Source organism: Neolamprologus multifasciatus, chromosome 2 (genome assembly GCF_963576455.1).
Source record: "Neolamprologus multifasciatus chromosome 2, fNeoMul1.2, whole genome shotgun sequence".
Lineage (NCBI taxonomy): Eukaryota > Metazoa > Chordata > Actinopteri > Cichliformes > Cichlidae > Neolamprologus > Neolamprologus multifasciatus.
Window position 1 is genome coordinate 25,261,845 of NC_140440.1, and position 243,793 is coordinate 25,505,637.

The 243,793-nt window shown below is 41.4% G+C and overlaps 13 protein-coding genes across 27 annotated transcripts; 5 read left to right on the top strand and 8 right to left on the bottom strand.

Moving 5' to 3' along the window:
• The first annotated feature begins 36,193 nt into the window (after window positions 1-36,193).
• On the top strand, window positions 36,194-42,096 carry fgf16 (fibroblast growth factor 16). The gene is made up of 3 exons (XM_085170934.1): window positions 36,194-37,383; window positions 38,755-38,858; window positions 40,651-42,096. The coding sequence occupies exons 1-3, from the start codon at window positions 37,110-37,112 to the stop codon at window positions 40,894-40,896; spliced, it is 624 nt and encodes a 207-aa protein (XP_085027060.1). The 5' UTR covers window positions 36,194-37,109; the 3' UTR covers window positions 40,897-42,096.
• A 2,292-nt stretch (window positions 42,097-44,388) lies between these two features.
• Window positions 44,389-78,529, bottom strand: atrx (ATRX chromatin remodeler). 4 transcript variants are annotated; one of them, XM_085170803.1, is made up of 34 exons: window positions 78,341-78,529; window positions 76,288-76,349; window positions 76,147-76,196; window positions 75,906-76,021; window positions 75,739-75,819; window positions 75,049-75,158; window positions 74,872-74,939; window positions 72,848-74,775; window positions 72,182-72,254; window positions 71,677-71,819; window positions 71,410-71,574; window positions 71,182-71,296; window positions 70,991-71,090; window positions 70,533-70,709; window positions 68,709-68,850; window positions 68,474-68,583; window positions 68,091-68,237; window positions 67,831-68,008; window positions 67,331-67,468; window positions 67,059-67,234; window positions 66,848-66,965; window positions 62,748-62,878; window positions 62,390-62,484; window positions 62,132-62,271; window positions 60,256-60,406; window positions 60,071-60,171; window positions 59,192-59,300; window positions 58,869-59,046; window positions 57,182-57,373; window positions 49,727-49,876; window positions 47,945-48,061; window positions 46,720-46,812; window positions 46,513-46,641; window positions 44,389-46,008 (listed from the first exon to the last, which is right to left on the bottom strand). In XM_085170803.1, exons 1-34 carry the CDS (start codon window positions 78,354-78,356, stop codon window positions 45,784-45,786), a joined length of 6,024 nt encoding a protein of 2,007 aa, XP_085026929.1. In that variant the 5' UTR covers window positions 78,357-78,529; the 3' UTR covers window positions 44,389-45,783. The 4 variants fall into 4 exon arrangements, with proteins under 4 accessions (XP_085026929.1, XP_085026922.1, XP_085026940.1 ...); XM_085170796.1 differs by having other exon boundaries at window positions 46,717-46,812; XM_085170814.1 differs by having other exon boundaries at window positions 46,717-46,812; window positions 78,337-78,529.
• A 193-nt stretch (window positions 78,530-78,722) lies between these two features.
• Window positions 78,723-83,202, top strand: LOC146524453 (uncharacterized). 2 transcript variants are annotated; one of them, XM_085170946.1, is made up of 4 exons: window positions 78,723-80,456; window positions 80,537-80,578; window positions 80,729-80,833; window positions 81,017-83,202. In XM_085170946.1, exons 1-4 carry the CDS (start codon window positions 80,316-80,318, stop codon window positions 81,140-81,142), a joined length of 414 nt encoding a protein of 137 aa, XP_085027072.1. In that variant the 5' UTR covers window positions 78,723-80,315; the 3' UTR covers window positions 81,143-83,202. The 2 variants fall into 2 exon arrangements, with proteins under 2 accessions (XP_085027072.1, XP_085027080.1); XM_085170954.1 differs by having other exon boundaries at window positions 80,540-80,578.
• Window positions 82,450-99,996, bottom strand: kif3a (kinesin family member 3A). 2 transcript variants are annotated; one of them, XM_085170907.1, is made up of 18 exons: window positions 99,812-99,996; window positions 99,061-99,334; window positions 98,770-98,914; window positions 97,427-97,511; window positions 97,031-97,136; window positions 96,602-96,741; window positions 96,280-96,477; window positions 95,826-96,000; window positions 95,629-95,727; window positions 94,999-95,067; window positions 92,872-93,028; window positions 92,595-92,775; window positions 91,701-91,811; window positions 91,356-91,481; window positions 85,498-85,551; window positions 85,323-85,391; window positions 85,079-85,209; window positions 82,450-84,050 (listed from the first exon to the last, which is right to left on the bottom strand). In XM_085170907.1, the coding sequence occupies exons 1-18, from the start codon at window positions 99,815-99,817 to the stop codon at window positions 84,002-84,004; spliced, it is 2,175 nt and encodes a 724-aa protein (XP_085027033.1). In that variant the 5' UTR covers window positions 99,818-99,996; the 3' UTR covers window positions 82,450-84,001. The 2 variants fall into 2 exon arrangements, with proteins under 2 accessions (XP_085027033.1, XP_085027024.1); XM_085170898.1 differs by lacking the exon at window positions 94,999-95,067 and having other exon boundaries at window positions 99,812-99,995.
• A 668-nt stretch (window positions 99,997-100,664) lies between these two features.
• Window positions 100,665-125,924, bottom strand: sh3rf2 (SH3 domain containing ring finger 2). Of its 6 annotated transcripts, none has more exons than XM_085170854.1 (11): window positions 124,852-125,924; window positions 123,001-123,427; window positions 120,679-120,960; window positions 118,620-118,715; window positions 117,212-117,595; window positions 107,416-107,537; window positions 107,104-107,274; window positions 106,618-106,892; window positions 106,270-106,529; window positions 105,851-106,152; window positions 100,665-105,767 (listed from the first exon to the last, which is right to left on the bottom strand). In XM_085170854.1, the coding sequence occupies exons 2-11, from the start codon at window positions 123,424-123,426 to the stop codon at window positions 105,587-105,589; spliced, it is 2,499 nt and encodes an 832-aa protein (XP_085026980.1). In that variant the 5' UTR covers window position 123,427; window positions 124,852-125,924; the 3' UTR covers window positions 100,665-105,586. The 6 variants fall into 6 exon arrangements, with proteins under 6 accessions (XP_085026980.1, XP_085026959.1, XP_085026967.1 ...); XM_085170833.1 differs by lacking the exon at window positions 124,852-125,924 and adding an exon at window positions 123,768-124,115; XM_085170841.1 differs by lacking the exon at window positions 124,852-125,924 and adding an exon at window positions 123,568-123,691.
• A 17,780-nt stretch (window positions 125,925-143,704) lies between these two features.
• Window positions 143,705-157,613, bottom strand: kctd16a (potassium channel tetramerization domain containing 16a). 2 transcript variants are annotated; one of them, XM_085170920.1, is made up of 2 exons: window positions 156,055-157,613; window positions 143,705-146,595 (listed from the first exon to the last, which is right to left on the bottom strand). In XM_085170920.1, the coding sequence occupies exons 1-2, from the start codon at window positions 156,875-156,877 to the stop codon at window positions 146,144-146,146; spliced, it is 1,275 nt and encodes a 424-aa protein (XP_085027046.1). In that variant the 5' UTR covers window positions 156,878-157,613; the 3' UTR covers window positions 143,705-146,143. The 2 variants fall into 2 exon arrangements, 1 of the variants encoding a protein (XP_085027046.1); XR_014875790.1 differs by having other exon boundaries at window positions 146,515-146,595; window positions 152,479-157,613.
• A 3,118-nt stretch (window positions 157,614-160,731) lies between these two features.
• nr3c1 (nuclear receptor subfamily 3, group C, member 1 (glucocorticoid receptor)) lies at window positions 160,732-187,952 on the top strand. Its single transcript, XM_085170886.1, has 9 exons — window positions 160,732-161,054; window positions 161,425-162,632; window positions 177,131-177,279; window positions 177,505-177,621; window positions 177,703-177,981; window positions 179,403-179,547; window positions 182,567-182,697; window positions 183,173-183,330; window positions 185,284-187,952. The coding sequence occupies exons 2-9, from the start codon at window positions 161,425-161,427 to the stop codon at window positions 185,434-185,436; spliced, it is 2,340 nt and encodes a 779-aa protein (XP_085027012.1). The 5' UTR covers window positions 160,732-161,054; the 3' UTR covers window positions 185,437-187,952.
• Window positions 187,953-189,229: 1,277 nt separating this feature from the next.
• ndfip1 (Nedd4 family interacting protein 1) lies at window positions 189,230-206,238 on the bottom strand. Its single transcript, XM_085182063.1, has 9 exons — window positions 206,039-206,238; window positions 205,069-205,162; window positions 202,951-203,090; window positions 202,447-202,534; window positions 202,119-202,243; window positions 200,721-200,787; window positions 200,510-200,618; window positions 194,717-197,072; window positions 189,230-194,679 (listed from the first exon to the last, which is right to left on the bottom strand). The coding sequence occupies exons 1-7, from the start codon at window positions 206,072-206,074 to the stop codon at window positions 200,512-200,514; spliced, it is 657 nt and encodes a 218-aa protein (XP_085038189.1). The 5' UTR covers window positions 206,075-206,238; the 3' UTR covers window positions 189,230-194,679; window positions 194,717-197,072; window positions 200,510-200,511.
• Window positions 192,557-194,479, top strand: fgf1a (fibroblast growth factor 1a). 2 transcript variants are annotated; one of them, XM_085182083.1, is made up of 4 exons: window positions 192,557-192,725; window positions 193,464-193,567; window positions 194,274-194,365; window positions 194,450-194,479. In XM_085182083.1, the coding sequence occupies exons 1-4, from the start codon at window positions 192,557-192,559 to the stop codon at window positions 194,463-194,465; spliced, it is 381 nt and encodes a 126-aa protein (XP_085038209.1). In that variant the 3' UTR covers window positions 194,466-194,479. The 2 variants fall into 2 exon arrangements, with proteins under 2 accessions (XP_085038209.1, XP_085038200.1); XM_085182074.1 differs by having other exon boundaries at window positions 194,274-194,479.
• A 590-nt stretch (window positions 206,239-206,828) lies between the features above and the next one.
• On the bottom strand, window positions 206,829-209,079 carry gnpda1 (glucosamine-6-phosphate deaminase 1). Of its 2 annotated transcripts, none has more exons than XM_085182054.1 (7): window positions 208,682-209,079; window positions 208,368-208,495; window positions 208,143-208,244; window positions 207,857-208,039; window positions 207,551-207,735; window positions 207,239-207,413; window positions 206,829-207,101 (listed from the first exon to the last, which is right to left on the bottom strand). In XM_085182054.1, the coding sequence occupies exons 2-7, from the start codon at window positions 208,489-208,491 to the stop codon at window positions 207,040-207,042; spliced, it is 831 nt and encodes a 276-aa protein (XP_085038180.1). In that variant the 5' UTR covers window positions 208,492-208,495; window positions 208,682-209,079; the 3' UTR covers window positions 206,829-207,039. The 2 variants fall into 2 exon arrangements, with proteins under 2 accessions (XP_085038180.1, XP_085038172.1); XM_085182046.1 differs by having other exon boundaries at window positions 208,754-209,077.
• A 7,109-nt stretch (window positions 209,080-216,188) lies between these two features.
• Window positions 216,189-226,336, bottom strand: LOC146524461 (spindle and centriole-associated protein 1-like). Its single transcript, XM_085132561.1, has 4 exons — window positions 225,871-226,336; window positions 224,913-225,805; window positions 216,998-217,085; window positions 216,189-216,932 (listed from the first exon to the last, which is right to left on the bottom strand). Exons 2-4 carry the CDS (start codon window positions 225,027-225,029, stop codon window positions 216,595-216,597), a joined length of 543 nt encoding a protein of 180 aa, XP_084988687.1. The 5' UTR covers window positions 225,030-225,805; window positions 225,871-226,336; the 3' UTR covers window positions 216,189-216,594.
• Window positions 226,337-229,879: 3,543 nt separating this feature from the next.
• LOC146524462 (uncharacterized) lies at window positions 229,880-232,804 on the top strand. Its single transcript, XM_085175254.1, has one exon. It carries the CDS (start codon window positions 230,019-230,021, stop codon window positions 232,542-232,544), a length of 2,526 nt encoding a protein of 841 aa, XP_085031380.1. The 5' UTR covers window positions 229,880-230,018; the 3' UTR covers window positions 232,545-232,804.
• An 81-nt stretch (window positions 232,805-232,885) lies between these two features.
• Window positions 232,886-242,276, bottom strand: LOC146524463 (spindle and centriole-associated protein 1-like). 2 transcript variants are annotated; one of them, XM_085175156.1, is made up of 4 exons: window positions 242,076-242,276; window positions 234,165-234,252; window positions 233,207-234,099; window positions 232,886-233,132 (listed from the first exon to the last, which is right to left on the bottom strand). In XM_085175156.1, the coding sequence occupies exons 1-3, from the start codon at window positions 242,190-242,192 to the stop codon at window positions 233,762-233,764; spliced, it is 543 nt and encodes a 180-aa protein (XP_085031282.1). In that variant the 5' UTR covers window positions 242,193-242,276; the 3' UTR covers window positions 232,886-233,132; window positions 233,207-233,761. The 2 variants fall into 2 exon arrangements, 1 of the variants encoding a protein (XP_085031282.1); XR_014876499.1 differs by lacking the exons at window positions 232,886-233,132; window positions 233,207-234,099; window positions 234,165-234,252 and adding an exon at window positions 241,585-242,001.
• Between the last annotated feature and the right edge of the window lie 1,517 nt (window positions 242,277-243,793).

Below are 243,793 nucleotides of genomic sequence, written 5' to 3' on the forward strand. Positions count from 1 at the left end.
CTCGGTGCGCATATGTATCGAACAATACAAAATTTTTAATTTATTTTATCAACTTTCCTTCTGACGATGCTGTCTGTGTTGAGCGCTCAGTGGATCTGCGCTCGACAGTGCAGCCTAGGCGGAGTAGTCGAACGCAGATTCACTGAGCGCAGGGCAAGCTAGCAAGACAGAAGTTAAGCTCTCCTTGCAACATGGCAAATTGAAACTCCCCTACCCTCATTCAGATCTGGCGTTTGGAACTATTTTGGTTTTCATGTGACGTATGACCCTGAAGGTAAGTGCGTCATGGACGACTAAAGTAAAACAGTATGTTGGATGTGCCACGCAATGCTCAATTACATGGGTGGGAACTAGTGTGTTAGCGCAGTTAGCTCGTTAACGTGTTGGCCGTCCAGCCCCACGCACGGGGCGATCCGTGGTAGCTCGTTAACGGAGATTTGCCGTGTTGTGCCGTGAACGTCATTTCAACGAGATTAGCGCTGACAGCACTAGTGGGAACACAACAAATATGACTGCACATTTACTCCGACATCATCCTAGTGAAAAGACAAGTGGAAGCAGACAAAAACAACAAGCACGCATGCTACAAACTTTAGCCGAGTCATTTAGACAGCCGTTAGCACATGATTCTCCTTATGGGGACCTGATATGTTTAATATGCTGCTGAGAGTATAGCCCAGAAGAAGCGTATAGTATAGCTTTTATTTTGGAAAGAGCCATTTCTCTGTAATAAACTCTCTTTTCCAAAGATGAGTGATTCCTCCATCAGATAGATTTATTTTTTTTATTACTTTGTTGTTTCAGCAACATTAAATTTAAAAACTGTACTTTTGAGTTAAAATATATATTTATAATTTTAATAAATGACAAATTAAAAAGGCATGAACATGAACAAAAAATCAAACCGTGACACAAAAGTATCGAACCGAACCGTGAATTTTGTGTATCGTTGCACCCCTAATATATATATATATATATATATATAATGTGGAGACAGAGAGAGAAATATGAACAAAGAGAAAAAGAATCAGCCGTGAAAGTGTCAGTGTGGAGTTTGTGACGCATTGTCGGTTCAGGGTTTGCCTTCTCATGCAAATGGGTCTCAGGGGCTCTTTATTTTTTAAGCTTGACTGCAATTTGGATAAGCGAGGCAGTGGTCCCAGGGAAAGAGACGCCAACCCTGACAAGCTGCTGGAGGAGCCGTCCACAGGGTCACAGAGGCAACCCCATCTCCTACGACACTAGAAGACAAGCATGCACCTTGTGCACGTGCACACACTCGCTCGGCACACATGGTGCACACACACTACATGTCCTCGTGAGCAGGGGAGCTCATCAGTGTGTTATTGTTTACTGTGTATTATTTCCACTACACTTATTTCTGTCTTATTCACTCCTCCACCATAACAAAAACCCCATCTTAAGCCATGGAAAGCAGCTGCAAGACAACTTCAAACGAATGATTTTCCAACTATTATCCCATTCAAGTGTATTCACACAGACACAAAAATTGTTTCCCTCATACTGGACAATGCATGGACTAATTTGTCAGGCTGGTACTTCATGTACTGTAATGAGGGCAGCGACTGTTTTGATCAGGAGATTCCATTATAACTGCAAAGGTTAAGCCTCCAAAAGTCTGGCTGCAGACTGGTTGATGGGATTAGAGAATACATAATTATTTGCCAGTCACATGTGTCATAAAAAGACATGCCAAACCCTTTGTAATGAGGATTATGTGTCTTTTCCATGGATTCATTTCTCCACTCCGTGACATTATTGTGTGAGCTGTGGGGGCCTGTATCTCTCCCATCCTAACTGTCTTTCTCTGAATGCACACGCGGGCCAACTACCTTGACTTTCCACTGTGCACTCTGAGGTTTTTTACTGGTCAATGCAGATAAAGAGAACCACTGGCCAAAACCTGTAAAACTAGCACAAGCATGTTTCATAGCACTACAAGGTGTGAACTAAGAGAGTCTTTGAGTTTGGCAGTAGAGAAACCTTGAAGCGAATCCTTGGACCTTGACTAATAATTGTCTGTTATTTAGCTTTTACTCAGGAAAAGTCACGATGGTTTATGACGAAGGACACTGGAGGAATTTTCTGTTAAATACACGTGTGAAGCTGTTTATTGCTCAGTATATTAATTGACTGTAAGTGCTCCCACAGGCGCCACAAAGTCAAATTAAATAGCCACAGTATAAATTCTCCATCAGAAGGTGAATACAAAAATAAAAAGAAACCTCAAATAATCAAACAGACAGAGAAATGGGAGGAGATGGTAAGAGAAGCAGATATGGATATGAATATGAATGGATTATTTAATGTTAAATGGTGTAAAGATGAAGAAATGAAAGTTCAGTCCACTCAAAAATAACTCACTGTTGACACACTAACATCATTTTAAATGTAAGGATTGGTTTTTAATACTTGGATGAAAACCCTGCTCTGCCCGGCCGTTGCTTCAGCCGTCTTCAGTTGCTGCTTGTTTGTGGACTTTCTGCCTTCAGTTTGGTTTCAGTAACTGAAAAGCTTGCTCTTGTGAGTTTAGATCAGGTGACTGACTTGTCTTTGAAGAATATCCCATTTCTTTGCCTTGAGAAACTCTTGGTTGCTCTTGCAGATTGCTTTGGGTCTTAATCAATTTGCACCATGAAGCGTTGACCAATCACATCATCAATAAACACTATTGGCCCATTTCCACTGGTAGCCATACAATAACACTGCCTCTACTATGTCTGCAGATAGTGTGATATGCTTTTATCATAAGTTGTTTCTCTGATTATCCATAGTTTTCACTTCCCATCCTCCATCTTGGTTTCATCTGTCCAACGCATGTTTTCTTGGGGTTTTTTTAGAACTACGCAGGCGCTTTTATATGTTTTCTGGCAAAGTTTGGCTTCTTGGCTTTCTTGTTACCGAGTGTAACCAGTGCTTTGCACCCTGTCTTGTTTCCACTCGAGAAGAAGTCCATGTTCTTGACTTGGTTAGATAAGTTGTTTTTCTTAACCATGAAAAAAGTTCCATCATCATCCGCTTTAGTTCCCATCTGTTGTCTTTCAGGCCTTTTGGTGTTGGCCAGCGTATTCCATCTTTTCAAGAATGAACCAGATTGCCGATTTGGCTCTTCCTAGCGTTTTTCCTGTCTCTCTGGTGGGTTTATTTTGATTTTTCAGCCTAACGATGACCTCGCTTACATCAACATCTCTTTTGCCTCATATCGAAAGTTCCAGTGAAGAGCAATGAAATTCAAGTTCAATCAACTCCAGATCTTTTTGTAACAAGGGAACAGGCCTGAACTAGCTTGCCGGTCAATTGTCAAATTATCTTTAAGCCTCTGAAAATGAGGAACTGCGTATAAAAATTCAACAAGCAGTGAATGAAAGCTTAAAGTCTTCACTCCAATTACATGTTTATTGATTGATTTAAAACCCAGTGTGGTAGTATAGAGAGGCAAAATACAAAATAAATGTATGAATATGGACTGAACTGCACTTGTCTGCTTTGACCTTTTGAGAATTTTCACAATTGTATCCTGTCCCCCCTCCCTGTTTCTGTTTTTTTCTCCCACTTCTCTGCCCATTATAGCCTACTCCTTTTTTCTCCTCACAGTCTGTTGTGTTGTTTTTCTGTTTCTCACTCCTGATTTCTATGGTGACACTGCACTTCCCAGGAATAATGGAGGCTGGGGGATTGGAAGGCGTGAAGGCGGATGGATGGCTTTCTCATAAAAAAGGTAAAGAAACTCCAGGAGCTAGATGGATGGGATCAGCAGATGTGTGACATGAGCTCAGGCCTCTAATTGGAGACTTTTCCTCCACTCTGAGGCACAGGAAACCAGGAAACATTTTCACAGGAGAAAGACAGACACCTACCTTCATGACATCTTGTCTAAACTAAGAGGCCAATCTGTAACACTACTTTATCCCTGTCATAACCAAACACGAGCAATACACACACCGAATGCGCATGTACACATCCCCATGTGCTCAGCAGGTAATGACATCATCAGATGCCACTTGCAGGTTTCATCACAGTGGAGGCTGCATGCTGACAGGATCCCATCCAGCACTGTTCCAAATGTTATACGAACCGCAGACACACACACTCACACTGCAAAAACCTCAAGTCAAAACACATCAAATAACTCTCTCACACACACAGAGGCAGCAGGCAGGACAGGAGGCTGAACAGAAAAAAAACTGGGCATGTTTAAAATCCGATTTGACTTTTCGGTGTGAGGAATTCAAGCTATTGGAGAATTTGTATGGATGTTTCACTGCAGTGTGCAGTAAATCTTACACAGTGCGAAAAAAAGGAGTTGAATTTGTGGTTATGTCAAAGGAAATGCCAACTTCTGTGGTGTAACACTACTGGCCTTTAGCAAGTGAGAGGCAGAGACAGTGTAGCTGCTGTGTGTGTGTTACTTAGAGAAGGTTTGTGTGCTTTAGAGCCTAAAACATCCAGTGGCTGCTGCGCTCCATATTTGCCTGACCGCGGTAACCACAGGCGAGCCACAGCTAAGCCTCCAAAGCCAATTAAAATGTTATGAAGTGCAGTTTGCTTTATTTATTTATTTATTCCTCCTGGCGGTGGAAACAGCCAGACAGTTATTGTAGCTACACAAAACTGGCTGTGAACGTCAGATCTCCACCTCCTCCCACCGCCTGTGGGAAACCTGCAAGTGGAGGTCCCTCTGAGGCCTGGCTGGACACACCAAACCTCCAGAATTTTTGAACAGGCCGTCAGACAGAGTTACAGCAAAGAGGGGAAGGCGTGTGGAACTGGTTGCCGTGAAGCAGAGATCAGACAGAGGCCACAGGAAAGGCCTTCTCGCCGCTCTGAGACTTGCCTGCTCTCTGCATACCGAACATATTGCGCAGTGACGCATGTGGCATTGACCACGTAACCCTGCGCCATCAGAACTAAAGCCTGTAAGCACCTGTATATGTGTGTGTGTGTGTGTGTTTGAACATTAAAGGAAGAGATCGCCTCACTTACAAAAACATCCTGCAGGTCCAGCTGAACCCATAGAAGGGTCCCCAGCAGCTCACAGCTCCACACTGCGCTGGCAAACCCACACACCCCCCAACCCTCGTCTCCAACTCGCCCAAGGGAACCACAACCACACTTTTCCCAGGCTGTGCTCACTTTGTGTGTCACAGGTGTTTGAGTGTAGAAACAGCGGCGAGGCCTCAGAAATAGTCCCGCCGCACACGCCGTCGCAGGCGTGAGAGAACATGCTTGATATTGCCTTGGCAACATCTTTATTTCTTTGCTGTTTTACCTTCGCCCCGACAAAATGCTTCTCACCTAAGTCCATGTACAACACCAACACCCTGCAGATGACAAGGCATCACCTGAAGTAATACCCAAGTCCTGATGTAATCCACCTGGCCTCGCTCTGCAGCACAAGTATGCCTCTTCTGCTTGTGTGTGTGTGTGTGTAGGTGTGGAAATGAAGTGCTCTTATTTCTCTCTCTGAGTTTGACAGTGTGTCTGTGTGTGATAGGCACCACAATCAGAGGGATTACACCTGATTGTGTCCACTATCTTGCTCACTGTGAATCTCCTTGTTCCCTGTCTCTCTCCCTCTGTCATTCACACACACACACACACACACAGAATCCCTCAGGGCTCCTCCACCTCCTGATTGAGGAATGTTTTTCTCGCTCAGCCATCAACATAGGGGGGAAATTGTTTGTGCATGCGCCCATGTGCACAGGCTCAAGAGAGACAGCTCGTAGAATGCCTAAGTATTAGCAGCAAGACAGTGTCTCATGTCTTTGCAGGTCGAGGAGACAAAGTAAACAGCAAGCAAGCACGGTGGGAACATGACATGCTGTGCCTCGATCAGGCGGAAAGTTCCACTGCGCACGCATTGTTTTCCGTCCGTAATTGTGCTATCAGAATAGATCACATTTGACTCATTATTGTTCCGTTTGATATGTAAGATGCATAGCATGAGAAAATCAGCTGCAAACCAAATTACAGAATGGAAAAACCTTCTTTTTTCTTCTTCTTCTTCTATAATGGCTGAGAAGACATCTTTCATCTTTTAAATCACATGTCAAATTGTTTTTTCTGGTAACCACTTGAGGCTGTCATTCGCTCGGAAGGACAATTTGTCAAAACAAAATACAAACGCCCAGTGGATGAGGTTATGAGAAGGATGCTCTGAAAAGAATGAAGGAATTCAGATTGCATGTTCTGAAAGAGAAAGAGATCCAGCTCTGTCTGTCGCTTGGATGAAGAATGATGATGTTAATGGTGCTCTTGTGGGATGATGAATGTGTAAAGACTTGTGTTTCTCCAGCGCCTGAGAGGTGTGCGTCCTCGCTTTCCGAAACCTTTGATATCACGACTTCCCTGCAGCGTGTCCGACCCTGGCAGGAACACCAACACTTATCCTCCCTTCTGGAAGGAGTGGGAATATTTGTATTTGTCAAAATGGTAGGAAAAAAACTTTGCAAGCCAGAGAAAGACTTTTCCCACAGATCTGAGGTGCAACCTGGAAGCAACAGCCCTGCAGCAGCTAAAACTGGACACAATGGTGCATGTGTAATTGTGTGTCAATAAAGATATAACAGATGAAAACCAGTTAGCGTCTGTGGAAAAGTCAAAACAAATTCTGACGACTGTAAAAGTGTCTGAAAAAGAAGGGAGTTCCTCGGGCTTTGGGAGAAATTCTAAGATTCCCATGTCCTCCAAAAACAGCTAAGTGTATGATCCAGGAAATACCACAAAGACATAAAGTTGTGTGAGGAGTTGAGAGGCTTCATGTGTAATTAGCTCTGCCTGTCCACGCTCCACTTTTGAGTTCAAGTTCTTGGATGTATGCACCAATTCTCAAACAAGAGGTAAATATTTCAGTGTGACCGTAGAGCCAAACCTTACATCTGACTTATTTCACATAAATAAAGATACTCAAGCAAATGAGATCGATCAGCTCTCTGTTTTTCACATTTATCAAAGCTGGTTGAACGCAAGTTGGATTCATATCTAGAAACGTCTTTGATTCGCTTTTAGTAAAAGAAAACATTTTTTTCCCTTTGCTTTAAAAACAAACAGTGGCATTCTTTCCAATCGAGTCTACCGTATGTGCAGGCGCATATTTCTTTCCCCTTTCTCCCCCCTCCCCCCCACCAATTCCAATCAATTCCTGATGGAATTACAGCATTATTCCATGGAAACTGCCTAACATGAGCAGGTGTTTCAGACTCTCGAGCTGATTGCCAGGCAGAGCAGGCCGGGGTGCAGCTGACTGTTAGCGCTAATGTGAAGTGACAGGGCCTCTGAAGCTGGGAATGGATTCATTGTGCTTTCCAGAGCCGCTCTTAGAGTTATCAGGTTAACCACAGGTTAAATCGGAGAAAACACTTAGATCCAACGTTGGTGTTTTTTTCTGCCTGACAAGCCAAACTGCAGTTGATTAAACATCAGTGTATTTCATTGCTAAATGCACTTTAAACACTTGATGCTGTGCTAAATCATAAAGAGATGAAAGTAAAGAAGTCTTGGTCAGGACTGCCAGAATAAAGCAAAAGGGTTTATTAATGATATATTCATCTTAGGAGTGTATTCAAGTGAATCATTTTTCAAGATAATACTTTTCGTTCCATACAAATTAATGATGGATGCTGTTTCTACTTCAATTATAATGCAGCATCTATGACACACATTTGTCTGTTTTATGAGGATTAAAAAATACCCATAAATCACACGCTGAACAAAAGCAGTTTTTCTTTCCGCATGTCTTTCCATCCCCTTTTTAATTTTTTTTGCATCTGGCTTTCTTCTGTACGGCAACGCCAAAGACACGAGAGTATCAACTTTGATTTGACATCCGCAGCAGGTGATTTGAAAGCACAGACACACTCCATAAATCCAATGAAGAACATGTTCACAGGCAAACAAAATGTCATCAATTCGACCAACTACCAGGTTTTCGATCGAAAACAGAAACCAGCAAGAATCTTGCTCACATCTGTTTCTTGTGACGCCAGTCCGACAAAAGACATGAAATCACTCGCTAGAGAGGCGGAGTGGGTTGGAGGGAGAAAGAGAAAGTCAAGGTGGTTCTAATAAGAGAGCTATAGATAACCCTTCATTTATCTGACTAGGCCTCAAAGAATGTTAAATTCACACCACTGGTGAAAAGAGTCTTCTTTAATGAAACCTGATACTTCTATCAGTCCTGGGCATCATCATCAGCTGTAGGCTGTTTTTAGCCAGCCATGCAGACAGCATTAAGGGTAAACACATGCTAAGCCTGAACCTGCACTCCCTGCACTGAACCCCTGAAAGGGAATAACTGAACAACTGCCATGGCAGCCTGGACGAGGAACAGAGACAGGACCACATCTGTTAGGCTCATGACTGCACCAACTGCAGCTTGTGCCCCTGTGCAGAGAGAACAAAGTTTAAAAGCGAAAAGTCACATCCACCTTCAGACTTCTTCCACTTCGCCCCCTCATCGAAGCCCATCCAGCTCAAATAAACCCGCAGTTCATCCCCCAAAACATGATATCCCCAATAAAGACCATGCTGTTTTGAAATCCGACTGTCGGGACAATAGTATACTGCAAAGATGACAGCACCTCTCAGTTTAAACTTCTTGTCAGCATTTAATATCGCAAGGCAGAGGGCGTATGAGTGAAACCTTATGGGCCAGGTGCATCCGCAGGACAGTGTCACACTCTGATTGAGGCACAGGCAGAGGAGGCAGACAAAAAAATGGGCTTTTGTGAGGACAATGAAAAAGCCATGTGTCTGTGGGTAGCTGCAGATCCCAAGGGTCAGAGATGTAAAATTTCATAATGTGGAGATCACTCTGCAAAACCTAAACAAGGCAGATTTTAACCTTAGTGCTCTCCTCTGGAAAATGCTTCATGTCTGGACCTCTGGAATGTGTTTATGGAGGGCTGTCCACCTGACAAAACCATCGCCAGATATATGAACTACTGTCACAACTCACTTCAAAGGTTATGCTTATATCTTCCGAAGAAGCTACCGCTGTGTGTGTTCTGTCTCCATCATCCTAACATTAAACTCAACAGAAGGAAATGTACTTATCGCCACAAATAGAAACCACCAGGCCATTGTCTCTGTTTCCCACAGCCTGGTAAAGTCATCCACTGTTTATTAGTATTTTGGGGTAACTAGTAAAGTTACTTAGCATCACTGCTAACAATAAGGGGCACATCATTGACCAACATTATGTTTGGGTTACAGGCTATGTGTGGGTAAAAAAAAAAAATGTGATCAGGACTACACTGCTAGATATTTATTGGCAGACTAGGTCTGTCCTGATCCTTAGTGAATTTTGGAAAATTTTACACTCCAGATTATCATTATTATTATTATTATATATCTTGTAAACCCTTTATAAACCGGAACAAGTAGTAATACTAACTGCAAGGATTACCTACAGTGCAATATACAATCCCTTTATAAGGTACAGCTGTTCAGCTGTTCGTTAACACAAACATCTAGTCAGTCAATCACAAGTGGCACTCACTCAAGTCAGAGGAGAATGGATAGACTATTAGAAATGATAGGAAGACAATGGTAACCATTCATTGCAACCAAGGTATGCAGAAGAGCATCTTTGAACGCAAAAACAAATTGAATCTCAAAGCAAATGGGCTACAGCAGCAGAAGACAACACTGGGTGCCACTTCTATCCGCAGGAATGAAGGAAAAGGAGGCTACGATTTACACCAGCTCACCAAAACTGGACAATAGATGTTGCCAGGTCTAATAAGTCTCAATTTCTGCTGCAAGATTCAGATGGTAGAGTCTCACTTTGGTATAAACAACAGGAAAGCATCGATCCATCCCGCCAAAAGTATCAGACCATGTAATAGCTAGGAATGGGTATCGTTTAGGTTTTATCCGATACCAGTACCAAACCGGTACTTTGAAACGGTGCCGGTGCTTAAACGGTGCTGGAACCGGTGCTTAAAGAATGAAGAACACAAACTTTGTCAAAAAACCTCTCATGTTCAGCTGTTTTTTTTGTAAAAAGATAACAATGTTAGCCTTTTCTGCAGATATAGGGGATTTATGGTATCACTCTTGGCTGGAAGCAGTGCTTAATCAATGGTGGGGGAAAAACACCAACTTTGTCCAAAAACCTGTCATGTTTAACTGTTTCCCACTTTTTCTTTGGTCATTTTAGCTTTTTTGGCCAGGGTGAAGGGAGTATCTGCCATTAAACAAGAAGACAGCCGCATGTAACTACTACGGTGTTTGCTAGTTCACCTTACATGCGTTAATTTAATAACGTGGTTAGCCTACTCAGCGTAAATTACACACGAACAACATTAAGCTACTCACGCAGAGAAGAACGGCTGCTGCTGCCATCATCATCCTCATCATTTCTGCTACACTGGCAGGGCTAGGGGCCAGGACTCTCCTCTTCGGGTTTTTGGGGGATGTTGCTAACTCCGGGACTGATAACAGGCAACCCACCCGCAGTAAATGTGCACGGTGTGAGGTCTCGCAGCAAGCTATCAAATATGGTGCATTTAAAAAAACGCTATGCGTCGCCAGGTGTTTCATCAGATTCGAGGTGTTACCTCCTTTGCACAGTATCACCTTAAAGCACTTGTTGCAGGCTGCTGAGTTTGCATCTTTTGCTGTGAAGTACAGCCAGACTTTTGACCACTTTGCCTTGGGCATTTTTAATCTGTAGCTCTAAAAGAACGTACGTACCTGGGCCCGCCTACTATCCTCGGAAACGTAAAATGATTGGCTGGAATCTAAAGTGTATCACAGCTCAGGGGGAAAAAAGCACCGAAATAAAGCACCGAAATGTGCGCTGCTTTTCGGTCTGGTTACTACCATTTATGTCATGGCACCGGATACCGGTACCCATCCCTAGTAATAGCACCTATTTAAGTAACTGGATAGTGTACATGGAGAAGCTGTCTCTTTGTTTTAATGTTACATTGTTTTCACTGCTAAATTTTAGTGTATTGCACCAATGGGTATTGGTAGTGTATTGCTTCCCATTCAAGTCCATAATATGAGCTACAATGGCAAATATGTTTTAGTCAGCAAAGAAAGATCAAAAACATTAAATTTAGACACACTCTTTTTTCCTATATCTGTGAAAAACTGTCAGTCCACTGTTTACCTCAGCTGTCAATTACGGAGCCCCGCAGGGGACATGGGAGAAAAAAAATTAAGATGGACTTTTGCGAGATCTCGCAAAAGTTTTGCAAGATTTCGCAAAACTAACTCGGGATCTCCCAAAACTTTTGCGAGATCTCGCAAAACAACCTCGGGATCTCGCAAAACAAACTCGGGATCTCGCAAAACTTTTGCAAGATCTCGCAAACGTTTTAGCCGCATTCTTCGGACGCTGGCTCGAAGCTGACCGGGAGGTCGAGGCACGATGTGCCGGGAAAGCGGTGTTCCTCCCGGCTGTAGTAGGTCTCGACCTCCCGTTAGCCTCGAGCTAAATGCGGCAAAAGTTTTAGAATGCGGCTAAAACCGCAGTGAAGTGGATGTAGTTTTGTTGGACCAGAATGTAACCAAACTGTTTGTCACAGGGAAAGTTTGATTTTTCGTACACTCAAACCTAAGAATACTGTTAGCTTATAACTAGCTATTAGTTTTTAGCTAGCTTGCTGTCAGCTGTCCGGAGATGTTGCATGTCTAATCTGCTGACAATAAATAAGTGTAAAAATGAACAAAGGAACAAATGAGCATGTTAATACATGTTTTCATGTGTTAGAGACCTGAGTTCAAAACTCAAAGATGGCACCTGCTCACTTCAATAAAAGTTGTGCTAAAATGGTTTGTCTTCTAGGTTTCCTTGCATTGACTGAATAAGAAAATCAGAATAAGATCCATAAAGCCCACGATGTTATGTAGTTGCTGTCTATGGTGAAAAAACTCATTATAAGATAGTTTTGTTAACTCAATTAGCTAACTAGCTACTGAACTAAAAAAAAATCCTACCATGTCTAAGTGATACAATTCAAATTCAAATTCAATTCAAATTTTTTATTTGTCACATACACAGTCATATACAGTACGATATGCAGTGAAATGCTTGGACAACTGCTCGTGACCTAAAGAAAAAAAGAGAAGGCTATGAATAAGATAGGAAATAAATATGAAAATAAAAAAGGGTAAATTTAACCAGGAAGGAATAAAATAAAATAAAATAAAATATAAAAATTAAGTTAAGAATGAGATAACTGTACAACACAAATTAGAATGAAGGGTAAATTTAACTGGGAAAGAATAAGATAAAATATATAAATTAAAGTTGAAAATAAAATAACTGTACAACAAAATACACAGTATAGAAATATATAAGAATGTATGAAGAAGTATAAATATAAATATATATATACACACAATAACAGCAGCTGTACAAATATTAACTGGAAATGAGGAATATAATGTCCAGTGTTGTGCAATCCACATTATATAGTGTCTTGTGCAGTGCAAATATGCTTAAAGTGGTTTAAGTGATGAAGTGCAAAACAATGTCCAGAATGTCCAGTGTGTGTGTAAGAACTATATGTGTGGGTCAGTACTGTGTGGTGGTGTGATTGAGAGACCATATCGCCTGCGGGAAGAAGCTCCTCCTCAGTCTCTCTGTGTTGGTCTTCAGGGAGCGGAATCGCTTTCCTGACCTCAACAGAGAGAACAGTCCGTTGTTGGGATGGCTGAGGTCCTTCACGATCTTCCTGGCCTTGGTCCAGCACCGCCTGCTGTAGATTGAGTGCAGGTCAGGGAGCTCTGAGCAGATGGTGCGCTCAGCTGAACGCACAACCCTCTGTAGAGCTCGTCTGTCCTGCATGGTGCTGTTCCCGAACCAGGTTAAGATGTTTCCCGTCAGGATGCTCTCTATGGTGCAGGAGTAAAAGTTCCTGAGCACCTTGGAGGGCAGTCGGAAGTCTCTCAAGCGTCTGAGGTGGTAGAGACGCTGACAGGCCTTTTTCACCACGGTGTTGATGTGACAGGACCATGACAGGTCCTGCGTGATGTGAACTCCGAGGTATTTGAAGCTGTCCACTCTCTCCACTGGGCACTCGTTGATGATGGGGGTCTGGTAGTTCCTCTCCTGCTTAGTGCTGAAGTCCACTATCAACTCCTTTATCTTACTGACGTTTAGAAGGAGGTTGTCCCTCTGGCACCAGTTCTCCAGATTCCTAATCTCCTTCAGGTAGGGCGTCTCGTTGTTGTCAGAGATCAGGCCCACCACGACGGTAATTAACTCTGTACCCTCACACACCCATGCACACATTCACTTTGCTCTTTTTTTCAGTTGCTTGAGCTCTCTGATGAAACGGCATTTTGTGAGTAACACATCACTCTGAGGCACAAAGGTCTATTTCTGTCTCTCTCTTTATATACAAAGCTGCCTGCTGCCTCTATGAAATGCAGCTGTTGCCTTTACTAGAGCTGAGGGACCATGATAATTAATAACCTCACTTGTGCCTCACACGCAAAAGCCAATACGAGCAAGTTTAAAGTCAAAATACACACAATGCCATGACAAATTGTTCCATTTTTCACCCATGAAGTTGCTGTTTTGGTTTGCAATAGCCAGCAGTGTCTCGTATTCACTATGGAGAGCTTGGCATGGAGTTGATGCTGTGTACTCTGTGTTGATTTGTTTAAGGTTTTTGGAAACGCAAAAGAAAGTTCATGATATCAGAGGATTTTAGAGGGATGCTGTCAGACTTTCAGAACAAGTGAAGGATGGAGAGAGACCAAACCACTTGTGGATTCGACTGCTCTTTTCAAGTTTTGGAAAAACAATATGAACACATACACACAAGCAAACACAAAACAGATATCATACACGTGTACCTAATCTCTATGGCTCAAAATAGAATGAGATTGTTTGAAAAAGCTGTCTGCTGTCTTATCCCACTGACAGATTTGAACCTGTGCACCCTGAACCACAAAGGGCAGACAGAGTCCGGGTTTGATTCAAGTGCTGCATTGTAAAACAAAAGAAGATATGAACAAGACTTAACTACAGAGACAGGGCCAAGAGGGCAGTTCTATTTAAAACTGATATTCTGTACTTTACCATCCAAAATATTTGACTACTAGAATCGCAGACTGATCACATCCAAGTTAAATAGATGGACATTTAGGGAAAATATGCTAGGTTTAAAGAGAACCCTAATACAACCTCATGTCTGCGTTTTTAATATGTTGTTGGACCCAGCAGTCAGATAAAGTCAGCTTTTAGCCTTTATTATAACAAGGATTGTGGAAGACACCCAGTAAACAGTTGTATTCAAGCAGCCCTCCGCTATAGTCTTATGACATACAGGTCACTTGCTAAATCTGGTAAACTATATTGACACCCAAAGTAGTAGTAGTTGTTAGCTTAAAAAACAAAGCAGAACTTGAATAAACTATGAATAAATACCACAAGATATCATGGCCTTTTTTAATCTATTATTACAGCTACTTTTGGCAACCAGGGATCTGACTGCTAGAGTCTCTAGCCTACAACCCCTCCTCCAGGTGTGGGGCTACAGTGGGGCAAGACTGTGTTTTGGTGTAGGACCAGCCAGATCCCTATGGGTTAAGCCCTGGATGCTAGGTGCTGACCCTCAGGTTTTCTGCCAGTCTTGGTTCTTCAGTAACACTGATCCTTTTCTTCATATGGGGTATTATTATTCTTAGTCTGGCCCGTCATGCAGGGTTAGTATTCCTGTCAGCGGCAAATTGGCTTTGACAACATACCTCTTGGTGTCATACAGGCACACAAGTGGAGAGAAGTTGGTGCCCCAAGTGGAGTTTAGGTACCTCAGTGTCTTGCTCATGAGTGAGGGGGAGTGTGATGGACCGAGCAGTGAAGGAAAATTAGACACAGGTTAACGTCCAAAAAAATGATTTTTTATTTAACCCAAAAGAACATAATTAGTTAAATCATGACAAAAGAATCAAAATCTTGGGCCCATAAAAGAGGTCAAAATAACAAAACTCTACTCAAAGTACTGATAACTCAAACAAACTGACCTAACTTAACAAGACAAAGGGGAAACTTAAATAGTGGCTGATCAGCCCACAAAAACAGGAGAAGGGGTAAAATACACAAAACCTAACTAAACCAAACATAATGAACTCCAATTCCCCCCCATGGTCCCGAATTATGGCATGAACCAATTTGTATTGTTCCTTTAAAACTCGCTCCGCCCCTTTTCCACCTCTTGGCTCCTCAATCAAGGGACTGGAGCAGCTGCAACTAAGGTAACTCGGAAAACAAAAGATTAATCATACATAACAGTGTAAACTAAAATGTGCGCACTTATTTTAGAATACAGTGTCATGTGGATATGTGAATTAACTTTAAACAAAAAAAACAGTTATTTATTATCCTGTAAACTAATGCCTATATTTAAAGAAAGACAAATGTGAATGTTATGTTACTTATAAGCCTCTACAAACATGGTGGGTATTACCACTGTGGGGCTGTAGTTGCAGCCATCACACACTCCCCCTCTTCAGATCTCTCCCTGGGACAGCGAGAGAGACAGTCTGCAGTGCAGTTATCTTTGCCGGGGATGTGGTTGATGGTAAACCGGAATGGCTGGATTGCAAGGTACCATCGCGTGATCCTTCCATTTGTGTCCTTCATTCTCTCTATCCATTGAAGAGCCTTGTGGTCTGTTTCCAATATGAACTCCCGTCCCAGAAGATAATACCTAAAGGAGTCCAGAGCCCATTTGATGGCAAGTCCCTCCTTCTCGATGGTTGAGTATCGCACTTCCCTCGGAAACAGCTTGCGGCTAATGAAGGCCACTGGATGACGCTCTCCAGGCGGTCCCTGTAACAGAACAGCTCCCAATCCTCTCTCTGAGGCATCAGTCTGAAGAATGAAATTTCTCTCAAAATCAGGGCTGTGCAAGACTGGGCTCTTACTCAGAGATTGTCGTAGGTCCTGAAAAGCCATCTTAGCCTCCTCTGTCCAGGTGATCTTATTGGGACTTCGGGCACCAGTCAGATCCGTCAGAAGAGCGGCCCTGGCGGAGAAATGAGGGATAAACCGATGATAGAATCCCGCCATACCCAAAAACGATCTCAGCTGTTTTCTGGTCTCTGGCAAGGGACAGGATTCTATGGCGGGGACCTTATTAACTTGAGGTTTTATTATTCCATTTCCAATCACAAACCCAAGGTACTCAGTTTCAGCCTTGGCAATGGCACACTTAGCTGGATTAACAGTCAACCCTGCAGACTGAAGACGCCCCAATACCTTCTCCAGGTGTTGCAGGTGTTCTTCCCAGGTTGAACTGAAAATCACTATGTCATCAAGGTAGGCTGCAGCAAAATCAGACATGTCAGACAGTACCTGGTCCATCAGTCTCTGGAATGTTGCCGGGGCACCATGCAGTCCAAAGGGCATGACTTTAAACTGGAACAAGCCCCACGGCGTCCGGAAAGCAGTCAGCTCTTTTGAGCGCTCAGTCAGTGGTACCTGCCAATAACCCTTGCAGAGGTCTATTGTTGTCAGGTATCTGGCCTTCCCAAGGCGCTCAACCATGTCATCAATGCGGGGAGTTGGATATGAATCAAATTGTGATATTGCATTCAGGTACCTGAAGTCTATGCAGAAACGGATACTGCCATCCTTCTTTGGCACCAGGACCACTGGATGGCACCACTCACTCTTCGAGGCTTCAATGATTCCTAGTGACAACATCAGGTTGATCTCCTCTTTCAACGGGATCAGTAGACGCTCAGGTATCCTGTAACTCATTCTCCTCACAGAAGCTCCATCTTTCAACACAATGTCATGTTCCACAATGTCCGTTCTACCAGGATTTTCACTGAACACATCTAATTTACACAGGTTTCTCACCTGAGCCTGTCTTTCCTCAGGAAGATGGCTGAGATCCAGGTCCTGAGGAGTGGGTTTTGGCAGATACTGATCATCCACTTCCTCCTCCTCCGAAACCTCCCAGATCAGAAAGACATCTGCTTTTGGTCTCTCCACCCATTCCTTAAGCAGGTTGATGTGTAGTACTCTGCTGGAGCGGGGCTGATCTTGAATAACGACCTTATAGGTTGTTTGTCCAAGTTTCTTTTGGATCTCATATGGCCCTTGCCACTTTGCTAACAGCTTACTGTCATCACTTGGAAGAAGCACCAGCACCTTCTGACCAGGACTGAAGGATCTTTGCCGAGCTGACTGGTCGTACCAGGCCTTCTGGTGCTGCTGCGCTTCTGCTTTGTGGGCTTGGGCCAGCTCCGTCATCTTCTCCAACCGTCCCCACATCTGGACAACATAAGAGACAACATTGACAGCCTGTGATCTTTCTTGGTCACCCTCCCAAGTCTCCCTTAGAAGAGACAAGGGGCCTCGTACCTCATGGCCATACAATAGTTCGAAAGGTGAAAAACCTGTAGAGGCCTGGGGTACTTCTCTATATGCAAAGAGGAGGTAGGGCAGCCACTGATCCCAGTCTGTACCAGTTTCATTGACAAATTTGCGTAACATTTGTTTCAGAGTCTGATTGAAACGCTCTGTTAGGCCATCTGTCTGAGGGTGGTATGGCGTTGTCCTCAGGCTCTTAATCCCAAGGAGCTGGTACACCTGCTTCAACAAAGTGGACATAAAGTTAGTGCCACGGTCAGTAAGAATCTCACGAGGAAAACCAACCCTTGAGAAGAACTGTATGAGACAGAGGGCGACTGCTTTGGCTTTTATTGATCTCAAAGGAAAGACCTCTGGATACTTTGTAGCATAATCTGTCACAACAAGCATGTAACGGTTGCCTGCCTTGCTTCTTTCTAGAGGACCAACAATGTCCATTCCTAGCCGTTCAAATGGAGTGCTGATAATTGGTAGAGACTGGAGAGGAGCTCTGGAGGGGATTTTAAGAGAAGACTTCTGGCACTGAGGGCAGCTTTTACAGAACAGTGTCACATCCGAGCGCACTCCAGGCCAATGAAAATATTTTCTAATGCGGGCCATGGTTTTGTGCTTTCCCAAGTGGCCAGCCCATGGAATGGAGTGTCCCAAGGAGAGCACCACCTTCTGGACTACTCTAGGCACCACCAACTGTGATGCTGAACCCTGCTGACGATACAGAATGCCATCTTTCAGCAGAAACTCCCCCTTGCTGTTCAAATCTTGCTTAATTCCTTGGTTCCTCTCTGCAGCTTTCTGGAACAGAGGTGTTAGAGATGGATCATCATGTTGCATGTCAATAATATTAACAGGGATTTTAAAACCCAAAGGTAACTCAGGCTCTGTGCTAGGAGCTGCTCGAACAGCAGTATGTAGAAACTTCTCTTGCCTTCTCTGTCCACGTGACTTACGAGACTTCCCGGGTGCAGTCTCTATGTCCGCATCATAGAAGGGCAAGGCACAGAGTGGGTGTAAGGGCTCCTCTTTCTTCTTAGCTTGAGCTCTTGTTACTGCAACATTGCATGTATGACTAGGATTCAGCAAGTCAAACAACACAGGCAGATCTCGACCCAGCACTACTGGAAATGGCAGATTCTCTGCAACACCAATATTTAGAATATACGTTTGTCCCTGTACCTTGATGTACAGATCTGCTGTCGGATATGACTTCTCATCTCCATGAATGCAGCGAACAGGGATTGTCTCCACATTATTAACTTTATTTGCAGGAACAAAGTCTCGGTGCACAAGAGTCTGAGTACTTCCTGAGTCAACCAGGGCCTTTAACCCTAGAACACTATCGCCGGGTGATTTTCACCCGAGCAAATGTATTTACATAATTTTCAATATGTTGCGTTTGTCTGAGTGTGGTGGGTCCCTGGGTAGCTTCAGCATTGTCTTTGACGTCTTTGAAGGCGTGGGTGTTTCCCTACCCCAAATCCCACTTTTTCCTACAGGCATGTGTTCGGGTGAATTTCACCCGGCAATAGTGATAGAGGGTAAAGTAGGTTTTGGGTGGATTTCACCCGGTGATAGTGTTAGTGTATAAAATCAGGTGATCTTGCTGCATTTCAAGGGTGAGAACATTCAGGCTCACCATATTTACTGTCCCTCTTCAACTACAGCTGTCACCCTGTTGCAGGTTTAGTGTCTTTGGCATCCCAGCTAGTGAGTAACACATAGGTAAGGTTTGCTTAACTTGGCAATTGTTAGCTGATTAGATTTCTTTTTCTTTTCTTTTTTTTACTCTAAAAGCTATGTTATGTAGCTAGCTGTGGCATGACCTTAGTGGGAACAAAAAAAGCAAACAAAAGGGTGATCCCACAAGTGATGAAAGTTAAAGAAAATCACGCGCCAGGCTCCAGTGCATTTCTCTTTACCAAAGAACTAACCTTGGTGTCCTCCCTCCCTGACAAAGCTTCAAAAAAGAAGGTTGTACTGCTCCTGTCATCCATGCATACACAACTAAGCATAGGACCCACTCGTAAGCCTGAAGTGATTGAATTTTACAACAAAACAAAGGGAGGTGTCGATACTTTTGACCAGATGTGCGCTCACTATGGTTGTGGAAGAAAAACCAAGAGATGGCCCCTTTGTGTGTTCTATGGCATGATCAATGCTGGTGTGATAAACACATGGATCATTCACAATGAGAATGCAATGAAGAGAGGTGAAAACCAAATGCAGAGGAGGCCTTATATGCAGGCTTTGGCATTGGCACTCATCAAACAATGGGCAGAGCAGAGGCTCCCCTCTTCAAATCTGTCACGTCAACTCAGAGTCCTGATCTGTAGCGTGCTCGACATCCCTACCCCTGGCACTCTTGAAGGTGAGGCAGGACCAGTGGCAGCAGAAAGCAGTGGTCCCTTAGTGAGGTGTGCTGACTGCCCCACAGACTTGGACAGGAAGACGCGATACAGGTACCATGTCTGCCGTCGACCAGTGTGTCCACGCCATTACTACCCTGTGTGTACTGACTGCATATAAGGAATAGGTAAGTAAGAGTGGTCCTGGAATTTGCATGTTATCCTTATTTAGTGCAGTAGTTATGAATAAATATCAACAAGTGGTGATTTCCAAGGGAATTCACATGGTAAAAAAAATATTTTAGTCAACTGGTCATTTTTACCCACTCAAAAAATGTCATTTTTTGTTTCTCTCTCCTGCAGCTGTTCGCGTGTCAAGGAGACTGTGCCTTCACCAGGGAAGACTCAAATATCCCAGGAATGGGTGGACCAAAGAACAAGTTTCCAGCATCATTATATTTTTGTTTAGGATTTGTTTTGTTCTCCAACTGCTAATTTTCCAGAAATTTTGGAGCATTTTTTAGGGTCCCCCCATGAAACTTTTTTTCCATTTTGTTAGATATGGCACAGCTGAAAATAAAAGAAAACCACTCTAATTTGTCATGTGTTGTCATATATTTCATATATTTTGATGACAAGTACTTTTTGTTGGGTATATTATATTGGGTAAAAATCACCCGGCGTTAGTGATGGTGTTACTATTTATAGCGATAGTGTTCTAGGGTTAATGGTTTCCCATCAACCTCAACTAAGGTCATTTTAAAACCATTCTCAAACTCCACCTTAGGCTCCACACTTTGTCGGGGCACAAAACACATCTGAGTTATTTTTGTAGAATTCTTCGGGCACATAGGTTTTGTATGGCCCTCCATCCCACACAAATAACAAATCACAGTCTTAGGTGGGGGTCTTGACGGCATATTGACAGGCTGGCTCTTTGGATGTTTACTCACCCCTGCTTTCTGGTAGTGAGGGACAGATTTTGGAATATCTCTCATTTTCCATGCTGTGTGGCTCCATGGCTGTCCTTTTCTCCGTGCTGCCACAAACACATCAGCCAGCTCTGCAGCCGCCACTGCAGAGTTTGGATTGCGTTCTTTAATCCATATCTGTAACTCAGGAGACAGCATTCTCAAGTATTGCTCTAAAATTAATATTTCACCAACCTCATGCATCGTTTTTCCTTTTGGCTTTACCCAGTTCTCATATAACTCTTTCAATCTTGCATATAGTTCTTTTGGATTCTCATCAGGTTTTACCTCCAGCGAACGGAATCTCAGTCTATATGTCTCAGGATTAATGTCATATTTTTGAAGAATAGCTGCTTTAACTTTGTCATAGTCTAGAGAGTCATCCATATCCATATGAACATACGCACCTCTTGCTTTGCCAGTGAGTAAAGGAATCAGATGAAAAACCCAGTCCATTTTTTGCCACCGGCAAACTACAGCCATGCGTTCAAATGTTGTTAAAAAAATGTTCAATATCATCCTCCTCTGTCAATTTTTCCAGCCTGGGTTCATAAAAGCGAGACTGACCTGATTGAGGATGTATTTGCTCATTACTGGAGCCAGCACAGGGAGGATCCTCCTCCTCAAAGGACTCTACCTCTGGTTGTTCAGGTTCCTCCATTTGAGGCTCAGAGACCTCCATTTGAGGCTCAGGGACCGGGGAGGTACGAGCTTGCACTTCTACCTGCAACAGCTGAAACTGATGTTGTAGTGCTCTAAAGTGCTGTTCCTGGCGGGTGAACTCCTCCCTTCTTCTTTCTTCCTGGGCCTCCTGCTGACCCATATGAGAACGAAGGATGGAAATCAGTTCTGACATTGTCGGCTCCTTACCTTGGCTCTCAGTACTATCCACCCCTCCAGAGGCTCCATTTTCCTCTTCTCCTTCTACTTGCTCTACCACTCCAACTGGCTGGTTTTGACAATCTCCTTTTGCTCCTCTGCCACTCCTTCCCATTCTGTGCATGGCTTGATAAGTGAAGAGGGGGAAAAAAAGAGAAAAAAAATCCTGTGCCTTCAACTGCTGATCCCACTTCTGACACCACTTGTGATGGACCGAGCAGTGAAGGAAAATTAGACACAGGTTAACGTCCAAAAAAATGATTTTTTATTTAACCCAAAAGAACATAATTAGTTAAATCATGACAAAAGAATAAAAGAGGTCAAAATAACAAAACTCTACTCAAAGTACTGATAACTCAAACAAACTGACCTAACTTAACAAGACAAAGGGGAAACTTAAATAGTGGCTGATCAGCCCACAAAAACAGGAGAAGGGGTAAAATACACAAAACCTAACTAAACCAAACATAATGAACTCCAATTCCCCCCCATGGTCCCGAATTATGGCATGAACCAATTTGTATTGTTCCTTTAAAACTCGCTCCGCCCCTTTTCCACCTCTTGGCTCCTCAATCAAGGGACTGGAGCAGCTGCAACTAAGGTAACTCGGAAAACAAAAGATTAATCATACATAACAGTGTAAACTAAAATGTGCGCACTTATTTTAGAATACAGTGTCATGTGGATATGTGAATTAACTTTAAACAAAAAAACAGTTATTTATTATCCTGTAAACTAATGCCTATATTTAAAGAAAGACAAATGTGAATGTTATGTTACTTATAAGCCTCTACAAACATGGTGGGTATTACCACTGTGGGGCTGTAGTTGCAGCCATCACAGGGAGAATGGAGTGGAAGATTGTGTAGGCTCACCTTTGGACAAAAGCTGTGCAAAATAACAAGAAGAATTAAATTGTAGACACAAGTGTGAAAATGACCTTCCTCTGTAGGATGGCTGGGTCTCTCTTAGTGACAGGGTTGTTCATTTGAGTCTCTATATTAGAAAGGGTTCAGTTGAGGTGACTTGGGCATGGTAGTAGGACAACTCACAAGTAACTCCTCGGATAGGTGTTTTGGAATTATCCAAGAGTACATGACAGGCTGAACCATGTGACACTGGAGAGATTACATGTTTAAGGTGGCTTGGGAATGCCCCTGTGTGCTCCTCAGAAAACTGGAGGAGACGGCTCTGGGAGGGAAGTCTGGGCATCTCTGCTTAGACTGTTGCTCCTGCGACCCAGAGCTGGCAGAAAATGGTGGATGGATGGATGGATGGATGGATGGATGGATGGATGGATGGATGGATGGATGGATTGATGGATTGATGGATTGATGGATTGATTGATTGATTGATTGATTGATTTTACTGCGGAGTGTGGTAGGTGCGTGCAGATTCAAATGCAGAACACACTAGATGGAAGTGAACATAAAGTTGAGCCTACTTGCAAACCAGAAACAAACCCCACAAGGAATCACTGGGGAAACACCAGAGAGAGCACAGCTATGCTGGCATGACTCAACAAAGGACAAACAAAGGGGAAACTGAGACAGGAGGAGAACAAAGCTGAAGCTAGTCATGAACGACAAGACAAAACAAGGGAAGTAAAGTGAAAAACCCCACGAGATGCACATGACCAAGGTTACCAAAGTAAAGCAGGAAATAACAAAACCAAGGAACATCCCTGATGGAGACTTGACGCAACAACAAAACACAGGAACTCCAACCAAAACCATGAACAGAACCAAAACCTGAAAATATAAATATAAAGAAGCAAAACAGGAAACGCTGTTCTAAGAAAAATACAAAACTCTGGCTCCAAGATCAAAGGACCATGACAATATTACAATAACATTTGCAAAATAATGTATTCATTCATTTTCATTTAATTGATTTTAATGGTATAAATGGAAGGGGGGGGGACGCAGTGTGTGATATAGTGTAGTGTAAACAAATTCACCTAACGTGTGGCAGACACCTCCGTTCACGACCAGGAAGGAACACAATGTTTCAGTGCTGAATTCCTGCCTCATTTCTCTGAAAACAATAAAAATGAAAGCATATTGTGAATTTTCTCAATAACCTTTTATTGTTCATTGCATTTATTTTTGTAAGATCTCCTGAAAAGCTCACTTTGTTTTCATTCTTTCCTCTCTCTTGCCAGCCTAATCTGTAATGTATTATGTCTTTTATTGTTTTCTTGCCTGTGTAAATAAATGTACTAAATTACACTTTCAGTTAGAAACCAAAAAACAAATTAGCTTTTTAGATTCCTATGGCATTTACTAAACTTTGTGAACAAATCCAGCCCGAACCAAACTGGAAGTTCACCACAAAGACGCCGTTCAAAGTGAAATGGAAAATCAGAATAAACCAAAGAGTCATTGTTCTACCACCGTGTGTCTAATAACTACTTTTATCTTTGGCCTATTTTTCTTTCTCTTTCTAATCCCCTACACGTCGACCCAAACAAGGAAATGAAAACTTCTATTTGATTCCATAAATCCATTTGGCACGTAAACAAAGCCTCCTCTCAGTGTGTGATCCCAAAGAGAGGCAGTGCCTCATCAAATTACCACCCCTATTCATATCTGCCTCTGCCCTACTGGAAAGATTTAGGTAGAGACCAATCCCATCTTTCTTCAGCAATCTTAATTGTCCGCTGTTTAACGACTAGATTAAATCGCATCAGATAAACAGCCGGCGGGAGTGAAATGAGCCTCTCATTGTAAACTAAACAAGAAAAACTCCAAGGCCATTTCACTTAAACTATTTAATGCTTCATATTTAAAACCTCATCTCTTAGTTATCAGTTATCAGTGTTGCTGCCTCACTCTCGTTGCTGTTTTCTTTGAAGCTTCATGTCAGCCACAAGGGGGCAAAAATATGAGTAAAAGTTTAATTGTACCTTCTGTAATTACAACTTCCTGATTTACTGAGATAAATATTTCCAGTGGAAGAAAGTCTTGATGCATTCTCAATCATCCAGGAAACGTTTCGTCACTCATCCAAGTGACTTCTTCAGTCTCAGCTGACTGCAGGTTTCCCCAATCTTATAAACAGTAAATTTGCATAATGACTGAAACCAGCCCACTGAAGGAACAATGGACTGGGAGGTCAGTTCCTTAATCATAATTATGCAAATTCTCATCACCATTGATCAACCACTGACCAAAACCCATTGATCAAAAACCACTGATCAATGGCCATGAGTCCCATTCACAGAGAGTTGGGGAATGGCTGCAATCACAGCATTGTAAGATGGCAAAAGATGTACCCTTAGGCCCCATCCTTGATTCAGAGATGGTCTTTCCCTTTTCACGTAAATGGCCTCCTTGACTCCATTGATTTGGGGAAACCTGCAGTCAGCTGAGACTGAAGAAGTCACTTGGATGAGTGACGAAATGTTTCTCCCACAAAATGCTACGTCCAGATGAACAGAATCAACTTTTGGAGAGTGGAAGAAAGTGTTTCTACAAAATACCTAAACGTCACAGTGGTATTTATAGTGTGCAAGTGTTTAATTTGAACCAAATCAGTTCATTAAATTACATGAAATAATGTAATTGCTGGCCCTGACTTACTGTTCCTCAGAATAGAAACACAATCAATCACTGTTGCCCAAACAAAACTGATGAAATTACCAAAACAGCCTTTCTCATAAATGCTGGCAGCAGAGAAGCACACCCTAGAGTTTCTCGAGCAAACCTCGCCTCCGCTTGTTTGGAGACTCAGACATTTCGGTTTGTCACAGCAAATATGGGTCAAATCGATCCGTTTGGCGGGATCCAAAACGTTTGCAGGTTGTTATTCTTAGTACGATCTCTGTGGACTGCAGGGACGGAGAAGCTTGGAAGTTTTGAAAGACCTTTTCAGTTGTAGCTGCACAAAAGTCCAACAAGTACATCCTGTTGTCCTCCAGGGTGACGTTTCCGCTTTATTTATTACCTTACTAGAGGCCACCTACAGCTTAGCACTGCTTTACTGTCGCACTCATTTTGCTTCTGATTGATGGGGCGTGGGAAATCATATCTGTTTCACATACTTTCGCAAGTTTACAACGTCTGAACTTTTGTGATTTTGAGTAATCAGTGCTTTGGCATCTAGACAATTCAGCCGGCCAAGTGCAAAACAGCTCTTTTTTTTGCTTTTTTAAAAAAAATCACATAAAATTTACAAACTAAATGCAACATGGCATTTGTGTTTGTTTGACTGCAAACACCTAGATTGATTAAGCCTTTGTATGAGAGTGGAACAACAGGTGTCTTTGTGTGTAAAAGGCTGCAGTGAGCAGAGCGCGGTCAGCGCTTAGGGTTTCATGCTTTGAAAGTGATATGGGTGAGCTGCTTTTCTCAGGCCTAACCCCAGATCTGCCGCTGATGGACAGACCACCCAACTCTCGGCGCTTATAGGCGCACAGTGGGGCCACTCACAGCAGAGGCAGTCCCCCTGTCATTCTCCTTTGCGAAGGAAATGGATCAGCCGACTGTTTGTCAAGTACACTGTCAGGGTCTCCTTCAGAATCAAACAGCCAGCATTACACTAATGGATACCACTAGAATGCATTCAGTGCTTTGCAAACCCCCAACATTAGTCTTCCAAAATGGTTCAAAATGTGACAGCAGAAGCAGCAACGGGAAAAAAGATAACTCCTGCTCTTTGTTGAAGTACAGAAAACTAACTTCAAGGGAAAGCAGGACAATGTGACCAAGCAGAATAAAAGATAAATTGCATTTTTATGGTGATCGGTCCCCCTCGCCTCTGCAGCTCAGTCCAAGGTTTCTCTGTTTCACTGTTTTGTGGGACTTTATAGGAGCTTTCCGCCATGTATTCTGATCAGAATAAAGATTCCCCCAGGACGTCACCGTGCCAGAGCGGAGGATGCCAGAGCCATTGGTCAGAGGCGGAGGAACAAGGCTTAGCCTCCCCGGGCTGCTCAACTGACAGCGTGTTGTGGCCAAGAGCGGACTCAGGCTGAGACAAAAGATTCACACCCATCCTCTCCTCTCCAGAAACATCTTTTCCCTAAAGTCTTTCTGATAAGTCACAGGGCGAGGAAAGCCACCAAATACATGTGTTTTCTGTCTGTGTCCTCCATGATGCTGAATTATAAAAACTGAAGAAAAAATAAATGTAAGGTTTCAAGCAGGGATCTGGTTCTTCTTCCCAGGAGGAAAGGCCTGAGAACAGCCAAATGTTGCATTAAATCTTGAGCCAAAACAAGCTGCTCTACCTCTTGTCCTGGCACATCAGACCTACTATCTTCTTGGACAAAACCCCTACCATGTATCTCCCCCGTAAATCTTTTTTTTTTTTTGATCTCTCTCTCATAAAATGTTGATAAATACATACACTAAGCAGGATACAAGTTGTATTTGGCTGGTAAAGGGGGCAACCCTGTAAGTCCAAATCCTAAACATATGTTCCCCCCCTTCAGTGGATGAGATCTGAGATACTGATAATTATTTTCATGGCTTTTGCCTCTTATGAGGGAACCCCTCCCCAATTAAATCAGGGCCCCATGTGTCTCTCCGATGAATAAAATGTGAACTGGACTGAACACTTGAGCCAAAAAAAAAGAAAGAAAGAAAGAAAGAAAATGACAATAGTTGGCCTCAGTCTAACATGGATTAAATCAGCGTAAGTGCATAATCCATATGCATATAAAAGCGTGAAATGTTACAACTATTTCTAGAGCTTCGGCTCAACTTCGAATTGGTGAATCTCCTAAAGTAATCCAGCCTCCAGCCCTGAAATAAATCAATCTATTGCCACATAAATCATAACAGTGTATTAAACAATGGGGCTGAGAAAAAAAAAATTAAGCCCGTGATTAATTTTTCTCTGGACATTTTTTGTCAAAACGCTTACTTCATCCTATTCTTTATTCATTACTCAAACACATCTGGCTGACAGGTGCCCCGTCTGTTAAGCGTTGAGTAATTTCATTCCAGCAAAGACGAGCAAATGGAGAGCAGCGGAGGATAAGGTACTCTATCTTCTATCTGTGATGACATCAGGGCTCAGAGAGCTTGTTAGAGATGGGGAGGTACAGCGGCGTTGCTCGCTTTCTACAGACAAGAAATAGAGCCCCGCTGCTGTCAGTGCCCTTTCAAAAGCACTGATTACTCCATTTCCAAGGGCCTAATCTCTGTAAACAATCTCTGTTTTCATTATCTTTTAAACTGATTAGCCCGATGAACATAACTTTCCAGCGCTGGGCTCAGACAGAAAAAAGCTTTGCCATATTGATGCCAGCTGTAGCTGCATGACCTTACAAGAGAAATAAAGCTGTGATACAAACACAGATAGAGGAGTGGGCTGCGGAGGAACATATGTGGCTAAAACATTGCTTGAAAAGTATGACAGACATTGGATTAAAAAGAAAGACTTCCTGAGGGAAAATCCTTTAACCTGCTTGTGGTTTTGCACAATTTGCAGCTGGAGATTATGGCCGAAACCTGGGAATAAACAAAGTCTCAACCATTTTCTCTCAGACTGGATTGACAGTTGAAGCACATAAAGATTTGTTTTTTGTGTGCTCGGTGTTATATATTATCTTCAGCCGTAGGGTTTGGACAAATGCTCAAATTAAATTTTTGATTGATTTCTCTCTTAGCTTCCTCTTTCCCCGTCTTTGTATCCCAGCGTCCTTCGTGCCGTTGGAAATTAGATGTTGCTTTCTACCCCGTCCCTACTCTCTCTCCCCTCTTTCTGGTCAAAGTGAGGTAACGTTTGCCAGCACATGTCTCCATCTGTTAACAAACACTTCCAATATGTTGAGAACAACATCTTGGCCCTCAGTCTCCTCCATCAGGATGTGATGAACATGGTGCACCTGTCTCAGCCTCCAGCCTTGTTTCTGGCAGCGGAGAGACTGTCTCAACCTAACAACTATTCACCCCCGCAACATCAAAGACGGAGAACCTGAAGGCTTCAGATGAAAACAGTGAGTTTGCGAGTTCTCTTTTCCATTTTAACCTCCCAATACAAATCATCAACAATGAACCCGCTGCCCCCATTAGTTCCTCTGGCGTTTTCTCATTTGCCAAAAATCACTTGAAGTCAATTAAAACGTCTCTTGGGGAGAAACTGTTTAATGTCGATGAGCACGCAAAAGACATGCCTTGTGATAATCTTATTTGGTCCACAAATGGTGCGTTCTGAGGCGCAGGCTCGCACAATCAGCCTGAACTGTAAATCACTCAGACACTAAATTACCCCTACAAATATAGCAGATCTAAGTGTTCGCTTAAGTCAACAACCAACCCAACAACAGACAGGAGAATAACAATGAAAACTACGTCAGAAACTGAAGCGGCCTTGATTACAGAAACTGAGAAAGAACTCGACCAATCACGGCAGGGGAGTCGGAGAGTTGGCTCCGCTTTTGCATCGTGACACGGAGGAGGAATGTTTAAGAATGAAAGCGAGAAAAGAGAGACGACCTGCATCACCCTGCTCTGAACTCCCCACTTTAATTAACTAATGTATCTCCATTTGTCATAGCGTGACATTGCATGATTCTGAGGCAATCTGAGATGTTGGCTGAAGCTCTGAGAGGGAGGGAAGCATCAGCACCCTCTACTGACAAGCCGGCCAGCTTCAGGGCCCCGGTGGACTTTGATTTCATTTCCTTTCATTTACATGAAGGCTGCTTGTCTAATTATCATCTTATGATAATGCTGCCACCGAGCTGATGTTAATGAGCACCAGATCACTCCCAGAGCGAGAAACTTCTTTGCGCTGCTTTGCATCGTTTAAGTCACTGTGACTGTTACTAAACCTTAAGGAATAAGAAAATGACATAAATGCAGTTAAATGACAGAGCCACACAAAGAAAGCACACTTAGGAGTCAGTTCTGGTTGAATGAATGGAATCTGTCCACGCTTGTTTCACTGTGTCTCGCAATGTTTGGCTGTAGAACAACTAATAAGAGGGGGGAAAGAAGGGGGAAGAAAGGAGGGAGGGCTATGCATCTGAATTACAGGGATGTGTCTCTAAACTTTTGTCACCACGGATTTCTTTTTTTTTTCAACTCTTGTGAGCTACAAGGCATAAAAGAAAGTTTGGCCATTTCTCCACCCCTGTCAAAATTTTGCTAACTGAATGTTGCATGAGAACTGTTTTACTAATATGTTAATATTTGTGCAACCGTCCTCAACTGCTAATGCATTTCGGGGTCGCTGTAGCTCAGGAAGTAGAGCAGGTCACCTACTAATCAGAGGATTGGTGGCTGCATGCCTCTCTACGCATTTTTTGGTGTGAATGCACTTAAGCATAGATAGATGAATAAGTGGCATATACTTATTCCCTGGTGTATAAATCAAGCACCTTGGCATGCAGACTGCTCCTACAAACATTTGTGAAAGAATGGGTCGTTCTCAGGAACTCCAGTGAATTCCAGTGTGGTAAGTGGAAGCGAGTGGGAACAACATCAACTCAGCCATGAAGTGGTAGGCCACGTAAAATCAGTGAGTGAGGTCAGCAGATGCTGAGGTGCATAGTGCACAGAGATCACCAACTTTCTGCAGAGTCAACAGCTACAGGCTTCCAAAATTCATGTGGCCTGCAGATTAGCTCAAGAACGGTGCATAGAGAACTTAATGAATGGGTTTCCATGGCTGAGCAGCTTAGTCCAAGTCTCATATCACTGAACACAATGCAAAAGGTTGGATGCAGTGGTGTAAAGCAAACTGCTCCACACCTAGAGCAGTGGAGACGTGTTCTCTGGAGTGACGAATCAGACTTCATCGGGCAATCTGATTCACGAGGCTCTTTAGTTCCAGTGAAAGGAACTCTAAATGCTTCAGCATGCCAAGGCATTTTAGGCAACTTCATGGTCCCAACTTTGTGAAAACAGTTTGGGAATGGTCCCTTCCAGTTCCAACCTGATAGAACACCTGTGGGACAAATTAGAGCAAAGACTGAGAGCCAGGCCTTCTCATCCAACACCAGTGTCTGACCTCACGAATGTGCTTCTGGAAGAATGGTCAAAGATTCAAATAAACACATTGCTAAACCTCGTGGAAAGACTTCCCAGACGAGTTGAAGCTGCTATAGCTGCAAAAGGCGGGTTAACATCGTATTAAACCCTATGGATTAAGAATGGGCCGTCACTTAAGTTCAATACTTAGGCAATATAGTGTCATTTGGCTTAGTTTTATTTATATAGTCCCAAACCTCAGTAACAGTTGGCTCAAGGCACTATATATTGTCATTTAAAGACTTGAATAATACAGAGAAAACACCAAGCATCAGATGGCTCCAAGCACTTGGCAAAGGTGGGAAGGAAAAACTCCCTTTCAACAGGAAGAAGCCTATGGCAGAACCAGGACTCAGGGAGGGGCAGGCCCATCTGACGTGACAGGTTGAGGGTGCTTTGAGTGCTAAGGCAAAGTAGAGAAAGAACTCAATAAGAATCAGTCCATTTACTTTGTGTAAATAATACTTCACTATTAGTGAAGAGTGAAGTTATCGAGGCCCCACTCTCTGCAGTCATTTGGGCACGGTCCCTTAAAAAGCTCCAACTTTACAGATGAGTTAAATTAAGCTGAATAACTCACTTTACAAATGGCTTTCCTCTAGCTATGCAAGAAGTGGAAGGCATTTTATATCGCCTCACAAGATTAGTGAGAAAGCAAACAAAAACTCCGATTCCAGGAATGATTCTCATTATAAATCCGTCTCTCCCACATCTGCTTGGACTTGAGGACTATAAGTCAACATAGCAGGTAAAGTTTTTCGGGGAGGTGGATATATTTGGCTTTTCTGTGAAAGCGACCAACTAAATATAAAGTGTGTGGGTAAAGGTTTGCGTCACCCCCGAGATATTCTGAGATATGGGACGCCTGGCCTTTTTCATCTCTGCGTGAGCGAACCTGCGTCAGTATGTCACTGTCTCCTCAGCTAAACAAATTTGTACGTTTGATTGATCAAAGTTTATACGAGGGCAGGTATTTGATTTCAAAATGCGAGGGGAGGGGAGGAAAGGGGGGCAGGGAAAGCGAGGGGATGTAAATGTATAGACGCGGGCAGAATGAGAGGGCAAAAGGAAAGGGAGGGTTTGAGAGCAGGAGAGAAAAAGGAGAGAGACTGAGCAGCTGGATTGCCATGTAAATAGCTGTGCAGATAGGTAGGGTTGGGCTCTGTGCCAGAGGCTCTACAAAGGGCTCCTAACATCTGTTTGAGACTAGATTCCTGCTCTGTGTTGTAGTAAGAATAATAGTCTCACTCTGAGGGCTTGTTCCCTCATCAGACAGGATCATGAGCACGCATATACAATCTCTAACATCAGACCACAGCCCTGTAGAGCTGAGAAACAGCTTAAACGCTGTTATTGGTATTCATACACCGCACCTCAGTACGGGTGGACAGGTGGAGCATCACTTGGGTGACGGGGACTTGCTCAAAGCAACAGCACAATTAAATTAGGAAGAATCAGGTCGAGTATAATGCTGTAAATGTCCACTCGTAATAAGGAAGACTGAGCCAAAGAGCATCGAGGAAGGAAAATACTTATAACTCCGCTCCTTGTATCATGGATAAGAAGGAAGTTTATTCCACGAAACACAACTTTTATTGTTCCAGTTTATAGTTAAGTCGGGCCTCTGATGAAAACAGAAAAACCACAAGTTTGGAGTATGGATAATTAACTGCTAAACCAAAATGTTAGAGACAAACTTGAAGTATTCCTACCAAGGTTTTCCCTTCGGTTTAAAAAAAAAAGGGACATCTCTGTTGGTGTCATAACAAGGATCTTTTTTTCCCCTCTCCCAAGAACATATGTAAGCAATTTGTATAACAAATGTTGGTTTTAGACCGTTTCCCTTGCATACAAGTGGCTTCTCAAAACCTACAGGGCTCCATTCGTTAGTGCTTGAAAGCAAAGCAAACAAATTAATTAACACTATCTTTACATGGGGTGGCCAAGGAAAGCAGGCGCTGAAATGTTACACCATTACCTAAATTTGCATCTGTCTGTGCCCCCCCCCCCTCCCCATGCCTGCCCTAGTCCCCCCCACACACACGCGCGCCTGCCCTAGTCCTCGTCCTCCCCCCCCCCCCCCCCCCCCCCCAATGTGTACTCTCCCAACCCTGCCCCAGCGCACACAGCGCCCTTGAACAAGGCTGAAGGACCACCTGTGTGAAAGAGGAGACCCTCTCTGTTATGTCTCTGCTAGGGAATGAAATAACATGGAATCCAGCTCTGCAAATAACTCACAGTGAAGATCATTTTCCACATGCTGGTTGACAAAAGGTAAAATAAGAACAGATGATATCCCCTCTCTCTCTGGATGTTTGTAGCTCTGCTCTGCGGCTTATGCTTCGCAGCCTTTCTTTACACTTACAGTTGTCCAGCTCTGCGTGCAGGCAGACGGGAGGTCCTGACCCCTTTAGCGGCCTCGTTAGCTGAGCAGTATGCGATATGAGGCCTCAGTCTTATACTGAGTCAGCCTTTTTTTTTTTAAATGCCCTCACTGGGGTAAAGTTGGGAGGGTTTTGAGGAATCTGATTCTAGATCTGTGTGCCATCATAAGAAGCTGGAGGTCTTCTTCTAAACTGAGCATCCGTCAGAGGAAAGAGGCTCCACTGTGACTCTGGCCAAGACGTAGTCCAGCACGCAACCTCCTGTGAACCCTGTGTTATTTTGAAACTCAGGTTTTTGTAGCGATCAAGCAAACAAGACATAACATGGTAGGAACTGAGGCGATGGTGGGGGAAATGGAGCCAGCAGATCTGTTTCTTCTTGTTTCCAGTCTTCATGTTAAGCCAGGGCTGACTCTAGCTGTTTTGATGCCCTAGGCAAGATCAGAAAGCAGTGGCCCCCAACAGCTGTAATGAGCTCATATCAGAACCTGAAGATGTCCGCTGCATAACAAACGATCGGACTGTAAGATTGGCATTCTGCGTGTGGATCATACAGCTGCAGGTAACCAAAGAAGCTCCAGGTATTTAATAAGCTCAGAAGAAAGACTCCTACAAACAGCAGAAAGCAACAAGTGCTACTGTCGCGATTAAAATTATATTCACAATCTAGTGATTCTTACCTCCATATTTTTCTGTCTTCCTCCCCTTTCTCTCTCCTTTTTTTGCGCCACTTTCAGCGCCTTGTGTTTCTGATCATTTTAAAACCTTTCATGAGTCATTTCGCAGATGTGATTCAAAGGCGGGATTAGAAGCAGACATGGAGGACAGCGCACGTGCTATCAGGAACCAGGTTCGCGTATCACATCACGATAGCAGGCAGTGTTTATTCATGTTGTTCACATGAGACTGACGGTTCAAAAAGCGCACTAGATTTATTATTGTAAATAAAAATCTACTTTTGTTGATGATGTTGTTACTGATCTCTTGGCCTTTCAGATCCTAGGCAACCAGATCGGCTCTGTTCTAAGCTAAGCAGCTGCTTGATTCTGTTTACTGTGAGACCTGCTTTAGTGTTCCCACCTAAATCTGGGCATGAAAGTGTATCTTGTGTATCATAAGAAAAACTTTAAACTTCAATAATGACTCTGACAAGCATCTCCGGAGAGATTCATAATCAAATTAAGCACACCTCAGTCTGTGCATTTCTTTTCCTCGCAGGCCTTTGTTCACCTCTTGGAGGAGGACACATAAGAAGTTGCTCTAATCCAAATAAACAGGTGAGGTGGTTATTAGCCCCCCTGTTCCCAGTGCAAGTGTAACTTCATTTTCAATTCTGACTCTCTCTCTCTCTCTCTGTGACTCATGGGAGAGCAACTTCAAAGCTGTAGCTTAATGCACTTGAGGTCATTATCTTCATTTCTATATCCTCTGCAGGTTCTCAGCATATGGGAACATTTTGACTCTGGATTTTTTTTCATCTGCAGCCATAAATCTGCCATGTCAACTATAAAATATGGCAGACCAGCAACAGATGTAGCTCTAATAGCTACCAAAAAAGAGAAAAAAAAAAGTAGAAGAAATCAAAATTTACCACCTCTACATTTTTATTCTAACATAGATTGATTTCAGTTTTGCACAGAGGTGATGGACACCGAGCGAAAATCAGAGGAGGCCCGTGGGGAGGGAGGAAAAGTGTGTTTCCTTTTAATGTTCTGTTATTCTTGCTCAGTCACTTTCTTTCTCCTCTTCCCCCTTTTCTTTAATCCTTCCCCTTCCACCCTTTTAGCTGAGACCAATTCTCCTTTCATCCTCCTCGGCAGCGAGGGCCCTGGTGTCTGTTCACACAAAGCCTGCCCATCAGTGACTCCTCATCAACCCCTTTTTGCCCAATTCATCAAGCAGAGGCCCATGGGCATTTATCACCCCTACCACCTTTCATATCCTGCACCAGCTGAAAGCCACTGTCCCTCCTCTGACTTCAATGCAGCCGTGACACACCCCTAAGATTTATGGAGGCATAATTAGTAGCAGTGAAAAAGACTTGCATGCTTTGGAAGGTCAATCATACTGTATCCCACTCCGAGAAACTCTCAAAGCCACTAACATCTGTTTCAAAATAGATTGCACCAGTGCCACAAAAGCTGATAAATTAGCCCCAAAAAACAAGAAGCCAAGAGATCCATCTAAAGCCTGACAGTGACATCAAAACAATCATACACACTTTGGGTGATTTTAACACGCTGTTCGTCACTGTTCATTGGAAGTGAGACACTGTCATAAATCCCCTTTCTCTACAGGGAAGCTGCTGCTGCTGCCTGTGATGAGCAGCTCTGAGGTGAGAACTCCCCCTCAGGATGGGGGTTTCTGAAAGCAGCTTGAGGGAGGTCTAAAACAACACACCTTAATAGTTAAACGATGTTATTCATGTAATCACTCCCCTCTCCTTCCCTCTAAACCCATCCTGCTGTCACTGATATCTCAAGAACAGTGAACTAATTAAAACGCTCCCGGAGTTTAGTTTTGATCTTCGAACAGGAATACAGTCTTCACCAAACAGCTTTGTCCCCCCCTTGCACAGCTACATGTTAGGACCTGTAGTGCCATTGTGCCCAGGAGAGATGCAAAAATCCCCATTCAGAGCCATAAATTACACCTATTATTCATTAGTCTTGCTGTAACTTTCTCTGTGTTCTTTTTCACGGGCACGATGGCAAACATCAAATATTGTGCTCCTCTTGATTTATTTGACAGCTGTAGTTAGTTGCTTTTCAGATTGTTATTTTACATCTAAAACATGCGACTGTCTTTAAGACTAATTTAACCGAAGCTGAAGAATGCACAGTCTTGGCCAGGCACAGCCTAGAGGAACTTAGAGCAATAATTTAATACATTTTCTACTACTTCTACTACTCTGACATCTAACAGCTTCTGACTATTGCTACTTTTAGTTAATTAAGTAAGAATCAGAAATATTTCCTCCCCGAGAATGGCTATCTGTCGTGTTTGGTCCTTACTCTCTTGATGTATTTAGAAGTTTTCTGTGCTGCTAAAGTGACTGTTTAAGACTCTGCACCAGTCACATTTAATGCTACATGTCATCAGCATTTGGATTTTCCTTCTTTCTTTCTTTTTTTTACACCCCCCTCCACCCCACCCCTTCCTTGCCAGTAGTAGAAGTGGTTAAGCTCCTGGTTTCGCTGGAGCACGCTGCAAACGTTGTGCAGAGGGGCAAGGAAGCACCTGCTTCCAAGAGGAGGTGGAGAAAATGCTCTCGTGAAAAGCTCCAACTGCAGTGGTTGGCACTGAAACTTGTGCGGGAGGTTGGATTACTCCGAAAGTATGCACAGGTTATTTTGATAATCTTGTGTGTGTGTGTGTGTGTGTGTGTGTGTGTGTGTGTGTGTGTGTGTGTGTGTCTAGGGTGGGATGGGATGGGGGGTGAATGTTTCTTTGCGGTTTTCCTTTGTGGCTTCCAGGAGTCTGTGGTGTGACTCAAAACCCAGTCAGTGTACATTATGGATTGCCTTTGTGGTGAAGTAGTTCTCACAACTTATGGTGCATTTTCGGCTTTACGCCAGCTGTCATTTGTCTTTTGGCCATGGTGATCTTTGATTCCGCACCACAAACTTTTACCAGACTATCTTTGCCCTGAAACAAGCGGTGCGGTTTTATCCGAAAGCCACGGAGCGCAAAACGGGGGAACTACGCGAAGAAGATACTTCTTGACCGGGATTTATTTGATCGGAGGATCAGATACGGCTCTCTGAAAGGGCAGAGACACGCACGCACGGACAGCGGCACCATCACAAGTAGAGAGAAAGAAGAAAAAAAAAGTTGGACTGAAAGTGCACATTAAGTAAAGCAAACTGATGCGCGTAAGAAGGGATGCCAGCCAGGCGTGGCTTGTGTCTGAATATCCAATGTGAGAATGCGTAGGGAGCATGTATATAATAGAGTCTTTCTATTTGATAAACACAGATATCAAACTCATGATTGCAGCAAAGCACCATCAATAAACTGAGAGGACGGCGCTGATTTGGAGGAGCAACGGCGCGCTGCGTGGTACGCTTTTTGGCGTGCATGGACCGGACTTCTGTGAACTTTTCTCTCCTTCCTGAATTTATCGACTACATCCCAAAATACCTTCGTTTAATTTGACAGCTGTGCACACAATGGCAGAGGTCGTGAGTGTTCTGGGGACGCTCGGCTTGGATTTACAAAGCACTCTCTCTTCGGTGGGGACTATGCCCGTAACAGAGTCCCCCATAGGGCTGAATGAGCGACTGGGGCAGATTGAAGGCAGAGTGCAGCGCGGGTCGCCCACAGATTTCGGCCACCTCAAAGGGATCTTGAGGCGGCGGCAGCTCTACTGCAGGACCGGCTTTCAGCTAGAGATATTCCCCAATGGCACAGTGCACGGGACAAGACAGGACCACAGCAGGTTTGGTCAGTATTTCTTTATTCTTTGATCTATTATTTGGAGACAGAATTTTATTTTAATCTTTACCGAACTATTTTTAATACCCCATTTATCTCCAAAACTGTAAATGAGAAAGGGGTAAACTTTCCCCCATACATATATACCCGGTTAAGAAGGGGTTTTATCAAGAAGTTTCTTCTGAGCGTCTCCGGTGAATACTCGTTCGTGCGTCACTGTCACCTGGCGCGAGGGCACACACCTTTTTCTGGCAATCCCCGCTGCGCGTGGGCCACAGGTGTCTCTAATCAGGCGCAAACAAGCAGCGAGCGCGCGCGTCCTACAGCGACAGCAACAACAGGCTCGCAGGCTGTCGCGCGCGCAGGTCAGAGGGTTTTCTCTCGTTAACAGACGTTATTTCACAGCAGGAAGCACAGGTATGTATATGATATCATTAAAAAAATAACAGTACTTGATTTAATTCTAGTCTCGTGGCCTGTTTTTATTATGTTTGTATTAACTTTACAAATAGAAGGTTGAAAAACTGTGTGCGGCTCGCGCGACACGCGAATCAAACGAGGTCAGAGGGCAGACTCGCACATGTCCCGCGCAGACTCGTCACAGGTGCAGGCCGGGCGAAAACGGGTAAGGGGAAAAAGGCGGAATATCTCTAAATTAAAGCGTGACCACTGCGGAATTCAGAGAAGGTTTAATGTTCAAACATGAGCCAAAACGAGCCGGTTTTAGAGACATGGGTGGTCCGCGTGTGTAAAGTGCAAAGGTCTTTGGGAGACCTGCGTGGTTTTGATTAGAGGGGTATGGGACACACCCCTCTTCAAAAAATAAAATAAAATAAAATAAATAAATGAGAAGGATCTTCTCTGTCATCCTCTGGCATGGGATGATGAGATGGGGACCAGGTGGCTGTAAGCTGGCCTCTCTGCCAGTCAGCACAGGCAGCTGGATCCTCTCTGACTAACCTCCGCATCAACAGTGGCTTTTAATTTTACCAGTTGTTTCCCAGCCTTTGATGTAGATGTTCGCTTTATTGTAACTTCCTCCGAGTCAGCGGTTCACTAAACAAGTAACCCACGTCTCAGCTTCATAAAAGCGACTTCACAGCCTGCGGGGGAAGTCCCAAAGGCAGGATGAGCGCATTTATAAGCTATTAAAAATCTCATAGGTAGAAGGAGAGGCAGCCCTTCGATTGCTTAATGGCCTTAAAACGGCAAATTTTCAAATGAAGTCTGGAATAGCTGCAGGATTTTGCATAAAATGACAGCAAGGACTGGTCTGCAGTCAGATTAAAAGAGGCCACCTGCTTGCGTTCTTTAGGGGTGATCACACTGAGTTTGTGGGCTTGTCTCACCAGTGTTTCCATGTTATGTGTTTGACCTCAGGTATCCTGGAGTTCATAAGTATAGCAGTAAGTCTGGTGAGCATCAGAGGGGTGGACGCTGGACTCTACCTCGGCATGAATGAGAAAGGAGAGCTCTATGGGTCGGTGAGTCAAAAACCCCTCCTTTCACTTCACCACCCCTCACCGTCAACTTCTCTTAAAGAATATACTATCGTCTAGTCATTCCCAAGGAATTAAACTTTCCTTCATTCATGTGTCTTTCTTTTTTTCTACAACACATGTCAGTACAGAGCTATCAAAACGTTTAACAAGGTTCCCATAGGCAGCAGATGGGCAAAAGCACAGTCAGACAAAACAAGTATGTTTCCTATTACTTATACTTGTTTTCTGTGTGAGGGGAGTCGAGGATAATCAGTTTTCAGAGCAAAAACCGACCACTTCATTTCGTTTTGAGATATGCGGAAATATTTACATATTTTCCCAAAGTGGAGACGGGAAGGGCTGACGTTACTCTGGATGTGAGCTGTGTGTGAATTTGGTGGAGATTGCACCTCCCTGCTCTTGAGTTTGACCTGCAGTGCTGTAAAAAACATAGAAGAGAGATCTGGTAGTTTTTCCAACAGCCTCTCTTTCCGACCGACACATGGTGCATACCTGCAGTCACAGGGAGAGGAAAGGGAAGAGATGAAGACAATGAAGGGGAAGTATGTGAGGCTTTACCTGTATCAGGTGTCCCAGGGCATTACCTGAGGGGCCTCTCAGGGCTTAGACTACCCCGCACCTCCCCCGAGCATTTCGAACAGAGGCTACTTTTAAGCACGGCCATTATGTAGAAAGTGCAGATATTGTTACTGCATACTATCAGAGTCTGGCTCCCATCCTGGAGCTTTGACCCGGGGTGGTGGTGGGAGGCGGTGATTTGGGGGTAATTGCACACCTGACTGAGTCACCTGACTGACAGAGGGAGCCATGTAGACATGTCTGAGTCTGAAGGGCCAGGGAGGGGAGGATAGCGGGTAAAAGGGTGCTTCCGTCCAACAACCACCAGACCATGACGAGCGTTTGATCCGATGAGGTTTGCGTGTGTGTGTCTGAGAGAGGATGTGCACACCTGTGTGTGTATTAGGATGGAGCTGGCCCAGTCATGTGCCCTCTGGGCTGTGTTTACAGACAACAGCTTCACCACACAGCCGCAGCCAAGCAGAGCCTGACAGCCAATCAACAAAATTGCTTCTGGAATAAAACACGGCAGTCTCGCACAGAGGCTCTGAGTGTGTTAAAGGCAGAGAATGAGAAATATTTCATGTTCTGTAGATGTCTTTTCTACCAAAAAACATGAAAAAGGAAAAAGAGCAAGCAAACATTAAGAAGTGGTCCTCCGCTGAAACCCTTTTACTTGACAGGGTTCGACCCTCTTTACAGACCAGCAGAGGCTGACTGGTCTTGGCAGGAAAGCAGCTCAAACACTGATGTCTCTTATTGTTCCCACCCATCACCCAGCCAGCATGCTCTCACCTGCTGAACCCACAGCCATCGCTCATGCTGTTCTGTCAGTGAAGGCTGAGGCTTTGAAAGCTGCTCTGTATATGTGTGTGTGCATGTTTGGTTCAGAGTTGGGGGTGGAAGACGTCCGCTTGGCGTTGTCGTTGCATCACAGGGAGGGGAATAGTTCTCCATGCACAACGAAAGGTTAACAGGTCTGCGGAGCGTAAAGTGAAAATCCGCTTCCACTTCCCTCCTTTTGTCATAATGAGCACCTGCCTAAATGAGTTTCCACTGGTTCATTTCCACTTCTAAGTGCACAGTGTACAATAGTTAATGACAGACGTAAGCTGGTGCATCAAGAGGAGAGGAATCTGCATGCGAAGCTCAGTCTTGACTGCGTTTTCTGCAAATGTTTTCTGCATTTTCAAACCTGTTGTTTCCTCTCCTGCAGAAGAAGCTGACAAAAGAATGTGTGTTCAGGGAGCAGTTTGAGGAGAACTGGTACAACACCTACGCTTCAACTCGGTACAGGCACACGGACACGGGGCGCTTCTACTATGTGGCTTTAAACAAAGATGGTTCGCCCAGGGAGGGCGGCAGGACTAAAAAACACCAGAAGCTCACCCACTTCTTACCCAGACCAGTGGAGATTGAAAAGATCCCTCAGGAATTCAGGGATTTATTCCAGTACAGGTGACCAGTGCTTGCACTGGGAGAGCTGGTTGTTTCTGAAGGAACAGAGATAAAAGACAAAAATGAGGGGGCAGGGGAGGGATATTGTGGATATTTTGGACCTGGTACAGAACTGTTTACCTTCACCCCCCCCCCCCCCCCCCCCCACCCCACCCAAGGTTACCATGTTTGCATCATCTGTGGCGGACTTCAGAGAGGAGCTAAAACTCTCTTATAAAACCACTGCTATCATGGACAAAGGAGGCCCTCATGACTGCCCAGCTGTGGCTGAATCAGGAAAATCAAATCAGGTGCCATGTTTTCTCTATAAATGCATAACAGAGGTTCATGTGTAGATACTGAAGAGGCAAAATGGGAGTGGTCGCTCTTGATGGTTTTGGCCGGGACAAGGAACAGTCAACGAGAAGTGACTTTTAGGAGCTAAGGACATAAATCCCTGCATGATGTCACAGTGTGCACACTGTTATGGCAACATTAAATGTAAAGGAGAGGGAAGGAAAGCACATTCCACATATACAGCAGAGACGTGCAAACTTTGTGCTACATGTTTGTTAAGCGGTAGTTTGGGATATGTGAGGAGATTGTCTTTGAGTTAGCTACGAGCAAGTTTTGTTTCAAATAAAAGACAAAGGATGGGAATAATGTCTCCGACTCTGGGATCAATCGAACTGCACTTACTGCACATCCCAAGTCTCAGCGTCACGCTCGGTTGGTCCGAGTTTAAACATCAGATTAAATTCAAACAAACACAAAAAAGCTACGGGAATTTAATATGCAAAAAACAAAAGCAGTTAAGCTCGGGCTAAAAGCACTTCTCCAACTGGGGTTGTGAAGACTAAAGAAATGGGTGTTCTTTTTAAGGATGATGACTTGTAATGTTCAGAGCATCGGGGAACATTATTAAAAATGCAAGCAGCTGAGGTGTACATATGGGTGTTCCTATTTATGAGATGTACAATATATTTATTTTCTACATATAAAGTATAAATGTAAATCTATATATTTATTTATTGCAAAGACTTTATTTTGTAATGAACTTGAAGTTATCTGGACTGCAGATTCTACTGAATTGACACCAAAAAAAGCAAACAAAAAATGAAGAACTGCAATGAAACGTGACAATAAAATTGTTCTGCTATCGAGACGTCATTGTGAGAGACCATTTTTGCTTGCATTAAAGTCTGTAACAATTAAAACCAGATATGTGAATCCTGCATGTCTTTCCTGTTATTTCAACCTATTGTGGCAAAATATTTCACTTTTAGATGCTTCTATCACTTTAACATATTTTCACTGACATTAATGCCAAGAGAGAAGGAATACAAGGTAAAAAATAAATAAATTTAAAAAAAAATGTCAGATTCTTTCCCATACCAATTTGCCCTCGTAAATCCCTTACCAAGTGAAGGGTTACATTATCAAGTAATGTGCACAGGCTCTCTCTGTCTCCATGAGGTCTTAGCCAGCCTACATCCACCATACAAAATCAGATTCCTTATGCAACCGGATCCCTAATTGGCTTTACACATCAGCGTGGATTAAGAGCAGTGATTGGTCGTTCACTGCAGGGGCCTCACGGTCTGGCCCTACAGCGGGTCTTTTCAACGGACAGAAACAGCTGCATGCAGTGCGCAGAGAACCAGCGGGGATGTGCTGCAGACCTGGAGTGGTGGTTCTGGAGTTAAGTGAGGATGGGATCAACATTTCAACATCTGCAATAGTTGTAATGTTTCTCCACTGGCAGATATCTGTAAGCTGGGAGAGCAAGCTCCCCTGGGGGGGAGGGAATGGAAAAGTCAAAGACATGCAGGGGGAAAACCCTGGCAGGCTGAGAAATGAAAACAATACCAGCAGAGGGGAAAAATAGATGAAAGATTGAAGGGAGAAGAGAGTGGGACAAAAGGCACTTTGCTGTGGGTGTGAAATACAGGGACGCTGCATCAGGATGAATCAGCATCCCAGCTGTTAAAGGAATAGCCGTAAATTTTGGGAAATGATTTGCTCTCTTGCCAAGAATAAGTTAAGAAAACGAATACCGCTCTCATATCTGTCATAAATAGGAAGCTGAAGCCAGGAGGCAGTTCATTTAGTTTAGCATAAAGCCTGAAAATTTGCCTCGTAGTAAGTTGACGTCATACACCATATTCAACCTTATAGCCTCACCATCACCTTTATAGTGTTTTTGCTATGATAACCTAAAGTAAGTAGGTGCTGACTGGAGCTTCAGATTTACACTACTGTGCAAAAGTCTCGAGCCACACCTCAGTTCAAGGAGCCAGACCACTTTGTATTTTTCTCTGGTCTTGAGTAATAGTTCTCCAGGTTTTTTGAAGGTCTTTTAAAGTTCTTCTTTGGCGTATTATTGGCTTTTTTTTTTTTTTTTTCATTTGAAGCCGTTCTTAAGATTGCCAAATTACACAAGAATTTGACTGGAAACCAGTGGCAGCTGATTTTTATGGAAGGACAATTCAAATTTGAAATGTTCAGTTCAAATTGCTGTCAATATGTATGAAAGAACAACAGCGAGTGTCTCCACAGTGGAGGCTTTGTCATGGTTTGGGGCTGCATTTGACAATGCAGCAAAAGCACACCCAGATTACAAAACACAGTGAAACACTATTGTGGTGGGGCGTGGTCTGCGGTGGCGTGCAGGGAGGGCGGACGCACCTGCACGGCATCCGCAATCACGCCCGCCAGGTTAAAACACGGGGACTCAGGTGTGTGTGGTGATGGGATGTGTGGTGAGATATTAAATAAAATGGCTGAGAACGCTAATCCCTGGACCCGCCGTGCCTTATTCTTGCCACAACTATCAGTCATGGATTGGCCTCCCCAGAGCCCGGACCTCAACATTATTGAAGCAGTTTGGTCTCACTTTGCAGAGAAGGGAACAAAAGACAGCCAGCAGTAAAAGAAGAGCTTTGAATGTCCTTCAAGCAGCCTGGAGAACTATTCCTGAAGGTGACTTAAAGAATGTACAAGAAAACTGCCTGAGAGTGCTCAGGCTGTGTTAATGAATAAAGGTGTTTATAACAAACACACCTTGTTAAATAAACCTTGTTAGAACTGTACAAACTGCTTTGCCTCATTTTTCTTTTATCTCTTTTACCCATTTCCAAACCAAATATAAAGAAATGGCAGGTGGCTTGGGACTTTTTGCACAGTACTCCAACACAGACAAATCTTAAGTGGTAACAATTCTGTAACACTTGGCAAGAAAGCAAATATGCACGGTTCACAAAAATGTAATCAAAACCATTTCCTGCCTATTAGTTGTGCATTTGTTTCATGTGTATTATTCCCCATCAGTCTCCACCCAAACTCTCCTGTCTAATAAGGCATAACATGCAACGATCATCAAGGTGGAGCTAATCAGAGAGAACAAATGTGCAACCAGCATTCCTCTTTGTAAACTCAGCGAGGTGAATCAGTGGCAAGTACTTCAATCCCTTTAATAAAAAATAAAAATAAAAAAAGACTCCAACACATGCACCGGTTATACTTTTGGTCACTTTATTAAATGTTATATTAAATACTTATCAAGATAATAGCAGATCAGATTCATGGCAAATCATGTTGGTGTATTCGCTAACGTAAGAACATTCTTAGACAAGGGCAAAAAACGTTTTCTACATTTATGAAATACACCTTGTGCAAACACAGGAGTCAATCGGAGACGGCAAGTCGTCTCTCCGTGAGAAACGTTCATATTCCTCATGTTCAACAGCTACACCAGTTTAAGCATTTAGAAGCATGAATGTGCCAAAGTAGAATACAAGTAGTCTGGGGGCCTGCCTGGTGAGACTACAGTGTCCAGGAGAGCATTTCTCACAAAGCAGAGGACACAAATCAGCCAGGTATAATAAGATTTCCAGCCTTTACTCTGTCAATCCCATCTGGAAACGCATATTTCAAACGCTGAAAGACACTGAAAGGTAAAAGTTCTGGGCCCTCTGTGACACCTGGCTGAACCGCCTCCGCTTTGCGAGACCCGGCCTCTCACCCAGGCTCGGGGATCAACACAAGTGGAGCGTAATGAACGAGACGCACGGTGCTATGCTAGACGACACGTGACAATGAGGATGACGTTACAAAAGGGTCATAGGAACTGGCAGGCAGTTTCTGAACAACACAAGCATTCCGTTACAATGTTCAGCGACAACTAATGTAAACACTTAAAAGCATAATAGAAAAGATTCTCAACAAACCTCAAATCTTTACAGAGCTTTTTTTGTTTTGTTTTTTTAGCAAATCAATAAGGCCATATTTTTTTTTTCCCCCAGTACCCCCCCTCCCCCCTTTTATCAGTTTCTCCCATCTTCCAAAAAGAAAGAAAGAAATAAAAAGCAGGACTTGCAGCACCAACAGCTGTCTGCTTTGCTAGATAAAGGTGGAGGAATCTACTGGAGTTCATCGTCGCTTAGCGCTTTGCATCAGAGTCCTGTCACCAACAATACTGGTCCCACTCAGGTGTAGTTAGGCATTTAAAACAGTATAAAAAAAACTGAGCTGGAAATAATAAGGAAACCCTTTTTTAAAAAAGGGCAAATCAATACAATGCCTCAAAGCATTGGGGGTAAAACTTTAAATACATAAAAAATGAAGATATAGAACTTGAATAACATTAAGGCGGTATATACATTTTTTTCCCCCTCTCCTAACAGACATTTCACACAGTCATTTATACATTACATCCTCTCAGTGAGTTACAGAATAAAGCACTGAGAGTCTCTCTCACTTGAGGCTCCAGTGGACAGCAGTCCAGTCTCAGTCTCTCACCGACCCTCTGGCTCGTTGCATCTGTGTGTTTTGAGCTTTTTTTTTCTTTTCTTTTCTTTTTTTTTTGGGGGGGGGGGGGGGGGGGGGGGAGGGGAGGGGAGAGAGAGAGGACCTACAGGCCCTTGGAGGGGCCAGGATTTTTGCCCATACCCTGATGGCCGCCCAGGCCGTGGAGCTGCTGGTAAAGAGTGAGCAGGTCCATCTGACTGAGCCCGCCGGCTCCCATCATGCCATTCTGCAGGGCCAGCTGGTTTAGGTAGCTGGCCTGATTGGCCATGGCCAGCTGCTGCTCCTGCACCTTCCTGTTGGTAATCAGCTTCTGCACGTACATCATCAACTGAAACACAGACATTGAAAATTAACACAATTCAAAGGTAAAAAGTACACTTTGCCCTGTCACGGTTTAACACAATGACAACAATTATAGGAAGAAGTGAGGGTGGCGGTCCCTTATCCTTGTTAAAACCCAGCTCAACAGCTGACATCAGAGGTCACATATAGTGGTGTCTCTGAGCTGTAGTCAAGGCTGAATCAGAGCTTTTAAGAGGTCAAACCACCTCATGCTTTCACAGACAGACAGTAAACAGAGATACTACTCCCACGCTACCCTTTTTTCTTGGCTGGTGCAGGTAAACCGGTATAGCCCTCTCAGCACAAAATGTTGTGATGCACAGTGATATTATTGCCAGTTTTTGGCCTTTTGACTGTTTGGTCATAATGGATTCATTTACAAATTACCCTGTTTAACCACCATCGATAAACTAATGAAATTAAACTACTGTGATGATTTGTTGGCGTCATTCAGTTGTCTGTTCTGTCTCGTATACAGAGTGGCTCTTACCGACTGCTGCCTGTTGAGGACATCCCTGTAGATCGCTTCCCTGCGTTTAAGCTCTAGCTCCACGGTGGCCTGTCGCCCCAGAGCGACAGCCTGGACCTGGTTCTCCGTAAGCGCTGGGTTCTCTTTCCACTGTGGTGAGAGGCAACAGTCATTAAAACATACAGTGATCACTACAGATCTGTAAAGTGATTTCAAAGACCTCACCACTCTGCTGATTATATCTTCCAACGACTCCCGTGATAAAGACTTCAAAGCATTTGTAGCCTCGATGACTTTCTGTCTGCCCTGGTTTATGAGTTCCTGAGCAAAAACAAAACAAGGCAGAGAGAAAACACATGAGACGAAGGCAGGTGATCTTTGCTTGTATTCACTGTGTCGAGTACTTGGTGCCAAACAATAGAGCAATATATTCAGCTGCTTCTTCAGTGAGCCTCTCTCATCCATCACAACTCCCCCAGAATGTTAGTTAGTGTTAATCCTTCCCTTTCAGCCATGATAGCACCAGTTCTCCACCCGCTCAGGAGCACACCTTCAGGATCTTCAACCTCAGGATAACAGAGTGAATGTAGACGCAGCTTAATAAAAATAATATCACCACTATGACTGATCAGCCTGCCTTTGGGGAAACGAGACAGGAAACCTCTGAGCTAGTTGGCTAATAGCAGAAGAACTTCAAAATAAAAGCAGGGACTCTCCCAAACAGATGGCAAAGTGAACAAAACATTTAAAAAATGCCAGTATCGTATTGTATTGCAGTATTGTATCCTATGTATGGTAATCTTCAAAATACGTAACGTCAAAAGGTGAATCATCTCCATCTGTGCAGCTCCACAGAAATTCTTCTAGCTTATTATTTGTATTTACAGCCCGCACATTTACTGTAATGTTGAGTCTCACTACTTCCAGCAACAACCAACAAAAAAAGATATAAGCTGTAACTGATTAGCTGTGCCCAGGACCGCACAGCAGACAGATAAAGTTTACGACCGTCTAATACAACAGTGAAAACCAAAAGTAGTCTAAATATTAGATTTTCATTAATCGGATGACCTGATGCACGATACTGTGTGTGCCGGATATGAAAGCATGTGTCAGCAAAATCACTTTTGACCTCCAAAACCTGCTTTGCAGAGTCTACTGCTTCCCGCTTACATAATGTCTCATGTGTGATTATTTAATTTATAAAGACAGCGTATAGTAGTTTAAATTTTATTTCCATAAAAAAAACTAAAAGTTCTGTTCACTCCATCAGTTGTTGTGCATTAATAGCTGCAGACGTTGAGCAGCGTGGGGCAGAGTTGGGCTGATCTGCTACCAGGACTGCTGTCACAATTAGCTGTGGGGTTTGAGAAATGTGAGTCGCCATGCTGCGGGGGGAAGGAGCGGGACGGGTGTGAGGCAGCAGTGGTGACATGTGGAGCTCATTACTTACCTCCAGCTGCTGGTTGGTCATGGAGGGCAAAGCTCCAATGTTGTAGGTGAAGTAGCTGGGGTTGTTCATGTCCGCGTGAGCGTATGCCGTCTGGTAGTTTGTCCTCATGGACATACCCTGAGAGATGAAAGACAAGAGGAAGAGACAGAGGAGGGAGTGAGGAAGCAGAGGCTAATTACGCAGGTGTTAAGAGCCACTGAGGCCATGATGGGAAAAACTAAACAATCGGCGAGGCTGATGAGAGACGACGGCCCACTTTGTCTGTCATATTCAGTCGCACATTAATGTGATGAGGTCTTCACTTCACGTTGAGTCTTCATGAAGTTTTCATATCTACACAAATAACTCCAAAAGCAACAAGCTGTCCAACATCAGCCTGCTCCCGCGGTATTAAATATGTGTGTGAAAGTAGTGACCTGAAGTAAACAGTCTTGTCCCAGCAAAGGCCAGCAGGATGCCGATGTTTGTATGTAATTGAGTCTCTGCTGCAGATGGTTTTCCCGTGCCCTGTAATCTGGCCATCCGGTATGCAAAGGCGGGGTGTGTGTCTGTGTGTTTGTGTGTGTGTTGGGGGCCAGCAGGGATATTTGGACCTGGTCAGAGACAGGTGTGCAAACCTAAACAGTACAAAACTTTCAACACACATTAATCTACGCACACACACCTCTTTAACTTTAGCAGCATCCTCCGATGCTCTGCGCCTTTCATACGTTTTCACACAGACGGAAACCAAATCTAGCCTTTGCTTCCAAAATTCAGTATCTGAAATCTAAATTTATGGCATGAGCCTCGGTAAGCTTTGTACCAAGCTGAAGTCATCCCAGTGAGAACCAGGGCTCTTGGGTTCAATTTAGTTTTGGGCTCCCAATCGCATTCTCAGTTTTTCCCATTTCCCTGAGTTGCAAATGTGATATTCATACATGCAGCCCTCTCTAGCCGCCGCCAGGCCAAACCTTAAGTTGTGAAGACATTAGCAGAGCTTGGGTTACGTTCCAGTTGTTTCTCCTGCAAAGCAGGGCGTACAACACGATACCGAACAACCTCTTGATGATGACGGTGACCATTTCTGCTCTTTTGCTCAGAGACAGATTGAAGTGATGGGAACAGACTTGAAATCCTTAAATTTGACCTCACTCAGTCCCCCCCCCCTCCCCCCCTCTTTACTGCGACTGGGAACCCTCTGTTCTCTTGAAAAGCAGAAGAGGCTCCAAGGGAAAATCAGCTTAAGGCATAGAGGGCAAAGAAGGGTAGAGTGTGTTGGAAAAATAATCATTAGTGTGAATTAGAATCTAGGATTACTCGAGGGGCGTAGAGGAGACCTGCTCTTGTTCTCTTACAATTTACACATCTCAAAATAAACCCCACTAATTGCCCCACAACAAAGTGAAGGAAGAGGGGGGACAGTTATGTGTGTGAAGAGGACAGGAGTCCCTAAACCTCTGTGGTCTTACAGTAAGTAGCGCTGACACTGCTTAGACAGCCTTGGTGATTTGTACAGCAGCTCACTAGCCTGATGGTGGGCCAAAATGACCATCAGCGGAGCAAGGGGGAGCCCCTGTCATCTGCTTACTCTGGGTGATGAGAGGATTATACAGATCCAACACTAACTCGCACATCTTGACAAACAAAAGCGGGGCCCTGGTTCACCTCACACATTAATGTCAATGTTCTGGAGAGTGACAGACCCGAGGCCTAAGTGCTGTACACGTGGCCCTTTGATTTTGGATCTGGTGGATTTGCTGGTGTGCGTCTATATGCATGCGTTTTCTGCTCGCCGCCTACCTTTTTCTCTGCTTCATATTCAGCCCAAGCAGCCTTGCGGTCCTCCTCGCTCAAGGCTTCCTCCTCCTTGTGGTCCAGCAGGGAGTCGTGCTCATGGTAACACACAATCTGGTCCTTATTGTTCTGCAGCATCTCAGCCAGGAAGGGATCCTACATCAAGGAAAGATGAGAAAAAATATGGTCACGGTGGGTTTGAAATCATCATCATTAGAGGGGAAGGAAAGATTACTGTGGAGAAGCCACAGACCTCTTGAGCACTAAAGGTTCCTCTATATTCAGACCGCAAAGTACAAATCCTTTTTTAATTACACAGGATTTCATGTGATGTGCAAAGAATGCAGCAAGAATACGCATGAACAGAGGTGCATATTTGCTGGATTAAAACAATGTGTTTCTCAATAAAAATGTTCTGTGAGCTCCAAGCAGCTCTTTCTTTTTTAAAATATATTTTGCTTAATTGGCAGTTTTTCCACATTCACTTGAAATTAACTTGTTACATTCAAAAGTGACTGGAGCTAAAGCTCTTTTTCCATAAGCTCCATCTTTCTGTCTTTATCCACTGACCTGTGATGTCCCTGAACGATCAATCTTCAGGACTTTTCTTTAAACTCAGCAACATTATCATCCACCTTACTCCTTACAGTTATTCCGAGGACCTGGTCTGCAATTAAATATGGCCAGCAGCTCACAAGACTTTTTTTTTTTTTAAATTTGGAAACAAGAACACTCTTTTCTCCTAACCCCGTGGTTAAACTGGAAAACAAAACGCATGTGGACTCATCAAAGTGGCTACACCAGATCCATCATCCATACAACGTGTACATGGTCTTTTTACACAGAAGCCATGAAGCATTTATACAGGAAATGACTAGCATGTGCACTTATGTTGCCAGTAGCGCTACCAGCTACCAGTTCCTTTGAGTAAATGAGCGCACACACCAAAATTGACATTTCAAACTGCTGCTACGCAATGCAATTTAGTGTTTTTTCTGTTTGTCACGCATTTGACTTTGAATATTTGTCATCTATGATTTAACGGCAACAGCTATATGGAGTTCAATTAGGGTCAGAAGTTTTATGCATGTGAAAAAGTGATTTGAAACTAAAATTCCAAGTTTTAAAGAACAGCAGCTCAAACAAAAGAGTAACCCTCAGATTTTTGACACTGCCCCCTAGTGACAGTAAACAGCTACAGCCTGTAGACAACAGTGCAAAGCTGTGAGTTGGCTCTGCAAACCATGCTAAGCCCAACTTTCACAGGACTGGCTACAGGCGACAACCCCAAGTGAAGCCTGGCCATCTTGTTTTGACTGTGACCCACTCAAAGTGGATTCATTCTGTTGCACACACACTACCAAAGCAATGTGCATTTCATGAGAGAATTAAGAGTTAAAGGACTACAAACAAAACAACGTATGGTTAAATGTCACGTTGAGCAGTCAATAATATAATTTTTTTAAACCAACATTTTAGCCCCTTAAAAACAGAAAAGGTTCCAGATGCAATGCTAATTTGTCTCTACAGCACCTTGAATCTGCCTTTTTTTGCAGAAACCTCTTAAGTTACTAAAATTCAAAAAACACCAACACTACATTTAAGGCATCAAATCTTCTCTTAAAGCAGATTAGCACACGCTCAAATGTCAAACAACTCCAACAGTGACCTGAACGCACAATTCGAGAAAACGTGGAAAATTCTGTTCTGATACCAAAATAAAAAGATAAATACATTTATTTTTTCAGCACATGTGTTTTGAGGTTTCCATGGCTACACTGTTATTGAAAACAATACCTGTGAAAAATTAAGAGTTGAGCCAGGCTTCGCTCACACAAACATGGTTTAAATTACTCTCTGTGCAGCATGTTTGCTTTTCTTTGTCTCAACTTAGCTTTACATTAAACTGGAACCTTGCAATCTGGAGACGTCATACAGAAGTTGCATCATTTCAGCTCCACGCGAGCCAATTCACAGAGGGGCTCAGCCCTCCTCCCTTGCTCTTCGTGCTCTCAAGCTGAACAGTGACAATGGGTGAGACGACACAAACAAAATTAATCATCAATATAGTTAGCAGTAAGGAAAAGGAGGGTAAAAGAAACCCAAAAGCCCCCGGGAAAAAAAAACGATAAAATTAATAGTGGATTTCAAAATAAAAAGAACAAGAGTAGTAATATGCAAGAGCCTCTCTGACTTCAGAGAGTAAAAAACAGGTGGCTGAAACAGGTAGAAGCAGACTGGGACACGGTGTTTCTCAACCCTGCACACCACAGCCTCCAACACTTGGATCCTGAAGCCAATTGTGCTCCTCATTGACATGTGTTTATGTTTTCCAGCCATCACACTCAATCAGGACAAAACCAGGCCACCCCTGAACAACCAGACATTTCAGAGCAGCAGCACAGGCAGCGATTCAACTGCTGCTTTACTCTCTAATTAGGACATAAAAGCACAGAAGAGCCCGTTGGTCTGACTTGGATAAAAGACACCCATCATGGTTCGTTCTGCCAAAATAAGTCAGCACGAGGTCAATTAAAGGTCACAATCAAGGCCACCACAAACACTTGGGATGCAGCATGCACGGCTCAAACAGCAGCATTTTACCGATTTAAACATCAAACTGAGTCTAGTGGTAAAGCTTTTATCTCGCTGCTGCTTTGTCTGAAGGGCAGATAGCAAAAGGTACACAACGACTGCTGACAGCTTTGCATCAGTCCTTAAAATAATTAAAACCAACACACACCCTGTTTTCTCTGCTTAAAAAGAAATATTACTGCTTTGCTGAACAGAAACATAATTTTGAAATTCTATTTGAATTTTTACATTTATAATTACCCCGAAGGTTTAGGTGGCAAGAAGAAAAAACAAAGCTACCAGCTTGTAGCGTGTAGAGAATGTGAGGTGTTTTTATCCAAATGAATGAAAGAGTTTTTCTGACTGCTGGTCGAGTAACGGGTCAGTGGAGCTGCAGGTCAAATGACAGTATAGGCGCTCCCACTGGAACACGGTGCATTCTGGGATAGCCAAGTAATCCCTACCAGCAGTGGCTCTGGGGTGGTCCGGTCCATCTCCCATCCTAGTGCTATGTGTGCGTGTATCCTGAGGCGGCACTAATGACTGTAGGTAACCTGACCTATGCTATTGTCATCTGTATGGAGCTGCATGTGGAAGACTATCAATTTACTGCAGGGGGGTTGAGGCAAAAGACTGCGGGTGGGCAGATGCTCAGAGTGGGCGGTAAATCAGCCAATTCAACTCTATTTGAATGTTTTCTCCCTTGTGAGAAAAGCACAGGGGAGACATTTGGTGTGCGTTTGCTCAGACGCAGCACTGGAGGTGGCAGGTAATGTCTGCAGGCGACCTCTAGACGTTCCTCAGTTAGGACACAAACTGCTCAATCGTAAGAAGATCCTGATAATCAGATGTTTCAAATCCAAGTACAGGAAGAGCCTCTGTAAATGCAAACTGAACCAGTACTTTCATAAGAACCTGCATGGTCTACTTACCAAACAAGGCTTTCACTAAATTTACCAATGCATGAGAACCTTTCCCAAGGCATGCATCCTTTAAACAAAATACTTGCACATGTATAAAAACGGCTCTCCTGCCAACAGTTCACAAATTATGTAAAGGAGCTTTCAAACGCGGCTGCCTCACACATCACAAAGATGAAAACTTGGGAGTCCATATAAGTGGGCCTCATGTAGACTTTACTACTTGGCACAGAAGCCTACGTATGCTTTACCAACAGATTTTAGGTGGCGCTTAACTGTAAAGAGGTATGATGCCATTAAAGAGCCGCCTACATAACAGGCAGCAGTTCTTTGGCCACATTATCAACTTTCTGAACATTTTCAAGCATGTTAACTCCATTACCAACATCCTAAACGATCAGTTAATATGTTGACAATGAGGTTTCTATTATACCTGTCATTGCCACAATAGTAAGCCTCCACCAGGCCATAAAATATGAAGGATGAAAAGGGAAAAAGTTTAACACTTAGACAAGAAAAGAAAGCAGCAGAGCAAAAGAAATCCTCAGTTGTTCAGTTACAACAACTATTCCCAAATTGTGCACGAGTCTTTAATGCACAGGTGCATCGGCCATAGCAACTAAGGGGGCTAAAGCAGGATCGCAACAGCAGGAATGTGAACGTATGGGATATTTCTAATACCTAAACATTCAGTCCAGTCAAAACTCTCTCTCCCCACCAGCTGCACATAAGTGACACACAACTCTACCAAGCTGCACTAAACAGCTTCTTCGCACAAATGTGCTCAACTGCTGCTCTTGTACCTGACATCAGGAGGCCGCCCCTGCCCTTAAAACCATGTTGTCTTTACACCCTCTGGGGCCCAAACACAAGTCAGAGGGTTTATCTAGCTGTCAGTCAATTAACAAAGAAACAAAAATCATGCATGTCATAAAGGGCTAAAAAAAGACAATAAACATACCACATTCCAATAAAAACAAGCCTCAGCTAGCAGCAGTGAAGGGTTCGCTACAGGAGACAGCCAGCTGGAGTGGAGGGTTGAGAAGGGGGAGATGAGAATATAAAAATAGGAATCAGTCTCTGAACAAGCCTGAGGTGAGAAACGGGTGGGAGACGAGAAGAGGCAGACTGCTGCTCTTTTCAGATTCATTCATTGGCTCCAAAGTCTGGCTACAGTCAGAATAAAGATGCCAATGCACTTCGATCAAACAGCTCTCAGGTCAGTCAAACAGTTTCAGTCTCAAAATCTGGAGTAGAGAGAAAGACTTTATGCTGTTTCACACGGTGATTTGTAAGCTGTGGAGTGATGAGAAAACGAGTGCAACTCTATGAATGACTGATCAGTCTCAAATGACTCACTTTATCAATACAAGCCTTTAATGACAGATGAATATTCTGCCCATTGACTGGCAATGCCACAAGCAAAGTCAAAATGATTTCCTGTACAAACACCTACTGCATATCAATCATACCGAGAAGGATTGAACATAGAAAAGACAAATAAGTCGGAGTCTCTAAAGGTGGTCCCAAACAATCAGAGTATAGTAACAGAGGTCTGATGATGACTTCTGATTCCCCCCACCACCACCTGCAACCACTTAATTTCTTGCTGTAACTATAATTAGTGCTCTCTCCACATCCAGTACAAGCTCAGGCATGTTTTCTAAAAGCAGGCAAAAAGCACTCTGGGAAGTAAAAGAAACCGTTTATCCAAGGAGAGATCAGCCTAACTGAGGGCAGGTAATTTACAACAACAGCATCACAAAGGACCTCTGTAAACTACCGATCATTCATGTAATGCTTGAAGACTATCTGGGGGAGATTTTTTTCCCCCTTCCAAGGTCAAAAGTTACTTCCTACCTCTAATGAGACAAGCATGGTGTGCTTTATAGCTCCAGTCTGCTCCTGTCTATACTGTAGTTTAGGCACAGCCTGCCCACGGCCTTTCAGCGTTCCTAGCAGAGCCTAATGACCACTGTAGCCATGACCTGCTGAGAGCACACCAGCCGGGCCGAGAGCGTACAATGCAGAGCACATCTGCACGAGATGCTGGAGACTTTTATAAAAATTGTTCAAAGACTACCAACATAACTTTAAGTACAAGTGGTAGCATGTTAGATGGAAGTGTGTGATGAACAGGAAGTAGGCAAGAGTGTCTAAGAAAGAGATGGGTGGAGAGTAAAAAATCTCATGTCTGGGCTGAGAGGGCCTTCTTTGTCATTAGCGGGAAGCACGCCTGCTTCCTTTGTCTCCAATTAGTTTTTCTGAAGACTAGAGAGCCATCTTTAAGAGTGGGGTTTAAATAATGACCTTTCATCATGCAGGGGGAGGCCAGGGGGCGAAAAAAGAAAAACAACTTTACTGAGTTCACTTTGAACATTTGGAGGCAGAGAGGCGAGTCATAGCAGCAGATGGTCACAAAGATGGCAAAGAAAAGAAATGGCGTGGATGGAGGAGAGAGTGGGAACATGAGTAAAAGTGCAACTATAAGTACAGTATGAGGGTTGAGGTAAGGTCAAGTTAAATAAATATCCATAACAACGCTTTGCAGAAAAAGAGCTAAATATCAGCTTCTCTGTGACCCAAGTCTTTTCTGCGTGGAAAAAAAACCCTGCGCTTCACAGTGTGAAGAAATGGGGGAAAGAAAGTACAAGCTCTCTCGTTCTTGGCTGAAAATGATGGAGGGTGTCTGACTCATCTTCACATCATTCCAGATGGCAAATTCCTTCCGTAATACTGCAGTCCTGCTGCCACATCATAGTTAACCCCTTGGCCAAAAACAGGTTGGCTTTATAAGAGCTTGTCAGCTTCTCCGTCTTTAATACTGTGTCATATAAATGTCACTGGGCTCGTTAAAGATCATACACATCTAACAGGCCGCAGCTCAGTGAACACATCTTTCCTCTTCAGATCTCCAACTGTGCTCTGCTGCGCTCTAAGTAGGCTACTCTGGGTTTAGAGGAATATATGTGGTGGGAGAAATTATAGCAGCTGCTCACTGAGCGGATTCTCACACTGCTCCTACCTGATAATACTCATCAAGAGAGTGGCAAATGCAAATTATTCTGTTAATGTCAATAAAAAAAAACAACAAAAACATTTTCCAATGAAGGTGAACTGTAAGGACTTTTCTCCAATGAAAGAGCATGCAAGCTGTATATACAGTGGTTTGTTTTTTTTTTTTAAGCCTGTCTGTTTACAAGTTTCTGCAGAGTAACCTGGGTCAAACCAAAACAAAGAGGTAAAACCACTTAAGAAACAGATCTGAATAAACCCAGAGAGTTCAAAAAAGGGAATGAGTGGGAAAGGAGGGGAGTAATTCAAAGATCAACAGAGAAGTAAAAAGCAGCAAGGAATGAATGAAAAAAAAGAGGAGTGCAGGTTTATGGCAGGGCAGCAGGAGTGTTGCAATGGGAAGACTATTTAGTAAATAGCAGTAAACAGACAGATCTGTGCAGCTGTGCTGGGCTGGATGGCCCATGTAAGGGCTGTGTTCTTATTAAACCCCAGGGGGCCAAAATAGTGACACTGCACCTGCATTAGAAGAAGAGAAGAGGCGAGGGCAGGATTATGAAAGGAAACGAGAAGAAATACTGAGATCTCAGAAAGAGGCTAAGCAGGATACAAGCTGGCATTGGATTTAAATAACAGTTTATCACTGAAGTGCAAAACTTCAAAAGGAAGAACAAGCTACTCGCTGAAAGTATGGAAAAAAAACAAGCTTGGCATTTATAATAGCATCCTGTGCCATGTTTGCTGAAGGAGAAAAAAAAAGAAGCTATTTTACTACTGTTAATAGGTTTCAGCCTGTTTTCAACATTTCCTTCAAAGAAAAGCATGAATTCTCAGTCAATGATTCATCAAAGCCAAATTACATGTCTGATTTATAGTCAATTTATAACTTAGGGTTAGCGTTACTGAAAGCCCACCTTCTCGATCTAAATACATACAATATATGCATCTTCACCTTAGGAAGCATGGGTGTGGCTTTCTTGCTCTTCTTTTCAGAGGGATCATCCAGCAAGTCTGGCTCAAAGGTGTAGAGTTCGGCCAGCTCGTTCATCGTAAAGTGCCTCTCAATCTGCTGCTGGTCCACAACCCGGAATGACAGAGACTGTTTGGTTACCTGCCGCTCATAAATCTTCTCCTCCATTGTGCCCTAAAAAAGGAGAATGAAAAGAGATGAACAAAAAACAGAGGTTTAAAAAACATCAAGTGACCCAGGAGTCAATCAGAATTACACAGGCACATCACATCCACCCTATACTGGATGAACACAGAGGCATCAATATCAAGTGCAGCACAATGCAGCAAGAATTCCAAGTACAGTTTAGTGAGTTCATTACCAATCTGCATTTCCTAATGAGGTAAAATGATGATTTAGGTCATCAATAGTTTGCCCAGCATGAATCCAATTCTATTGTCTGCCATACTCAAAGAGGTGTATTAGCCTAACAGCTCAACACAAATTGATGCAGTTATTTGGAACTAGAACCCGAACGATTTTCGCCTGATAGCAAATATTAACTGACCAGATTTATTTGCTTTTCTATTGTATTTTTAATAGTCAATAAATTAAAATTGCCAACTCTTCATTTAAAGAGATGGGAAAAATGCCCTTCAGCAATGTTTTGTGTTAATGTTGCATAGTTTGTCCACCAGAGGGCACTCTGCAACAGTAAATAAGTAAGTATACAAAAGAAATGTAACAGAAATCTGTCTGTTTAGAATGTTTGAAAGGAAAAACCTTAAAAATTGACCAATATACTGGAAATTCAGCCAACATCGCTTATACATTTGCCATCACAGGAAACTAACTAGCATGCTAGATTTCTTCGGTCAGCGCGTAGCATTTGGCTGATTGAAAGGTAAGCACTTCAAGCTATTTTACACTCACAACACACTAGCTAGACTTTAGAAAAAGTGTCTCATATTTCAGCTAAATTCAAAATGGTCAGAGTGAAACCAAAAGTCAAAAAGTTAAACAGAGTTGCCCGAACACCACCTACAGTTCAATGCCTCAAGTCAGCAAACCCACAACTTCCCAGCCCACCGATGCTGCATTAGTCACCTAATTAGCCACGTATTTATCGAAATCTATATATAAAGTCAATATTGGTCCCAAAAATTCAACAGCAGCTCATCTCTAGCTGAATTTCACAAGTCTTAATTGTTGACACCTTAACCTTCTAGGACCTGGTGTCCACATATGTGGACATCACATTTTGGGTTGTCCGTACCTAAAAACACTAATTTTTCTCTACAAGGGCCTGTTCTATCAAAATTTAAAACGAATGTCCTCATATGTGGCTCTCATCTTTCTTAGAAACAAAAATCAGGTTAAAAAACAAAACAAAACAAAAAAAACTGGCAATTCTTTGTTTTTACATTCATGAGGTCCCAATATGCCCAAATATCAAGGGGAAATTAAAAATGCATGCCATGGAAGAGCTCGGGTCTTAGGAGGTTAAACCATTCTTATACTTTATTGTGGCTTTTCAACGTTTGCTGGCTTTGCTGATAAATGTTGTAAGCCACAATTTATACAGAGCATCTTGCATGAAACTGTTTATACTCATGAAAGTCTTATACCTACTTGCTCGTTATTGGAGGCTAGTTTACCTGCAAATGTATTGACTTTTATTAAATTTCACCTGGGCAAGCAACCTGTAGACGTAGACAGTCTTAAGCTGCCCAAAGCGGTAAACCCTGAAGATACTCTGGATGTCATAAGATGGATTCCACGAGGCGTCGAAGATGATGACCCGATTTGCTGCCACCAGGTTGATGCCAAGTGAACCAGCTCTTGTAGATATGAGAAACAACCGGCCTCTGTGTATGAAAATGGAACAACAGGAGACACATCACAATTATATCCTGTGTCACATGCAAAAATGTTGCTTTAAGATTCTCATGCTCTTTTTTTGCAAAGTCGCTGTCATCATTTTGCATTTTGTAAACACAGCAAAGACGTCACCTTGTGTTACTGGTGTCATTAAACTCCTCGGCCCACTTCTTCCTGGTGGTGGCATTGGTAGAGCCGTCCAGACGATAGTAGTCAATGTTCCTGAACCACTTGCCTTCACCTTCACAAACATGAGAGGAACGAAATCTGATTTGCCATCTGCCATCTACGTTCAACAGAAACTTCAAAAGCACATGTATCTGCGTCAGTGCTGCCTTTTGCTTGTCAAAGGGACTTAGTTTTGGTATTAACAGGCAGCAGATAGATGGCTGTGTTGGTTAGAGGCCAGCCATGTTTAGCCTTCAAGATGGCCAACCCAACCCCTCCCACCAGCCTTCATAACCAACATTTCAGCATGTTTCCAATTACGGCACTGTGATCTTTTCATTACAAATTACAAACCCTTGAGCAAACATTTTTTGTCGAATAAAAAGTCAAGGTCTAATCATTTTCAAAATGAAAGCAAAAACAGCTGCTGAAGTTTAATTAGGAACATGACCTTACACCAGCGGCAATGTGTGTGTGTGTGTCGGTGTGTGTTTAAGAGTAATAAGCACACCAGCCTGTGTAAGAATACATGCTGCATGTGGGTTGACTTATGAGTCGAAAACCTGCATTTCTATGGAAATGCTTCATCCTTATCCAAGGCTCATGTTAAAAAATTTTAACACAGTTTCTCTCATACATACATACATACACTCACTCACACACACGTCACTTTAAAAAGCGCAGTGTAAAACCACAAAAATGAATCTTGGGACAAAATGAAGCTTGCCAATCTCAACTCGCTTATAATACTAAACAGTGCTTGGCTAAGTCTAGCAAGTCAGGAACAGGCCATAGGTTCATTTTTGCATAGTGTAATGCTATGTAAAAATGCCCAAAACATACCTTTGTATGGAGAAATTTTCTCTTCATCTTTAGCTCTGCAAGCCAACTCTAAGAAATCCTCAATCAGATCCAGAGAGATGAGAGACTGACTGAACACCAACCTAAAGACAAACACAGAGACACGCCTTGCAATGACACTGCAAACTGACAAAGGCTACGCTTGCACACAGTACAAACACACTTACACTTTGTCGTCTACTTCCTCAGCCATGCGCAGGATCTCAAAAAGCAGCATTATCTTCCCTGAGTGCTCCAGGATCTCAGCGTCAGCCTCCGTGACAAACTCCTTGTGCCAGTCAGCAGTGGGACTTCCTGGTGCGGAGCCAGAGGGCCGAGCTGTTTATAATACAGAGTTACAGATTAGCCTACATGCATCTGACAACAACAAGCCTGTAACAGACACTGAGCTTCCAAAGCTGAGGCGCACTATTACATGGTTGTCTATTGTGTTACAGTGGTAAAGTGTGTGAAAATGATTCTTTTTATTTTGTTTTAATATGTCTGTAAACTCAACCAAGCACTTAATACCTGGATACTATTAGTGATTCCAAACTCAAGCTTCTACTGCCACTGCTAGATCTGCATATGCAAAATTGCTTTTTTTGCATAACACAATGATGCCAATATCATGCTGATCATTTTGATTTGATACATTTTGAAGTGATTAGTGGACCTGGGTAGTAGATGATCATCCTAACATTTCTGGCACTGTCATAATTTTGTCCCAGACCATCTTCCATTACATGACAGTTACAGCTACCTTTAAACAGCTCTCTCAGTATTATGCAGTACAACTGCTGGTGCATGATATAGTGTACCTTTGGAGTCACGGCCAGTCCCACACATGTGTACAAAATCAAGCACTTAACCATGCAGTCTGCCTTTACCAACATTTATGAAAGAACAAGTCCTTCTGAAGAACGTGGTACTGTAATAGGATGCCACCAACGCAACAAGACATCTTGTGATCCCCCCCCATTTTCCACGATTAGCTGTAAGTGGTGTTACTGCAAAGTGGAAGTGTTTAGGAACCACAGCAAGTCATCCACAAAGCAGCAGACCACAAAATGCTACAGAGCCGGGTCATCGAGCGCTGAGCCACACAGAAGTCGCCAAGACTCGCACTTAAAACCTGTAGAGTTCCAAAACTCCTCTGGCATTAACCTCAGCACAGAAACTGCCTCATTTCACAGGTTTCTATGACTGAGCATCTACAGTAGGTGTGATGTATAGATGGCTCTGTACTTTGATCCATATACTGTATCTCCATGAATCTTTGACTTTAAAGGACACAGAAGATTTTAGACTCTCACTCAAACCCACAAATAGCTGCTCATCCCTACCAACCAGTAAAGTTCCAGTTTACATCCAGGTATTTTCAGATGTGACCCTTTAGGTATAAAAGGTCATCACTTTTTCCATGTCATTCTATTAGGCCTTTAATTAAAACTTTTGCTTAATTAGCGTATTGATTTTTTTTCTTAATAGGCATAAAAATTCTCACATTATAGCTAAAAATGTGTTTAAAGACTTTGAATCAAATCATCCTGGATTAAAGACAGAAGTCAAAACATCTATGGAGACATCGGGTTCATGAGAATGGGATGGAAATGCGTGCATTTCATATTTGTTTATACCGAGAGGCGCACTCATCAACAGCTTCTGCCTGTAGCAGCAGCTGGATGTGAAGCCTCCTAATTTCTAAATAAAACAGAAGGATATCACAATATAATCATCACTCCTCAGTATGTGGGAATGAATAAGGACAAATGGATCAGCTCGGAGCCTGTTATACTTCAGCATAAAATAAAAAGGCTTGAATATAGGCTTTTTTTTTTTTTTTTACCTGGGCTCACAGACAAGCAGGTAGTGTGCGTGGTTCCCTGAGGTCAGATCTGATAAAACAGATTCCCCTCTCACTAACTAATTACTTAGAGAGTAGGAAGGACTGAATCAGAGCCTGAAATGTTATATAGATTTCCAACCATGCAGTACAGTTCATGACCCTCTTAAACCCAGCCAATCAATCGTAGTCCCCTCTGTGTGTTATTGCACACTCACGTTCCTCTACAGACTCCGCTCTGTTTCGGCCCTCGCCGTTCCTGCCACGAGAGCTGGTGTTCCACTCTTTGATGACCTCAACATCATCACTGTCCGAATCGTCAGATCCCTTCTTTTTCCCTTTTCCCTGCTTCTTTTTCCTATTAGCCAGGAGGCACAGCGAGACTGGGTTAGCAAGAGTAAGATGCCGAGTAGAAAAGCAGTTTAATTATGTCATATCTGTATAAAGAAATAAATAACAAACAAACATGACTTTACTTTTTGATCTTCTCATCTTCAGAGGTCAAACTCATTGAGGATTCTTCTGTTTCTGAAGCAATGAAGTCATCCATGCTGTCCTCGTCAAAGAAACCCTGCAGGAAAGTACACTTGTGTGAGACTCAACTGTGCAGCAATGCAGGTCAGCTGTACGCAGGGCTCGATCTTGGGCAGCAAAAACGATGCATAAGGGGAAAAGTTTTGCTTCAGTAGCAGTATGTGGTGTTCTTGCTCGAAGCGTGACCTGTCAGCAATGTGTTTCTATTGTTTTGCTACAGTGTGCGCAATTTGTGGGAATGTATTTCTAGTTTTTCAGTCAGTGTTTGCTGTGGTTTAGTCTAGTCTTCCGCAGCCCTACCCTGTTTTCTTTACTGATGTAGTCCAGCTGAAGGCACCAGGGATGGGTCCAGATTCTGCTGAGCATCTGGAAATCCTGGAAGAGTTTGGTCCCCGCACGGCCCCGGCTCCCCTCCACAGCATTCCCCACACCTGCACGCAAGGGAAAGAATATGAGGGAGAAGATGGATGTGTGTTTGCATTACGTACCTGACAGCATGCTCTTAAACCTTTTATACATACAGACGATAAGAACAGGAGCAACTGAGTTTAACTCTCTGTAATCTTTCAAAAAGAGGAAACCTGACAAACTGACAGACAGCTAAACTTAACTAAGAAATTTCTGAGAACACCAATCATAATTTAGTTTTAATTTTAAGGATCACAAACCACTCTTTCAAACTACATATGATCCATTAAGAGCTTTAAATTTACATGTTTTCACAGCCCATCATCAAACAATGTAAAACAATAAATAAACTCTTGTTTTTAATAATTAAAAAATTATCCTTGTTGGTCTTCAGACAACAATTCTGACGGCTAAAGAACCAAATGGGACAGGCGAAAAAAAAATAAAATAAAATAAAATAATTAAAAAAAATATATTTTGGTCATGAGAGATTGTTAGAAACACAATTCACACCTTTGTCAGTATTAAGCCTTTAAGCTGTAACCACACAGGGCTGAATGGAAGGAGAAGTAAGAGTGGCAGTCCATGGTGGTTCAAAATCTCCCATCTGCACTGACACTGTACCGCCTCTTCCTTGGATCTTATCCCTTCTTCTGAAACCTCAACATTATCATTTGCTTCTTTTTTCACATCTTCCTCTACCTTTTCCACCACTACTCCCTCTCTCCCTTGTATCCACTTCATCATCTTCCTTCCACACCCCGTGCCTCAACTCCACTGTCTAAAACGTGCATAAGTTGTTTAGTCGGAATAATTAAACAGTTTATTACTGTCAGCAGATTAAATATGCATTTCTCCCCAGTAACTGAACTGCTCACAACTAGCCAGCCATAACAACAAATGAGCCTTGACTAACCAGGTTTGGACTCCTCCACAGTAAACAGATATGGAAGCTTCACACAGCTGAGGTCAACAGTAATTTGACAATTAATACAGATTAATGCTGGCCAGAGTGTCAGAGGGGGATATAGCAAAATATTTAATTGGTACTCGGAGGTTGTTGTTGTTGTTTTTTTTTTATAGTGAACAAGCTCTAAGCAATCCCAACTCATCTTAAAAAGGATTCAACTCTTAATTTTAAACCTACACACAACACTGAAAAAACAACAAAGCAAAAGGTCTGTGAAGGTTCTCAGTCATCCAGGTCATCATAGTCTAAGAAGCTTGGAAAGAAAAGTGTCTGGACTTCTTTAGGTTGCTTGAAGACGTTTCACCTCTCATCCGAGAAGCTTCTTCAGTTCTAGGAACTGAACTGATGAACTGAAGAACCTAGAACTGAAGAAGCTTCTCGGATGAGAGGTGAAACGTCTTCAAGAAACCTAAAGAAGTCCAGACGCTTTTCTTTCCAAGCTCCTTAGACAACAAACCAAAAACAGCATTTGGAGTGAGACTCACATTTGAGCTCTAATTTTATCAATTATCCTCAAGATGCTTTTAAAAGTTGATTAGAGGTCAGCGCTCCACCCATCAGGCCTTTATAGTAAGAGTAGCGAGGGGGAAGTCGCTCCTGTCTAAAACACACATGACAGCCTGCTGGGAGTTTGCCAAAAGGAACCTTAATGAGTTTCATACAGTTAGAAGAAATATCGTCTTGTCTGACGAAACAAAGATTGAATTATTTGGTCACAATATCCAACAGCATGTATCGTGGAAACCACAATTCAGGAATGCCTCATTGACACTGTTGTTACAGGTCAATACAGCGGTGGCTGACTGTGACAGTTTTTCTGTTACATAATGTGGGAGATTAGCTGGACAGACGCATACAAAAAATGGATTAAAAAAAAAAAGTCTAACTTTACTCTGAGATCCTGAGAGCTCTAAAGTGTCCACGTCAACAAGATAATGACCTAAAAGGTGCTGCCAGATAGATACAAAAGTGGCTTGGGTTAAGCTCTAAAAATGTTTTATGTTATGAAAAAGATTATCATCAAGACTATTGTGCTGCATTAGTTATTAATCTTTGACTTCTCTTCCACAGGCTGTATTTTATCCTGTCTTCCTCCCCTCAACCCCAACTGGTTATAGCAGACTGCTGCCCCACCCTAAGCTTGATTCTGTCAGAGGTTTTTCCTTCCCACTATTGTCAAGTGCTTGCGCATAGGGGGGTCGTCTGATTGTTGGGGTGTTTTCTCAATTATTTTAAGGTGCTTATCTTACAATATCAAGCTCCTCGAGTTGACTATTGCCGACATTTGGTACTATATGAATTAAATTTAACTCAATTATTTGCTCTCGTCGTCTTATAGCATCATGTTCCCCCTCTAATTCCTAAAAGGGCAAACTCCCTCACCATTTAGATCAACCTGAGCCAAGATGATAAAAATCGCCTCTGACAGCTAGAGAGTACAGACATCAACAAAATACTCAACAAAGCATGTCCGGAGAGACCTGAAAATGGCTGTTCACATTATCGGCACATCAAACCTGGTTGACTTTTTTACATTTTTCTGCCAAGAAGGATGGGAGATCACTTTTAATAAGATTTGAGGATGGCTCAGCTGCCAAGACTTCCTTCAACAACAAAGTACAAATGCAAAGGTTGGAATACTTGCAAATTAGCCATTTCATTATTTTTCTTACATTTACACAATACCCAAAGACCTGTTTTTGTTTGAATACGGTTGAGTATTGTGTGCAGACAGACAAGAAAATAAAATGAATTTGCTCCATTTTAAATTAGTCTGAAAATGTGGAAAACGTGCAACGGCCTGAAAACTTTGCTTGAAGTTGACTGTGCAGCGCATTTACAAAGTAATTATACAGACAAAACTAAAACCAAGCAATAAGTGCAAATCATTCTTCTCAAGGAATGAACACTGAAACCACAAAAACACAATAAAGCCGATGATTAATAGCTAATTCTTAGCCTTATAATCTGCTCCATCAGCTGCTTCCTAGAGCAAAAAGCAGTCGCTAAAACACTAACGTACCTATTCGGGACGCTGACCTGCACTGACCCCAAGACATCAGAAGTTAGTTCAAGTTTTACATAAGCAGTGGAATTAAAGGAGAGAATATTTATGGCTATTCCCACCACAACCCGTGGTGGTCTTTAGTCTGAAGACACCACTTTAAAACACTAAATCCTCTGTCACAACATCAGCGCTGTGCACTGTGGACAACCCAGCCTAATGAGCCACAACACATACCAACAATCCGTCCAAACACTCCTGTTCTTAAATACCAGCCCTCCTGATCTTTGTTTTTGCTTTTGGTGTAAAACCTCTGGCCCCTTCTCCCTAGAAATTTCTTTCCCTTCCCTTTATTGCCACACAATCCCTCCCCTCTTACCCCACACCCTCTGTTCCCTCACTCCCAGAGCTCTTCATTAGGGAGACGTGGGAAACTGGGCTTAAACCCTGCCTGCGGCACTGTGCCAGCTGCCACTCTTACACACACACACACACACACTCTCTCAGAGGAAAAGTTCACTAAATGACTTAACAATGTGCCACCAGAAAGACCCTCCATTTATCTAAAAACCTTGTCTGAGCAAATCCAGTAAGGAGAGCACTTTCAAGAGAAACAGAACTCCCGCAGTAGGATTTAACCTAGTCCTAGCCTATACATGTTTTCCAGTCAAATTCCCTAATTTTGTTTTAGTCTAAGCGTGGTCTAAATCTTTGTATGAGCAATCAGATCAGACTTGTCACTGGGAAAGCACTGCTAGCAGCCACAAGAGTCCTTGCTGTTCATAACCCCCAAAGATCCAAATAGTTTAAAGCAGTGGTTGTCAAACTGCACCATGGGCCCACACTGGTGAGGCAGAGAGCCACTGCAGCAGGGCGTGTATAACCATGGGAAAAATATGGGGAGTTAAATTAACACAATTTTAGTACCAAAGAGTTTTCGTCTAGTTGGGACTAAAACGTAGGGTTGTTGAACATCAACAAAGCAAAAAACAAACTGCACTAAAGCTTGGTTCTCACCTGTGAAGTGCTCCAGGTAGTATCTGTAAAGTTTAGCCTGGATTGGAGTCATTCTGACTGACAACACATACTCATGCTTGGGAGGTAGGAACTTGGTGAGTGCAGTGTAATCTTTTCTCTGTAGGAAAAGCAAATGCATTATTTAAGCAGGAAGTCAAAGGAGGCCTGAGAGAATCATTTCAAACATAAAAATGTTTTTTTAAATATATACCTGGACGCATCCAGCAAGCATCTCATAAAGAATGTGAGCTCTTTTCTTCATGACCCGGACATCTTGTAGGGTGGAGTCGGCACACTGACCGTTCTGGATGGGGTTAATAAAGCGGTTCCTAAACTCCTTAACTGAACCAAGCAGGTTTTCCTTAATGAAGTTCACCATGCAGTGGTCTGGTAAGGAGACAAAAGTCAGAAAAGTTATTTTTAAAAAGTAAACAAAAATCATCCATATAAATGATTCACATGGATGATAGCAGGAAGTCTCACATTCAATAAGGTTATTTTGCAGCGGCGTTCCAGTCAGCACAATCCTCCTCCTCGTCCTGATCGAGTTCATTGCTTTGGACACAGCAGAGGCCTCATTCTTCAAGATGTGGCCTTCATCACAGATCGCCAAGTCTGGCCCTAGTAAAAATGAACACAAGGATAATTTTAATGCAGCCAATTTCAGATCAGGTCACACCGCTGGAATGGCACGCACATCGCAAAAAAAAAAGGGGTTTACCAGTAACAGGCTCAGATGTAAACAAAAGAAAATGAAAACAGTTTGGCTAATTTGGTACATGTGGCCACATTAGAACAGCTAACGTGCAAAAAACAACCCCAGGACTGAGTCTACATTCAGCCAGAGATGTACTCACTTAAAGTGAATGTTTGTTTTAGTTTATATGAGTTTAAAAAAGGGATCATTTGGACCACAAGATTGATTTTTAGGAGCACAGAAAGATAACCTAAGTCCATAACATGTAACGTAAAAATCACTCTACCTGGATCTACCAGAGTCTTCTGAAAAGTCTCTTTGAGCTTCTTGCTCTTGATGTTCCTGCCCTGCGTCAGGTTTCGGTACATTTCGTAGCCCATGATCATAACGCCGCCCATCTCCTGCCATCGCTGAAGGGCGTACGCTCGCTCCTGTGGCCTCTTCACTGTGGCCAGCTCAGTTACCTGTTGAGCACAAAATATATGCTAAGCAAGCAACGCACTGGAAACAGAAAAGGCTTGAAAGGTCACAAGGGCAACCCATTACCTCTAAACTCTCTTCATCCTTCATTCCTTCTTGCCACTTTTCAAATTCATTGAGCCAGTTCAGGACAGTGTTCAGGGGGCAAACCACCAGTGCTGTGGTGAAATCGAGCTTCTCACAAAGCAGCAACGTGTGAAGAAATGTCACCACCTACAGGACAAAACGAGTCAAATGTTGCACCAACAGCACAGAGCTTTGGAACATTTTTATCAGACTGCCTTTTAATATAAGCACTGATTTTGACAATTGCTTCTCTGTGCTGTTCTAAGGTTCCACAGGAGGTCATTTCTGTAAGTTTGGGGCAGCTAAAAACATTGCATTACACAACTGGTGTAGTTTGCACAAGAGTGAAAGTGAACACAGACAATATAAGGCAAGTAACTCACTTGCAGAGTCTTTCCCAGGCCCATACAGTGGGCAAGGATGCAGCCAGAGCCAGAAGACTTCTCAATTTTTTTCATCGATTCACAGCAGCAGTCCCACATAAACTGCACTCCTGACAGGGACACAAAACACACACAATAGGAAACATCAGTGCCAAGCACCTCAGGCTTGCTTTGCTTTTTTTTTTTTTCCTCCAGCTCCTACCGGTTCAAAATTCTTTGTGCATTGTGTCCTTACCATCAACCTGGTGAGGTTTGAGCTTTGTCACCAGGTTCCTGTGCACCTGTACCAGAGGCTCTTTGGTTTCTTCGTCCTCGTCCAGCACCAGCTTGGTAGTGATGGGGCAGACAACCTGGGAAGACTCCTCCACCACAATCACCTGCAAAATGAAGAAGAGCCAAAAAGATTATTTTAATTCTAAAATCTGGAAGTAATGTCTTAAGTAAAAGAAATATATCACCAATTCTTCCAGTATGTTAAATTTCTCACTTTGTATCTCCAACAAAATACCTCGCTCTCTTTATGTCTGTGTATGTGAAGGAAGCCCGTTTAGGCTAATGCATGGTCAATTTCACAAATTAAGAGAAAAATCCATCATGCACTTTTGGCAATTCTGACTAAACCATGGCGCATTTTATTCATTTTAATAAAAAAATAAAGTACTTACGGAAACACCCTGCTGCTCGTTACACTTTCATTTTCTAAAAATGTCCTTTAAATGTATTTAACAGCAGAGCTACCCCTGAATTATAAGCACATGGCTGACTTTTTACATGGGTCGTTAATATTGGCAACCATTGTAGCCACCACAACTGGCACTTTGTATGCTGGATGCATACAGGCTGTTATGAAACCATGCTAACGCTAGTGCTAACACAACCACCAATAATACAACAGGGAGATAATAGAGAACAAGAAACAAAAATGGAGACAGCTGTGAAGCATGCTGTGGTTCTGTGTGGCCCTCATCTCCCCAACATCTGCTTCTCTCCAGTAAATGTTTGATTTGGACCAGCAGCTCCACCAACCCACTTACTGTTGGCAGTACTGCTCCCAGAGGCAGCCATCAGCGGACTGCTATGGGCTTCTTTTAGATGAAGGTTTAAAAGAAAAAAGAAAAAAAAAATTGTGCCACTGCAGGCAAAAGAGGATGAGCAGAGTGGTTCAAAGGCCACAGCTGCCAGAGAGTCCTGGTGCAAACACCAGGAACATTTTACATCATATGCAGGAGTTACAGGACAACAGGAAACAGTCAGACTTTATTTAGCAGGACAATTTCTGCAAGTTTCATCTGACTCACGACCCCCCCACCAAAAAAGAAGAGATTTAATGGTTCTCAAATGTCATGCACCACAAAACAAGTCTACCCCACACACTATAGATCCCAATAACAAAAATGTTATCACAATTAAATTTGTGACTAAATGGTCCACATGGCAGTTTAGCAAATCGCTTTATTGTAATTCTTATTTTCTCTACCAAAAAAAACATATCCATTCGACTTGATTTCACTCTGGATTTTTCTTTATTCGTAGCCATTTACCACCCACACTGCAGCAGCATTCCCACCACTGAGAACCAACTCAAAATCAGCGTGATGAGTTCTAACCTACTAGCATTTGTGCCAAGTTTTAATTTGTAGTAAGAGGGAGATTGGTCAGGAAATGTGTTATTGGCCTATTAAACATAAATTTGCATTGGCATACACACCAACCGTCAAAGTGCAGGATCCCTGTTAGTTTCATACCAGTGTATTTCACAAGCTAGTTGACAGCCCATCTTTTCACACTAACCTTTCTGAATCTTTGATTCATATATTTGTTTTATGGTAATTACTATAACTTCCAAAGCAGACTCTCCAACTGCTTGATCTGAAAAACTTAAGACACATGATTTGATTTAGTATAAAGTGCAAATAATGAAACGTACTGCTCATCATTAGATCCTCTAACAACTAATATTGAGTGGAAACTCTTCATTTTCTTTCCACTTCCTACAACAGCTCAGGGCTTTGAATATCGAGTCCATATTCCTGATAACAGCCGCACATTTCATCTTTACCTCTCGAAGTTTCTCCCTGAGTGCCTCTCTCTCAGCTATGCGCTTTCTCCTCTCCTCCTCTTCTTTCAAAGCATCCCTCGTCTCCGTCCGCAGTTTGTCATCCTTCAGGATTTTGCGGATCTTCTTTCGGCCTTTGCGTCCTTCTCCATCTTGGTCCTCCCCGCCCTCCTCTCCACTCTGTGGAAATGAACATCAAGTTCAGCCCTCTGATGTTCAGCCCTTAGGCATGGGGGGGAGCACTTCCTAAGATCAGTAGCTGAGCAGCCCCATGATTGGTTTGTGGCCACAATAATCCCCACAACACACTCCAGGGTAAGTTTAAATAACATTTTAAGTGTCGTGCATGACTTGACTTGGTAAATTTCACGTGGCTCCATTTCCTCTACCTAGTAATCCTACTATGAAAAAAGAAGCTTTGGGATAGTTTAGGAGCACCAAGTGCACTGCATTTAAAACACCTTCTCATTGCTTGAAGAAGAATCCTGAACTTTGATCCTGCGTCGCTTCTTCTTCTGAGCATAACTTCTCTGTTTTTCATCATCCTTCTTCTTCGCAGCTCTGCAGGAATAAAAAGAACAATACTAGATTTGTCGGGCTCCACCAGCAGTGAAATAAGTCACCACCACTGGTTGGAGTTCTTTCTTCTCACCTGGTCTTTCGACGCTTGTCTTCATTGTCTGAGTCGCTAACCACCTCACTCACGGCAGACTCTCCACTGGACTCTGACTTTTCAAAGTCTGAGTCTGCAGAGTCATCGCTGTCCACTGAAATGCAAATAAAAAAACAAAACGTAAACCTGTCATCTAACAGCTTTTTCAAATATTTTAACCTCAAATAGGACGTGGCACAGAGACTGAATTATAATTTCAGAACAAACCTTTCCGTCCTGACTTCTTCTTGCCCTTCTTCTTCTCTTTCCCAGCAGCCTTCTCCTCTCCTGATTCACCCTCACTCAGTGAGAGTTTATGACGAAGCAGTTTATGGCGTCTGCCACTCTTCTTCACCTCGACATCAGAGCCAGAGTCTTCTGTATCCTCATCATCTTCATGGGATGAAAAAAATGTTTTGAAAATGTTCATGAAGATGAGTATTATTAAAAATAAATAAATAAGTAAAATCCTAGGATTATTTAACAAATTTCTACCTTGCTGCTCGTCTTCTTCATTTTCTTTTTTAACTTTCTTGGAGGACTTCTCCTCCTTTTCTGCCTCTTCATTGTCAGAGGAGCTCTCTGCTCCCGAGGAGTAGTTCGATTTTATTTGGGCAAGAAGCATTTTCTTTGCAATCCTGCAGGTAAAGAGAAATAAAATCATAAAAACCTGATTTTACAAAAACATTCTAGCCCCCCCAAAAATGAACAAACAAATAAAACATTTGTGTGGAACCTTGTAAAGTTAGTGCAATATAATATAAATCAGAGCATTCGAACACCAGTTTCTCCTTTGAGATTGTTTCAATGTAACAACTGAATACTACTAGTACTACAACACCATTATAAACACTGCAAAAAATACTGATATACCAGTGTAGCCTTACAGACAGTGTCAATTATTTGAAATGAAAGAAGAACAATTTCCTAGCTGTTTTTGTTTGCAATTTACAAAAATGACAAATGCATGATTGGAAGAATCAATTTCTTTTACAAGTACCTGTTCTCAGGATCGTCGTCATCATCGTCGTCACAAAACCCAGTAATTCCCTCTTTAGTGTCCACTTCATCTCCTGTACAAAACACCACACATTATAGCAAACCTCTCCGACATTTAAACAGATGAAAGACATTATCAATATAAAAAATTGCTAAATTAGAATGATTCCTTCACAATTTTCTTTTATATTGCCATGAACTTGTAGATGACTTTAATAAGAATAAAGAGAGTAATCAAAATTATCCCATGTATATGGAAGTATAATACAGAGTTTGAACAGAAGTCAGGGCTAAATGTCGCAATTATTTAGGTTACTACAGCTGGACAGTTCCAGTAAGAAATAAATTGCTGATATGAATCATTCTGGCTGGAGATATATATAGGTTTATATCTCCAGTTTATATCTCCTATATATAGGAGATATAAACTGGAGATATCTTTAAGAGGAACTGCCTTGGATCAAAACTGTTGGCTTTGATGGTAATAACTCAAAAAGATGCTGTTGTTTCCGCTGTGGTTAAAGATTAAATGTTAAAGAAGTAGTAGTAGTAACTGAAGGCCATGCAGGTCATTACAAGAAAAGTTTAAAACATCTCTGTCCTCCTGAAGCACATTCATCAGCACATTTCATTTATTTAATTCATGTTGTAAAACTTCCAGGTGTACCTGAGGATTGAAAAAAGGCTGCACTGCCTGCCAAAACGTTATCCTCCACAATAGGTTTGATCTTTTGCTCGTCGCTGTCCTCCCCAGAGGCACCTTCAGCCTCCTCTTCCTCCTCATCACTAGAGGTCAACTGTAGCTTTGAGGATGTTCTAGAGCCCTTTCCTTTGCACTTCTTTTCATAGGACCTCTTCGGCTTCGTCTCAGGTGAGTTTTTGCTTTCTTCTTTTGTGTCATCCTGCTTCTTTACACGGGTAGATCTCCTCCTCGCTACACGCGCTTTACTGTCCTTCTCCTCAGAGTCCGAGTCTGAGGAGTCTGAGCCGTTCCGTTTCTTCTTCTTGGAAGTCTTCTTACCTTTACTTGCTAGGTCTGAATCGGAGCTTACAGACTTCCTTTTGCGTTTGGACAATTTCTCTGCGTCTTCTGTGGATGGCTTTAGTTTGAGTGAATGCTTTTTAGATTTGGCGCTTCCCTCATCAGTGCTGTCGCCTGCTGCGGCTTTTTCCATCAGTACATCAGGAACTTCATCCGAATCAGAGTCAGCTGTCTTTTTATCAGAAGCCTTGGCCTGTTTCTCGTCTTCCTTTTTAGTGCTTCTGGATTTCTTGGAAGACTTGACCTTGTCTTTGTGATCTTCCTCTGACTCTGAATCCGAGTCAGAGGACACATTCTTGTCCTTATTCTCAGTCTGCTTTCTCAAAGGAGTAGTCTTCACTCTGCTAGAGCGACGGCTGGGCGGTGGGCTCTTGGTTCCATCTACTTCATCAGAAGCTGCATTTTCTTCCTCCTCGCATTCTTGTTCAGACTTTTTTGACATCTCGCCGCCCTTTTCTTTGTTTTTGGACCTGGATGACCTTGACCCACACGTTGTAACAACTGGGACAGGAGTCAGTTTCACTATAAGGTTCTTTACCTTGGGCTGGGGCTGAGTGTCTTCTGGGTTTCCATTAGACTGTGACTCGGCATCGGTGACCGAGGATGTGTCAGCCTGTGACAGCATTGTAGAATCTGCAAGACTCTCCACCATCTGAAAAAGCTCTTCAGGAACCGAAGGCGGCACAGACATAATATCATGATCTAAGGACATTTCACCAGCAGACACCAGCCCATCTTCACAAACTTCTTTTTTAATTGTCTTTTGGGTTGCGTCAGTTTCTGTTTGGTGATCTTTCATTTCACTCTGTTCTGACACCTGATCTTTTTCCACATCCTGCTCCTGAAGCGTCTCCTCATCCACCTCTTTAGGTGGATCGCTCTCCAACACCGGATCTGCAGTGTTGTCCATGGTATCATTTTCTGCAACTGCCTCAACATTAGTGCTTTTTCTAACAACGTGCTGGCCTTCATTGCCATTCTGCAACTCCATGTTTCTAAACTCAGGCTCCAAAGCCTCCTCTAAAGCACTGTGAGCTTTTCTCAAATCAGAAAGCACAGCCTTAAAGGCTTTCAAATGCCGATACCTGATAGGTCTATCTCCCTGGTCCTCGGCTTCCTGTTGAATGAACTGGATGAAAGTATTGTTCAACCCAGTTGTAGTTTCAACAAGCTTTTTTGCTTTCTTTACAAGTTCTTTTGGTATGTGCAGTTTTCTGTAGGAGAATGTCATGGTCCCCGAGTCTTCTGTGTGTTCTTTTCCATTGACGACTGCTTTGTGCTCTTTGGCTGCTTTGTTCTTATGCTTCTTGCTCTCACGTTCCTCCGTCTTCTCCGTTTTCTTTTGCTTAAGCTGTTGTTTCTCCATGATGCGACTGCATTTGGAGACCAGATCCTGGAGGGGCTCTGATCTGCAGACATAACAGTGCCACTTTGAGTTCTCATCAGTAATGCCTGAAAGCTCCTTCCTGCCCAGGTTGCGCAGAATGCACTTCTTGCAAAAGGCATTGTTGCAGTAGTCACAGCAGATGAGTTTGCCGCCTTCAGCACACCACCTGCAGAAAAAATATTTAACATGGTTTGAGGGCAAATAGCAAATGAGGTCCTCAAAAACTCCCCTAAACATTACTTTTTTTATTAGTGTAGTGTACCTGCACTGCTCATCCATCCCATCAGAGTCTCTGCTGATGTCATCACTTGTATAGTATTTGTAGCATGACTGGAGGAAGAGGAAAGAATGTAAATATTTAAAAAAAAAATAGTGAAAATGGTAGAACTTGTAATAATATGATAAAAAATATGTGAAATGTCCATCTCAGAGTCTCTACCTTGCAAATAAGTACTTTGAGCACAGGATGAACAAACACAGAGTTACGCTGGAACTGGTTCACTTGTTTTCCACAGGCAGTGCAGTTTACCTTCTTCTGCAGGGCATCATCTACAGCAAGAAGGAAGAAAAAAAACATCACTTTCCCAATCCACTTCATTTACTTTAAAATCTTATCCAGGTTCACTTTCAACGGTCAACATGACAAATCTGTCCCCCCCCCCCCCCCCCCCCCCCCCCACACGCACTTTACAAAAAGTCAGCATTCTTTTAGCGGCTGTCTAAGCATATATTAATGTTTTCCTCTGTCTGAGAGAATGACACAATTCCAATGCCCTCACCCTTACTTTAAAAGTTTAGTTGCCTCTAACCAGTTAAATTACTGTCTCCAGTTATTTAAATGCAAGCTAGGCAGATCACTCTCATGGTAGTTTGAGGTCACGTGCCTGCACTCTGTGGACTGCTGCTGGCAACAGGAGAATCAGGTCTACTGTTGCCAGCTGCACTTTTGGAGTACGAGTCAATCCACTAGACGAGGAACTCACTGAAGAAGCAGCAAGTCCTATTACCTTATTTATTGTCACAATGTACGTTTACTTTTACACCTCTTTTTGTACCACACATGCCAAAAATCAGATTTAATTCTGTGAGAAACACTGTAAACACACATTTTAATCAGAAATATAATTACCTGTTTTTTTCTGTTTGAAATCCACTCTGAGCTTCATAGCACCTTTGTTTTCATTCCCAGCTGGCCTCATCACTAAAGTGCCTGAAGAACAAAACAGCTCCGTTTGCAACCCAGATATCCATGACATCTTGAATAAAAATTCAGAAATACCTTCGTACAGTTCATACCTTTAGAAACACTCCCCGTGTTATTGTCTGAAGGATTGTCAGAAGTGGCACCTTCACTTTCGGCCGAGGACTCGGATCCATTCTGGTCCGTGTGCTTAGCTACAGAGGTGGGCTTCCTGCAATAAGTCAGGGAATCAACTTTAACATTTCAATCTGCATCATCTCTGCGAGCTATTTTGACCGCATACAAGTGCATAAGCAACAACAAAAGGCTGACACATTTAAGAAATCTGCTCCGCACCTCTTGTTGCGAGAAGAGGAGGGCTTCATAGTTTCTGCTGAGCTACCAGGCTGGCAACGATATAAAATATATTTTAATTGCTTGAGAATGAACAAGTTTCAAACATTTAAAAAGTCTAAAACAAACGAGTGGTGAACTTACCTCTTCTTCCTTTTCCGCCATTTGGTCTAGGTGTGATTCTGAAGCAGCCAGACTCATTTTACCTGAAAAAACGTTTACAAAAAAAGTTTGCATTCTGGTTCCATATTACATCTGACAGAACAGTCAGAAACTAGAGGGAAAAAACACATTTAAAAAAGTACAGCTACATGCATTTACTGTATGAATCTATGTTCACATTCTGCATTTAAACTGAGCTTTTGTCTTTAATTTCAATCTAAACATTTCAGATCTTCTATTGTACCATGGTGCCCTGCTCTGTATAAAGCCCAAGACCAGCAGCATATCACTACTATAAATATAGAATAACAAGAATATCAACAGCAGCAGACACAAGTATGATACAAAAGACAAACACATTAAATCTTTCTTTAAGGTAAGGTGTCCAGCCCATTGGATGGCTTCGGAAAATGTAAAGGAGGGCAAGAATTTTGGACTTTGATTCTGACGTTCCTGCTTTAGGTGACAAAAAAGAAATAACTAAATGTTTTTGCCTCCGTCCCAATTTTATAGCTATTGAGAGTTATATCTTGAATAAAGTGGAGTTAATTGCATTGTGGTGCTCAAAGTGCCAAAACACCAAAATATGGTCTGTTTACTTCTTCTTCTTCTTTTTTTTTTTAAGGATAGTCCCGCTCCTTGTTTTATAGTAGTTACTAACCCCCCACCCCCACTGTGCATCTACTATGATGAGAGGCTCCAGCTCTTGACACTGTGACAGGATGTAATCTTTCATGTCCTCCAGGTGAAATGTAACGGTTGCTAGGTCTATGCTTCCTGTGGTTGGCGGATGTAGACAAGTACAAGAGAAAAAAATAGTTCCCACATAAAGCCACTTGCAACAGAGCTTTTCTTTTAATAACTATGGCGTTATTCTTCATGAGTGTATTGAGTGAGGCTTTAAGAAAGGGGAAAGTGGCATTTAGCTTTATGATATTCAGAAAAGGGACGATGTCTCCCAAAGTGCGCAACTCAGACCAAAACAATCTGTATTTGCTTGATAGGCCAACTGTTTCTCTAACGGTGATTTTATTTATATATTATTTACAGTACACCACAGCATGAAAACAAAGCTATGCCAACATTTATGTGCACGGTCTTCCGTAAACAAACTCCGACAAAACTGAACTAAATGCAGCTAAATGAGCTCCTGATGAAAACAAAAGCCAAACCGCAGGTTTTGCGAGTCCGCACAATCATGTCATTAAATATACCGCTGTGACCAGCATGTTTTATAGGCACATCTTTGGAGCATGCCGCTCTGCAGACAGAGCCGCTGCTGTTTATTTTGCCTCTTTTGCGTCATCATAACGTGCTGATTAGATGCTACGAGATGTGGTGAACAATTACCCGGGCTTGCTAGCAGCAGCCGGCCGTACGATTCTTACTCAGTTCTTCCGCGGGAGAAAGAAAAGAGCCCACCTATCTGTATTTGCAGCTTCTTTATCCTCAGCGAAGTCTTTCCGGGTTTTGGCAAGTCACAAAGTGTCGACTATCAGGGATGCCAAGTTCAGCTCTGCTAATATTAGCCCGTTTACTATTGGTACAGAACTACTTCTTTTCACTGCCCCCGTGTTGCCCTGGCAACCTTGCAGTCTCGGCCGTTCACACAAGCTCCAGTGCATGGGCATGCACCGCTGCATGCACAGGCCTTTTTCTCCCTGTGACGATGCCATGACACCAACCCGCGCGCTACCCGCAGACTGGCACTGCCTCGTATAGCATCCCGGCTAGCAACATTTAGCTGGCTCCAATTAACACAACAAAAACTACCACTCAATAAAAAAAAATCAATCACATTTAGGATTTTGATCACTTTGACAAACATCCCTGTATGCGCATGGGTGCGTCTGAATAAGCGTGTGCGCGAAATTGAGCATTACCGGCCGCGCAGCTAACGGCTGCAACCAAGCTAGCCTAGCTTGCTAACTAGCAAATAGGCTCCTATGGCCCGGCTCGCCGCTAGCGAAGGCAAGCACGGCAATCAATGCAAAACTGACTTGTCTAAACAAACAAGACAAGTGTTCGTACCTACTTCTCGCCGTCGTCATTTCTTGATTGACAAACACTGGTTTTGTCTTTGGCCCAGGCAGCCCAGCTCAGTCGAGCATACAGATTTTCACTAGTGTTAAAGCAAGAAGAAGCAAGAGAAAACCGAAACAACTCCGGTCAGTGGAGACAAAGCAGGGGGACCATCTTGCCGGATGGCTGTGGACGCAGTAAAATGGCGCATCTAGCCTCAATCCTGTGCGGATTCCTATTGGCTGACCGGCTCGTGAGCTTTGGCGCTCTGAATGGTCCAGGCTCTCCGGAGCTGATTGATCCTCCGAGCGAAAGCAAACATTTCCTCCATAAAAAACAAGAGCGGCATCTGCTTTTGGCTGGGTTGTCATTCCTGTTGAAGCCTACTTACTGATAAAGGTGTACAGCACACAATTTCTATACATCTTTCTCGAGGACGACAGTAGTTCAAGTAAATATACATGTAGTATCTAAATACACAACATGTAGGATCTAAATATATATACCATTGTAAACCTCAAAAGTTTACAATGGAAAGGTAATATAAGGCATGTAGCTACAAAAAAGGTGGAAACCACTGTTTAATCTTCAGCAGTAGAACTGACAAGTTATATATTATAAAGACATATGACACAACGTTAGAATGTGACAATGTACTAAGTTGAGCTTTACAAGCATCTAATGGTTTAAGTAAATAAACATGACTGTGTTTCACATTTGGTGCAGTCTGTCCTGTTTGACTGTTTAACCATTTATAACCAAGATTCATGCAGACCTTATGGACTCATTTTGTAATCTTGGCTGTAAAATCACTGAATAATTCTCATCTTTCAGGAACTACTTGAATGGTTGAGGAGCAAAGTATTGTGAAGTGCACGTGGTTGTTTTGTTTCTGTGTTCAGACAGCAGCAGCTTGTGAATGCCTACTGCAATACACTGAATATCCTTAAAGCTGAGTTACTTAACAATACCTAAAGGTGGGGCCCTTTCTCAAAGGATGTCAGCCTCTCCGGTGCAAGGGCACAGCAATAACAAGTAGAAGTGTACAAATGTAAGCGTATTTAAACTGCGAAAAGGTGTGTGCTCGAGCTTCAGCATATATAAAAAAAACATCACACAATAAACCAAAAATGTTGCAGCTATCTCTCAGCTGCACTAGGTGTGATTGGTGGAAGCTGTGACTAATTCTACTAATTCGAGTATTTTTGTCTTACTGTTAATGAAAGCTAAATGCTGTATTAGTTGTAACTAAGTTTTAACTAAGTTAAGTTTTCACTAATTAGTTTTAAATAAATAATAATTTAGTTAAAACTAATACAGTAATACACTACTGTAGTGTCTAATAATGACATACTTGGAGAGAGGGGAGCAGGGTGTGTGTGTGTGTGCGTGGGTGAATAAGGGTGTGTGTGGGGGATTACTATACAGAGTAAAACTGACATTAGGGCTATTAGGAATTTTCTCTATCAGTCACATTTTCCTCTTCCTAATGTGTGTGGGATTGGCTAAAGTTGAAATCTTGACTCAAAATATTTCCCATGTGCCTACACATCACACACCACAGTCTGATATGTCACACATGAAAGGCTACACACTAATACTAATCAAAATACTAATAAATGTTAGTAATGCCACTTGCCACCACACGCAAACTCTGCTTGTACATTTAAAGTGCGATAAGTCAAAGTCCCAGTTGTGAAAGTAAAGGGCGCACCAAAGATGCGGTCTCTGTGGTAAAAATATACCTTAAGGTGTGAATATGAGGGGGTTAGGTTCTTGATTAAACTTTTCAGGAAAGGTAACTTCTTAGTAATCGATGGAGTTCAACTACTGGAACATGTAATAATCGTCTCGCCTTATTTGGTGCTTTCCCCCTGTGACGTGGTCATGGGTGAGTTGTATAAGTACCAACAGTAGTAAGACTATCTAGGGAATTTACCTTATTCTACTCAAGCTGACACTTCTAGCTCCGGAGCTCTTTGAAAGACATGAAGAACTTTGGTATTGAGTGTCTTACACTGTTGATGATAGCTGTGATGGTCTATGCAGCACCAATCAACCCGTGTGAAGACAAAAGGCTGAAGCTGAAGCAAATTGAAGAACATGCCAAAGAGGCATTAAAAGATCATGTAAGTAAACTTTATGTTTCTCTGTTAGTACGCCATATATTCTTTGTTGATATACTGACATTTTTATCTAATTATCCTAGCAGCTGCCTGACTTCAATGTGCCTAAGATAGAAAAATGTGTGGTAAGTTGAAAATGTTTCATATTTTACTCTTCACGGTGTTCTTTGACCTCTATAACAGACAGCGATTACCACGCGTTTGTTATGTTATGTCATTCAGTTTCATCTCCAGCATGTTGGGCACCGTTGCTTATCACTGTTTTCTCTTTGCAGGAAAAATTCTTCTGCTTAGCCGAAAAGGCGCTGAACCAATCTCTGAAAAATAATTCAAATCAGAATCTAACAAAACTTGAGCATTCCCTGCGTGTGTACAGCAAGGTAAAGATGCATATTTCTTTCAATGCATTTGTATGGCAGTAATTCAAGAAACTGACTGTGTTTTAGTAATTAACACAACAAATCGCTGATGTGGTGATAAAAGATTTGTGTGTGTGTGTTTAGTTCTGTCTTCAACTAAATTTAATGTTCGAAACATAACTGGTAAACCTGATTTTGTTGCAGGATGAAATCTGTCACCTGCACACGCAAAACGAATATAAAATAAATCAGTTTCTGAGGAAAATTCTGCATTGCGTTGAGATCGCCTTGGACAACAAGAGCATCAAATGTCCACAACATATTAAATGAAGAGTTATCCCCAAGTTTATTGCAACTGTAAATATATTTATGGACTTATTTAATGACATATTTATTACTTTTTTCACGTTTTCTATTTATATACAAATAAATTAAAACAAAAAGGAGCACTTGTCATTACTTTCATTTTTACACCTATTGACGTGTGTGTTTGTGTATTTATTACTCATTACTGCCATCAGTGTGTAACATTTATGGGATAATTATGAACTTCAGCCAGGCATGTTCATGACTTAGACGTGTGATCACTGGATTTATAGCCAATCTTTATCTCTTTATTTAAAATTAATGTGTGCATCAGTCCCATGCTTACCAATATAAATGATTAAATTATTAAATGTTTTTTAAAACATGTCATTCATAAATAAAGAAACAGGGCCTGCCTGAGTAGAGCGTAGGCTTCTATGTCTGCTTGAGAAAGCGGTCTTTTGATGGTGACCACTTCCCACGCAGGAAAGCAGAAACAGCCCATTTGTAGCACCTCATCCCTCTTTGAGCCACCTCTCTACAGGGCAACCCCCAGTTCATTTACTGACACAAATACCAGACTTTCACAGTTTGAAAGTCAATAAATAGATGACAATGACTCGGCTATGTGACCCGTTTCACATCATCATGAGCCGCCAGTTGTAACTTTTGATTTGATGCAGTGAATGATGCCTGGCTCTGTGGTTTCCAGCAGGATGTCACACAGATAGCAAGCCCTGCTGCATGGCTGCAATGTAGATCGAGGTTAAACTGGGACGAGCCGGAACCTTCGACTAGTGAGTGAATGTTGAAATCTGCTGTTACATACAAAATGCTCTCTGGCGAGTTCATTTCCTCTGTGCTGAAGCCTAGCGTTGCTCCCAGCTGACGGCGTGGAGATAACTCCTCCATCAAATTCAAAAGCAGTGTGCACATCCTTTTATCCCTTTCATCCCTGTTTTGCCCGATGATGTGCAGATTTTTAAGTCAGACAGTGGATCTGTACATGATGTGTCCCTGAAGTTATTTCATATTAAGAAATGACCTGAAAACAAATTGAATCACTGTCATTTTGTGCTATTTAAATATGGTATTTGAATGGTATTAAAATACGTGGAAATTTAGTGCAGTTTACACTAATGGACTATACTGGACTAGTGTAGAGCAGGATGTGGTGTTTAAGATCACTTTTTGATTAGATCTGTGGTTCTCAAACTGTGGGGCGGACCCCACTGCAAGTGCACTGACAACCATCTATAAATATGATGTAAAAATAATGTGAATAAATATGATTTATTTCTACAAGGAAACATAAGAGTTTGCTGATTCGGTTGCACTGATGACTTTCAGCTTTAAGTCTAAAACAAATTCTCTTATTTTTAATAAGATAGCCAATTATTGTTAGGTGTTGGAGCAAACCTTTTCGGCTTCTGAAATGGGGCGTGTAGTTTTACTCATAAGATTGTACCTTTGATACTGCCTGTAAGCTGGTAAGGAGCTGTGACAGCACATGTAATGCTTGCTCATATCTACCTGAATTCACACGATTAAATCCGCAAAGAGCAGTAAACCTCAAGGCTGACAACAGAACAGATCAGCTGATCACAGCCTGCACCAAGAATACAAAAAATTCTCACAAATGAAGTTATCGATGGACCATTGTGCTGGGAATGCTGATGCAGATGATCCGACGTGTTTAACATGTTCGAGCATCTTTCACGTGTGGTGCCATCATGAAAAGAGGGATCAAGATCACTTCCACCTGTGTTTTGGTTTGTCCCACAGGGAGATCAAAAGAGCAGGGGGCGGTGGGGATCCTTGGTAAATCACACCCTGAAAGTATTTGTGGGTAAAACTGTTCAGTAAAAAGTTGTTTTATGCAAAAGATCAAGAAAAAAACAAATATGACATCAATTAGGTTAGTTTAGAAATTCATTCTGAAAGCCAGCTGAGCTGTTTCTGGTGTGGTGGTGTAATCATGATAATCTCTTCTAGTTTCTAACATTTTAATTCTGAAACACAAAGAGCATCCAGAATGTGAGATAAAACACGTGGAATAATTTAATAAATAACCCCCCCCCCCCCCCCCCAAAAAAAACCCCCAAAACAAAACAGTGGTTTAGGGATTGTAAACAGTTGACAGTATGATAATACAATATGATACCAAATAAAAGCCATTTTGCCTCCACTATAAAACACCATGAAATGAAATCATCTTCACAAAAAAATCCTACTAGTGCATTATACTAAGGCATACCATATGCATGTAGTGTCTTGTTATAATAATATAACACAGTGTCCTGACATCTGACAATATAAAGATGACTTTCCTATTTTAGCTATTAGCAGTAAGAGTTGACTGACATGCATGCTCCTATGCTCCTTACCTACAGGAACGAGTATAAAGCAAACTTTTCATGTATATAATTATTTAAATACTTTAACCTTTTACCCAAATGATTTCTGTGAAATTGCACACGCAATCAGAAATTAATCATAACATTAATATCCGCACGGGCCACTTAACACAAACCAGTTGGTCACATCGCAGGAAATCAGTTTAGAAGCTCACAGCTCTGTTTCTGTCAGCTTCTGTCAGGATTTAAGACATTTTCAAAAGAGAAATGTATGTTTTTATGGTTATGGTGCAGCTGAAATATGTCTCAAAGCCACATAAAAATACCACAATACATATAACAGGTCCTCCAGGCCAAGAAGTCTAAAGTCCTATCACAGGTGCAACTCTTTTACATGTAAAACCGTATGAGTTATTTAAAGTATGCAGATAATTTTTTAGATAGTGTTTGGTCATAAACTGGACCAACAGCTTCTTTCAGGTAACATGAGAGTTGCAGTGCACTGGGGCTCTCCTCTGTGCTGTCATCACTGCAGAAGGGATTCGATCACAGCGTCTGGCTTTGCAGATCTTTTCCTGTGCGGAGATGGGTGTGTGATAAACGTTATCAAGCATTTCAAGGAGCTTTTCAGCCTGCTCAGTTCTCAGAAAAGCAGCATATCATGATATTGACTAACACCATCATGCTTACAGCTCATATCAAACTGCTATAAATACACTAATTATGAAGAGTTGCTAAATGTTTGAGTTCCCAAACGATATTCAGGAACTCAACGCTATATTTAAATTGATCACCCTGTTCTTCACTTGGACTGCATGCACTTCATATTCATGCAGTTGAACTCAAGAACAAATAAAAAGATAAAACATAAGTAGAAATGTCACTGATCTAACTTTTTTTTTTTTTTTTTTTAAAAACCTACAAGTACACATGGAGATAACCAGCTCATGGTTTAACAAATTATTCTGAACCCTGCATCTAAAGAACCCATTTACACTTCATCTGCTTTTGCATCTAAGCTTAAACTCAAAGAAAAAAAAACAATCAGATTGACCTGATTAGTACTTTAACTCTGCCTCAGTGTAACTACGTGAGGAAGATCTTCCTCTGTGATAACTACAGCTGGGGTAACAGAAAAATTAAGTAGAAGTCAACCATCTCTCTCCATGATAAGCAAGCGCAAGAATGCGATTGCAACAGTCAGCCAGGAGCAATAATCTGATCCAAATTCACCACTAAGGGAATAAAAGGCCAACATTAGAAAGAGGTGCAAGTTTGAATTTTGGTGCTGTTGGTTAATGGTAGCTATTAACTGGCCTGTTAAAAAAAAATTATTGTGGAAGTTTTTTTTTCTTCCTTTTTTAACATTTTGGTCATTCATCTTGCAGACAGGATGCAGTCCAACCCATGCAAACCAAACTGGGTTAAATCACATTCAAGTACCAAAAAGCAAAGATTCATATTTGTTAACTAAGAGGAAACAAGTGTATTACATTCTGCTATGACAAATGTTGATGGGGGAGGAAGATGTGTGTGAACTTCACAGGGGACAGGTAGTCAATATTAAAACACAAGGTACTGATTTGTGTAGAAAGCTCTCTACCTTCGGCCAGTCTTGGGACGGCCACTCTTGCTACTTTTAGAGGTCCTGGGCCTCTCTAGTTTCATCAGCGACTGCCGCATACTCTCCTCTGTGTAGGCTAGATACACATGAGACAGATCCACCTCAAATGGCTACAGTGACAAGGAGAAAAGAAAAGAGGTCAGAATTACAATGTAAAGAGAGGAAGAGAAAAAAAAAATCCACAACATCAATGATTACATAAAAACAACTTTCCGCAACTCACATCTTTTTCTTTTTTGTCTGGAGCAGGGGTCTGTTTTCTCATGTTGTTGCCAGTGTAAGCCACACATTTCTAAAAGAGACACACAAATCACCAGAAAGAAGGAGTGAAACTCTTTAAAAGGATGCTGATTAGACTGTGCACCAGTGTGTGAATTAGCTGTGCAAAGTGAGCTCACCAGCTGCCACTCTCCAATGTCCTCATTCCAGTGCACATAGTTCTCTATCATCTCCTACAAGCAAAACATGAGAGATTATCAGAAACACTATCTGGAAGTTGAAGATGAGATATGTTGCATGGTGAGAAAACAGCAAAAGTAACATTTCTTTCTGTTTGTCAAAGAAAAACTGGTCAGCTGACAGTTTTGTAGGCTACTTGGAAGGCCATGCAACCTTCCTGTTTGCCTGCTTCTCAATGAAAATATGTTTAATGCTAGTAGATGTTGCTTCCCATGTAAAAATGTCATCGTACAGGAAGCGCATTACTAATGTTTGAGTAAAGAAAGAATCAGCTTTTCCAGTTTGTACATCTGAGTTTAAATGCATGTATGTCTACTAGATTTTGAATTGCACCACTTTTGAAATCTGGTATCTCTTTTCACATCTACTATGCACAAATACACGACTTGGACAAAATACTTGGTCACCTACACACAACACCTACTAGAGCTGCTCGCCCATGGAAACCCATGCCTAGCTAGAGGCACATTAGTTTCTGTGATGTTATTACTGGCAGAGGAGGCTAGGAGCTCTGCAGTTACTGGGTCATCAGAGCGTGTCGTGCCCTTTCAGCACTTGACGATCCTGGTCTATGACGTTAATTGGTCTGCCGCATTTTCATAAACCCCTCCAATTCAAGCTCAAAGTCTGCGCTTCAATCACATATTGACTGATTGAAAATTCACTGTTGTGGTGTACAGAGGCAAAGCTACAGAAATTATGTGTTTGTCAAAAAATTACAAACGCAGCTTTTTGTCTTCCTGCTGATGTGCGCACACATACTGTGAAGAGCACTATCGCACAGTCTATGTCTTTGTAGGTACTTTGGTAAAAACAAATTTGGCTTGTATATCTGTCACAACATCTCATTCCGCACTACAACAGCATAGCTTTCTAACAACATCGTACTACGCGAACATCATGTTTTAAATTAGTAGATAAACCTTAACAGCTCTTCTCCTATGGATGTGTGTTGGCCAAAGTAAAGCTGATTAAATCTGACCCTGTGTTACTCTGTTTGCGATCTACTCTACAACATCTTGCTTGGATGCTCTTCTTTTAATTTCCTAGAATATATGAAACAAAATTAAAATGTATGTTTGTAGATGTGAAAAATAATTATTTGGTCACAACAGTCACTCTGTTGCTGGTTGGCAAAATTCACAAAGGTCCAGCAGTAACAAATCCTCTCTCTTATTAACAAAGGCACAGATCTTTAGGAAAATGCTATTCATTACTGTCAGTGGCATGTCATTACAACTGACATCTTCCTACAAATACCATTTTCCCATTAATAATCGTTAATACCATATCAGGATTAAAGATTTACAGAAGTTCACTAATAATCAAAACTTTCAATTTCTGGAAAAAAAAAACTGAGGGGTTTGTTGCTACTTTGAGACTTTTGGTTTTTTTTAATTATTGTTAAAAACATTGGAAAAAATTATGGAAAGAACAACAATAACAATGGGGTTTTATTTAGAAAATTTAGTATATCGGATCATCTTGATAAGGATAAGTATATCCTTCAGTTTTTATATGGCTTTTATTTTGAAAATCTCACTCAATCTGATCATCTTGATAACTTCAAATAAATAATTGGCAGCTATAATTATCAAAACTGACATTTTCAAGCATGCTGGTTATTTCCTGTAAGTAAAAGGAGGGGTCATTCAGCCTACAAGACAAAAATTCATGCCTAAAGATTGAAAACTGTGGGCAGGTTAGAGACAATTGTTTTGATTCTAACATCTGACAGTTAATTAGTCCAATTCAGACCTACCATTACTTTGAGTAAGGGCAGATTTTCAAAACAAATTATTATTTAAAAATTATTAAATAATTCAGAAAGAGTAAAACACATGCACAAGGTGTCTGAACTGTGTCTCTATGACAAAAGATGTAGAGCAGGGGTAGGCAACCTTTCTGATGACGACGTCTAAAATTTCCTCAGAAGTCAGTGTGCCATATGAGTGCATTAGCAATAAATTTAATAATGCTCTATATTAACAGTTACACACTATATAGAACAACTTTATAGAATTATATTTGTTCGCAGATGTTTGCAGCCATCAGCGAATAGTTATCAGTAGGGGTGCAACGATACTTGTATCGATATTGAACCGTTCGATACAGTGCTTTCGGTTCGGTATGCACATGTATCGAACAATACAACATTTTTAATTTATTTTATCAACTTTCCTTCTGACGGTGCTGTCTGTGTTGAGCGCTCAGTGGATCTGCGCTCGACAGTGCACCCTAGGCGGAGTAGTCGAACGCAGATTCACTAAGCGCAGGGCAAGTTAGCGAGACAGAAGTTAAGCTCTCCTTGCAACATGGCAAATTGAACCTCCCCCACCCTCATTCAGATCTGGCGTTTGGAACTATTTTGGTTTTCATGTGAAGTATGACCCTGAAGGTAAGCGCGTCATGGACTAAAGTAAAACAGTATGTTGGATGTCCCACGCAATGCTCAATTACATGGGTGGGAACTAGTGTGTTAGCGCAGTTAGCTCGTTAACGTGTTGGCCGTCCAGCCCCACGCATGGGGCGATCCGTGGTAGCTCGTTAACGGAGATTTGCCGTGTTGTGGGTTAACCTCATTTCAGATTAACGCTGACAGCACTAGTGGGAACACAATGAATATGACTGCACATTTACGCCGACATCATCTTAGTGCAAAGACAAGTGGAAGCAGACAAAAACAACAAGCACGCATGCTACAAACTTTACTCGAGTCATTTAGACAGCCGTTAGCACATGATTCTCCTTATGGGGACCTGATATGTTTAATATGCTGCTGAGAATATAGCCCAGAAGAAGCGTATAGTATAGCTTTTATTTTGGAAAGAGCCATTTCTCTGTAATAAACTCTCTTTTCCAAAGATGAGTGATTCCTCAATCAGATACAGGGCTCGCAAAATCGCTAGCCCAACGTCCCGGGGCTAGCGCTTTTTCCAGTCGGGCTACCAAAATCTATCTCTGCCCTGCCCGTCGGCCTATCGTAGGAAGGAAAAATATATGTCAATGCTTTTGCATTCTTTCGGAAATGTAGCTGGGTAATTATGTCAATGGCATCGGTGAGCCACTGTCAATATGTGACAAATTGAAATTGCGTTTGAATTTGCGCTTGTTTTTTGCTTTCACTTTGCAATCGCGCGAACTGTGTATAGAGAGCGACAGCACTGATTGGTGAGTGATGATAATTTGCGCACCAATTCCTCTGACATCATCTTATCAATCGTTAGCTTACTATGCAAACATGACAAGTGAAATCTCCCACAGCAAGCTTAAACATGTGAGAGGTTGATCGCGCAGAGAATCGCTGAGTGTTATGTGAGTGCGTGTGTAAAAGCAGCAGGATATATATTTTAGTTCTGCTGAGCCAAATAAGACAGGTCAGGGTGAAGAAGTGACAGCCAAAGAAAAGCTTACCACAAAACGGAAAAGTTATGACAAATCAGACTATAAGGCAAAAAGAAAGTGCAGCTTTATGGTTTCATGGACAAAAGAATTTCTGTGGCTGCAATATGACGAGCTATATAACCAGGGCTGCACATAAGTGGTCCGCAGGTGCGCATTCGCTGTCAAAATAAAAAATGCGTACAAGATAAGAAGTTGCAACGCGTGTTTGCACACATAAGATTTTCTGGAGGAGGACAGACATTTGTTTAGAACTCTTAAATATGTCGAAGAAGCAAGCTCCTTTAAGCAATTACTTTGGTTTCCCTCCACCTCCAAAGAAATGTCAGAAGGAGTCCGAACCACAAAAGAAGCGCGTATTCTCGGAAAAGTGGTTGCAGGAGGTGAGCTGGCTTCAAACAAATGATGAACACACAGAGATGTGGTGCAGAATGTGCCGTGAAAATTTAATAAATGACAAATTAAAAAGGCATGAACATTTTTTTTGTATCGAAAAAATATCGAACCGTGACACCAAAGTATCGAACCAAACCAAACCGTGAATTTTGTGTATCGTTGCACCCCTAGTTATCAGCTATTTTGAAACAAAAAAAAAAAAAAAAGACACTTTTTATCCATAACAAGAATGCCATAACAGCAAATGAACTGTACAACAGAAAATACAGATGCTATTTCCTCACAACAATGATAAAAAAATAAATAAACTGAGCCAATATGGCATGTTTGTTAATACACATGTTAATGTGATCTCTGGTCTCCCACTCAGAGACACAGGTTTCCGAGTGTCCAGCATTCAGACGGCTACCTGAGGACACTCTTCATGTGAGAGAAAATCTGCTCACACAGACATGCAGAGCCAAATACTGTCAATAAGGCCTCTGCAATGTTCTGAAGACAGTTAAACTTGTCAGGTAGTGATGTCCAGCAGGTGAAAATGCAAGCTCCCTGAACACGCACAGTTGTGGATTCCAGCTGCTTCGATGTTGCATTAACTGGCATTAACTCAGTGAGTTAATGCGAGACAAATCTAGCTGCTCATTAAAGATTTCTGGTTTGATCAGAAAATAAAACATTGGTCCATACACCTGAAAGTCCCAAAAATGCATTGTGAATTCTGTCTCGAGTCTACGGATGTATCCGTGTATTTCAAAAACCGACATCATGACCAGCAGCTTTTACAGCTCTGGCTCCAGCAAACATCAGCTGATACTAGAAATTAATATTAAATTAATTCTAACAACAGCTCCTCAAGCTTGAACATGCTGCTGCTGTTTAGCGCGACATTCGGCGGTTTCCTCTTTCTGGCGCAAAGTGGGCGATAAACAAACAAGAGAGAAAAGCTGATCAGCTGATCATCGATCAGTTTCATGATTGAAGTAGCAACAGGAGAGGGAGGGGGAGAGAATGAGAGAAGAAGATGCAGCTGTGCAGCGTAACGACAGAATAACTCCAGCGCTGTTTCTTTTTCATTGTAGCTGAAGTACGGGACAAACTGTGTTCCTTTTCAGCTCAATACGAAACGCGTAATATTTTCTCTGAACACAGGACGATTCCGTCTTTTTACGGGACGGTTGGCAACTCTACTAACTAACCTTATGAATAAAATAAAGTTCACAATCAGTAACATCATAGCACCCACCTAGCTGTATAGAAACTCCATCATGCTAGCTAGTACGCAGTACGAGTTATTGTAACTTACTGTAAAAAGTCAGCACAACGAAAATAAACTCCACCTAAGCTTGGTTTATATCTGACCCAGATAGACTGCAGGTCATAACTTCTTACCTAAAGTTCAGTTCACCTGACACTCGGACCGGCCCCCGCCTGTGGTCTCTCCTGTTGCCTCCCCTTTCTCTCATCCACCTGCTGGCCTCCACCACTTGCTAATATTACTGAATCTGTGGAAGCTACGCCATAGCCACCACCAAACAACTGAGTTATTTTTACACACTGGCCAGCATCTGGCCAATCCACCACCTTTCATTGTTTATACGGTTACAAAAAAAAACCAAAACATCGGCCCACCGAACAAATGCCCGGTATGCCTGATGGCCAGTCCAGCTATGGTCGTGCCATCAGTTAACCCTGGCACGCGTGCCTAGGGTTGCCGACCCCTGATGTAGAGGAAGCAGAAGTAAAACAACAATAAATAAAGCCAACAACAATATAAAAACAATTCCACTCAATTCATGTCAGATTTAGATGATGTACGCTTAATGTGTGTATGTTTAAATAACAGGTAAATACAAGTATCAGATTAGCCTTGTAACTAAAGATGTCTAATATTACAGTACTTCTACTGCGATTGCGTTATCTGGACTTCTCTTAAAAGCCCACACATGCGCGCGCACGCACGCACGCACGCACACACACACACACACACACACACACACACCTGGTATTCCTGGGGAATAAAGTTGTCTATGATGAGCATCTGGAGCCGGAGTTCTCGGCTCAGCTGGCGAATATTCTCGAGGAGGCCCTCAATTTCTCTGTGATGCTCTTGCTGCAGATCTGCCATCTAACCGATGAAAAACAACAATGGTAGCAGATCAGTTTCTGCTAAACTGATAATACATCTAGCCACAAAGAACTATTTGATTAAATCTGAATATACATGCCGCATACACAATTAATAATAGCAATACTTTAGTGTCTCATAATGGTCGCCCTTCTGTCCTGACAGGGAACAAGTCAAAGAATAATGATCATTTATGGTGCAACCCTTTGTTAAACTTACTTCAGATTTGGCAGCCATCAGCATGGTCCATACTTTCTTCAGCTTCTTGGTCTTTCCTTGAGCCTCTTCCTGCAGGCTAGTATACTTCTCTTCTATATCCAAACGTTCTTGCTGTTTTAAGAGGGACGAGGTTTGTGATTATGCACAATCAAGGTACTTTTGCAAGCTTTTGTTTGGGTTTACAAATATATATATATATTTTGTGTGTATGGTAAAGGACATTATACCATCGAGCTGCAAGCAGGAACAGCCACAAATAAACAGCAAAAAATCAAAATATCACTTTAAAAAAAAAAAAAAAAAAAAGCTTTCAAACATCTTTAAATCAGACATTAAACTAAAAGGACATGAGTTTTGCTAACTTTTATCTGAACATCGATCATAATCAACTTGCACATGAAAGTGTGTAGTATTAACTTCTAACCATATTTCCAACCACAGTGATGCAATAATTTCTCTAAAAAACAAGCAATGTAACTGTCAGCATATCCTGTCATCTCAGTGAAGCACAACAGGATAATGGTTAGCTATGAGTGGCAAAAGAGTCGCAATTTTTTGAAGCAAAATGTTGCCCAAAAATAAACAAAAAAACAAAAACAAATTGTAAAACTATTAATTTAGCTGGGGTTTTTTAAACCACTGGTCAGCAAACAAACAAGCATACATAAGAAATTCTCTCCAGGGTAACTGACAGATATGGGTTACAGGTTTAATTTTCAAATGTATGTGTTGCTTTATTGTGGTTACAATGTGGTAGAACAGGTAAAGAAAAATTTCCCAAGTGGTAATGCTGATTCATTATTGTGACATTACCGTCAACAGCGTGACTATCAGCTGCCAAACTTAGGAAAGGATGAGATAATGCATGAATTCAGTGACGTTATTTATCCGTACCTCTTTTTCCTCCAGTTCCCTCCGCAGCTGCTCTGCTCTCTTGCGACGCTCTTCGAGTTCATTGTTGGACTCCTCCAAAAGCTTCTCCTGCTCCTCAGCTTTGGCCAAGAGGTCCACCCCACCCACAATCACCTTCTTTTCTAAAGCCGACAATTTCTCTAGCAGGAGGTGATGCTCCTGCCTGACATTTTAAAAGGCCCACCAATTACCAAAATGAGCAAATACCACAAATGATTTTTAATCAGAAATAGAATTTGTTTTCTCTTTATTGACTTACTGGGCTTTAAGAAGGTCCTTCTCCCTCTTCTCAAGCTCTGCTCTTGCCTTGTTCCTCTCCTCCTCCTCCATGTCTAGCTTGGCCTCCAAAGCCTTTCTTTCCTCTTCAATCTTTGCCTGCATCTCCACCATCTTGTCTGGGGAAACCTTCTTCCTTCCTGAACAGACACACATAGGACAGCAAAGAGCCTTAGTGGTTGTTTAACATGCATGTGTCACTGTATAGGTATTGAATCATGTAAAGGCAGATTCATTCCTCTTTAACAATCAGCATTAGTATTATTTAATCTGTGCAGTTTCTGAGCAAACCTGTGGGTCTTCTGAATGAGTCCTTACAAGGGAATGCTAGTAGGATCCATGTGCATATGTTTCTAGCTTGCTAGTGCACAGTATTAAATAATCACTGTTAGTATATGCAAAACCTATGAATAAGGGAAACTATAAGAAATGCAAGGATATGGTGCTTATGAAAAGAGTAAGTATTAAGGGTGGCAGTCAGACAATGGACAAACAGAAAAATGCTAGCAGTGCTTATACAATCAGCAGTTATCCAATCAGTTAGTGAAAAGCTACTAAAGCATGTGTTGGCCATCTTGATCATTTTAAGTGAGCAAAAAACATTGTTTCTAAAGGACAGTTTGACCATGTAGACTCTTACACCAACCTCTTTCTTCTTGAATTAAGAGGTGTATAGCAAGTCAGACAGGCATCATTTGCACCAAAAGGAGGAGAAAGAGAAAGAGCAACACATTACAGGGTGATTCTGAAAGTCTTACATCTCTATAAATTGAAACAAAAAAAAAATAAAAAATACAGGACACTGGAGGAGTGGGTGGAAGACAAAATGCTGATGAGATGAGAGGCATTTTTTAGTGATGCCAGTCATAAGACACACAGGAAAGGAAAAAAAACCCATAATGAAACATAATGTGGGTGAATTAGGTCTTAAAGAAATCACAATTTGAGCAGGTATAAAGTGAGGATATTGAACTGTCATGCACAAAAACTGATCATTCGGGTCATCTGTAAAGAAGAATAATAGAAAATATTCTTCAGATAACATCCACCTTTCACAAAGAGTTGACCAGCTGGGCAGATACCCCAAATTAATGGACGGAGTGGATTCAGGAATCTGCAGCACGAGCACCTTCATTCAACGGACAAACTTGCAATCAGTTTTATGGAAACCCTAACAAGGCCTGGGAGATGACAATGAAGGTGTGTGGAGCAGTTGGGAAGCGGGATTATGCTGTGAGCCTACAGGAGTGGCAGTGTGTCAAGGATAGTACAAAGCCCCTTTTCACACATGTCCTGTAATTCACAAAGACCATGTAGAATTACCAAACTAGGATGAACACGCAAAAGAGTGCATGCTTCCTTGTAATCCAGCAATGCAATCCTGATGCTAATTGTAAATATAATAACAAAGGAAAAAATAAAGGGGTTTAAGGCTTTCTCCATTACATCAACTAATCAAGGCTTTTAACACACAAAGAGGACATTAAAAATATATATATGAATTTTCACTAAAAATTGTGAAAATTGAGAAAATCTTCAGAACCCAGACAACTGCAATAACCACAGTGAAAAATAGTAGCAGGTAACTAGGTAAGCTGACCACTAAAGAGGAAATGCAGCAAATTACTTGAGTCATTGACGGGACATCGAGGCCTTAGGAAATCCCCTAAAGAAAACCACCTACATCCACGGCATGAAGAAAAAAAAATTCTGTCTTTATTAGACATGACAGGTTGGTATTCAGCTTTCATTCATGCTCTTTTACAGAGCATAACAAGAAAAACTAAACAGCATACAAGCCATTGTTTAATCTTTATTTTAATCTCCATTCGAAGAGTTGCAACAAGCTAATAAGGAAATACGGAGGGCAAAAAACTTTAAAAAACTAGAAATATAGACTATATAATTACAGATCATATTTACTTTACATTGTTTGGGGAAACTAAAATGGGAACAAGACTTGTCAAAGAACTGTGTCTAGTATTCATGAAAGCAAACAGCCAATAAAGCGCAAAAGTGCACGGCACAGCAAATGTATCTGTCTCATGTGTGAAAAGGGCTTAAATTTGTAGGCAGGTGGGTTGGTGAGCAGAGTGCTGCTCTAACTCACTATTCTGAGGTTTGTCCTCAGTGGACAGTGGCACTGCGGAGGCGCAGTCACAATTTGAACTGATGTTGTCTGTAAAGGAAAAGAGGAAGTACTATACCCAACAAAGCCCACAATGAGAAATAAAGAGTGAGAGATAAGGTCTAGCAGCGTTTGTTTTGCAGTTTGCAGGTATATCAACTGCAGCTCTGTAATGTGCACATACCCATATAAACAAACATAGCAGACGAGCTTACTCACAGCATATGGACAGTTTGGCTGCTATTAATTTAGAATAGCTTCATACTATATCAAGTAGAAATGTCCCAGCTGAAAAAATGCACACACATCAATTTGAGAGAAAAAAAAAATAGAACAAAGCATCAAGAAAACATCCAGCACTGCAACACATACCGAATTCATGAGTATTTAACACCTACTTTTTAAAAAGAGAAGGTGAGAATACCAGGGAAACTAAGAGGTCTTATGTTTAAGGAAGACTGTGAACATTCAAGCAACATCAAAGCAACCTCAGTGCTGACTCATAATAGAATGATGACAGCGATAAGGCCTAAAACATCTCTTAGGCAGATCATCACTGTAAGCAGATTTAAAGGTTGAACGATCTGTGTGCTTATTCACAACTGTTTTTACCTCTTCTTCTCCTTCGACCATCTCCTGCCACCCCTCCTTCATCGTCACCTTCATCCATCTCCTCTGATGCACTGCCATCAGAGCCAGAGATCTCTTCACCTAGATGCGTCACAAAGTGGCATTTCACAAAGACGTGGCGTTAAAAATTATATGCAAATCAAAAAGTGCAATGATTTCTTCAAGCTCTGGCTTTTTACCTTCTTCCAGCTTTTTCTTGAGCTCCTCGATCTCTTTCTGAAACTGACGCAGCAGGGCATCTTTAGGATCCTCGTTGATCCTGGCTTTGTTTTTGATGTTTTTAGCCCTATTGGCATAGCGAAGGGTACTGATGGTCTCATCATAGTTGTAGTCTGCAGGTCCTATATTTGCACACTGGAGGGAATTAAAGCATTGCATTTAAAGAAGTGAGGCAAAAACTTTCAATTCAACACTTAAAATACTGTAAAAATCCCCCTCAATTTAAGGGTTAGTTGGCTTTTTAGTTAGGTCAGGAGTTAGTTGTTTCGTGGTGTTACAGCAAAACAGATCACCCAAAGTATTTTTCAAAAACACTTCTATGGTTTCAGCAAGAATTAAAGGTTTCTTTAATTAGAATAAATCCTTCCATCCTTGCAAAGACAACAGCACGTTGCTTCCCAAATTTAGCAGTACCATCATCGTTTTGGAGTTTCCACCGAGTGAATCCTGGAGTAGTCGGGTCAGTTTTGAGTTCCTGTAGGGAACGTGAGTGCTCTTGCCATCCACCAGGGCTGAGATGACATTACCCAGCGTGGAGAGAGACAGATTTATCTTTGTTGCTTCCTTTAAACGCTGACCTGTGGCTCCAGTCTTGCCCTGTCTTTCTGAGCCCTGTAAATAGCGAAAGTCTATATTTAATTAATGGCAATGAGGTGTATCATGGACTGTAAGAATATAGTACATACACCCAATATCAATATCATCTCCTTTAGTTTAGTAGTACAAGAGTACATACCGCAAGGTCAACCAGATGAAGTTTTCCCATGCGCACATGCTGGTTGCCGTCTACGCCCTTCTCGCTGCACTCGATGGTGATGGTAAAGATAGCATGAGAGCGTGAGCTATGTTCATTCATGTTTGTGGCTCCAACAGACCCTAAAAATACCACAATAGGGTTTGACCAGACAATATAATTACGGTGATAGATTCAGTAACATTAAAACAGAACCTGAAATTAAAACTTTGAAAATGTTATTTTTGCATATTTCCCATTTACTCTTTAGTAGTCACCATTTTCCATTTACTACAAGTAGGGTGAGAGCCTTTTACTCTGACGTGTGGTTTTTAATCACAAGAGATAAATATCTCAGTTAGGAGGAATGAAGATCAGCATTTAGCTTTGTGGCATCTATTTCACTTTCAGTACTGCCTGTGTTCTGCTTACGGTTTTTGTGGCCCAGTGTCATGATCCTGTCCATATCATCAGCATTGTTCACAACGTAACCAGACAGGTCTTTTATGTACACGCCAACATCTGGTCTTTCTTTCACCTGTCATAAAAGAAAAAAAATCAACACCATAATGTTGAGAAGCTGCTGTCAGAAATACACAAGCAAAACACTGAACATAATCAAATTAATTTAGCCATCTTCTGGAAGGTTTCAGTTCAATTCAATTCTATTTAAAAATCACAACAGTCGCCTCAAGGCACTTTATATTGCAAGGTATAGACCGTGCAATAATATAATATAGTCATATACGGATAAGACTATAGTGTCCTTAATACCAACTTTATCCGAACAGCTTTGCTAAAAGTTACTCATTGTAAATGCAGTGTTACCTCTAGCCTCTGCAGCTGGTCCTTTCCCAACAAATCCCGCACCTCTTCGTTGTAAATCTCCAGGTATGAAACACGAACTAAAAATCTGTGGAAGGTAAGTGCAAATCAGACACTCACTAAGACTTCAAACTGTAAATTGTAAATATTTTACCTGTAACAGTTTAGGTCAAAACCTTTAAGAGCTCTGTTTAGAGCCACATAATATGTGGTATCTATAATGCTAAAATAAAGAGGGTTTTATAAATAAATAAATAAATAAATAAATAAATAAATAAAGGGAACCTTCGAGCCTATGAGACAGACATAAAACTGACCTCATAGTTGGCTACAACAATGAAAAACAAACAAACTGTATAACAGTAAAAGTTCATCACACCATCCACAACTGCACAGAGATCTGCATCTCTATTTCACACATCCATGTCGATTGCTAAACCCCAATTTTCACTCAGATTAACAGTCCTCACTCTGGAACCCCCCCTGGTTCTCTACACTTTCTGTCACACATTCACTGCTCTGACCCACCACAACAACCCATTCCGCCCTGCAATAATTATTAATATTTTATCCAACTACACTCCCCTGTACATTGACTCATCAATTAAATATACCAACCAGCCTCAGCATCAAAATGTATGAAAATAATATGTGCTGCTGGGCAACCCAGCATCCCCTGACTGTTACTTTATATTTATTTCTATGGGGTCAAAATGACAGCCTTGGTGCCTCTACATGCCAGTGGTCATTTTTTTTTGTCCTTTTGAATAAAACAATTTTAAGAACTATGAGATGATGGCATTTTAATTTAACAGATTTACATGTACTTTTGAAATTACCTTGTTGAGTCATTTAACAGGCTTTTCCCCCTTCTTCTTTTTTCTTTTAAACACATGCATTACTCATGCATCAACACTTGAGGATTAACATCGCACTTCACCAAAGACTGAGTTTATGTGAAGCCAGTTACAGACATCCTCATTACACCTTTGACATACGCTACTGTGGCTTCTTGACAGCCACAATTTATAACAAGGCTTCAGCTAACCATAAATGGATCAAATGAAAGGGCAGATGAATCTCTTAGGTTGTGTGTCAGGTCTATACTAGTTGCCAGGTTTTTGGCTAACAGCTGTTTGGGAATCACCTTGCTGGTGCAAAAATACTATTTTATGCCTGTCAAACAGTGTTATCTTTGGCTTTTGCGTAGACTAAAGAAATGGAAACAAACTATGCATTTTTGTGACAGTGCTGCTACTAACAAAAGTCCTAAAGATGTAACTTGTTCTTTGCCAAGTTGTCTGCAACTGACTGGATCAATTGTGTGTAACTGATTGTGGTCTTACCTTGTGTCACCCTCTGCCTTGGCAATGTGCCCAAAAATATGAGCAAAGGAATTTGGGATTATCCCTCTGAGCCCTGGCACCGCTCTCACACCCTCCATTGTGAAAGTTTTTCCTGTGCCAGTCTGCCCATATGCAAAGATTGTGCCTGAAATGGACAGAAGAAAATTACTTCAAATAATGCATGTGGAAAATAAGAAAGAAGAAAAAAATGCAAAGTTTACAATCAAATAAAGAGAACAGCAATGGTTTCTTAATTTGAAAAAGCAATGTGTATAGTCACATTAAATATACCATTGTAACCCTCTAACACTGAGTCAATGATGGGGCGGGCTGTGAGATTGTAGACATCCAGCTGTTTACTGTCAGGACCAAAAACAGTGTCAAAAGTAAAGGTCTTGGGAGGTTCGTGGGGGGTCTCCAGCTTGTTGACTGTGATGGTCCCACGCATCTCATCCACTACGACGGCCTGTTTGTGGCCCATCGTCGTCTCTTTCTGGTTGAGGGGACGACATCTCACCACGACCTTAACGTTATCGCTGACCTCCTGCTTCTCAGGCTTATGGCTCTGAAAAAATAAAGGACCACAATACCATAATAAAGACAGTTATTTCTAGTACGTAGCAATAATTTTTATTTTACGAACATGGATATAAGGGCAGAGCTGTCAGGTCGATTCAGTGGAGCTAGCTTATTAGTTTGGACTAAATCTGAGGGTAACATTTGTAGAAGCTAGCTAACGGTGAGGTTATGCTTGAGTTACCTGCTTTGCATTTGCCGCTAGCTTTTTTTGCTATGCAGGAATAAGCTTGGACTGGTAACATAAATGACAATGCTAGCTAGCAAGTACCACTCAAGAACACCAAATCTGAGGTGACACGCAAAACCCAACGTCGGAAGAGTGAGTCTGCGGGGTTTTTTTGTATCCTACAGCAACAACAACGGCTAGGCTAGCTGTGCTAACCGGTTAGCATCACATCAGCAGAGGAAGGGAGGAACCCAGTTTGCAAACAAAACAAAAATGCAAACATGCGTGGGGACTTACCGGCATGGTGATAAGGCCGAAATGCAATTACAGTGCACGTATAGTAACAGTAAAATCTTTTCAAGCCTTTGTTCATTTGACTCTACGTTATCCGAAGCATTAAAATACCAAAGCTATGACCATTACCAGAATCTCACAACCGATCGCTTGTTGTCAGGTCTGCTTGCGCATGCGCTAACCGGTCGTCACTGGCTCAGTCAGCTGCAGTTTAATATTAAATGACATCGGGAATTTAATGTTACGGAGACAAATACAGGTGGGAAGTATAGGGAAATATTTTGTTGTAGAGTGATTCACTACACACACACACACACACACACGTCTTTATATCTTTAAATAATACCATCTGCTTGCCCAGCAATGTTCCCTGTAATTTTTCATGTGTCTAAGCGAACACACAAACTCCCTGAGTGGACACTTGGATCACTGTGAGCAACAGCAGACGTGTGCACTGTGGTCACGCCAGCATCGAATCCATCCAAGTTACATGGTTTATTAAAATAATCAAATTACAGCATTTATGTTAGACTACTTTTAATTAACTGCTTTAACCCACTTACAATGAAAATTTTAAAAAAATCTTGTTCATGACCTGTGTAGTTTGTTAACACTATTGGAAGTAATAATAATAATAATAATAACTTGAACTCCAATTTTGAAAACACAACTTTCTTTTTTATTTTATTTTATTATTTTTTTTTATAAAGCTCTGACTTGTATTATGAGTATGAGTCTGTGGTCTGGGAGAGAGTCCTGTAACTCTCTGTCTGCAGAATACAGTATATAATGACCAATGTTGGGCAATTATTTATATAGTTACTTCTTCAAAAAAGTAAAAAGTTTTTTGCAGCTGTTTACCTAAAAAAGCAGCCAAGGCAGTTTTTTAAATAAACATTTCAAACTATTTACAGAGCAATCAGGTGTTCTGCATCAAATTTGATGCCACACAAATTATTTGTGCCACTCCAAAAAATAATTTCTGTCCACTATGAGATAAAGGAGAACAACAGCCTGATACCTGCAGGCCTGACAACACCTGTAACTTTCAGCAGTCGCCTCATCGTTCTGACACACACAACAAAACTACTGACTACACTACACACTAACTACACAAGATTTGTGTCGCAAATCTCTCACATTTCAAAACACCACTGTCACTCCTAAAACTTCCCTCTTCCTAAACAACTAAATGCCTTGTTGCCATATTTTTTTTGATTGGTCGACATGGTACATTTTTCGACCAATAGGAAAGGGTGGAGGTTTTTTTTGGTTTTGTTTTTCTCACAGGCGGAGAGTGCTTTCGAGCGTTTTCCTTATCAAACGCCGTTTTTACCGTTTCTTCCGCAGTAAATATAAACAATGATAGTATTCAGGAAGAAAACCAAACATTGCATATATTTTTATCATAACTCGTGGCCTATCAACACAATTTAAAAACTGGTATAAAGTCCACACTTTTTCCGTCAATTAATCCGTCTGTCCTGCTCACATCTCCAATGGTTGTACACGTTGTCATTAACGTGGCTTCACTCCACATCAGCCGCTTTGCTAGCTAAAACACCGGTGTCAGCACATAAGGACGCTGTCATAGCCTGTCAACGATTAGCTGCGTATATACGAATGTGAATCGCATCATTGGCTGGACTATGGGACAAGGTGGCATCGTTCTAATCCCATACGGGAGCAGCCAGTCACTTACTGACTAACACTGCTAAACAGAATTTTTAAAGTTTTAATTTTAATTTCAATTCAGGTTAGATTTTCTTTTTTTGTGCCCAACGCAGATTTTCTGTGCGCAGAGACCGTGCCAGCAGTGCGCAATTGTGCACGCGCGCAGTTTAAAGGGAACATTGTGCCCAGTAACAGCTTACACTTCATCTATAATATGGAAGGAACTGGCTACATTGTATACATATATTTGGGCAAATAGTGCATAAATTTCCCTTTGTGCAGTAATGTCCTCACTGTTTTGGAGGGTAATAAGTTGTCAGGAGTGGGTACTGAGATAGGCCTTCCAGGCTATAAAAGCAGGTCCAGATAAACTGCTCATGGATCTATCTTACATGCCACTTGGCATTAACCCTGTGTGGTGTTTGTATTTGTTACATTTTTAATTTTACATTTGTTGTATATGTTAGTATTTTTTTTTTTTTATTAGAAAATGTCCATGGCTGTCAAGGCTTTAAATTTCCCTAACCCAAGTTTTTTGGGACACAAGATAGTGTCTAATTTTGGCTTGGTTATTACATTGTTAGGATAGTAATAGTAGTGCTATTTTTTGTTTGGTTTGCAAACATATTAAATTCTTTTAGGATAAGTAGAGCCGCACAAATGTCCTATGATCTAACTATCATAAACGGACACTTTGCTCAGTCCTAAAATGGAAAATTACCTTAATTGACAGTCTATCCTATGTCAACAGTGGAAATTTCCTTTAGCCCTAAAACGAAATTGCTATCATGCACACTCTATCGTGTGTCATCAGTGGATAATTCTTACATTCAGTTTATTTTAGTCTACCCTATATGAAATTCACTGATGTAAATCCCAGAGCAGAAATTTCTGATTACATCATATCCTCAGCATTTGTGTCATATTGACACTAGTGCAATGTTTTGTGTGGTAAAAATGACTAAACAACTGCTACACCAACACGAAGAAATACATTGTGATTCTATACAATTTGAACAGGATAAGAAGATGGATGGATGGTAAGTAAATAAGTAGATAAGTAAATAAATAAAAAGTAGATACTGTTGGAGCATTTTACACAACTGTGTTCTGAGTCAAAATCAATCAGCAGTCTATAAAAACTACTATGACTAAAAAGTAAATACACTTTTTCTGTTTGCTGACATCATTTGACAGTCATATGGTTACTTCATTAGCCTTGTGTCATTAAGTGAAGTCCCTCACATTATTTTTCTTTGAATACAGTTCAGAAGTTCTTGTTTTTTGTTTTTCTATCTCTATTTTCATCTCTTTTGTGGTTGCTCTAGTTGTTGTTGCAAGAACTGACATGCATTTTGCCTCCACCATGGTTTAAATCCTGCAGTGTTTTTTTTTTTTTTGCTCAAAAATGATCCGACTTTAAACTTTGAAGAAAATTTAACTCAGAAGAAACACAAAAAGTGCACTTTTGATGCTGCAGCTCACCACCAGCCTTCTGCTGTGAAGTCTGTGTGGTGTGTATAATCCATATATAATCTATTTTGTCTGACATCTAGCACATTTCTGTTTAGAGAAATGCAGTTTCATTATTACTGTTTGTCGCCACAGACTGATAGTTGTCTGTGCATGTCTTCTAGAATCAGTGTTTCTGCGAGGTACGTGTTTATTTTTAACCAACTGTTAAAAGCCTATCAGGGCTATACATGGCAATTTTAAAGTCCTGGACATTGATACTAGAAAACACTGTCCAAAACACTGCTCCTGAACTGTACATGTATGTTTTTTGTACAGATATCATATTTTTAGCTGTATTAAAATAGTAGACAGTTGAAATATTCGCTCATCGAGTCAGTATTTGCTTTTTATTTTTCAGAGTCAGAAACATTTTGAAAAATAAATAAATAAAACAATCTGTTAAGCACCACCTCATCTTTTCCGCCTGACCTCTTTATTTGTCTTTCACTGTCTATTGATCAAAAATGAAAATTCATGGGTATATCCTCTGCAAGACATCTTCTGCGCTGTAGCTCGGTGATAGAAAAAAAGTAGAGAACAAGAATCTTTCTGCTGCTTTCTAACGGTTATCCAGGCAGTGAATATGAAGAGCATGCATTTTACTTGACTTAAACCAAGAACAAAGATCCACCTCCCTTGCCTGTAAAATTCAGTCATAAAAGAAACCTGCACAGCAACAACAATCTTGAGGACCTGCTGCAGGAGCAGATGGTTTGTGCAAAAGTTAGCCTGTGCTGTTGCCATATTTTTAAAACAGTAAATACATAGAAAATTTATGAAACAGCTGCAAATAGCTTTTTTAAAATGCCTTTTAAAGCTTGCCTCACAGCAAGAGGTTTGAATCCACCATCTGGCTGGGCCCTATCTGGAGTTTGCATGTTCTTCTTGTGTCTGCATGAGTCTTCTCTGGTTAGTCCAACTTCCTCCCACAATCTATAGACATACAGCTCGTGGGGTTCGGTTAACTGGTAGATTTCCATTATATCATGAATCAAAATGGGCATTTCCTTCAACTATAAAATGGAAAATTGTGTGCACTTACTATATGAGTACATATGCATGCTGCTCTATTGGTTAGTCAAAGGTTTTACTCATATGTTGGGTTGCTACAGTTGCTAGGGAGTGTGATGATGTCAGAGGATGGATGTCAGCTTCAATCAGGAATGATGAAAGTTTAGCATGATATGATTCTTTTATCAGGGCTTAGGTGCACAGCTCCTACAAATAGGTCATTTTACCCCATAAATAAGTGGTTGCTAGGGAACATGAGGTCCTAATATCTAATATAGATAAGAACCTTCTGGGGCCTAATATGTATCTGTGTTCTCATTTTTGTTGCTCAAACTCAGATTGCAGTGGTTGTTGAGGTTGTTTTCTGTGTTAATCCTGCAACAGGCTGGCAACTTTAGTTTTGAGTTTACTTATAAGCATCATGATCAGTGTCACATCTGAGACCAGAATTTTTATTTTATTTTATCAGTCTCTAAAACAGTTTATAGTGTTGCTGTGCAGAACTTTGAATGGGGAGAAGATGACTCACTTTGTTAAATGCTTGTTGCCTTAAAATCTCAGAAGCAAGGAGAAGAATCTGAAAAATTAAGAGAGGGGCTTGTCTCTGCTCGTTCCCCTCTGCCTAACAGGACCTGTTTTTAAAAAGGTACCTTTTTTGTTAATTAACAGAAGCTTACTTAAAAATTTCTTGTATTGATATAGCTCCAGGATTAAATGTACAGTTAAACCTCTGCACAATGACAGAAAGGAGAATTTAAATGGTCTGGCTCACTTAAAATTAAAGTGGGCTGTATGTGGCCCACAATGTAACATGAATCCCTGTTCTACACCTGTGTTCTGCAGAGATTCCTCTGGGCTTAAAGGGTGTTTTTAAAATCTCCTCAGTCTTGGAAAGTTCTTGCTTACAGAGCACCAGTGGGTTTCTCTCTTTAATATTGAAAGGTTTTTACCTTATGAACAGATGACTGTTATGAATTAGTAGTACATGAATATAGTTGAACTGAACTGAACTAGTGTGCCACAAGAAAGTTGCAGTTAAAATCCAGGCTGCAAAGCAAGGTTTACATATAGAACAGGTCACTACCAAAGTAACATGCTACAATACGCTACTGTTGTTTTGTATTGTTGATTTCAGTTCTATGTCTGAAAGATGACATGAAACTACTGATGTCAAGGAAGTATACTTTATTACCAGAAAGGTATTTCACCTCATAATTTCTGTAATTATGTACAGATATAGTTAATACTTTCTTCATGGGTTTTGACAAAGGCACTCACAATGCGTGTAACATGGGTATAAAATGAGGAACAGTCGTTAAGTGTTTTTTTTGTGTGCAAAATCTTGTAATAGTACATGTGTAAACAAACATGCATGGACATTAAAGGACGCAACAAATATTTCCAGAGAATTTACCCATACTCTAACTCAGAACAAAAATAAACACCTTCCACCTTCCAATTGTCGTTTGGCAGCATTAACCTTTGCAGCTCTAGGCGCGTCACCAGATCTATCAAGTCACTTGGCAGTTTTAAAACATGGTATTTAGAAATATACATAACTACAGAAGGAATGCACGGTCAGCTGAGGCGTTCGAGGGATTGAAGAATACTGCTCTGGAAAAATCCTGTCTGCCCGCTGCTCTCCTGAGTAACGAGAACCCGCCCATCAGGTCGCGGTCTGTGGACGAGGACAAGCTCTCCTTGAAGCAGACTGAGCTCTGAGTCTGTTTGGGCTAAATGTGTCGCAGTAACTCTGTGTCTGTGGGGGGGAAAAAAAAAATCAGTAATGACTTTCAAGTCTGTATGATCAATCACTGCTCCAAACCCATAAATCCAACATACCTACTTGGGCTGAACTGTGCTGACACAGCTGACAACGTCGGCTGTGAGGTTGTCGGCTTCTGGTTAGTATAAAAATCTGTCATGGCTGTTTCAAGCCCTTTACGGAGAATAGGACCTTTTCCATCTTTGAGGATAATCCCAGGTCCGTCCCTTCCCAGTGTGAGCGATGGGGCCCACACTTCTAAAGGAAGGGGCCCGGGTCGGCTGTTGGAGAGAACCTGATTTCCTGACGACCAAGAGGCAGTCCGATGTCTTGGGGGAGGGGAGCCTTCATTTGTGACAAACCGCACAGACTTTGCCGGCTATGGAAATAAAACTAACTGTAAATCACACGAATAGTAGCGTGATTTAAGTATAAGTATATATATGCAAAAGCAAGATCAACTGTAATGGCACTGATTTCATAAGAATGGCATTACCTTCTCTGTACTGGTCTTGTGCATGTCTGGCTTTACTAGAATTGACTGAGGGGTAGTGCTGACCCTGTCCTTCATGAATACAGCAGAAGAGGGCGCTGCTGGATCAGTCATCCAACCCAGCGGTACGTTAGCATTGGATACAAAGCTGCTGCCCTTCTTCCTCTGCAGAGCAGGCGAGTAGCCAGATGCCTGATGTTGTGCAAAGTGCTGCGAGTTGGAGGGAACGTGGGAACTGCCCATGTGGGACGCGCGATTTGAGCCTGAAAAAAATAAAATAAAAGATTGTCACATACCCGACAAAGTGCATAATTCAAACAAGCCAAGAGAGTGTGGTTGTTTGACACTCGCCTCTGTGTGGGTGAAAAATGCGCCTTACAGTCTCCCAACCCTGTGAATCCCCATAGAAGGAAGGTTTTCCAATCCCAGTGGGCGACATTGCATGGTGTGCTCCGTTTGGCACAGATGGGATCTGTCCTGGTGAGTATATCGCTCCATCACCATTCACCTTATCAAGAGCAAGGAACACAGTAGGGTTCTTGGCAGCTGTGTGTTTCTTTGCAGATAAAGTGCTGTACTGCGAGGGCACATTAGGTGCTTTGGTCTCCAGCAGTCTGGCCGAGGTTCTGTATTTTGGGAACAAAAATATTAGTATAGTGATAGTTGTTGCTATATATGACAAAGAAAACAGCAGCAGGCTGTGACATGCAACTTTATATTTCTGATTCATAAATAAGTGTACAAAATAGCTCATCTTCATGCCCACACTATGTTACTATCTGAACCCAAATAGCATTGAGCTCCCATTTCCTGCGGTCCGCGATCGCAACCTCTCACCTGAGCACAGGAGTGACGTAGTTGCTGGGAAGAATGCCCACTTTGCCTGTTCTCAGCGATAACCCACGCAGCCAGCCTTCTTTGAATGTTCCGTACACGCCCACCATCTCCCCTTTCCTCAGCTCCAGCTCCTCCGGTCGACGTGGTTTGTAGGAGTAGAGGACGGCACACCTGAGAAGTCAAAAACAATATTCATTATTCAGCCCTTTTTTGGCCATATATAACTGTTTCTTATTCTATTCACACCTCATAAATGTGATTCTACATTATAATACCATTAACACACCATGACTTTTCAAAACAGTGACTCACACACTGATGGAGAGCTGTTGTGTGGAGGAGTTTTTGCCGTCTGCAGAGGCAGAGGGCATCTGGGGGTTCATCAGAGCCATAGAGATGGTGGGCGGAGTCTCGCTGGTCATTTTCTTCTCGCTCTAAAATGAGATAAATTCAAAATTATCATATAGGATGCAAAGGACACCTCATGGTACATCGTTTATTATTCATCCCAGAATCACAATCCCAGCAAACTTAACAGTGTGGGCCAACAGTGGGCAAGTGTGGGTAAACAGTGGGGCTGGATTTCTAACGGCAACCTAGAAATCCTATATAATGACCCCATAGGGCTAGAAGTGCTGTCGGCACCGTTTAGGCACTCCCAACTGGGGCCTGATTGGGATAAGTGTGGGCTTGCCCTGCCAACACAGCCCCACAGTTCACCCACACCTACCCAATGTGAGCCCGCATAGGCATGTTTGTTGGCACATTAATAAGGAAATATCATACAGGGAAATGTGACCGTTATGGAAATACTTAAACGACAGAACATATTCTATTATGTGGTCAGAAATATGAGCCTGGGAAAAAACACCGATTCAAATTGGAAGTTAAACTGATCCTATTAAAATACTGCAAAGGAAGTCAATTAGTGAAAGAAATCAGGACCTATTCCATTTTCTAAGACAGACTAAATTTTTGGTAGAATTAGATTTTTTTGGTCTTTTATCCCAGCAAGTGGCTCCATAATAAAGTGGGTTATGTGTTATGACTAAAAAGCAAAAGGCCCCTGATTTGGGCTTGGAAAGCTAGTAAGAGAATCTGGTGTAAAAAACTGCTAAGTTATCTATGCAATGACCCCTATTGATAAAGAAGTCACTAAAAGTAGCAACATTCTGGTAATAATGTACCACAGAGCACATCTGGGCCCCAGTAGGACAGCCCACACTGTGTGGGCATACCGTGGGTACGATCAGGCCCACAATGGGCCCCACTGTGGGCCTCTCTTTGCCAAATTTCACACTGATACTGTGGATGTGTGGGTTTGCCCACAGCACCCCCTCACATAGGCCCCAAAGAGGGCCGCTTGCTGGGATTGCTGTCTATACCGAATGCAATTTTAATTCACAGAACAGTTTAATGTCGACAATGTGGTAAACTGATCAGAAGAAGGATAATTTACTCGATTTTCTATTTTAGAATGTTTATTAACAGTACAAAAACTTTAGGATGCTGATTTTTTTTATGAACAATGGCAAACATGTAACATGATCAAAGCAAAGACAAACACTTTTAAAAGAATAAAGAGTTTTTATCTGCACAGACGCTGATCTCTGAATGTATTGTCTTAATTTCTTCTGATTTTGTTGTGGTCCACGTGTAATCCTGACTAATAACAGCCAGAGTTTATAAGGATATAGCAGCCAGGTTACATTTCTGTCTCCAGCTCTCTGCTCTGCTAATCTGCGTCATGGACGTATAAAATAATGGACTCAAGAGGTGCACATCAGCGTGTTTGTTTGACTGGCCACACACACGTTGGCTGCATTCACACAAAATTTTCCAAGGTAGTGCCTTTCCGCAGGGCTGTGCATAGGTGTGGGCCCATTTATTTCTCATGCTTTAGAACGTTACAGCTACGATGCAATCAGGAAATAACGTTTGATTTTTCTAAATCTCTGCTTTGTTCTGCTCAACACCGCTCCCTCTTTCGCTCGCTCCCCCGTTGAGCCAGGGAGGAGAGGTTTAAATGTTGTTGTGTTGTTAAACAGCGGCCTACGCACTTTGCTTGTTATGCCTTTAAGACAGGCATAATGGCACGTGAGCCTTCTGATAATATAAAGCAGTATTATGTAACTTTTACGCCTCCAACGCCTCATTTTTGGGCACTACGTAATATGGATGAGAGGGTGTGAATGTGCATTAACAAAGACCTGCTGCCATAGCTCACCACACACAAGGCTCTGCAGCAGGGGACCGATGTAAAAAGCTGAAGATATAAGAGTGTGCATGGAAGCAGGAAGGGAGGGTGGCTATCAGCTGAGAACCTTTTACTCAGGCACCTTTCACTAAGTGGGGGAAAAAAAAGTAGATCTGCATCACAAAAGTTGAGTGCACAACAGGAGCCGAGGACGTGTTGAGCTTTGTCCAACTGGCAGCCAAGCTGCTACTCTCTTTCTGCAAGCTGACACTCCTAACACTAATTTACCTGTTGTTGTGTATAGTAAATTGCTGGTTTGTATCTAATACACCAATACGCCGGCTGTGTTAACTAAATATCAACTCATTTGCCCAGACATCGGCAAATAAGTTGACATTTGGCGTATCAGTGGTGGATGTTTATCTCTTGCGTCAAATCAGTTTGTGCCAAGTGTTCAAAGAGAGTGTGATTAAAAGCTAAATCATTCATGACTTTGGTATGTTGCCAGAATTCCACAATTGGTTCATTCCAAGAATGCAGCGCATTCAGTCTCTACATTTCTCCTCATTTCTTTAAGTTTCTCTTTTAATCTGTCACACGTTTGCACATAAGAAATGATTCATTGGATTTTCCTCTGAAATTCTTAGTCATACTTTGAAAAATGTAAACATAGACTTCTTTTGCAGTGTATCTGTACAGATCAAAGCTTCTCTACTTAAAGCTTAGAGCAAAGAATATTTTACAATGATGAAATCAGCAGGATGTGAGTCAAACAAGACTCTAATAAGGTGTGTTAGGTTAACCTTTCTAAAGCCTGGCCTGTGTGCTGCTTTTTTTCCCCTTTAATCAAACACATTAGTCTTTCTTTCTTAAAACAAAGATGCAGAAATAACATTGCTGCGCCCATCTTCTCTACTGATTCCTGCTTGTATTTACAGCATCACCACTAAACTGCTGCTCGAAACTTTAACGATAGCCTTTGGGCTCAGAGTTCCTGCTATTACAGTATGCGGCTGGATGTTGCAGTGCTCTCACACTCTGCGCTGCACTTGCACTGTAACTCAACAGCACAAAGACAGATGCATCTGACAGACGCATTCAGCGCTGTAACCGCAGTCTCGCTTTTTTAAAGGCAGCGCTGTGAGGCAGAAGTAAAACGTGTGAAAGTAAGGTTACGTGCACAGATTCCTGAGGACACGACAGACTTCCATCATATGTGAGCGGCCACGAATGAGCATCTCTGTCATAAAGAAAACAACCATGTTTTTAAATGAATGAAGAAGCAGTAAACATTATATTTGGACAAAAAAAAGAAAAAAAGATGCAAAGCACTGACAACAAAGAATAACTTAATGTCTTAAATTATTCATCTCTTTCATGACTTTGTGTCCTATTTCTATTCTTAGGTTTTTATTTTAGCCACAAAGAGCCGGCTTTATTTATACTGCAGTCACGCTATGGCCAGGTGCACTGACCCAGCAGCTGCAGCGGCTAAAGGATATCGAAGGATACTTACACAGAGAAACTAACTCTGATATTAGTCAGGCAGAAAATAAAGTCTTATTTAGAGTGAAAGGTTGGCTTACTCCTACAGTCTGAATCCTGCTAGCACAAACAAGCGTATTAATCTAACAGGATATTAATCTGTAGCTTTTTGCCAACATCCTTTGACCTCACATGAAGTGAGACAGTTTGTATGGATGCCCAAAAAGTGTAAAACTAAATAAATGAATGAGCTCTTGTGAAATATTATAATGAAAAAATATAAATAGTTCAGCAGTGAGGTTGCAGACGTAGAAATCACGTTCATATTTTCGACTGGGATTTTGATAACGAGCTTTAATCTCATGACCGTCCAAAGTAAGTATGAGCTACTGTGTGACTTTGTGAAATAACGTCAGTAAAGTCATCAGCCTTGTTTTAACAAAAGCACATTTTATTGCCATGTTGTGGAAAAGAACTACTCTGCCTTGAAATAGTGTTGTTACTATGGAAATACCTGAACTCCAGGTCGCTTTGTAAGAATAATGAGGAAATAACTTCTGGAGCCCTTAAAAACAATATATTTTATTATATTAAAAAAGGCTTTTTGTTATAACTACAACCTGTATCTTCTGAAATGATCATTTTACCGTCACAAAAGCAAACACTACCAACACCACGTCATAATGTGTGTCTAAAAATTATGATATGAGGTGAAAACATTCACAAAAGCTCTGACCGGGCAGGTGTTTTCAGTTATTATGGATAATTAAGACTTCTAGTCAAGCTGAAGCTGGTTAGCGGATATTACATGATGCTTAACTGTGATCAAAAGGTGCTAGGCCTGCACAGAATCAAAAAACCACCAAACAGCACATGACACGTTTGACTTCTATCCAGCTTGATCTCGAGTCACCGTGGCATCACGCCGACATCATCAGAAATTACCTCGCGGGATCACTTGCAGCTGCACTTTTCTGAGGTTGCTCTCCACTCACTGCAACCCCACGCCAAGGGCATGATAGAAGGCACGGGGCTTTTCCCTGATCCAACCAGCTCAGATGTGTGACGTTGTTACGTCTTCTGCGTTACGTCTATTATTGACTAATCTCCCTTTTTAGTAACCAATTAATGCTTTGGTTTTTTTAAGCTAAAAAAAGAAAAAGGGGGAAAATGCCTCTTACAAATGTACAATTTGTTTTAGTCAAAGATTTCTGAATAATAGAGTAACAAATTTAGGAAATCAATGACGAGTGAAAAGAGGGGAAAAGAATTTTGTGGAGAAAAATAGTATAACTTCCACGCACTGTCCTGCTTACCATTATTTTTTATTCAACTAAAACGTGTCAGTCTGTGCAACCTTCGTCAGGTACAGAGAAAAAGCGTTCATGCAAACATTTGCACATATATACACATTCAGAGAGATTCAGCCAATTAGGGACTCCTCCATGTATTCTTTAGTCAACTGAGTGATGCAGTGTTTTTAGGAAATGCAAGCATCACAATTCAAACCACATACACCCCAAAAAAATAATATAATGGCGAAGCCACTACATAACATTGAGCGCAAGTTCATCATTCAGTCCTTTAGGTGACAATATCTGCGAGGTGAATGCCTCTCTTCTCTTCACTAACAAGTCATGGTTTCCACCCCTTGGACGCACTTTTATTGTTAACTTATTCTCCGTGTGGTTTTGCTGATATGTGCAAAACCACAAGGGCAATGTATCATTTATATATAATTTGAGTAGATGCACATGTAGTCACACTTCTTATCGGAAATTTTTTTCCGGCATGCGACTGAAAAAAGTATGTAGTTTTACTAGTGTTGTGACACTGGATGCAGTGTCCACACCAGTAATTTCCATTTGCAAGGGCATTCAAAGGGGTCTGACATGGTGTTCTGGGAATCCATCCTACCTCACAAGCCATTGTTTCTGCGCATTTCTACGCAACACAAAACCCAAATTTACTTCATTTTTTTTTTAACCCATTGCCAATATTTCTTATGGTTATGGTTAGGGTTATGGTTTGGATTAGTCAGGAGTCACCATCAAATTATAATACGGGTAGGACCTCACAGAAGAATAGGTAGTTACAGGTCAGTTCTCTATCCCTTGCAAGAATTTAGATTTTATCTCTATTGCTCTTTCAATAAAGTCCTCTGTGGTTTTGCACAGTTGGTGCAATCTAAAAACTGACTTTTAGGAAAGCCTTACTTAAGTAGGCACAAGTAGCTAATAATAATGTATGTCTATCAGTATCTTGTCGACATTCTTACACATAACCCACGTGTCAATGAAAATAAGTGTTGTACTCAAAAATAAACTGAAGGTTATTTTTAAATGTACAGGGTGGGCCGTTTATATGGATACACCGTAATAACATGGGAATGGTTGGTGATATTAAAGTCCTGTTTGTGGCACATTAGTATATGTGAGGGGGCAAACTCCTCACGATGGGTGGTGACCATGGTGGCCATTTAGAAGTCGGCCATCTTGGATACAACTTTTATTTTTTCAATAGGAAGAGGGTCATGTGACACATCAAACTTATTGGTAATGTCACAAGAAAAACAATGGTGTGCTTGGTTTCAACTTTCATGAGTTATTTACAAGTTTCTTTGTTCACAGCCATTGACATGTCGAAGAGGTTAACACGTGAGGAGCGGATCGAAATTGTGTTGATATCTGGTGAACGCAGTAACCGGGTCATTGCAGCAGATTTCAATGCAAGACACTCTACGAGACCACCCATCTCCCATGCTACAGTTAGCAAACTGCTTGCTAACTTTCGTGAAACTGGTTCAGTGTTGGATTTGCCAAAATGTGGACGCAAGAAAACTGTCACCAATGAAGAAACATCAGTGGCTGTCCTAGCTTCATTCAGCAAGAGCTCACAGCGTAGCACTCTTCGCATGTCACTGGAGAGTGGCATTAGTCGAACATCCCTTTGGCGGATATTAGCTACTCATAAATGGCACCATTACAAACTCCAGCTACTGCAGCATGTCAACGAGGATGACCAACATCGGCGGAATGGGCAAAACAAAAATTGGAACAGGACCCTCAGTTCACGCAGAAGATTTTGTTCAGTGATGAGGCAAACTTTTATGTGAATGGTGAAGTTACAAACAGAACCACCGCTATTGGTCTGACACTAACCCACATTGGATGGATCCCTCCAAGACTGTTGGAACAAAAAAGTGATGGTTTGGTGTGGTATATGGGGTACAACGATAGTGGGTCCATTCTTCATCAATGGAAACCTCAAAGCCACTGGATATTTGAAATTGCTACAGGATGATGTGTTTCCCTCTTTATGCACTGAAGCTGGCACGTTCCCTGAGTTTTTCCAGCAAGATGGTGCACCACCACATTATGGGTGCCAGGTCCGAGCATTCCTAGATGAACAGTTTCCTGGAAAGTGGATTGGTCGTCGTGGGCCAGTTGAATGGCCTCCAAGGTCTCCCGATCTGACCCCCTTAGACTTTTATCTTTGGGGTCATCTGAAGGCAATTGTCTATGGTGTGAAGATACGAGATGTGCAGCACCTGAAACTACGGATACTGGATGCCTGTGCTGGCATTTCTCCTGCGGTGTTGCTATCAGTATGTGAAGAGTGGGAGGAGAGGGTTGCATTGACAATCCAGCACAATGGGCAGCACATTGAACACATTTTATAAGTGGTGAGAAACTTGTAAATAACTCATGAAAGAATAAAGTTACGTTGAAACCAAGCACACCATTGTTTTTCTTGTGACATTACCAATACGTTTGATGTGTTACATGGCCCTCTTCCTATTGAAAAAACAAAAGTTATATCCAAGATAGCCGACTTCTAAATGGCCACCATGGTCACCACCCATCTTGGAGAGTTTGCCCCCTCACATATACTAATGTGCCACAAACAGGACTTTAATATCACCAACCATTCCCATGTTATTACGGTGTATCCATATAAATGGCCCACCCTATATATTCAGATCTCCTTCATTTCCTTTAATGAATAATAACAGTAGAAGCAAAGCTGTAAATGTAAGAAGCTAAAACACATTTGTGTCAAAATGAAGATTTAAAATAATAATTCATACTTTCATGTAACTTCATCTAAACTAAGGTAATACCCTCCTTGCTGCATTAGCTTAACAATCTACTTTCGCTAAAATGCCACTAAGCTTTTGACCAGGTCACCTACAATCCATCATGTGTGACTAATCAAAATCTGAATTTAATTCAGGTTTCCTGTTTTGTACCTCTGCACAGTCAAACACTGAACTAGATTACAGATCGACTGCAGTCGTACAAAAACACAAAGCCTCAAAGCTCTTCGGGTCTGCGTTTACCTAAACTTTTATCTGTCTATCTTCTGTCTTCCATCTCCGATTAAGCTTGAGGTTTGAAGAGAACTGTCTGCCATTTATCTTGTTTTTACTTTTAAATCTATGTTTTATGTTTTCGGAAGCACTTTGTGACTCTGCACTTGAAAACTGCCGTATAAATAACTCAGCCTAATTATTTCTGCTCTTTTGCAGTCACTTTGCAGGGTGACTGCATAACCGCTGATAACAATTACAATGATGTCAGATATTCTGGTGAAGTATGATAGGAGAGTGAACTTTTTTTTTTTTTTAATTAATCCTAAAGTTTGCTCTTACATAACTGTGCAGATATTCACACTAATATGCATTATTTCATCCACAGTGGGAGGGAAGCTGCAAAATAAAAAAAGAAACAGGCGAGAGTCAGAGGTAAGAGCCGATGGGAAGCGGCACCAAGAATAGCACAAACATGCCGTCTTGGTCACTGGAGAGCTCAGCCTCAGCTTTAGGGACACAGGCCCTCCGCTCCCTTAAAAAGTGGGGAGTGTGTGGCTCGTCTGCCATTACAGGCTCGCTGATGTGAAAGGGAGCGTTACCTGCTTAGTGAAGAGGAAGGAGCTTGAAGGAAGGGCAGAGAGGGAGAGGGGTCTGTTATGTAAGCAACTTCACTAGTGACTCATCATCATCATCGGCATGAGAGCGATAAGCAGACACACTGAGGGACTCTCTGAGCCTCCCACTCTCCACATCTATTTCTCATTTTTTCCTCCTCCTTCTTCCCACTTCATGCGTTTTTTGTTTTCGCAGCCTGAAAATGTGTCGCGTTTCTCTCCCTCGCTCCATACCATTTTCTCGGACGCTCAGCTTTTCCTCTTCCTGCCTTACTGCCCCGTTTCCTCATTTCTTATCGTTCCCCTCCGCCTCCCTTCCTCTCCAACCTGCATGAGGTTGAGCATTTCTGCGCTCTGACATGTGTAATTGCAGGGCAGAGCCGAGATGTTTGAAAGGAATCAAAGGAAGTCGGCTATTTTGAAGGGCAGGGAATTTGGCAGCGTGTTACATTATTAAGCCTTCCAGAGGCTTTCATGCCAGCACTGTACTCTTAGGCCCCGTGACTTGGTGCCACATCACCGCTGTTTTCTAATGTGAAACAACAGCACTATGTCCGGTTATTTACTCCAACGTGCTAATGATTTATAGGAGCTTTTGGGTCATTTCCCGAGTAAGTTATATCATAAGCTTTCTCAGAAATGAACTCTTCTTGTCTTGGTTAAAGCTATGTGATGTTTACCAATCATGCCTCGCCCTGATATTGCTACACATTCTTCATAAAGTATGCAGCAGATATCATGTTAGTGCTGGAAAAGCTATGAACCCGATAGCCTGAAACACTAACATTCCCAAACTCCAACCTCACTAAACAATGAAACAGCAAAAATCTTCAGTTTCAAGACTGTTAATGACTTCTAGTCTTCTAGAGGTAATAATTAATTTAGACAGTAAAATTGACCTGCTTTCTTCTGTGCTCCTTCAGAGTTAAAAAAAATAACTTAATGAGTCACTTTAACAATCCCATCAAATCAGAAGAGATTTCCTCTTTTCTCTCCTGCTTGACAGTTCTCCCTGTGAGGATTCAAACTCGCACAACATCACAAACCACAAGTCCATGAGATGAAGAGAGAAAAAAAGAAAACCCACCCTGTGGAACTATAATTCATCTCAGATGGGAAATCCTGGCTTTTGTCCCAGGACTCATGATTAAAGACCTCTCAAAAGTTACGGTCCACTCCTCACTTCTTTTGTTTCCCTTTCCCACATGTGTCTCGTCTTAATGAGAACCACTTAATCACAAGGGCGATCTCTCTTTCTCACTCATTCCTGCAGCTTACAGTGTCACGGTTCCCTCCCTTAACCAGAGACCAACTTGATCAGTGACTCAAATAAACACCTCTTATTATCGCACATAAAACCATTTCACCTTTTTGCCAACAGCATGTTTTCTGTTATAGCAAATCACTGTGAGCAAAGCCAAACCCAGCTTTAATTAAAAGATTAGAGCAGAGGTGGAGAAAAGAATAAATAAATAATAAGAGAGTTATGTGACTCACTTGTAACAGGTGTCTGTGCGAATCAGAGCGGCGTCTTCGCTGAGAGTTCACTCTGGAAGAATGAGAGTGGCCCCGAGTGGCAGTGGGCACAGAGAGGCGCTGCGTCTGACCCTGACGGTTGTAGCTGTTGAAGGTGTTGTTGTTGTCTCCTGTCTGATAAAAGTTGCTTCCTCCGGCTACGGGCTGTTTCCGTTGGTTGGAGAGGGGCAACGTGCTGATGACGGGCGTCTTAGCTGGGGCTTGAGGGACTCCGTAATGGGCAGTCCTACTGGATGCGTCAGTGGCCTTGTCTTTGCCCCCGCTCGAAGTCTGATGGTGAAATTCTGCTAGATCCCCCCCCCTCCGACTCTTTCCCTTCAGCAGTTTGGCAGCCACAGAGTTTGGCTGGAATGGGATGAATGCATAAAAACGAACCACAGTAAGAAACCTAACACAGGAAAATCCTCAGTCAAGAAAAACAATTCCTCTCAAACTTGCTCTAACCTGCGCCTGCCAACCTCTGCTCCTGCTGAACAGCTAAAAATCTGTCTAAATACACCCACTTATCACCGCTAGACTCACCCCTACAACTTGTTGGACAGGCAGGCAGCAGAGAGCGTGATAAGTACCAGCCAATAAGCCGGGAAGGGTTGGATACTGCTGAGAAATGAGCTGCGCAGACAGACAGGCAGGCAGACAGGCATTGGCAGGGTTAATGCTTTCACTCTCCACAGTGATGTGCTGTTATGCCACCCAAGCAGAGAAAGCATTACTGTGTCTTTACGCCTGGCTGCACGACACAGGAAGATGCTGGCTCAGAAAGGAGAGGAGGAAAGTGGAAAGGAGAAAGATAAAGAGCATCACTGAAGCAGGGCTCGAGGAGAAGACATGGGTGAGTGGGAGATAAAAGTATGCATGCATTAAAGAGAGGACTAATAAGAAGAGGGGGTATATTAGTGAGGAAATCACAGCAAAGCAGATGACAAGTTAGGAAAGTAAACAGGAAGTGAATGAGGCATTGACCCCAGCGACTGAATGAACAAACACAGTCCCCCCTCCAGCATGGGTGAAGTTAATTCCTGGAGGCAGAAAGTGCAGAGGAAAACAAATGACAGTCAGCCAGCTAAGCAAGCCCCGCAACCCTGAGTAAGCCACATAGTCACAAACTAATGAGCAGCTGCAGACACAGCAGGGCTTCACAGATTAGCTTTCTGCCTCAGCACTTTAGGAGTGACATTTACTGACAAATCAGAGATTTGAATGAAAAGCAAGTTAGCGTCCCGGCAGTGACCTGGAATTAATGGCATCCGGCGACGACATCTGCAGTTCAATTGATTAAACTACCGGAGAAAAGTGGCTAACGGCAGGTGTCGACCTCGATCGCGCTGAAAAGGTCACAACTCACATCCAAGGAAGAAAAGAAACTCACCTCTGTAAACTGCTCAGGGCAGAATCCCACTTTCTCCCCCAGCTTGGCCTCGATCCAGTTTTCATCCACCCGCCTGATGAAAGTAAGAATGTCTCCCTGTATGAAGCACAAAATAAATAACAGATAGACTGAAAACCACACATAAGACGGGACACAAGATGGATTTAACAGAGTGCGCTCGCCCCAGAGACTGAGCACTCAGCTCGGAAACTCTGCGTTTCTCCACTAACATGTGACATAAGCTCCCTTTGTGTCTGCAGGCCTTGTCCTTTTCTGTGGCCAGCCTCTAAAAAAAACATTTGACCACCTGCATTGAAAGAAAAAAAAAAAAAAGAGGCTCGGTCGAGGGCGCTTTAATGGAGGGCACAAAAGTACTCAGGCCCTTATATAACTGCCTCAGAAATCCAGGGTAAGTAAGAACTACTGCAACGGAGGTCTGAGCCTCCGTTTCCACAAGTCTCAGTTTTCAGTCTCTGAAAACAGTGAAAAGAACAAAAGCGGTGATCCTTATGTAGCAGTCTTTGCTGGGGACTTACTGCGCTCTTTGTATTCACAGATTGCTACAAATTCAGGTTTAATATAAAAGAAAGCAGGATTAAGTTCAAGGGGTTAAGCATCAATTCAAAACTGCTGTTTCCCTGCCATGACAGAAGATAAATCAATACACCAGTTGAAAGGCTTCTAACATCCTAGCTGACGGCTAACTGACAGATGTGTCCTTTATGCATCTATGAAATCCAAACTGAAGCAAGTAGTCAAACCAGCAGCTAGAACTATGACCGTATAACTTTATCAGTGTCTCAGATCATTGTGGAAGAGTTTTCGTCCACTTTTTGTTTATGCACAGCTTCAGTTACTCTGTTGTAGATTTGCTGCTGTACTGTCCCATTTTCAGCCAAGCTTTAGCTGTCAGCCACATGGCCTCACATTACCTCTCCACCATCATCTTGACATCTGGTATGAGGTGTTTGTGTTGATATATTGTGTTTGGTTTCCAAACATGGTCCTGTGCATTATGACCAAACATCCACACACTGGTCTTCTGAACAAAGCATAAGACTTTATGCTTTGTTCAGAAGCAACTTTGCAAACCTGAACTGTTTGGTAGGGTTCTTCTGGCAACCCTATCAAACAAGCCTAACTTGTTCAGTCTTTTCCTAATTGCATTGTGGAATCTGAGATTTAGCTCTTGGGTTTTTCTTTTAGTTGTTTCCCTTGGGTGTAAAGTCTTGGAAAGGACTTTCTGTTAAACACACACCTGAATATATCAGACTATCAATGAATAAAGAGCATTTGACTATCAGCAAATGGCTGCTGCTTATACTCTCTGGACCAGATTTACTAATATGTTGCTCCATAAACTGGGTTTTGGTGTAAAAAAGGTGTTTACTGGGAGAGCACAGTAACAGATTTGCGACTGACGCTGTTAAACATGTGGGTCGCAAGGGGACCTCATAAGGTGCAAAACGTAAGAAGGAGAATATTTAAATCAAGCACAAAAACATTTACTGATATTTGCGACACACAATTTACTGCTAATTCTGCAGATATTTAAAGCATGTCTCATTTTTACCAGTTGATATTGAAATGAATCAACTGTACCTGTGTTTAGAAAATAGCAAACACCTATCAGCGCTGTCTGGGGATCGAGCTCAAACGCTAATTTGCCCTGTTTAGTAAATCTGGCCCTTAATTCCTATGGAAGCATTACCAACTGCACAGACCCCTTTGAAAACTGTCTTTTTCACATTACTGGGGAGCTTACTGAAATCATAAAGAAATAAAATACAGGTGCTTTTTAGCCACAATAAATATGTAAAATTTGGTCCATCTGTACTGCCATGGTGGTCTGTAAACTTCAGTGCATGTGCGATAACTGAATTTCTAAAAACGAGGCTTATAGCATATTTTTTGCAGAGGAACCTATATACTTTTTCACTCTAGAGGTTCACTGAAGTAAAACCGATGCTATTTAAAAGGTTTAAAACTGTGCACACACAATGACCCCATGAACACTATATTGCCCTGCTGCACTAACTCAGCAGTCTGAGTGGCTCACCTTGAGGAAGCTGAGAAAATATCTGCTGTCTTCCAGATTCATTTCTTCTGGTTTAAAGTCACACAGTGCTCTGCACAGAGCTGGTGCTTGGAGCTGCTGGAGGGGCTGCAGCTGAGGTGTCTGGCTGACGGCCTGCTGAGCACTGACAGACGCACTGCTACTGTCGCCGGCGTGCCAGTTGTCATCCCCTTTGTGTTTTGGTGTGATAGCGTTACCAGCCGAGAGGATCAGCTCTCCTGACAGATCACCTCTGTGGCTATACACTGATGCTCTGTGAGCAGCCTAAAGTGTGGAAGAAAGTCAAATATCAGCTGCTTTATGTTTAAATAATTAAAATTTCTTACATAACGTAAGATTTTAAAGATCCCACACTCTGCAATTTCATTTAAACATGATTTTTTTTTTGGGAACAGCTACTTTTTTGTGGTTAACGTGATGGAAAAACATCTGTAAAAATCCCCAGCTCTGACACATTTTAAGAAAATAAGTGACAGTTGGTGTGTCTGCATGAAGATGACTTTTATATGACACATGCTTTCTTTTTTTTCCCCCTTTCAAGATTGTATCAAGTTTACACTTCAGTTTGGACTTTTTCGAAAACGGCACAAAAGCGTTTACGCTGCCTGAGAGGGCACAAAATCTGATTAATATGGACTTCAAGTCATACTTAAAGTAACAATTTCACAAGTCTCCTTGTGGTTTCTGTAACTAAATGCAGGCTACACCCTGAGCTTCACTGATTATTACCAGTGGAAAATGTCATATGTGTAATTTGAATTGATGGTTTGGGGATTTTGTATCAAGTCTGTAGATAAAGTGTTTACATCCACTTTACGGCCAATCATCGTAGCATCGGGTTACAGTTAATCAGACTGACACATACTGTATCCATGACAGCATTCGGAAGAAGCCAAAATGATCACTAACTCGGTTTAACGAAACAGGCTCAGCTTTCTGAACTGTGACTGAACTCAAATCAGGTTTCAAGTAGAATACTGAACTCTTCTTGTTTAGCTCGCACATGTGAGAACGCAGATTTGTGGACTGTAAAGTTTTTGCAGAGATGCATATAATACTACTAATTAAAAAAAAATGCATAAGAAATAGTCAGTTCACTGGGCTTTGTATAATTCCCTCTTCATCATCTTCTTCTGCCTATGGCAAGCTCTAAATCTGCATGATGAATTTGTTTTTTGTTTTTCATTTTGCACACAAATAAAACTGTCGTCCAATTTTTTCTGGTGGCACCCAAAAGTCTGCATCACTGCCAGAGAGCCAACGTTGGAGGTCCAATTAGGTTCATAAAGTGGGAAAACACAGATTTTCTAACTTTACCACCACCGCAGAAAACAGCAGACTTTCAGCATTAATTAAAAGGGTTTTACAAAAGCATTGCATTAACTGATTAATTTCACTGACTTTTCAGCTAAAAGTCTGAACTTTAGTCACATGATGATTGTTTGATTTCAGATCCATGTGCAGGGGCAAAAAGTGTATAATTGTCCAAAAATGCTTAAGGATCTAGCTGTATGTATGTGCACTTTACTTCACTTTCTGGCATTTAGAACATTTTTTCCCCAACTTGTTCTACGGCTTGGCCCACCTTCCTAAGAATGCCCATCATTTGTCCCCTCAGGGGCACTGCTTTAAGTAGAAATATGTTTTCTTCTTTAAACGCTTTATTTCTTTATTTTTAATATATAAACACCAGAATGCTAGAAATATGAAGTTATGATAGAGCTCCTCACATTTCACCAAAAGAAACATTTCGATGAGTCAGACCGCACTCTGTTTTGCATGAGCCACAAACTTTCAGATGTATGGTATGTGTGGTCGAAAAATATCGCTTAGCTACTGTTGGAAATATAACTGAGCAGTAAACCACAGCTCTCCATGTAGTTGACACACATATTATCATCTGGTTGGTTTTTCCCTCCTGTTGCCCTGCATGTGTGTGGGTGTATCACTAAGCAGCACTTCTATAGATTAACGGCATAAAGTGCTGTTTTTTCCCCATCACTTGATAATTATAGTATTTTCTATAGTTTGCATAAAGGATCTTATCTACATCCAAGATTGATATTCCATCATATTAAAAATCCCCAAAGTTCAAAAGTTAGGTAGTACAAGTGAAAGGGCAAACACTTGCATTTTTACTACTGTGTAAAACCCTTCAGCCTGTATAGTGTAGTGTTAATAACAAATAACTATACTTGTCAGTAGTGATGTGCAACACTTGAGTTTGGGTTTCACATATTAGTTTTTACAGTTCCACTTTGTTTCTCATATGGCTGTAGATGACTGGGCTGAGGCCTTACTCACCTCATTGTTCCCCTGCTTCTCTCTGTTTGGACTTTCCTGGTACTGCTTATCGTCCCTGGCTGTTAAGCTCTCCCGGGACACGGGCACTGCATAGCGGGATTTCTGTGTGTTCTTGCTGGGGCCCGATGGACCGTTGAGCCGCTCCAGGAGCCGCACCAGCAGGAGGTTTGTCGGCAGCTCCTCTGCGGTCCTGGCCGGGACAGGAGCGCTGCACTCAGGGCAAAATAGCTGGTACTGGTCAGCCTCGTGCCTCTGCAGGCAAGGCAGGCAGAAAGTGTGCTGGCAGGGAAGGACCTTGGCTGACGCATCCAGCTTCTCCAGACACAGAGGGCACTCCAGCAAAGCCATTAGAGCCAGCTCCTCCATTTTAAAACTGTTGTTTGAGAATAGGGCTTCTGGTACATCGGAAACACTGTAATCCACCATTCTGAGACAGAAACACAGAAAGGAATGAAAAGCTGATGTAGTGAAATAAGTTACTGCCACAACACAGTGAAGCAGTTACTACACGATTGACCAAAGTCCTCGCACATGACAGCCAGTAGAACTCCACGTCCCACCACATACCTCCAGACAGCTTTGATATGGTCGAACTACAACCTAATAGAGCGCCCCACGCGCAGCTGCTCGCCCGCGGTGCTTTACACAGGTGTCATGTCGGCTCACCTGACTCCACAGGTACGACAGAACCAGGAAATAACGCAGTTCTTCCATATTTGTTTACAAGAAAAACCCTCAAAGAACAAAAAAACACACGTGGTACTTACACGTTTGCTTCCTGCCAATCAGAGGGACAATCCGTAAACTTCGACTATTTGGAAATGCGTAACTTCTTCCCCGCTGTCGTCGAGACGCGGTGCGCCGAGCACGGGGCACAAAGGGCGCATCAGTTTTACCTTAAACCTGTGCCAAATATCATGACGACATTAAAAAAAACGCACCTGGAAGAATTCTACTCAAAACAAACTCCTTAAAATGTCCCAGCCGCCTTCGGGCGCATCCATCAGGAACTGTCTCGGGTTTCAGTGTCATGACTAAGTTTAACCCTTTACAGCTGATCAGCTCGGCTACACCGTTCAGGGTAATGACACGGAATATTTCAAGGTGATATCATGCAAAGGGTTAAAATGGACGTTTAAAATCAAATCTCCTGTAAGACAAACGCTTTTTGCAATTCCTACATTTAAAAAATATTTATTTATTTATTTTTTAACTGTATATGTTTCGCATAGTCTCAAACAAATCCTTAAAAACACTAAAATTAAACATGGCAGACATTGAAGCTTTTAATTATTTTTCCCTTCAAATGAACCGTCTGAGGATGCCCATTTTTATTGATTAAAACATGTATGAAACGGGGAATTTTGGGCATCATTTACAGCGCAGTCGTGTGACTTTGGCTCCCTCTGCTGGTGCATACACTCACCGCAGCAGTTTATAAAGCGCCACAGCAGTGCACGTCAGTTTGAATTGAGTAAAGGGAATATCAAGCGTACCTGACATTCACCGGCACTCCTTTCCTCCACCACAATTTTGCCAAAAGGCATTTGAAGCAGTTCACAGTTAACATGTCGCACGACTTTTAATTGTTGGTCGGATTACAGCAGCACAGCCCAAACCCCAAATTCCCTTTCTTGCATCAAAGTGTTAAATAATTCACCCGCGTGGGCTGTGTACTGAAAGTTCAAGACATCAGTTTGAATTTTTTAAACAAACATGAATCTTTCATCCCTTTCCTCACGTCAGCAGAACTCGGGGAATTCTAAAAATGTACATATGGCTTTTACAGAGAGAGAGAGAAGAGGAGAAAGTGAGGGGGAGAGATTAGCCATGACTTATTTACATGCTCACCTCAGTGTTGATACAGGGCCTTCCTCCTAAAAAACCTCATAAGTGTAGACACGAGGGGGCCCGAACTGCACTTGATTTTAGTTTATTTTTAGGTCTTTTTTTTCCTTACTGGACTGAAACGTAACCTTCTGATGACTGTAACACTCTCGCGTGTGAGTGATTGATCTCCTGTAATCCTTTGAAAGATGGAGGAGGGAGTGTGTTTGTTTAGTTGTTCAGAGGGAGTCAGTACATAAGTGCTTATCAACTCCTTACAGCCGACGATCAGTCTGGCCTCCACTGTGGAGCCTTGCATGTTGCAGGAGTGGGGATCATGTCTGACGGTTCTGATATATAGTCTATCTGATGGAGAGTTGAAGGATCTCCCCCGGGGAGAGCTCTGAGCTCGCTGCCCTGTCTCTCAGAATATCATGGCTTGCCACGAGTTGCTGTATATAAAGTAGTGACTTCTTCTCCAGCTTTCATGTTTTATTTAAAAAGCTGTCTTGTTCAGAGAGCGCTGCTAACTCATTGAGTGTGATCTGCCTCAGCATTGCCTTCACCCCCTCGACTTCTTTTTTTGTTTCTTTCTTTCAGGCCTCTTTCTCCTCCTCTGTCTGCCGCTGTGTTTGATCATTTCGGTGTGGTACGTGTGCAGATGTACTTCCAAATGCACGAGGATGTGTTTCAGCAGTTTCACTCGAAACAAGGCACCGGTGAAACTGCGTAATCCTCGCGCAGGAGTTCGGTGAGGATTAGCCACAAATCGAACAGCACTTTAGGTGCGTCACAGCCACATAATCAACTTCTTCCTTTCAGAGGGGAACTAATCCTCCAACCCAAACCTAGTGGCTCTCTTAGCTGCGGCAGTTCTCAGGTGCTGATTTGATGACTTATTTTTTGCTGTTTTTCCACTCTTTAATGAAAGATCCACGGACAGGGCGGGAACCGGCTCTTTTTCCCACGGAGTAACATGTGAGATGTGAGATGAGGCCGCCGGCTGTGTTTGGAGGAAAAACACAGTACTCCAGTCAGACTGGCTCAACCAGAATATCTGTAGTTTTTGTAGTCTGCGTTTCTGTGTATGGCACACAGACACATCCTCCTTCTTTTATTCAGTTGCTCCCTTCAGTTGTCTGAGAGAGAAAGTCCAGCTGACAAAAGAGTGAGATGTTTTTGGCCCGCAGTGCGTTGTCACTCTCGGTCTGGGACTGACTCAGACGTGACTGCTTGAAAGCCCAGAAATGTAATTTAGGACGCAAATGTATGCAGAACAGCAGGCAGCCCTCCACCAGATGTTTTTTTTTTAATTTTTATTTTATTTTTAACATCCATCTGCAAAGCAACTTCACAACAGTTCCTTCCACAGTTTGTTCTGCCTGGTCTTCCTCTACCAGCAGAGTTGAATCCTATAAATATTTTACATTTGATAAATAAATGAAACAACCTCTTTTCTTACTTCTGGGTAGCGCACTAAGTTGCTGTCTTACCTACGTATGCGCGGGCTTATTACTGCTGCTCTGACATTGTTTCAATCACTGTCAAAACGAGGCTCTGCTCAGGGATGTTTTGCTTTATTTTTGAAATGAACATGCACTCATTCTGCTGGGAACTACGCAAATAGTTTTTGACTTAGTCTGAAGCCGTTATTAAGGTGGAAATTTTAGATATCCTACAGCATTTCATCAATGAAATGTTCTCTTGTGTTATATTTTGTACATGCAGGGGACACAACAAGTACACTATTGATATCCCTGAGTGACATCCCAGCTACTTCTGTCATTAATGACCCCCTTTGGCTGTTTTCTCAGCCTGTCATGGCCCTCCATACATTACTCACATGGGACACAGGCTATTTACGGCTGTCTTGCTTCTCAGGCTGCAGGCGGTATGTATCAGCCGCTCTCTCTGGGTCATGTGACTCTACCCTGCACCCCACCTTTGTGTTCGCGTCTTAAACTTAACAGAAGCGCAAATCGGGTGATGCTGGCGGGATTTTAAGCTCTAAGCCAGTAACAGCTGAAACACCTGAGCCGGGCTGAAGTTCGAGTCTTCCTGTTGCGTGGATGTGCAGGAGGTGTGCTGAAGTTTTTGTTTTTTATTTGTGTGCAAATGCTCCAGCAGCTGTGTGGAGTTTGAGATGTGCATGGGGAAAACTAAAAATAGGACGCACACACCTCCGAGCCAGCTGCTTCTTCTCTGCCTTTGGGACTGCCTTTGCGTCTCCCCTCTTGCTTGCCTCCTTCTCTCTGAGTAGCTCTCTGTTCCCGCATTCATCTCTATTTTCCCACTTTTCTTTGTCCCTGAAAAGGCCTTGTGTTCCCGGCCAGTCCTGAGCTGACATGAAAGAACTGAAACAGGACACTGCCTCCCCCTCACTGTGGTCCATTATTCAATCTGAAGAGAAACTAGAACACGTGAACCAGTACTGAAAATATGAAGTCTCAGTCCCAGGAGTCTCAGAGAAGCACCAGTAAATTTAAACCCCTAAATAAAGATCTGCAGGTATATGTGTGTTTGAGAAGGATCCTGGAAAACTCGAAAGCATTTATACTTGTATTCCAAGACTGGCAGGACATGAAGCATGATTTGCTGCAGTTGGAACTGCAGCTTTATTCTCCATTCCTGCTTAATAACACTTCTCTCCAACAGAGAAACCTCTTATCTCGCATGTGACAAATTTTGGTTTTGGCATTTTCATGGCTTGTTTTGATGTAAAAGAAAAAATGCTGGCAATGCATTTCTGCAAACTAGCTAAAGCCTGAGCTTTTCCCCTCCTGCTGAAAAACTTCTCAGCACTTCCCAGCAGACGTTTTCCAGGCGAGCCCGTTCTCACTCCCGAGACGTAACATGGCGACGTTTTGTCACGTCCCGCGGCGTTCCTGATGAACGCAAAAGGAGACCTTCGGCGTTCTTATGGTACGCGGCGGGTTATGGCTGAAATCCAGTGCAATGATGCTCCCGCGGTGTTCCAGCCCTGTATTGCAGCCCTAAACCTAACCTTATCCCTAGCCCTAACCATAACCTTTTTCCTGATCTTAACCAGGACTTTAATGATGTTAAATAGCGTGTTTCTAAGCGATCTGAAGAAAAAGAGCGAACATGTGTAGATTGAGTCCATACGGTTCTCATATTTCCTCATTTTTCCGGGGTCGTCATTTAGGAACGTGGTGGGTAGCCGAAAACGTAATATGTTGACGATTTGTCACCTAGCGTAAAATGTTACGCTGTGGGAGTGAGAACGTGTTGTCCAGGCAGATACATTGTTTGTGGACAATTTTGCAAGACCCTGTGTTATATTGAGGCCTAAATTCATGTGTCATACTGCTGTTATTTTCATGACTGATCACGCATAGGTGTGATTTCTTGGACACAGTCAATCATCAAAATAAAGACATAACAGATTCCAGAAAGCATGAAGTTTTTTTTATGCTGTTGTGCAACCACATGCTGCTAGAACAGCTGCAGTGCATGTTGGCATTGATTATGCAAGTCCCTGGAAATGTACTGGAAGAAAAGAGCTGCAGTTTGCTGAGAAATATTTCCTCTATTCGTGTTTCGATGCTGCTGGTGGAGAATGCTGCCTAAAACGTTGGTAAATAATATCTGTGGCTGTTTAGCTGGGCTGAGATCTGGTGCCCATGGACCTCCTTGTGCTCTGTGGATGAGGGGATTACCCATCGAGATACAGTCCTGTGATAAACTAAGTACACCCTTACTGCTTTAGGAATGAAGAGGGTAAGTAGCAGCCACGTGCTGCTAATCAAATGCACTTGATTAACTGATCATCAGCAGGCTTCTTTAAAAGCAGAGGTTTGGGCAGTTTTCAGGTCTGATGCATTCATATGTGTGTTAACACAGAGCCACAATCTTCCCAGTAGTGGATGTCCCAGATGATTCACCCCAAGGTCAGACTGTGTAGTGCTCAGGAGCTGCAAAAAACCCAAGAGCTCATCTGAGAGTCTACAGGCCTCAGTTAGCATGTGAAAGGTTAACGCTCATGACAATACAAATAGAAAACGACTGAAAAGAGAAGCTCTGCTTTGCAGGGCTGGCAGAAGGAATGTGGCAGCACTACTCAGGAGTGCAGTTGCATCTGAACAAACCACAAGATTTTAATGAATAATGTCTTTTGGACTGAGACCAAAGCAGAGATGTTTGGCCTTAATGCACAGCGCCACATTCAACGAAAACCTAAAAGAGCATATTAGAGGATACACTTCATGGACAGCTGATGACCTATGCTTGTTAGCAGCCACAGGACCAGGGCCTAAACCATTTCAATGGGTCAACAATCCAAAGCACAGCAGCAAATCTACAACAGAATTGCTGAAAAGGAAAAGAATCAAGAAGTTGCAATGACACTGTCAAGACAGGAATCTGATTGAAATGCTGAGGTGGGACCTAAAGAGAGTGGTGCATAAACAAATGCCTGCAAACCTCAATGAAATGAAGCAACACTGTACAGCGGAGTGGGCCAAAATTCCCCCCAAAAGGTGAGACTGATGAAATCATTAAGAAAATGAATACTTATATACTATTACTTACACAACTGTAAATGCTTCAAGAGGATAATGATGAATGAATGTCTATAGATTTGCTGTTACTCTTCTTCAAAAAGGAGCCAAATGGCTCATAAGCATGACCGTCAAATGTACCCGACAGCATAACAGAGTTCTCTAATACCCACAGCAAAGAAGGGCAATAACCTTTGACCTATAGGCCCCGGTTATATTAATTCTCCCACACCTACTTTAGTTAGTTATAGCAAAAACAAACAAACAAACAAACAAACAAACAAACAAACAAACAAACAAACAAACAAACAAACAAACAAACAAACAAACAAACAAACAAACAAACAAACAAACAAGAAACCCATAAGAAGATACCCAAAGATAAGTTTAGCAAAGCCACTCAAGCTAAAAGTTGCTAAAGGGAGATATATTTTGCAGGAATAATACAGTATGTGTGTGTGCTCAGGGCAGCTATTGCTCAGGAGAGAGTGGGAGCGAGTTATCTACTAATCTGAAGGATGATAGTTCGATCCCCAGCTCTTATGGTCTGCAAGTTAAAGCATCCTTGGGCAGGATACTGAGAGCTGCTCCTGATGCATCAGTGTGAGTGCTTAAATAGTTGAAAGTGCTACATAAGTACCAGACCATTTGCATCACGTATGCTATGATGTGCAGTAAAAATCTGTTTCCCTTTTTTATTATTGTTTCTTTTTATTCTTGTTGCACAGCTCATGCAGTTGTTGCAGGATGTAGGATGTAAGTATTCTAGCCCTTATATTTAATGAATATAAAAAAGTATTAAACTGGGAAAGAAATTAAAATAAACCCCAACAGTGATGTTTGCTAAAACCTTCAGTCCCAGACCGTCTTTGAAACTGGGTGAATTTCACAGCGTGGCGTGTATATTTGTGACCTATTTTTTAAAAAGATTTACATTTTTAAATTGAACAAATGGCTTTGGGCTGAGACAAAAGAGAAGTTGGAAAGTATTAGGAAATGGATTAGCACACTGTTGGTTTTTGTTTAAAAAAAAAAAATGCCGTCCTTATCCTTTAAGTAGACTGACACGCAAAAAGCTTTTGTTCTCCAAGTTCAAAGGTGAAGCAGCGTAAGAGACGAGATTTTCCTCTAGCTCCGTGAAGTGCAGACATCGAGCAGGTTTGTGTGCATGAGTGTTCCTCGGGCTATGAATAAGAAAAAAAGTAGCCTCTGTTTATTGTCCCTGCAGACTCCGTGAACGGGAAAACTCTCTTTCACCGAGTAAACGCTGTAACATGATTATTATGGCCTTCCCTGTGTGCGCGGGTGATGAAAGTAATTCACATCTGAAATGACTGGCTGAGTTTCTTTCACTCATCTCCCGTGGAACAAACCCCCTCAATCACACCCTTTGATGTGCTTCTGTGTGTGTCTAATTCCCATTCAGTAGGCAGATACATGTGTCACACTGTTTGCTTGGTATCAATTTTGGAGAAAGACTGGGAGCTTTCAAAATAGGTTACGCAACCCTTCTCCTTTCTCCCCTCTGCCTCATCATTATTCATGCACGTTCATCACAAACATATCTGGGATGCAGCCCTCAAATCAAACGGTTGTTTGGGGTATTACCTGCTGGGCTGACCTTAAGTGGATGATTGGCGAAAAGAGAATTGAAGATACCATAAAAAAAAGTGAAGTCTGTGTAAAAATAATTAAAAAACACGTCGGGATCCTCTGTCCTGTGACAGTCTTGGATAAGTGGTGCATGACAAGTGTGTCACCAGTGATTAAGGTGACACTGAATGCCATCTAGAGGCCGGATCACGGCTCCTGTTAAACCATGGAAATAATTTGTATGGTGCAGAAAACCGAGAAATATCACCAGTCCCTCGAAGCGGTTTATGTATTTGCTCAAGGCTCTTCTACACACACACACACACACACACACACACACACACACACACACACACACAACACACACACACACACACACACACACACACACACACACACACACCAGCAGAATAGCATTTTGTCAGACCCACTTTCTGTCATGGCTTGAGTGTTTTTCACTCTGATTTACCAAGAGTTCTGAATGGTAGCCGACCATCAGACTGAATCATACATTTCTATTCAGCCCGTGTGTGTTATTAATCTAAAAATAAATAATACATCACGGGAGAGTGGCTTTGTCAGGTTTTTTAGGGTAATGGGCTCGAATGACGAGTGACAAGAAGGAAGTGAAATATAAGGATCTTTAGTGAGCAGCTGAAAAACATACAGGATATATGTGAGGGTAGCAGGAGCCTCCAGCACAGACAAACACGGGCAAATAATAGCACAAAACATGATCCCAGTGTTCACTCTAAGGCTTAAATGACATCACCTGCGTGTAAAGGTTGAGTTTGAGCTGGTAGGGATTGGAAATGGTATAAACAGAAAGTGGACTGCGCTTTATGACTTATGAAGTGATGTTATTGTAAGGTTTCCAACTTATTGCAGCTTTTGGATCATTTGTTTCACTTTATCTTCCAGGGTCTCGCTCTACCGCGAGGATGAAAGTTAGAATAATCTGTTTGTGGAGGTACTGTACATATGAATGGGTAGGGCTGAAATCCAGGAGGATTTTTAGTCTTTGAATGCATATCACATTATATTTATATCTAGCCGTATCTTGTGTCTTGAATATGTATTTCTATTTTATGCCTTAAGTATTACTGCCTGCCTAGGGACTGGAGATGGAAATTAGCATGAGATTATTGTTTCAGTGTGTGGTCCCTGACAAGAAAAATAAAAAATAAAAATGAGCCTTAAAATAAACTATGTAATAAAAAAAATTCTTTCATGTAACTTTTTTATGTTTTCTAACTTTTAAGTTGTTTTCTTCTCCTGTCCTCGCTTGTTTACCATTTTTTTTTCCTCGTGCCTTTTTTCTAAGGCATCCCCTGCAACATATTTAACATCCCAGTGCTGTGAAATGTGGGTACTTCCCTTTGGCACAAGTCGACAGAAATGTCGACTTACTGACAGTGTGCATAAAGGGCTCAAAGGCCCAACTTCAATCCGTGTCCTACACCCTCCAAACTCCACGGTGAATGTAACTCCATGTGGAGTCACATTTGCAGCTGCTGAAGGGTCTCTTAATTAAAGGGCAGAGTGGAAAATAACTCAGCAAGCTTTGGGATAACTTCGCCTTTCTGCAGTGGAAAAATACATTTGTAATCAGCGTCTTTATTTGTACAGCTGTCAGTTTCATGTATTAAAGGTTATCACTTATTAGAAAATGGACCAAGTCAGATTTTTTTCCATATATATCTTTATTGGGTTATCAATTCAAAATACACGCTCACACAGGAGAGATATGTTTATCCCACACTTTTTCCCTTAGTGACACCACACATGTGATGCTCCCTGTCCTAATACACAAATCCCAAGTTAATCATACTTTATTTATGTAACCCTGATACTATACTTAGTGTTTTAAATGTAGGAACAACATTAAATCCAAATACTAATATATTACTTATATTTCGTACTTACTTATATTAAACAATATTATTACCTTCTCCTGTTGGTGAAATGTGTAATTTTTTCAGACACTACTACAAGTCTGTTTACATCGTTTGAGAATACGAAGACAGAGGTCCAACATGAACTTGGTCTAGGACAGGAGAAGAACGTATGTGCATGACTAGCCGGTGACAGCAGCAATATGTTGAATGCATCACTTGTGTTAACTGTTTTCTAAGTGTAATCTTTGAAAATTTACCTGTAGAACTTTAAACAAATAAAGTTTAACAAATAAATAAATTAAATTATGGAGAACTTTTCAAGAACATTAGAAATCATGTACAAAATTTCCATAAATGCTATTTCCTTTAGTTTCAGTTTCCTCCATGCTGTACACAAATGTGCTGCACATTTTGCTGGGATTTATAAGCCCGCACTATGCAGGCTCTGTGTGGGAGAACTTCATAAAGCACTTCAACTCAAGGCTAGGGTTTTAAAACAGCATTTTTTTGTGGTGGACTCTCCACATGAGTATTGGTTTAGGTGCCAGACTGGAACTATAATAATAATAATGGATTGGATTTATATAGCGCTTTTCAAGGCACCCAAAGCGCTTTACAATGCCACTATTCATTCACTCTCACATTCATACACTGGTGGAGGCAAGCTACAGTTGTAGCCACAGCTGCCCTGCCATATCGCGCCATCGGCCCCTCTGGCCAACACCAGTAGGCGGGAGGGTAAAGTGTCTTGCCCAAGGACACAACGACCAGGACAGAGAGCCCGGGGATCAATACGACAGAGAACCCACACAGACACTTGTCAGTCCTCACAGTGGGATGGCCCTAGTGGGAATTAGCTCCAAGTCTGTGCCACAGAGTGGTACACACCTGGGTAATGGGTGGAAAATCACAGGTAGATTCATTTGGATACTAATAATGAGGCAGGAAGACGTAGGAAGGAAGTAAAAACACAGGAGGAGAATATCTACAAAATAAAAGATTAAGTAATAAAAAAAGAATAAACTTACAGAGAAAAACAAGAAGAAACCGATGGGTGGAAGGCACAGGAAAAAGTAAAACACTCAAAAACACAAGGAGCAATCACTATGGAAACTATCACAGGTGTGTTTCATCCTGTATGTAAGTCTCGGCTCTATTTCCTCGAGCAGCTCTGATCCTGCTCGAGGTCTCCTTTATCTAAAGTTAATCACAGAGCAGACCTGCTCCCGACTCGAGGCTGTTGCAGAAACTGCAGATTTATCACACACACACACACGCACACACACACACACACACACACACACACACACACACACACACACACACACACACACACACACACACACACACACTCCTGCCCCTAACACAATCACCTTTCCTCCACTTTCACTTCGGCTTCGCTTTCTCAAACTGGACCTCCTATAACTTAATAAAAGACAAGAAGTTAATAAAAGAATGACTGTCCAGATGTTGATATTTCTCCTGGGAAAAATGAGATTCGAAGCAAATGACAGACATCCTCGTGGCGGAGATGTAATCAGCCTTACTTCTGAGGCTAAGCCAGGGTTCAGTTGTGTAAGATCCTTGTTAGGGTAAAGTCACGCGGGTGAGCTCTTTGATTGGACCGTGATAGACCGCAGGCTGTCTCTGTGTGGGTGACTAATTCACAGCACCCTAATTTGGAAATCAGACTTTCTTTGGTGTAGAAGCAGGCCGTGATTTAATACCACAATCAAAATCAAACCCAATTACCCAGGCGTTCAGGGAGCTGCAGGATTATTTTTAAGTTTGTTGCCATGGAAATCAAGTCCATGTCATAATGTAGTAAAGGATTAGATGGTGATGTCAGACATCTGTGTCAAATCCCTCTCCAGCTCATTTCAGCCGTTTGTCATGTTCTTGGATGACAGATGACAGGCTAACACTTGCAGAGGAAGTCAGCACGCTGCAGCTTTATAATGAGTTTCAAACTCCTGTTTATACCCCCTCTTGCTTTACCCCTATCTTGGCGTCATAGCCTCCTATCCCTTCACCCTGAGGTAATGTGGCCTTTGTGGTAAATACCATTTATTTTGTGGATTTTCTTATGATGGCAGAATAATGGCTTGAAGTAGGAGGCTAAATGAAAGTCTGAGGCCGGGGATGGGAGTAATCTCGCCTTTCTTTCTGAGCGCTGACACAGGCCAATAGAGATTAATGAGAGTGCCATGGTCTTAACACTTTCACGGCTATAAGACAAACAACATCTGCTTTGTGTTGGTTAGATTTTTACACTCACCACACTCACATTCACCAGCTCCACATAGTTGCACTATTTTAGCATTAAAACAAAGTTTTGATTAAAAAACTCCACCTTATCTAAGATACAAATCAGCTATTCAACTCTTTATTAAACATTATCTGGTCATTGGCTAGCACTGAATGCTAAATCTTCAAGAATAAAATGTGGGGAACTGACAAGTCATTTATTTGCTGTTGGCCTTAAATGTAATGCATTTAAACGCCTGTCTCCTGTTCTTAAATGCAGTGAAAAAAATAAAGGACATGATCTCATTATTCAAAGTGCATTAAGCTGTTTAAGCCACATTGTATTAAAACTGGGTTTTTCTGAAGAGATTTAAGCATCTTATTGCAGTCAAATATTTTATTGACGTACTTTTTAATTATGTCATCATTTGTGACCTTTTTAAACCAGCCTCTGCTTACAGGTGACAGCACGAGCCGCATCATTTGCGAGCAGCTTCATTCAGCTAATTAGATTTTTATGCACTGCTCATAAAATTAAGGGAACACTCAGTCATCACAGTATAATACAAAGTCAGCTGAGGCTGTGCTGGGAGGCACACAGCAGATTTTCTTGCAACAGCATGTGTGGAAGAGCCGTCCTGGAGGAGCTGGACCACGTGTGAATGTGCTGCAGGTACCGTGTCAGGCTACCAGCAGGGTCTCTGAGCAAAAAAGCAAAACTGGAGAAGAATCAGTCAGGAGGCATAAGGTGGGGTAATGGTCTGTGGCTACTACCTGCTAAACCATTTTGGGAGGTTGTCTTGTTGCCTCTCTGGTGCACCTGTTGACACTTTCACTTGTAGGAAAAATGAAGGGGTTCATGGGAGGCATGAAGCGGTCTTTGTGGTATACTGTGGTGAGCCAGTGTTCCCTCTATTTCTTTCACCAGTGTTCTCTTAGTTAAGCTGCTATAGGTCTTGGCTGTTGGGGACTTTCAATGATGCACTGAGGATTTCTTCTTCAGTCACCTCTTTTCACTCTTTGTGTATTTATACACCTCTCTGCATGTAATCGCTAGCCTTCATTCATCTCTAGGTCTCTTCCAAAATGTGTCTTTTCTCCTTTCTCCCTCCCATCACCCCTAACTGATCGCAGCAGGTTGCTGCCCCTCCCTGAGCCTGGTTATGCTGGAAGTTTCTTCCTGTTAAAAGGGAGTTCTTCTTCTCACTGTCACCAAGTGACATTGTTGGGGTTTTCTGTGTTATTGTATGGTCTTTACTTTACAATATAAAGCACCTTGCTATATAAATAAACCTGAATTTCAATGAATTGAATTGAAACAACTAAATGGGCAGATTTTGAAAGAAAAACATTTGCTAACATACTGATGTAATGCTAAGAAATCACGAGTTCATTTAATTAATTATTACTTTGTAAATAAAGCAGTTTGAAATAATGATATGTTTACTAGGTAATGGTGCAGGATGAGAAGTTAGACTTTTACTAAAGTTAGTAAACCATTATTTTATTTTTATGTGGACCTTTCAGCGAAATCTACAATTGTTACCCCCCACATCTGTGAATCATCTCTGAATTTCCCCCTCCTGTGCCTCCTGACTTCAGTGGTTCCAACTTTTTCAGCGTTTCAAGCAATTATGGAGTCCTGGCGCAAGCTTTTTGGCACAGACACTCCATGGGCTGCATTAAAATGCATGAAAACAATTCTAGAGTTGGCACCAGGCACTGGTGAAAAAGATATATAGTAGAAGTCAGCGAAGTTTTTAGGATGTATTCACTGCAAAAGTTAGAAGTTAGAAGTTAATTGTTTCCACATTAAACGCCGAGAGCTTGGCTAAAACAGTAGCTTGCTTTATTGTTGCTTCATTGAAATAAAAAAAGAGAAGGCTTTCTATCCCACTGGTGTTTTTTGTTGAGATGGGCACTGCACAGAATTGCATTGCAATTATTGCACTGTTATCTGACCTCAGAAGCTGAGTGCTTTAGTGTAGGCCTTCAGTGAAAATATGTGCTCAATGTACTAATGTTTTCATGTTTTTAAGCAATCTGTGTGGATATGTTTAGTCCACTGCTGATAATCGCAGAGCAATGGTACCGGGTCAACTGATGTGGATGCAACATGCCCACCATCTGTGTGCAATGTTTAATCTCTGGAAGGATTAATCTGGTACTCCATGGGTGATATGAGCTCTTCCTTACATGCACGACGCACTCAGCTTTGGGGAAATAGTGCCTAATACCCATAAAAACACATCCCACAGACCTGCATTGGTTGAGTTAAATATCTCTCCAGAGAAAAGAATTTGATTTAATGAGTGTAGCTGGGAAATGAATGCATTTGGCATTAATACGTGGCTTCCGTTTTGTGGTGCTGCACCTCCCCATCCTTCAAAAACAGATTACCACTGAAAATAGATTGGATTATATTCAAAGAACGCGGCATAGTGAGGATGAATCTTCCTCGCCGTCCATTCTGGATGCCACATGATAGTTACCTCCCAGCTGTGATTTGATCTGACTCAGTTTTTTTAATTGCATATATTTGTGAAGATACGCGCCAACAATATTTATTTTTTCTCCCATCAGTTAGACGTCACATGAAGGCTTTGTTTGACTTGAACTTGAGCCTGCTCCATTGCCTTAGAGTCAAATTGAATTCTCCAACTTAATACACAGATTATTTTCGCTATACACTACCAGCTTTGTAATGTATTCAGAGAAGGGCTTCTCCCTGGGCCCTTGTTAAAAGGCATGAAAGAAATTAACAGCCAACAAAGTCTTTATCGCGCTCGTACACTGAAAAGGGTTGCACAGATGGAAAAGTGCTCGGAAGCTATTTGAGGATGTTTTAAAGAGCGACAACACCTCAAGGTATGGTTAGGGCATGAAATTCTAATTGCACATCACTGGGAAAATGTTGGGAGGAATTAAGACAAAGTTCGCCTACTGATTACTTAATAGGCCGACACATTAGCTGAGTGCAGCATATTTTAAGGTACAAAATCAGGTTTAAGGGGACCGTGAAATCTTCCCTTGTGTTTCATAACATCTTGACAAAAGACAGCTCTCTCTCTCCCCCCCCCCCCCCTCTCTCTATATATATATGTAACGATATAGATATATATAAGCAGAGTAAGTCCTTGTCTATTCTCTCATAGCTTCATAACTGTTTACCTGTCTTGCTGTATTCATTCTCTGATATCAAACCTCACAGACAATCAGTGATTATTTTCCAGATTTATGATACGGTGTCCTACAGTATTTTATCCCCTGCAATATTCTCTGCTCGCCTCCTTTGATTTATAATACCCTGTGCTCTGCGGCACACATCATAGCATGCTGCTTTATGCTGTGGCACAGCAGCGCTGATCAGTAGCCCTTGGAGGTGATTTATGAGCAATGAGATTTCCGGTCAGAACAGCTTAATTGAGCCTGTATATGCTAGCAGAGCAGTCCTTGAGGAAGGGATAAGGTAATGAGGTGGAAAATGACGAGTGGGAGACACTTTGGCTGTAAATCAGCCTCCTTACATCTGCCAAGAGGAAATGTTTAAAAAAAAACAAAAAACAAAGCATATACACTTGTGCTGATGCTGTGGAGCTTCAAGTTCACTTGACTGACCTTAGAACAATGCAGTGGGGTGGCTTCTTGAGTGCACCCTCATTTTTCACCCACTTATGTCTCGGATGGATCCCTGGTGAGCCTCTGTATGTAGTTAGCGGGCTCGCTCTTTGCACTTTTACTCTTACTCGGGACCTCTGGATAAAACGCATTATTAGGAGCATGGATTTAAAAACTTTATTTTGTGCAGTGGGAGAGGCAGGAGGGGTCCCACAGGGGGTTGGAGGAATATCCAAGAATGTAGCTGAGCACATAATCCAGACACAAGCTGCAATGCTGACAATGGTCGTCTGAGTTGGGCGGGAGGGTGGGGGTAAATTTGTCGAACCTCACTACTGGCGCCAGAGGGGAGAGCTGAGGGAGGAGATAGGGTGCCGAAGAAGTGCAAAAGAAGATGCGCATTGGACTCAGTGACTGCTGTAGTCAGCGGTATTGACTGACACCTGTCTTTGCAGTATTCATTGTGTGTCTATGTGTGTGTGTATCTATGTTTGTGTGTGTGTGTGTCTATGTGTGTGTGTGCATTAGTGTGTTTGTACCTGCAGTAATGAGAAGAGATTGCAAGGGGATATAGATCAAGCAGGCTCTTAAGGTTTTGTGCTGGTCTAGCAGTAGAAATCTTGGACATGTTAAAACCTGGACACATAAAACTAAAAGTCAAAAATGACTCGGTAACACGAGTCTTTACTGTGTGTCTTTGCATTTTCAAAATAAAGTGCTTCAAAGTCAAAGAGTGTTGGAGTGTGTATTGTTGTAGCTTGCATGGGGCGATCGTGGCTCAAGAGTTGGCAGTTCATCTTGTAATCGGAAGGTTGCCGGTTCGAGCCCTGGCTCGGACAGTCTCGGTCCTTGGGCAAGACACTTCACCCGTTGCCTACTGGTGGTGGTCAGAGGGCCCGGTAGCGCCAGTGTCCGGCAGCCTCGCCTCTGTCAGTGCGCCCCAGGGCAGCTGTGGCTACAATGTAGCTTGCCATCACCAGTGGTGAATGACTGAATGTAGTGTAAAGTGCTTTGGGGTCCTTAGGGACTAAATAACGCGCTATACAAATACAGACTATACAAATACAGACCATTTACCATTTAACAATCATTAGCTGTTGGCAATGGTGAAATTGAAGTGAGTTAAAGGAAATGGGAGGCATAAAGATTTAAGGTTTATGTTTGAACCACCGCATTCTCACAGGGAAGTCCTGCCACTTAGGGTGTCACTCCCTTTTTTCTGCTGGGGCTATGGTGATGATATTTATTGTCATCCTGTTACTTTTCCCCCAGAATTTATTGGTAAACTGCTCCGTTGGTATTTCTACACATTGGACTTGGCAGAATCAGGCCAGTTTAAGACCCCAAAAATGCACTCGCTCTAAATTGGCTCCCATTTCTCCATAGCTACTTCCCCGCAGGCTCTCTATGCATGTGCGAGACAGTATGTAAGTTCGGTATAATCACAGCTCGCAGCACAATGTGGCATGCAAGGGAAAATCGGCCCCATTTACAGTCATAAAAGACAGTGAAAACTTACATATATCAAGTAATATGACACTAAAGGGAAATCAGGGCTCCAGGGTGGTCTTTCCATTAAAAAAAAAACAAACAAAAAAAGCCCAGTATGAGCTGCAAGATGTTTTTTTTCAGTGCACAATCATATTATCAAAGGACACTGTGGCGCAATCCTGGGAATACCCTCTTCTGCCATAGCAATGAGGAAAGATGCAAATAAACAAAGATACGTACCTCAGGAGATAAATCCTAACTTGGAAACATTTCCATTCACTTCCCCATAAAACCCGGAGATGTCAGTCATCTAAAATTAGACGAATGAGCTGAAAATGGATATTTATGGAAACACAGCGAGACCTCTCCCTTAAGAACTGTTTTTTGTCAGAAGAATGAAAAATTGCATAATTCCTCTTTTTATGCCAAGCTTGTCAAAAAAAGAGAGCATAGGCTTGTTTATTGTATAGCTGCCTACATCTTTCTTGTTGCAACAATGACACCAGTTATCAGGTTGGATTTATAACATAAGGAAGAACAACATAGTCTCTCCTAAATCTCACACAATGCAGAGCCTAATCCTCACAGTCCTTGTGTGAAAAAAAAATGTAATCCCGTTTGCCTGGTTTTACATCATACGTCCATTATTTATTTTGTGAATAACATCCTTTCTCTGGTCACCTAATATCTGATAATCAGGGTAATTCTCCCACTCCTGAATCCTCACAGGCTGTGCTGTAATTTTCTAATACGAGGGCTGTAATCACGCTGTCAGACCTGCCTCATGCTGAAGAAAGCCGCTGCGTGTAATGCAAGGCCTGCAGGCAGCCCTGGCAGATAATTGAGGGCAGTTAGCGGTGGCAGGGATGCTTTTTGAGTGAAGATTTAATGTTAGCTTGCATCCTTGAGGAGGATGTTGGTTATCGACTGTCTATAAAGACTAGAAAGGCCCGGGCCAGGATCTGAGGGTATTGATCTGTAAGGAAAGCAGAGCGATGCCGGCCGTGTTCAGGTGGTTCTGTGGGATATGTCAGCAAGGTCACCTGTGCAGGGCCAGGCTGGGCCGTGCTACACTGTGATGTTGTGCACATTTGATATGCAAAAACAGAATGATTGATTTTCTTTTTTCTTTTTTTTTTCTTCCATTGAGGTATTAGGATTCAGATTGTGCGAGGCGAAATGTCATCCAAAGCGGATGTGGTTTTCAAAGTCGGGGAAAGGGACATTGAATTTCAAAGAGATTTCATGCTGCGGTGCTGTTGAATGACGGCTGAGAGGAAGAGATATCAGTGCAGGTGCAGAGTGCAGGAGAGGCGGAAGGACCATGATATCCATGACAAATTCATTATGTCGCTGTCACTGAGTTATTACGGATCTAATGCATATTTTTTTAGTGAGTTTCAGAAAGCCCATTTACATCCTCACCCATATCACTTCTTAGTTACAGGGCAGTTAAAAGGACTTTAATAGAGGCTTACAGGCCTGAATTTTTCTCTAACATATGGGTGTAAGCTGATGATTTTTTGCCCCAGGATTATAGGTTCCAGTTTGCATTTATGCCTTAGCTGACACTGATGGAAGCTCTTGAGAGGTATTCCCCTTCCTCACTTATAATCTGGTTATTATCAAATGCATTTCTGCAGACAGAGCAAAAATCACCAAGCCCTATAACAAAGCTTTTTTCCTTGGAACTTGTGTTGGAGGACACTGGCTGCCTCAAGAGAGAAGCAGGTCTTCATCTATCATCGCAGGGGCTGTTTTTGGGTTGCAGTGATACGCTCCCTAAGCCTCGCTCCTTACGGATGCAGTAAGGAACACTGCAGAAATCTGTTTGCTAAAAATAGTGCTCTCTATGCTATGGTTTTCTTCGCCTTTCTTTAAGATCCTCTCGAGAGGATGAGGCAGACATTAAAATGTCAACAAGCAGGGATCTATTTCACTTCTTAAATGAAGCCAGTTTGTGTGGGATGAGCAGGTGATGCAGTGCATCTCAAGGGAGCATGGTTTTGTTTCCAGCGCAGACGAGCTTCTGTATGTGGAAAATCTATAAGGCATCTCTGTGTGGAGGAACACAGGACATGGAAGGCGTATTTACATACTTCATTTTCAGATGTTGGTGTCAGAAGCAGACTTTGTAAGTGAAAACAACTGCAGACATGATACTGTGCTAAACGTCTGTATCTAAAACTATGTCAGCATCCGCCTTCGATGATCTGTGTAGTCGACCTATGAATAACAAACAGTACTGTTTATTGTAACAACCCTGTTATGGCTGCTTAATAAATATACCTAGATAAGCAGAACAGAGATTACATTTAAAGAAAAATGTTTTCAAACCAGTTTGCAGAAATTTGTACAAAAGGAAACAAGTGTACTGTTTATACGCATCAAATACTAGTCTTATGCTTCTTTCTTCTGCTCCCTTTAGGGGTTGCCACAGCAGATTATCATCCATCTCACCCTGTCCTGATCCATGAGTCTTCCCTGTGGTTTTTGTCTTTTCCTCCAGCGTGACAGCTCCATATTCAGCATGTTTTGTTCAGTATGTCCACCATTCCCATTCTGCACATGTCCGGACCATCTCAGCCTTGCCTCTCTAACTTTGTCTCCAAAACACTCAACCTGAGCTGTGCCTCATTTCTAATCCTGTTCGTCTTCATCAGTCTGAATGAAAGTCTTAACATCTTCAACTCTGCCACCTTGAGCTCTGCCTTCTTTCTTTTTGTCAGTGCCACTGGCTCCCATCCATACATCATAGCAGGTCTCACTACCATATTTTAAACTTTCTCTTCCCCTTTTGCTCCTATTCTTCCATCACAAATCACCCCTGACACTTATCTCCACCCACTCCACCCTGTCTGCGATGTCTTCTTCACCTCTCTTATGCACTATTCATCACTTTGAATGGTTGACCCCGGGTATTTTAACTCCAGCCATCTTCACTACCTGTACTCTTTGCATGTTCTGTCTCGCTTCTACTTTCATTCCTCTTCTCTCCAGAGAATACCTCCACCTCTCCAAGCTCTCTTCCACCTGGTCACTACTCTCAGTACAGATCACAATGTGTCCATTACCACTGGATACTAATGCTAATAAACAGGAATAGGATTAATAAGTAAAACACAAACAGCTTTGTAAGTGAAATGAAAGCTATACTGAAACAGTGATGTTGCCGAAAAGATAAAAATTTTACACCGTAGTAAGAGTAGTCAAAACGACGATGTGATCATCCTGCCTCAGCAAAGTCTGTTACAGGCAGAGGTTTTATATAATTGTTTTCAGACGTGCTGTCTAATTCTTTCAGGTCTTCACGAGCACAAAGGCCTATGACTGAGTACTAGAAACACAGCGGTCAGCCAAGGTCTGAGCACAGCAGACATGACACAGGTTAAGCTGACTTCCAGGGTTGCCCATCAGCTCAAAATTGGGATTCTAAAAAATAGGTCTAGGTCTGGACTAATGAAACTTAAAAATATCCACATCTCACCAAAGGTTTTTCTTTGCAGAGAGTTGGAAAGAAGAAATTTACGGTGAAACAAGTTACAACCTGCTAATCTGGAGTTCAATTAGTGAAAATAGTCACAGATGTGATCAAATTTGTGGTCTCCAGCACAACAAGGACTTTAATCAAAACAATAAAAAGCTATTTTGCAAAAACAGCAATTAGCCCTACAACAGATGGTATGGGCCCCATGAATTGTTGATGTCAACACCATGGCTTACATGAAAAAACTGAAACAGTCTAAGCTCAGCAAGCGGCTTGGAGCAACACACAACAAATGTAAACTAAATACTCAGATGTGGTGTTAATAGAGAAAACTGCCTCTTGTTTTTTAGTATAACATTTGGTTATTGACTAGATTATTGACAAACTAGGTTATTGTTGGCATTTTTCACTGATTCACAGAAATGGGAACAAATTGTTTTAGCAACAAGCTGATAGTAGCAAAGATGGTAGCTTGGATGATCACTTTGAAGGTACGACTGTATTCATATCTGTGCACAATAGCCTCTTTGTTGACCTCACAAGTTACCAGGTTGCACTACGTAGGTACTCGGGTACTTTCAGTAGCTATACTTGTTAAAGTAAATCACAGACAATATAAAAGATAGAAATAGCGTCTGGTTTTTGCCATCGGTCTTGGTGCTTTGAGACAGGACATGATTAGGGAGGGGCAGGTTTCATTGTAACAGTAAACACACACACACATGTTAGCTTAAAAACACAGGATACTGCTTTACTTTAGAAGAATTACTAGCTTACAGCACTGAGCTAGCTAACCAGATATATTAGCAGTATAACTTTTGAGGAACTTGAGCAGATGAACAGTTTTGTCAGTTGTGTTGTTTTGACTGTTTGGTCTGTTCTTTTTGGATTTTTTTTCCATTTCTTAAGAACATGAATGTATTTATTTTTTTAGGCCTGCCACATCTTCTTTTTGTTTGTCTTCTACATGTCCAATTTCCTCAAAATTTTTAAGGCCACAAAGCACCCTATGCTCATTCAAAGTAAAATACAAAGAAATGAGGAGTGGCTCAAGGCTTTCACACAGTACCGGATGATCATGCAACTTCAAAACCTGAAAGCAGGATCACCAGTTTCAAAGTAGGCATGAAAAATTAACCAAACGTTGAAGGTACGTCTCTATTCATATCTGTGCACAATAGCCTCTTTGTTGACCTCACAAGTTACCAGGTTGCACTATGTAGATACTCTGGCACTTTCAGTAGCTATACTTGTTAAAGTAAACCACAGACAATATATAAGATAGAAATAGCGTCTCGTTTTTGCCATCAGAGTCTTGGTGCTTTGAGACAGGACATGATGAGGGAGGGGCAGGTTTAATTGTGAAACTAAGTACACACACACACACACACCCTGGATAATCCTTCTTTCTGACTATAATAACCACCATGAGTTACAAAATGAGCTGCTGGCCATTAGAAGGAATGCAGGTTAAAGGTACTGCTGCGTTGGCTTCTCAGACCCAGAAGCTATATCAATCTCTTAAAGCACTCTTAGAAACAAAATAGCGAGTGTAAGTACTGAAGTACACAATTTGAGTTCCAGCAACTCTGGTTAGGGGAGAAGGTCATCATTTGTTAAAAGTTTTGAAGAAGGCTCATTATGAAGGAACAGAATTCTTACTCATTTATTTTACTTTTTTTTATGCACACATACAATCAAGGATTAGATCAGTATCCATTGGCATTATACACTCTACCTACACAACATCAGCTATCCAACACATAATGACGTCAATGGACAAAAAGTTTCACAATGGCAAAACAGATCTAGGCAGTGCTTTCTTCGGTGAAGTCGGCCTCGGTCCTGACACGCCACTTTTACCTGTCACACGAAACGGTGAATTTAAACTTTGCTTGATATTGCATAATTATGATAAGAGTGAAATGACATGCAGTGCTGCTTTCAAAGCGTACTATAAGTATATGTTGCGTCTGTGAAGTATAGTGATAATGCTAACTCACAGCACCATCTGGGTACATCCATTTAGAAAACAGCTATTGTGGGCTATTGCACATACAGTATGTGGTGAGTTGATGAACTGAAATGATGTTGCCCCTGAGGTTGCTTTGTTGTCAGTGGTAGTGTTTCCTGCCTCTCAGCTCAAGCGAAGCGAGAACAGGGTGTGTGTGTGTGTGATGTCAGCCCCAGCAGGAGAAACCTGATTTACACATGTGCATATCGTACACAACACTGTGCATACCTCACAAATAAATGACTCACACTGCCTCATACTGTGTGTGCTTGGCTAGTCATCCTGGCAGGAAAGTGGCCACAGTTTTGTTTTTTTGTTTTTTTCTAGTACAGTATGTGTCTTAGAGGGTGCAGTGTATTGCCTATGCAGTTTAATGCTCTCCACTGATGGTTAAATGATACTACGGCACCATCTCTCACTCTCTCTTGCCTCTCCTCCACTCTTATATTTAGAGATGGTACTTCCTCAGAAGCTCTGATTGCCACATGTACTTCCTTTCCGGAAAGTGATCGGGAATCCTAATGCGCTGGAAGTCTTGGATACATTTCTCCAGCTCCTGCTCGGGAGTCATCTTCTCCTTGTTCGCTTTCCTTTTCGCAGCCTCTCGCTCCCGCACTCCAAAGGTTCTCACACGGAGCATGTCAGTCTTGCGGCGCATCTCCGCCTGCTGCAGCATGTGAACCGGCCCTTTAGGCACCGGCCGGTCCAGCGTCTGGATGTTGGAGTGCCGGCTCACGGGCCCGCAGATCACGGTTCCTTGAGGGGAACTGGCCTCTGACTGGGTCTCGGAGCAGGATGTGGAGAGGTCGTTGTAGGATGTGCCGCTCTCTCCCTCGCGCTCACTTTTGTGGCTCTTGCAGCAGCAGTCACAGTGAGAGGACGACCACCGAGAAGGTCCGCCTACAAGACAATGCAAAAAGGTTTGTCAGTGGGGTCCGACCACATGCAGTTTGCAGAAAACTACCGCAAACAGTCTTTACGGAGACAAATCCCCACAGTAATCGACCGAAACTGTTGGAGTGAACAAGCAAATGCTGACAAATGCCTGCACAGCAGTTTCGGTGTCCACACGAGTATCTTTCAATTATTCAAAAAAGGCCACAGCTGTAAGAACATGCGAGGTATTGGCTTTGACATTTAATTGCTGAATTTCAAAAAGCTGGTGGGCTGTGCATATTGCATCCCCTGATAAGGAGAACCTCGGAGCTCAGCGCAGCTCAGTGCGACTCCCTTAAAGACCTTTTCCCAAGGCGAAGCTTGTCTCGGAGCCAAAGCAATCTGCTCTGCTGTTGCAGCTTCTTATTGGAGCTGTAACCCTGGCTGCCAAGGAGGTGGCGCATGATTTTTGTGTTTTCAGATCACTCAGTCAAATAAGTCTGGGATTATGTTTTACACCTCTGGGGGAGCCACCGGGCCAGAAAAATGTAGGCAAACAAAGCACAATTTATCTCAGCTGGTGTTAGAGTCAGGTCAGTGCATGTTGCAGGATGGGTGGATGTATGTAGACCTCTGATGTGCTGTAATCGCTTATCATGAATTTTGGGAACAGTGACTCACGCTCTGCAACGAGCAGCAAACAGGTACAAACTAAAGATTTTTTTTTTTGTAGTCTTTTGTTTTTCTGCCCGTACCTTCTTCTTGTCTCATCTCACATCCTCCTACACGGCTAATTATGGACTGTACAGTACTGCCCGCTGGCTTGTGAAGTGTTCAAGTAAAGGCAGCAAACGCTGTAGCTGTCTTTCATTTCCAAAAATAGCCACAGTATGTCTCATTTAGGTTGAAATGCGTAAACACCAGCATATGAGGAATAAACTCGTGGACACAGAAACATGTTAATGGCTTTCCCCCCAGTGTTATCATACAGACCACATAGCAGTGATATCTCAGAGGGAGCAATAATTTGTCCATTACTCCCTCCAGTGCACGCGCCAATTTAAACTAAGCATAGTTCAAGGGGGATTTTAACCTCTCTGCGCAGACAGTAATAATGACCTTATCTGTAGCACGATGATTGCATTGCGCTGATAGTGAGAGAGTCACTAACAGCTTTTTAATGGCTAATCCATGAGTAAAGAGGCCAATCAGCATGCCAATCCCACCCCTCCCCTCCCCTTTCCACAAAATGAATCCCACTGAATCCGGCAGACAAACAGCACCAGGCAAATGGATGCGGGCTCTTTAGCAAGGAGGATCAAGAGGAGGAGGCTGAGCATTGTTTCGAAATGGATGGATGCTGTAGTCCAGAGAGGGAAACCCGTTTAGGAAACTAGCCAACACCCAATAATAGCAGCATGAAATTTCTGAGCCCATGCAGGGGAATGGATTGTATCAAAGCCGCCGATGAGGTTGAGAAGCACCTGTTTTTGCCTTTTTAGTTTTGTTTTCCATAACAATTCATGTTGCTGGAGCATGGATACGGAAATGGGCTCTTGCCACGCGGCCAGCAACACAAAGACAAATCTGAGCGTTTGGGGAGAAGTTGTGAGATTCTTATTTCTGCTGTCAGAGCCTAGTCAGTAAACAACTAAGAGACTTTCAGGAAACACAGGTGCATTTAACCAACTGGGTGGGTGTGATACACTCTGGTATCTTTTCAGGGAAGCCATTGATTGTAATGTGTTTTTTGTTTTTTTCTCAGATCTATACACCCCGTCTAAGAGCTCATATTCCAACCACATTAACTGACTAGGGCTGGTCCTCGGACTTGGGCTGTGCCTGCACTTCTCATAAATAACACAGAGAGAGGGAGTCGAGCTCTGCACAGAGCACGGGGCGCGAGCAGGCCTGTCACACTGGGTATCCTCTCCACCTCTGAGGAGAGCGGGAACGCTTGTCCCCGTGCCTGCAGAGGCCAGGTTTACACTGTTCTGGCGAACTGTGCATTCGCTTATAGGTGTTTAAAGGTTTTAAATGGCAGAAAAGTAGGACATGACTGAAGGCACAGCGATCTGACAAACTCAAATGCAAAATGTCAGAGGAATTCTTGCCAGACACTGGGGGGAGGAGGAGAGATTGGTTTTAACTGTGCTCCTAAACTGAGTCATCAGAGGTGTCTGATGATGGCAGCTTTAAAGGCGGAGCAGCGCCATGCTCCAGTCATGCAATCTGAAAGAGACTCTGCACAATTATGTGGTGAAAGTTGAGAGGCAAAATAATTTTTTTTTAAAAAAGGCAACAAGAAAGAGTCATCGCTCAGCAGTTTCACATTGTTATAGTACAAATCCACAAGGCCAGAATGCAATTTATGTCCCGTTCAGATGTGAGTGACCCAGATCTGCTTTTTAAATGTGAATATGTTGTGAACTGTGCCCTCAATCTACACGGATGAAAGTTTGGAACACACACACACAAACCATTTCGCATCAAAGCTGTTGGAGTCAGGCACAAAGATACTTTAAAAATTCAGAAATAAACACGTCTGCTTCTGTTCGCTTTCATTACTGTCTGTTATTTGTGCAAACAGAAGAGAAGCCTGTGAGACCTGAGAGTATGAAGCCCCGGTTGCTGTGTTTTCTCTTATGAAATAATATTTTCAGGCCAAGACTTTGGGCGTGAAGCAAAAAAAAAAAAAAAGAAAAAAGAAAAAATGTAGAAAATTGGCCCGTTTATTAACTTGGTGTTGGAGGATGAATATGTATATTCATGCATCATGCAGCTATTCAGAGAGTAAGCTCATACAACTTTCTCATCTTATATTTTTCAACCTCTATATCCAGTTACACAAATATGTGTATATATATATATATATATATATATATATATATATATATATATATATATATATATATATATATATATATATATATATATATATATATATATATATATATATATATATATATATTCCTGCCTCGGGAAGAGTGTAGTTTACATGCTTGTTAGTTCACAATTTAGGTCAGCATGTCCTTGGAGCAGAAAAATAAAGAATTGTCTTGCAAATGCAGCGATTGTCTTTACACGGAGAGGGTAATCCATTTCACCAAGATAGTCTTATTTGCCGCAGAAGTATCACTTCAGCAGTTTGTGTCAAACCTCCTGCCGTGTATAATAAAGTCTGTAACATTTGCATACATTTGAATTTGTCAATATTAATTACCTCCATGCAGCCACCCTAATGTACTGAAACAACCATTATTAGCAGCAGTGATGAGAAGGAGCTGGGAAGTTGGGGTAACCCGTCCTAAAAAGCACTACGTGACCTAATTCAAGGACACAGAGCATGGCTTGTTGTTTTTTATTGCTCTGGCTCAAATTATCTCCCTTCCATGAGGACAGTGACAGCATGACTGGCTGATTGTTAATGACAGGCGGGTGCTCTCCCCTCCCGAGTCAGAGGGTGGCTGTCCGCTGAGTGTCTCCCTGACAGGGAGATGAACAAGCATAGCAGGCAGATTGAAATGTCTATATCAGCCTCTCCCTGTAGGCCTGTCCTCTGACCCAGAGCCACACCCCTCTTCTGCACAAGCACTGATGAAGCGAGATGAAGGGAGGACGTGTCCCGAGTAGTTTGCAGTGCTCTATTCATCCCTTAAATTATGCCTCAGGAGAACGTGGGGGGTAGGGGTTTGTGGTCCCTCTCCCTGTCAGGTTGGTTTTAGTTAAAGAGGGAAATGTAAGAAAGTACACCGAACAATGAGTTCGAGTACGAGACTGTGCATACTTTATCAACTTCATCCACTGGCCACTTTATTAGGTACACCCGTTCAACTGTTTGTTACCTCCAATATCAAATTAGGCAATCACATGTCAGCAGCTAGGTGTATTTAGACATGTAGACACCGTCTACATGGCATGGCAGCAGATTGGTTATAGCAGCAGAAGACCAAAGCAAGTGCAAGTGTCATCAGCGAAGAACAGGAAGCTGAGGCTACAAAATGGAACAATGGGACTTTTTGGAACTCTTTTGGTCCCTTAGTTCCACATGAGCATTGAGTATACAGGGTCTTACTCGATATAGTAACACTTTGTGCATATTTGTACGTATTTTTGTACACTATTATACCTATTTCATCTGATTTTTTTATAATATGTTTCTAATTCACTTTTTCTTTCTGACCCTTGTGCTGCTGTAACAAGATTAAATAAAGTCTTTAAAATGTCTTTAAAAAAAGTTAGCCTAAAGTATCGTTGCTGACCATGTCCATCACTTTATGACTACAGTGTACCCATCCATGATGGCTGCTTGCAGCAGGATTTTCATGTCACAAAACTCAAATAATCTCAAACTGCTTCCTTGAACTTGACAAAGGGTTCACTGTACTCAAATGACTTCCACAGTCACCAGATCTCAGTCTATGGCATGAAAAATTAAGGAAGTTCTAAAGGCAAAAGTTCAACCTAATGAACTGGTTGGTGACTGCAGACACACACCTTCAAAAAACCTATAACATGCCAGTGACTAATATACAAAGGTCTCCTTCTGCATACCAACACAGGGGATCCCCTTTTCTTCAGAAAACACTCAGTCCTGCCCATAATGTGAAGACTTTCACACCCGAGCAGCCATTAAGTACCTCTGGAGGGATCGTAAAGGTGTTAAATGTCAGACAGAAAGCTGTTATACCTGCTCTCCAGCAGATTCAAAGAGCAGAAATAGCAGAAGCAGAGACTAAAATAATAACTTCTGTGTAAGTGCTGCCTGCACAATTCCATTAAGGGGGGAGAGTCTTCAGAGAAATATGAGAAAAGGGTTAGATACAATCATAAAACCTCCTTAGCTGATTAACGGTTAACGATTATGTCTGAATCTCAGGCAGTGTGCACAAAATGTTTCAGAACAACAATCTATTTTATTGGATGAAGTCAGCTAAAAAAGTTGTGTTTCAGTTTGCTGATATAGACTGTAGGGTCTATACAGAGGGAATTTGGGATTTTATTACTCAATAAAACAGAAAAGAAACTCTCAACAGCTAGAAAAAAAAATAGATTTTCACCATCTTTTTTGGAACAAAATGTTCTATAAATCAAGCTATGAATGATGTATGAATACAGCCCATGTGTAATGACCTTCGGAATAAAGATCGGAATAAAACTGGAAAGGTTTCTTTCTGGCTCAGAGTATGAGAATGAACTTTTTTCCAAGTAAACAGCATTTAAAGTTATGCACTGTAGAATTTCAAACACTTTATGGCAATTTTTCTAACTAATACATGTAGGTATCACCACAAAACCTCCCGGGCAGTTATTAAAAATGTGATTATTTGCATATATGTTCGGTAAAAAAGTGATGTGAAGACCTAAATATGTACTCAAATTTTTTTTCAGTTTCTCTGAAGTAAAACATGGTAAGTAGCAACAAAGTTTAAAATCTGAAGCTTGACCAGTCTTTTCATTTCAGTGTGCAACTTGCTTAAGACTGATTAAAATCCATCATCAATGACAATCTATATTGCATTATTAGTTTGTCACACACTTGTGTTAGAGTATACTTAAACCAGAGGACAATCAGTATGCACAGACAGTCTTAAACATGAACAATTCCAGTTGTCATGTTGGGTTCTAGCTCTTTGTGTTGTAGGAAAATTAGGTTAAAACTGGGTAGAAATCATAAAAGCTTCTAGAAGGTCAAACATTTAGAAACCATGCGGCAGGGCCGCAAAACAGGCCACAACATAATCTTTTAAAGAACGATTGATTTCAAAGACTCGATTTTCCCTTTGAGATGTTTAATAAACTCATACTTTACTCCCAGGGTGGAGCAGATTGCCTGCGTGAGCTGATGTCACGCACAAAGTTCGGTTACCTTTGGGAGATGGAAAAAAATGGCACATGCACACAAACCTTGCCTTGCTTCCAACAATTTTTCCGCCCAGGTGCTCTTTAAGACATGTATGAGTTATTCATGGGAACACCATCCATCTCTTGTAGGCGCTGCCAATCCATCCAGACTCCAACCAGGCTCCGTGGGAGCTCAGGGACGGTCCAATCTCTGCCTCCATTACGCCCAAGCAATTGATTACTTTCACTGTCTCTCCCTGTCGATTTGTGGCCATTGTTCAGGAGCCATTATGGGCAAACATCATCTCTTTCACAGCTTAAATGAAGACTGCACAGTTACATTAACAGACTAGAGGAGGTACAATCATCCTCCATCTTTACTGTACAAATCTCCCATTTTGACAAGGCTCTCTGCACCGCTCTTTCAAAGTGGGAAAGATGAGCATGTCTCTGGTTTCGCCGATGAGCAGGCTAGGGTGATATTTAGTCCAAGATGACAGCTAGTTTTCATTTATGAATTGCCTGAAAGTTCTCCTATGGTGTAATGGTGCCTAGAGTGTCTCTTTAAATAGGGAGTTTGTGTTTTTTTCTTCCTCGGTGGATGACGGCAGTTGAGGAAATATTTTGGGATCACAGATTGCTTTTTAATTAGCAGCAGCACTCCCCTCTTTCCCCGGAGATAATTAGCAGTGAGGGGACCGGTCCCAAATGCCAGCTGGGAGGTTAGAGTTTTTAATCACTACAACGATAATGTTGTCACTACCAATGGAAAACAGCAAACACGTCTATCATGCTAAACAACCTACGTCTCTGCCTGGGATGTCACTTGACAGAATCGCTTATATAAGGCCATTTCTGCAAGTCAAAGGGAGGGGGGTGACAAGTGTGTAATGATATAATTAAAATGCTCAAAGTAGGTTAATATTTTGATGTACTGAGTCAAATTTCTCTGCACAGGGTGTAATTGAAAATGTCAGCATATGACGACGTCCACGTTTAAATTCCTCACTTAAAAATTTATGATCATTCCCATTTTTTCTGTTTTTTCTCTTCTCATTTTGATTAAGTAAGCTGTAATTTTGACTTTTATCAAATATTTTACTTATGATTTAATAATTTTTAGCTTTTAAATTGCACAGTTTTGACTTGGGATTTTAAATAATTGATATTTTTCATCTCATGATGACTTTTTATGTATGACTTCAATCACTTTACTGTCTTGCTATTACGACTAACTTGCAAAGCAAGATCCCGGTTGACCGGATGAGCCTCTAAAAGCAAAGTTCTGATCCCAGTCCTGTTCGCTCTGTGTGTTCATTAGCAGTTTCAGTTGTTTATTCAAAAGGTGTCCAAGTCATGCTTGGTTAAATGTGAATCATTCATCACATCATGGCTGCAGCCTCCTGAGGAGATTGCCCTTTAGATGAAAATATCATTTGTTTTAGTTTGAGGAGAAGCTGGCAGCATATTCTACAGCGCAGGTGAGGATGACAATAACTGAGATAAGAGTGTCTTAACATGATGAGAGGAAAAAGTCCCCTGACTGTTAACAGAAAAGATTATGAATATGTGGAGTCCACACTAATGCTGCCAGACAGTGGAGCCAGAAAACAACTGACGCATTTAACAAGAAGAGCAACACGGATGATGCTAAGAAACTGACAGGCTGGAAGGAAGTCCTCCGTTTTTTTTTCTTCCATTTTCTTTTTTTTCTTACCGCGCTGGATTGCTCTTCTTAGAGACTCAACAAACCCATCCTCCCTCTGACCATTTTTTCCCCTCTATGTGAGTCTCTGTTAGAAGGAGGAGAGGGTATATAAAAAGAGAGCAGTAAAATGTTCAGCTGAAAACAACAAACAACAATAAAGCACATCTGTTTTCTGCCATCCCCGAAGGTGCACTTGTCTACATGCATTCTTAGCTTAGGACTACCTGCCCTAGGCCAGCCAGCGTCCCACATTCAGAATCAGGTTACAGTATTCGTTTTGAGAGTGGATGCAGGCTGCTGTGCTGATGTGAAGGAAGGCCTGTCCCGCCTGTCTACCTTTGATGTGCCTATACATCACTCGGATCAGGCCTTTGTCTCCTCATGCTTGTATTAAATGCATATCTATCTATCTATCTATCTATCTATCTATCTATCTATCTATCTATCTATCTATCTATCTATCTATCTATCTATCTATCTATCTATCTATCTATCTATCTATCTATGTCTGTGCTATCCCCTCATCTACTGTCTTCTAATGAAAGCCCAGCCTGTCTCTCCCTCTGCTTCCATGTTTTACCACCCCGTTTTTTTCTTTTTCCCCCCTTCCCCGCTCCCACGGCCTCAATGAACTTCCCTGTCTGATCCTTACTTTAATCTATTTTTGCTCCTGCTGCCTCTCTCTTCTTTCTGCCTCAGTTCTTTCTCCCCATGGCCAGGTCTCATGCAACTTTTACTCCCTCATCCCTCCCGCTCGCCAGCTCTCTCCTCCATCTGCCAGCCTCCCCTTTCTTCCCTTCGCTTCAGCTTTCCTTCTTACATTGTGCCTCTCTTTTCCCGTTTTTGCTCTTCGCTCTTGTTTTCTCCTCTGTCTCTTCCCACCTTCTCTCCACCTCCTGCTGTCCCATGACCCAGAACAGTGTTTCTTAATGGGGAATGGGGTGAACACCTACACCATATGTTGTTGTGCTCCAGAATGTTGAATGACTCAGGAAAACCCTGCTAGCTGCCTGGTTGGATGTTTTCTCAGGTCAAGGCGGAGCCCTCTGTGATAATTACCTCGTATTAACAAAGCTATTGGTAAATCATTACCAAACCATATGTCATGTCTTCCTCACTCCACCCTGCACCTCCAACTCTGACCCACCAACTGGATTTAATTCAGCTCTTCTAAGGGGAGCCGTTCAGAATAATGAACAAAGTGCTTTTTAATTGGCCATATGCTCTAACTCCTCCCTCCGCAACGGGACAAGCCATATTTGCTGCTAATTAGGTTATTTGCTGATGAACAAACTTTGTCTCCAAATAAAAAAAGAAAAAAAGAAAGAAAAGACAAGCTGATTCAAGAGAAGCGGCAGTAGCAGCATCCATGTGATTTCCCCCCCTGCCCGCTGGTGCTATATTATTCATCGCCCAGCGGCTGGCAAAAATGTGAGCAATAAGATATGTTTACGCATGACGCACGTGTACTTTAAGTGTAGCAGCATTGTGACTCAACTCCTCCGAGGGCCGTAGGCAGGTTTGCCTCTTATCTCGGACCCAGAACACATGTTTTAAGTCAGTCACTGTAAGGGATGCAAATATTTAAAAGGGTAATGCTGCAATCAGACCGTGCCTCCTGGTGGTGTGAGCAACCCTTGTAAATCTTCAAATCACACTGACTCTCGAGTGGCAAACTAGCAGGATGGTCTTTTCATGTGAAAACACCCTTCCTGATAGGCATTACATGTGGCTTTATTAGAGGGGGCGAGAGGGGAGGGCATTAGTTCCTGTTTAATCGTTTGTTTTCTTTATTTTTAATTCGTATTTGGGGTTGTTTGTGTTTTACTTTGGTGATGGTTGCCTTATGATTACTCCTGAAGGTCAGAAAGCCTCCAGCTCAGCTTGTTAGCACTTCTAAGAGAACAGAGTGGGAATAAATCTTCACTCACGGTAGAAGATGTACTGTGCGTAATTGGACCAGACCCTGTCATCCGGGTAATGAGCGATCGGGGACGTGGTCAGGGACGAATTGCAGGCCACAATATGAAAGCCGCTCTCTGACAGCATGTCAAACGCCCTCTCCAGGTGTCTGAACTTGAGGTAAAATCTGCAGGTGTATCGGTCCGGAGGTCTGTCCGTGTCCCTGTTCTCATTCAGGGCGTCTCCAAACACTTCTTTCGCCAAGCCAATTCTGCTGCTAATGAAGATTCTCGGTAACTTTCTGGCCTTGGCATCACTTTGATTTTCTCTGCCTCCCGCTGCGCAAACGCCTTTGAGGGCGACCGTGATGTAGCCGTACCTCCTGTCAAAGGAGTAAGAGGGATAATACCTCTGGTCGCTGCCCTGCGACGCATCATCCAAATCGCTGTAGTACAAATCGTCTGCGAATAGTTTTGACTCCTCGGATGACAAAAGTTTGACTAAATCTGGCAGCTGAAAGTATTCCGCCTCCCTTTTCAACCTTCCTCTTTCAGGAAAGTGATCAGGGAGGACGACTTGCTTGTCTCTAAGGTAATCCAGGATATACCGAAACAGAAACCCATCTCTGTCTATAAAATAGCGTCCTCTAAGGTCCCGGGACAAGTCATTCGAGGACCCCTTCTTGTTAGAGAACAGCTTCCCAAGTAGAGAATTTGGAAAGCTTGCCAGTGTACCATAACGAGTGTAATACACCTGCCCACCCACGTTTAGCTCAATCACATCCGATGGAGGGTTTTGCACCGAGTCTTGCTCCTTTGTGGGTTGCGTTTTGCAGTTTTCGCTCAGTGCCATTTTTGTCCGATCCTGTAAGAAATCCGAGTCTCGATCACGGAGCGAAAACGTCCCAGAAGTTCAGGGTGTAGGGTGTAACTGCATACGGTGCCGATGCGCTCAGAGCTAACACACAGTCTCGATGCAAGCTGCAGCACTCGCATCCAGTATCTCATGACAGAACAATCCCAAGGTGTGTCTACAGTACATCCTTTAACCCCGTGCGTAAACGTGCCTATCCACCACGATGCATCCTTTTCTTTTTTCTTTTGAATGGAATCGATTATCCTAACCAGCGTCGAGTTACACGCATCCACCCCGTTGATTTGCTAGTTTGATTCCAGATAAATGTAATATACTCACTTCACTCAGAAATTTCACAGCACAAAAAAGTAAATACATCTCCGCTCAAGTTTCAGTGGAGACCGTCACTGGTTTGCGTTTGTCCCCCAGTTCAGCCAGATAAACTCAAATAAAGAATTAAAAAACCCCAAATGTGCATACACCTCATCGCTCTGCTGCCACGCTCCCGGCTCCTGAGATACTGAAACGCGCGAGGAGGTTTCTCGCACAGATGAGGAGGATGGGATCGGGATTCCTGCGCGCATCCATCTCTCCAAACTGCTGAGTGCGGAAATGTTTGGACCGGCGGCAGGCTCAAGATAACGTTGCTCCAAGCTGTGCAAGAGAGAGAGAGAATGGGAAAAAATCGTCCCGTGTAGTAATGTCTTACATCATCTTAAAGGAAAATGACATTTTCAGCGGGATGATTGGAGAGAGAGAGAGAGAGAGAGAGAGAGAGGGGGGGAGGGGGGGGGGGGGGGAATCTGTGCAATTTTTCATGAAATTCTGATCCGGCCACGGGCGACGTGCAGCTGGCGATGAGGTGTGACGCAATTTTAACATCACAGATTAATCCCCTCTTTCGTGTCTTTTGCTGGAGCGACCCCCCCAGTCCAGTCCCAATTTACATTTAACACTTTTAGCTGACGTTCTTATCCCGTGAGATGGATGAGGTGGGGTAAGGTGTCGCCGTGTCACTTGAAAGCTCGTCGGGTGTGACAGCTGCGCGTGATCTACACTCTTAACTACACCCCTGTCCGGTGTTACGCTTGAAAACTCGAGCTGAGTGAGCAATAATTAGAATCTGAGCGGCACTCTGACTGAACCTTTGAGCACCAGGGTCAGACATCACGGTGAAACTGATCTCTTTACTAAAGGAACTAATTAAAAAAAAAATTAAGAAATGCATTAATGAACACTTATACTTTTTTCTGCACGTGTTATAATGGTAATTGAACATGTATATCATAACGAAGTCTCCGTTTAGTGCGCTCTCCCTGCGGTTTATAGTTGGAACCCTCATTACTGAGTCATTTTATTCTGGATTATACAGCAGCAGAGGGGGGCTGAGGTTTTGGGGACGTGTGATAGTGCTAAAGGCCTGCTCAGTGAATTTGCCGTAGAGTCATCAGCGTACACTGCGCTGAAGCCAAGTTTTCTTGGGGTGGAAAATCGAGTTTGGATGATGTTAGGTGCAAAGCAGAGGTGAAGGATTGACAGCGCATGTCATCATCTGCATGTGCATTTCTATGTAGGTCACAAGCTCCTGTTGTATATATTGTACATAATATAAGATGTGTGTAGGATAAATTATTTAAATGGGGAGAGAGGGCCATTCAAGGGTTCACAATCACCCGAATATGTGGGACCAAGTTGAAACTTACCTGCCCACATCACACGGAGTCCCCAACCACGTTTCACTGTTTTGTGTCTCGTGTTTGCTTTTCATGTTGTTTTGGTTTTGGATCCACGATGTAATAAAGCCTCGGCTTTTATTGCTGCAGTGCTGAGAGAAGGCGTTGGTGATGGGAGAGCACCCTTGACTCGTGGTTGTGAGGAGGCAGCGGTCACGCTTTACCCTGTTAATTCGGAGTATATTGTGCTGGAGAGGGGTTGCTAAGCAGCCGCAGGGGACTGAGTGGGATTCAAACAGTGGGGATTTAGAGCTACAGTGAGCATACTGATCTCCTTTTCTGTCATGTGAGGGCTTTGCTGCTTACATTTGAAATTATATCCTGATATTTTGAGGCTTGTGCGCCCTCAACACTGAAGCGCACGCCACTATAGATAAGGAATAGCATCATAAGGTGTAGTTTACTGTATAAGGTAGGTTGTTTGCAGTTGCACATGTGCAGATAGGGCGATGTTTGACTTGTATAACAGAACGACTTGGAGTTAATTCCCTAAAATGTACTTGGGGATGATTCTCCTCCTGTGTGTGCTATAGATCCTATTTCTTATTCATCTCACTCATCCTCCCATTAAAGCCAATTTCCCTGCCTCCTGTCTTCACTTTATTTCCTGTTCGTGCAGAGCTCCCAGGTTAGATTCTATCTTTTAAAAGGGATTGAATTTCATGCAACTTCAGCATGAATAATGTAAGACAATATGTCTCTCAGCTGAGCGTGAAGTAGAAATCTGTATGCTGTAACATTAAATTCTCAGCTGTGGGCTTTGGAAGCTCGTTCATTGTAATCTGTGGTGTGGGCTGATTGGACAAAAGATTTTTTTGAAACAGGTCAGCTCGCACTACATGCACAAAATATCTCTTTTAAATTATTTAAGACTCGTTTGTAAATCTGAATACACACGTATGCTCGGTGATGAATGTCCCCGTTCACTCGTTAAACGCTGCTCTTTTACTGTGCAAATTTACTGACAGGCATTGAATTTATGCACTCTTGTGCAGCCTTTAGAGGGAAAAATAATATAGGACTGATCCTCTCTGCAGAATTATTGTCCCCATGCACAAACAACCTGCCTCACACGATTTCCTCTTCTCCCGCCCACTTTTCATCCACTTGTATTTCCACATAAAAAGGCAGAAGTGTGAACCGGCTTTTTTTTTTTTTTTTTGAGGGCGAAAATGTGTTTTGCAGCTTTTTGCATAAGCAGTGTAGCAACTGTCTTTTAGTTTTTTGGTATCTATCTTTTTCTTGCTTCATAATAAATTTCAACATGAATATTTTGATTGATGACGCCCATTAATAACAGCTTAACTATTAGCCTACCTAAGAAAAACTAACACGCACAGTTCCCCTTTTTAGCTCCTAGAGGGCGGTAAACAAATGAAACCAGGAAATTGCATTGCTAGATATGAGTTATTCGTTTATTTAACTACTAAGCCCAAACATTCCAGCATATTTATAACAATCTGACGTTAGGTGTAACTTATATTGGATCAGGTTCAATCATTTGGACAAATAAAACATGGGTTCAATTTAAAAAACAAAAAAGTGAACAGATATTGCAGTAGTACACTAATAAACACAGTGTTTCATCGTACCTGAGTTTACACACCAGTAAACACTCTTTAAATCTTTAAAACTGAGAGGAGATGTTCTTGCAACCACGAATACCACCCTCCACCAAAAACCACCCACCCACACAAACACACGCAAAACATAATTAACTGTACAAGAAAGCAGAACTTTGCTGTAACTGTGGCACTAATTCTGATTCAGTAAATAAAACAAGCATCCATCCATCCATTCACTTCCGCCTATCCTTTTCAGGGTCGCGGGGGGCGCTGGAGCCTATCCCAGCTGTCATAGGGCGAGAGGCAGGGTACACCCTGGACAGGTCGCCAGTTTGTCGCAGGGCCAACACACAGGGACAGACAACCATTCGCACTCACATTCACTCGCATATTCATAAAACAAGCAAACAAAAAAAAACCCAAACCTGTCGTTCTGCACCCATTTTCTTATATTTGATCGACTCAGTTTTATAGTATTTTTTTTTCTGGAAGTTTAAATCGGAACTTCAGCTGCAGTTCCCCGGTGCGGCCAGCAGCGGTCAGGGCTGCATGTAGTAAAGCAGGTCAGCCATGGAGCCGCCTCTTTCAGTTCTCCATTTTGTATGTTTTTCTTAGAGGTTAGCGCCTACTTTCCTAAGGGGTAGCTGGCAATCAGTGTAGTTACCAGTCTCACCTTTTGCATGCAAATCTACAGCTAGATTGATTTGGGCAGCTGAAAAAACGCCGAGGCTGGGTGTGTTGTATCATTTGATGTCAGAATGTAGAGACGATACGCCGCGACAGGAGTAATGTTAGCAGACTCAATCAGGGTGTATCAACCAAAACAATGTTGACAGGCGACCTGTGGACAGATATCTGCAACCACTCATTTCAAGGGTAATTACGATACATTATTCACATTTAGTTGGTTCAGTTAATGCTAAAGAAGCCGTTGTAAGGACTGCGTTAGCTTGCAGGCTAATATTAGTGTCAACGACATTAGCCTACTGCTACCTAGCATGTCAACAGTTAGCAAGAAGCTACCGCTGAGAAATCTTAAACTTGTCTTAACTTTACCAGTCTCTGCATACAGTGTGTAGTCTAATTCGCGTTGTGTGTGTTTGCTTTAATTGCAGTGGATAAGAGGTCGAGATGTGTGCATTCATGTCAATATTGTGCTAATAGCTAGCGTAGTTAGCGGTTGCTGTTCGTTATCTGTGTTTGCACTCTGTATCTTATCGCTGTCTGTCTCCTCTCCCCTCTAAAGATGGATAAAGGTGGAGTGAAGAAGATAGCATACAGAAGAGATGACCATTTAAGTAAACTGGTCTACACTGAAAGCCCCGAGGAGGGAGGTCTGTTGAGAGTAGCTCCTCACAGTGCCATGTCTGTCACCTCTCCCGCCTCTGTCGTTCTTCCATCCAGCTCTTTGATGCAGCCAGGACAGGTGCCCAACGGCCTCAACAACAGCACCCTTCCTGAGGAGCTCACCTCTGCCTCTGTCACTGCCACCGTAGGCTCCTTGATCGACAGTCCACAGCCCCGGGGATTGACCAAAGATCAGAGACCCCAGCACCAGCAGTTACTTCAGACGCAGACGACTTTTGGTCATCAAACCTTATCAGAAAATTTGTCCCAGTTGGATGCCAGTATGGCAGACATCACCCAGTCCTCCATGGATTCGCTAATTGGGGGATCAGATCCCAACTTCTTCCCTTTGAAAACGGAGGATTTCTCCTTGGATAAAGGAGAGCAGGACCCAATTGACCTTGATAATGCCTTTGAGCCCATTGGGAAAGATATGGACGTGAACCAAAAGTTGTTCAGTGACAACACTCTGGATCTGCTGCAGGACTTTGACCTCGCTGGGTCCCCTTCTGATTTTTATGTAGGGGATGATGCTTTTTTGTCTTCTCTTGCAGATGATTCTTTGCTTGGAGTGACATCCGACAGGGACATAAAACCTGCTGTAGTTGACAGCAGTAACACGACTGGGGCAGTGCCTGTTGCCCTTAATGGCAGCAGTGTGACCAGTCCAGATCTATCCAGCCCTACCATATCCACAACTACTTCACTATCCCCCACAACCACTTTGTCTGCAATGGTGAAAAAAGAAAAAGATGCAGACTTCATCCAGCTCTGCACCCCAGGTGTGGTTAAACAGGAGAAGACCCCTGGAGGACAGAGTTATTGCCAAATTAGCGGCACGGCTTCTGGAGACATGGCTGGGACTAACGCCATCTCAGTCTGTGGGGTCAGCACTTCAGGAGGACAGACCTACCACTTTGGTGTGAACACACTGAGCAGTGATACTCTGCTGAAGAATGAGCAGAAGCCAGTTTCCAGCCTCTTTCTCCCAGTAACGACCATCGGTGGGGTCTGGAACCGAGGCCAGGGTATTGGTAACAACTCATTAGTCCAGAGGGCTGGTGAGGGGTTCTCAAGTTCCCCCTCCTACCCCACCAGCTTTACCAGGTAACAACTGTCGACATCAGCTGTGTCCTATCACCCTTCATTTCAGTATGCCTGAATAACCACTATCTTTTATGTTTTAAACCAAAAATGCCTTGTTTTTATCATATATATCATCTAGAGAAATTTAGTATTCAGTGCTGAGTATACCACTGCAGCAGTGTTAGACTGCATTTTAGCAGCAGGTCTGTGGCCTTCAGAAGTCAGCCTGGTCATGAGCTGACTTGCCCACAAATACTCAAGATCCTTTGCTGAAATTCTTGTTTTTTTTAATTGGGTGTTTTTTTCTCGGTTAGTTGACTCAGAGTGTTAGTGGGGGTTTGCATCTCAGATTTGATCTTACTTGCAGAAGCCTAGCGCCCCCTTGGTGGGTATTCATAGCTTGTTTATGAGACTTTTGAGATGAGTCTTTCTTTCTTTTTTTTTTTTTTTTGTAAATGCTGCTTGTGATTTAGAAAGTTGTGTTTGAAATTCGGTTGCTGTTTTTTATTTTCACGTGATTTGACTGTTAGTTTCAGTTGTACTCGTCTTGTTTATGTCTCAACTTTGGTAGACTTTGGTTATCTGCTTTCAGATCGGACTTTGGCAACTCTGGTAAACCAGTCTTACAAAAATGGTTATCAGATGTTGGTGTCAGCCCAGATTGTTTCACTTTATGACTTCACACAAGCAGCTACTCACGTCTACCATTATCAAATAAAATGCTGGGTAATTAAAGCATTTAGTAAACTTTTATTTGTTAAACACATTACATTGACGCTATTGATCCCTGGGAGGAAAATCAGCTTCAAAAAGTAAAGAGTCAGCAAAGTAAAACGCTTACTTTTCAATACCAAGAACAGAAGTAAATGTGTTACAGGTGAAAATAATGCAGTTGTATAGAATTGGATCAGCAATCAAGAAAATATGTGAATTGCTATAGAAAGAGTCGCTGTATTGAGTTTTGACCTGCATCTTTTTCAGTCCGTAATCTTTATTTCTTCCTTGTATTTTAGTTAGTTTCTATTATTTGTGGGTTTTTAGCTAAAAAAATGTCCAAAATAAAGTTTTGCTGTTGATGGTGCTATAAGTGTGGGGCACTGATGTTTAGGTGGATGGTGTACGTCAAAGTAGCATGACTGCAGTTTTATTATAGTTCCTGCTTCCTGCTTTTTTTTTTTTTTTTTTTTTTTTTGCAGCGATAAGAGATGGTCTATTTTTATACCCACAGTGAGACTGTGAGGAAGTTCTTTATTTCTGCAATTTATTTTAAGCCTTTTTTATTTATCTCTAAATACATAAAAAAAATCATATTACAACCATATTACAATATGGCACAAATCACAGTTTATCACTCCAGTGTTTGTATTTAAATAAAAATACAGATATGACAAATAACAATATGATATGTAACATTTTCAATGGGTTTTGTTTCTCTGTTTCCTTATTCTGTAGAATTGGTGACTCATGCAATTAGATGTTTTTTGTTTGACTTGTTTTGGTTCAGCATGGTTTAACCTCTAAGATAGTTAACCTACTAATCCTGCTTTGTGAGGCAGACTGATGGTCGCCACAGGACGTGGCTGCACCAGAAGCAGTAAGTGCTGAGATCTAAAGGAAGATGTGCTGTTAAAGGGTCGGGGAATTCCACTTATATTCGAATCAGACAGGCCATCCTTTTGTTTTCCTTGACAAGAGTGTCAGTATGAGTCTCTATAGCTTGTTTCTCTTCCACTCTGTGATCAACTGTTTTCTGATTTGTTGTTTTTATGTCCTAATCCCACTATCTCTTTTGCTTTCTATTATAAGAGTAAGGTTTCCCAGTCAGGGAGTTCAATGAGTCATTTTTGATAGCTCTTCCAGCTGTTTTGTGCTAAAATAAACCTGAGGAGGGAAGTCATTCAACAGTAAGGATCATGGTCTAAACTGATTATTTGAGCCCGTAATGTAATATTCAAATTATTTCTGTGTAAGGAGAAGTGAGGTGGGGAGGAAAGACTCCTTCTGTTCCTATGATTTATTTCCAGTGAGCTTGTATTCTGGCTAATAGGAATCACAGTGTTTGCAGTGCTCATGGCCCTACAAAGCATATTTTGTTTTGTAGTTACTTTGCTGCCCTGCAGATATTTTATGATTTCAGCTCCGAGGCTGACATGCGAACAGAGGTGTGTCAGAGAGTCTAACTGTCTACTTTATTTGCATCTCTTTTACATTCACGCCTGTTTGATTCAGTATCTGATATGGGAGGGATCAGCTTAAAAGTTGGTACACACAAATGCGTCCTGTCAACCGATGTGGTTGTGTTTGTATTGTGCAAATGATGCATGGTGCCATCTCCACAGCTGTCACACTGCTTGGTGAGCAGGAACAGATGGGTTCAGACATGAGATACACCTCAGCTTCATTTCACTTGAGCCTCTAATCGTCCTGTCTTTGTGAGCAGTAAAGGTGTGTTTAGGCATGGGATTATGCCTGTCCGTGTGGTGTGAGGCGAAATGATTTTGTGTGCACCTCTGGCTGTTTGATGACTGTCTTATTAGTGTCTAAGTCTATGTGTATGAGTCATTTTTGTGTGGTGTTTGTTTGACTCTGGTTGTGTTACATTTACTGGCTTGAAATGAACTGAGCACTGGGCTGTGTTTTGATTGTGTGGTCACCAGGCAGTTTCCATTAGGTAGAAAACTTCTCACGCTGCAATGCCACTGCTGCTTCCTTCTAAAATTGTGGCTCAGAGGGCATTGCGTGACACTGAGTGACCGACCTGAAATAGCACATTTTATAAATAGCACACACAGTAGATTTTTGCTGGGTTTCTCTGTGCAGGACTCTTAACATGAGTCCATTGTCCATTAGTTTCAAACGTCCGCTGTGAATTCCGTGCATCACGTTGTATTATAGTATGATGAACTGACTCATAGATAACCAGTTTGCAGTTAATCAAGAATGCGTCACTTTAAGAAATGTGGAGCTTTGTTTATTTTGGGAAATACACACCCTCATCATGTCATGACTAGTTTTAACCACCAGACATGATGGATCGAGGGAACTGGTATAAATATATTCCTTCAGTAGATAATAATCCACCTTAGTTTGTCTGAGTGCCTCTTCAGCCTTTTTTGAAACCTTAAAAATGGAGATGTAGGGGAAAGGACTGTCTTGAATACAGCTTTGAGTGTTTAAAGCTTTATTCATAATAATCTGCAGATATTTGAAGTTTTGGTGGAAGAAGGATGAAATGGAGAGCGATGCTGATGAACCTACAGTAGCATGCAGTTAACCACAGTTGGAAACCTTATGCCTTGTTAACATGCAAGATGCAAAGATAACTAAAGACACTGGCATGATTGTGAGATTGTTCTGTGCAAATTCTGGGCATAGGTTTGCAGACCGTTTTCTACTTGTTGCAGCTGTCTATACTTTTACCACGGGACAGTGTCACAGACAGCTGGTCTGTGGGATAGTTGTCTTCATGTTCATGTGGTTATTGGTAGTTTAGCTTAGCTCTCATCTCAGAAAATCAGAGTCAAGTCAGAAAAGAGCATTTGTTTTGCTCGATAGCGTATTGTAGAGCACTCATTAGCAGTACTTGGTGTACAGCAAATTTCTGTTTAGTTTTTCTTTTTTTTGCACAAATAAAACGTGGTTGGTGTTCAGTGTATGGCTTATTTTGTAAGCCACAAATGCACAACAGCGGTAGTACATATTACAAGTTCTATAGTTTTACTTAGAGCTGGGCGATAGAACGATAACAATATGTATTGCAAAATAACTTTTTCTCGATAGAAAAGTTAAACTATTGCGATAGGCCTCACCGCTCTTAAAAAAAAAAAAGAACAGCTAATCCAAATTAAGTAGCGCAGAGCCGAACCAATCACAGCCGCAATGTCACGTGACTTGTTATGTACAGCACAAGCGCCAAGCCGCATATGTGTATTTGTTTGGGAAGCAGCCAGCTGGCGTGCCACCCGGGTAATGGAGGAAATGAGTGTGCCGACTAGAGAAAAATCAACCGAGAGCGTGACCGAAGGTTACCGAAGAGAAAACCGATGATGGTTCCAATGCCGGAGAGATTGTCGAACGGAAGAGCCATAGAAGTTCCGTAGTGTGAAGGTATTTCGGCTATTTCAAGTCTGACAAAAAACAGTAGCGCGCACTGTAAATTGTGCCGAAAGCAAGTCTGGAAATACAATAAAGTTGCCTTTTGTGTAGTTTGCAATATTTGCCTTTTATTTATCTAAAAAAGTCTCATGTTCCTTAAGTTCATCTACCCTGTTGAACTTATTATGGGAAATAAATATTTAAATCAAAACAAGCTGCTGATTATTTCACATTCTACTTGTGAGCAACGGCACATTTAAATCTTACAAATATAGTTATTTGGCTTATATCGTGATATATATTGTTATCGCCTGAAATGAAAAAAAAAAACATATCGTGATATGAAAAAATCTTATATCGCCCAGCTCTAGTTTTACTGCTTTTCTACTACTTTACTATTGCTTTCATTTTTGCCAGCGTTGATACCAAAGTTGGGGTTGGTGGGACCGCTCCAACTTCACAAGTAGGAAGTCCGATTTGAGGGGGCGTTCCAGCTGAAAAGTACGACAGGAAACTCAGGATTTCAGACTTCCCTTCAGATGGAACACAGCATTATTATACAAAGAACAGGATTGTAGTAAAAGAGAATGTTAAAAATGATGGAAACTGTCCACTGCAGTCACTTTTCTTAATTTGTTTGTCACTTCTCCCTGTATCAGTTGAACTTTCCTCACATGTTCAGAAGAACTTCTTAACCAAGCAGGATTTATCCTTTGTGCAGCATCATCCCCGTTGGGCTGTGTGCTGCTTTTTTTTTTTTTTTTAATAGGACTACACAGAAGCACATCTGTGTAGAGTTGCATAACCAGTCCTTCACTCTGCATAGCCAAATACCATAAATACCACTTAAGCTGTTACTTATAGTCTTCTGGTCATTTTCCAAACTTGTGCCGCAGTGGTTTCTTGAGATTTACTTTTTGCGGGGTATATCTCAGTGAGTTTTGAAGTTATTCTAGAGCTTAAAGAACATTCAGACACAGGATCTTTTTAACACAGGTACTTAAAGACATTTGGGATTGTCATTGTTAATCCATCTTTGGTTTTAGAGTAGGCAGTCATCAATTTGAGTAATGGTATCTTCTGTGCTGACACACATGGCAATGGAGGAGAGAAAATGGTGAAAAAGGCTCTCAGACTGCACTGAAGCTAAACAACGGCACATAATTTAAACTATCTTAAAATAATAATGTAAATATTTTGTATTTAATTAGTTTTCCCCTTTGGCTTATTGGGATCTCAGGGGTTTTCATTGGGTTGGTGTGCTGCTCCCACTAAGGCAAATACACTGGACTAAAGATAATTAATATTTTTGTTAACCAAAACAACAGACGCATCATTAAAATATTGATTTGTACTTTGTGCTTTGACATTATCTTGTCATGGTTGTAGGATAAAGATGAGCTCTAGTTTTTGTAGCATAATCATATTGTCTATCATTATGTTGTTGTTGGTGCATGCTGCAGATTAGTATTTGAAGATTTGTGCATTTATTCGAGGAACTTTGTTTGCAGGCGTAATGAAACTGATTCACTGAATAGAGCCGTTGTCACTTAGAGTTGTCTTGTGTAGCTTCAGCATCTGCTTTTCACTTTATGTGTGCATTTGGATGATTTATGAGTTAGGTTTTCACACACATAAAAGGCCTTAAGCACTTTGAATCACCTTGTTGTTGAATTGTGCTATACAAATAAACTTGCCTTGCCTTGCCTTGCCTTAAATTCAAGTTTCCGCTCAAGCAATTCCTTTAGCTCAGTTTTTCTGTTTATGAAGTAGATTCTCTGGAAAGTTAAAGCAAATATTTTCGTAATGGATGCCTCGTTTAATTTTTTTTTTTGGCCAAAAAAAAGCCACACTTTACTTTCCTGGAGCAGCCATGGGGATTGGCTGCATTTTTCTGCTTGATATTCTAGTGGAGTCTGAGATTTTCTTTCAAACAAGTGATTTGAGAACACATTTGGTGCATTAACTAATTATAAATAAATAATTTGTTACAGAGTAACAAATGTGTTGTTATAGTAACAACAAATGTCTTGTTACTGCAACCCAAACATTTGTTACAAAGTCACAAATGTTTGGGTTGCAGGGTTAACCACCTGACTGATGACGCTGCACAGGCAGCATTTAGTGAATCTGACCTTCTGACTCCAAGCTCGTGTGCAGTCAAGATGGGGCCGAATGAAGCAGTGCCTGGACAAGACGGTGATCTCACTAACGTGGTAACTCTCCAGAGAATTTCACATGTGGGAATACTGAGTCTACTGTGGAAACTGACTATGACTCACAGCTGAATGAAACTCGGGAGAGTAAATCTCTTGAAAATATTTTGATTCAACCCAGGTGCTGCTTTGAAGGAGCTTCTTCTCTTCCACAGAAAATTTCTTTAATGTTTTATCATGCATTAAAAAGAAACAAACAGCTAAAGCATCTATGTGAACATTTTAGGCAGTGCTCTTCCGATCAAAATGTTGGTATGATTCATGCCCTCAGGGCTGTGTATCATGACAGCTACAGTGTTTATAAGACACTGCAGAGACCTGTTCAGCTAGTGAGATCCTTATCAAACCTTTGCAGCAGTGGTGGGCCTCAATCTGAAGTTAGAAAGTGTGTTTAAGTTGTATTGGTGAACTAAAACTGGTGTCGTGAGTGCCAGCTGTGGTATCAAAGCTGGTTTGATACTTGAGTTATTTGTGGTCAGTCATTCATTTATATATAACTGTGTGTATTTAAATAAAACCTATTTGTAAGCCTATACTAACCTTTGTGCCTTAACTCTGTGTTTAGAAAGTAATCTTTGGTCAGAGTCCCAGTTCACTGCACAGTCTTGCCGCGGCACACCCCTCTCCTCGCTTAGCCGTCCTCTACCTCTCGCTCCCTCTTTCTCCCTCTGTCCCCTGCTTTTACTTCCTGCAGTCAAGGGCAGAGACCATGACCGTCAGCAGAAGCTTTCAGCTGCTGTGTATCGCTTCTGCTTGTGTGTGTGTGTGTGTGTGTGCGTGAAATGTGTTTCTGTTGACTATGTGTATTATTCATGAATGTGTAGGTGCGCGCATGTATGTGTGCATGTGGGTGTGTCATGAGCACCGAGGCAGGAAGGTAGAGCACAGCCGTGAAGCTCTCACTCCTCTGACCTACTTTCTCTCCCGCCTCCCCACATCTGGCGCCGAGTGAATGCACCAGATCAAATGCCAGCCATTCCAGTCTCTTTCACGTTATTACTGCATTCCCCTGTAACCACAGTGCTGCTTTTTCTATATTTACTCTTTGTTGAGTTTTGATGCTGAATAGGCTTACAGAAATTCCCCATATTGAGGATAAGAGGATACAGCTAGGTTAACTCTCATTATGTGTGGTTTTTTTTTTGTTGTTGTTGTTGTTTTTTTTCCTTTCAGTGAAGTTGTTGAGTCAGCAAGTCAAACTTTTGGGAATGGGATCCTCCCACATCCAGTAATACCCAGTTAAAGGTATTACAGTATCCAATTCATTTTGCAGCCAGGAAGTTACCTCCCACCTACACGTACGAACAGCTTCTATTATGGAAACTTATATGGAAATTTGGATCCTAGGGGGTTGTTCTTCCTATGCTTAGCAGCGAGTTGAGTCTAATTTCCTCTTCTGGTGCTCGAAGCCAAGCAGTAGTTGCTGCTTTGGGCTACAAACTGCCACTGTTATTGAAACAGATTTAGCACGAAGAGGAAGACAGTGGCCCTTTGTGGACAGTGACACAGAGGGACAATCCAGAGTGCCTGTATGATGAAACAAAGCAACAGCCATGAAAAAAACTTGATGTAGATGTAAAACCGAAATAGTATGCTTTTTCACGTGTTCACTGTGCCTTGACAGCGTGCCTCATGAGTAAAGACGTAGCACCAGTATGTATAAAGACATACTGTTATTATTAGACACCATACATCATAGATAATTTTAGAAACGTCTAGCCCAGAAAGAAAAAAAAAAATCCTGCCACTCACTCATAAAACCTCTTTAATTGTTCTGCATATGAGAACGATTCGGAGTGCACAAACCAGTTCTCCTATATATTTCAGTGGTGTACTTCCTTATACACTTCTACCGGCTCATCTCCAAACATCTGATGAAGATGAGATGTTTGTGGGATGATGTTAATCCATATTTGTAGCTGCAATTGCCAGTAAAATAAACCAACCATCACAATCCAGTAAAATGATTGGTCATAATCTTTTCAGTGCGATGACTCATTTGCAGTGGTTGGTTATAAAGTAGGTCAAGTAGTTTGAGAAAAATATGTGTAAGAAAAGCTTCAAATGATTTATCATCTGCAAAAGAAGAATAACTGCATTTAAGAAAAATGCTTGAAGGCTGATAATCTGAATGGGCAGACAGTGGAGTATAGAGAGTAGGGGGTTGCCAAGTTCCTTGTGATGCACGCAGCTTAAAGGGGATTATGAATTGTTAAGCAGGGCATTGGGACACCTGCGTTAGCAAAAGTGTGTTGCCTGCTTAACGCCCAGGCTCATTGATTGCGCTCCTAAGCAGCTAACTTTCTCAGCGCTGCTCGTGTTGAAGGCGAGCCCCCACTCAGGGTGTCTCTGCCTTTGTTCTGCGTCTGAGCTCTGACCGAGAGTACACTCAGAGGGAATGCAAGAACTTCCTGTTGATTGTGAGCACGCACTTCAGCAGATGGTTTCAGAAAGAGGAAATTCGGTCTCCCCACATTGCCTTGCAGCTTTGAGTGGTTTGCATCTGACAATCCACAAAGACAGATTCGCAGCTCATATTATGGTGAAGTTCAGTTTCATCAGCTGATTTCACAATGAGATTTTGAGAATGTCATACACAGCCGCAACTTCTCTTCAGGGTTACTTCTCATTGTTGTCGTTGTTGCAAGTGTTTACCAGCAGCAGTAATTGGATTTGAGCCAGTAGTCCAAAGCCTTCTAGTAAAGCTGCTCTGCTGACACAATCTCAGTGGACTAGTCAAGGACAAACCCTCTGACATCATCATCATCAGTCTGGACTCATTAGCAGCCACTGCCCATCGTGCAGGCCACTACACTCTCATTTGGGGGCTTCGTGGTCTTATTTTATTTTTACCCATCATGCAGTACGATCCAGAGGCCTTATAAGTGATCCAAAATGCTGTGGCACAAACCTCAAACATAGACCCGAATCATGAAACATTATCTTCAGTGACAAGTACAACAGCGAACTGTGCAGCAGATGGTATTTCCCCACACAGCCATGACCTCTCAGATCTATAGGCCTCAGTAAAGCTGTAGTTCAGCCTGTGTGGAGGACTGGTGATGTTTTAAAGGCAGAGAGCAGAAAATATTGATTTGATTTTTAGCTTGATATGAAAAAAAAACTGTATATAGCATTGTTCTTCAAAGCATCCTGGCTTTATATTTGGTTCTTTATATTTTTCTACAGTATAGTGTCTTGGTATAGCCACAGTGAAGCATTGTGTTAAACTCTAAAGCTTGGAACAGGCCGTAAATATAATAGCAACGTATTATCACCTAATAACTTTGTTACAGGACACATTTTGGCAAACCGTAGCTTCTTAACACATCCAGCAGTGGTGAAACAATAGCATTGTTATTTGGAGGCATTCTTCTGAATATTCACATACATATTTATACATCTGTTAAGAGTTTCTGCTTATTGTTTTTGTTTATTCTTTGTGCTTAGGTTAGAGCTTTTGTTGAAAACAGCCACAAGCTGTTATTACTGAAAAGTGCTAAAAGTTAAACTTTTAAACAATGCACTGGAAAAGGCAGAATGAGTAAAACATTTTGGAAATTGTTGAGGATTAACAATCATTTTCACATTTGATTCAGTGGTAATGTGAAAATATTGTTTACTTAACTAGGGTCACCTTAACTTTGGTAGGCTATGAGTTGTGCTCTGGGTATAAAGTGTAAAAAGATGTGTGGTCATTGCAGGATGAATTTTGGGGTTTACAATGCGCACTTGAATGCATCATGAAGTCACATTTTCTTTTTATTACATGGTTGGCAAACTGATCTTGTTGTTAAAGTAGAGATGGTGCAACCGTCCCTCTCAGGTGTATAAATATAAACCAAAGTTCAGTGAGGTTAAAACCAGTCAAGGTCAAGGACATACCCCAAACTTGGCTTGTTTGTGTCTGTTTGGAAGAACAGCAGAGAGGCCAAAGTGAGCAGCACTAGAAAATAACATAACTTTCTGTTGCTCACTTTGGGATCCCAAATAAATGCAAAGGTTATTCCACGTCAGTCATCAAGTCCCTCAAATCCAACCATTTAGGACTGAGTTGAGAAAAATTCCAGTGGAGCAATCCACCTTAATAGGATTTCTGCAAAATTTCAGGTCCCACTGTTAATCGAAACTAATTAAAAAGATTATTTGCAAAGTTTGTTTTGGAAGCAGAGCAGTGTAGTTTTTGCATCCTGACAGTACATCAAGAAGTTATGGTTGAGAAGACATGATGTGTCCTGGATGTTGTTACAGGACTTTATTGCAAAGAGAGAACTTGCTAATGCCACCTTCAGATCCCGTCTTAAAAATTAAGTACAGTTTTATCGTTTTCATATGAATAAAGACGGTTTGTAGCAGCCAGATGTTGCTAATCAAATGTACTTGTCAAGTGTGACAATCCCTATAAAAGCAGACCTTCAGGCAGTTTGCTGATAAGGAACATTCAGGTGTGCATTAACACAGTGAAACCATATTCACAAGAGTGGAAATCCCTGCAAATTCAGCACATGGTCAGATGGCGCAATGCTCAAAGAAACTGCAAAAAACCCAAGAGCTACCATTTTCTTTAGCCATCTAGAGCCATTTGACATATTAAAAGTGGAAGTTCATGACAGTAAAATTCTAAAAAGACTGAACATGCATGGCTTGTTTGGGAGGGTTTCAGGAGAAAACTCCTCTTGACAAATGACATGGCTGCACAGCTTAGGTTCACAAAGATGCATCTCGCAAACCATAAGACTTCTGGAGCAGTGTCCTTTGGACCGATCAGACCAAAGTGGAGATGTTTGGTAATATGCAATGTCAAATATGGAAATAGGCCGACACATCGTATTAGCACTAACACCTCATTCCTGCTGTCAAGAGTTACTTTAATTAAAATGTTGAAACATTTTGGATCCTCAGTATTTTGGACCCTTGATCTGGAAAGCAGTGAATATCAGAATTTATTAAAGTCTTCAGGTGCTACATAAATGTGACTATTATAAATATTTGTATTGGCAGATTAAAAGGAAACATCATCACAACAATACAAATGTATTGCTGCTACGTAAATGGTAATCATGTTATCCAAAATATAAAAAACTTTATGCAACTATTTTAGTGTCCAAAATGTATATGAATAAAAATCAAAGACAAATACACTAATAACATGAGAGGGATTACGTGATACTGTACAAACAAGTGAAAAATGCAAAGCTTTTTGCAAAGTGGAGCTCCTTTCAGTAATAAACAAACAAGGTCCAGTGCAAACCGTAAAAGGTCAATTCCTAGTCATCTGACAGCAGTTTGGCGTGTAAGGCAGTATTTGAAGAATAACAGGATAATAGTGCCATCTCTAGTACCCTTCAACCAAGGTGTGATGCCTTTTATTTAAAGCATAACTGAGCAGAGCTAGTTTTTCTTGTGAATACTTATAAAGACGGAGGGATGAGGGAGACTCTGCTCTCTGTCATCACACACACTGAGCTAAAATACGGGCATGTAGTTTTAATATTTATTTTAAAGTGCAGCCCACATCAGCCTTAAATCAGTTAAAAAGAATAAACATCTCTAAGCTTAGTAGTCACTTCTTTGGTGTAACTTTGATGGAGAGAGTGGGAACATACTGCAAAACCATTACCCCACTGTTTGGTTTGTTGAATGTGGATTTGCTGGTAATTTCTTGTTTCCCTTTTCAACTGTTGCAAATGAATGATTAATTGTTTCTTATTTATACAAGTAATGCACCTACTTAGGCTGGGATGCATTGTTTTTTTTAAGCTGGGATGATAAATCTGGTTTTCAGGGCTTAAAAAACAGTTGTTATTGCACCATGCCCATTTATCACAATGTTCTTTCTGCGTAGTAGGGCTGGGCGATATGACCCAAAATTCATATCTCGATATTTTTTACCTGGACGGCGATATAAGATATATATCTCGATATTTTTTTTAAAGCCATAAAGTAAGAACAAAAAGAGAGTTCTTAGTCAAAGCTGTGTCCCAGATGTCACACAGGCACTTTTATTAACATAGAGCATAGATGTACATAAAATTTACTCAAAAATAAATTATGAGCATTTATTAAATAATAATGCTCCATAAATAAAAGAAAACAATGTTGTTTTTGTGCATAACAAAAAGCTCACAATTGGGCAGTCAAAATGTAAACTAAAAGACGCTGAGCATAGTAACAAAGACAGATTTCACAGCTGCTCTGTTCCCAACTTCTACTGCGTGACTGACAGCATTGAGTTTGAAATCCTCTTCATAACCACGTCTCTTAACAGGTGCCATTTATGGTCCTTATACACAGTAGGGTAATATTACGTTGAAGCACAGTACGTATCACTCCGCGAGGCTCCTCGGTAGCCGTAATGCTCCGACAATCCATCAAGCGGTGCAGCACCGTAGCTTACCAAAGTCGTACTAAAACATTTTTTGACAGATTGCTGAGCGCTGTGTACCACATAAAATCGGTTCGTGGCCATCAAGCACAACCAGAATTCATACATAAGGCGCGCTGTCAACTTTTGAGAAAATGAAAGGATTTTAGGCTGTGCAGCCCCTCTGGGCTGCATGTCGTTAGCGTGGTTAGCTCGTTAGCGTGGTTAGCTAGCTAACACGTTGACGGCGTCCAGCCCCACGCACAGGGCGATACGCAGTAACTCGTTAACGGCGATTTGCTGTGTCCATCTTGTCGCTTCCTGCAGGTGAAACGATGGGGGAGGAGGGGGGGGGGTTGTGTTCAGTGAAGGAGGGGCGAGGCCAAGTAATGTTGCGTAAAGACAAAAGTGAATGAAAGAGAGGCAAACTTGCGGCTCCACAAGTATAGTTATAACGTAACATAGACTATATCGATATAAAGGATATTGTCACATCTTATATCTCGTATAAAAATATATCGATATTTTTTTAAAAACTCGATATATCGCCCAGCTCTACTACGTAGTCTACCTCAAACATTTTGAAATCCTGCTCGTGTTACTCTTAAAAACATTTGTTTTTAAGTTCAAAATAATCATAAATGCCGGTTTCCTGGCTTACTCGTGAATTTAGTGGCTGTGTTCACTCTTTTAAAGCTGCGTTCACTGCTCACAGCCGACCAGAAGGGAGTTGTTTAGGTAACACTCCACTTTGCGGCATTAGGCTCTCCTAATTAAAACAAGATTTGGAAGTAAACACTGGTTTGAGTTTGAAGTGTAAGAAAACAGTGCGGTGAAAGACGGAGAAAATGAAAGCTCGGAAACGATTACACAGTTGTACGGATTATAGAAAACTGACATGTATTGACCACAGTGTGTTGTCAGGGGAGCTTAGCTTTCACAGATCTCGTGCTTCTTTGGTTTTCTTGCCTTTCTTTTATAACCAGATTTATGAATGCTTGTGGACGTGATGCTTTGATGTTTTACTCAGGTTTTCCGGTCCATTGAAAGTGCATGAATGCCTGCTTTCATCTTAATACCCTCATGTTGTATAACAAAAAGTGAACGTGAGTCCTCCGCCAATAACCTCAATAATTGTTTTGTTGTGTGTAGTGATGGTGTTCAGGAGAAACTGTTGTCAAATACAATAGTTTTCATTGCAGCAGCAGACGTGTAAACATATGGTTATTGCACATCTGAGGCTGGATATCCTCTCAGTGTGGGCGTTGTCATTGCTGTGGCCATTGGGTTAGAAAAGTTCATGAATGCATCAAAGTCCTCTAGTGGCAGTTTTGAGCAAGTGCATTCTTAACCAGTGTTGACCGGGTCTGGAAATGTTTGCAGTTCAATCACAGGAAGAAGGGCTGTTTGATGAAAACCACTGGATTTAGGATGTGACCGCAGATGTTGAGATAATTTAGGTTTTAAGGGCTGGGACTTTAAAGTTTTCTTCACTCAAGACGCTGAGATCAAACCAGAGTTTACAAAACTAGTCACTAGAGTGTATATATATGTAAATTGTTTTTTATTTGCTTCAAAGCTTCAGCACAGAGTTATAAATATGAACTACAGCTCAATTCTGGATAGGACAAGGCTGCATAAATAGCACTCTGTAAACACGCGGTTTGTGAATTTTACATGAATTTGATTGTGTTTTGCAGCTGTTTGATTTGAATCAATTTAAACACTTTTGACATGCAGTAAAATTACATTAGCAAGATGTCACTGTGTGTGAAATTGTGTTTTATTAAAAAATAAATAAATAAATAAATAAATAATGCTGCTTCATCCAATTCTATCTCCAGGCAGGAAGGGAGCACTGCTACATCCTCCACACAAGGAAAGAGCGGGACTCATAAAATCTGCCTGGTGTGCTCTGATGAGGCTTCGGGCTGCCACTACGGCGTTCTCACCTGCGGCAGCTGCAAAGTCTTCTTCAAGAGAGCAGTAGAAGGTGCAACACCCTAAAATATCATCATTTGTGTATTTATTGCTTCCAGTTACACAGTAATTACTAGTGTTTGCCTCTCATGTTAGCTCAAATACAGGGGTTATAATGTTAAAGTTGATGCCTTAATGTTTTAAAAGACCATGAAACACCTTATTAGATTTAGCCTGCAGTGTTTGTCTTAACATTTAAGGTAAATAACACATGGATCTTCTCTTCTGTGTGCTGCAGGGCAACATAATTACCTGTGTGCAGGGAGGAATGACTGCATAATAGACAAAATCAGGAGGAAGAACTGCCCAGCCTGCCGATTCCGAAAGTGTCTGATGGCAGGCATGAATCTGGAAGGTATGCAGCACCCGCATGGATATTTCAGATGCTTTGAGTTGTTTTATTTGCACCTGTTCACCCCTGTTATGTCCCCCGAAGCTCGCAAATTAAAGAAGAATCGGTTAAAGGGCGTCCAGCAGAGCAACACACCAGAGGTTACACCTTCACCGCCAGTTGAGACCCGCTCCCTCGTACCCAAGTGCATGCCTCAGCTCGTTCCAACAATGTTATCCCTGCTGAAAGCGATAGAGCCAGACACCATCTACGCTGGCTACGACAGCACCCTGCCCGACAACTCCACCCGCCTCATGACCACCCTCAACAGGCTTGGAGGCCGACAGGTCATCTCTGCCGTCAAGTGGGCCAAGGCTCTGCCAGGTTAGTGGTGCTTGGTGGGGAATTTGTAAAGTATAAATAGTAAAGACAGGTGATAAGTTGAAGGGTCTTAGCAAGGTGTCGTCACCAACGCCTTGAGGCGACTGTTGTGATTTGGCGCTATACAAATAAAACTGAATTGAAGCAGGACAGCATCACGTCTCTGTAATGCTACTCGGGGGATAGATCATCGTTTCTCCCAAAGATATTCCATTTTTGGGTGTTTCGATGATGGTGGTAAAGAGTCTGCCATGTTTGACATGTTGCTACAAAACCTCCCACTGGTGTTCAATCGTAAGTGATGGCAATCTTGGAGGTTAATTACGGTGAAAAGACAAACACTTAGAAGAACATGTTATTGATTTGTGCCCACTAAGGGAACAAATGGAACCAAACCACGACAGCAAAAATGCCCCCAACAACTAAACAGAACCAGGAAATCCCAGAACTGTAGGAGTCAAGCATTTAGGTTTGTTCTGTAGGGCTGGCCTCTTTGCTCGACGGTCTGATTGTCACCCTGTGGGATCCCACAGAGGAGGTTAAGGGTTAGGGTAGAGGTTAGGATAGTGCGATCCACCCTCCATTAAAGTACAGCGAGTGGCCCACATACACCAAATCAGTATGCAACAAATGAGAGAGAAACACGCACATCTACGAGTTTGTTTCTCACTTCAGCATGAAGAGATGTCTATACATCAACATTTCATTTTAGTCTAATTAGTTGAAATAAGTAGATTTATGCTGAACATCATATTAATGGTATTTTAATGCATGAAAGGGAAAATGAGCTAAAATGGCCTTGATTGGCGAGCTATCATCAGTCACTTTGACCATCTGCACAACCCTACTGTGCCCTTCTCTTGGCGTGCACCACACGTACACTCGCCCACCTTCAGAGAATATAGTGACAGATGACTCATCTGACCTTATCACTTTTTCCACATCTCTGCGAACTGTTGTCTTTGTGGTTTTTTTGTACTGCCAAATTCTCAAATGTAGATTCTTCTTTGTAACGACGACTTCATGTTCTGCAACTCCATGTAGTTTATTTCAGTGTAGTTTTCAAAAGACCTGTTTTTAATGACAGTTCCATTATGTCCTTTTATTAACATTTCAAGCTATGTTATGAGGAGAAGCTTCTTTGTTTTTTTTACATGCTAATGCAGAACTATCATGTTTGTGGTATTAACCACAGGTTCACTGGTTGCTATTGTCTTTCTGAAGCAAATGTCACTCTGGGTGTTTTCCATGCTAAGCATAGTCTTGTGTGTTCACCAACAGTGATCCCTCTTTAAAGTCTGTACAAACAGTTGTTTAGCATTTTACTTGTAAACCACAGACCACCTCTGGAAAATGAATATAATTATATTATATCGTGACTGCTTTGAAAACCAGTTGAGGTATTTCCACGTCCTTCCCCTCAGGTTTCAGGAACCTGCACCTGGATGACCAGATGACTCTGCTGCAGTACTCCTGGCTCTTCCTCATGACTTTTAGTTTGGGCTGGAGGTCTTACCAGCAGTGCAACGGCAACATGCTCTGCTTTGCGCCAGACCTCGTCATCAATGAGTAAGTATTGCTAAGCATTCTAAATCGTCTGATACCTAAAGGACGACTAGACCGATGTATATTTAAAATAAGTGAAATAATGTGTCACTGCTGTCGGGATTGTTAAAGTAAAAACATAGATGACCAGGTGACTCAAGCACAAACATCTGCTTGTTGAAGTGAATCAGAGCAGCTCTCTGCTGTGTGTCCCATCTACCAACATTCAAACTGTGTCTGCCTGCTCTTACTAGTAATCTGTGTCTGATCCTTCTCATAGAATCTGAGAGCAGTGAGCCGTTGTCAGAGCTATCATGCTTAGGGCTATAATAGGCCTTTTGCTTTTCATTTTTCTCCCCCTAATCAGAAGCTTAAAATTAGCATGATCATAATTAATATCTGACGAGGGTGTGTTTTCTATTGTTAGTCAGCTCCAAACAAACTTCATTTGCTGCCTGTCTTTTGTCATAATTTGCCAAAAATAATCTCTTTCAAACATTCGTTTGTTGTCCCGCTATTCATCTACCCAAACAGTACTGGAGGCAAAATCGTGCTGCTTCCCAATAAATGAGGATAACTCAGTATCAGATGTTATTTAGTTTCTTTTTCTTTCTTTTTCTTTTTTTACCCAGAAGGCCTCTCTCTGCTGACTGTTTAACTGCACCAGTTACACAGACCTAGAGATCTGGTAACCAACAGTAGTAAAGGGGGGAAAAAAAAGAAGCATATTCATAAACCAGTGAGGAATTGGTCACTGGAAGTTGCTGGCAATTCAATTCAATTCAATTCAATTCAATTTTATTTATATAGCGCCAAATCACAACAAATGTCGCCTCAAGGCGCTTCATAGATACAGAGAAAAGCCCAACAATCATATGACCCCCTATGAGCAAGCACTTTGGCGACAGTGGGAAGGAAAAACTCCCTTTTAACAGGAAGAAACCTCCGGCAGAACCAGGCTCAGGGAGGGGCGGCCATCTGCTGCGACCGGTTGGGGTGAGAGAAGGAAGACAGGATAAAAGACATGCTGTGGAAGAGAGACAGAGATTAATAACAGATACGATTCAATACAGAGAGGTCTGTTAACACATAGTGAGTGAGAAAGGTGACTGGAAAGGAAAAACTCAATGCATTATGGGAATCCCCCGGCAGCCTACATCTATTGCAGCATAACTAAGGGAGGATTCAGGGTCACCTGGTCCAGCCCTAACTATATGCTTTAGCAAAAAGGAAAGTTTTAAGCCTAATCTTAAAAGTAGAGATAGTGTCTGTCTCCCGAATCCAAACTGGAAGCTGGTTCCACAGAAGAGGGGCCTGAAAACTGAAGGCTCTCCCTCCCATTCTACTTTTAAATACTCTAGGAACAACAAGTAGGCCTGCAGAGCGAGAGCGAAGTGCTCTAATAGGGTGATATGGTACTACAAGGTCATTAAGATAAGATGGGGCCTGATTTTATATATATATGGCCTGGCAGCCATCAGGTGAAGGAGATATATAGCACTGCACTAAAAGCCACGATTTGATTGCCACAGTCACCTGTAGTTTGTATGAAAGATGCAGATTTGTCCGTAACCAGAGCTCCAATATATACAAATGGCTCAATATAAATATCCAAGTATATTACACAAGCCCCTACTACTTAGCTAATAGTTGGCTTTTGTTTGCACACAAGTTGGAATCTACCATGCAAACTGCTGGCGACTGCTTTCAGCCAGAACAATCACAAGGAGGTTTTTGGTGCAGCACCCTCTTTGCAACAAATTTCACCTAGCTACCAACTGTGAACAAGCACTCACCAACTATAGTCGGGTGATACAATTTTTTCCTTTACAACTTGAAGCCTTAACTGTCCAGCTGAATACCTTCATCATCAGATGCCATCATGGCTCCTCTCTGACAGTCACCGTCTAGTCCTTGCCATACAGCCAGGTGGGGGAGCATGCTAACTTAGACATCCAAGCCCGTTGGGGTTAATGCTTGTTTTTATGCTCACCATGGCCCCTGTAACATGGCGGTTATGCCGCTAGCACGTTGGTGTGTTGTGAGACTTTCTGGGACTGTAAAGTCTTTGCTTCTGGTTCCTATACCGGCGCTGATGTGGCGTTATCTTCTGAGTGCGGGCACGTATGATTCGGGAGAGTGCTGTGGTAGCTTCCTTCACCTTGACAGCAGACATAAATAGAAGCGACTGCGTGATGACGTTGCAGTGGCGTGCGAAGCATCAAATGTGGGGGGAATACTGGTGCCTTAAGCTTTGCACATGAGGATCAGTTGTTTGCTTCATGGGCTAACCCCATGTTGGCAAGCTTGTTACTAAACAGTGGCTCTCTCACCGGATTATGTAGGTTAACTAGCATAGGACTGCAGCTACCTGTGTGTCATTGTGCTCATTCCTTTAGGGGAATGACACCTCCTGGGCTCTGTATATACAAGATGAAATTGTATTGAAGTTAATCATTGCAGGGATTTATAGGTTTAGTGTCACTGTACTCCACTGTGAGCCGTCTTACCTTGAGATAAGAGAGAGTAGCAGAGATAAAGAGAGGCTCATCTTGAATGATGGGTGATATTGAACTATCCTCATTTTATAGGTAATGCTGTTAGAGCATTCACCATAAACATCAATCATGTTATCAGAGAACCGAGGTTAAAGGACCAGTAACTTCAAGTTTGTTTGTCAGCGACATGTCGCAAACGTTGCCCAGGTGTATTTCACAAAGCTTGGTGTAGAGGCAGCACATGTGTTCGAGAAGACACTGCACAGGAGGATCACTTATCAACTGGAAGTTAGGACGCTAGCCTTAGCAGAGATTACCCCTTTAAAATACCTTCCTTAGAATAATATCTAATAGAAGCAGATAGTTTATTCTATATCCTATTTTTGAGGTTTTCATGTTTTGGTGTAACTCACAATATAAACTGATCACTGTAATGATCTGTACTAAATGGAATACATCATGACCATGGACATAAAATGTACAGAAATATTACAGGTAGCACAACAGGAGAAATATTCTGAAATGTCTCTGTCTGAACCCACCAGGGAGAGGATGAAGCTGCCCTACATGACCGACCAGTTTGAGCAGATGCTGAAAATTTGCAGCGAGTTTGTTCGGCTGCAGGTTTCCCACGATGAGTACCTGTGCATGAAGGTCCTGCTGCTGCTCAGCACAGGTCAGACTTCCACCTGAGAGCAGCTGAACCTGTGTTACAAAAGTCATTATCTCAATCCAATACTATAGACAATGTTGATGGATGCACAAGGCACATCTCAGCACTTTCTCAGTTAAACTAATACGTAGTTTTGTTTGAGTACAGAAGTTTACAAAACTGCATTGTGGTGTGTGTGATCATTTAGTGCTGCAGAATTAAAGGTGCCAGACTACATTTAATACTTAAACACATTTATATAGTCTACAGAGCTAGATCTCTGCCTTGTAGACTATTTGGATAGTCATTAGGTGCTGTTTGTGTCCTTCACAGCATGGATGTTTTAAGTAGTTAATGGTGTTTAAAATGCCCTTCCATGATTGCGGTTTAAACCTGGAAGTGTGATGGCTGTAGCGTGAGACACGGGCAGTAAAAGTGAGGCACACTCCCCTGATTTTATTTCCAAGATGGTGACATTGAATGTCCTCCTCTCCCACAGTGCCAAAGGACGGCCTGAAGAGCCAAGCAGTGTTTGATGAGATTCGCATGTCGTATATCAAGGAGCTAGGAAAAGCCATTGTGAAGCGTGAGGAGAACTCCAGCCAGAACTGGCAGCGATTCTATCAGCTCACCAAGTTGCTGGATTCCATGCATGAGGTACAAAGACTGAGCACATGATCCCAAAACCTATCAGTGCTAGCAAGTCGTTATTGACCATCTGCAGTCCCTAAATCCTTAAACAATGGTCTGTTATCTGTGACTAATCAGATTAATCATTTTAAAGTGCAGAGAGATTTGAGGGAGACTTGTTTCAGTGATACAAAACAGAAAAGTACAGATTTGATAGTACTTCCTAAAGTGCAGCAAAATTGATCAGAAACTATCTGTGGAGGGTTTGCTCAGTTGCTTAATGTCGACAATTAAGAGAGTGTGATATATCAAAGACACTCACTGAGGTTCATAATAAACTAGAAACACCCTTTTGTGGGGAACAAACTGGAACTAACCCCCAGTGCAGATGGACCACCACTTACAGAAAAGATAGGAGAAAATAAACTTTAGACAGTATTACGAACAGTGTCTGGCTTTTGACTCTCAGCTGGAAACTGTGCATAAAAAGCCAGCAGCCCGAGCCGATCACATCGCCCGTCACTTGTCAGTGATCACCTGCTCTGGCACCTCTGCTAACACGATGCCAGAAGTTAACGAAAGACTCAGAAACCAAATATCCAATCTAGGAGGAACTCAACCTACTTTATGAGATTGCTGAATGTGAACCAGAATGTGTGAAAGGGATATGGCTTTAGAAGCAAGGAGTAAGCTAGTGGAGGGCTAACATATATGCACAAAGATTAAAGTGTAAAAATGAACTCCTTTGTCTGAGAATGCAATCAAGACCTTAAAGAAATTCAGACTACAAAAAGGCTCATTTAATACTCAAAGTGAAACTGGTGAATCCACCATCAAAGCTACATATTGCTGGTGCAGTTTGTTTTGTAGGTTTGCATGTAGCATTGTCAGCCAGTGTAGGGTACTGTGCACAAGTCTTGATCCATCCCTCATTTCTTTATGTTTTGCTTAAAAGAAGATGGACTTTTTTGTAATTTCTAAATTGGTCTTGAGCAGTAACACTACAGGCTTTTCAAAGGTTTTTATATTTTTGTTTTTTGGACATTGGCTGCTTTTTCACTCACTTTCACTCCTTGTACAACTTTCAGAGGAAAGTTAAGAATGTCACTTAACACGGACCTGTGAAACGTGGAATGAATCCGTGTTGTCTACAAATAACACATTTTAAATTGTGGGTTTTTTTTTTAGGCAGTTTGTTACTAGCAGCCTGCTCCAAAAACACACAATTTGTTCCCATTTCTTTACTTAAAAGATGTCAAACATAACACAAAACAGTATTAATTGTAAAATAATATTTTATTAATAATAGTAACATAGTATTTTTGTACCAAAGAGCTGTTAGCTGAAATGTTTGCCATAATATTTTAAGGTGGATAAGTGGAAGACAAAAAACATGTGGTCCTAGTCCTAAAGTAAAGTATGTACAGTCAATCAGTGGTATCTGACACTCATGTCCTTAAGAAATAGGCCACCTGTAAAATATGCTGGACACTTTAAGCTAGTGTTGTTGATGGGATAATAAAAGGCAGAAAAGTATGGTCAGATTTTGATCACGCTACTATCTGGAAAGCATCAGATTGGCACCAGTTTTCAGTCTAATCTAAAAACACACTGCCACTGTAGTAAAAGCATAAAAGATGGTGGTCCATTGTGTTTTTCTACTAGGCATGGATTGGCCTCCCCACAAAGTGGATCAGCGTTATTAAAGCAGGGAGGGATTGTCTTGACAGAGAACAGAACACAAGAAAGAGTTCAGGCTGTATTTCTGTGTATGTTAATTGAATTAAATGAGAGCAGCAGCTGTACTGTAACTTTGACTTAAATGTTTTCAAGCCAGGTTTGTTGCTCGCTGGAAATATTTGTATATCTGATGGACTGTTTAAAATGCCACTCATAGTTTTAAACCATTACTCAGGAAACACTTGCATGTGTTTTATGTTAATCACGTTCTGATGTCTCCTCCTCTTGCGTTCTCTCCAGATGGTCGGCGGTCTGCTGAGTTTCTGCTTCTACACCTTTGTGAATAAATCCCTGAGCGTGGAGTTCCCAGAGATGCTGGCAGAGATCATCAGCAACCAGTTACCAAAATTCAAGGCTGGGAGCGTCAAACCTCTGCTCTTCCACCAGAGATGACTCACCCCTGTGACAGACACAATGCCTTAAAAAAAAAAAAAAGAAAAAAGAAAAAAAGTCCCACCGCATAATCTCACCTCACCACCCTTCCCAACCGGACTCACCCACCCTTACCCCAACCCCCAGAAGACTTGAGGATCCCAGGCGCGGATGATGTATTTTGGGAGCACGTATGCAACTCTTGTGTAGTGGCTCACGGGTCTGATGGGAGAGGGCGGAGATGTTTGTGTAGAAACGGCAAGCACAAGAGGTTTGGTTTTGTTGAACAGTGTAGGATGTAGTGTGTAACAATGATTAGGAATTGTTTGTAAGATAAAAGATAATCACAGAAGAACTAGACTAACATCAACATCATCTCAGGTTTCTTACCTTCAAATTCAGAACGTTATCTAAAATAGATTGAACAAATATCTATGTACAGGTTCTGATAGTATTTTCTACATTTTCAAATTATGACAGTTTCTACAATTACCCAGGTTGATGTTACCCAAGAGGGTAGCGAAGCTTAACATGCTTGTCGGTAGGCTTTTAGACTGTATGTTCCACTTTTAGTTTTTATAGGAGGCTGTAACAAAATGTTTTATCAGTCACATGGGGGGAGAGTGTGTTTTCTAGTCATTTAAAAAGCGTATTTAGTGGCTTTTCTTTTTTTTTGGTTTTGCTAATTAACTTTGGAAAATATGAAACAAATCTATGGGACTGTTAAGAGACATCCATCGTTCTAAGGATTATTTCTTTCACAAGCTGACCTCTTCCAGGTTTACACACGTCTTTTATTATAAAAGGGAAAAAAACATGTGCCTTTTTTGCTTCAATGATTACTTAGCCATTTTTCTTCCGACCGTACTCTTTATCCCGTCATGGTCTACCTTCATCGTATGTTGATTGTACTTTTTATACTTCTTTCGAGTTTTCCTTTTTGATTTTCCAGTGGCTGTATTTTATCTTTAGAAGTGGCAGCTCAGTCCATCGCTCACTTGTAGAAATGATCCTTATTGTTAAACAACGCTCAGAGCCTGCTTCCTCCTGCACACACACACACACACATACACGGGAGTCTTTATGTGCGATTTCAGCACTTTGTACTCTGTTTAAGGCTTTAAAAGGCTGTGAAGAAAGACTGTTTAAATTGTCTTTCCTGTTTGACTTTAGATGGAAAGTAGAGCTGCTTTTTTAGGAAGTAGCCCATTGTGTGCTTCGTTTTAGTCCGCGCTCCTTCACCGGTAGTCTAACAGTTGGATGGATATCTGCGTCTACCAATCACAAGAGAGAGGGCTTATTCTTATTGTGTTTGCAAGTTTATGTCATTTTTGATTAATCAGGAAATTTCTGTGGTTTTTAACGTGGCTCAAAGTGGAAGGAGAAACACCTGTCTTTCACTTTTTAAGCTCTTTTTACAAAGTGTGTTTGGTAAAGATGATGATGTGATACATACAGTATATCTCTTCTCTCAATGAGCTTCTGCTTTGGATTTTTTTTTTTTTTTTAATTAAAAGCTCATGTATTATTGTATTCATTAAAGGAATAGCTGGACATTTTGTGGGAATACAGCTATCCCGCTGTCATATCTGTACAGTGAATGTGAAGCTGGAGTTTAAAGCTGGTTTGGTATTTCTGGCTTTTTTTTAAATTAGTTTTTTGTATAAATTAAACAAACACAATCTAACTGGTATTAATGAGGTTTTAAAGGTCCTGGCAGTCTTATTGTTTTTAAATAAAACCATGCCAGATGTTCCCCTCTCTACACTCTTTCTGTGCCGGCAGCTTCATATTCATTGCAGGGATATGAGACATTTTACAGAATACTGGTCAAAATGTCAGAGTATTCCTTTGAGAACGAACCGTCTGTACGATAGACGGCTTGTGTATCGAGCAGTTCGGCTCAGGCATCGTCCCCTCCCTAGACAACGTGTCCAGCGTCTGCTTGTGTTTTTCGTATGTGTTGCATGTTTGTTTGTTTGCCATTGTGGACGAGTCCCGGCATTTTAAAAAAACAGTCACCTCATAGAGTCCCGTCACAGTCCGAGTGTAGCGTTGCTGCTTTGGGGAAGCAGGCAAAATGGATCCTTTTTATTCTCTGGGAACTGTTTCAGTGCCAAACTCCTGTTTTGTCTGTTTTCAGTGATGCTGAAAGTCGGTCAGTATTGTATGAGAAGCGGAAATGAGCCCAAACTTTGAAGCTTATAAATTTGTCTTAAATAGAGGGGGGGAGTCCTGAGTTATCTGCACTTCAGGACACTGGATTGTTGTAAGAGATAACTGAGTTTTATATGTAACACAGATGTATAAACACACGTGTGCGTTTGTGGGGTCTAAGTGGGAATTTTCACCAGTGTTTCCTAACCCCTTTTTTTTATGTTTTACATGAATGTGACCCTTAAAAGAGGAATTCGTTTATTTCACTTGTGTATTTAAATATGGAAAAACGTAAAATTGTCGAGTGGCCGATCTATCCCCCACGACAAGTCTAAAAAAAACCTTTTTCCCCCATTCTCAGGTTATTTAAACTGTCTGATTCACACAGCATTTAGCTGTCTGTACTCCGTTTTGACACTAAAAACCAAAAACAAGTTTGGATTCCCCAGATGTCTCTTTTGGTGTTTATTTTTCGTTTTATGTTTATTCCTTTCTCCCCCACCAACAAAGATAAAAAATTTAATATATGAGAATAATTTAATGACTCTGCTGCCACCAGCATCACTGTCACTGAGGCTCAGACAACAGATGCTTATCATTTTTCTGAGAGGTTTGTTTCAGATATTTGGAAATCATCTTGGGTTACTTTCACATTCAGTGTAGCCAAGTCTCTACTGCTGCTGCTCTTCATTTAAACAGGTATATATACACACACAGATATATATCTATATATCTATATATATAGTATATATATATATATATATATATATATATATATATATATGTATATATATATATATTACATATATATATATATACATATATATACATATATATATATATACATATATATATATATATATACATATACATATACATATATATATATATATGTATATGTATATGTATATATATATATATATATGTATATATATATATATGTATATATATATGTATATATATATATGTATATATATATATATATATATATATATATATATATATATATATATATATATATATATATATATATATATATATATATATATATATATATATATATAGAAAGAGAGAGATAAAATCGCACACTTGCCTCTTCTTGCTCAAAAATGTCTTGTGTGTACATTTTTGAGGAGGACATCTGAATATGCAATAGAAACACCATCATCATAGCATAACATTACATTACTTCTTGTTTTCCTTCATTTCTTTCCTATATAAGCTATTTACGTACAGGGGACTGACTTTGATCTCTGCAGGCCAGCTTTTCAGGATATTCAGGAAACAATAATCAGTCCACCCAGATTGCACAAAAAACAACAGCCTGTTAGATGTTTGACTACAAGGTGACCAAAGCAAGTGCAGACAGGACAAATGTACAGTTCTTTTTGTTTCTTTTTCCTCTAACGTGGAGGCTTTGGTCAGATTGTGTAATACTGTGAATAGGATAGGAGTCAGTCTATTTCACACGCAAACTGTTTGTGAAAGTAATCAACCAGCTTGAATCTTAAATAAAAATAAGAAAAGAGAAAAAAAATTGCACTACCCAAATATTATTTGAAAATCTATTTTGTATAAAAACATATGCAGACATTAACTTTTGAGAATTATCAAGGGCAGATCATCTTTCACTGGTATATGCTTTCTCTAAAGAGCGTTTTTTTTTTTTGTTTTTGCTTCCAACCAGTTTAATATGTACATATAATCCATTGTAAAGAAATAATGTGGTGTATTTGTCTCCAAAAAAAGAGTTTTTCAGTACCTCCCCCCACCCCCTCTGTATTATTTTCACTCTGTAGTGAGATCCTGTTGATATTTTTCCTCCATCGATTAAAGTTTGAACCTTTAACGTCTTTGTGTGGTACTTGTCGAAACGGGGACGTGTATGATGATGTTTGCCATCCGTCGCAGTAAAACTAAACTGTGGAAATGGTAATTCTTGGCGCAAGGCCACTTTTCATGTTCACAGCAAGCACATGTTCATCAAATAAACATGCTTTTCCATTCTGACACCTGGTTTATTGACTGCTCAGATTCACTGGAAGTAAACCTCTGTTTTTGTTCCTATTTAAAAGCATCTAAAATTTATTTATTTATTGGTCAAGCTGCTCATTTACAAACACCAACCTTCTACAGTGGCAGTAATTGGTGGGATCGGTATAATTAGAAGGGGGGAAGAAAGCCTTTTAAAACCTAAATTTAAGGCAAAGTCAGCAACTTTTAAGGTGAAGTTTCTGTCAGATTTCCCTGGTGACTCTTTACAGTGCAGGCGAGTATTTAAATTAAGATAATGGTTCAAAATAACTGCCCCAATAAGTGGTTGTTTTTAAATTGCTGCTGAGAAGCAAAACTTAACACCTTGGAGTAGGGACTAAACTCCGAGAGCCAATAAAGGAGCACATCTAGCTGTGAAAATTAGATGCTTATCCAATCACCACAGATTTTATGAGGTACACTTTGAACCCTATTTTGCATTCAGAACTGCTTTAATGCTTCACAGTGTAGTTTCAACAAGGTGCTGGAAATTCTCACCCTGCCATTCAAATGTCGCGGCAGAAAAGAAGACTCACCAGACCAATATTTTTCAAATCTTTCGTCCAGTTTTGGTGGTGTGGTCTTTGCTCCTCCAGGCCATCTGCTTAAAGGTTAAATGAGCTGTGCATTCAGAGATGCTCTTCTGCATTCCCTGGTTGTAGTAAGTTGTTATTGTGTGAATGCCTCAAATGGCATTCACACTATTGAGATCCTGTTTCTCTTTATTCTTTATCCTTTATTATTCTAGTTACTCCATTTCTTTGCCGCTTAACTACTCCCTTAGTTTTCAGCCAATTTTCACCGTTCAAACTTTAAACTTATGCTATTTCTGCTTTCGACTGCTATATCTTTTGGTGATGATAACTTTTATACTTTTTGAGATATTCCGCTTTTTATGCCATTTTTTTTTTTGGCCCATTTTGCTGTCAGAGACCACATTATTAGTGTGATCACCAGTTTTGCTTGCTGGGCTGAGCCACATTTTATCTCAGTGAGATGAGCAGCCGTTCTCAGACTGGGAGGCCAGGGTTCAAATCCCGCTTATGGCAACATTTTCTTCAGTTAACACTTCAACTGTTTTAACTCTTCAACACAAATTTCAGCTTCTTCACCTCTATTTAGCAGAATTTTCAGTTTTTCACTACTTTTCAGCACAAATTCCAGCTTCTTCAGCTGTTTTCAGTGCAAAGTTCTGCTTCTTAACCTCTTTTCAGCAAAACAATTCTGCTGATTCCTCTTTTCAGCACAAAGTTCTGCTTCTTAACCTCTTTTCAGCAAAAAAAATTCTGCTAATTCACTGCTTTTCAGTATAATTTTCAGCTTTTTCACCTCTTTTCAGCACAATTTTCAGGTTCCTTATCTGTTTTTGCTGAACCTTCAGCATTTTCAGCTCTTTTCAGCAGCATTTAGCTTCTTCTGCACATTGAACATTTTTTCTCTCATCATATCTTTGTTGGAGTCCAGAGTTGATTTGGCTCAATGGGAAGAGCAGCCGCTGTGAGATCTAGTGGCACAGGTTTGAATCCTACAGGTGACATTTGCTGCACATGTACTCTGCTTTCTTGACACTGCTTAGTGTACCCTTTCAAATACAGCCATTTTCAGCAAATACTTCTACTTCTACACCTCTTTTCAGCATATTATTCTGCCTTTTCAGTTTTCAGCAGATCCCAATATGAGGCATTCACACAGCATTTTCGCAGGAAATGCAACTTTTTCTAGTTCTAGTTGCTTCCGCAGTTTTTATCCGATTTATGCCGTTCAAGTCTTAAAAAATTCTATTTCTGCTAATGCCGGCTATATTTTTTGGTGCCCATAACTTCTATACTTTTTGAGATATTTAATTTTTTTTTGCAATATTTTGCCCATTGATAACGTGTTCCATTCATTTCAATGTGGTCACTTATTTCTGCTCACTGGGCTGAGCTGTGTTTTAGCTCAGTGAGATGAGCAGCCGTTCTCAGACTGGGAGGCCGGGGTTCAAATCCCGCTTAGGGTAACATTTTTTTTCAGTTAACAGTAAAACTTTGTTTTATTATTTTCAACACAAATTTTATGTTCTTCACTCCTTTTAGCAGAATTTTCAGTTTTTTCACCCCTTTTCAGCACAAATGTCAGCTTTTTAGCTCTTTTAAGCAGAAATTCTGCTGATTCACCTCTTTTCAGCGCAACATTCTGCTTCTTTACCTCTTTTCAGTAGAAATTCTGCTGATTCAACTCTTTTCAGCGGAATTTTCAGTTTTTTCAACTGTTTTCGGTTTTTATTTCATGGAGACTCGTGGAAACCAGTATGTAGGACATTTCTGAACTTAAAAAAAACAAAACTTTGTGTCATTGGAAATGTTCATTCACTCAAGAAAATGTATAGTTACTTTTAACTCTTTAACTAAAACAGTCATGTTGTGTTATGAATAGCATGTTGTAAAATGTCCCTTTTCCCCTTATTTCCTATCAGTTAGATTAAAAGTGCTCCAGCTGGGGACGCAAGCAACTTTTGTTGTGTTGCTTCCAAACTGCAGTCCCATCTCTGGGATAAAGCTGTGATGTGCAGCAGCTCCTCCCTTGTTAATTACAGCTGCCTCCCAGAAAATTAGAAATATCTTTCAAAAACATGTGAATAAAGGTTGTGTTCTTATGGCACGTGGCTCTGCTCATTACTGATTACCTGATCAACAAGTAACGAAAGCAGAAAGTAACTCAGGGTCCTCACACTGGCTGTTTAAAAAGTTACTTTGAATTCAAAGTGGGCATTGTTATTTTCACCCCAGTTGAATGCTGCCAGGAATCGGGACCGCGCATGTGGCTGCCTGTGTGGTCTCGCGCTCGTTCACGGCCACATAAACACCTGATCTCTGCAGGGGGACAAATTCGGTGAGAATTTCCGCAGGAAACCGATCCCCTCTCATCGCAGACCCCCCTGCTGTACAGAGCGAGGTTTCCTCCTAGCAGGATGGCGGATGGAGACACGGTGGTGGATCTGAGTGTGGGGGACAGCGGCCCGCTGCAGCTGAGGGACTACCGGAGACTATCTCGGCTGTACTGCATGAATGGCGGACATCACCTCCAGATCCTCCCCGACGGGACGGTGCAGGGCCAGAGGGAAGAGAGTGACGCTCACAGTAAGATCACTGCGCGCTTTAACATCCAGGTCAGGCCTGCAGTATGACGCGTTCACTTCCTCCGCTGCAGGTGTTCCAGGTTAAAGCGCCATGCGTCCATTTCACTTTTTAAGTGAAATGCGGGACATCCCACTGCGTTAGTTTGTTGCAAAATGTCTGTGAGTTCAGTTTGAACGTGTTTATGAATGTGGATGGAGTCGGTGGTTGTCTGAGCACGAGAAAACACGCAGAAGTAGAAGGAAAGTTTACAGACAGGAGCAGTGGAATGGCGTGCTGGGAATGATGCCGCAGAGGCTCCTGTGAAATAAACATTTCTGGCCTTGAAAAGGTGGAAACAGGAAACCACAGCACGAGACATTTCAGTCATCATCAGATACTTTTCTGTATTTTTCAGCCATCTGCAAGCTCTCTTTTTTTCTCTGTGCTACACCGCAGGTGAACCTATTCTAATCAAGAGGCTGGACAAAACAGAGAGAAACAGATTAAAAAAAAGATTGGCGGCTCTCTTTCTGTAGGAATATTTAAAGATTTCTGCTGAAGAATTTTCAGATTGTGAATAATAAAATAAAATAAATGCATCGACAGCTGTTTTTGATGTTTTATATTCAGATGCTGCAGATTTACCTTTGCACTGAAGCCTCTGAGCTAACCCATGAAATATTCATTATTTATATATTCAGATTTTGACAGTTTCTGTGTAATTTCTTGACTTTTATGTAATTGTTGTTATCCTTTCAGCTGTTTTAAAGCTCAAAGCTGTGGACAGAGGCGTCGTGGTCATCCAAGGAACTGAAGCCAGAAGATATTTAGCCATGAGCGGTGAAGGCCGTTTGTACAGTTCAGTGAGTATTTAAGGCAAATTTTATTTTTTTAAATAAAGGTTTATGGGAAATATTACAAGAAAAACAAATCAGGAAACAATCAAGAATATTAACATTTAACATAAGACACATTTTATTATTTATTAAATTGTTTTTTATCTGCTTGAATTGTATAAGTTTGGTCTGTGTTATCTGCACTGACATCATGTTTTTAAACCGGATCCCACTTTGTTGCAGAGTTACAGTCCCATGTAAAAGCCTTGATCTACCCCTCATTTCTTTATATATTTCTTTATAAGAATTTCATGTAAATGTTTTAAGCAGTAGGTCTTCAGGCTTTCTGAATGTCTTTTAAAGTTTCTCTGTGGACACTGAGATACCAAAGAAAGAAGGAGCTGCTTAAGACCTTTGCACACACTGTACTTTTAATATATTCGTTTTTTGTTCAATACCAAGAAGGCTGAAAAATCTGAGTAACAGAATAAGATTTCAACATCAGGGCATTCCCACAGTGTATTGATCACTGGTCATACTTCTTTGCTGCCTTGCCAGCACAGCTTAATGTAGGAGGACAAGACATAAACTCTGATTATTGATAGTGCAGGATTTACTGAATCAAAGTGAAACTATTAACTATTATTCTTAACCCTTTAAAATGTTTACATTTTTACCTCAAACTCAAACCCCCTGAGATGTTATTTGAAATGTTCTTGCATTTGTCTCTCAGCCCACAGTTACAGATGAATGTTACTTCCTGGAGAGGCTGGAGGAGAACCACTACAACACATACCAGCCACAGAAATATCACGACAACAACTGGTACGTAGCTCTGAAAAAGAACGGAAAGCCTAAACTCGGCCCAAGAACCCACATCGGACAGAAAGCCGTCTTCTTTCTCCCCAGGCAGCTGGATGACTGAAGGAGCAAAACACACAGCGATACCTCAACCGCAAAGGACCAGAAACACATAACCTCTAAATCATCAATAGGACTACTTACAGGAGATGGTGGAGTGAAATCAAAAGATAATAAATCCAGATAAAAGGGAAGTGCAAAGGCAGTCTGTTTAGTGCATGGAGAGATCAAATGTCTCTTTATATTAATAATACATCAAATCTATAGACACAACAAATCTTTGATTTTATTTGGTAGCAGGTCCTCTTAGCTCACAGAACAGACATTTAGAGCAAACATGAACAGATTAACCTGCAGTTTAACATGAATTTGTGCTTCTTGGACTAAGAAGGTTTTCTGGGAAGAGTAAATAAATACATTGCCACTAATTATACCATTAGCTGGCTCATTGCATGTCAGTCCCGCTGTACTTTAGCTTTTCTGTAATCTGTGTTTTGTTCTTGAAACCTTGACTGGATAGAAAGTGCTACAGAGCTTAAAGCCTAACAAATTAACCAGTAAAGCTTTCCCAGAAGTGTTGCTGCTCTGTTATACTTCCAACAGTTACACATTGCTGCCACTAGAAGCCGCCACTGTGCACGATTACATCCTGTCCAAAGAATTTTTATTTGCAACACTTAAATTTACCGGCCCCTTATACACATACACCACCAACCTATGAGTTAGCCCCTTTAATTACACTTATTAACAACTGTTTGTGCGCTCACGTTTTTTTCACGGTTTGTCCAATAAGGCTTCATAACCTAAAACAATCATCAGTATGCTCGTCTCTACACTTGAAATATCCTGCACTGTTTATTTTACTATGCACTTAATGAGCCTTCATTTGTGTTCTACTGAGCTCTTGGTTCTATTTTATGTTACACTTTTTTAAATATTTGTTGTATCTTATTGAACTATTTTAATGTTACCATATTTATAGTTCTTCAGTTGTACCCCATTGTAAACCACTTCATTTTGTTAGCTGTTTTCCTGTTACACATTAATGAAGCATGCAGTGGATATAAAAAGCGTACACGCACCTGTTAAAGTGCCTGCGGTTATGACGTTACAATAACGAGACCAAGATAATAAAACTTTTTTCCACCTTTAATGTGACCTTAGAACAAAACTTTTAGTGGATCAAATTAAAAACATAAAACATTGTGGTTGCACATGCTCCTATAAATGGGAAGCTTACACTTTTTTCTATCCACTGCATTTATGTATTCTGAGTAGGTGATGCATCAGTAACAACCCAGGAAGCTCAGCAGGTGCATTTAAAGTGACATTTATTTAACACTAAACAGTTTCTGTACAGTTTGATAACAACAAAAACCCCAGGCTGCAGCTCTACATCATATAGAAAGAAGCATAACTGGTCTGTAAATGAAAGCCATGGCATATGAAATATGAACTGTTGATTCAAGCGTCATTATAAAACAACATCCTGCACCACTTGCTTTATGTGTCTGTGACTTAATCTAATGATGGGAACGTCCTTATAGGCCGTGTTTCTAAAAGTGCACCTGCATTAAACATTCTTTGATAATAATTAATAATACTCACAACAGAGAACTTCTTACATAGTATGAAAAATTGAGAAATAATCATCAATTAAACCTTGAGGTAAAAACCCACCTGGAAGTAAAATACAAGTTCATTTCTATGTACTGAAATCCTGACAGCTTTTCCTCTGACAGCGAGTGGGACGTGGACTAGAAAGACTGAGGAGTCACCGAGAGGTCACGCTGTTACATCTAATTGGTATTTGTGAGGACACGGACCAGAAAATGTGCTCATATGCCCTTAAAAATCATCTCGGTCACTGTCAGTGCCAAAAGAAATTTGGCGTCTCCACAGCTGTCAGCAGAGCAGCTCCGGGTTTTGTCACTTGACATTTGAGGCCATAGAGTTCCTTTTCCATCTTCTAGGATCAACCTGCACATGCAACTTGAATTCTCTTCCCTGGTTGGAGAGTTTTACCTGATTTAACGTACAACAAAAACATTGTAACAGGCAAAAATCATGGATGCCGCTTTGCTGTGTGTGAATCACATCTACTATGACAGTTTCTAAAAGCTGCAGACAACACTGTCCCCTCCTGGCAACACTGCTTAAAGCCAACAGGTGAGTGGAGGATGTGTTCATGAGTACTTCCGTATTTACAGCCTAAAGAAATCTAAAAATAGCTTAAACCTTGAAGAGCAGATTATTATAAAGTGTGTTGCATGCTATGGCAAGCTTACAGACTGTTGCGCTAATTAATACCTGTTGGCTTCAAGTGTCACCAACACGAGACTCTCCCTATTTAATTGACCTTAAGGGCAGATGCATGCTCGTATGCTACCATCAAATGATATAAGGCATTACTTATACATTACAGACAGATGTAAATAGCACTTAACATTCGCCACTAATGAGTACATTGAGGGACTATTACTGTTAACCATTTGTCTTTAATAAAGGTTTGAAACAAAAGAAAACGAGTGATATAATTCCTGATTATTATTATTTTTTATTGACTCGTGTCGTCTTCATCTGGAACTCATCTGGCTGATTTCTGGTTAAGTGTCTTCTTTTATTTTAAACTCCTCTTCTTCTTCTTCTTCACATCCAGCTCTTCCACGTCCTGATTTTGACATAGGAAAATGAAGAAAACTGACATAACAGTGGAAATAAATCCTAATCTCAACCACAAATCTTACTTATCAACCTGACACACTGTATGTAGAGCCAGTTAATAACAGGGCTGCTCACTGAACTATTACCACTTGGTTAAATATAAATACATGTTTTACAGAAACGTGGTTTAATGCTTTTGAGATCATTTGTTGCTAATTTTGCTCTTAACAGTTCAGTTCATAATAGATCGAGTTGGTCTTCAGTGACCTGTTAATGATATGCTGTTTTAACTTTAACCTACAAGGCAGAGTCTCACAAGATCACGAGAGAGAATCCATCATAAACCAGTCTCTGAACCACAGCTGGTTGACCAATCAGCAGATAAGCGTTTCCCCTTCCACTGAGTTGGAAGTCGAGGGGAAATTTTTCACACATGCCCTGCAGGAAATGCTTGTGACAAACCAGACATCTGCAGTCAATCTGAACATAAAGCAGCTGCTGAGTACACAGGCTGGAGTGGTCCTCGGCCTGTATGCTGCTGCTCAGACGACACCCTAACCTCAACTAAACGCTGTATTTTCACTGCAGTGCACTTGGTTTGAGCAGACACTTAGAGTAAAACAGATGTGTGTGAAAACAGATACAGGTTCTCTGCTCTGTGTGAAAGAAAGGAGGGGCAGTGTTACATGAGCTGATGGCAAAGTGTTAAACTGGTTTTATGGTCAAGCAGAGCGAGCGTGTAGGCTTTCGAATCCACTCCATGCTCTCCCCGTCTGCCTGCAGTGAGCTCTGTGGTCAGATGGAGGCAGTGTACAAAGTCTCTGCTTACAATGGGTCAGTGAGCCACTGTTGCTCGTGGTGTTGTTGGTCTGTGAGCCAGCCACGGACCGACAGACCACACACAGAGCTGTCTGCACTTTTCATGAAAGTGGACGTGGATGGACATGTTTGTGGGACTATAAATCCCACTTAAGTCTAAAGAAGTGACGTCAAACTCTTTGTACTTCATGTGCACATACAGCTTACTTTGACTGTAAGTTGGCCAGACCAGTGAAACTCCTCTTTCTGTCAGCGTACAAATGTTTAACGACACACTTAATTACTAGGGGTGCAACGATATTCGTATCAATATTGAACCGTTCGATACAGTGCTTTCGGTTCGGTACGCATATGTATGGAACAATACAAATTTTTTTATTTATTTTATCAACTTTTCTTCTGACGATGCTGTCTGTGTTGAGAGCTCAGTGGATCTGCGTTCAACTACTCCGCCTAGGCTGCACTGTCGAGCGCAGATTCACTGAGCACAGCGGAAGCTAGCAAGACAGAAGCTCAGCTCGTTGCAAGATGGCAAATTTAACCTCCCCCACCCTCATTCAGATCTGGCCTTTGGAACTATTTTGGTCTTCATGTGAAGTATGACCCTGAAGGTAAGCGCGTCATGGACAAAAGTAAAACAGTATGTCGGATGTGCCACCCAGTGCTCAATTACATTGGTGGGAACTAGTGTGTTAGCGCAGTTAGCTCGTTAACGTGTTGGCCGTCCAGCCCCACGCACGGGGCGATCCGCGGTAGCTTGTTAACGGAGATTTGTCGTGTTGTGGCGTTAACGTCATTTCAGATTAACGCTGACAGCACTAGTGGGAACAAAATGAATATGACTGCACATTTACGCCAACATCACCCTAGTGCAAAGAGAAGTGGAAGCAGACAAAAACAACAAGCACGTATGCTACACACTTTACCCGAGTCATTTAGACAGCCGTTAGCACATGATTCTCCTTATGGAGACCTGATATGTTTAATATGCTGCTGAGAATATAGCCCAGAAGAAGCGTATAGTATAGCTTTTATTTTGGAAAGAGCCATTTCTCTGTAATAAACTCTCTTTTCCAAACATGAGTGATTTCTCAATCAGATAGATTTATTATTTTATCCCTTTGTTGTTTCAGCAACATTAAATGTAAAAACTGTACGTTTGAGTTAAAATATATATTTATAATTTTAATAAATGACAAATTAAAAAAGCATGAACATTTTCTTGTACCGAAAAAATATCAAACCGTGACACCAAAGTATCGAACCGAACCGAGAATTGTGTGTGTCGTTGCACCCCTATTAATTACATTTGATATATAAATCAAAAAGTGCAACTTCAACTGTACGTCTCAGTTTTTCTACATGATAAAGAAATGTTGCAGTAAATTAAAAATCTGTCAGCATACCTAAATAAGTATGTAAATTTGCTGATAAAGTTCTGGTAGCTCTTTAACATAATTCCCATTCATTCATAGAAACAAGCCATCCAGTGGACCAGATAGGAGTCTTTTCTGGCCCTTGGACTGCATTTTTGACACTCCCGGTCTAATTCAAGTGTAGCACCAAAGATTATCGGACTCCGACTGATGGCAGGGAAACTTGTTCAGGTCAAAGCTGCTGCTGCATGAAAGCTACACCGCAGATATGTTGTAACCACACAAAGTGAAACCCTACACCATAACCGGACAGGTACCTCCCTGAAACTGTAAATACAGATCACATCAATGCAGGTAGCACCTATTCTGACTGGTCTCTTCAGTAGTGTAGATTCCTTCTGTGCATTGCTAGCTATTTTTTTTCCCACCATTTTTTGATTTGATTAATAATCATAACCTCAGTCTAACCACTTAGATGTCAGCAAATTCCTGGAGGGGGACTGTTGAAACCATGGCAATGGACATGACACTACTGCATTTCATTAACATGCATCTTCTCTCCCATGTTTAACAGCTTCCTGTTAAAAGGGAGGTCTTCCTTCCCACTGTCACCAGTGTTTAGAGCATTTCTAAACTGCAAGAAGTGCAAAGAAAAGCCTTATAGGCACTTCCTGCTCTCTGTTTTCACTCTTCTCCCGACTGACTTTGGCAAGAACCTGTTTTTCCAACTGGCTGCACTGAAAGTAGCCTGTGGATCTGATTGGTTAAATTTCACCTGTAATGAACAGACAGTTCTTTTTGGCTTGCACCTGCGTTTTTCAAAAGGACGACATCCCTGCTGGTTCTGTGTCACACACACCATCTGGAGCATCAGGTTAGTTTAATCACAGAGACAGGTGTTGACAGTGGTTGTGCTGTGCGCCATGTAGCAGCAAAGTCAGAGGACAGAGGTTACATGGGGAAGTAGCAGGTTTATGTTTAATCTGCTTAAGCTGAAAAATCGAAGAGGTTGTGAACAGCTTATTTTAATCTTTTCAGCAAGACTATATTTTATTTTCACTTGGATGGAGCCACTACAAACTGTGGGTACCATTTGGGGCTTTTTGTTTAATGGCTGATTTCTGTGCTGTTTGTTTAGCTGCCATTCATAAATCAGTCCAACACGGATTTAAAGGTGCTGCCCACTAATGACAAACCTGACAGATAGTAAGCAAAAATTGATATTTTCTTCATGACCCATGCAACTTACCTTTAATAGATGAAGAGTACCCTTGTTCGAGGAAGGGTGGCGTAAGTGGGATCAGCCAGTTTACGCACCCTGGAGTAGTTCACGAAGCCTCTGATAAACAGCATAAAGCCTGCAGTCCAAACAGAAGACAGATTACCAAAGAAATGACCACACAACATAATTAGAGAAGTCTTAGCTATGTGTGGAGTGTTAATAATCGTCTCTCACTCACCAAGTGCCAAGAACACCCACCACAACCAATACTGCCCATCAAAGTAACCGGGGAAATAGGTCGAAAACTGCAGAGACACAAGACGCAAGTTTCAATCAACAGTGTGACTCTGGTGGTCTGTCTTTAAGAACACAGCACCAAACACCACTTTGTAGAATCATGCAGCACATCTTTGACCACACACCCATCCATAACTTAAGTGCCACGAGTAATTTCAAGTGTTTTTGAAAATTAAGTGCTATTAAATAGATCATTAACCCTGTAACGCCAAATGCATCATATGGTAAATAGACTGATTCTTATATAGCGCTTTTCTACTCTCCCGGAGTACTCAAAGCGCTGTATACAACATGCCTCATTCACCCATTCACACCCACTCATGCAAGCACTTCTAAACACAAGTGCAAACTAAACTACATTCACACACATTCATACTCCGATGGATGCATCGGAGGGCAACTTGGGGTTAGTATCTTGCCCAAGGATATTTGGCATGCAGACTGGGGAAGCCAAGGACCACCAACCTTCCGATCAGTGATCAGATGATCACTGATCTGCTCTACCACCTGAGCCACAGCTGGGGTGGCTGTGGCTATCAGATATGATACTCGTGTATCATATCTGATACACGAGTTTTTGAGAACTTTAATTTATACAATCAGACACATGCAGTGTTTAGTGCAACATGCTGTTTTTATTCCAACACGCTGCTATCTGACCTCTGACCTTGAAGCATTACATACTAAAATAAATAGTGTTTTTATCATCTTCACTCATTCGACTGGAGCAGATTTGGCTGAAATCTTTGGTTTGTATAAGCTGTAAAAACTTAAGACTTTAAGATATTCATGCAGTGTGAGATTTTGCAAAACTTTATGGCGTCATTGTGATGTCACAGGGCATTTTATTGAAAAGATATAACCCTGTGTTTTACGGCTTTCCCCATACCCTTTCATACGATATATTACTTTATTCGCTTTCTTAAAAATTTTTTTCCAAGGTCACTTTGAGCTTGGGCGCCAACAATAAAGGTCGAGATCAAATGATTAGCCAACATGGTTACTGACGTCCCCCCACAGCCTAGTGTAGTGTTGTTACATTTGAAGACAATGCATTAAAAAACATTTTGGGTAACATAAATCTTTTGCTGATTTTCACATTTGGTGTGACCTTGACTTGATTTCACCAAAATGAAATCAGCTCGAGCTGTCACTATCATCGACAATCACACAAGATTTGAACCCATCTTGAAAACTACGGACGCTTATAAAAACAGACAGACAAACTAATTGAACCGATTACATACGCACTCCTTTTGGGGGGAGAATGAACTGTCATATTATGGTTGAATTTTAACCACCCTGTGGAGAGCTGAGCTGAGCTGTGTGTGGCTCTTACCCTGACAATAAGAACCCATTTGATGAGCGACAGGCCAAAGCCTGAGATGGCCCCGTATCTGCCGGCGGCTGATGTGGTCAAACAGAACGACAAGAAGAAGCCAATCCAGTTGAAGAGGAATGCCACTGGTAGCAGAAAGACAGCAGTTAATTAACAAAAGGATCATTGATTTGTAAAGTCATCATGTTGGCACAGATTTAACAAAAAGAAGCTAAACAAAAGTTAAATTAAATTAAAGGAGAGTAAATTTTGTCCTTGATCGGTCAACAGAGTTGTACATTTGCATCAAGTCAGTTTATTGTTACCGTTACAAAAGTCTGTTTCTTACTGAAGAAAGTGAGCATGAAGATGCCGTCGTTTCCTATTCGCAGCTGGTCGGCATCATCAAAGTCATCTCTGGCCACAAAGTCTTCCTCCTGCATCATCAAAAAAGATACGTTCAAACTATTAATTAAAATAACCTCAGTTTACCTCTGCCTTGTTTAGTGTTTTATATGTGACAATACTAAGGCTACGTTCACACTGCAGGCGAAAGCACATCAAATCCGATTTTTTTTTACCCTATGCGACCCATATCCGATCATGGTATGACAGTGTGAACGGCACAAATCTGATATTTTCAAATCCGATCTGGGTCACTTTCGTATGTGGTACTGAATCCAATACATATCCAATGTTTTAGAAAGCGACTGCTGTTTGAATGATCATGTCACATTAAATCCATCTTTTACGTCACTGACACAAGACAGACGCCAATTATCAGCTCCGGATATGCGCCCGAGTGTGAACGTAGCCTTAGTCATTAGAAAGAAGTCTGAAATGAGACGAGTACCGTGACTCTTCCAGCGACCAGTGGGATGGCCGCCTCTGCTTTGCTTCTCTCAGCTTCATCATAGGAGGGCAAAGTGGTGGCAACGCTGTAGGATGGAGGGTTGGGAAATCTTCCTCCATCTTCCTTGTATTCAAAGAAAGCTGTGGGTGGACAAGCAACAAATAATTACAACTAATTAACAACAAATAAATATCTGTAATAATACCTTCCTCCACACAGCAGAAGACCTACAGAAAATAGTAAATCAAATCCTGTTATCACAGTGTATAAGAGCTGAAATTTTACACTTCCTACACTTTAATACTACACCAAACACTAGCATTATTAAATTAATCAGTTGGTTTATTTCTCCAGTAAACATGTGGTCTTTAAACTACAAAATCACTTTTCTAGAGCCCGTGATGTCTTCAAAAATACAAATGTTATTTTGAAAACAAGAAAACCAAAGACTGATTGTTCCTGATTTCCACCTCCCTGCTTTAATTTTTGCTAATCTGAACAACTGAGTGCAAACAAAAAAAATTTCTATGTGCTCACTCTGCTGATCTTTCCCATTTTCTTCACAGACCAGTTCTGTGCTAAATCTCAGTTGATGCTTTAAGGCAAGATTAATTATTAACACAGGTGTCCCTTGAAAGCAAAGCTAAGGCTGTATTGTATCATCCAAGACTCTGACAATGCTTCACCTGACACCATGCCACACAGCTTGAATCATCTCAAACTGGTTTCTTGAACACAAGTTCACTGAACTCAAATGGCCTCCACATGAACCAGATCTCAATCCAATAAAGCACCTTTGGGGTGTGGTGGAACAGACAAACTGTTTCATGATGTGCAGCTGACAAATCTGCAGCAACTGTGACACGATTGTGTCAATATGGACCAAAATCTTTAAGGAATATTTCCAGCATGTTGTTAAATCTATGCCACAAAGCATTAATCCAGTTCCAAAAGCAAAACAGACAACATAGTACTACCTGGTGTACCTAATATAGTGTGTATAGAGTGTATTTGTTAGTGTTTCATTTTGAGGAGTGCTAAATGCCTTCTGTGGACCAACAATTTATAAAATAGTTTGCTGTAAATGGAACTGAACACTTTTTTGGGCTGCTGTAAACTGAAGCACAGTTTATAATTTTGGCACACATCTATAAACAGTGAGTGCGACAACTGCCACTTCTTTAGCAACCTTCACTGTGCAATAGAGAGAGACAGATGGCTCGAAGCCATCCTCTGAAAGAAGGTAGAGATGTTAATTAAAGCATCAATTTTGAAAGCGAGAAACAAAGAAACCGAAGGTCAGCGAGTTTTAACATGTCTGACTGCTGACAGACAAAAATCTTCTTTCACTTCCTTCAAAAATGAAAGCTACAGCTGAGCTTTAGAAACCCAAAGCAGGAAGCAATGACTTACGTAAAACATTAGTACAAGAAAGACAACTGTGATATATTGCATGCACCCATTACTGTTTGTGCTCTCTACATACAAGCCAAGACTTATCTGGGTTGTTTGGCTACGATCCTGGAATACGCCTCCGCCTCGCTCAAACACTAACAGCACTAAAACAGATCAATGGACTCATCCAGGAAGAGCTATAGCTGCACCCTCTTATGGAACATGCTGACCCTTGCCCTCTTAAGAAGTGACATTGGAAACATGATAACGAGCCTGAGACCTTCCCTGCACATGACCTATTCTGCAATCCTATTTTAGGAAGAAAAGAATTAAACAAACTTCACACAATTATACGTGTAAATACAAAGTACAAATGATATATGGTGCATCTGGACTGTATTTGTATTAAGATTTCTGTGAGAGAAACTAAATATTTATCTGATCTTTAACAAGATGCAAAATAAGCTCACAAAATCTGCATGCAGGGAAACCTGTCACCAGAAAAGCTTCAACATCAAAGTGCTTTGTACAAGTCGAAGCAGTGATCACATAGGTGGCAACTTGTCAAATTACAGCTGTTAAAAACAGCCAGTGTTCATAATGTTTCTCTCTTCCTGCTTTTAAATTCACTTATAATTGACAATTAGGTCGCACAGACACATCTGGAATTAAATTGTGTTTTTAAGAAAATGAAGTGATTTGACAGCGTGTGACCAAGCTAACCTGCATTTGCTGCAGCAATGCTGCTGTATGGTGGTGGGGCGTCCTGGGCAGGACCCTCCTGGGAAGGCTGGGCGGGCTCTTCCTCATTCACCAGCTGGAGAAACATTAATAGACAACAACACAAACTGGGTCTCGCTCACAGTACACGGTCCTTTCAGATAAGTAAGCAGCTGCAATTTAGAAAAGGGAACAATGCTGTCTGCATAGGGGAGGTCAAAATGATAGCATTTACACTGTGTGATAGCAGATATTTGTCTGCCATGTTGTTTATATCATGGCAACTATCCCCAGGGAAGATTTCTGCTTGTACTGGGCCATTATAGACAATTACATGAGTCATTAAACAGGGCCTGCTGTACGGACATACTGGCTCTGTCAGCCACTTCCTTCTCCCGAACACAGACTAGACAATCTGGATTTGATACTTACGGATATTCTCATTTAAATAACATTATCGGACAGTAACCTCTTATCATTACCAACGACACACAATGCAGGTTGTATTATAAACCGTGGGCTGCTGATTGCAGACATCATTTGCACATTAGTGCTGTGTGCCGATTTAAGCGAGCATGCAGCAGCTTCACTTCAGCATTTTGACCCTGATCCGTCTCTAAGGTTTCAGTCACTGACAGGGAGGATTGGTCAGTGAGCCAGGACAGCTTTGGATCAAGTCTAGACACCACACAGCACTCCTGTGCAGGCCAGCAACGCCTGCTAACGCTAGGAGTGGCTAATTAGCTGCTAAATAAATATGGCCTATACAGCATTAAAATTATATATGAGTACAGCAGTTGCAGTGGAAGAAATTCTGTTTAATAAAAGCATAAAACATGCCACTCAACATCGGGCCCGCCCGTAAACAAATGACAGCTGAGTTCGCTGTTTTGCTCTCAGTGACAGGCTAATGTTGACTGAGCAGCAGCTAGCTGTTAGCCACATTTAAGTGTGACGGCAACCTGTTACCTACCTCCTGATATCTGACGCTGCTGTTTTGTTCTGCCATAGCTGAAGAGGAGCGAAATAACTGTACAGTACTCCCTCTGCTTCTGCCGTGAAACTGTGTAATGTAAAAGGAATCTCGCAGGCGAAGTAGCAAAGATAACGCTGCCTTCTAGTCGGCCATCTCCTTCCTTCTCCGCTCCTGGTAGTGGCAGAGCTGGTGCTGCGTTCAAGTGCAGTCGGAAACGACATTTTTTCAGTTGTTAGCGCGTGAAAGATCGAGGGGGAAAAAAAGCACAAATTATAAGCCCATAACTGTCAATTATATATATTTTACGTTGTAAAGGGGAATTGCTACAGTGTATAATATATCAAAATTAAATGCACTTATTTGGAAGAAATTGCTCATTTAAAGTGTTATAATACATAATATGACTGTTGATGAGCTAATATGATGTGCCATCTTCCGAGATTTCTTATTGAGCATCTGAAATTAAGCAAATATGAAGTGTGAGGCAGTATTCTAGTTAACAAAAACAGTTGTGCGGATGGATTTTTGTTGGGTTTTTTTTTTTGGCCATTTGCAAGTCAAAAAAATTGGGCTAATAACTACATATCACGTTTACATATAATAATTATAATTAGTCTGCAGGCATTTTCCCCAGTAGTGAAAATAAACTTTCATAGCACTTCCACCCTAAGAAAACCAGTAAAAATAACAAGGAGCACTTGAAGGCAACAGGAGTTCATTCCTGTTTGTCACATGACTGGAAGGACAGACTGAAAACCACAGCATGTCCCAAGAAACACATAAGATGTACAAATTAAATTTGCTTTATTACAAAGAACAAATGAGCAGTTGTATGAAGAATCATCTATACCAGCACTAAATTATCTCTATGAAAAGTAGTTGTGAGAAAATCTTGCTTGATCTTGAAGAAGGAAAAACATAATCAATGGAATGGAATTACTGGAGTGCTCATTTGGTCAAATGCCTCTTGAATCCAGGATGTTTGAGAGAGGTCTCCCTCAGTTTTTCTTCGGCTCTGATGGAGGTGACTCTACCAGCTTGTTGTGGACATGCATCATCCCTGCGGACAAAAAACAAGACTCAGTAGTTTTTCTATGACTCATGTCTGCTTTGGAAATATTTTTTCTTAATCAGCTGGAAATATAAAATGTTTTTCTCCCACTCAGCAGCTGCATGATCTGTGATTCAGTGTCTCACCTTTAAAATACTTCACAGTTTTGACTCGCAGTTCCAGGGTGGCGTCTTCATCGCACACAAAAATGGTCTGTGGGTGCTGCTGGAAGGCAGACACTGTCCACATGTGATTCACACCTTCCTCTATGGCTTTGTACAAAGCAAACGCCTTGTGTGCTCCGGTGATGAGAATCATGACCTGAGGACAGATTGAAAACAGAGAAATAACTCAGCAAGTTCAGAAGTTAACTGATGACCACTCGTCTTGATATTTAGGGACAGCAGCAAAAACACAAACACCAAGGCACGTGGCTGACACTGAGCCAGACTCCCAACCTCTTTGGCATCCATGACAGTGCCCACTCCCACCGTCAGCGACATGGTGGGGACTTTTGAGAGATCTCCATCAAAGAATCGGGCATTGGCCATGATGGTGTCCTTCGCCAGCGTCTTCACCCTGGTCCTGGATACCAGACTTGAACCAGGCTCATTAAATGCAATGTGGCCATCAGGTCCAATACCTGACACAGAACAAGAAGAGGGGGCTTAATTGTTTTGCAATCATTTATTACAGGGCAGAAGAAAAGAAATGTGTGGCTGACTAGCTGCAGTATTTTCACTTTTATCTGTGCGCCTCCTGACCTCCAACAAACAGCTGAATCCCCCCAGCAGCTGTTATTTTCTTCTCAAAGGAGTCACACTCTGCCTGCAGGTCGACGGCGTTGCCATCGAGGATGTGCGTGTTCTCTGCTTTTATATCTATGTGCTTGAAGAAGTTATTCCACATGAAGGAGTGGTAGCTCTCAGGATGATCTCTGGGAAGTCCTATAAAAGGAGTTTATGGCAGTTTCTTATGCAAGACCAGAGCTTGGAAGCGTCCCTCACTCTGTATGCTTAAATGGCACAATAGAGAACAATCAGGACCTACCTACATATTCATCCATGTTGAAAGTCTTCACGTACTGGAATGAGAGATCTCCATTTTTGTAGTATTCAATCAGCTTCTTATAACAACCTAAAGGAGTGCTTCCTGTAGACGGGCAGAGAAAGCAACAAAGGAGTGAGAGGAGGAAACGTAGGCTGCACATTAAAATCATGCAAATCTAAATACATGTGCTAAATGCTACATCACAGGGTTGCACGTTTCTCTTACCTGTAGGGAGCCCCAGAGTGAAGTATTTGTTGGGGCCAGGGCTGAACTGTAAAATCTTGTTTCTAATGTACTTTGCTGCCCATTCGCTCGCTTGGTCGTAGTCGTTCAGGATGATGAGCTTCATGGTCCTGCAGAAGCCAAAACAGTGAGAAATGAACGCGTTGCTTGTCTAAACAACTTCAGATTCTAAGAAGATCGGCTCAAAACACTCCTTGTCAGACTTTAGACTCATCAATAAAAATCAGCCACAAGCAGAGCAGTTGGAGCTCCGAGGTTTCCGAGCATACTCGCAAATCGCTCACAGCTTTACTCACCCGCGCAGTGTCGTCAGAACCTCACATTTACTGATTAAAAAAAAGTACTTTAGTTAATGCAGCCAGCTTTACCTTTCAGATTTCAGTCCGAGCACACGGCTCTGGATGGATCATGTGACTTTCTGCCGGAGGCGAACAGCGCGCACCGCGGAAGAGACGAAAACTGAACTTCAAGCCCAAGAGCTGAGAAAACAAAAGGCACCGGGCTGCTCCACAGCGCCCTTTAATGACAAAAAAGCCTGTGTTCCAAAGGCCAGTCCTTTTTTTACTTTTACGCGAGAGTTTTGAACGATTATTAAGAGCTTTTAACAAAAAGAATGACTCTGCTGTTGCACAAACGCCCTCTCAGCTTCCCAGGATCTAAAAGTCTAAACAGTAGCATCTGTACATTATGTCCACTCCAACCTTTCATCATTGCCCAAAATGCATTCCCGACCGAAGCTTTTGAAATATTCGAAAAACTAAGATTGTTTGCAGTTTTTAAAATAACCAATTACGTTTCTGATATTAATGTTAAAATAATAAGCTGCATCTTTATGGTGAGGGCTCCTTTTAAGGCTCAGACACTCATTAAATTAATTTTATAAATGCTCATGTATAAAAAAGTGCTGCTAAAAGGCGTCATTGATGAAAAAAGGTGATTAGAATAAAATTATTTTGGAATACTAAGTCCCGTTTACTTATCTATTGTTGTTTTACCAATTTTCCCACGTTTTTTGAATTGTAATAATCGATTTATTCAGCATGATCATAGACCCAATCTACCTACTCAGTAAGGAGTATTGGTGTGAAAAACAGAGGAGTAAGATCAAAATGTTGGTCTCTTTAATTGAACTTTTGAATCCATTCCAGGCCTTTTATTTGTCCTTAAATATCATTAAAAACCGTTGAAACGAGCTACATTTAGATTCAGCATGTGCTGTGCTCTCTGCAGCTTTACAAGTATAAGTGGGTGTAGATGTTGGATATGGACTGACTTTTATACAGACACACTGTTGGGTATTTCCATTTTTTCAGTAAACTGGGTATAGAAACACACTCACAGTGTGTGCTGGTCATGTGACTTGTGTGGTATGGCTGCATCCATGGCCTCAGAATAAGATAGGAGATAGGCATGAACTCATCCATCACCAGGCAGGATGACAATAGAGAAGCTCAACAACATTGTTTGCTTCATGTAGCATTCCTATCAATCTTGATGAGCTTTTATAAACCTCTCTGTCTTTTTTGCCCTCCTGTCTGCATGTTTGTCCTTATCTTCTTGTTTCTCTGTAGAGGGACCAGTAGAGACACCTGTTTTCTGTACAGACATCTGTTCTTTATTACTATTATTGTCCTTATTATTTTAATATTATTGTTTTGTTTACTCTTATTGTTGCCTGCTGCTAAACTAAACAAATTTCCCCCTGTGGGACAATAAAGAATTTGTTTTGAATTGAATTGAATTTGGTCTATATATTTGTGAGGAGCTGGGCTTCTGTGCTTAGGCTAGAAGAAGTGGTAGAAAATACATTCATGGTTTATTGTTTTGTTTTTATTTTAGAATTTAACTTTCATTGACATGGTTGATATGAACTGTAGAACACTCTTCATAGCCCATAATGCACTTCACATTGCATCACACTCTTCTTCTACAGAGTATAATGTGCAAAGTTGATAATGCACAATACGAGGTGCCACATTAAACATCATTTAAAGTATGGTTGATTACTTTAGAATGTGATTAATGGTTTAACACAGACAAATCTTTAATCAGCAGACTAACAGCTCACAGGTCCTCTCAGCGACCACTGACCTACTGTAACCAGAAGAGGGCAGCAGTGCCAAGGAAGAGGAGATGAGATGGCCCATGTGTAATTATATTTGTTTCCTAAATGCCTACTCACCTTCTACAGAATTCATTATCACCACACTGTGAGACCTGGATTTAATAAATATGGGAAGGACACCAGGTTTTATGCATGTAGTGTACCAAATTCCTACTACCTGAAATCTAAATCTTTGGCTGTGTCTGTCCATCCAGTGTTCTCCTTCCTTCAGTCAGAAGTTAGAGCACACATCACCGGCTTCTGCTGTCCAAATTTGTTTGGTTGTGTGCCGGTTTTTCACAGAAGGGCCAGTGTCAGTGCATCACTACATGCTGCATTTCGGTTTGCTGGCTAGTAGCAGCAGCAGCTACGCTCAGATGATCAAGCTACAGTAAATTTCTGACACTGTCACAGTTTTATTCCACACCACACACTGTGATGCAGGACCAGGACTGAATTATAGGAACTGAGGTGAGATGACAAAGCTTTGAGAGCAGCTCCATGAAAATATAAATATATCAGTGTTATCCTTCAGCCTCTTAGTAGCTGCACATATAGAATAAATTCCAAAATCCTGCATCACCTCAGTCTCAAGTGACAAGACTTGGCATCAGACCTCGAGGTCAAGGTCACGAAGATGCAAACTTTTTCGAGACTTGTACTAGATGTATCTATGGTATCAATTTGAAAATACAACATTGTATTTGCAAACCTGGGCGTCCATAGCATGCAGGCAGGTGGCAAGGTCAAGGTGGAATCCTTGACCTTTAAAAGGAAGCAGGAAACAAACAGAAGATAACTGACTGAAGATGAGCTCGAGCATGATCACAGACAGTGAAGCACAGAAGACAGAAGCACATGAAGGGATATAAATCTGTCTAATTAAGAAGCAGAAACCACTGTGAGTCTATTTCAACCTCGTTAGTTTAATATTAAAGCGACAGCAGGTGCAAAATTACAAAACTCTGAAGCAGGGAATGGCTTGGCAGACCGTTGTTCTCTCCTGATCCCTCCTGACGGATTTTTGTCTACCTCTGATTTTCTTTGTGTCCATCCCACCAATTCCGGTGGTCTCGGGCAAATGCCAGTCCAATAAAGGGAGAAATTTCAGAGATGAATTCTTCTGCGTCTCTTTCCGTTATACGTGTGATGTCTTATCCTTCATATTTTGTTCTGACATGTGTTTGTAAGTCACCATGGCATTTTCTGGCCACACACTGAGTTTGTTTCCTCAACTTGGCTCTTATCAAATTTACAAGGGGATAAAACTAAACTGAGACTAAAGTTACACTGAAATAACAATGCTTCTCTTTACTCTGTGTTGCCTCTGAAGTATAAAACCCAGTGGGAAACATAATCAGGTTTGTCTGCAACAATCCAGCATCACTCAGCGTGAAACTAAAGGTGACGGTCTTAAAAAATAAGAACCAGATTTTTTTTGCTTTCCAGGAGTTCTGTTATCCTCGCTTATTGTGGATGCAAAGACCTGATACGGCCACTTGTAAGACAACACATTTATGGTTATTCCTGACATACAACAGTGCAACAGACACATTACATAGTTATCTATGATGTGCATAGATAACTATGTAATGTGGAAAAGGACAGAATTTCTTCTGAATTTCCACTTTCATTGTGTGATATTTCATCTGTGATATTTCATTTCCCAACATTTTTACATGGCACAGTTTAACAAACCCATAATACGATCATATAAACTGCAATATTGAATAAAACAAGGAGTCAAACAGAAAAACAAACAAACCAAAAATGGTTTTAAATCCTGATTTGTATCAGCTACCTGTTAACCTATATTAGTTCCTTTCAGATTAATCAAAGTTTCCTTTAGTTGTTCTTCTAACTCTCTGATCAATACAATCGATAGAACTCCACTCCGTTCTATTGATTAAATTTAACCTGATTCAGTCCACCCAATGCTTTCACTCACTGTATGCGCAAACTGTCTAGTTATGATACCCAGTAACACTTCAACGAGTTACCAATACAACTCAGACACAATGAATTTGTCTTGAAAGATGCTATATAAATAAAACTGTACTTTTATTTACTTTCTTTACTCACTTTTTATGTTATTGCAATAACACTTTTTACACTGTTTTTAACACAAAAGAATTATCCTCATTCAAAAGTCATGTAAGAACCTTATTGGCTTACGGAATGTTGATGTTATTTAAAAAATTCATACAAAAACATGACCTCATTCAAAAATGTCATGTGACAACCTCATTGGCTTATGGAATTCTGATGTCACAGGCTTCTGAAGCTTTGATCCTTTGAAGCTTTGATTTTAGTCCATTATTTGCAGCACTTGTGTTAGCAGCATTCAAACGTTCACCAGTAAAGCATTTTCAAACATTTGGATCCTTTTCGTACTCACGGTATACAGACTGCAACATGTCTCAGAAAGAGCAAGAAAGACAAGAAGCTGACCCCAGCTCTATTCCATGGTTTGAGTCCCTAGACCCTTATATCAGCTCTCTTCCTTGGGATGAACAGGTAGAATTAGAGGAAACGAGATTGGAAGAAATGGAGAATGAAAATCTCATGAACAGAGAAAAGATTAAGATCCTGACAGAAGAAAATGAGAGAAAGAGCGCTGAATTAGAAAAATTATCCTACCAGCTTCAGGAAAGGGAAGGAATCATTGAGGAGAAACAATGTGCTCTCCAAGATAAGAAGAATCATGAGCTCCAAGAAAAGCTTGATGAAGCTCTGGAAAAAATTAAAGATCTGCTCCAAAAGGAGAAAAAAGAGAGCATTAAAGGGGATAAAATGCTCAAGAAAAATCAGGAGCTCCAAGAAAAGCTTGATGGAGCTCTGGAAAAAATTAAAGATCTGCTCCAAAAGGAGAAAAAAGAGAGCATTAAAGGGGATAAAATGCTCAAGAAAAATCAAGAGCTCCAAGAAAAGCTTGATGGAGCTCTGGAAAAAAATAAAGATCTGCTCCAAAAGGAGAAAAAAGAGAGCATAAAACAGGAAAACATGGTCAAGAAGAATCAGGAGCTCCAAGAGAAGCTTGACGATGCTCTGGAAAAACTGAAAGAAATCCACCAAGAAGAGAAGCAACAGTCCACACAGCAGAGAGACATGCAGAGCAAACTCCAAGCCATGGAGGAAAAGTACAAAGCGCTGCAGGTGAAACATGATAAAACTCTGCACAAAAGTCAACAGTTGCTTCAAGACAAGAAGCAAATGGAAATGAAACAGAAAGAAATGGACTCCAAGCTTGACGAGATGGAGGAAAAACACAGATTGCTCCAAATTAAGCTTGAGAAAACAGTGCACAGAAATAAAGAAATCATTCAAGAGAGAGAGCAACAAGAAATGCTCGAGAAAGAAACAGACTCCGAGCTTGAAGTCTTGGAGGAAAAACTGAAAATGATGCAAATAACTCTTGAGGAAACAGTGCTCAAAAATAAAGAGATGCTTCACGAGAAAGACCAACAGAAAATACATCAGGAAGAAATGGATTGCAAGCTGAGGAACATCGAGAAACAAAATGAAGGCTTGCAAGTAATACTCGATGAAGCTCTGGAGAGAAATAAGGAGATCCACCAAGATAAGAAACAAGAGCCCGTAGAGCAGAGAGACATGCAGAGCAAACTCCAAGCCATGGAGGAAAAATACAAAGCTCTGCAGGTGAAGCATGACAAAACTCTGCACAAAAGTCAACAGTTGCTTCAAGACAAGAAGAAAATGGAAATGAAACAGAAGGAAATGGACTCCAAGCTTGACCAGATGGAGGAAAAACACAGATTGCTCCAAATCAGGCTTGATAAAAAAGCGCACGGAAATAAAGAGCTGCTTCAAGAAAAAGACCAACAGAAAATACAACAGGAATCAGAAAAACTTAATCTCCAGAGGAAAAATCAAGCACTCCAAGAATTGTATAACGAAACAAAGTACAAAACAACTGTACTGGAAGGAGAAAAGAAGAAACTGGAAAATCAATGCTCAGTGATGCAGAGTAGCATCAATGAGATGCTGAAAAAAACCACCGAACTTGAGGAACTTTCTAAGACCTTGAAGCACAAAAACACTGAAATCCAGGCGCAAAAGCAAGAACAACAGAAAACACATAAAGACCTGCAGGATAGACTTCAAAAAATCCAGAAGAGAAACCAGCAGCTGGAAGACATGCACACAGATGTGCACAATGCAAAGCGAATAGAGGAGGCAACAGTTAAAGAACTGAAAGACAAGCTTAAAGAAAAACAAGAACAATTAGAAGACATGGTGAAAAGATGCAACAAACTTGAGAAAGCAAATGCAGAAACAATCGATGAGCTGAAAACCCTCATCATTGAGAAAAAAGTGCTCGTGGAAGAGTATCTGAAAATGAAGAAAAAACGCTTCCACTGGTTCTGGAGGAGGGGCACTGCTGCTTCTCACCTGATGTAACCTCGTCTTCCTCCACCTCTATTCCATCTTCATTTCCCCCCTTCCCCTTCCCCTCCCTCCTTTTTCCTTTTTCACCCCCCGACCAGTCCCGGCAGTTGACTGACCCCTCCTGAGCCTGGTTCTGCCATAGGTTTCTCCTTTAGGTTTCTTTCACTTTAAAATGAGTTTTTCCTATCCACTGTCGCCTGGTGCTTGCTCAGAGGGGATTGTTGGGGTTTTCTCTCCTCTCTCTCTTTCCTTCTTTCTTTCCCCCCCTTTCCCCCCTTCTGCCTTTTCCTTTACCCAATAAACACAATTGCCCACATTTTACATGTGTTTGAAAAATGTCTTCATTCAAACAATAATTCATCTTAGGTATAAAAACAAGAAATAGGTAATAGCTGCATGTGTGTTTGTGTGTGTGCATAATATACATACTTGTTTCCCAGAAAGAATGAATACTAGATGGATAGAGACAGGTTTTAAAGACTAGAAATGAAAACATGTGAGTCCTGTCTTTAAATAAAAATATATAATTCCCTATATTCCTATCTATTCCAAACAACGGTAATAAGTAACAAAGTTTCAAATTTGTCTTTCACTTTGACTCTTAATTTACTAACCATGAACAAGAGTTCAGAGGTCAAATGTGGCACGATACCTTAAATCTTTCTATGATACTTTCTGTATGTGGACCAGAGATGGGCAACACCGCATAGTCTGATTTCTTTTTTCAAGTAACGAGTAAAGTAAAAGATTACTATTGCAAAAAAGATCATCAGATTACTGTTACTTTCCCGTAAGCAGGCTACATTACTGTGTTACTAATCCTCGTCATTTTCTTCGTGAGAGTGTCTCATGACAATGACGTACGAGCGTGCGACGTCCGTGGCAGCAACAGACGTGTGTAGATCAACAAAGGATAATATGGAGTGCAGGAGAGAGTACGACCATGCAGGGTTTAAAGCTCACTTTGAGTTTGATTCCGTAAAAAGTGACAAAAACATTGAAAACATACAGTAGTGAAGTTCTTAGCTCCCTGTTTTAGCTCTGCCGTCCGCTGCTGTAACCCTGCCTGAGAGGCACATCGTCACCAACTCATGATTTATCAGCATAGCTGGACTAACAATAACCTAAGCCCAGTCCCACCTGCAGGGCTGTAGCCTCCTCTCTCAGAGTCATGGTTTCAGCAGTGAGAGCATCAATGAGCCTCTGCTGCTCTTTCAGCTCCTCCTCCAGTTTTCTCCTCTCCTGTGCCTCCTTCATCTTCCCTCTAACACATTACAGGCAGACAGTGATTTAAACACATATAGCAGACTGCAAATATTTGCATCAAAGCAAACCTGCGCTAAAATTTAAAAACTGATTCTATTTATTTACAAATGTGAAGACCCCTGAAAAAGATAAGAACTGTGCTTCAGCATATTTACATGAGACTTTCAGCATTAGTGATGCTAAATCAGTAATAGTAACAAACATTTTACAGATCAAGCATTTCTAAAATGTGCTTTTGCTGCTATCTAAAGATTTCAAACTTGGAATTCATGTCTCCTTGCATCCCCATCAATGACATGACTTTTTAAATAAAACCAACATTTAATAAGAAATGAGTGTATCCTATATCCTATAAGCTAAAAGATGCAGTGACAATGGTAACACAGTCTTATTTTTTGTTTATGTGAGTAAAGCCTGCATGGATTATCTTTAGTTTGAATAATAATTTCCAAAAGCTTGTGTGACAAAACCTTTTTTGATATCCGGCAGTACCTTTTTAAGGATGTGCACCAAACGTCCCAGTGTAGAGACCAAGGCCAAAGAAAATCCAGTGTGGCTTTGTGTCCTGTGCTTTTTGGGACTCTGTGCAGATGTTGGTGCTGTAACAGGGCTCAGTGCAACCAAATCCAGCTCCACCTGACCCAACATGGCCTGCAGCAGGCCCAGACTGGACTGATCCCCGCTGAGAGAGGCAACAGGGGAGCCGTCCAGCTCTGAACCCTGGGAAACACACTTCCTGGCTCTGCTGGTGTGATTACCGATCCAGTCTGTTCAGCTCATCTTCAAACAGAGTATTTCATTTTGGAGAAAATCCATCCCTTGCAGATATTACCTGACTTGCTCTGAGGCGGATCAGGATTAAGAACCTGAGAAACCAGGACTGATGTTTCCTCTCTGAACAGCCACGGTGGCATTGAGAGCTGAAATGACATTAGATAAGTGTTTATGTTCACCTCTAATGCCAGATATATAATAAACGATTTCAAAGAAAGTTCACATCAGCTGTGTTTTTTAAGCCGTTTCTTCTGCAAACCACTTTGCAACCAACCTTCTTTTTCAATTTGCCAATTACTTCTATGTGGACGCTGGGTTTGGAACTACAGTGCTGGGAATCCTTGATTTGAACATTTTAAGGTTCAGGTATTTAATATGTAACTGTAGTTAGATTTGTTCTCAGGAATTGAAGAAACAACAGAAAACAAAAAAGTACAGCAAAAAATACTGACAACAAAACTTAACACTAATTTTGGCCATCATATAATCCACAAATGTGACTTTTTAAATCTTGTCGTTTTTACAGTTTGGGACCAGAAACCTTTGTCCGGGAGGAAGAAAACGATTCACACTGTGTGAAGGATCATCAAGAAAAATTAAACCAGCTGACCGCTGTAACTGTCTGGTTTACAGAAAATTTCAGCTGTGGTTCTCCAATCAGCCTTTTAGACCACTTAACAATCTGAGAGGGTTTCTGCTCTTTTCAGATAACTATCCAAACCACAACACCAAGGAAAAGGACAAAACAGATTCATTAAAAGCACGGTGAAATAAAACCATCATGGTTTTATCAACGTGGAAACAAAAAAGCCTTCTTAAACACAGGAGCCGCTGGAGCCCCTTTCTGCACACAGCTTTAGTGTTTGCTTTGAAATTCAGCTTTGAATCAAAAGGGAGATATTTATAACACTGAACACTTTCCACATTTTGACTGCACACTCCTAAGTTAGAGGCAGGGTAACGATGCTGTAAAGCATGGCCCGCTTTACCTAAATAAATAAAGAGGGCCACAATTAGTAACCGACACATAGTGTTGTATTAAATGAAACTCAGTAAGAAATTGTCTGGAAATTGCCTCCCCCTGCAGGCCATAACAAAAACTTCACTATCATGGGACCACCTTCTTGCTCCTTTCTTAACCTCAGGCTATCCATGTTTGCACATGGAAGTGTGGGATATCCCAGAACACAGATGGATTAATAATTTTCTTTGACCAAAGGTCTCCTGCCTATATGATAAACTGGTAATGGTCAATCTCCAAAAGTTAATTCTGTTCATCTGGACGTAGCGTTTTCAGTGGGAGAAACGCTTCGTCACTCATCCGTCTTAGCTGACTGCAGGTTTCCCCAAAAGATGGTAATGGTCAGGTTTTGCTTTCCCCTCCACCACTCAGGAGAAGATACAGGAGTGTAACAGTATGATAATTTGGCTCAGTGATAAAACACCCAGGACTTAATTACCTGCAGCGCAAACACAGCACAGGTTGAGAATAAATGAACGATGTGACATATTTTCAGTGCCTACCAAACAAACCTGAGCGCTGCATTGCGATGAGGTGTGCAAGCCAGCAGGTGCAGGTGGAGTGGCTAATTTCGGAACAAACAGTGATGGAGCTTCTCCTTCGCACTTCACACAGACACATTTACTCTGCTGGAGAATATTCAGGCAGAGCAGGATGTGCTGCCACTTTTTAAAACATAATTTGCTCGACGAGAGTTCTGTTGAGCAAACACGCAGCTCATTTAAACACAGCTGAATTATCCTGATGTTTCAGCCCTCTGCTGGGGTCCAATTGAAGGTAATAAATTAGAAAACATTCTCTTCAGTGTCCGCTGTTCTCACTTTATGGCTATTAAACATCACAAATAGTTTAATTATATTTGTTTCCTAAATGCCTACTCACTTTCTACAGAATTTATTATCACCACACTGTGAGACCTGGATTTGATAAATATGGGAAGGACCTCAGGTTTTATGAATGTAGTGTACCAAATGCCTACTACCTGAAATCTAAATCTTTGGCTGTGTCTGTCCTTCCAGTGTTCTCCTTGCTTCAGTCAGAAGTTAGAGCACACATCACCGGCTTCTGCTGTCCAAATTTGTTTGGTTGTGTGCCGGTTTTTCACAGAGGGGCCAGCGTCAGTGCATCACTACATGCTGCATTTCGGTTTGCTGGCTAGTAGCAGCAGCAGCTACGCTCAGATGATCAAGCTAAATTTCTGACACTGTCACAGTTTTATTCCACACCACACACTGTGATGCAGGACCAGGACTGAATTATAGGAACTGAGGTGAGATGACAAAGCTTTGAGAGCAGCTCCATGAAAATATAAATATATCAGTGTTATCCTTCAGCCTCTTAGTAGCTGCACATATAGAATAAATTTCAAAATCCTGCATCACCTCAGTCTCAAGTGACAAGACTTGGCATCAGACCTCGAGGTCAAGGTCACGAAGATGCAAACTTTTCGAGACTTGTACTAGATGTATCTATGGTATCAATTTGAAAATACAACATTGTATTTGCAAACCTGGGCGTCCATAGCATGCAGGCAGGTGGCAAGTTCAAGGTGGGATCCTTGACCTTTAAAAGGAAGCAGGAAACAAACAGAAGATAACTGACTGAAGATGAGCTCGAGCATGATCACAGACAGTGAAGCACAGAAGACAGAAGCACGTGAAGGGATATAAATCTGTCTAATTAAGAAGCAGAAACCACTGTGAGTCTATTTCAACCTCGTTAGTTTAATATTAAAGCGACAGCAGGTGCAAAATTACAAAACTCTGAAGCAGAGAATGGCTTGGCAGACCGTTGTTCTCTCCTGACGGATTTTTGTCTACCTCTGATTTTCTTTGTGTCCATCCCACCAATTCCGGTGGTCTCGGGCAAATGCCAGTTCAATAAAGGGAGAAATTTCAGAGATGAATTCTTCTGCGTCTCTTTCCGTTATACGTGTGATGTCTTATCCTTCATATTTTGTTCTGACATGTGTTTGTAAGCCACCATGGCATTTTCTGGCCACACACTGAGTTTGTTTCCTCAATTTGGCTCTTATCAAACTTACAAGGGGATAAAACTAAACTGAGACTAAAGTAACACTGAAACAACAATGCTTCTCTTTACTCTGTGTTGCCTCTGAAGTATAAAACCCAGTGGGAAACATAATCAGGTTTGTCTGCAACAAACCAGCATCACTCAGCGTGAAACTAAAGGTGACTGTCTTAAAAACAAGAACCAGATTTCTTTTGCTTTCCAGGAGTTCTGTTATCCTCGCTTATTGTGGATGCAAAGACCTGATACAGTTGTTTGTAAGACAACACATTTATGGTTATTCCTGACATACAAAGTGTGCAACAGACACATTACATAGTTATCTATGATGTGCATAAATGAGGAAAAGGACAGAATTTCTTCTGAATTTCCACTTTCATTGATTTCCACCTGTGATGTTTCATTTCCCAGCATTTTCACATGGCACAGTTTAACAAACCCATAATACGATCATATAAACTGCAATATTGAATAAAACAAGGAGTCAAACAGAAAAACAAACAAACCAAAAATGGTTTTAAATCCTGATTTGTATCAGCTACCTGTTAACCTATATTAGTTCCTTTCAGATTAATCAAAGTTTCCTTTAGTTGTTCTTCTAACTCTCTGATCAATACAATCGATAGAACTCCACTCCGTTCTATTGATTAAATTTAACCTGATTCAGTCCACCCAATGCTTTCACTCACTGTATGCGCAAACTGTCTAGTTATGATACCCAGTAACACTTCAACGAGTTACCAATACAACTCAGACACAATGAATTTGTCTTGAAAGGTGCTATATAAATAAAACTGTACTTTTATTTACTTTCTTTACTCACTTTTTATGTTATTGCAATAACACTTTTTACACTGTTTTTAACACAAAAGAATTATCCTCATTCAAAAGTCATGTAAGAACCTCATTAGCTTACGGAATGTTGATGTTATTTAAAAAATTCATACAAAAACATGACCTCATTCAAAAATGTCATGTGACAACCTCATTGGCTTATGGAATTCTGATGTCACAGGCTTCTAGGGCTTTGATCCTTTGAAGCTTTGATTTTAGTCCGTTATTTGCAGCACTTGTGTTAGCAGCATTCAAACGTTCACCAGTAAAGCATTTTCAAACATTTGGATCCTTTTCGTACTCACGGTATACAGACTGCAACATGTCTCAGAAAGAGCAAGAAAGACAAGAAGCTGACCCCAGCTCTATTCCATGGTATGAGTCCCTAGACCCTTATATCAGCTCTCTTCCTTGGGATGAACAGGTAGAATTAGAGGAAACGCGATTGGAAGAAATGGAGAATGAAAATCTCATGAACAGAGAAAAGATTAAGATCCTGACAGAAGAAAACGAGAGAAAGAGCGCTGAATTAGAAAAATTATCCTACCAGCTTCAGGAAAGGGAAGGAATCATTGAGGAGAAACAATGTGCTCTCCAAGATAAGAAGAATCACGAGCTCCAAGAAAAGCTTGATGAAGCTCTGGAAAAAATTAAAGATCTGCTCCAAAAGGAGAAAAAAGAGAGCATTAAAGGGGATAAAATGCTCAAGAAAAATCAGGAGCTCCAAGAAAAGCTTGATGGAGCTCTGGAAAAAATTAAAGATCTGCTCCAAAAGGAGAAAAAAGAGAGCATTAAAGGGGATAAAATGCTCAAGAAAAATCAAGAGCTCCAAGAAAAGCTTGATGGAGCTCTGGAAAAAAATAAAGATCTGCTCCAAAAGGAGAAAAAAGAGAGCATAAAACAGGAAAACATGGTCAAGAAGAATCAGGAGCTCCAAGAGAAGCTTGACGATGCTCTGGAAAAACTGAAAGAAATTCACCAAGAAGAGAAGCAACAGTCCACACAGCAGAGAGACATGCAGAGCAAACTCCAAGCCATGGAGGAAAAGTACAAAGCGCTGCAGGTGAAACATGATAAAACTCTGCACAAAAGTCAACAGTTGCTTCAAGACAAGAAGCAAATGGAAATGAAACAGAAAGAAATGGACTCCAAGCTTGACGAGATGGAGGAAAAACACAGATTGCTCCAAATCAAGCTTGAGAAAACAGTGCACAGAAATAAAGAAATCATTCAAGAGAGAGAGCAACAAGAAATTCTCGAGAAAGAAACAGACTCCGAGCTTGAAGTCTTGGAGGAAAAACTGAAAATGATGCAAATAACTCTTGAGGAAACAGTGCTCAAAAATAAAGAGATGCTTCACGAGAAAGACCAAAAGAAAATACATCAGGAAGAAATGGATTGCAAGCTGAGGAACATCGAGAAACAAAATGAAGGCTTGCAAGTAATGCTTGATGAAGCTCTGGAGAGAAACAACGAGTTTCTTCACGAGAAAGACCAACAGAAAATACAACAGGAAGAAATGGATTGCAAGCTGAGGAACATCGAGAAACAAAATGAAGGCTTGCAAGTGATGCTTGATGAAGCTCTGGAGAGAAATAAGGAGATCCTCCAAGACAAGAAACAAGAGCGCGTAGAGCAGAGAGACCTGCAGAGCAAACTCCAAGCCATGGAGGAAAAATACAAAGCTCTGCAGGTGAAACATGATAAAACTCTGCACAAAAGTCAACAGTTGCTTCAAGACAAGAAGAAAATGGAAATGAAACAGAAGGAAATGGACTCCAAGCTTGACCAGATGGAGGAAAAACACAGATTGCTTCAAGTCAGGCTCGATAAAAAAGTGCACAGAAATAAAGAGTTCATTCAAGAGAGAGAGCAACAAGGAATGCTCGAGAAAGAAACGGACCGCAAGTTTGAAGTCTTGGAGGAAAAATGCAAAATGCTCCAAATAACTCTTGAGGAAACACTCCTCAAAAATAAAGAGATGCTTCACGAGAAAGACCAACAGAAAATACAACAGGAAGAAATGGATTGCAAGCTGAGGAACATCGAGAAACAAAATGAAGGCTTGCAAGTAATACTCGATGAAGCTCTGGAGAGAAATAAGGAGATCCACCAAGATAAGAAACAAGAGCCCGTAGAGCAGAGAGACATGCAGAGCAAACTCCAAGCCATGGAGGAAAAATACAAAGCTCTGCAGGTGAAGCATGACAAAACTCTGCACAAAAGTCAACAGTTGCTTCAAGACAAGAAGAAAATGGAAATGAAACAGAAGGAAATGGACTCCAAGCTTGACCAGATGGAGGAAAAACACAGATCGCTCCAAATCAGGCTTGATAAAAAAGCGCACGGAAATAAAGAGCTGCTTCAAGAAAAAGACCAACAGAAAATACAACAGGAAGCAGAAAAACTTAATCTCCAGAGGAAAAATCAAGCACTCCAAGAATTGTATAACGAAACAAAGTACAAAACAACTGTACTGGAAGGAGAAAAGAAGAAACTGGAAAATCAATGCTCAGTGATGCAGAGTAGCATCAATGAGATGCTGAGAAAAACCACCGAACTTGAGGAACTTTCTAAGACCTTGAAGCACAAAAACACTGAAATCCAGGCGCAAAAGCAAGAACAACAAAAAACACATAAAGACCTGCAGGATAGACTTCAAAAAATCCAGAAGAGAAACCAGCAGCTGGAAGACATGCACACAGATGTGCACAATGCAAAGCGAATAGAGGAGGCAACAGTTAAAGAACTGAAAGACAAGCTTAAAGAAAAACAAGAACAATTAGAAGACATGGTGAACAGATGCAACAAACTTGAGAAAGCAAACGCAGAAACAATCGATGAGCTGAAAACCCTCATCATTGAGAAAAAAGTGCTCGTGGAAGAGTATCTGAAAATGAAGAAAAAACGCTTCCACTGGTTCTGGAGGAGGGGCACTGCTGCTTCTCACCTGATGTAACCTCGTCTTCCTCCACCTCTATTCCATCTTCATTTCCCCCCTTCCCCTTCCCCTCCCTCCTTTTTCCTTTTTCACCCCCCGACCAGTCCCGGCAGTTGACTGACCCCTCCTGAGCCTGGTTCTGCCATAGGTTTCTCTTTTAGGTTTGGTTCACTTTAAAAGGAGTTTTTCCTATCCACTGTCGCCTGGTGCTTGCTCAGAGGGGATTGTTGGGGTTTTCTCTCCTCTCTCTCTTTCCTTCTTTCTATCCCCCCTTTCCCCCCCTTCTGCCTTTTCCTTTACCCAATAAACACAATTGCCCACATTTTACATGTGTTTGAAAAATGTCTTCATTCAAACAATAATTCATCTTAGGTATAAAAACAAGAAATAGGTAATAGCTGCATGTGTGTTTGTGTGTGTGCATAATATACATACTTGTTTCCCAGAAAGAATGAATACTAGATGGATAGAGACAGGTTTTAAAGACTAGAAATGAAAACATGTGAGTCCTGTCTTTAAATAAAAATACATAATTCCCTATATTCCTATCTATTCCAAACAACGGTAATAAGTAACAAAGTTTCAAATTTGTCTTTCACTTTGACTCTTAATTTACTAACCATGAACAAGAGTTCAGAGGTCAAATGTGGCACGATACCTTAAATCTTTCTATGATACTTTCTGTATGTGGACCAGAGATGGGCAACACCGCATAGTCTGATTTCTTTTTTCAAGTAACGAGTAAAGTAAAAGATTACTATTGCAAAAAAGATCATCAGATTACTGTTACTTTCCCGTAAGCAGGCTACATTACTGTGTTACTAATCCTCGTCATTTTCTTCGTGAGAGTGTCTCATGACAATGACGTACGAGCGTGCGACGTCCGTGGCAGCAACAGACGTGTGTAGATCAACAAAGGATAATATGGAGTGCAGGAGAGAGTACGACCATGCAGGGTTTAAAGCTCACTTTGAGTTTGATTCCGTAAAAAGTGACAAAAACATTGAAAACATACAGTAGTGAAGTTCTTAGCTCCCTGTTTTAGCTCTGCCGTCCGCTGCTGTAACCCTGCCTGAGAGGCACATCGTCACCAACTCATGATTTATCAGCATAGCTGGACTAACAATAACCTAAGCCCAGTCCCACCTGCAGGGCTGTAGCCTCCTCTCTCAGAGTCATGGTTTCAGCAGTGAGAGCATCAATGAGCCTCTGCTGCTCTTTCAGCTCCTCCTCCAGTTTTCTCCTCTCCTGTGCCTCCTTCATCTTCCCTCTAACACATTACAGGCAGACAGTGATTTAAACACATATAGCAGACTGCAAATATTTGCATCAAAGCAAACCTGCGCTAAAATTTAAAAACTGATTCTATTTATTTACAAATGTGAAGACCCCTGAAAAAGATAAGAACTGTGCTTCAGCATATTTACATGAGACTTTCAGCATTAGTGATGCTAAATCAGTAATAGTAACAAACATTTTACAGATCAAGCATTTCTAAAATGTGCTTTTGCTGCTATCTAAAGATTTCAAACTTGGAATTCATGTCTCCTTGCATCCCCATCAATGACATGACTTTTTAAATAAAACCAACATTTAATAAGAAATGAGTGTATCCTATATCCTATAAGCTAAAAGATGCAGTGACAATGGTAACACAGTCTTATTTTTTGTTTATGTGAGTAAAGCCTGCATGGATTATCTTTAGTTTGAATAATAATTTCCAAAAGCTTGTGTGACAAAACCTTTTTTGATATCCGGCAGTACCTTTTTAAGGATGTGCACCAAACATCCCAGTGTAGAGACCAAGGCCAAAGAAAATCCAGTGTGGCTTTGTGTCCTGTGCTTTTTGGGACTCTGTGCAGATGTTGGTGCTGTAACAGGGCTCAGTGCAACCAAATCCAGCTCCACCTGACCCAACATGGCCTGCAGCAGGCCCAGACTGGACTGATCCCCGCTGAGAGAGGCAACAGGGGAGCCGTCCAGCTCTGAACCCTGGGAAACACACTTCCTGGCTCTGCTGGTGTGATTACCGATCCAGTCTGTTCAGCTCATCTTCAAACAGAGTATTTCATTTTGGAGAAAATCCATCCCTTGCAGATATTACCTGACTTGCTCTGAGGCGGATCAGGATTAAGAACCTGAGAAACCAGGACTGATGTTTCCTCTCTGAACAGCCACGGTGGCATTGAGAGCTGAAATGACATTAGATAAGTGTTTATGTTCACCTCTAATGCCAGATATATAATAAACGATTTCAAAGAAAGTTCACATCAGCTGTGTTTTTTAAGCCGTTTCTTCTGCAAACCACTTTGCAACCAACCTTCTTTTTCAATTTGCCAATTACTTCTATGTGGACGCTGGGTTTGGAACTACAGTGCTGGGAATCCTTGATTTGAACATTTTAAGGTTCAGGTATTTAATATGTAACTGTAGTTAGATTTGTTCTCAGGAATTGAAGAAACAACAGAAAACATAAAAGTACAGCAAAAAATACTGACAACAAAACTTAACACTAATTTTGGCCATCATATAATCCACAAATGTGACTTTTTAAATCTTGTCGTTTTTACAGTTTGGGACCAGAAACCTTTGTCCGGGAGGAAGAAAACGATTCACACTGTGTGAAGGATCATCAAGAAAATTAAACCAGCTGACCGCTGTAACTGTCTGGTTTACAGAAAATTTCAGCTGTGGTTCTCCAATCAGCCTTTTAGACCACTTAACAATCTGAGAGGGTTTCTGCTCTTTTCAGATAACTATCCAAACCACAACACCAAGGAAAAGGACAAAACAGATTCATTAAAAGCACGGTGAAATAAAACCATCATGGTTTTATCAACGTGGAAACAAAAAAGCCTTCTTAAACACAGGAGCCGCTGGAGCCCCTTTCTGCACACAGCTTTAGTGTTTGCTTTGAAATTCAGCTTTGAATCAAAAGGGAGATATTTATAACACTGAACACTTTCCACATTTTGACTGCACACTCCTAAGTTAGAGGCAGGGTAACGATGCTGTAAAGCATGGCCCGCTTTACCTAAATAAATAAAGAGGGCCACAATTAGTAACCGACACATAGTGTTGTATTAAATGAAACTCAGTAAGAAATTGTCTGGAAATTGCCTCCCCCTGCAGGCCATAACAAAAACTTCACTATCATGGGACCACCTTCTTGCTCCTTTCTTAACCTCAGGCTATCCATGTTTGCACATGGAAGTGTGGGATATCCCAGAACACAGATGGATTAATAATTTTCTTTGACCAAAGGTCTCCTGCCTATATGATAAACTGGTAATGGTCAATCTCCAAAAGTTAATTATGTTCATCTGGACGTAGCGTTTTCAGTGGGAGAAACGCTTCGTCACTCATCCGTCTTAGCTGACTGCAGGTTTCCCCAAAAGATGGTAATGGTCAGGTTTTGCTTTCCCCTCCAGCACTCAGGAGAAGATACAGGAGTGTAACAGTATGATAATTTGGCTCAGTGATAAAACACCCAGGACTTAATTACCTGCAGCGCAAACACAGCACAGGTTGAGAATAAATGAACAATGTGACATATTTTCAGTGCCTACCAAACAAACCTGAGCGCTGCATTGCGATGAGGTGTGCAAGCCAGCAGGTGCAGGTGGAGTGGCTAATTTCGGAACAAACAGTGATGGAGCTTCTCCTTCGCACTTCACACAGACACATTTACTCTGCTGGAGAATATTCAGGCAGAGCAGGATGTGCTGCCACTTTTTAAAACATAATTTGCTCGACGAGAGTTCTGTTGAGCAAACACGCAGCTCATTTAAACACAGCTGAATTATCCTGATGTTTCAGCCCTCTGCTGGGGTCCAATTGAAGGTAATAAATTAGAAAACATTCTCTTCAGTGTCCGCTGTTCTCACTTTATGGCTATTAAACATCACAAATAGTTTAATTATATTTGTTTCCTAAATGCCTACTCACTTTCTACAGAATTTATTATCACCACACTGTGAGACCTGGATTTGATAAATATGGGAAGGACCTCAGGTTTTATGAATGTAGTGTACCAAATGCCTACTACCTGAAATCTAAATCTTTGGCTGTGTCTGTCCTTCCAGTGTTCTCCTTGCTTCAGTCAGAAGTTAGAGCACACATCACCGGCTTCTGCTGTCCAAATTTGTTTGGTTGTGTGCCGGTTTTTCACAGAGGGGCCAGCGTCAGTGCATCACTACATGCTGCATTTCGGTTTGCTGGCTAGTAGCAGCAGCAGCTACGCTCAGATGATCAAGCTAAATTTCTGACACTGTCACAGTTTTATTCCACACCACACACTGTGATGCAGGACCAGGACTGAATTATAGGAACTGAGGTGAGATGACAAAGCTTTGAGAGCAGCTCCATGAAAATATAAATATATCAGTGTTATCCTTCAGCCTCTTAGTAGCTGCACATATAGAATAAATTTCAAAATCCTGCATCACCTCAGTCTCAAGTGACAAGACTTGGCATCAGACCTCGAGGTCAAGGTCACGAAGATGCAAACTTTTCGAGACTTGTACTAGATGTATCTATGGTATCAATTTGAAAATACAACATTGTATTTGCAAACCTGGGCGTCCATAGCATGCAGGCAGGTGGCAAGTTCAAGGTGGGATCCTTGACCTTTAAAAGGAAGCAGGAAACAAACAGAAGATAACTGACTGAAGATGAGCTCGAGCATGATCACAGACAGTGAAGCACAGAAGACAGAAGCACGTGAAGGGATATAAATCTGTCTAATTAAGAAGCAGAAACCACTGTGAGTCTATTTCAACCTCGTTAGTTTAATATTAAAGCGACAGCAGGTGCAAAATTACAAAACTCTGAAGCAGAGAATGGCTTGGCAGACCGTTGTTCTCTCCTGACGGATTTTTGTCTACCTCTGATTTTCTTTGTGTCCATCCCACCAATTCCGGTGGTCTCGGGCAAATGCCAGTTCAATAAAGGGAGAAATTTCAGAGATGAATTCTTCTGCGTCTCTTTCCGTTATACGTGTGATGTCTTATCCTTCATATTTTGTTCTGACATGTGTTTGTAAGCCACCATGGCATTTTCTGGCCACACACTGAGTTTGTTTCCTCAATTTGGCTCTTATCAAACTTACAAGGGGATAAAACTAAACTGAGACTAAAGTTACACTGAAACAACAATGCTTCTCTTTACTCTGTGTTGCCTCTGAAGTATAAAACCCAGTGGGAAACATAATCAGGTTTGTCTGCAACAAACCAGCATCACTCAGCGTGAAACTAAAGGTGACTGTCTTAAAAACAAGAACCAGATTTCTTTTGCTTTCCAGGAGTTCTGTTATCCTCGCTTATTGTGGATGCAAAGACCTGATACAGTTGTTTGTAAGACAACACATTTATGGTTATTCCTGACATACAAAGTGTGCAACAGACACATTACATAGTTATCTATGATGTGCATAAATGAGGAAAAGGACAGAATTTCTTCTGAATTTCCACTTTCATTGATTTCCACCTGTGATGTTTCATTTCCCAGCATTTTCACATGGCACAGTTTAACAAACCCATAATACGATCATATAAACTGCAATATTGAATAAAACAAGGAGTCAAACAGAAAAACAAACAAACCAAAAATGGTTTTAAATCCTGATTTGTATCAGCTACCTGTTAACCTATATTAGTTCCTTTCAGATTAATCAAAGTTTCCTTTAGTTGTTCTTCTAACTCTCTGATCAATACAATCGATAGAACTCCACTCCGTTCTATTGATTAAATTTAACCTGATTCAGTCCACCCAATGCTTTCACTCACTGTATGCGCAAACTGTCTAGTTATGATACCCAGTAACACTTCAACGAGTTACCAATACAACTCAGACACAATGAATTTGTCTTGAAAGGTGCTATATAAATAAAACTGTACTTTTATTTACTTTCTTTACTCACTTTTTATGTTATTGCAATAACACTTTTTACACTGTTTTTAACACAAAAGAATTATCCTCATTCAAAAGTCATGTAAGAACCTCATTAGCTTACGGAATGTTGATGTTATTTAAAAATTCATACAAAAACATGACCTCATTCAAAAATGTCATGTGACAACCTCATTGGCTTATGGAATTCTGATGTCACAGGCTTCTAGGGCTTTGATCCTTTGAAGCTTTGATTTTAGTCCGTTATTTGCAGCACTTGTGTTAGCAGCATTCAAACGTTCACCAGTAAAGCATTTTCAAACATTTGGATCCTTTTCGTACTCACGGTATACAGACTGCAACATGTCTCAGAAAGAGCAAGAAAGACAAGAAGCTGACCCCAGCTCTATTCCATGGTATGAGTCCCTAGACCCTTATATCAGCTCTCTTCCTTGGGATGAACAGGTAGAATTAGAGGAAACGCGATTGGAAGAAATGGAGAATGAAAATCTCATGAACAGAGAAAAGATTAAGATCCTGACAGAAGAAAACGAGAGAAAGAGCGCTGAATTAGAAAAATTATCCTACCAGCTTCAGGAAAGGGAAGGAATCATTGAGGAGAAACAATGTGCTCTCCAAGATAAGAAGAATCACGAGCTCCAAGAAAAGCTTGATGAAGCTCTGGAAAAAATTAAAGATCTGCTCCAAAAGGAGAAAAAAGAGAGCATTAAAGGGGATAAAATGCTCAAGAAAAATCAGGAGCTCCAAGAAAAGCTTGATGGAGCTCTGGAAAAAATTAAAGATCTGCTCCAAAAGGAGAAAAAAGAGAGCATTAAAGGGGATAAAATGCTCAAGAAAAATCAAGAGCTCCAAGAGAAGCTTGATGGAGCTCTGGAAAAAAATAAAGATCTGCTCCAAAAGGAGAAAAAAGAGAGCATAAAACAGGAAAACATGGTCAAGAAGAATCAGGAGCTCCAAGAGAAGCTTGACGATGCTCTGGAAAAACTGAAAGAAATTCACCAAGAAGAGAAGCAACAGTCCACACAGCAGAGAGACATGCAGAGCAAACTCCAAGCCATGGAGGAAAAGTACAAAGCGCTGCAGGTGAAACATGATAAAACTCTGCACAAAAGTCAACAGTTGCTTCAAGACAAGAAGCAAATGGAAATGAAACAGAAAGAAATGGACTCCAAGCTTGACGAGATGGAGGAAAAACACAGATTGCTCCAAATCAAGCTTGAGAAAACAGTGCACAGAAATAAAGAAATCATTCAAGAGAGAGAGCAACAAGAAATTCTCGAGAAAGAAACAGACTCCGAGCTTGAAGTCTTGGAGGAAAAACTGAAAATGATGCAAATAACTCTTGAGGAAACAGTGCTCAAAAATAAAGAGATGCTTCACGAGAAAGACCAAAAGAAAATACATCAGGAAGAAATGGATTGCAAGCTGAGGAACATCGAGAAACAAAATGAAGGCTTGCAAGTAATGCTTGATGAAGCTCTGGAGAGAAACAACGAGTTTCTTCACGAGAAAGACCAACAGAAAATACAACAGGAAGAAATGGATTGCAAGCTGAGGAACATCGAGAAACAAAATGAAGGCTTGCAAGTGATGCTTGATGAAGCTCTGGAGAGAAATAAGGAGATCCTCCAAGACAAGAAACAAGAGCGCGTAGAGCAGAGAGACCTGCAGAGCAAACTCCAAGCCATGGAGGAAAAATACAAAGCTCTGCAGGTGAAACATGATAAAACTCTGCACAAAAGTCAACAGTTGCTTCAAGACAAGAAGAAAATGGAAATGAAACAGAAGGAAATGGACTCCAAGCTTGACCAGATGGAGGAAAAACACAGATTGCTTCAAGTCAGGCTCGATAAAAAAGTGCACAGAAATAAAGAGTTCATTCAAGAGAGAGAGCAACAAGGAATGCTCGAGAAAGAAACGGACCGCAAGTTTGAAGTCTTGGAGAAAAAATGCAAAATGCTCCAAATAACTCTTGAGGAAACACTCCTCAAAAATAAAGAGATGCTTCACGAGAAAGACCAACAGAAAATACAACAGGAAGAAATGGATTGCAAGCTGAGGAACATCGAGAAACAAAATGAAGGCTTGCAAGTAATACTCGATGAAGCTCTGGAGAGAAATAAGGAGATCCACCAAGATAAGAAACAAGAGCCCGTAGAGCAGAGAGACATGCAGAGCAAACTCCAAGCCATGGAGGAAAAATACAAAGCTCTGCAGGTGAAGCATGACAAAACTCTGCACAAAAGTCAACAGTTGCTTCAAGACAAGAAGAAAATGGAAATGAAACAGAAGGAAATGGACTCCAAGCTTGACCAGATGGAGGAAAAACACAGATCGCTCAGGCTTGATAAAAAAGCGCACGGAAATAAAGAGCTGCTTCAAGAAAAAGACAAACAGAAAATACAACAGGAAGCAGAAAAACTTAATCTCCAGAGGAAAAATCAAGCACTCCAAGAATTGTATAACGAAACAAAGTACAAAACAACTGTACTGGAAGGAGAAAAGAAGAAACTGGAAAATCAATGCTCAGTGATGCAGAGTAGCATCAATGAGATGCTGAGAAAAACCACCGAACTTGAGGAACTTTCTAAGACCTTGAAGCACAAAAACACTGAAATCCAGGCGCAAAAGCAAGAACAACAAAAAACACATAAAGACCTGCAGGATAGACTTCAAAAAATCCAGAAGAGAAACCAGCAGCTGGAAGACATGCACACAGATGTGCACAATGCAAAGCGAATAGAGGAGGCAACAGTTAAAGAACTGAAAGACAAGCTTAAAGAAAAACAAGAACAATTAGAAGACATGGTGAACAGATGCAACAAACTTGAGAAAGCAAACGCAGAAACAGATAGAGACAGGTTTTAAAGACTAGAAATGAAAACATGTGAGTCCTGTCTTTAAATAAAAATATATAATTCCCTATATTCCTATCTATTCCAAACAACGGTAATAAGTAACAAAGTTTCAAATTTGTCTTTCACTTTGACTCTTAATTTACTAACCATGAACAAGAGTTCAGAGGTCAAATGTGGCACGATACCTTAAATCTTTCTATGATACTTTCTGTATGTGGACCAGAGATGGGCAACACCGCATAGTCTGATTTCTTTTTTCAAGTAACGAGTAAAGTAAAAGATTACTATTGCAAAAAAGATCATCAGATTACTGTTACTTCCCGTAAGCAGGCTACATTACTGTGTTACTAATCCTCGTCATTTTCTTCGTGAGAGTGTCTCATGACAATGACGTACGAGCGTGCGACGTCCGTGGCAGCAACAGACGTGTGTAGATCAACAAAGGATAATATGGAGTGCAGGAGAGAGTACGACCATGCAGGGTTTAAAGCTCACTTTGAGTTTGATTCCGTAAAAAGTGACAAAAACATTGAAAACATACAGTAGTGAAGTTCTTAGCTCCCTGTTTTAGCTCTGCCGTCCGCTGCTGTAACCCTGCCTGAGAGGCACATCGTCACCAACTCATGATTTATCAGCATAGCTGGACTAACAATAACCTAAGCCCAGTCCCACCTGCAGGGCTGTAGCCTCCTCTCTCAGAGTCATGGTTTCAGCAGTGAGAGCATCAATGAGCCTCTGCTGCTCTTTCAGCTCCTCCTCCAGTTTTCTCCTCTCCTGTGCCTCCTTCATCTTCCCTCTAACACATTACAGGCAGACAGTGATTTAAACACATATAGCAGACTGCAAATATTTGCATCAAAGCAAACCTGCGCTAAAATTTAAAAACTGATTCCATTTATTTACAAATGTGAAGACCCCTGAAAAAGATAAGAACTGTGCTTCAGCATATTTACATGAGACTTTCAGCATTAGTGATGCTAAATCAGTAATAGTAACAAACATTTTACAGATCAAGCATTTCTAAAATGTGCTTTTGCTGCTATCTAAAGATTTCAAACTTGGAATTCATGTCTCCTTGCATCCCCATCAATGACATGACTTTTTAAATAAAACCAACATTTAATAAGAAATGAGTGTATCCTATATCCTATAAGCTAAAAGATGCAGTGACAATGGTAACACAGTCTTATTTTTTTTTTATGTGAGTAAAGCCTGCATGGATTATCTTTAGTTTGAATAATAATTTCCAAAAGCTTGTGTGACAAAACCTTTTTTGATATCCGGCAGTACCTTTTTAAGGATGTGCACCAAACGTCCCAGTGTAGAGACCAAGGCCAAAGAAAATCCAGTGTGGCTTTGTGTCCTGTGCTTTTTGGGACTCTGTGCAGATGTTGGCGCTGTAACAGGGCTCAGTGCAACCAAATCCAGCTCCACCTGACCCAACATGGCCTGCAGCAGGCCCAGACTGGACTGATCCCCGCTGAGAGAGGCAACAGGGGAGCCGTCCAGCTCTGAACCCTGGGAAACACACTTCCTGGCTCTGCTGGTGTGATTACCGATCCAGTCTGTTCAGCTCATCTTCAAACAGAGTATTTCATTTTGGAGAAAATCCATCCCTTGCAGATATTACCTGACTTGCTCTGAGGCGGATCAGGATTAAGAACCTGAGAAACCAGGACTGATGTTTCCTCTCTGAACAGCCACGGTGGCATTGAGAGCTGAAATGACATTAGATAAGTGTTTATGTTCACCTCTAATGCCAGATATATAATAAACGATTTCAAAGAAAGTTCACATCAGCTGTGTTTTTTAAGCCGTTTCTTCTGCAAACCACTTTGCAACCAACCTTCTTTTTCAATTTGCCAATTACTTCTATGTGGACGCTGGGTTTGGAACTACAGTGCTGGGAATCCTTGATTTGAACATTTTAAGGTTCAGGTATTTAATATGTAACTGTAGTTAGATTTGTTCTCAGGAATTGAAGAAACAACAGAAAACAAAAAAGTACAGCAAAAAATACTGACAACAAAACTTAACACTAATTTTGGCCATCATATAATCCACAAATGTGACTTTTTAAATCTTGTCGTTTTTACAGTTTGGGACCAGAAACCTTTGTCCGGGAGGAAGAAAACGATTCACACTGTGTGAAGGATCATCAAGAAAAATTAAACCAGCTGACCGCTGTAACCGTCTGGTTTACAGAAAATTTCAGCTGTGGTTCTCCAATCAGCCTTTTAGACCACTTAACAATCTGAGAGGGTTTCTGCTCTTTTCAGATAACTATCCAAACCACAACACCAAGGAAAAGGACAAAACAGATTCATTAAAAGCACGGTGAAATAAAACCATCATGGTTTTATCAACGTGGAAACAAAAAAGCCTTCTTAAACACAGGAGCCGCTGGAGCCCCTTTCTGCACACAGCTTTAGTGTTTGCTTTGAAATTCAGCTTTGAATCAAAAGGGAGATATTTATAACACTGAACACTTTCCACATTTTGACTGCACACTCCTAAGTTAGAGGCAGGGTAACGATGCTGTAAAGCATGGCCCGCTTTACCTAAATAAATAAAGAGGGCCACAATTAGTAACCGACACATAGTGTTGTATTAAATGAAACTCAGTAAGAAATTGTCTGGAAATTGCCTCCCCCTGCAGGCCATAACAAAAACTTCACTATCATGGGACCACCTTCTTGCTCCTTTCTTAACCTCAGGCTATCCATGTTTGCACATGGAAGTGTGGGATATCCCAGAACACAGATGGATTAATAATTTTCTTTGACCAAAGGTCTCCTGCCTATATGATAAACTGGTAATGGTCAATCTCCAAAAGTTAATTCTGTTCATCTGGACGTAGCGTTTTCAGTGGGAGAAACGCTTCGTCACTCATCCGTCTTAGCTGACTGCAGGTTTCCCCAAAAGATGGTAATGGTCAGGTTTTGCTTTCCCCTCCAGCACTCAGGAGAAGATACAGGAGTGTAACAGTATGATAATTTGGCTCAGTGATAAAACACCCAGGACTTAATTACCTGCAGCGCAAACACAGCACAGGTTGAGAATAAATGAACGATGTGACATATTTTCAGTGCCTACCAAACAAACCTGAGCGCTGCATTGCGATGAGGTGTGCAAGCCAGCAGGTGCAGGTGGAGTGGCTAATTTCGGAACAAACAGTGATGGAGCTTCTCCTTCGCACTTCACACAGACACATTTACTCTGCTGGAGAATATTCAGGCAGAGCAGGATGTGCTGCCACTTTTTAAAACATAATTTGCTCGACGAGAGTTCTGTTGAGCAAACACGCAGCTCATTTAAACACAGCTGAATTATCCTGATGTTTCAGCCCTCTGCTGGGGTCCAATTGAAGGTAATAAATTAGAAAACATTCTCTTCAGTGTCCGCTGTTCTCACTTTATGGCTATTAAACATCACAAATAGTTTAATTATATTTGTTTCCTAAATGCCTACTCACTTCTACAGAATTTATTATCACCACACTGTGAGACCTGGATTTGATAAATATGGGAAGGACCTCAGGTTTTATGAATGTAGTGTACCAAATGCCTACTACCTGAAATCTAAATCTTTGGCTGTGTCTGTCCTTCCAGTGTTCTCCTTGCTTCAGTCAGAAGTTAGAGCACACATCACCGGCTTCTGCTGTCCAAATTTGTTTGGTTGTGTGCCGGTTTTTCACAGAGGGGCCAGCGTCAGTGCATCACTACATGCTGCATTTCGGTTTGCTGGCTAGTAGCAGCAGCAGCTACGCTCAGATGATCAAGCTAAATTTCTGACACTGTCACAGTTTTATTCCACACCACACACTGTGATGCAGGACCAGGACTGAATTATAGGAACTGAGGTGAGATGACAAAGCTTTGAGAGCAGCTCCATGAAAATATAAATATATCAGTGTTATCCTTCAGCCTCTTAGTAGCTGCACATATAGAATAAATTTCAAAATCCTGCATCACCTCAGTCTCAAGTGACAAGACTTGGCATCAGACCTCGAGGTCAAGGTCACGAAGATGCAAACTTTTCGAGACTTGTACTAGATGTATCTATGGTATCAATTTGAAAATACAACATTGTATTTGCAAACCTGGGCGTCCATAGCATGCAGGCAGGTGGCAAGGTCAAGGTGGGATCCTTGACCTTTAAAAGGAAGCAGGAAACAAACAGAAGATAACTGACTGAAGATGAGCTCGAGCATGATCACAGACAGTGAAGCACAGAAGACAGAAGCACGTGAAGGGATATAAATCTGTCTAATTAAGAAGCAGAAACCACTGTGAGTCTATTTCAACCTCGTTAGTTTAATATTAAAGCGACAGCAGGTGCAAAATTACAAAACTCTGAAGCAGAGAATGGCTTGGCAGACCGTTGTTCTCTCCTGACGGATTTTTGTCTACCTCTGATTTTCTTTGTGTCCATCCCACCAATTCCGGTGGTCTTGTGCAAATGCCAGTTCAATAAAGGGAGAAATTTCAGAGATGAATTCTTCTGCGTCTCTTTCCGTTATACGTGTGATGTCTTATCCTTCATATTTTGTTCTGACATGTGTTTGTAAGCCACCATGGCATTTTCTGGCCACACACTGAGTTTGTTTCCTCAATTTGGCTCTTATCAAACTTACAAGGGGATAAAACTAAACTGAGACTAAAGTTACACTGAAACAACAATGCTTCTCTTTACTCTGTGTTGCCTCTGAAGTATAAAACCCAGTGGGAAACATAATCAGGTTTGTCTGCAACAAACCAGCATCACTCAGCGTGAAACTAAAGGTGACTGTCTTAAAAACAAGAACCAGATTTCTTTTGCTTTCCAGGAGTTCTGTTATCCTCGCTTATTGTGGATGCAAAGACCTGATACAGTTGTTTGTAAGACAACACATTTATGGTTATTCCTGACATACAAAGTGTGCAACAGACACATTACATAGTTATCTATGATGTGCATAAATGAGGAAAAGGACAGAATTTCTTCTGAATTTCCACTTTCATTGATTTCCACCTGTGATGTTTCATTTCCCAGCATTTTCACATGGCACAGTTTAACAAACCCATAATACGATCATATAAACTGCAATATTGAATAAAACAAGGAGTCAAACAGAAAAACAAAACAAACCAAAAATGGTTTTAAATCCTGATTTGTATCAGCTACCTGTTAACCTATATTAGTTCCTTTCAGATTAATCAAAGTTTCCTTTAGTTGTTCTTCTAACTCTCTGATCAATACAATCGATAGAACTCCACTCCGTTCTATTGATTAAATTTAACCTGATTCAGTCCACCCAATGCTTTCACTCACTGTATGCGCAAACTGTCTAGTTATGATACCCAGTAACACTTCAACGAGTTACCAATACAACTCAGACACAATGAATTTGTCTTGAAAGGTGCTATATAAATAAAACTGTACTTTTATTTACTTTCTTTACTCACTTTTTATGTTATTGCAATAACACTTTTTACACTGTTTTTAACACAAAGAATTATCCTCATTCAAAAGTCATGTAAGAACCTCATTAGCTTACGGAATGTGATGTTATTTAAAAATTCATACAAAAACATGACCTCATTCAAAAATGTCATGTGACACCTCATTGGCTTATGGAATTCTGATGTCACAGGCTTCTAGGGCTTTGATCCTTTGAAGCTTTGATTTTAGTCCGTTATTTGCAGCACTTGTGTTAGCAGCATTCAAACGTTCACCAGTAAAGCATTTTCAAACATTTGGATCCTTTTCGTACTCACGGTATACAGACTGCAACATGTCTCAGAAAGAGCAAGAAAGACAAGAAGCTGACCCCAGCTCTATTCCATGGTATGAGTCCCTAGACCCTTATATCAGCTCTCTTCCTTGGGATGAACAGGTAGAATTAGAGGAAACACGATTGGAAGAAATGGAGAATGAAAATCTCATGAACAGAGAAAAGATTAAGATCCTGACAGAAGAAAACGAGAGAAAGAGCGCTGAATTAGAAAAATTATCCTACCAGCTTCAGGAAAGGGAAGGAATCATTGAGGAGAAACAATGTGCTCTCCAAGATAAGAAGAATCACGAGCTCCAAGAAAGCTTGATGAAGCTCTGGAAAAAATTAAAGATCTGCTCCAAAAGGAGAAAAAAGAGAGCATTAAAGGGGATAAAATGCTCAAGAAAAATCAGGAGCTCCAAGAAAAGCTTGATGGAGCTCTGGAAAAAATTAAAGATCTGCTCCAAAAGGAGAAAAAAGAGAGCATTAAAGGGGATAAAATGCTCAAGAAAAATCAAGGGCTCCAAGAAAAGCTTGATGGAGCTCTGGAAAAAAATAAAGATCTGCTCCCAAAAGGAGAAAAAAGGAGAGCATAAAACAGGAAAACATGGTCAAGAAGAATCAGGAGCTCCAAGAGAAGCTTGACGATGCTCTGGAAAAACTGAAAGAAATTCACCAAGAAGAGAAGCAACAGTCCACACAGCAGAGAGACATGCAGAGCAAACTCCAAGCCATGGAGGAAAAGTACAAAGCGCTGCAGGTGAAACATGATAAAACTCTGCACAAAAGTCAACAGTTGCTTCAAGACAAGAAGCAAATGGAAATGAAACAGAAAGAAATGGACTCCAAGCTTGACGAGATGGAGGAAAAACACAGATTGCTCCAAATCAAGCTTGAGAAAACAGTGCACAGAAATAAAGAAATCATTCAAGAGAGAGAGCAACAAGAAATTCTCGAGAAAGAAACAGACTCCGAGCTTGAAGTCTTGGAGGAAAAAACTGAAAATGATGCAAATAACTCTTGAGGAAACAGTGCTCAAAAATAAAGAGATGCTTCACGAGAAAGACCAAAAGAAAATACATCAGGAAGAAATGGATTGCAAGCTGAGGAACATCGAGAAACAAAATGAAGGCTTGCAAGTGATGCTTGATGAAGCTCTGGAGAGAAACAACGAGTTTCTTCACGAGAAAGACCAACAGAAAATACAACAGGAAGAAATGGATTGCAAGCTGAGGAACATCGAGAAACAAAATGAAGGCTTGCAAGTGATGCTTGATGAAGCTCTGGAGAGAAATAAGGAGATCCTCCAAGACAAGAAACAAGAGCCCGTAGAGCAGAGAGACCTGCAGAGCAAACTCCAAGCCATGGAGGAAAAATACAAAGCTCTGCAGGTGAAACATGATAAAACTCTGCACAAAAGTCAACAGTTGCTTCAAGACAAGAAGAAAATGGAAATGAAACAGAAGGAAATGGACTCCAAGCTTGACCAGATGGAGGAAAAACACAGATTGCTTCAAGTCAGGCTCGATAAAAAAGTGCACAGAAATAAAGAGTTCATTCAAGAGAGAGAGCAACAAGGAATGCTCGAGAAAGAAACGGACCGCAAGTTTGAAGTCTTGGAGGAAAAATGCAAAATGCTCCAAATAACTCTTGAGGAAACACTCCTCAAAAATAAAGAGATGCTTCACGAGAAAGACCAACAGAAAATACAACAGGAAGAAATGGATTGCAAGCTGAGGAACATCGAGAAACAAAATGAAGGCTTGCAAGTAATACTCGATGAAGCTCTGGAGAGAAATAAGGAGATCCACCAAGATAAGAAACAAGAGCCCGTAGAGCAGAGAGACATGCAGAGCAAACTCCAAGCCATGGAGGAAAAAATACAAAGCTCTGCAGGTGAAGCATGACAAAACTCTGCACAAAAGTCAACAGTTGCTTCAAGACAAGAAGAAAATGGAAATGAAACAGAAGGAAATGGACTCCAAGCTTGACCAGATGGAGGAAAAACACAGATCGCTCCAAATCAGGCTTGATAAAAAAGCGCACGGAAATAAAGAGCTGCTTCAAGAAAAAGACCAACAGAAAATACAACAGGAAGCAGAAAAACTTAATCTCCAGAGGAAAAATCAAGCACTCCAAGAATTGTATAACGAAACAAAGTACAAAACAACTGTACTGGAAGGAAAAAGAAGAAACTGGAAAATCAATGCTCAGTGATGCAGAGTAGCATCAATGAGATGCTGAGAAAAACCACCGAACTTGAGGAACTTTCTAAGACCTTGAAGCACAAAAACACTGAAATCCAGGCGCAAAAGCAAGAACAACAAAAAACACATAAAGACCTGCAGGATAGACTTCAAAAAATCCAGAAGAGAAACCAAGCAGCTGGAAGACATGCACACAGATGTGCACAATGCAAAGCGAATAGAGGAGGCAACAGTAAAGAACTGAAAGACAAGCTTAAAGAAAAACAAGAACAATTAGAAGACATGGTGAACAGATGCAACAAACTTGAGAAAGCAAACGCAGAAACAATCGATGAGCTGAAAACCCTCATCATTGAGAAAAAAGTGCTCGTGGAAGAGTATCTGAAAATGAAGAAAAAACGCTTCCACTGGTTCTGGAGGAGGGGCACTGCTGCTTCTCACCTGATGTTACCTCGTCTTCCTCCACCTCTATTCCATCTTCATTTCCCCCCTTCCCCTTCCCCTCCCTCCTTTTTCCTTTTCCCCCCCCGACCAGTCCCGGCAGTTGACTGACCCCTCCTGAGCCTGGTTCTGCCATAGGTTTCTCTTTTAGGTTTGGTTCACTTTAAAAGGAGTTTTTCCTATCCACTGTCGCCTGGTGCTTGCTCAGAGGGGATTGTTGGGGTTTTCTCTCCTCTCTCTCTTTCCTTCTTTCTATCCCCCCTTTTCCCCCCTTCTGCCTTTTCCTTTACCCAATAAACACAATTGCCCACATTTTACATGTGTTTGAAAAATGTCTTCATTCAAACAATAATTCATCTTAGGTATAAAAACAAGAAATAGGTAATAGCTGCATGTGTGTTTGTGTGTGTGCATAATATACATACTTGTTTCCCAGAAAGAATGAATACTAGATGGATAGAGACAGGTTTTAAAGACTAGAAATGAAAACATGTGAGTCCTGTCTTTAAATAAAAATATATAATTCCCTATATTCCTATCTATTCCAAACAACGGTAATAAGTAACAAAGTTTCAAATTTGTCTTTCACTTTGACTCTTAATTTACTAACCATGAACAAGAGTTCAGAGGTCAAATGTGCACGATACCTTAAATCTTTCTATGATACTTTCTGTATGTGGACCAGAGATGGGCAACACCGCATAGTCTGATTTCTTTTTTCAAGTAACGAGTAAAGTAAAAGATTACTATTGCAAAAAAGATCATCAGATTACTGTTACTTTCCCGTAAGCAGGCTACATTACTGTGTTACTAATCCTCGTCATTTTCTTCGTGAGAGTGTCTCATGACAATGACGTACGAGCGTGCGACGTCCGTGGCAGCAACAGACGTGTGTAGATCAACAAAGGATAATATGGAGTGCAGGAGAGAGTACGACCATGCAGGGTTTAAAGCTCACTTTGAGTTTGATTCCGTAAAAAGTGACAAAAACATTGAAAACATACAGTAGTGAAGTTCTTAGCTCCCTGTTTTAGCTCTGCCGTCCGCTGCTGTAACCCTGCCTGAGAGGCACATCGTCACCAACTCATGATTTATCAGCATAGCTGGACTAACAATAACCTAAGCCCAGTCCCACCTGCAGGGCTGTAGCCTCCTCTCTCAGAGTCATGGTTTCAGCAGTGAGAGCATCAATGAGCCTCTGCTGCTCTTTCAGCTCCTCCTCCAGTTTTCTCCTCTCCTGTGCCTCCTTCATCTTCCCTCTAACACATTACAGGCAGACAGTGATTTAAACACATATAGCAGACTGCAAATATTTGCATCAAAGCAAACCTGCGCTAAAATTTAAAACTGATTCTATTTATTTACAAATGTGAAGACCCCTGAAAAAGATAAGAACTGTGCTTCAGCATATTTACATGAGACTTTCAGCATTAGTGATGCTAAATCAGTATAGTAACAAACATTTTACAGATCAAGCATTTCTAAAATGTGCTTTTGCTGCTATCTAAAGATTTCAAACTTGGAATTCATGTCTCCTTGCATCCCCATCAATGACATGAACTTTTTAAATAAAACCAACATTTAATAAGAAATGAGTGTATCCTATATCCTATAAGCTAAAAGATGCAGTGACAATGGTAACACAGTCTTATTTTTTGTTTATGTGAGTAAAGCCTGCATGGATTATCTTTAGTTTGAATAATAATTTCCAAAAGCTTGTGTGACAAAACCTTTTTTGATATCCGGCAGTAACCTTTTTAAGGATGTGCACCAAACGTCCCAGTGTAGAGACCAAGGCCAAGAAAATCCAGTGTGGCTTTGTGTCCTGTGCTTTTTGGGACTCTGTGCAGATGTTGGTGCTGTAACAGGGCTCAGTGCAACCAAATCCAGCTCCACCTGACCCAACATGGCCTGCAGCAGGCCCAGACTGGACTGATCCCCGCTGAGAGAGGCAACAGGGGAGCCGTCCAGCTCTGAACCCTGGGAAACACACTTCCTGGCTCTGCTGGTGTGATTACCGATCCAGTCTGTTCAGCTCATCTTCAAACAGAGTATTTCATTTGGAGAAAATCCATCCCTTGCAGATATTACCTGACTTGCTCTGAGGCGGATCAGGATTAAGAACCTGAGAAACCAGGACTGATGTTTCCTCTCTGAACAGCCACGGTGGCATTGAGAGCTGAAATGACATTAGATAAGTGTTTTATGTTCACCTCTAATGCCAGAATATATAATAAACGATTTCAAAGAAAGTTCACATCAGCTGTGTTTTTTAAGCCGTTTCTTCTGCAAACCACTTTGCAACCAACCTTCTTTTTCAATTTGCCAATTACTTCTATGTGGACGCTGGGTTTGGAACTACAGTGCTGGGAATCCTTGATTTGAACATTTTAAGGTTCAGGTATTTAATATGTAACTGTAGTTAGATTTGTTCTCAGGAATTGAAGAAACACAGAAAAACATAAAAGTACAGCAAAAAAATACTGACAACAAAACTTAACACTAATTTTGGCCATCATATAATCCACAAATGTGACTTTTAAATCTTGTCGTTTTTACAGTTTGGGACCAGAAACCTTTGTCCGGGAGGAAGAAAACGATTCACACTGTGTGAAGGATCATCAAGAAAAATTAAACCAGCTGACCGCTGTAACTGTCTGGTTTACAGAAATTTCAGCTGTGGTTCTCCAATCAGCCTTTAGACCACTTAACAATCTGAGAGGGTTTCTGCTCTTTTCAGATAACTATCCAAACCACAACACCAAGGAAAAGGACAAAACAGATTCATTAAAAGCACGGTGAAATAAAACCATCATGGTTTTATCAACGTGGAAACAAAAAAGCCTTCTTAAA

Coding starts and splice junctions, on each gene's coding strand:
- kctd16a (XM_085170920.1), bottom strand. CDS start 156,877: ATGGCACTGAGCGAAAACTGCAAAACGCAACCCACAAAGGAGCAAGAC. Junction 146,596..156,054: donor CGCACAGTACATCTTCTACC/GTGAGTGAAGAT, acceptor ATTGTCTTGTAG/GCGGACCTTCTCGGTGGTCG.
- fgf1a (XM_085182074.1), top strand. CDS start 192,557: ATGGCGGATGGAGACACGGTGGTGGATCTGAGTGTGGGGGACAGCGGC. Junction 192,726..193,463: donor GGAAGAGAGTGACGCTCACA/GTAAGATCACTG, acceptor TTATCCTTTCAG/CTGTTTTAAAGCTCAAAGCT. Junction 193,568..194,273: donor AAGGCCGTTTGTACAGTTCA/GTGAGTATTTAA, acceptor TTTGTCTCTCAG/CCCACAGTTACAGATGAATG.
- kif3a (XM_085170907.1), bottom strand. Junction 97,137..97,426: donor ACCAGCTGCAGAGGCTAGAG/GTAACACTGCAT, acceptor CTTTTATGACAG/GTGAAAGAAAGACCAGATGT. Junction 85,210..85,322: donor CAGACAAAAAAGAAAAAGAT/GTGAGTTGCGGA, acceptor TTGTCACTGTAG/CCATTTGAGGTGGATCTGTC.
- atrx (XM_085170796.1), bottom strand. Junction 74,776..74,871: donor GGGATGGATGAGCAGTGCAG/GTACACTACACT, acceptor TTTTTTCTGCAG/GTGGTGTGCTGAAGGCGGCA. Junction 68,238..68,473: donor GCCTGGGAAAGACTCTGCAA/GTGAGTTACTTG, acceptor TTTGTCCTGTAG/GTGGTGACATTTCTTCACAC.
- ndfip1 (XM_085182063.1), bottom strand. CDS start 206,074: ATGGCAGAACAAAACAGCAGCGTCAGATATCAGGAG. Junction 202,535..202,950: donor TGGTCGCTGGAAGAGTCACG/GTACTCGTCTCA, acceptor TTGATGATGCAG/GAGGAAGACTTTGTGGCCAG. Junction 202,244..202,446: donor CTTCATGCTCACTTTCTTCA/GTAAGAAACAGA, acceptor TTCTGCTACCAG/TGGCATTCCTCTTCAACTGG.
- sh3rf2 (XM_085170854.1), bottom strand. CDS start 123,426: ATGGTGGATTACAGTGTTTCCGATGTACCAGAAGCCCTATTCTCAAAC. Junction 118,716..120,678: donor ATTTTCTCAGCTTCCTCAAG/GTGAGCCACTCA, acceptor TGCTTCATACAG/GGAGACATTCTTACTTTCAT. Junction 106,530..106,617: donor CATTTTTCACCCACACAGAG/GCGAGTGTCAAA, acceptor TATTTTTTTCAG/GCTCAAATCGCGCGTCCCAC.
- nr3c1 (XM_085170886.1), top strand. CDS start 161,425: ATGGATAAAGGTGGAGTGAAGAAGATAGCATACAGAAGAGATGACCAT. Junction 162,633..177,130: donor TACCCCACCAGCTTTACCAG/GTAACAACTGTC, acceptor TTCTATCTCCAG/GCAGGAAGGGAGCACTGCTA. Junction 177,982..179,402: donor GTGGGCCAAGGCTCTGCCAG/GTTAGTGGTGCT, acceptor CCTTCCCCTCAG/GTTTCAGGAACCTGCACCTG.
- LOC146524463 (XM_085175156.1), bottom strand. CDS start 242,192: ATGAAGGAGGCACAGGAGAGGAGAAAACTGGAGGAGGAGCTGAAAGAG. Junction 234,253..242,075: donor AGGAGGCTACAGCCCTGCAG/GTGGGACTGGGC, acceptor ATGTCATTTCAG/CTCTCAATGCCACCGTGGCT. Junction 234,100..234,164: donor TCCGCCTCAGAGCAAGTCAG/GTAATATCTGCA, acceptor TGAGCTGAACAG/ACTGGATCGGTAATCACACC.
- LOC146524462 (XM_085175254.1), top strand. CDS start 230,019: ATGTCTCAGAAAGAGCAAGAAAGACAAGAAGCTGACCCCAGCTCTATT.
- LOC146524453 (XM_085170946.1), top strand. CDS start 80,316: ATGAAGAACTTTGGTATTGAGTGTCTTACACTGTTGATGATAGCTGTG. Junction 80,457..80,536: donor AAGAGGCATTAAAAGATCAT/GTAAGTAAACTT, acceptor TAATTATCCTAG/CAGCTGCCTGACTTCAATGT. Junction 80,579..80,728: donor CTAAGATAGAAAAATGTGTG/GTAAGTTGAAAA, acceptor TTCTCTTTGCAG/GAAAAATTCTTCTGCTTAGC.
- LOC146524461 (XM_085132561.1), bottom strand. CDS start 225,029: ATGAAGGAGGCACAGGAGAGGAGAAAACTGGAGGAGGAGCTGAAAGAG. Junction 217,086..224,912: donor AGGAGGCTACAGCCCTGCAG/GTGGGACTGGGC, acceptor ATGTCATTTCAG/CTCTCAATGCCACCGTGGCT. Junction 216,933..216,997: donor TCCGCCTCAGAGCAAGTCAG/GTAATATCTGCA, acceptor TGAGCTGAACAG/ACTGGATCGGTAATCACACC.
- fgf16 (XM_085170934.1), top strand. CDS start 37,110: ATGGCAGAGGTCGTGAGTGTTCTGGGGACGCTCGGCTTGGATTTACAA. Junction 37,384..38,754: donor ACAGGACCACAGCAGGTTTG/GTCAGTATTTCT, acceptor GTTTGACCTCAG/GTATCCTGGAGTTCATAAGT. Junction 38,859..40,650: donor AAGGAGAGCTCTATGGGTCG/GTGAGTCAAAAA, acceptor CCTCTCCTGCAG/AAGAAGCTGACAAAAGAATG.
- gnpda1 (XM_085182054.1), bottom strand. CDS start 208,491: ATGAAGCTCATCATCCTGAACGACTACGACCAAGCGAGCGAATGGGCA. Junction 208,040..208,142: donor CAACATGGATGAATATGTAG/GTAGGTCCTGAT, acceptor CTCCTTTTATAG/GACTTCCCAGAGATCATCCT. Junction 207,414..207,550: donor CTGTCATGGATGCCAAAGAG/GTTGGGAGTCTG, acceptor ATCTGTCCTCAG/GTCATGATTCTCATCACCGG.